This window comes from Callospermophilus lateralis, chromosome 11 (genome assembly GCF_048772815.1).
Source record: "Callospermophilus lateralis isolate mCalLat2 chromosome 11, mCalLat2.hap1, whole genome shotgun sequence".
NCBI classification, from domain to species: domain Eukaryota; kingdom Metazoa; phylum Chordata; class Mammalia; order Rodentia; family Sciuridae; genus Callospermophilus; species Callospermophilus lateralis.
In genome coordinates, this window is record NC_135315.1 from 63157246 (window position 1) to 63411360 (window position 254115).

General features: G+C 48.5%; 4 protein-coding genes across 10 annotated transcripts; 3 read left to right on the plus strand and 1 right to left on the minus strand.

The window, feature by feature from the left end:
- Positions 1–7186: 7186 nt before the first annotated feature.
- Cops3 (COP9 signalosome subunit 3) lies at positions 7187–32614 on the plus strand. The gene is made up of 12 exons (XM_076870175.1): positions 7187–7340; positions 11274–11403; positions 13141–13253; positions 13340–13389; positions 15508–15600; positions 16924–17103; positions 20603–20743; positions 22166–22339; positions 26069–26155; positions 30239–30352; positions 31884–31964; positions 32297–32614. The coding sequence occupies exons 1-12, from the start codon at positions 7286–7288 to the stop codon at positions 32348–32350; spliced, it is 1272 nt and encodes a 423-aa protein (XP_076726290.1). The 5' UTR covers positions 7187–7285; the 3' UTR covers positions 32351–32614.
- Positions 32615–36970: 4356 nt separating this feature from the next.
- Positions 36971–57847, plus strand: Flcn (folliculin). Of its 3 annotated transcripts, XM_076870272.1 has the most exons (14): positions 37022–37053; positions 39550–39710; positions 40672–40761; positions 42945–43217; positions 44709–44855; positions 46117–46338; positions 46853–47013; positions 50060–50151; positions 51563–51753; positions 53536–53649; positions 54323–54446; positions 55501–55632; positions 55726–55831; positions 56737–57847. In XM_076870272.1, exons 4-14 carry the CDS (start codon positions 42969–42971, stop codon positions 56936–56938), a joined length of 1740 nt encoding a protein of 579 aa, XP_076726387.1. In that variant the 5' UTR covers positions 37022–37053; positions 39550–39710; positions 40672–40761; positions 42945–42968; the 3' UTR covers positions 56939–57847. The 3 variants fall into 3 exon arrangements, with proteins under 3 accessions (XP_076726386.1, XP_076726387.1, XP_076726388.1); XM_076870271.1 differs by lacking the exon at positions 39550–39710 and having other exon boundaries at positions 36971–37053; XM_076870273.1 differs by lacking the exons at positions 39550–39710; positions 40672–40761 and having other exon boundaries at positions 37034–37053.
- Positions 57848–66331: 8484 nt separating this feature from the next.
- On the plus strand, positions 66332–70064 carry Pld6 (phospholipase D family member 6). The gene is made up of 2 exons (XM_076871687.1): positions 66332–66752; positions 69817–70064. Exons 1-2 carry the CDS (start codon positions 66332–66334, stop codon positions 70062–70064), a joined length of 669 nt encoding a protein of 222 aa, XP_076727802.1.
- Positions 70065–75594: 5530 nt separating this feature from the next.
- On the minus strand, positions 75595–215088 carry Mprip (myosin phosphatase Rho interacting protein). Of its 5 annotated transcripts, none has more exons than XM_076869208.1 (24): positions 214918–215088; positions 182682–182759; positions 180698–180763; positions 135433–135584; positions 130727–130811; positions 125458–125692; positions 123876–124386; positions 119537–119678; positions 118752–118865; positions 116733–116789; positions 115523–115591; positions 112634–112723; positions 109270–109379; positions 105604–106177; positions 103153–103269; positions 96762–100580; positions 92553–92700; positions 91589–91706; positions 90355–90514; positions 88813–88932; positions 87808–87894; positions 86963–87125; positions 85300–85385; positions 75595–81270 (listed from the first exon to the last, which is right to left on the minus strand). In XM_076869208.1, exons 1-24 carry the CDS (start codon positions 215038–215040, stop codon positions 81199–81201), a joined length of 7296 nt encoding a protein of 2431 aa, XP_076725323.1. In that variant the 5' UTR covers positions 215041–215088; the 3' UTR covers positions 75595–81198. The 5 variants fall into 5 exon arrangements, with proteins under 5 accessions (XP_076725323.1, XP_076725321.1, XP_076725319.1 ...); XM_076869207.1 differs by lacking the exon at positions 96762–100580 and adding an exon at positions 84725–84790 and having other exon boundaries at positions 81114–81270; positions 124230–124386; XM_076869205.1 differs by lacking the exon at positions 96762–100580 and adding an exon at positions 84725–84790 and having other exon boundaries at positions 81114–81270.
- Between the last annotated feature and the right edge of the window lie 39027 nt (positions 215089–254115).

Here is a 254115-nt window from a genome sequence, read left to right on the forward strand (position 1 = left end):
TGCTCCTAGGATTTTTTCAGTACTAGAGATTGAACCCTGGACTTTTCACATGCTAGGCAAGTCCTCCACCACTGAACTACCATCCCAACTCTTTAATTTTTCAAGACGGGCAGATCTTGAACTTACAATCCTCCTGCCTCAGCCTCTGAGGCAGCTGAGATTATAGGTATTGGCCACTATGCCTGGCTACTTCTAGGAATTTTAAATATGGACAGCAGGAAGGGGGGGAAATAAGAAGGCTCTTGACTGGCACAGCTTGTCTGGATGTGCTTGTACTGATGACATATAAAGGTCAGGGATACATGTTTTGATCTTGTGGGTTGAAGTCTTACCTCTGCCACTAGTTGCTGAGTGACCTTGGGTAAGTCCCACTTCCCTCTGACTTTCAGTGAATCAGCTGTGATAGGAAGAAGTTAAGGTGTTCTCACAGGCATTATCACTTGGAGTGTCCTTTCTTCCAAGAGGCAAATCAAACATGTGGCTGTGGGTGGAAATTTGGTTCTGCTGAGCCAACAGAACAAAGTGTGAGCTGAGTTAACGAGGTGTTTCAAAATGAGAGATTTAGACCATTTTATTGTAAGAAATGAAGAATTTGGGGGAAGCAGGCTAAAGACGGTGGAGTATGTTTTTTTTCGGGGCTCTCTTCTTGCTCTCTCACCTGGTACAGTCTGTATAGGCCCTAGCCACTGTGTAGATCACTGCCGGCCCACTAAGTGAAATGCCTTCCCTTCCCCACATTTCCTACTGACCCAGTGTACATAGTAAATATTTTTTTTCTCCTCTCTCTCTCTCTCCTGCCTCCACTGCTTCTGCCTCTCAAGGGGGGATCTTTCTCTCTCTGAGGGGGATCCATCTGCCATGTTCTGAGCTGCCTTACGGAGAGGCCCATGTGGCAAGGAACTAAGGGAGGGCTGTGGCCAGCACTAGTGAGTAACTGACATAGCTTGACAGCCCATGATAGCTGAATCCTCCCAACAACCCCATGAAGGAGCTTGGAAACAGACTACATCCCAGTCGAGCCTTCTGATGAGGCTGCAGCCCTGGACAACAGCCTGACCAGCTCTGAGGGAGACCCTGAGGCGGAGGTGCCCAGCGAACCATGACAGAATTCCTGATATGCAAGAATTGGGAGATCATAAGTGTTGGTGAAATAAGACATGTTAAGGCTCTAAGCCTGAGGGTAATTTGTCACATAAACTACATTTCCAACGTGGTTTGGGGAAGGCGGCCTCTGCCCTTCCTACATAAGGACCCAGGCTGATGGAGCCCCCATCTTAATACTTCTGCCAGCACCCTGACAGGGTACTGATTCTTAAAACCCTCATCCTAGGGCTGGGGATATAGCTCAGTTGGTAGATTGCTTGCCTCACATGCACAAGGCTCTGGGTTTAAGTCCCCAGCAGCACCACCAAAAAAACAAAAACAAAAACAAAAACCCTCACCCTAAAGTGAAACATGGCACTTCACCTGTGTTTTATCAACCAAATGAAATAACATATTCATAACTAATTTCAAGGAAGGTGGAAAAAAAATAAATGGAATAGCTGTGAACTGTCTGGATGACTCCCACACAAACCCCTTTCTGGCAGGACTGTTAAGGGGACAGTGCCTTTTATTGCCATATTGGAACACTTTTGGCTACAAGTAAGAGGAAATACATGAAAACTTAAATAATAAAAGCTTAAGCAATGAAGGGAACCTGTTGGCTCATATTTTTTGGCTAAAATTTCCAGAGGTAGTTAAGACTGAGTCAATGGTATGATAGGACTAATTTCTTTTTCTCTTTTCTGTATTTTGACAGTCAGTCCTCTGTATTCTCAGGTTCTGCATCCTTGGATTCTGAATCCTCAGAATCAACTAACCACAGATCAAAAATATTATTAAAATAAAAACATGCACATCCAGGCATGGTGGCACATACCTGTAACCCCAGCGTCTCAGGAGGCTAAGTCAGGAGGTTCACAAGTTTCAGTTCAGCCTCAGCAACTTAATAAGAACTTGTCTCAAAATCAAAAACAAAAAGGGCTGGGAATGTAGTTCAGTGGTAGAATAATCTGGGTCAAATCCCTAGTATCAAGAAAAAAAAATTTGCATTGAATATGTACAGATTTTTTCCTTATCATTGTTCCCCCCCCCAAATATTTTGTAACAATTATTTGCATAGCATTTACATTGTATGTAAGTAATTATAAGTATTATAAGTACTCATAATAAAAGTATTGTAAGTAATTATAAGTATCATAAGTAGTTATGATTAAAGTATTGTAAGTACTTATAATTAAAGTATTATAAGTACTCTAGGAAGATTTAAAATATAAAGGAGGATGTGCACAGGTTATATGCAAATACTACAGCATTTTATATAAGGTACTCAAGCATCCTCTGATTTTGGTATCCATGGGAGGTTCTGGAACCAATCCCCCAGAGATATGGTGGGCTAAGGGTCAATTGTATGAACTTCATCCTAAACTTGCTACTCTCAGGATTCCATAGTGGTTACTAGAAGTCCCTGAGGGTTACATACTTCCTTGAATCAAGAAGGGGGAGGGGTGCTGGGATTGTGGCTCAGTGGTACAGCACTTGCCTAGCATGGGGGAGGCACTGGGTTCAATCCTCAGCGCCACCTTAAAAAATAAATAAAATAAATTTAATACAACTAAAAAATATTAAGAAGAAGAAGAAGAAGAAGGGTAGCGGGCAGTGCCGCCTTGTTCACAGAACTCCTGAGCTTCCCTCAGACTGGGTCAGTCACATGTTCACTGATGCCTGAGGGAGATGGTTCTGGAAAAGGGGATGGTTTCACCTCCTTTACTCGCTCAGATTCTCCAAGTGAGGTTCCCTGGATGCACACAAATAGAAAGGGAGTGTACAGAGAGTGTTCCTGCGTCCCCCACCCCCCAGGATTACTAACCACTCCTTTCTTTCAAGTCACCACCTGGTGAAGATATTTCTGTGATGACTTTGTAAACTTGACTGGATCAGAATATGCTTTGCATTTTAAAAGCTGGACAAATCTAAGAGATTGTTGCTACGACTAGAGACAAGCAGTTCCCACCAATACCAGGATCCCCCTCACCCACTGTATTCTAGCCACACTGGCATTTTGTTCTTTCCTTGAAATGCTCCACACTGCCATTTGCCCACTATGCATTTCCCTCAGTTTTGAACTCTCTCGCTCCAGATCTTTCTTTTTTTAATTTATTATTATTTTTAGTTGTTTATGGACATTTATTTATTTTTATGTGGTGCTGAGGACCGAACCCAGTGCCTCACACATGCTAGGCAAGCACTCTACCACTGAGCCACCACCCCAGCACCCCCCAGATCTTTCTTAACTGGTTCCCATCCTTCAGATTTCAGAGAAGCAACTCCTGATCTTCTATTCCTGGTGTCCATATTTTGCTTTTTTTTTTTTCTTTAAAAACGTATAAATTAGCAATTTTATTGAGGTAAATTTATACATTCCAAGAAATGATCTGGCTCTGAAGCAGGATATTCAAATTGCCTAGACTTTTATATTATCATTTCAAAACCATTATATAAAATAATATTTCAAGTGGCACTTCATAAAATTATAAATATCAATCACATATAAATTAACTCAAATCTCTAACTTAAATCAGATCCCAATAAAGACTATTTTATTAGGATCCTTTATGTCTTGTTTCAGGATCTCAATCTCAATTTGAGTTAATTTATATGTGATTGATATTTATAATTTTATGTATAAATTTACCTCAATATTATGTATAAATTATGTATAAATTTACCTCAATAAAATAATTATTTACCTCAATAAAATAATTATTTTTAATTTATTGATATTTAAATTATCAATAAATTAAAATAGTGTCCTAATGCTCAAACTGTCAGTTCTTCGTGGAGAACAAGATAAGGTAGGTACCCAGTAGACAGGACATGTTTTCTGACCATAGGAAGGAATGTCCATGAACCAATAAGCTTAGATGCCCACACTATGCTTTCCGAACAGCTCTCAGGGTGAACTGCAGGAAATCCTCAAAGTTGCTCAAGACGAGTTGCATGGTCATGACCTTTTGTCAATCATTCTGTGAATCCAGTTTTGCCAACAGGTTGATATTTGCAGTTGGGCTAGGGAAGACTATTTTATTGGGATCCTTTACCTCTTGTTTCAGGATCTCAATCAGGGCTTTAGAACTGTACTGCACACTTTTGGCTCTGTCCCTGTTCTTGTTTTCCTAAAACTTTTCCGGATGTACTTCAGGTACATCTGAAACTCCAGGAGCCCAGAGGTGATTCACACAAGGCAGTTGTCCGGATTGTATCCAGTTTGGAAGCATCCATCTTTTTCAGTCATCTTTGGAAGGTTCAGATTGTTTTCGGACACTGCCACATGGCTCTTGATACAGATCTCATCATTCTTGCACAGCTCTTTTCTATTTCGAAAACTTCCTTGATGAGGTAGGAAATCTGTCCTGCGTTTTTTTTTCTGAAGAGGCACGTGTTGGTTTATTTCGAGTGACACCATCCTCTACATCTTCTCTGTGAAGTTCTGAGATGGGGAAGGCAGTCACCACCATAAGGAGCAGCCCCAAGGAGGCAACTAGAAGAAAGGCGCCTGAACCAGAGGGAAAAAAAAGCAGGGCGTGAGCTGACCCATATTTTGCTTTCTTCACAAGATTTATTAATATATGAAACTATTTTGTTTATTTGCTTGGTAATTGCCTCCTCCCCCAACCAAACCTTTCATGTCAGCAAGGACTTTCTGTCTTCTTCACAGATACACTCCCAGCATCTTGGCAAAGGCCTTGATGCATATTTGACACAAAATAAATGTGTATCCAAAGAATAAAAGAAATGATTAAATGTATCATCTCCATCAACTGCTGTGCCACTGTGGGTGGTGAGTTCCTGCTTCCAGGAATTGTCAGATTTTGCAAATTACTGGCTTGCCAAAATACAAATTAGAATATATTCAAGGTTAACCCTCCAGCCACAAATCTTTCACTTTATTCTTGAAAGGAAAAGATAAGTGTGGAATTACTCTTTGCTGTTTGGGAGGGAGTGTAAATTGTATGCTGGCTCAATCCAGAGGCGCTCACATTTCAGTGTGCTCCAGAATCATGGCAAGGCCATTCAGTTCAGATTCCTGGGCACCACCTTCAGAGTTTTCAATATAGGAGGTCTACAGTGACTCCAAGAATTTGCATTTTCAAAAAAGGTCCAGGTGCTGCTGCTGCTGTTGCCTGCGGGAGTCATGGTTTGAAAGCAGCTGCCACAATCTAAATAGGAAACTCACTTCAAAGTACGAATAATACAGGGGCTGGTGTTAGGTAACTCAATGGTAGAAGACTTGCCTAGCATGTGTGAGACCCTGGGTTCTATCCCCAGCACTGAAAAAAAAAAGTTTGTTTAACAGTCATGGCTATTTTGAATTATTGTAATACTTTCTCTGCCATGTTTTAGGCTTTCACTAAAACCCATGTATAACCATGGAAAGAAACCCTATACATCAAAATATCTGTCTCCTGCAAGAGATCAAAGATTGAAGACCAATTGCTGCCATTCAGGGCCATCTCTATCTTGAAGAACAAGTGTGAAAGTCATTCATCTAAACATGTCTCAAATCCATCAATTTATTTCCATCTCTAAAGAGTTACAATTATTGTTATTCATGGTACAATCATTCAAGGCACACAGATTTCATGTCAACAACTGCAATAGCTTCCTAACTGGCTCTCTTGAAGTTGTATCTATATGAGGCCAGACCATTCTGATGCAATCTGATTGTGCCACTTGCTTCTATAAAATCCTCCAGTAGTTTTTTTAAATCATCCCAGGTAAAAGCCAATTATCTTGAACACTGCTTACTTGACGTGGCCCCTGTCTCCCTTACAGTCTTACATCCTCTCCAAAGCCTCTTACTTCAGAGGTCAATTTGCACCATTTTTTCTTAAGAAAGATTTCCCCTTTGGGTCCCAGATCTGGTCAATTTCCTCTGTTGCACGATCTTATAGAGCCAGGTTCCATTCCTTCAGGGCACACTACCTTTTTTTCCTAGGTTCTTTATGTATTCATCACCTGCAGGAGAGAAGGACTAAGATCATTTTTGTTCACCAGTACATTTCTAGTGTCTGAGCACAACATGTTGAGCATGTAGGTACTGGATTAAACATATGTTGGATGGAGTCTTAAAATGTGCATTTCTCACTTCCTATTATGTACCAAATCCTATCCTGGGTCTCAAGAGGGCACTGATATTAGTAAGCGAGAGATGTTTGACCTAAAAAACTCCATGCCAGTTAAAAGCCACTGTGGCAGGGCGCGGTGGTTTGTAATTCCAGAGGCTGGGGAGGCTGAGACAGGAGGACCACGAGTTCAAAGCCAGCCTTAGCAAAAGTGAGGTTCTGAGCAACTCAGTGAGACCCTGTCTCTAAATAAAATACAAAATAGGGCACGGAATGTGGCTCAGTGGTTGAGTGACCCTGAGTTAAATCCCCAGAACAACAACAACAAAAAAGCCATTGCTTAAAGTGAAAGGAACAGCATGCTTTTGAGGTCAAGTGGAGGAGGGAGAGGTCAATTCCAGGTGGGAAAGCCTGTTCATTCAACATATATCTTGAATGAAGATGGTGCTCACAGGAGTTATGCTAAGTGTCTCATAGGCCCCAGGGCGTTGTGTGGAGTAAACAAGGCACAGAATGTGAGCAGTCACACAGCTATTGTGATAGAAAAAGGATTTGAACCTAGTCTGCTTTAAAAAAAAAAAAAGAATATTTTTAGTTGTAATTACTTTTTTTTTTTTTAATCTTTTTATGGTGGTGCTGAGGATCGAACCCAGAGCCCCACCGAACCTCCCAGGCAAGCGCTCCATCACTGAGCTCCAGCCCCCACCCCCTCGTCATGGAAGAAGTGAAAATTAAGCCGGGCTTAAAGGTGCTGGCCAAGTGAAAAAAGACGCACAGCCATTCCTAGCCAACTCTGGGCCGACAAATACGGGCTTAGTTATGAATTTGGTTCCTTCCTTTCTCAACCATTCCCATCTAATATGGGAAGCGATTCCACGGCAGCACAAAAATGCAGAGGGACGCAAGGGAAACTTCCGGACACCGCGAGGAGAGAAACCGTTTCCACGGAAACACTAACGTGTTCCCGACAAGGTGAGATCTCGCGGTGCTTGAGCCAGGGGAAGTGACGTCAGGCCTCTCCGGAGGCCCTCTGGTGGATCGCCCCGGCCCCTCCTCCCCGAGCGGCCGCCTTTTCCCGCGCGAGCTGCCTCTGGTGCTCGGGCCGCCCGCGGGGAAACATGGCGTCCGCCCTGGAACAGTTCGTGAACAGTGTCCGACAACTCTCGGCTCAAGGTGAGGCCTTAGGCCGAGGGGCTGGGCCTGGGTGGGCCTCGGGGGATGGGCCTGCATCCTCAGGCGCCAGCGCGGCCGGTTGGGACCGCCCTCTTAGTCCCGAGCTTCGCCTCGGGGGCCGGGCTTGGGGTTGTGGCGCTTAGACCAGAGTGGGATCGAGCGCGGCTGAGTGTAAGCAGCCCTCTCGAGTTCTTGAGCCCAGCTGTCTCCTCCTGCCAGCCTCACCTCCCTGGGGCCGCCGGAACCTTTCCTCCCCCCCGGCCCGGGCCCCTGCCACCGGGCGCTGCGCTTGACAGTTTGGGGGCGTGACTTCCGCCGGGCGCCTTCCCGAATGCCCATTGGCCCGTTGGGCTTCCCTTGCTTTCAGTGATTGGCGCAGCGCCTTGTTCGTCTTGTTGCCAGCCGGCCGCCCCCTTGACTAGGCCGCGGGGAGCGGGCAGAAGGCGAGTCCTTTCTGGGCTCCTTGGCTCTGAGGCTTGCCTTGGCGGATCTCTCAGCAGCCAAGCCGGCGCATGCTGGGGAGCCTCCGCACCTATTTTGGTCCTAAAGAATGCCAAGGGAGCTCTCGCTGATGGGACTCCATTTCTATGGTGTGGAGTTGTTGTCTTGATTATTTTGCCCTTGTTTTTCATGCTCTTGGGCTCATGCATCTCATCATCTGAATATGCAGAATACTTGACTCAGGATTAGAGTAGTTAGTAGCTATGAAGGACCCTTTAACTACCCGGTACTTGTTTATTCTTCATCTGAAAGATAAAAATATGTCCCTACTTCATAATGATGTTATGGGATCTAGTGGGAGAAGCACCGTGAAAGCACTTGGAACAGTGCTTGTCATGGGGTGCAGTAAATACAGCTGTAAGTTGTAAGTGCTAGAAGCTGTGTGACCTCTGACAAATCACCTTTAATCCCTTGAATCTCTTTTTATCTCCATTTGTGGAAATACAGGGTTGCTGTTTTGCTGCTGTTATAAGGCTTCAATGTTCTGGTTTGCAGTCGTGCTTAATAAATAATAGTTCTCTCATTTTCGTTATTATTAAAAAGAAATTAAGGGGTTGGGGCTGGGGCTCAGTGGTAGAGTGCTTGGCTAGCATGTGTGAGGCACTGGGTTCGATCCTCAGCACCACATAAAAATAAACAAAGGCATTGTGTCCATGTACAACTTAAAAAAGAGAAAAAAAGAAAGAAATTAGGTTCACAGGTTGGGTACAGACTTCCATTTTTGTGAATGAGGAAACCAATCGTTCATTTCTGCAACACACTTAGTTTCTACTTCCTGGGATGTAATGTGGTTAGAAGATTGATATTGGAATCCTGTCTCATTCGCTTGGTGAGACATTTAATTTTTTTCCGGCCAATTTTCTCATTTACAAAATGGAAGAGGACTGTGAAAAACCAAGGAAGGTCACTTATCTGTAAGCTTTGATAGTTTCTCTGTGCAAGACAGTGCTTTGGAAAGAGTGTGCTAGGCAGAGATAAATATAACTTTTCACTGCCAACAGCTTCTGTGCCTTACATTCATTTTGTAGTAAATGTTTAAGTTTCTGTTCAGCTGCTTTTATTCAGAATTTTCTAACATGGACCTTAAGTGAAAGAAATGTTGTCATTTCCAGTTCTCTCAGATTAGAGGGAGTTTCCCTGGGCGCATCTCTGGTTGGATTCATTTCACATGCACTCTGACACTTAAACTTACTTTTGACAGGCATAGTGACCCTGCACTAGTTAAACTGTCTGATGATTTCATAGTGACCTAGCTTTTATTTTAAGTGTCACCTCAGCTTTGGTTATTTAATTGGAGGAAAACTAATGGACTAAAATGTTGATTTCTGGGTATTTCAAATCATTGTGAATGTATTTAGAGTAGTGGGTGTTTATGTTTTATTTTATATATTTATAGCCTCACTATGTTCCTGAGGCTTGTCTTGAACTTGCCATCCTTCTGCCTCAGCCTCCCAAGTTGCTGGGATTACAGGCATATGCCACCACACCTGGCTGAACAGTAAATTTTTAAAAGGGCAAATTATTATTTTTATTTATTTATTTATTTTAGTTGTAGTTGGACACAATACCTTTTATTTATTTATCGAGCCCAGTGCCTCAACATGCTAGGCAAGCGCTCTCTTTATTGGTGGTGCTGAGGCTTGAACCCAGCTCCTTGCACATGCTAAGTGAGTATTCTACTGCTGAGCCACAATCCCAGCCCCTAAAAGGGCAAATTATTTAACCAGAAGATGCTATTTCATATCTACCAGTGAGTTCCATAATAAAACTATGGTGAGCTGTATTTTTCCATCTCAACAGATGTTTGTTTTTGTTTTCGAAGAAAAATTAAATTTGAAAGTATTTTAGTTTAGGAGCTCCAGAAGTTATCAAAGTACCTACCTACAGTCATTTGGATTTAAAGTATTATACTGTTTAAATGTTCTTTTAATAAGGGGAAAAAATCACCCACTACTGTACAGAAATAATTGAAGGACGAATCTTGAGGTTAATGCCCATGGAGGGCTGGGATTGTGGCTCAGCGGTAGAGCGCTCCCTAGCACATGCGAGGCCCTGGGTTCGAGCCTCAGCACCACATAAAAATAAAATAAAATAAAGATATTGTGTCTGACTACAACTAAAAAAATAAATATTTTTAAAAAAATGTCCATGGACTTATCCCTACTGCTACTACCACTGGAAAGACAAAATGTGCCAGGATGTCTGTCTTCAGGATAACCATCAAAATTGATAGGTTTACTTTAAAGTACCAATTCAGGCCTAATTAGGTTCTGTACCTTAGTTGTTTAAACTTATCATTATGATATAGGAGAAAGAGTGATGATCAGTTAGGAGAGTAACTAATTCAGCAGCTGCTTGTTGATTGGCTACGGCAGGCACTGTATTCTGAACTGGAGAAATGAACAGTCCCTCCACCTGAATTTACTTTGAATTGCCTAACCACCATAATCCCATGTGATGCAAAGAGGGCAGAGAGGGCAAATATCCAATGTAGTATATCCATCCAACTTGGGGGAGGGGGAGGCCCAGAGAAGGCCTGAGTAGTTGAATGTTGAATATGAGTCAGGTAGTGGATACGAAGAGGGATGGAGAATAGCATGTGCAGAAGCATAAAGATGAGAGGACATGTAATGATGATTTTCTGGGCTTTTGTGACCAAAGAGTAGGTATGTGAGGCAAGATTGCAAAGGTGGCAGTCACCCATTATTTAAGAAGCTTTATAAGCCAAGCTGAGTCATTTGGATTTCTTTTTATTTTTAAATATATTTTTTAGTTGTCAGTAGGCCTTTATTTTATTTACTTATATGTGGTGCTGAGAATCAAACCCAGTGTCTTACACGCTAGGTAAGTGCTGTACCACCAAGCTACAACCCCAGCATATATTTATGTCTGCCTAGCATACTCTTTCCAGTCATTTGGATTTCTTAATGCCATTGGAGTAATTTGATTGAATTTGCATTTTAGAAAGATCAGACAGTACCAGTATGGAGTACTGGAGAAAGAAAGATCAAAGCAGACATACTCTTTAGAAGATGTATGATGTAATCCAGACAAGAAGTCATGATGATCCAAATTAAGGCAGGGAGAGGAGAGACCAAGGATTGGAACCAAGGAAACTTTTGGGTGCAGAGAGAGAGATGTGGGAGGTGATGACAGTAATGTGTACATTTCTGGGTTGGGGGACTGGAAAAGGCACTGGAGGAAAGGAGAAACTTACGGAGGTTAGAGAGAAATAGTAGAACTTCTAACTAGTTCTGAGTCACATGTAGGTTGTTTCACTCCTTTGGTCCTTTTGGGTCCTTATCCAAAAGGAGGGAGACACAAGAAATCGTCTTTGGGCACTGTGGGCTCTGAGGTACAAAGTATGCACTTAGCATTCCTTTAGTCTAGTTGGTGCTGTGATTGAATGCTAGTGTCGTTCCTGTTTTGCAGGGCAAATGACCCAGCTTTGTGAACTGATCAACAAGAGCGGGGAACTCCTTGCGAAGAACTTATCCCATCTGGACACTGTACTAGGGGCTTTGGATGTACAAGAACACTCCTTGGGTGTCCTTGCTGTTTTGTAAGGGACATCTTCTTTTTATAATTTTGTGCTTTTTAAAACTGAACACTGCACTTTCTGCCTCTATTTTATTTATTTATTTTTATTTTCCATTTAGAAAGTAAGTTATGTAAACAGCATTGAGCTCTTTACAAAGCTAAAATTATTTTACTTATTCCAGCTAATCATTACTTATTATATTTTGTTCAGTTTTATAATTTTTTGGCTCTCATTTATGTTTATACATATTATGGAAATTTATTTTAAAAAACAAATGGCCATCCCAATTATAGGCACTATTGTTTGCATTTATCTGAATGCTTTTGTTCATGTAGTCTGTAGAGTTGTCCACACTTTCTAACTTGGAAAGAAAAGGAAGAGTGATAGAATGGGTCATGGTGGAATACACTGAATGAAAATATCGATTTTTATTTCTTTTAACTTGGCACAGATCTTCAAACAAACTTAAGCTATTTAAGACCAAATTAAATAGACCTTATTTCAATTGGAGTTTCTTGTAACTCTTTAGACCTGATAGTAGAATTCTAGATTGGGATATCATGGTTGTCATGAAAATTTGAAAAAGTAGAAATAACTGGGAAGAAATTGACCTGAAGGGAGGGTTTGGCTCCATCACATTGCTATTTACGGCACAGAAGTATGTGTCAGGAGCAGCATTTAGAACAGAAATCTTGTGAGAACAGAAGGGTCTGGAGCTCTGCTCTGCAATAACAGGCTATTTAAATTAAATTAAAGTTAAATAAAGGGAAAGATTAAGTTTTTCAGTTGCTTTTGCAACAGTTTAGCCATTCTGTAGCCACTGTGTTGGATGTCAACCATTCTACCCCGGACAGTCTACTAATGAACATTGTACTAGTGTAGATGTTCTGGACAACGCTGTTCTGTTTTCTTATTGACATGAAAGAGCAGATAACATGCATGTTTTATACACACATAAACTCACATGTATAAAGTGAGATAATATATATGAAAGCATTTTGAAGCTATTTAGTACCTTACTATTGTATATCAATTTTTTGTTTTTTTAATTTGTGGTGCTGGGGATTGAACCCTGGGCCTTGTGCATGTGAGGCAAGCACTCTACTAACTGATCTATATCCCCAGCCCATATATCAGTTATAATGATGCATGTAAAGAACAATGAATTTGTGGCTGATATTCCAGATTTGAGTCTATATTCTTCCAATTATGAAGTGTGGGATCCTGAGCTTTATATTTTTATTTATAAAACAGAAATCACAACTTTACCTATTGTGAACTCCAAATTAAATTGTTCCTGGCACATTTTTTTTTAGAAAATCTTTTATATATTCATTTATACACACACATATTAATATTCTTATTAATTATAGGTGGACACAGTATCTTTATTTTATTTATTTATTTTTATTTCAAGGTTTTTATTTTTTTGGTTAAAAGTTTATATTTGGTTCATCTACAAGTACTAGAAAACCTGATATTTGACCTTATTAGTGGAGTTTTTCATTTTGAAATTTTTTCTTTTTTAAGCATATTTTTCTCAACCCCAGTTTGTGCCAGGGTTCTATATCTTGGTTATGCAAAAGAACCCAGCCAGGAGAATCTTGTGGACTCTAGTTCTTAAGTTTTAAAAATACTGTTTCTTATTTTATTTCACAGAATATTAGAGGTAAGATGGAACTTCAGGCATAAGTTGCTTCTATACTTACCCTATGAAATATTATGGTAATTACTTTCTTTTTTTTTTTTTTATTCTAGGTTTGTGAAGTTTTCTATGCCCAGTGTTCCTGACTTTGAAACATTATTCTCACAGGTTCAGCTTTTCATCAGTACTTGTAATGGAGAGCACATTCGATATGCAACAGACACTTGTAAGCTAACCAATATTTTATCTTCTGTTGAATGTGTTTTGCCTTTTTAGTTATTTATATTTTCAATATTTTATTGTTGTATCTAGTTGCTGGGCTTTGCCATCAGCTAACAAATGCACTTGTGGAAAGAAAACAGGTAAGAAATGCTATTCAAGTATTTATAGCTCTGTTATAATGTGTATCTAACTTTCACAGTGATCTAGGTAATATTAAGATACCAGGTTAATACTCAGCATCTTAACACTTAGGTACATGTGGTTACTTGAGAGCTCCCCAAGCTTTTTTTATAAGGACAGCAGTCACTATGTGTGGAGAATGAGCCAGAGGTGCAGGAAAAGTTCTTCTTCAAGGGAGGCAACTGGTCGTCCTTGTTTTCACAACTACCAATCTGGATTGGTGTTGTGGTTCGGTGGCAGAGCCTGCCCAGCATGTGTCAGGCCCAGGGTTTAAGCCCCAGAACCACAAAAGAAAAGACCAATCTAGTGCATTTATGTTGTAATATGCTGGGTTTTGTTTGTTATATTTTTTATTTTAACTTTCAATTATAATTTTTACCGCACAGAAAGCTATTAATACCCAAAGAATTCCCATATACTTTTCATCCAGCTCCTCCAAATATTAATATTTTACTATACTTGCATTTTCCATTTTTTCCTCTATTTTTCTGAACCATTGGGAAGTAAATTGCAGATTTACTGTTACTGCTGTTACTCATAATTACTTCAGTGGTGCTTCCTAAAAAATTAGGTCATTCTCTTATAGACCATGATAAAATGATCAGTATCTGGAAATGGATGTTTATAATGTTCTCACAATCCACAGACACTGTTCAGATGTGGTCAACTCTTCAGCCAATGTTCTTTATATATATAACAACCAATGGGTTGTTGTGTTTTTTTATCTCTTTAGTCTCCTTTAGCCTGAAACAGTTCTTTGATCTTTACCTTTTATGGTATTGACACAAGTTAGAATTTGGGTGTTTCTTTTTTATTTGAAAGTGAACTTTTAAGATTAATGTCTTAGAGGAAGCTGAATACAGAAAGAACTAGTTCTGTAGGAGTACCAAATAACTGTTTGAAAGAGATGGTTTAAAAAAGTCACCAAGGCTTTATTGAAAAAGCCATATAAATTATTTAGATATTTTATAATATCATCTGTGTAGAAACTGATTGATTATACCTCACTTAAAACTTGATCTTCTTGGGGCTGGGGCTATGGCTTAGTGGTAGTGCCTGGTATGTGTGAGGCATTGGGTTCGATTCTCAGCACCACATATTAAAATAAAGATCAGCAACTAAAAAATATGAAAAAAAAATAACCCTTTAAAAAAAAAATCTGAGGGCAAGAAACAGTTCATTTGTTACCTTGTGATATTGTTACCTTGTGATATTAGTTTCCTCTACACAATCCAAGGATCCTTCATTCTTCCCTACCCACCTCCCCACCCCCCGCCCAACAACAGATCAGTATCTGCTTATCAGAGAAAACATTTGGCCTTTGGTTTTTTGGGGATTGGCTTATTTCACTTAGCATGATATTCGTTAGTTCCATCCATTTACCTACAGATGTCATAATTCTTGAAGGCTGAGTAATATTGCATGGTGTATATGTACCACATTTTCTTTATCCATTTATCTGTTGAAGAGCATCTAGGTTGGATCCATAGTTTAGCTATTGTGTCACATCAGTGTGTGCTGATTTTAAGTCCTTTGTGTATAAATCGAGGAGTGGGATAGCTGGGTCAAATGGTGATTCCATTACATCTTTTCTGAGGAATCTCCACACTGCTTTCCATAGAGGTTGCACCAGTTTGCCGTCCCACCAGCAATGTATGACTACCGTTTCCCCCACATCCTCGCCAACACTTATTATTGCTTGTATTCATACAATACAAGCCATTCTGAGTGGAGTGAGACACAAATACATTTCTAAGCTTAGATGCTCATCTGTTATAAATGATTTGGAAATTTTTTTATTTGGTTAGTTGTTGTAAAGATAATTAACTATTAAGAAAGTAATTTTGTTTTTTATTATTGATATTCACTAGAGATGGGGGAAGCTTTTGACTTAAAGCTTCAGAAAATGTTTTTTGGCTGAATAGGGACAGACATTTCCTGACAGAGTATGGAAACCTCATATTGTTATTTAAAGGAACCTATCAATTAGTGTTATTTTTTATTTGTAAGTGACAACATAAGATCCATTGTGCTGCCATCTTTGAGAACTTATCTGAAAGAGATGTCATTTCTGACAGCCCCTTCGAGGAATTGGCATCCTTAAACAAGCCATAGACAAGATGCAGATGAATACAAACCAGCTGACCTCAATACACGCTGATCTCTGCCAGGTAAGCAGCTAGAAAGAGTGACTCACACCAAGTCAGTGCTATGAGTCTGCATGGGTTTGCTCAACTTGGAGTAGAAGGTCATTTGTTGGAGATTGTGTTCTGCTGTAGAGGTTTAAATGTAGTCATGGAGCTTAGCTAGTAAGTTTGTAGGTCAGATAGGGTAATCAGTGGTTGTAATATTTATTTATTCATACATTCATTCATTTTGTAGTCTATTTAGAGATAGGGTTTCACTGAGTTGCTTAGCACCTCACTTTTGCTGAGGCTGGCTTTGAACTCATGATCCTCCTGCCTCAGCCTCCCAAACCCTAGGATTATAGGCATGCATCACCACATCTGGTGGTTGTAATATTTAAATACAAAAAAAAGGAAAATTTGTATATGTATACACACACACACACACACACACACATATATAAAATAAGAATTTTTTGTGATTGAGATATAGTATATAATAAAGCACAAATTTTGTGTACAAAGTCAGGCATGGTGGCACTTCCTTGTAATCCCAACTACTTAGAAAGCTGAAGTAGGATTCCAGGCTTGAGGCTAGTCTAGATATCTTAGTGAGACTCTGCTTTAAAAAAATAAAAAGGGCTGGGGTGTGGATCCATGGGAGCACTTGACTAGCATGCCTAAGGCCCTTTGTTTAATTCTCAGTATTGGGGGAAAAAAAAAAATAGTGTACAGCTCAATGCGTGTATAGATGTCTATACCTTGCCCCCATTGTCTAGATATAGAACTTTCCTATGTGCTTGCTTTCTTTTTTTTTTTTTTAGTTGTATTGGACACAATACCTTTATTTTATTTATTTGTTTATTTTTATGTGGTGTTAAGGATCAAACCCAGCACCTCACAGCACCTAACACTAATCCAGTGTTAGGCGAGCGCTCTACCACTGAGCCACAACCCCAGCCCCATTTTCTTGCTTTCTTGTCCTGCACAGTTTCCTATACTTCCCTAAAGGATTAATTGAAAAAAAAAAAAAAGACTTCGATTTTTGTGTTTTTATGATCTGTTTTACTAGTTCAATGAATTTAACAAGGACACACTTGTTTGCCCGTCTGTAAACAGATGGGTGGTAGGTGGGTTAAAGGATAACGGAGCTGTATTATGGAGTTCTCAATAATCATTTTATCTATGGCATGCCCTACTGGTTATTTTTTTAATATGAAGAAATGTTACTTTATTCTGAATGGTTAGGAAAATGGAATAATGTGATATATAACATTTTCTTGAAATTTATGAAATCTGTAAATTTCCTCCTGCTATAGCCTGCCAAAGTAAAGTTAAAATGATGATTTAATATAAATTTTTTCACAGCTTTGTTTGCTGGCAAAGTGCTTTAAACCTGCCCTTCCATATCTTGACGTGGACATGATGGATATCTGTAAAGAGAATGGAGCCTATGATGCAAAACACTTTTTATGTTACTATTATTATGGAGGGATGATCTATACTGGGCTGAAGAACTTTGAAAGAGCACTATACTTTTATGAACAGGTAATCATCTCTCCTTGTCCCTGAGGTGGTTTTGAACTTGGGTGATTAAAGAAGTACCTGCTTTGTTTTCTAAAATGAGTGGGTTGGTGGTTGGGCCTCAGAGTTTCAGGGGGAGGTCCTTTCAAAGACTGTTCCTCTGGGCATGTAAACAGTGGTGACTTGCCCAAGCGTGAGCCGTGGCAGTGTAGAAGAAACACTAATCTAGGCTTTAACACTTAGAATCTGTCAGCTTTGGGGCAAGTAATAATATATCTTACATTTAAAACTTCCTTTACTTAGAGGAAAGAAATTGAAATGTCTTCTTGTCTAAAACCATATGTAGTATTTTGTTGTTTCTTGTCATGGTTCAAAATTCAAAGAGCATTAAGGAGTACATGGTGAAAAGTCCTTTCCACCCTCATATGTGTCTGTGTAATGACCACTGGTCTGTGCCATTGAGACAATACAAAGCTTGGTAGAATATTTTGGAGGTTTACTCAAGGTCTGATAAAGATACACAATATTGATTAATACCAGTGTTCTAAGATAAATTAGATGTTTGTAAGTATCTATTTAATGCATAGCATGTATTAAGAACAGTTTAAGCCTTCAAAGAGCTCAATTTAGTTGGAATGATGGCTCCGTAATGCACTCGTGTACATGTCCGGGTCTCTAGACAGTGCTGTAGGGAGTTGTTAATGAGCCCTGCTGAAGGAGCCTGAGGAGAGCCACCATGAGGTGTGGTAGTCAGGAACATGTTACTAAAGGATACATCTAGTTGGGTTAAATAATCATGGTATGTTCATTTTAAGGCTAAAAATTTTAAAAATGGCAAAAACATACTTCAGGACTAGGGATGTGGCTCAATGGAAGAGTGCTTACCTAGCATATATGAAGCCCTGAGTTCCATCCCCAATACTACAAAAACAAACATACTTCATAGTCACTGGATGCATTTTTATATTACTATCCCAGATAGTACCTCGAAAGCAGACATGAATGTCAAGATAATGTAAGCTTTAAAAAGACAGGAATGCATGCAATGCATAAGAAAATATTTGTGTCTCAGATAGCTAAAATGGCCCGGTGTGGTGGCAAATACCTGTAATCCCAGTGACTCAAGGCTGAGGCAAGAGGATCGTGAGTTCAAAGCTAGCCTCAGCAAAAGCGAGGTGCTAAGCAACTCAGACCTGTCTCTAAATAAAATACAAGACGGGGCTGGGGATATGGCTCAGTAGTTGAGTGCCCCCTGCATTCAATCCCTGGTACCTCAATAAATAAATAAAATGATCAAATAAAATGGTTTTAAAATTTTGATGCATATACATATAATCCTTTTACCTAAAAATATACTTACTCCCTGATTTTGACCTAATGATAATCATTGTCTAGTGTTAGAATTCTTTATGCAACCCTGTTTTAATGATATGCATATAGCTATAGATGGTATTTCAGAAAGTTATAAAGTTTTTTTATATTTTTAAGAAATTCCAAAAGAAGAATTATTTTTCAAAAAATTCAGATCATATAGCATCATACAAAGCAAAAAGTAGAGTTATTTCCTTTCCTCATATAGCACCTTTGACTGACTAGCTTACTTGTCCCGACCAGTGTAAATCTAAGTGGAGTCTAATATATCTTACAACTAAAACAGTATTGCATTAGGAATTGTTGTATGTGTCTTCATGCACTGAAATGAGTGTTTCTTTATGGAATAAACTCGAGAGGACCTTCCAGTCTGGCTCAGAGGTGCCAGTTTTGATTTGGAAGATTGGGGCTGATTTGGTTGTGATAGTTGTCAAGCTCATTAGCCTTCATAAAACCAGCTGAAATGAAAAGGCAGCCATAGATTGGGACAAACCTTTGCAAATCACTTTTTTTTTTTTTTTAAATTTTTTAGTTGTAGTTTGACATAGTATCTTTATTTTACTTTTATGTGGTGCTGAAGATCGAACCTAGGGCCTTACATGTGCTAGGTGAGAGCTCTACTGCTGAGCCACAACCCCAGCCCTGCAAATCACATTTCTGATAAGGGTTTTACATCCAGAGTATCCAAAGACCTTGCAACTCAAAATTAAAAGACTAAAATTTAAAAGGACGTTGATTTTTTTTTTTTTTTTTTTTTTGGTACTGAGGATTGAACTCGGGGACAGGGGCACTTTATTTACCACTGGGCTTCATCCCCAGCCCTTTTTATTTTTTTATTTTGAGACATGGTCTCACTAAGTTGCTTAGGACCTCATTGAATTGCTGAGGCTGACCTTAAACTTGAAATCCTCTTGCCTCAGCATCCTGAGTCACTGGGATTACAGGTGTGCATTACTGCACTTGCTGGACAATGAATTTCAATAGACATTTCAATACACAAATGGCCAATAAGCTCATGAAAAGATGCTCATTGTCATTAGTCAGGAAGGAAATGCAGATTCAAACTAGTTTTGATACTAGTTCATACCACTAGGATGGCTAATATTTAAAAGGCAGCCAATAACAAGTGTTGACAGGAGGTGGAAAATCCTGAACCCTCATAACTGCTGAAAGGATTGCAGAGTATGCAGTTACTTTTGGAATGCTTTGCATACCTTGTGTGAAACCCTGGGTTCCATCTCTCCAGCACCACAAAAAAATTAAAAACGTTAAACATAGTTAATCATGTGACCCAGCAATTTCACTCCTAAGAATATATCCAAGAGAAAAGAAGACATGTATACACAAAACACGCCCACTGATAGTCATAGCAGCATTGTTCATTCCAAAAGGTTGGAAACAACCCAAAAGCTCATCAACTGAGGAAAGGTGTACTGAGTGTACTGCGTATCTACAAAGTAGAATGTTATTCAACTATGGTATAAAGTACTTACAGTGCTAGAAGATGGATGAACTTTGAAATGTGAAAACATTGTTAAGCCAGTCACAATAGACCATATACTGTATTATGCCATTTATCTGAGTGTCCAGAATAGGCAAATCTGTAGAGATGGAAAGAAGAGTAGTGTTTGCCTGGGCTTGTGGGGAGGAGAGAATGGGAAATGACTGCTAATGAGTATGAGGTTTCATTTTGAGGTGGTAAAAGTATTCTGAAATTAGGTACTGGTGATAATTTTGCAACATAATGAATATACTGGAAATCACTGAATTGTGTGCTTTACAGGGGTAAAATTTATATTATGCGAATTATACCTCAACAAAACTTTTATGAAAAGCAATAATAGGCCAGATGTCGTGGCGCATGCCTGTAATCCCAGTGATGTAGGAGGCTGAGGCAGTAGATCGAGATTTCAAAGTCAGCCTCAGCAACTTAATAAGACCCTGTCTCTAAATTTAAAAAATATAAAAAAGGGCTAGGGATGTGGCTCAGTGTTTAAGTGCCCCGGGGTTTAATCTCCAGTACCAAAAAAAAAAAAAGAAAGAAAACATTGATAGGACATTTAATATAAGTCTTGTTTTAAAAGTGATAAATGTAGTTAGGTGCTATTTACCACTGTGGTGTGCTCTCTTTTCACATTTTTCTCTTGCTCAGGCTATAACTACTCCTGCCATGGCAGTCAGTCATATCATGTTGGAATCATATAAAAAATATATTCTAGTGTCTTTGATATTACTCGGCAAAGTACAGCAGCTACCAAAATACACATCTCAGATTGTGGGTAGATTCATTAAGGTGAGTTTTTAAAATAAAACATTTTCTTATGTGACATGTTTATAAGTACATAAAGAATTAGTACGGATACAATTCTGAGATTTTTATAGTGATCTAGCTCTCCTAGCAGCTTCAGAATAGCAGATATTTATTAAGTGTCCGTGGGAGCCCAGGAGCTCAATTCAGTCAGAATCACTGTTTCAATGCTTATACATAGTGTGCCTGGTTAGCTTAGAATATTTCTCAGAAACCTGTTCCCAAACCTTCATTCTGGCTGCTTATGGCTATATTGTTTTGCTAGTTCCATTTCTTTATTCCATTTTGGCCATATACTGAACAGGCAGTACTGATTTGATTGAACTTCCACCTGCTCACATGTTTGTATATCTTACCAGAGCCCCTAGATGAAGGTTATAAGCTCTGCCCACTGCACTCTTGTTGTGGTTTTCTGTGATAACTCACTTCAGGACAATATTTAAAAATAGACCATTGGTTTTTGTTAAAATGCATTTTTTTTAATTGAGCAGTTCCAAAGGGTTATGAGATTACAGTCCTCATATAAAACTCAAAATTTTAAGGAAGTCAAACTGAAAATCTTCCTGCTGAGATTTTCTTGCTGGTTTATTGAAGATAGCCAGCAAAGTGTCCTTTGCCTAAGAGCCCTGTTGAGGTTCTCAGGGCTCTAGCTGCCTGGTTACAGGCAAGAGAGTAGGAGAGGGTGGCTGAAGGTGCTCCCTGGACTCCCACAGAAGAATGATATGCAAGATAGGGCGATGACAGCCCTGCTCAGATCACTGTGAGAAACTCTGAGGAGGCCTGTTTTAGAAGAAATGCCCTTATAAAATGATGTCTTCATGGCTCAAGGGCATCAGTCACAAGAATTAAAAACTTACTGATGATGATATCATGAATGGTGGAAAAAAAACAGACTTCAGATCAGAGAGGTGGATTTGAATCCAGTTTTCTTCCTGTCAAATAAGTGTTCTTAAGGACCATTCCACATTCTCTGGACTTCTGCTCCAGCTTCTTAATAGGAGTGTCAGATTGTCCCATTGTACATGGTGATGTGTGTGGCAGAGAGGGTTGGGAATGATGGCATTTTTGCCTTCTTTCTTCCCAGCATAGCTTATCCATAGGAAGAAACAGTGAAGAAATAAAGATGTGTATCTTCATTAAATTCTGTGGGCTTTCTCCTGCTTTGCAGTTACTTGCTCTGTGCTATGAAGTGTTATTAATAAATTACTTCATAGTGAATTTCTATCCTTGGTCTTAAAAAACAGGCATTTGCTTTGGATAAATTGTAGTTTGTTAGGAACAATGTGGAGTACATTTGCTCAAAACATGGTGCCATAGGTTGATTAGTTTGTTTTTTGCCTCCTATAAAACTTTTAAGTTCTCTAAAGCTTTAATCTGATTTTTTTTCCCTTACCTTCAAACCTTTAGCCTCTTAGTAATGCATACCATGAGTTAGCACAAGTTTATTCAACTAATAACCCTTCAGAACTCCGAAACCTGGTGAACAAGCACAGTGAAACTTTCACCCGCGATAACAACATGGGACTGGTGAAGCAATGTTTATCTTCTCTCTATAAGAAGAACATTCAGAGGCTAACAAAGGTGAGGCGAGTGTCACCCTTGGATGCCATCTCCTGACTCCCCAGGGCCTTGTTCTCTTCTCTTTTTCTTTTCAGCACTGAGGAAGCAGATTCAGGGATAAAGTATGATAGGATATCTACACTAAAAGAGATCTCTGTTGCGACTGGGTTCTTAGAGTTTGATTGATACCTTTTGGTCTTTTCAGGGCTAGAGCAGGGTATTTGAGAAGAGGAGCAGGTGAAGAGGAAGAAAGGTAGGCGATATGGCTACATTGGGAGGCAGAGAAAGTAGCCTTGGTGGGGTCGCCAGTTCCAGATTGGCAGATTTGGGGTGCTAGTGATGGCTAGCCTTGGAACCTCTCAGGCCAGCCTGATCTGTGCTGAACTTTTATGTTTACATAGTGCATCTCGGACATTATCATGTAGTCCAGAGTTGAGTGAGCCGTGTATGTGTAGTTGAATTCTAGAATTTAAGGAAATTAAATATTTTTTATTTTTGAGATGAAAATTACCATATGGTTCATAATAATAAAAATTATGCACTGTGCACAGAGGTATATGCCTGTAATCCCTGCTACTTGGAAGGATCACTTGAGCCCAGAAGTCCAAGCCAACCTGGGCAACATAGTGAGAATTGTCTCAAAAAGAAAAGAAAATAAGCTTATTATTAAGGGTTCAAGCAATACATAAAGGTATAAAATAAAATCCTCTGTGTTAAAAAGGCATGTGCAGCATATAATAAGAATCCCACTAAGATTAGGTTAAGCAGATAGCATCTTGCTTTTCTGGTGAAGGGTCTGTTAGGACTGCAGCAGATCACAACTGGTGAGAACATGGTGACCCTGTTCTTGTGCCCTTCTCTCATGGAGTTAGCAGTGGTCATAGTGGGGAGGAAGCACAGGAGCAAGACTCTGAGCTGTTTGTTGCCAGGATGCCCAGCAGTGGGAAAGGATGATGGATTTGCCTATGTGAGGACCTGAGGAAGGTGACTTACTCCAAAAAGTTAGTGAAGAAGAGTGGCACTGTGGGGTAGTAGTGGAGGTGGGCAGGTTATGCAAGGACAAAGCCTCCTGCTGTGAAAAGAAAGGAGTTGGCTAGGTGACCACCAAACAAGAGGAGAAATTTCCTCTTAATATTGTAGGGAAACCATAGCGTCCTGACATGGAAATCAGCAGAGAATTTGTCAAAAGTTAATTTGTGAGAAGAAAATAAAAAATGTGAAAGAGAAGACAACTCAAGAAAGATAAAAACCAAAGGTAACCTGTTAGCCAGAGAAAAACCGTTCCAATCCACACAGACTTGAAAAGACTGTCTTAAGAGATGGGATATGCATGCATTGCTGCAGAAATCATCAGTTAGCATCTCGTGAAATTGAATGTTCATCCTTTCAGAATAGTTGGCAGCTTATACTTTGAGAAGTCAGTGTAGTAGAATTCAGTTTTCTGTTCTAGATAGGAAAATCCTTAACTAGAATTCAACCAAACAAATAGGAATGATTTCAAGCTGGTCAGTCCAGGGCTGGGGCAGTGGCTTGTGAAGTCCACTGTGTCCTGGGTCTTCGGTGCAGACTCATAGTGGATTGTGGCATGCTGGGCTTATGAGCACTGCCAGGAGATGTAGTGGGTGTCCACCACAATATGTGGTAGGCAGGAATGGTGTCCTAGTGCAAGGGGTGAATCTCTGGTGGTGCTGCTACACTTTGGGCATCAGGTCCATGGCAGAATAATAGAAGGGGAAACAGCAAAGGATTTTCAGTCACGTATAACTTCCTTCTTACTACAAAATCAGAAAGTCAAAAGCTAAGACATCTCAACGGGTAGACTGTGTGTCACTGTTGGTGATAGAAAATGTGTCTCATGGCACTGCCGGTGAAGGGCAGCTAGGGACAAAAGGTTTATCAAATGGAAGTTTAATCTGCCACTCTGATGCTAAGAGATTACTCCATGTTAATGTTTCTGTGGATATTTTTCTGGATTCCTGTTGCTTCTCCATCGCTGTGTGTATGTATAGACACTCTAAGTTATGTGTAGTTGGGATCATACTCTGTGCTGTTTTCTATCCTGTTCTTTCTGTTCGGTATATCATAAACCCTTTTCCATGGTAACTTAAGCCTGTATCACAGTAGTCCATATATAGTAGTTCCTTATGTAAGTGGTTCATAATTATTTAGCCAGTCCCCTGTTGATGGGCATTCATATAGAAGTTGCTATTTATTTTGAAATAGGAAAAAATAATGACTTTATGTATTTTAGAAATATTCACTTTTTGAGTCCTTGTTTGTTTTAAGCTAAATATGTATTTCTTAAAATTAGCAATAATTTCACTTTCTTATGTGCTATTTTCCAAATTAAATAGATATTTTTGTCATTGACAAATCAAGAGTATTCATGTGGGGTGTGTGGCTCTGACAGAGCACTTGCCTAGCATGTGTGAGGCCCTGGATTCCATCCTCAGCACTTCCAGAAAAAGTAAAAGTAAAAGTTCGTGATGAGAGTTTTAACATGCCCAGCTCTGAAAATGCCATTGTTATAAATGTTGCCAGCTGCCATTGAAAAAAGGAGCTCTTTTAGTTTCTTCCTGAAAAGGAGCATTTTCATCAGGTCCCAAGCAGAGCAGCAGTAAACAGTGGTGTCCTTCGCTTTTCACCAGTGTGTGGTCCTTCCTCTGTTTGCTTGACTCTTCTGTTTTTTTAATAGTTTTTTTTTTTATTATTTTTTTAATATTTATTTTTTAGTTTTCGGCGGACACAACATCTTTGTTTGTATGTGGTGCTGAGGACCAAACCCGGGCTGCACGCATGCCAGGCGAGCACGCTACCATTTGAGCCACATCCCCAGCCCTTTTTTAATAGTTTTAGCTTTGAATTTTGGAGGATGAATATGAGCTTTTCAATTTTACTTTATTTAATAAATAATAATTGATTATCAAAATTCAGAAGATATAAAGATCTCTTTTGTTTCTGTACCCTAGACACCCTTACTTTTTCCCCAGAAGTAACCCAGTTTTACCAGTGAGTCTCTTAGGCATCTTTCTGGAGATGATTTATGTGTGTACATGAAAACACATGCACATACACGTATACAGTCTCTCCTTTTATTTACACAGATGTTGGCATGCCATATACACTGTTGAGCATTTTCCTTTTTGCTGTTTAACAATGTGTATATCCCGGATTCCTTTATAGTTCATAAAAGGTGTCCTCACTTTTCTTTTTCACTACTGCATAGTAATCCATTTGTATTGCTGTGCTGTTCTTTATTTAACTTGTCCTCTGTGGACATTGAAGTGGTTTCCTGTATTTTGCTATAGTAAACACCATTACAGTGCACATATATGTGTCTTGACCACGTTATTTCATGCAAATAGGAAAGTATGCCTAGGATGCATTTCTAAAAGTGAAATTACTAGGTCAGAGTATCTGTGTACTAGTCATCTACAGGGTGCTGCTGACTCGTCTTTTATCAAATTGTACTTCTTTACATTCCTGCCGGCTTTTAAGTTTTTCTACAGGTAAGTAAGACTGAGCGTTCTTGCACACAACTCTTTCATTTTCTCTTTATTTTGCACAGTCTTTTCTCTTTATGGGCTTTTGAAAGTTTGACCTTTTTCTTACTGTTTGGTAAAAGTGCCATGTGTGTATCTGTAGGACATTAGCCCTTTGTACAGCAATGGAAAGAACTGTGTACACATTTAGTAAAATATCTTTCTTCTATGGTTTCTACCTGTGATTGATTCTACTTCTGACTTTCAGACATTTTTAACACTATCATTACAAGATATGGCAAGTCGTGTGCAGTTATCTGGACCTCAGGAGGCAGAAAAATATGTTTTACACATGGTAAGTGTTTTCAGTTTTTAAAAAGTCAATCAGGGGACTTTTGTTGTTATAAAAGTAATGGATGTTCATCATGGGAAAAAAAATTAAAAAGGAGAAAGGGGGAAATACCCAGAGTTAACCACAGTTGACACTCTGGTCTTTGATCTATTTCCTTACAGTTTGTAGGATTTTCCAACGATAGTAGTATTAATCAGCTTTGCCTGAGGCAAGTAACTGTATGAAGAGATAAGGTTTGGGGCTGGGGATATAACTTAGTTGGTAGAGTGCTTGCTTTGCATTCATAAGGCCCTGGGTTCAATCCTGAGCACCAAAAAAAAAAAAAAAAAAGAGAGAGAGAGAGAAAGTTTATTTAGCTCACAGTTTTGGCATTTCAGATCAAAGATCCAGAGAACCTAAGCAGAGAGAAAGAGACCAGGATCCCTCAGTTCTTTTCAGGGGCACAACCTCAAGAACCTCCCACTAGGCTCCACCTGCTAAGGGGTTCTGTCACCTCCCGGTAGCACTGCCCTAAAGACCAAGGCTTTAATCATGATGGACCCTTGGAGAGCATTCAGAACCATAGCTTTAGTGGCTTGTGTAATGAGCACAATGACTGTCCTACTTGTGCTCCTTGTTTGTCATATTTACATATTTTCATTATCAGACTGTAAACCTCATTTAAAATATCCATGAAATATTCAAGATATACAAAGAAGCAAACAGTAGTGTTTCTCTCCGCTGGTCCACAATGAGATCTCAAGTTTGCACCAGTGTGTATGTCAAGACACCCCTATAGCATCAAGAAAAGGTGCATAGTGACATTGTTGACTTACATCCTGACTCAAGTCCCTTACCTTGTGGGCCAGTACTGGTCTGTGACTGCACCTTGAGTACCATAACATAAAGATGCTAGGACAAATGCTGACACCCTCTCCTTAGCCCTTCCCACTTACATTTCCCCCACTTTCTCCCACCTCAACCACAGAACCACTTCTGGTAGGGATGAATGTCTGTGCTAACTAACATACCAAGTTGGTAATACAGTAACCTACCCGTTATATAATTACATAGCTCTGATCTGATTTTGGTTCACTAAATACAAACCTGGGTCCACAGGCCAAAGCAGGCAAATCTGTCTATAATCTATGATTTCAGGATTAAAAATATTAAAACTACTTTTCCTTGTGGTAACGGAGTATTTTATTTCAGTAGTTCAATTTACAAGTGTTCTAGGGTTGTTGTTTTGCTTTTGTTCTTGTTCAACCTAATTTCTCAAAATGTGCATACACCTCAAACAAAGCAAAGCCTGTCTGATGGCCAGCCTTAGAGTATCTTCTCGGTGCCCCTTCACCGACCCATAGGGTTACACAGGATGAGTGAACTTATAGCTGTTTCCCCAGAAAAACCCCTCTCTTTGGTGGTAGAAATAGATGCATGATTGTGATATGAGCCAAGAGGCATCAGCTAGTAAAACACTGTGAGGGCAGAGGAGAGGCTGGGTTTTGAACACTGCTGGACCATCCTGACAGACTGCATTAGTGCTTCTCTGCCAAGGGTGATTTTATCTGCTGGAGAGATTTGGCCATGTGTGCTGGGGATCAAATCCAGGGCTTTATGCGTGCTAGGCAAGTGCTCTATCATTGAGCTCCGACTCCAGCCTTGGAGATGTTTTTGGTTGAGTGTGGTTACTACTGGCATCTTGTGGGTGGAGGCCAGGGATGCTGCTAAACACTATACTGCAAGGACATCTCCACAGATAACAAAGACTTACTTGACCAAAATGTCAGTCTTACCAGGCTTGGGAAATTGTACCCTGGGGTCTGTGAGGGCAGGGTTTTTTTGTTTGTTTGTTTGTTTTTAAGTAAACATTTCATTGAAATAAAGCACATATAGAGAAAAGTACCCTTAAGTAAATATGTAGCCAAACACATTTCCACAAAGTGAAGACTGTGTCAACAATACAGTGAAGGAGTAGCACATGACCAGCACCTGGAAATAGCCCTCCCACCTGCATCCAGCTTTCCCCTGACTGGAAAGGCCATTGTTGTACTGAGATTTTTTTGGTGTCATAGATGGAACCTAGGAGCGCTAACCACAGAGCCACATCCCCAGCCCTTTCTTGTATTTTATTTAGAGGCGGGGTCTTGCTGAGTTGCTTAGGGCCTCACTAAGTTGCTGAGGCTGGCTTTGAGTTAGCAATCCTTCTGCCTCGGCCTCCTGAGTCACTGGGATTACTGGAGCACACAGCTGGGCCTGGCTTAGTGTCCTGATTTCTTTTTTTTTTTTTTTTTTCATCTTTCATACATTTGATTCAAGTGAGTTATGCACTTCCATTTTTACCCCAAATACAAATTGCAGAATCACATCAGTTAGTGTCCTGATTTCTGACACCTTATTAGTTATGTTTGTGTGAACTCTTATAAAAGGAAGCATATAGTATGTTTTTATGGGGTCTGGCTTTCCTTGTTTTGTTTAGTTTTGCTTAGCACTGAGTCATTCATGATGCCTGTAGTTGTGGTTGGTGTGTTTTCAGCTGAAGCGTTCCACTTTTTGGGATATATCTTCCATTGGAATTACGTGGATATTTGGGTAGTTTCCCATTCTGGTTATTGTGAATACATCCACTCTTTAAAGAAGCAGCTTTCCATGGCCACAGGGTTCTCTGCATTCTATTTAATACTGCTATTTCATTATATAGTCTCTGTGCCCTCCAAGGCTAGAAAAGGAGAGGGCCAGTGTAGACAGCTCAGTTTTACCACTAACAGATGAACCAATCATCATGACACCGTGGAGCAATTTGTTAGGAATAAAAATACCTGTTAGGAATTTTTGTTTTCTTCTGACTTTTTAACTTCATGGTCAAGATGTGGCTCAACCAAATTCCCAGTCACTGATGCAAATAAAGAGCATAGACCTTGAAACTGTCTTTGACTCAAAAATGGTAGAAAAATTTTCCTGAAGAATTAGAAAACAATTTCCACTGGGTGAAACAAAAATATGTTAGCGCTTCACTTCTTAACATATAGCAACAAGCCAGGTGATGTGGTGCACACCTGTAATTCCAGCTATTTGGGAAGATGAGGTGGGGGAATCATAAGTTCAAGGCCAACCTAGGCAACATAGTAAACCCTTCTCTTAAAAAATAAATAAATAAAATGCAGCATTAATATGTTATATCTTAATGAAATGGGTGTTTTAAAATGCAAGGGCAAGGGGCTGCGGTTGTAGTTTAGTGTTAGAGCACTTGCCTGGAATGTGTGAGGCGCTGCATTCCAGGCTCAGCACCACATAAAAATAGTTAATTAAAATAAATAAAAGCAAGGTACCTTTAAAAAAAAAAAAAAAAAGGACAGGACTAGGGATATATCTCAGTGGTAGAGTACTTGTCTGGCATGTGTGAGGCCCAGCCCAGCACCACAAAAAAGAAAAAATTGCAAGGGCACTTTGACAGCATTATGCCAAGTGAAGCCAGATAGAAGAGATCACAGAGCACATAATACCAGTTCTAGGAAATGTCCAGGACAGGCAAGTTCACTGATACAGAAAGCAAATTAGTGACCAACAGGGACTGGAAGGGAGAAGGGGATGGGAAGAGCTGCTCATAAGTACAGGATATCCTTCCAGGATGATACAAATGTTTTAGAACTAGATAGTAGTTGCACATGACATTTTGAATGTACTAAATGCCACTGAATTGTTCATTTAAAAATGATTGAATATGTGCATTTTACCTCAATTCTTTAAAAGTGCAAGGGTGGGATTTTGTATTTGTATATGTTAGTTTTCCAACCCTTAGTTTCTGTAATAGTACCTAGCATATAGTAGGGATTCAGTTAACACTTATTAAACAGATGGTATTTTAAATAGATATACAGCCAGGTGTAGTGGCACACACCTATAATCCCAGCTACTTGGGAAGCTGAAGCAGGAGGATTGCAGGTTCAAGGCCAGCCTGGGCAACTTACATCTCAAAAAATAAGAAAAGAATTATAGAACACATGCAAGTTTGTTTACATATTGCTTTCTGTGCCATGGTTATATTCTATGAGTATATATTCATGTAGTGCTGAGGTGTAAACTACTTCCTGATTTCTTTTTCTACAGATAGAAGATGGTGAAATTTTTGCAAGTATTAATCAGAAGGATGGTATGGTCAGTTTCCATGATAATCCTGAAAAATACAATAACCCAGCCATGCTTCATAACATCGATCAAGAGGTAAACATTATATACTAGGTTGGGGGTTTTTTGAGATTGAGGTGCTATACTGGAATTTTGATGGTTCCCAGCCTAAACACTTACTTCTAGAAAGTTCATTTCAAACTGGGCATGGTAGAACATACCTGTAATCCCAGGAACTTGGGAGGATGAGACAGGAAGATCGAAAATTTGAGACCAGACTGAGCAACTTAGCAAGACTTTGACTCAAAAATAAAAAGGAGGGCTGAGGGTGTAGCTCAGCAGTAGACACTTACCTACCATCTGCAAGGTCCTGAGTTTGATCCCCAGTGCTACAAAAAAATAAAAAATATAAAAAGAGCTGGGGATATTAAAAAAAAGTAGTTTTAATTTCAAAATGGGCTGCTTAAGGGGCTGGGGATGTGGCTCGAGCGGTAGTGCGCTCGCCAGGCATGCACGGGGCGCTGGGTTCGATCCTCAGCACTACATAAAATAAAATAAAGATGTTGTGTCCACCGAAAACTGAAAAATAAATATTAAAAAATTTCTCTCTCTCTCTCTTTCTCTCTCTTTAAAAAAAAAAAAAAAAATGGGCTGTTTAAACTCTTTTAAGATGGGCATGGTGAAATATACCTATAGTCCCAGTGACTTGGGAAGTTGAGGCAGGAGGATTTCAAGTTAGAGACGAGCTCAGCAATTTTAGCAAGGCCCTAAGCAACTTAGACCCTGTCTCAAAATAAAACATAAAAGGGGCTGGGGATGTGGCTCAATGGTTAAGCACCACTGGGTTTAATCCCCAGTACCAAAAAATAAAACAAAAATGAAAAAAATTTTTTAAGATTGTTGGGCTGTAAACAAATAGTAGGGTTAGTGGGTTTAGATTTCCCCACTAGCTCACCAAAGCTTATTGAACTCAAAAAACACTTGAAGGATCCAGTACAATTTTGTCTGTACCCAGTTGTTATTTACAAGGTAGTTTTGTTTCCATGATCAGCAAACAACTGGTCAGAAGCAGAGTCCAGGGTAGAGTCTGTTTCTGAACATCTGAGTAGGGAAATGATTGAGCCTCTGTGAAATACAGAAACCTAAAAGCAATACTTGTTTATCTACAAGTGCTGCTTTGACCCTTCCTGGAGTATTAGGTACATTGTACTTGTACGATGCTAACTTTCTGAATCCAAAACATTCTGACTCTAAAACCTTTTAGACTTTTCAGATCAGGGATTGTGAACCTTTGGCACCCACATTAACACCTGCGCTTACAAAGATGGAATTTGGTTGACAGGGGTTGTGGCTCAGCAGTAGAGCGCTTGCTTAGCACATATGAGGCCCTGGGTTCCTTCTTCAGCACCACATATAAGTGAATAAACATATTGTGTCCAACTACACTAAAAATAAATATTTTTTTAAAAAAGGATAGAATTGGGCTAGGGATGTGACTTAGTGGTAGAGTACTTGCCTGCTATGTGTGAAGTCCTGGGTTTGATCCCCAGAACTGCCAAAAGATTAAAAAGGATGAAATTGACCCAGGCCCACCTGCTAATTGTGTTCCAACTTTCGTGTCATGTAGATGCTGAAGTGCATAGAGCTGGATGAGAGACTGAAGGCTATGGACCAGGAGATCACGGTGAATCCCCAGTTCGTGCAAAAGGTGAGTGGGATTCTCTCATTAAAAAAGCAGACTGTGTAGAGACAGGGATACCGCTACATCAAGCATGATAACTGGGTTTCAGATTATTAAATATTTGGTTGCCCATTGCTCTTGAAAACCATTATCAAGCTTACAGAGAAATATTTGCTCAGACATTTTTAGTGATGGCCTGAAGTGTGCTTACGGAGACTCCTGAGCTGCCTGCTCTCATTGTTTCCAGGGTGACTTTCCTCTGGGAGGGACAGGATGAGCAGCTGGTATGCTGGTTTGGGGATGGGGAACCCCGTGACAAAGCCAACCATAAACAAACCGCTTTGCTGTCCCTTTCACAGAGTATGGGCTCACAAGAAGATGATTCAGGAAACAAACCCTCCAGTTACTCCTGAAACTAACACCCATCCCAAGTACAACAAGAAAACCTGGCAGTCACCTTTGCCACAGCGAAGTTAAGAGGGCAGCAGGGAGTACAAGCCTGTTCCACCTGGACATTAAGAAATTCAGTTTTGTTTTGACATCTTCAGCCCTATGTGCTTTCAGAAAACCATTCTCTCTGCAAAGAACGGAAAAAAATTTTCAAACTTTAGAGTCTGTTGTGGATTTATTTATCCTCAGATTATTGTTATTGCATTAAATTTACCTTTTTGTTTTAATTCCTTCAACATTGATGTGTCTTCTGTATCAATTTCCCCCCCTCTGAAAAGGTTGTAACAAACACATAGAAGATAGTGCATAGAAATAGTTGGGTTTTAGGAATTTGGAGAAGATTTGAATCTAAAAGTTTTTGTCAGCATCCCTGCCCCTCCCCCACCCAATGCTGGGAGAATCCATAAGATTTTATCTAAATTTTAAAGTTAGAATTAGGCATGCCTATAATCCCAGCAACTCCGGAAGCTGAGGTAGGAGGATCTTGAGACCAGCCTCAGCAACTTAGTGAGGCCCCAAGCAATTTTGTGATGCACTGCCTCAAAAAATAAAAAGGGACGGGCATGTATCTCAGTGGTTCAGTGCCCCTGGGTTCAATCCCCAGTACCCCTCCCCCAATAATAAATAAAATAAGGTGAATTTCACAGGCATTTTAGTGATAACATGAATCATGTATTTGCAATGCTGTGGAAGGACTTTCTGACCTCTGATGTGCGTTCCCTTCGGTAGTCATCCCGAGGATGGCAGACTTACTTTTCTTCTTGAAGCGCCTTCAGGTTTGATGCACCACAATTTTTGTGTGAATGTATTAAAAGTCAAACACTGTCACTTTATAACTTTTAATCAGTTTAAAGTGATTGGTTTACTTGGCACCAATCCAAATAGAAATCTAAATGTAATGCAAGTACTGGATTCTGACAGCAATGAATTATTTTCAAGAATCAAGAGTATTCGCATCTGAGATCATTTTGAAAAGGCAAATTTGAAAAACACTTAAGACCTGACAGATCCAAATGAATCCAAAGTTACATCCTTGGGCTTCAGAAACAGACCTAAGTGCAAACTCACCATTTTTCAGCATCATCAGAATACCTCATGTTGGAAAAAACAAATCAAACCCGTGCTCAAAAGTAAGTGGGCAAAGCAGATCTTTACTTCTGGCAGGGGGGCAGCTACAGAACCTGGTTTAGCATGTGTGCTTGGGTGGGCAGTCCACCTGCTTTTATCTAGAACCTAACAGCAGCGCTGCCCTTCACTCTGATGGGAGGAGTTCCGAGTGACCATCTACAGGATTAGCTAATTTTCCAATTAGGGCAGGCAAAAGGGAATTGCTGGAATTATAGGCGTGCAAATCCAAGACATAGGCAGAGAGACTAGGCAACATATATTTCAGAAAAAGCAAGTGTAAAGCCCTAAACAGTCTCTTCTTAGAAACCAAAGAGGCATGTATCTCCTTGACCTATAAGATTTTTCAAAAGTAATTCTCATCAGGAGAGAAACAACTTACCAGTTTGTTTAATAGAAAAATCGGTGGTAGAGTGCTTGCCTAGTGTGGGTGAGGCACTGGGTTCGATCCTCAGCACCACATAAAAATAAATAAATAAAAATAAAGGCACTGTGTCTACTTACAACCAAAAAAGGAAAGGAAAGGAAAAAAAAAAAAGTTTACCAGAGCCATCAACCAGGTATTGGAGGAGGAATTGTACCAACGTAGTTAACTTAGTTAACTGTGGGAAGCAGGAACCACTCCTTAGGGCTTGGGAAACAAAGAGATTGGGATTAATATAATTTGAAAATCTGAAAGAGGGTTCTGGTGGAACTGAGCCAACTTCTGTGCAGGGAGATAGGGAGCCTGCCTCCTAGGGCCCATATTCCTCAGGGAAGTGCTGAGGCTAATTCTAGAAGCAAGGGGGAATATCTTGAACTGGAACTGCTGCAAATGGAATCATCCTCACTGGTTGGTACTGCTCAACAGAAGCAGAGAGGTACCTGTCCCTTTCCAGCTGCGTTACAGGACTGGTCTCAGAATCACATGGGGGTTAAAGCTGAGACAATAATAACTAGCACTGCCCCTACAACATTTGACTCCGCGACGGTGGGGCAGTAACTGGTTTGCAAGGCCTTAAATATCACAATCCTTTAGAGTTAAAAATATCCATGTGATATTTTTATGAAATCAACTACATCATTAGAAGTCCCCAAGAGACAGTTGCCAATGGCAGCCACTAGGGAGTTCCTGAACATACTTTAAGGGGAATTTCAGATCCAGATAAACCGGTTGTTCAATTTATGTTGTATGTATTTTTTTTGGGGGGGGGTGGTGTGCTGGGGATTGAACTCAGGGCCTTGTGTGAGGCGGAGGCAAGCACTCTACCAACTGAGCTATATCCTAGCCCAGTTGTGTGTATTTCTGTGTGATACTGGGGATTAAACCTAGGGTGTTCTATCACAGAGCTACATCCACCCCCCTCCTTTTTTTTTTTTTTAAATTTTGAGACAGGGTCTTGCTAAATTGCTCCCAAGTAGCTGGGATTACAAGAATGCACCACCATGCCTGGCCCAATTTCAATTAAAAAAAAAAAAAACATGCTGGGTGCAGTGGTGCAGGCCTGTAATCCCAACAGTAGGGAGGCTGAAGCAGGAAGGATCCCCGAGTTCAGGAGATCAAGGCCAGCCTGTGGCTGGCCTCTCAAACAACAACAAAAGTGTATAGTTAAGACAAATTTCCTTTAAATGGTAAGTTCAAAGCCAGCCTCAGAAATGTTGCAGGGCCCTAAGGAGAAACCCTATGTCAAAAATCATAAAGGGCTGGGGATGTGGCTTAGTGGTTAAGTGCCCCTGGCTTCAATCCCCAGTACCCATCCTGAAAAAAAATATATATGTATATGTGTAAATATATATACACACTCCCATACAGATATTTATATTAGTATTATATATTATATACATATTCATGTTGTATATTAATCTCTGTTAAAACCAGACATGACCACTAATTTGAAGTTTGTGGGACATTTTGTAAGATGTCTGCATATTAGTGCGGAAATCAGTTAATGTGGCCATTTCAGCATGAATCCAGTTCATTTTGACGAACGCTAAAATGTTGTTTTACTTTTTACTATTTGTGTGTGTGTGTGTGTGTGTGTGTGTGTGTTACTGCGTCACAAAGCTACAACCCCAGCCCTTTTTCAAATTTACTTTGAGACAGGGCCTAAAAAAGTTACTCAGGCAGGACTTGAACTTGCCATCCTCCTGCCTTGCCTCCCGAGTCCTGGGATTAGAAGTGGGCCAATGCTCCTGGCTGATGTTTTCTTTTAGAGAATGGAAAAAGAGAGATGTAAGGTGACTGACTGCACACATTTCTTGTGTCTTTTCACTAAAGCTCTCAAAGCATTTTGTAAACTCGGTAAAATTCAAGTATCTCTGTTGGCCACAAAGGTTAAAGTAGAATTCCAAAGTAGTATACCCTTGTGTAATTTTTGCTTCGGAAATTATGTGCTGTTCAATATCAGGAACCATTGGATTAGTAAGAGTAATTAAACACCCGTGATTAACTTTGTAACCCCACCCTGTTCTCCTTAATTTTTACCAGGCTAGTAAAATTGAAAACACAAGTAGCAATTTCTCAGGTCCCCAGAATATTTTAACATAACATGGAATTTCAAAGGGAGAGAAAAAATGACTTCAACTATCCAATTCCACTCAGACGGCCTGAGGCTTCCCCTGAGCCTTCCTGATGACCACACTCTGAACATCCTGCTGGGATCACAGCACCTAGTCCGGCCTGGAAGCTCGCACAGCAGAGGACGGACGTCTGGGCTCGCACCGCACACCAGGTGACAGCTGGATCCCAGGACCCGGCCGGCTGCGCTGGGCCTGAGCTTCACCTCTCCGCCTCTTCGCCCGGAAGGACCACGTTACCTCCTGAGGTAACGACTTTAAGATTAATTTCAAGTAGCCAAACAATAACAGACCCACAGGTTTCAAAATATTTTACTCCACAATTGTTGGAGGTTTTTTGAAAACTTGGGGGAGTGGAGGACAGGAGTGAACCACGCACATGCGCACACTCGCCTCGCCCGTCTGGAATTACGCAACCGGTCTCACCCGCGTTGCGGGCTTCCCTGTGTCACGTGACCGCTTCCTCCCAGGTACCTGCCCGCACCTTCCACTTTCCTTAGAGTTCAGACGGGTTCCAGCGGCAATTTTTTAAAAAATCAGCTGTCTTAAGTGAAGTTATACCGCTTTTAAGAAATTTTTTAAAATTTTTTCTGTGTAGTAGAAGAGTCTTAGGCCGGCTATATTTTCCCTAAACTCTCTTAAAATGTTATTTAAACTTAAGCATCCCCCCGCTTTTGGGATGGTTTCCTCCACCCGCGGGGTGGTTTGAACCATTCTTTACCTCTTGGCGGGGGGAGGCGACTAGAGGTGGCCAAGAAAGGGTGTCTGGAAGATGCGCGTCGTTCCCCGCCGGACTTCGGAATTACAGAACCCTGGCTGTATTGCTGGATGTGGCTAGTTGTGCAGGGCTCCTCAGATCTTGGGGCGCAGGGAACGCTTGGGCGGTTCCAGCTCCCCCACTGCAGGGCCGGTGGTTGGTATGGCCCGGCCAAGTCACGCGCCCCGGGGTTCGGCGCCTGGGTTGCCGGAGCTGAGGGGTCTGCGGGTGAGTTTGGTGGCGCTGGACTCGGCCGACTCCCTCGAGGGCGGGGCTGGGGCTGACAGACCTCCTGTGAGGTCGGGTCGGAAGTGGCCTTTGTGGCGCTCTTGTGGGACGCGGCCCCTCAGCGCCCACGACCTGAGCCTGTTAGTCGGGGGCGGGGCTGACGCGTTGAGGTGCTAGGCGAGGGTCAGCTCCGGAGGAGCGGCCGGGCCCTGGGCTGCAGCAGGGATTTGGCTGACTCTGTGTTGGTCCGAGGTGGGCGAATGATTGGGGGTTTAGGACTGAGTGGAAGGCATCGCCGAGACCCTGAGGTATGGGGGGATGATGGCCATGTTCCCCAGGAAGGTGACCTGGGTTAATCCCCCACCACCACCAAGTCAGGACCCTCGTTCAGTGTGACCGTGAGACTGCGCCCTGACTGCCCCCCACTCAGGTTAGGTTTCCCTCTGGCTTGGGCCCTTTCTCCCAGGCTGGCATTCCTACAGAGCAGAGTCTTCTGGATCCGTTCAGCGTCTTCCTTTGAGGATTGAAGGCTTCTGTTATCCCCAGTTTTGGTGGGTTTTGACAGACTCATTCTTAGCTCAGGGATTGGCTGGTGGATGGAGGTTCAGGGTGCTCACTGGCAGCCTTGGGAGGCAGAGGGCAGAGAGTACTGATCCACCAGCCCTTGGATACCTGGCACGGTCGTCCGTGCCCAGGCTGACAGGAGGAACTTTCTGTTACAGCATGGAAAGACCACAGTCAGACTGGTGCTGGAGGTGTTAGATTGTCACCATTGTCATTAAGTAATTGAGCAATAGTGGTACATGACACTGTGTTTGCTCTTCTGTAGTGTCATATGTCAGGGAGCTCTGTAGAGGGAAATCCAGGTGAAGCCAGTAGAAGTAGTAGGGCTGGGAGTGAGTCTGAGCTGGAAGGAATGCCCTGTGGATCTTTTCACTGTATACTTTTTTTTTTAGAATTTTTAAATATTTATTTATTTTAGTTCTCAGCGGACACAACATCTTTGTTTGTATGTGGTGCTGAGGATGGAACCTGGGCCGCACGCATGCCAGGCAAGCGCACTACTGCTTGAGCCACATCCACAGCCCCTCACTGTATACTTTTGGGATCCCAGTTCAGACCTAATGAGACTCCACTAAGGTCGACTAGTTCTAGGAGTTAGTTGTATGTTTGCTACTGATTAAGATCCATTATAATACCTTATTTATCTACTTAATTCTTTTTAACCCTCCACAGTCCTAAGAGAAGATCTCAAGAAGTAAAGATGCTGTAGACCAGGGCATACCATGTAATGGAAAGATGGTGTGGGCATCATTGTTCAGGCCCAGGCTGGTGGCTCAGCCATTGTGGGTGGGCATGTGGGCAGGCACATTCCTCTTTGAGGAATTGGAATACTTGCTGTAAGTATGATGATTGAAGAGACTTGTCAGGTGGCAGAGGATTTCTGCCTGTACCTTGAGTTCTAGAAAGCTTGTTGGAAAGGAAGACTTGTTCAGCAAACATCTGGTAGATATAGATTTGGAGAATGATTAAAGAACCCAGGTCATGCTGCCCAGAATTCAGATGCCACATATGATGTCAACCCCCAGAGGCCCCTGTTTCTCAGCTCTAGGGTGAGAAATTCCTCCAGGCTGGCAGAAGGAACTTTCTGTTACAGCATGGAAAGGCCACAGTCAGACTGGTGCTGGAGGTGTTAGATTGTCACCATTGTCATTAAGTAATTGAGCAATAGTGGTACTTGACACTGTGTTTGCTCTTCTGTAGTGTCATGTGTCAGGGAGCTCTGTAAAGGTGCTCAGAGAAGTAACATTTGATGTGATTTGACTGCTAAGGGTTAAAGTCCCAAGTAGTAGATCTTTGTGACTCCAGAGCAAAGTGTCATGTAGTGTTCCTTACTGCCTTACAGTGGCTGTCTGGGACTGTGGCATATATAATCAGTATGTTCAGAACTCTTGTGGAAGGAATGCTTTTTCATCGAAACAAAGCTAACAATAAGAGTAGTCTGTGTTGATCCTGAATGCTGGGCAGTAGTAGGTTAGCAGATTGCCTCTGGTTTCCTCTTCCCATTTGGGAAGGGGACAAGAGTAATGTCTAGGTCAGTGGTCTGAAGGGCTCAATTGGCATGATGTGTATGTTGCCAAAGTGACCTTAAAACCAGTGGCTGGACTTTATATTTTAAAGATATTTTCTATTTTAAAAAGATCATAATAGGTCTGGGGCTGTAGCTCAGTGGCAGAGCACTTGCCTAGCATGCGTCAGGCACTGGGTTTGATCCTCAGCATCACATAAAAATAAATAAAATAAAGGCATTCTGTCCATCTATAACTACAAAAAGAAATTAAAATCATAAATATGTTTAAAGAGATCCCTTTTCTTTGATTTCACTTCATATTATTATTATTTTTAAATATTTATTTTTTAACTGTAGTTGGACATAATACCTTTATTTATTTATTTATTAAAGAGAGAGAGAAAATTTTAATATTTATTTTTTAGTTTTCGGCGGACACAACATCTTTGTATGTGGTGCTGAGGATCAAACCCGGGCCGCACGCATGCCAGGCGAGCGCGCTACCGCTTGAGCCACATCCCCAGCCCCAATTTTATTTATTTTTATGTGGTGCTGAGGATCGAATCCAGGGCCTCTCACATGCTAGGTGAGTGCTCTACCACTGAGCCCCAGCCCCAGCCCCAGCCCTTCATATTATTTTTAGTAGAAATGAAGATTGAATTTAGGGGTGCTATACTTCTGATCTATACTTCCCAGCCCTTTTTATTCTTTATTTTCATACAGGGTCTCAATAAATTATCCAGGCTGGCCTTGAATTTATGATTCTTCTGCTTTAATCTTCCGAGCTGCTGGGATTTAGGTGTGTTCCACTGTGCCCAGTTAAGGGATCCTTTTTCAAATATTGCATTAGAGGTGTAAAACTTTAGCTTCAGTGTCATTTGCTATCAGCCACTGCTCAAAATATGAGAAGGCAAACTGAGTACAGTGGCACATTCCTGTCGTCTGAGTGATTTAGGAGGCTGAAGCAAGAGGATTACAAATTCAAGGCCAGTTTCAGCAACTTAGACCCTCAGCAACTTATGGAGACTCTGTCAATTATAAGTAAATAAATAAGTGAGTAAATAAATAAATCTCCCCTGATTTCAATCCCCAGTATCAAAACAAAACAAAATTTAAAAATCCCCCCAAAATGAGAGGGCTGCTAAACCATTCAGAACCACAGGCATATTAGCTTTCTGTTGCTGTGACAAAATACCTGAGAAAATCAACTTACAAGGAAGAATTTATGTTGGCTTATAGTTTCAGAGGTTTTAGCCCATGGTCACTTGGTCCTTTTGATTTGAGCCTGTGGCAAAGCAGCACATCATGGTAGCTGAGAAGCAAAGAGAGAGGGGGAGGGATGGGGTCCTCAATGACCTAACTTTCTAGTAGACCCCACCCAAGGGTTCCACCCCTCCTCACAGAACACCTGGCTTATGATATTAAGATCTAAACCATAACAACAGGTGAATCTCCAAATTCTCTTTTGCAATGTCCTGATTTGAAGTGGACTCTAAGCTTCTTGAATGTTTTTTTCATGCTGATTTTTTTTCCCCCCTCTTTTCTAGAATATATCAGGTCTTGGGGTATGATGGATATTGCCATGGCTGACTCATGTGTACAGACTTTGCATTCTCTGTGTTTCTGTTAAGTATAAGGTTAGTATTGATGCTGGAAGAAACCTTATTTCTTGTCCCTTTATACCTCAAAGGAAGATGTGGGCTCCTTTTCTCGGGTTGTATCCCTGCTTTAACTTTGGGTGCTGATTCCCCTTTTCCTTCCCAACCACACGTATTGTAACAGTGGTCACTTTGTCTCTTCCACAGTAGATTTTTATTTTTTGCAGTGTTGGGAATGGAATCCAGGGCCGCATGCATGTTAGGCACACACTCTACTACTGAGCCACACCCCTAGTCCCACAGTGAATTCTTTTTTTTTTTTTTTTGGTGATGCTGGGGACCACTGAGCTACATCACCAGCCCTTTTTTATTTTGAGACAGTGTCTCACTAAGTTGCTTAGGGCCTCTTAAATTGCTGAGGCTGGACTTGAATTTGCTATCCTCCTGCTTCAGCCTCCTGAACTGCTGGGATTACAGGTGTGTGCCACCATAGCTGGCCCCACAGTGAATTCTTAAGCTACTGTTGTCCTTGGCCCCATTGTTGTGAATCCTTGTTTCAATTCAGACCACTCAGTTCCTGTGCCAGTAGACTGTGGCCTTCCCCTAGCGTGCACTGGAGCCTCTCCTGTTTATGGATATCTCCACTTTCTCTGCCCACAGTTGTCATCTCTCCGTGGACAACTTCTATATAAATAATTTATCTATTTGGTGCTTCCTGTGTGTAGATGCTGGGGATATAGCAGTTAGCGAGACCAAGTCTCCACTTTTAGGGACCTTTCATTTTATGGGGGAGCATATTCAAACACTGGGGTTCCTGGTATGAAAAGTGCTAGGACTTAACGCAGGGGAAGAGGAATGACGGAATGAAGGTGGGTGGCTCCATGGGTTGGGTAGGGAGGGCCCTGGGCGAGGATAGGCAGGTGGAGGCCCCATGGTGAGGAGTGACCCAGGCAGAGATCCTCTGTGATAGTGCAGTTGGAATCTCTGTAGAACTCTCAGGCTTTTTAGCCAAGTGTCCTGTTGACTCCCAGATAGAGGATGCTGTCACCAGCTACCTCCCCTCCCTTCCCCTAGAGGACTGTTGATATCCAGTCACCTACAGTCTGAATCTCCCTAGTTTGCTCCCCTCATAGGCTCAGCAACCCAGGTAAGCTAATGCGACTTGCCAATCCTTGGTCATAACCACGCCCTGTCGGCCAGGGCATGAGGACGTGGGGGAGGGCCTCTTCCCTCCATCTGCCCCTCTTCCTCTTCTAGTCTTCCACATTACCTTCTTCAAGTCCCATGTCTCCCCACTAGCAGTCTGCTGGCCCTGCCTGGGAAATGTTTACTGTCTGCTGCCCTCCTCCCTGTCCAGCCTTTGACCAAGGCCCCATTGATTCTTCCTCAGGGCAGTGGGGCCCCTCACCTGGCTTCCTCCTTTCCTCCCTGCTCCTACATTCTCTTCTCCGCGCACCAGCCTGAGGGAGCCTTTCCAGCTGTAGTTCAGATCTTCCCATGCCTCTCATCAGAGCCCACCAGATCTCTTCCAGTCTGAAAATACATCCTGGGGCCTATTTCTAAGGGCCTTGAGACCTAGAAGCCTGAAGTCTGCTTCCTGTAGCCTTGGCCCTCAGCTCTTGCTCCTCTTCAGAGCTGCTCATCTGCAGGCACTGCCCCCCATCTCTCCCTGGGGCCTTGTGGCGCCAGCCCCTCCCTGCACCCTGCTACCTTTAGGGGTTCCACTGTGTCCTCTGTAGCTTTGTGTGTGTGAAAATGAGTAGTGTTCCCTGTGTCCCCCTTGGAGGTGCGCTTCCCAGGGGCAGTCTCAGCCCCCATCTCTTGCCTGGCCTGCTGGATCAAGAGCTTCTCCCCAGGTTCCTGGTGTGCTTTCTTTGTGTCACTCCAGTGGTGTGACATTACACGTGTTGCTGCACTGGATGTCACTCTGGGGTATATATTTCCCTGTGTTCCCTGTGTGCTCTGCTGCCTCTCTGTGCAAGTGTTTACTCATGGTTTCCCCCTCTGACATAGCTCCCCAGGATGGGACCCTGTCTGTCGTGCTCTTGTCTCCTGTTCCTGAAGCAGTGTGGCACAGAGCGGGTGCTCAGCCTGTGCCAGCTGGGTGGTGACTTGCTTCTGCGGTGTGGGAATTCTGTCCTTGTGGTCCGGTGTTCCTGAGGCACTGGGGAGGTTGTGATATAAACAGGTGAAACCACCTGACAGTGTCTCCACTCCCACAGGCTTTTGTTGATCTCTAAGGCACCATGAATGCCATCGTTGCCCTCTGTCACTTCTGCGAGCTCCATGGCCCCCGCACTCTCTTTTGCACGGAAGTTCTACACGCCCCTCTACCCCAGGGGGCCACGAATGGGGACAGCCCAGGCCAAGGGGAACAAGCCGAGGAGGAAGAGGGCGGCATCCAGATGAGCAGCCGGGTCCGTGCCCACAGCCCAGCTGAGGGGGCCAGCGCGGAGTCCAGCAGCCCAGGGCCCAAAAAGTCAGACATGTGTGAGGCAAGTGTCTTTGAGGGGATGTTCTACCCTCTGCTGGAGATGGGAGGGAGGTGCGGGAAGAAAAGGAGACTCTGAATCTGGAAAGCACAGGTGAGGCCTCAGGGGACAGCCCAACTTCATTACCTCTCTGATGCATGAACTCTCTCTGTCGCCCTAGGCTCTTTCCCTTCATACCAGCTTTGGCTTTTTAACCCACTCTGTCAGCAGGCAGTTGTCCCCAGCTTAGCCTTTGCCTTTGTGTTCACACACTGCAGCTGTGCTAGGTTTGGATCTCCTCAACCCAGCAGCCTTGGGGGTTTCCCGCTCTCAGGATCCTGGCACTCCTTACTGTGTCACTGTATGAGCTCCGGAGTGAAGTTGAAGTTCTCTCAGTGGGCCTCATGGGAGGAGCTAGGCCAGGCCTGAAATCAGGTGGGGGTTGGACCTGCACTACAGTGGGAACAGCCTGTTTGATTCTCCTGAGAAGCAGATGGTCTGGAATTTCTGGAAACACCTGTGAGGGATCCAGAAGGGAGCAGAACTAGGGAGAACCTTCTGAGAGGAGTGTCGGATGGTTGCCAGGTCATTGGAGAGACCTTGAGCATTGGTTACTGTGGCCTTGGAGCCCTGAATCTCTGAGAAGGGCTTGCCTCAAAGTCCTCATGTGCACAGGGCTGGGGTGCATAACCTCAGACCCACTCCCTGCAGTACGGTACTTTTTCAAGCTGCTGCATTAACACTCTGAAGTCCTGTTTCTGCCCCATCACTGTTGGGCCCCTTGCCTGTGGCCGAGGCCCCTGCCAAGTATTTGTTCAGGACCAAGGATAAAAGCCTGGTAGAGGGACTAGTGGCAACACCTGAGAAAGTGGTATAGCTCTAGACCCTTGGTATCTTTTTTTCTTTTTTTTTCCTCATGGTGCTGGGCATCACACATGCTACACAAGTGCTCAAACCCCTGGCTCTGGACCTTTGGAGCAGCTACTTTGCATCTCAGCCTCAGTTTTTTCTTCTTTAAAATGGGGCTTCTTACTATAATCACCTCATGGGGTTGTTCTGTGGATTAGATAAAGCATGCAAAGCTCTTTTCATAATAACTGCTCCATGAATAATCAGTAAATACATTATTACTAGCCTCTGGCAACTTGTGAGAGCCCTGGATCCAGGCCTTCCTCCTTAGAATACATTTAAATGTTCAGATAAGAATAGATATAGGTACTGGTTATTTTATGCATGTATGTATTGTATTGGGGATTGAACCCAGGGGCATTCTACCACACCTCCCCCCCCGCTTTTTTTTTTATTTTGAGACAGGGCTGAGGCTGGTCTTCAATTCACCATCCTCCTTCCTAAGCCTTCTGAGTAGCTGTGATTACATGTGTGTTCAACCATGCCTGGCTGGAGCCAGTTATCTTTCTACAAAAATAGATCACGCTTTCTAAATCCAGATCTACGTATGAATAAGACAGTTTATTGCCCACTTCTAACAGGTTTTCTTTTTCTTTTTTTGGATAGGGTTGCCGGTCACTTGCTGCTGGGCACCCAGGCTATATCAGCCATGATAAAGAGACCTCAATTAAGTACGTTAGTCACCAACACCCAAACCACCCCCAGCTCTTCAGCATTGTCCGCCAGGCCTGTGTGCGGAGCCTGAGCTGCGAGGTAAGCTCCAGGCAGACATGGGGTCGTGGAGAAACTCACACCTGCATGGGATCAGTGCCAGTTTGGGATCGGGAGATGGAAGGTGTTCTTCTTTGCTTTTCTGCGCTGACAGAAAGTATGGCTACCTTGGTTGCCTGGAACACCCAGAATGTGTCCTGGTGGACTCTCCAGCCCCACCCCACCATTCTGGGGTTGGAACCCAGGCCCTCATGCATGCTTGTGCTTTAACACTGAGCTACATCGAGCCTCTTGGACTCCAGTTTCTAAATGGGTGCTGACTTTTTACTTGAAAGTCTAAAATCCTAACATACATATTGGGACATACTCCTAAGATACAAATTATTTCTAGGACCTATACTTCACTGTGTCAAATGTCACCTTTTTTTACCATCTCAGTTATCACTCCACATTGCAGGGATCATCCAGTGCTACTTAGAACCTCCTCTTGGGTCCTAAGTATGGCTCCTGCTGTCTAGCTTGAGTCTTAGCTTCTATGTTTTTATCTGTCACAAAGAACTCATGATCCAGATACTAACCTTTCCTGGTGCTGTGTCCACTCTGTCAGACCCTCTGAGCCCTGTTGATTCTCACTGTTCTTATATACCTGCCTGCAGCTGTTCCCCTCTTTTAATTCCATGCTGCACATCGGTCAGTAGGCAGACAGGCCGTGTGCTTGAATTATATGTAAAGTAAGAATAAGCGTGTCATGCAGAAGGGACTGGAGGATTCTGAGAATTGAGAGTGCAGATTTAACTGGATGGACTGCAGTTTTGACCTGCCAACTCTTCAGTCTACTCCTGATGAGCAGTGGCAGGGATAGAAGGAACATTGGTACAGGAGTTACATATTTCAAGGGGAAAACAGTAATGAACCTATGCACCTTGGCACTCCATGGTCACCAGTGTTCCCTCCAGAAAGTTTGTGGGATCTGGGGTGTGGCTCAGTGATAGAGCAGGTGCTTAGTCCCCCACACCAAAAAAGGAAAAGTAAGTTTGCACACAAGAGTAGGTGACTGCTGGGTTTTCCATTCTCTGTCTGCTCCCGCTTTGCTGTTACTGGCCAACTTATGCCAAAAGAAAGGTCTAAGGACGAGCTGGGGGCGGAGCTTAATGCACTTGTCTAGCACGTGGGCAGCCTGGGTTTGACCTGTAGCACCAGAAAACAAACCAAAGCAAAAGCAGAGATCTGAGGAAGGCGGCTTTGACCTGGTGTTCCTAGAGCAAGGAGGGGACATCCCTCCAGTTACTGTGGTTTCTTCCAGGTGTGCCCTGGCCGAGAAGGTCCCATTTTCTTTGGGGACGAGCAGCATGGTTTTGTGTTCAGCCACACCTTCTTCATTAAGGACAGCCTGGCCAGGGGCTTCCAGCGCTGGTACAGCATCATCGCCATCATGATGGACCGGATTTACCTCATCAACTCTTGGCCCTTCCTGCTGGGGAAGATCCGTGGGATCATTGATGAGCTCCAGGGCAAGGCTCTCAAGGTGTGTCTGAGAGGGAAGGGGAGGGGATGGCACTGCTGGAGTCTTTCTGCACTGCTGTGGACGCTGAGAGCCCAGGCAGGTGTCCCCTTGGCCCTGCTCCACTGCATACCCAAGTTGTGGTCTCTTGGCTTCTGAGTCGGGCCTCCTGTCCCTCCCACCTGCTTTTCTGTCTCCTCCTACTCTGCTGTCCTGGGTCTCCTTGGTTCTGGCTTCCTCCCTGTTGTCTCTGCCTCCTCTGTCCAACACGTCAGAGACTATGCCTTCGTCCCATCACATACCCAGGGAGCCAGTGGCTGGATAGGAGAAAGGATGGAGAATTCTGTGCCAGTCCCTGTCCTTGGGAGGTGCAGCCATTTTGTGTCAGAATGTCAGGCTGCTGACGTATCCTAGGCTCTGTGTTGGGAGAGCAGAGTGGGACAGTCTGGGGGGAACACCTGTGGTGGCTGTTGCGAATGAGCAGGTTCTGGCTGTTGACTGGTCATGAAAGAGGCTGCCCCGTCCCTTCACATTCCAGGTGTTTGAGGCGGAGCAGTTTGGGTGCCCGCAGCGAGCCCAGAGGATGAACACAGCATTCACACCCTTCCTGCACCAGCGGAACGGCAATGCTGCCCGCTCGCTGACTTCCTTGACCAGCGACGACAACCTGTGGGCCTGTCTTCACACGTCCTTTGCCTGGTAATGTAGAGTCGAGGGTTTTTGGCAACTGTTAGAATAGAAGTTACCATGTTTAGATGGAGAGAGCGATCCTGGCTGGGTTGGCATAACAGCCTTCAGGTAGAGTTGGGTCCTGTGTGCGTAGGACTGTGGAACCCTTGTTCTCTGGGCATCTCCCCACTAGTGTGTGGAAAACATATTTAGGTGGACCTCACTTTCCAATAATACAAAGAAATATTTCTATAAAAAAGTTAATGATCCCCTCCCTTTAAAAAAAAAAAAAAAAAGCACACGCCTGTAATCCCAGCAACCTAGGAGGCTGAGGCAGGAGGAGGACACAGGTTCTAGACCAGCCTCAAGGCCCTAAACAATTTAGCCAGACCCCCTGTCTCAAAATAAAAGATTGGGGGTGTAGTTCAGTGGTAAAAGCTCCTGGGTTCAATTCTCAGTACCAAAGAGTAAAAACAGAAAAACCTAAAGCAACTTTTATCTTACGTGGCTCCTGTGGGTTAAGAAGCTGAGAGTTGCTGGGGCTGTGGCTCAGTGGTAGAGCGCTTGCCTAGCATGTGAGGACCTGGGTTCAATCCCAGCACCACATAAAAATAAATAAACAAAATAAAGGTATTATGTCCATCTACAACTAAAAATATTTACTTTTAAAAAAGTAGTAGTTAGAAGTAACTTAGCTGGGTGCTTCTGGCCCAGGTCTTCTTGGCTGGAGCTGCAGTCAGCTGAGGCCTGCCTGGAGGGGCCACTTCTGAAGTGTCCCTGGAGGGGCAGTGAATGCATGCTCTCTCTGGGAAGGGGGCCTTGGATCCCCTCCATGTGGATATGCCACTGGCATCCCCAGAGTGACTGGTCTGGGATGGTGAGGTGGGCTCTGCAAGGCCGAATGCCTGGTTTCAGCAGGTACATACTGCCCCTTCTGGCACTGTTAGAAGTGTGCCCTGTCATTAAACCCAGACCGGGCAAGGTGAGGGATTAATGTCTAGCTCTCGAAGGGAGGCGTGTCAGTGAGTGTTGTGCACATATAGGAAAACCACCAGACTGTTCCCTGGCCACAGGTTGTATCTGTTCCTTCCACTGCAGAATATACTGACTCCTTGTAAAGACCCCCGCATCAGTACTTATTTCTGTTCAGGGTCAGTTTGAAGTTCCAAGTCAAGGATCCTTGTGTAAATTTGTGCTGGTTGGATGAGGCTTCTGGGGTGCAGCTTCCAAGGTCCTGTAAACTAAAGGGGAAAAGTATCTGTCCACCCACTTGACATACAGTCCTTTCTGTGTTTAAGAAAAAAATTACAAGTGAAAATTCATATATTTATGGTCTACATTATGGTTTTTTTTTTTAAGAGAGAGAGAGGTAGAGAGAGAGAGAGAATTTTTAATATTTATTTTTTAGTTATCAGCGGGCACAACATCTTTGTTTGTATGTGGTGCTGAGGATTGAACCTGGGCTGCACGCATGCCAGGCGAGCGCGCTACCGCTTGAGCCACATCCCCAGCCCCTACATTATGTTTTGATATGGGGTTATGTGTCACATAAAGACATTTCAGTTAGCAGTGGACATAAAACAGTGTTCCTGTAGACTGACACCTGATGACATCATAGCTGTCTCAGTTTGCACAAGCACAAACTTTATGGTGTTCATATAATGATGAAATCTCTGAATGATGCACACTGCCCTGTTGTTGAGTGATGGATCTCTCTCGTATGATGGCTAAATCATACTTGAGACATGCATTTCCTTTTTGTTTGTGGTGAGAACACTTAGAATCTATTCTTTTAGCTTCCTCTTATATTTTAAAAATCAGTTTTTATTAAAGAGATTTTATACAGATGCAAGTAAAAGAAATTGCCCCCTTGGCTATTGACTTTGACAGTCACCAGCATTTCCTTCTCTCCCTTCATTTTTTTTTTTTCATATTTTCTTTTTTTGTGTGTGCTGGGGATTGAACCCAGGCCCTTGAGAATTCTAGGCAAGCACTCTACCCACTGAGCTAAGTCCCCAGCCCTCATATTATCTTTTAAACCAAAAAAAGTTATATATCATTTCAACTATTAATATAACCACAATATCAGTACCTTTCCAACAACTTTGACTCGTTTCTTGGTATCATCCAGTGTATCACCCAGGTTCAGTGTTCCCTTGTGTCTCAGAGGTGACTTTTGAGTCAGGTTTCCTCTGACTAGCACCCACCCCCATTTTCCCCGTGCCCTTATTTGATTAATTATTTTTGAGGTAGTGGGGATTGAATCTTATTCTACCACTGAGTTCCATCTGGATCTTTTTATTTTTTTTTATTTTGAGACAGGTTCTCGGTAAGGTGCTGAGGTTGGCCTGAAAAAAATTTTTTTTTGTACCAGGGATTGAACCCAGGGACACATGACAACTGAGCCACATCTCCAGCCCCCACCTTTTTTTTTTTCTTAAGAATTTTTTTTTAATATTTATTTTTTAGTTTTCGGTGGACACAACATCTTTATTTTATTTTTATGTGGTGCTGAGGATCGAACCCAGCGCCCTGTGTGTGCCAGGCGAGCTCGTTACCTTTAAGCCACATCCCCAGCCCCCACCTTTTTTTTTTTTTTTAATATTTTATCTAGAGACAGGTCTCACTTAGTTGCTTAGTCCTCACCAAGTTTCTGAAGCTAGCTTTGGGCTTGCAATCCTGCCTCAGCCTCCCAGGCTGCTGGGATCCCAGGCGCCCATGACACCTGGCTCTCATGCCCTTTGATGGACCTCAGCCAGTCGTGTCCTGGAACATGGCCTGCATCCTGGACAGGGCTTAGCATGTCCTTGCAGTAACATATAGCAGGATTTTTCTCATTTTTTTGGACCCAGGTGTTTCCCTTTGTTGTCCAGGCCAGTCTCCAGTCCTGGGCTCAAGTGACCCTCCAACCTCAGTCTTGAGTCTGGGCCTGCAGCATGCACCACCACACCAGGCTAGCCTTTCTTTTAGACCCATATTTTCTGTGAACAGGTAGTTGGATCAAGGGGCTCAATGAACTTTGGTCCCAGTGTTTCCTTCAGCAAGAGTACATCATAGCTGGTGCTGTGTTCTCCAGGCTCCTGAAAGCATGTGGCAGCCGGCTGACTGAGAAGCTCCTGGAGGGTGCACCAACAGAGGACACCTTGGTTCAGATGGAGAAGCTTGCTGGTGAGGCTGGGTGCTGCTGCGTGGGCCCGTTGCTGATGGTGGCTGTGGGGGCCGCTGGCTCCTAGCCGTATACTCGGAGGAGCTGGTGAAAGGAGGCCTGGCTCTGAGGAGGCCAGATGTTGATCTTGGTGTTTTTGTTGTGATTTTCTGTCGCCTTTTCCTTGATGGTGTCTTGAAAGAATCTGTTTCCCAGGCAGGTTAAAAGTCCACAGGGAGGGCTGCCTGTAGAGAGCTACTGACTGGCTGCTTTCCTCCCACTGTTTATGACAGCCAGGTCCTTGGCCTGGTAGACAGTGTCTTATTCCCTGCTCAGAACCAAGTGTTGTTTCAGTTGGACCCAGGTTTTCCCCAGCCTCCCAGGTGTCTGGCCTTCCCCAGGTTCACGATTAGAACCTCCACGTGTGGGGCTCAGGGTCCTGTGTATCTGACTTCCTGGGGACCCGTGTGTGCCCCAGCTTGGGATCACAGGTCTGGATCCTGGCCGAGTTTCCTGTCAGGGCTGGTTTGATTTCTGGTGGTCTGGGTCCACCATTTTCATAGCCATGGGTGGGAGAGTGTGATGTGTGTCACACGTGGTTTGTTACTGTTGATGCTTCCTGTGCTTCAGGTTACAAACGATAAGCTTTCTGAATTGCTGGAGCTCTTGGGAGGTTTCCCCAGTAGTCACGCACTTGACCTGTACAGTGAACTCTCCCAAGTGGAGAGGTTCAGGAGTGAGGTCTCCACGAGAGCAGAAGAGGCTCAGAAAAGATGGAACCTCGCAGTGTGGCCTTAACAGCCCTGTACATCACTTGGTCCTAGAACTGTTTAATACTGCTGTGGATCAAAGACTCGCAGGCTGGTGCATACCAGAGGGCTCATCGCTGGCACAGAGAAATCAGGTCTACTGAGTCTCTTAGGAGAGCCTGACAGGCATGCAGGGCTCTGTGTCATGGTTTGGGTCACACAGGAACTGGGCACACTTAGGAATCAGCCCTGGCTTCAAATCCTGGTTCTCATGGGCACTCTTCCCTTTGAGTCTCACTGTGATCAACTCATAGATGTGTTGTGCGGGCTCCCTGCAGATTGGCTGAAGGGCCATTTCCGTCATATCTGTGAGGCAGGGATGGAAGTGGTTGGGAAGACTGAGCATAATGTGCGGAGCTGGCGGAGGGTCTGCTCAGGGACCAGCCCTCAGCACTTCCATCATTGGTTGAATTGTTCCTGCCAGTGGGGAGCAGCTCAGGGCCTTTCAGTAAGTGCTTCTAAAACTTGGTGTGACCCTGGGCCAGGTGGGCTGTGGCGGAGTCCTTCCTGCCCTCCCGTCCAGAAGCCATACGACGGCTGGTGGAGTGGCCAGGAGATGCCTGGACTGCGGTGGTCACGGAGTGAGGAGTGTGTCTCATGACTGTCCTTGCCGTCTGTTGGGCAGACTTAGAAGAGGAGTCGGAAGGCTGGGACAACTCTGGGGCCGAGGAGGAGGAGAAAGGCCCTGTGCTGCCAGAGGGCGCCGAGGGCCGGGAGCTGGCCAAGTGCCCCACCGGTGCCTCCTCACTCTCAGACTGCGGGAACTGGCAGTCCCGAAAGCTGTCAGTGTTCAAGTCTCTTCGGCACATGAGACAGGTAAGCAGCAGGTGTTCGAGCTCCAGCCAGAAACTCAGGAGAAGAGCCCAGCCTTGTCCGTCCAGCACACTCTGTCCTCTGGGCCTGGCTTTCCTGCTCAGCAGGGGTGACCAGGAGCCTTCTTGGTGGGTGACTGAGGGCCCAGTGGGCATTGGGATGTACTACCAAAGGACAGTGCTCATCTTACTGGGTGATTGGCTCCCTGTGGTTCTCTGATCTTGTCATTCTAGAATCTTGTAAAGGGATGACTAGTACGATTACTGGTTTACATGAAGCCTAAACTCTTTGTAGCTTGAAAATGATGGTCATTCTTAGAAAAAAATTGGAGCTAACATAAATACACAGCTGTGATACTTATGGTGTGTCCAAACAATAGCATGTTGTGAAGTCCAGAAGGCAACCTGTATGTCACGCTTAGGACAAAACAGTGACACACTAGATTGACTCTTAAATTGGGTCAGATGGGAGGAGAATATTGTTCAGTGAAGAGGGTAGGTTGTCACCTTTTTATGTTTTTCTGTATTTTTATAATGATCATTGATCTTATCAGAAGAGAAATCTTTCTGTTTTGGAAAGTGGAATAAAAAGAGTGGTTTAATGGCAGATGCCCCCTGGGGCTTCTGTTTAAAAAATGCCCTGTTTAAAATCTGTCTCTTCCCCCCACCCCCACCCTGTGTTTGGCAGGAGTTGATTGTTTACTTAGATAAGGGAAGGAATCTTGGATCCCACTGGAGGTGGGAGGCTACAGGGGTTGGTAAAGTGTGGTATCATAGACACTTTTTTTGTTTATTTTGTTTCATAGTCGTGTTTGTCTTCTCAGAAGCCATAAGACAATTGACCTCTTCTAAAATGTCCATATTATGGGAGTTGATAAAAGTGGGGTGGGAGAGGGGTTGTTTTGGATTAAGGAGTAAAGACAGGACAATCAAAAGCAATCTTGATCCTCTGTTGGCGTCTAGATGAAAAGAATCGCAGCTGTAAAGAATATGGTCAGGGGCTGGGGATGTGGCTCAAGCGGTAGCGCGCTCGCCTGGCATGCGTGTGGCCCGGGTTCGATCCTCAGCACCATATACAAACAAAGATGTTGTGTCCACCAATAACTAAATAATAAATATTAAAAAAAATTCTCTCTCTCCTCTCTCACTCTCTCTTTAAAAAAAAAAAAAAAGAATATGGTCGGGGCAGAGGCTGCAGCTCAGGGTAAAACACTTGCCTCACCTATGTGAGGCACTGGATTCAATCCTCAGCACCTCATAAAAATAAATAAAGATATTGTGTGTTCATCTACAACTAAATAAACATTAAAAAAAATATATGGTTAGGAGGCTGATCTCATGTGGTGGCTGACCATTGGGTGCTCCTGGGTGTAGTGTGATCTGGCTTGTGGAGGTAAAGCCCTGGGTCTTCCTGGGTGCCGATGTGTTGTGATGCTTGTGACTCATTTCCAAGTGGCTCAGCAAAGTGCTTATAGAGGGAAGGAAACTGTCATAAAAAGTTCACACCTTTTTGCTTCAAATGTTTAAAAATAAAATTGAGAGAAATATTTTAAGGTGCAAGAGCTTTGGAATCTTGCTTTTAGGTGCAAATGTGGGACTTCCCCATCCCTCATCCCTTAGGTCACCCAGCCTCCTTGAGAAGGGAAGTGGCTGTCTCTCCCCTCCCCCACATCCTCCTTTGCTATACAGAGAAAGTTTGTTAACAAATGAAGAAAGTGACTCTCATCAGAAGGAGAGAGAAGTTCCTTCTGTTCGTGTGGGGAGAGCACTGCATGATGTGTTTCAGGTCCTGGGTGCCCCCTATTTCCGCATGTTGGCTTGGCACGTCCTCATGGGGAACCAGGTGATCTGGAAAAGCAGAGACGTGGACTTGGTCCAGTCAGCCTTCGAAGTACTTCGGGTAAGAACATCTTTTTTTCTTTTACATGATGGGTGTATTGGCCTCCGATGTGACTTCAGGTGTCACCATCACCATGAATGTTGCTCAGCGTAAAGCCTTGGGAGTCAGTCGTCCATGCCTCAATCTAACACCAGTGCTTTCTGTTTACTATTAAAGATGGCAGGTATTGGCATTTTTATTTCCAGTGGAAGGAGTCTGGGGTGTCCTGACAGAGTGATAATTATATCCTCTACCGACTCCTCTGAGAAGCAGTGGGGGTGTAGCTGGCACCATGTGCTACCATGCCACCTCTGCACAGGTTTCCACGAGCCGAGCAGGTTGGGCATGCACACAGGTGCATCCTTGGACAGTGTGCATGCCTACTGACCACCTGAGCTGTGGGTGCAGAAGTGAATATGACCCTGTCTCAAAAAGGAGTGGGGAGAGACACACCCCAGAAGGTAGAGTGTCCTAGGCATTCACACCATAGAGCAAGGAGCTGCATAAGTCAGAGTGTGGCGATGGCCAGGATAGGGGTTAGGAGCCTTTGGGAGATAACCTGTGGCCTGAGGGTCTCAGGGACACCCTGGGTAGTGAAGCTTTGGCTGCAGGGGCCTGTAGGTTTGGGTAGTGGAGACAGGAGGGCGAAGGGGATCCTGGGCCTTGTGGGTTCTGAGTCACGCTGTCTCTGCAGACGATGCTGCCCGTGGGCTGTGTCCGCATCATCCCGTACAGCAGCCAGTACGAGGAAGCCTACCGGTGCAACTTCCTGGGGCTCAGCCCGCATGTCCAGATCCCTGCCCATGTGCTGGCTTCAGGTACAGGGGCCACCTGGGGGTATGCCCTTCCCCCAGCTGCTCCCACACCTCAGCCTAGAGGTACAACTGAATCTCAGTCACGTATTTGAGGATGTCCACTGCTTTCTTCAGAAGCAGGAGGACCCATATGTAGGACCAGCTTTCCCAGTGACCTTGAACTTCTGTTTTCTGTCTTTAAAGTGATTGAAGGTGGACCTGATGACCAGTGGTGGGGGCGGCTCTCTTAGTTTATGGTTCTCATTGGAAGCAGGTTCCAGACCTGGGGTGGAGGGTTGGTGTCTACCCAGGACAGCAGAGCCAGGAATCCAGGGTAGTCATCCTGAAGAGTTGGTGCCCACAGGATCCTGGGACCTTCCGGGGTCTCAATCCTGCCTCTCTGTCACCGTGCTGCCATGCTTCCTTGTCCTCTCCAGTGGTATCCCCCCTGCTGAAGTCCTCCGTGCCCTTCGTAGTGCACCTGGGTTCCCTGGTTTCCCCACCCTCATTGACGAGCAGAGAGCCAGGAAACTGTTTGTCCTTGGCTGGGGGATGTGCAGGAGTCCGCTTGGGGCAGATCTTGGCCTTGTGGACAAGTCAGGGACTTCTCAGCATGTCTGAGAGGCAGTGACTGTACTCCCAGGCTGAATGGAGGATGCCTGGCATTTGCTCCATAGCCCCAAGCCGACCCTGAGTCCTGAGGTCCCAGGGGGCAGCACAGGAGTCACCTTCAGATATGAGCTTGAAATTCTCCACAACCATTAACTGTGACCTTGGGCCAGTGTCTGAACCTCTGATTCAGTTTCCCTTGCAGTGGGGTAATACTGAGCCACCTCATAGGACTCCTCAGGATGAAGGGAATCAATGAGTGCAGTTTATGATTATGTAATGTAAAAAAGACAATCAGTTTAAACAAGGCAAAAGTTGACCCTTAACTCTGTGCACAAGAGGTTTTATTGGCCTGTGCTCTCCTCCTGGCCCTGCATTGGGGTGGAGCTGATGTGGAGTGGCAGGAGGGATGCGCCTGTCAGGGAGAGACTGCAGCGCTTCCCAGGAAGTGTGTTTTGCATTGTCACAGAGTTTGTGGTCATCGTGGAGGTGCACACGGCCACGCGCTCCATGCTCCACCCAGTAGGGTGTGAGGACGACCAGTCCCTCAGCAAGTACGAGTTCGTGGTGACCAGTGGGAGCCCCGTGGCTGCCGACCGAGGTGGGTGCTGCTGCTGGGCTGCTTCTGTCGGGGGTGGCTGCGGCCTGCCTCTCATGGCAGTGCTGACGCCCTCTGTGCCCCGCCCGCCCGCAGTTGGCCCCACCATCCTGAACAAGATTGAAGCAGCTCTGACCAACCAGAACCTGTCTGTGGATGTGGTGGACCAGTGCCTCGTCTGCCTCAAGGAGGAATGGATGAAGTAAGTGCTGGTGGCCTTGATGGCCCTCAAGGCTCCTGACCATGGGGGGGGGGGGGTGAACTCTGCTGAGGAAAAGTAGGTGCTGTTTCGGCCACTGAGGAGCCGCCTAGAGTAGAGGGTAGTGCAGCGTCCAGACTCAGCCCTGCCTCTCTCGAGCTCCGCGGCCTTGCAGGCACTGCCCCAGTGTCTCCTGCCCGGGCCCACTTCTCTGTGAGGTGGGAGTGGGGTGGTTCCTGTCTCCCAAGAGCTGTTGAGAGCTAAGGAGGGATGCCGAGTATGCAGAAGAGACTCGTAACTGAAGTTCTCTTCTGCTGCTTAATTCTTAAAATCTGACGGTCAGGTGTGTGTGTGTGTGTGTGTGTGTGTGTGTGTGGTTGCAGTGCTGGAGATGAAACTCGGGGCCTCCTTGCTAAGCGGGTGCTCTGCCACTAAGCTACATCTACCCTACCCACCCTGTTCCCCTTGTTAAAAAAAAAAAAAAAAAAAAAAGGCCTTGACTTTTTGGGGGGGTTACCAGAGATTGAACTCAGGGGCTATATTTGTATTTTGTTTAGAGACAGGGTCTTACTCAGTCCTCTAGCCTCAGCCTCCCAAGCCCCTGGGATCACCAGCTAGGCTGGTGATTGCCACGTTGCTGAGGCTGGCCTCAAGATTCTGACTCTGGCGGTCCTCCTGCCTTGGTCTCCCAAGGGGCTAAGGAGCGCACCACTGCCTGACTTCCTCACTGCTCTGGGGTCTGGGACCCCAGGGTGCAGGTGCCTGCTGCTGCCTGCTGAGCTGGCTCCTCCAAGCATGGGAGCCCAGCTGGGCCGTAGGGCTCTTGTTGGTCCTGCAGCCGTTCAGGCCCCACAAACAGAGTGCCGATTCTTGAGCTGTGAGTCTGAGTGTCTGCTTTCTTTCTGCAGCAAAGTTAAGGTCCTCTTTAAATTCACCAAGGTGGACAGTCGCCCCAAGGAGGACACACAGAAGCTCCTGAGCGTCCTCGGTGCCTCTGAGGAAGACAACGTCAAGCTGCTGAAGTTCTGGATGACAGGCTTGAGCAAGACATACAAGTCACACCTCATGTCCACGGTCCGCAGCCCCACAGCCTCAGAGTCCCGTAACTGACCTTGTGGGAGTGGGTCTCCATGTGCTCCTTCTGGAAGATGATGGTGCCTGTGCGTGGACCGACCTCCAGCTCCCGAGAGGAGGGACTGTGCTGAGTTTCCAGATGCTGTGGTGGAGCCACGTCCTGGCAGGGCGTGGGGACTGCGGGGCCCTGCCTTCTGTCTAGGTCCCTCCCACAGCCGTCGTCTCCCCTGAAGAAGGCAGTGGAGACGTGTGGACCACCAGCCTTCTATACTGTGCGCCCACAAGGGACGCTGTCAGGAGGACTCAACGCCTCGTGCCTCCAGATGATGGAGGTCTCAGGCTGGCAGGAGGAACGTGGTGGGCCAGGCCAGCTCTGGCAATCAGCTGCCATAGGTGTCCTCCCTGGGGTCAGCAGCGCACCTTTCCATCTTGACACGCGGCACCCGTCCCTGGGACCTGTGAGTGAGCTGCCTTCTGCTCCATTTGGGAACAGTCAGTACTGGCGTCAGTCTGGGTCAGGTTTGAGTCAGGGCCCTGGACGCACTTTAGGAGTGGAGGACACCTTCCTCGTCTCTGATCCTCCGGGGTTCGTGTCCTGAAGTTGTCACTGCTCCTCTACGGGCACGTTTTCCCCTGCGGCCACCTGTGGGGATGACTGTCCAGACGTGAGGCTCTGTGAAGTGTCTCGTCGCAGTTGACTGGCCCAACCCACTGGAACGGTGAGACCCGCCTCAGCTTTATTCTGCACCACTTTCCCTTGTCGCTGCATTCAGCTAGTGGATGTGGCTGCAGGTGACGGTTTCCAGAGTCTACGGCAGCTTCATGTCCCACCGTAGCACTTTCAGGGGATCTGTAGGTTGGAAGGACTTTACAGCAGTTTTCCTGATCTGTTTATAATGTTTTGTGTTCATTTAATTTATATTTAACTTGAAGACTTAAGTTTATTGTGACTAGGTCTCTGCATGAGGCCACAACATTGAAACACAATAAATAATGTATTTTTGTAAACTGTTGCCTACATAGTTTTATTGGTAAAATAACAGTGATATTCACTTGTGCTCAGCACAGGCAGTAGTGTAGTGTGTCCTGGATGAGACAAGAGCTAGGACTTGGGTGGTTAGGCAGCTCTGTGGTGTGACCATAACAGTGTTCTCATGGAGACTCAGGTGGCTACAGTGTCACGACGTGGGGTAATCCTAGGGACCATCATTGTATCTGTTGACCAGCATTGACTGAAGTGTTGCTGCATGACATGTGACCATGTCACTGTTCAGGTGACACCCGAACTTGGGCCTGTGAAGGTCTAAGCTTCAGTGACCTTGGACAGTCTTCTCAGGTTAGTGGTGGAGCTGAGGAGGAGGAAGGTCATGGAGTGTTGACGTCGTGTGCACCTAGCATTTTCTCCAACTTTGGGAAATGGCTCAGCCACGCGAATGTTGGCAGGTGTCTCCATTTGAGAGGAGGCAAGGGATGGAACAGAGCTGCCTGACGGCGGCAGCCCTGCACACTGAGGTCCACTTGGAGCACCTTGGAATGGGAGGCCCCTCTGGCCTGGGTGGCTCAAGGTGATGCAGGGAGAGGTGACTGCCCACTCTTCTTGCATCTCTGGGTGTGAATTTCTCTATTTTTCCGGTGTCCTTGGGAACAGTAGCCTTTGTTCAAACAACGTCTGTGCCAATTTTCTGCCAGTCTCGTGGCTGAGTCCATCTGGCTCAGTAGGAACTGGACGTAAATGAGCTTTACATCAGTCTCACAGGAGGGAAGGAGGGGTGTAAATTTCCAATATGATAAAACTTACTGCAGGAGTGGGCACAGAGGAGGCCCGTGCCACACGCCTAATAATCCCAGCAACCCACGAGGCCAAGGCAGGGTGTCGCAGGTTCGGGCCAGGCTGGACAACACAGCAAGACCCTGCCTCAAAATAAAAAATAAAAGGGGCTGAGGGTGTGGCAGTGATAAGAGCACCCCTGGGTTCAAGCCCGAGTACAGAAAAAAACAAACCCAACAGTCCAGGCCTTGAGCCTTCCCTTGGGTTCCCATTATTACATATGAGATACCAACCCTCTATTCCCTAGTCACCTTGGAGGTCCCAAGAACAGGCGATCTGATTCACAGTCCTGGGCGATCACTGCTGCTGTCTGACTATATGGTTTGACCCCTCTGAAACCCATGTTGAAATTGGATTGTCATTGTGGTGATGTTAGCAGGCGGGGTTTGCTGCAGTTTGGGTCATGAATGTCCTCCCAAGGTAAGAGGTGGGGTCTCTGGGAGGTCAATAGGTTATGGGTGGGGGGGCATGTCCTTGAAGGGGATTGTGGGGCCCAGCTCCTCCTCGCTCCTTTTGCTCCCTGGGCAAGATGAGCAGTTTTGTTCCACCACACACGTGATGTGCTGCCTTGCCACGGTTCAAAACAGGGCAACCGATCATGAACTGGAACCTCCCAAACTGTGAATCATAATAAACCTTTTCTAACTATTGATTATTTCAGGCATTTTATTATAGTAACAGAAAGCTGACTAACAGAAATGGATGAGGTCATTGGGTGGCTGACAGGTTTGAATGCCTTTCTGGAAGCAGTGAGAGTTCTTAGGAAGCAAATCATTACAAAAGCAGGTTTGACTTCCGCAGCCTTTTGCTTCTTCCTCCACATCCCCATCATGTCATGAGGCAGTATGGAAGCCTGGACTTCAGCCATGCTCCTGGACTTCCCAGCCTCTGGGATAGTGAACTCTAAATAAGTAAATAAGTAAGTAAAATAAAAACCCTTTTCCCATAAATCTGTCTCAGTATTCTCCTATAGCTGCAGACATGGTCTAAGAAAATCACTCAAGCATCTTTCCTGAATATATCCATTCATGATTCTTCAGATTCTTTGCCAAGGAGTAAGTCTCAGTGACACACTAGTGACGTCTAACCTCTCTCTTTTTTTTGGTACCAGGGATTGAACCTAGGGGTGCTCTACCACTGGTCCGTACCCCCAGCCCTTGTTATTTTGAGACAGTTGTTTAGGGTCTCCCTAAGTTGCTGAGACTGGCTTCAAGCCTGGGACCCTTGAGCCCCCTCCTCCTCCTGAGTCACTGGGATCACAGATGGGTGTCGCTGCATCTGGCTTCACATCTCCTGAGTCCCTGCCCAACCCTGGCTCTTTATTTGGACCATAGACTTAAACACTGGGAGAGAGTGCTGTGAGCTCTCCAGGTGGCTTCCCCTGATGTCAGCACGGTGCAAAACCATGGTGCAGTCATCAAACCAGGAAGTCGGCTCAGTTTCCCCAGGCTCCTCCCAGGGTCCCTTTCCTGTTCCCTGGACTGCAGGCTGCACCGACTTGTCACGTTTCCTTGTCCTCCTGGCAGATCAGCTTTCACCTTCATCATTGTGAGCTGCTCTTTTTGCCTCTGGTGACATTCCTGGTCCTGGTCTGTCTACCTGGTGCCATCCAGCCGGCTGGGCACTCGTGGTTGCTGTCTGCATGGCGTGTCGACCCTCCTCCTGCTGGTGTCTTTGACTCTAGGGGGACACCCTTGTGGATCAGGCCCTGTCAGGATGAAAGATCCTGACAATCTCTCTATTTTGACTTAGAGCTCTCAGTGTGTCTGCATTTAATTTAAAAAGTTTTTTTTTTAATTGAGGAAACAAAAGATTTGATATCTTAACCATTTTAATGAACAATTTAGTGGCATTACATTGATAATGTGTCTCATGTCTTTCTGTTCCTTTCTCTGTCCACCTCTTTGTTGAGCAAATATTTTATAAGTGTGTGGTTTTAATTTATGAATTTTTTTAACATTTATTTTTTAGGTGTAGATGGACACAACCCAATGCCTTCATTTTTATGTCGTGCTGAGGATCGAACCCGGGTTCCACCCGTGCTAGGTGAGTGCTCTACCCGCTGAGCCACAATCCCAGCCCATTAATTTCTGAATTTTAAGCCATTTTTAAAAAGTATTTTTTAGTGGTTGCTCCAGAGGTCACAGCCTGTGTCTTCAGTTTACCACCATCTAGTTCAGGCTGATGCTGACTGCGGTGGTCCAGAGACGGAGTGTGGGATGGTTGGAGCTTGGTCCTCAGTGTGGACAGGTCGGGAGGTGATGGGCCCTTTAAGAGGTGGGGCCTAGTGAGTGGTCACTACTGGCCCTTCCTGTCTCACCACATGATCTCTCCTTCCCGCACCTGCTCCCACCATGATGCCATCCACTGTCAGCCAGGGGGTGCTTACCAGAGCCAGCACCAGCACCATACTGTTGGCTCCCCAAATCATGAGCTAAACAGACTTCTTTTCACCTATCCATTACAGTCACAGAGAACAGACTAGAACACTGACTTAATTCTGGAAAATACAGCAATTTTGCTTCAGTATGTCCCCAGTTCCTCTTCCCTGCTTTCTGTGATTTATATATATATATATATATATATATATATATGACATATGTATTCATACATGTGTATATTATGTTTACATATGTTGACCTAACAATATAGTTGCATTGCTAAACCAGTTTATGTGTTCTACGGAAATGAAGAGAAGGAAAGATAACACAGACATTGTAAAATCTCTCATTTCCTCCTGTGACCCTGAGTTGATAAACACCTATCAAACTCCCTCCTTCTCAGCCGGAAGGAGTTTGATTGGTATTTCTTGTCTGCCACCAACAAATCCTTTTTGATCTGGCAGTATCTTTATTTCCTCTTCATTTCTGAAGCCCAGTTTGCTGGGTTGGTTGGGATTCTTGGTTGGTCTTGTTTTCCTTTCGGTACTTAGTGCCATTCCCTGACACTGACCTCTGTGTCTCTGGTAACTAGTCCAGTGTGCGCTGTGGCTGTCACTCAAACTCCTCTGCACATTCAAGACCTTCTGCCCCTGGACCAGCATTTGAGCTGGTGTATCTAGGTGTTCTTCTCGTTGTGTTTATCCTACTTGGAGTTTGGTTCAATTTATAGGTTAATTTTTTTTCTCAAATTGGGAAGTTTTCAACCATTATTTCTCCAAATACTTGGTCTGCCCTTTCCTCTCCAGTGACCCCTCTTACTTGCATGATGGGTCCTTGCATCCCCTGGTCCTACAGATCTCTGATCTGTTTTTCTGCAGACATTTTCTCTGTTCTTCAGGTTGGTTTATTTCTATTGGTCAATCAACAGGAATTGATCAAGGCTTGATGCCAGTGCTTAACTGATGTCCACTGGTGGGCGCCTAGATTGTCTTTGTATTTTGGTAATGGTTAAAAGTGCTGTGGTAAATGTGAGGTGCAGGGGATGATCATGAGGGGTGATTTCTTTTCCTTTTGGAGTACAGATGGTCCCTGACTCTTTGAAGGTGTGAGAGCTATTCGTACCTCCATTCTGTTCTCCACATCAGTAAGAGTTCCGTAACTCCATGAGCTACTCAGTGCTTCATGACGAAGCAGGCCTGTTGAATCTCTTGTCAAAGTGCAGCTAACAAAACTGTTTGGGCATGTTTAAGGTAGGTGAGGTTAATACATTTCACCCTGGGCTGTTTTCAACTTATTATGATCTTATCAGGATGTCACCCCACGATAAATCAAGGAGTGTTTGTGTACCCTTGAAGAGGGGTTGCTGGGTTGACTTTAAAAACAATTTTCTTTTAGCTGGGTGTGGTGGTGCCTGTCATCCCAGTGACTTGGGAGACTGAGGCAGAAGGATCTCAAGTTCAAGGCCAGCCTCAGCCACTTATTGAAACCCTGTCTCAAAATAAAAACTAAGGCGGCCTGGGGATGTAGCTCAGTGGTAAAGCACCTCTGAGTTCAATTTCCAGTACCAGAAAAACAAAAAAACAATTTTTTTTTTGTCTTACTATTGGGATTCTATACTTGTTGATTTCATTGTTACTCTATTTTCCTTTAACTTGAACTTGAAGTCTTTGTTAACTCCAATACGTGGGTCCAAAAAGTATCCATGTGCTCTTGTTTTCCCTGTGTATGGGTCACGTTTTCCTGTTTCTTTCCATGTCCAGTAAGTCTTGGTTGAAAACTAGAAATTTTATATATGTGGCAGCAACTCTGAATTCTGTGTAATTTTTCGGAGGTTGACTGACGGCTTACCTGGATTTATTTTAAAGAGAGAATTTTTAATATTTTTTAGTTTTCGGCGGACACAACATCTTTGTGGTGCTGAGGATCGAACCTGGGCCACACGCATGCCAGGTGAGCACGCTACCACTTGAGCCACATCCCCAGCCCGCTTACCTGGATTTAAACATCAGACTTTCTCCTCCTACCATGTATGGCCCAGTGTGTCTCTCAGTTTTTTCGATGCTCATCCCTGGGAATCCACTTGTGGCTTCCTCCCTTGATTACTAATCAGCCAGTGATTTACAGCACTTGTATTCAAGTGCTCCCAGCCTGTGTTATTCCACCTGTTTGTGGTTTGGGGAACCCTTTTAAACCACCCTCGCTTTTCCTTTTCCCTGGGCTCTCTTGGGGCTCCCCCCCACCTGCACAGATCCCCGTTAGCCAGGAGTGTACAGAGTGCCTCAGCCTATCTTGGGCCTTTTTTCATTACTGTAAGTAAATACCTAAAGCTGGGTAACTATATATAGAGAGACTTATTTTGGCTCATGGGTTTGGAGGTACAATGGAGGGGCTATATTTGGTGAAGGCCTGGTCGCTGGCAAGTCCCAAGGTGGCTCAGGGCATCACGTATCAGGAAACAGGGAGAGTACACGTGTGTTCTGTGTTCTCTCTTCTGAAAAAGCCACCAGGATTCAGCCACAGACCTTCTCCCTAATGACCTTATTCAGTCCTACTTACTTAACAAAGGCCCCACCTCTACATGCCACAGTTGGATTAAGTTTCCACCTCTTAATACTGTCCAGTGGGATTAAATGTCGCCATGTGAATTTGGGGGGACACACTCAGACTATATCCAAACCAAAGCCCAGCCATCCTCTCCAGTTCCCTCATTCCCAGGGGCTCCCCACTGCACTTGTGGCCGGCTTGCGCACTCCAACTTGGGTGACTTCAGGTCACTGTGATTTTTACATAAATGGATCTCAGCATAATTGAAATATATCATGCTGAGCGCCTGTCAGTACTTCCTTCCTTTTTATTGACAAATAATAATAATACACCATATATACCAAAGTTCATTGACTTTTTTTTTTTTTTTCAGTACAGAAGATTGAACTTGGGGCACTCTAACCCAGTCTTATTTTTTTTTTTTTTTTTTTTTTGAGACAGGGTCTTGCTGAATTTCCCAGGCTGGGCTTGAACTTGTCATCCTTCTGCCTCAGCCTTCTTTTATTTTTTTAAATTATCATTTTTAGTTGTAGGTGGACACAAGACCTTTATTTTATTTATTTACTTTTGTGGGGTGCCGAGGGTGGAACCCAGCACTCACACGCACTAGGCAGGTGCTTTACCGCTGAGCCACAGCCCAGTCCCCTGCCTCAGCCTTCTGAGTCACTGGGAGTCAAGGTGTGGGCCACAGCACCTGTCCACTTATGATGGTGGACATTTGGGTTGTTTCCAGGTTCAGGATTTTTACAGATAAACCTGCTGTGAACCTTTGTGTCCATGTTTGTGTGCACGTATTCTTTCATTTCTCCTGGGTCGCACCTGGAAGGGAGGGATGGCAGGATTATTTGGAAGGTGTATGTTTGGCATTTTATCATACTTGATTTTGCAATGATTTGGGGTTCACAGAAAAGCTTCCAAGGTAGAGCAGAGAGTTCTCTACACGCTCCCCCGGCTTCCCTTATCGTCACCTGGTGGGAGTCGTGTCTGCTGGGCCTCTCTGCTGTGAAGGCGCCATTTCCCTCCCTGTTCTCCAGTCAGGGTTCAGCCCACTCCTAAGGTGGGCAGGGGGGGTCGGCTCTAGCTCCTGGGGACTGGTGATCTGTGCCACTTGGAGCCTTCTGCATTGAGGACACTCCGTCTCCCTCTCATTTCTTTGCTGTCAATCACTTGGTGTAGCAGACACATACATTCACATCAGCTGGGGTTTGCGGCCAGCACTACCTGATTTGGTTCCTCACACTCCCTCTGGGTTCTTTTCGTTGGGCTGCTGGGTCCCGGAATGTGCTGCCATCCTTGGGTTTGAGCACTTCCTTTTGGACACTGCATCATGCTCAGGGGCACTTCTCATGTTCCTGGCCCAGCCGGTCAATCCCCAGCCGGTCAATCTTCAGGAGCACTGGTTTGTCTTCTTAGAGCCTGGTGTTTAGAAACCAGGATTGTGGTCAGAGGTGTTCTCGATGCTAATGATGTGACATTTGTTTCTGGAAAGCGTCAGAGGTAGGTAATTATATACCTTACGATGCACATATTTGGGCGGGGATTGTGGCTCAGGTAGAGTGCTCACCTTGCAGAGGTGGGACTCGGGTTCCATCCTCAGCACCACATAAAAATAAAGGCATTGTGTTGTGTCCATCTACACCTAAAAAATATTTTAAAAAATATATGCACATAAATATACAAGTGTATGTGTATCTGTATGAAGCTGAACACGAGTTCTCCCCAGTCTCCCCCCTTCGTTCTGTTCCACAGCTTCCCTATCCTGGCGCCTGGCCCCGGCCAGCTGAAGGCCTTTTCTTACCCGTGCACCCGGGGCACACCCTGCAGCCTCAGAATGGCCAGTTTCCCTGCATTTCCTGTGGTCATGAGCCTCCCAGTTTCCTAGGTTGCTGCTTTCCTTTCCGCCTCCAGGATCTAGTTTTCACAGAGGACATCATGGTGACCCTTAGTTGGTCCCAAGAAGGAGTTTGCAGAGGAGGTGTAGTTTCCACTTCAAGACAAAAGAGTTCCATTTAGCCAGGCTAATTCCTGACCAGGATTCAGCAACAAAGACAGCGGAAACCCTTACCCCACGCTTGCCTTTCCCTCTCTCTGGTAAGCAGGCCCGCGTCTGCCGGGCTGGCCACCGGTGTGGCATCTCCTTCCTGCGCTTAAAGTGGAACCTGCGCCTTTAGATAGAGCAGAACATGTGGGCGTGGGAAGAACACGGGGGTTCCAATGCTCCCGCTGAGCACCAATTCCCGGACATTTTATGTGTTTCCAGACCCTTCTCCAGCCCTACCCAGCTGCTCCCCAGTGACCACAGTGAAGGTGTGACCCGAGAGACCCAGAGCCAGGGGAGCCAGGTGCAGCGGGCTTCGGGCAGGAGGAAGGTGTGCAGAGCACCAAGCGGCCAGGTGCACAGGTGCAGCCAGACCCTCGTTGGGGGAGGTCGGGGGTCCCCTAGGCATGGAGAGGAGCGCCTGGGGGACAGAAAAGAGCTGTCTGGGGCTGGCTCAGCGAGGGTGGTGCCCGGCACAGGGTCGGTGGGCCCAACATTCCAGCCAGGCTGCGCTCAGCCGTTGAGGGCGTGGTGAGGGCGTGGCCAGCACGTGGCCAGCACGTGGCGAGGCGTGATCAGGCACGTGTCTGGTGCGCAGGCGCGGTGCCCTCCAGCCTGGGGCCTCAGCAGCGGGCGCCATGGAGCGGTTGCGCTGGCAGACGGTGGCTGTGGCGGCCGCAGGCTTCGCGCTGGCCCTGGAGGCGCTGCCCTGGCTGCTGCGCAGGCTACGGGCTGGGCGGCCACGGCGTGAAGTCCTCTTCTTCCCGTCCCAGGTGACCTGCACGGAGGCCCTGCTGCAGGCCCCGGGCGCCGCGCCCGCCCGGCCGCCCTCGGGCTGCCCGTGCAGCCTGCCCCACTGCGAGAGCTCGCTGAGCCGCCTGCTGCGCGCGCTGCTGGCCGCCCGTGCCAGCCTCGAGCTCTGCCTCTTCGCCTTCTCCAGCCCGCAGCTGGGGCGCGCCGTCCAGCTGCTGCACCAGCGCGGGGTGCGGGTGCGGGTCATCACCGACTGCGACTACATGGCGCTCAACGGCTCGCAGATCGGCCTGCTGCGCAAGGCGGGTGAGCTGGAGCCGGCCCCGGGGCGGGCGGGCGCAGAGAAGGGAAGGCCCTGGAAGGCGGGCGCTTGGTGGGCGGGACCCGAGGGTGGGCAGAGACCTCGTTGAATCCCCCGGTAAGGACTGGGTGGTTTTGCACCTGCCGCGACCAAAGTCAAGCCACCTGGCACGTGAGCCACGCCTGGATTCTTTGCAGAGCAGTCTGATGTCCCGTGTCTGAGTGTGTCCCCAGAGAGGAGGGGAGGAATGACGGTGGGACGTCCTAAGGGTAGATATCTTGTCCCAGGACACCACGTAAAAAGTGGAGCCTCCAGGATCCCGCTTATTCCCAGGCCCTGGGGTCTGCTGGGGATAGGAGGTGCCTGGGCACAGGTGGGAGGGGTTGCCCTGCCCAGCAGTCTTGGTGACTGTTGTAGTCCTGCATGAGGTTGGCAGGACTCAGAATGAAGAGCAAAGCTCTGGCCACACCAGTAATCCCAGTGCCTGGGGAGGCTGAGGCAGGAGGATCTCAAGTTCAAGGCCAGTCTCAGCCACTTACACCTTTGTCCCAAAGTAGAAACTAAAAAGGCTGAGGGGTAAATTAGTGTAGAGGCCTCTGGGTTTCATCCCCAGCATGGCAAAACCCAACAAAGCCCAACTTTCTATGCTGAACCACTGGCAGCCTGCAGAGACCCTGAGCCACTCTGTGTGTGACGTCAGGGTTTGGCTTCTGCTCCCAGGGAAGCAGGCACCTGCCTGTGGCACTAAGGAATCCCACGCTGGGCTCCAGAAACATAAAACTCATCTACTGAAAATGGAGCCAAAAATGTTGATGAGCGGTTGTTTCTCAGCTGCAAAAGAAGAGAAGACAGCTGTGGCTCTCTGGCCTGCTTCTTTGCCCAGCGCGAGGATGAAGGGAAAGATCCAGACCCCCGTCTGCCTGGGGACGATGAGCCTGTTCTTTGCCTACTCAGTGTGGCGGTCGGGTGCTCTTGCTTCCTGTGCCAGTGCACAGGGTGAGCCGTAGGTGTCTCCGGATCCCCAGGCACCTGGAGAGCCATGTCTGTGGGCGCGTCCATCTCGGTCATCTCGTGGCCACTGTGACTGACGTGGGCCGTGTCAGGCTTGCCGTGTTCTCACTGCCCAGTTATTTCTGCCCAGCCGCGGGCCGCCTGCTGATCTGGGAATCAGAGGACTCCTCCTGGGTGTCCTTCTGGGTTCCTTTGCTCCAGGTGGGAGGGTATCAGACCCTCTAACCAGCACAGCCCATCCCCTGGGACCAGAATGGAGGGTGATCTGAATATTGAGGACCTTCCCATCACCCTTAACTGGCAGTCACAAGAGTTGGCCTCGGTCTGTAGGTCATTTCAGTGTGGAAAGTGTGGAGTCCTTCAGGCAGAATTTAAATTAGCTGGCTTTTAGACAATTGCAGAATCTCAGGTTTGGAAAGAACCAGATTCTCCTTGAAAGACTGGACTTCTGCTGAGGGCTCCCCAGCCACATCTGGGCTGAACTGGCTCTAGGTTGTCCATCAGCTGGCATCCACTCAGCAGATGCATTGTGGGTCCAGGTGCTGGGACACAGCTGATGAGGTCCCCATGGAAGGCAGCTAAATCATGAATATTTGATTTGAGGAACTATTTTTTTTTTTTTTTTTGGTACTAGGGGTTGAACTCAGAGGCCCTCAACCACTGAGCCCCATCCCCAGCCCTATTTTGTGTTTTATTTAGAGACAGGGTCTCACTGAGTTGCTTAGTGCCTCACCATTGCTGAGGCTGGCTTTGAACATGTGATCCTCCTGCCTCAGCCTCCCAAGCCGCTGGGATTACAGGTGTGTGCCGCTACACCCAGCTGATTTGAGGAACTTAAGAAGGGTCTGGAAGACTTCAGTGTGGGAGGAAGAGGGATGGTAGGACAGCTGCCCAGGGGCAGTGGACTTCAGACCTGAGAGAGTGCTCCGAGGGACAGGCTCTTGGTTGGAAGGAACAGCAAATGAGCTGTTCAGAGGTTCAGGCCTGAGCTGCTGAGGAAGAGTGAGGTCCCTGTGGCTGAAGCGGAGCAGTGGAGACAGATGCCAAGGGGCTGGTGTTGTAGGACACTGTTGTGTGGCGGGAAATGGCATGCAGACACCCGAGGAGCAGGTGAGGAGGGTGGCGGGTCCAGAGGGTTGGAGTTTAGATCTGTTCTGAGGGTGGAGGGCGGGGTCTGCTGGGTTAGTTCCAGGTGCGAGCATCGTGTCGGGTCCTCCTGAGGAGGGAGGCCAGGTGCACAGCTGAGTCTGACTTTCACATTCACAATGAGAAACTTTTGGAGTATCTCCTAAGTGCTCTAGGGGACACAGGGACTTTCAAAACTTACTCTTCACCTCAGACACCCAGTTTGGACCCCAGGTGTTTCTGTTTGGTAAATCTGGCCCCGCTGTTCCACAGCCACCTGTTGGCATGTTGCCAACAGTCTCACTCTGAGAGAGATGGTGGTGGCAGGTGGCCTCCTGGGGGTTGGTGCCCTGAGGAGTCAGACAGATGCGGCCCCTCACTCTGGGGAGTGGGAGAACTGGGACCATGAGGGTGGGGGAGGTGCGTGTCTCAGGGCCGGCCAGGCCCAGGGGTCTTCCCTTCTGTCCCAAGGTGCTTCCTGGGAAGTGTAGGCTGACCTTGGCCAGGTGGGCAGGGCCTCCCTCCTGCCTCAGCTGCTGTCCTTCTCGGCCTGTCTCTTCCTCTGTCCAGCGGGCCTGGCCGTGGGAAAGTGGGAGTGGAAAGGAAGGTGAGGACAGCCTCAGGTGCCATGCTCTGTACCCTTACCCAGAGCTTGACCATGAAGGAACATGGTGGGCAGTTGGTTTAGACCCCAGACCTGGCAAAGGGCTGGTGCAGGTGGGGTGGTCTCAGAGGAGAGTGGGCGGGGTCCAGTCACGGTGTTGTCCCACCTCCCACCACTTGCTCCTTGGTGGCTGGCCCTGCCCTGCTGGGTGACACGCTCTCCCTCTCCCTGGGGTCTCCCCACTGTCCTGGGCAGCAGGGATGGCAACCTTGGGAAGGTGCTTGGGAGGCCGTGCAGGTCAGGGGAGTAAGAGCGCCTTTCCCCCACAGGAATCCAGGTGCGGCATGACCAGGACCTGGGCTACATGCACCACAAGTTTGCCATCGTGGACAAGAAGGTGCTCATCACTGGCTCCCTCAACTGGACCACGCAGGCGATTCAGAACAACAGGGAGAACGTCCTGATCATGGAGGACGCCGAGTACGTGAAGTTGTTCCTTGAGGAATTTGAGCGCATCTGGGAAGAGTTCAACCCCACCAAGTACAGCTTTTTCCCACAAAAGAAGCGCAGTCGCTGAAGCCGCGCCTTCCCCCGCTCAGAGATTCGGGGCTCCTCCTGCCCTGGAAGCCCACCCAGCCTGCGGAGGAGCAGAGCGTGCGCTGCCTGGGCAGGGGCCGTGCTGAGACCTCCACCCAGAAAGCCCCAGGTGACACTCTGCTGACTTACTGCCCTGTGTCGAGGAAGGCCGCCGTGGGAAGGGAGGTCCCAGTGGTGTCAGGTCAGTGGCTTGGACTTCGCCCTTTGCCTCCACAGTCACTCAGCCCTGGCTCCCTGTGCCTGCTTTTGGGACCTGTGCCACATCCTGCTTGAGAACCCAGCTCCTCAGGCTGCACAGTCGGGCCGGGGCCTCGTTCAGGGTGAGCACCCCACCCCGCCTTCCGATTCTAGAAAGGTCTCTCTGGCAGGCTTGGTCCAGCTCAGCCTCTGGGCCTGTCCCTGGAGCCTTCCTTCCCCTTCTGGGCCTTTCCTCGCCCGACAGTGCAGCTGGCTCTTGGCCCCTGTGCCAGCTCTGGTTAGAGAGGTCAAGAGGGCAGCGGCGTGGCAGGCGCTGTTGGCGGGGGCCACTCTCCAGGGCCGCCTTAGAGTGGGAGCTGCGGGCTGAGTGATGCTGTGACCCTCCACAGCCAGCCTTCATCTTCCTGTGGCAGCGCCGTGGTCTGCTGATGTGGGCCGCGGTGGCCAGAAGCCATGTCTGTCTGTACACCGTGCTCCCACTTTTAACATCCTCGTGTTCAAGGTGATCTTGGATGGTTAGGAGCAGTGGCACCTGTAACCCGTGGGCCCAACGAATTCATTCCAGCTCAGTGTGATGAGTTGTGGGGACCTGGCCACGGGGAAGCTCCAGGCCAGGAGCCAGCCCCCACTGCGGGACCTCGACCTGCATGTGTTCAGTCGAGGCTTCGATGACAGTTAGGAAACAGATTTCTCTGCATTTGTGAACTGTTTCCGACTGTCATCACTTATTTTGGCAATGTGTATCTTACATTGTAGATTGAATAACATCTGAAGCTATGATTTTGCTGCTGTTGGGGTTTTTGTAAGATAAGCTGGGTGACTGTCACCAGGATGGAGCAGATGGGGTCTCCCATCTGTAGTAGCTCATGCTTCTGTCAACCCCTGGAGACCACTCAGCGCTGTGTATTTCTCCTCTTCCTAAAGTTACCTTTGATTTTGTGCTAGGCAAGTAAAGGCAAAGTTTATTTTCTAAAAAATGTAATGGAAGCTGTAAAATGTAATATACCCCAAAGTGGTTACGTTAAGTGTGTTCTTTCCCAAGTTTGTTAATGCCCATGGTGTGTCCTGGGAGGAGAACAGTTGTCACACGGAGCCTTCTGAGTGACACTGCTGTGGGACGCCGGGCTTCCGGCACTTTTGAGTAAATATTGCTGATTCTGGAACGAGAATGCTGTGTGGCCTGGCCTTATTCTGTTGTGTTCAACAGCAGCTATTCTTCACCAGGACTTTTCTTGCAGGGAATAGTCAGCTCTTTAGACACCAGTGGTCAAGATAGGAGCCCCTCCAAGACTGCAGTGAGACTGAGGTCCGTCCTAGAGACGAGTGTTTTCTAAACGTCCCAGCTTCTTTTGATTCTGTTTCACCTACAAGGCGTGGGATTCTCAGCCACTTAGGCTTTCCCACCAGCCTGATCTGTGACGGTGTGTGGGCCTTCAGGGAGCCCTGGGCTCCATCGCTACTGCACCTTTTCTTCAGAGGGTAGACTGCTGTTCAGATGGCTGCATGTGGCTATCAGGAATTGGATGCATAAAAGGACCCAGCTGAGATATCTGCAGGAATGTCTGAAGATTTGCAAAATAATTTTTTCACATATTCATTTTTACTTAATGCAGTAATTATACTTTTTCATAATCTAAGCAAAAGGAACCTCACAGAATATTCAGATTTTCTTTCTTTTTTTTTTTTTTTTCAATTGAACCTAGGACTTTGTTTATATGAGGCAAGTACTCTACCAACTGAGCTATATCCCCAGGCCCTAACTAGCTAAATTCTCTGAAAAAAGCTTTTGTAAAGTTACATATCCACTGAAGAAATATGACACTAAAATTTCCCTCAAAAGTGGAGGCTGGCTGGGTGCGGTGGCACACGCCTGTAATCGCAGCGGCTCAGGAGGCTGAGACAAGAGGATCGCAAGTTCAGAGCCAGCAACTGCGAGGTGCTAAGCAACTCAGTGAAACCCTGTTCTCTAAATAAAATGGGGATGTGGCTCAGTGGTCAAGTGCCCCTGAGTTCAATCCCCAGGACCATCCCCTAAAAAAAAATGTTGGGGGAGGCTGTTTCCTTTACCAAGGGGTATTTCCTCAGCTTTGGTACAGATGCCCACAAGCCCCAGGAGCATGAAGGTCACCGGTGCAGGCCCAGATCCCCGGGGATGACCATGACTGGCTGGCCAGGCTAGCAGGTGGGAGTCCATCCCTGAGACCCTCAGGGCCATGAAGGCAACCTAGGAAAGCACTCTCTCAGCTGACTGAGATCCTTCAGGCAGCAGCAGTTGTTCAAAGGGCCAGTCCAGGAACAGGCAGCCAGGCTGAGGGGACACCTACAGCTGGTCTGGCTTCTGTCTCAGCACACTAAAGCAGCTGATGGTGAACTCAGCACGAGTGTACAAGAGGCTGGGCGGGGAGTTGCAGGATTGTGTCACAGCAGCCTCCCTCTACCTTCTTTCTAGAGAAATCTTAATAAATTCCCCGAGTAGGCTGGGCAGTTGATCATGAGAGTCCAGGAAATAGAACTGCCCTTTCCCCAGCCCCCTCATCTGCTCAGTGGGCAGACGTGTGAGCCACAGGGGGTGATGTTTGCGTGTGGTGTGAGGTAGGGTCCAACTTCAGTCTCTGCCTAGGGATATCTACTCCTCCTGGAAGCATTTCTTGAAATGATGGTGTTGACCCCCTAGTTGGAAGTTAATTGGCCGTAAGTGTAAGGGCCTATTTGAGAACTCTCAATTCTGTTCCATTGATTTGTATGATTATTCTAATGCCAGTTCCTCACTTGTCCTGGTTATTGAACTTTTGAAACCTGCTAGTACAAGCCCTTTAACTTTGCTCTTTCTCAGCATTGGATATTCTGGGTTCCTTTAATTTCTATATGAATTTTAAGATCAACTGATAAACTGCTGCAAAAATAAGTTAGGATTTAAAACAAATTTTTTTTAGTTGTAGATGGACATGATACCTTTATTTTTATTTATGCGGTGCTGAGGATGGAACCCAGTGCCTCACACATACTAGGCGAGCACTGTACCACTGAGCCACAATGCCAGCCCCATAAGTTAGGATTTGGGTAGTAGTTGCATTGAATCTGTAGATCAGGTGGGGAAATGTTGCCCTCTTGTCTTCCAATCTATAAACACGGGATGTTTTCCCATTTATTTCTTTATTTTAAAAATATCTTTATTTTACTTATTTCTTTTCATGTGGTGCTGAGGATTGAACCCAGGGCCTTGCACATGCTAAGTGAGCGCTCTACCACTGAGCCACAACCCCAGCCCTGTTTTCCCATTTAAATCTCTTAAAATTTCCTTTGATACTTGTGGTTTGCAGTGTGCAAGTCCTTACACTTCTAAAGTTTAGTTTTTGATGTTATTGTAAACAGAATTGCTTAACTTCAGGTTTAGATTGTTCATAACTAGTGTGTAGAAATACAATATACAAATCTTATATCCTACAAGCTTAGTGAACTTATTAATTCGAACAATTTTAATGGATTCTTTAGGATTTCCCATATATAAAGATCATCCTATTTGCAGAGAAATAAATTTTTCTTCTTCCAAGTCGGACGCCTTTTTTTTTCCCCTCCCAGTTGTTCATGGGAATCCCCAGAGGAGCTGTCCTGTGGGCAGAAGTGTGCATCACAGTCTGCAGCAGGGACAGTTTTGTGGGATCCTCTGCACAATGTTGAATAGAGAGGTTTTGAGAATAAATATCCTTGTCTTGATCGTCATCTTGGGGGATAGCTTCACACAAGGACTTTATCATATTAAGGAAGTTCTCATCTATTCTCTGTTGACAGATCCCCCTCCCACACACACCCAAATCACAAGAGGGTGATGGATTTGCAGATGTAAATGGATTTTAAATCGTACTTATATAGTTAAAAAAAAGCCTGTGATGCTGGGCATAGTGGCCTATTCCCAGAATCCCAGGGAGGAGGCTGAGGCGGGAAGATGGAACAAGGCTGAGCTCAGCAACTTAGTGAGACCCTGTCTCAAAATAAAAAAGGGCTGGGGATGTAGTTCAGTGGTAGAGGGCCCCGGGTGCGATCCTCAGTAACCATCCCCTGCAAAATGTGTTAAAAATACAGACACTATATCAGGCCAGTGTCCAAATGCTTTGTTGTGTATATTTGAATGTAAATTTTTTTTAAATAGGCAAAAAGTTATTGAAAAGTCCTAAACAACTGGGATAACACTCTAGAAATAACGGTTTATGTATTTAACTTTCCTTTTGCTAAGTTTTATACATTCCTTAAATTGATTTCTAATTGATAGTCTTTGATTTTTTTCCTATAATATTCTGAACAAAAGTCTTGGATTCCCATACAGTCACTTTCATACCTTTTATTCTAAAGCCTGAAATAAGATTCCAAAAAAAAAAAATTGGTTTATTTTAAATTTGCCATTCAACCAGAACTTTAAAAACATGAAATAGAAGAGAAAAATCAGAGTATATTACAGTAAGGGAGAATTGTTTTGTTAAATTTTGGGTCTGTGTGTTTTGGATCATAATGTAGAATGCATTTCTTTTTTAAAAAAAAAAAAAAACCAAAGGTATGTTTACATTGGAAATGATTAAACAGTATGGGCAGGATGCTGGGTCCCACACTGGTGATCCCAGTGACTCCGGAGGCTGAGGCAAGAGGATCACAAGTTCCAGACCCGCCTCAGCAACTTAGCAAGACTGTCCCCTGGAAAAGTGAGGAGAAGCTGGGGCTTAGCTTGGTGGTAAGATGTCCTGAGTTCAATCCCTAGTACCAAATAAGTAGATAAATAAAAATTTAAAAATGGTACAGCTTGGGGGAATTATGGGACCTTGATTACTGAAGGCGTCATAATAAATATTTCTTATTTTTTAACACCCTGAAAGCTTCTGTGAGGCAATGTACCTTCATTAGATTATAGATGTCAGATATTTTTTCTTATGACTTGTGTGTGAACTTGTCAAATGGATTTTTATGTGAAATCTCCTAATTTTAAAATGCTGAAAACTAGTCTAAAACTTTTGAAAAAAAGTATTTTAAAAAAGCAGGTTATAAAACTTCAAACCGAGGCTGGGGTAGTGACTCAGTGGTAGAGAGCTTGCCTACCACATGTGAGGCACTGGGTTCGATCCTTAGCACCTCATAAAAAATAAATGTTAAAAAAGCAGGTATTTATTAAACAACAACAACAAAAACAAACAAACAAACAAACAAAAAACCCCAGCCCTCTTTAGGAGGTCAGGAAGCTGATGATGGAGTTTTGGCTCAAGACCTACACACACGGTTTGCATTTGCCTTTGCCTGAATCAACACCGCATCACACAGCATGCAAAGGGTGATGCAAAAATAGTTTATTATGATATAGTTTATGTAAAGTTAGGTAGTATTTACAAAATAAAAATGCTCAGCTACTCCATGTTAATCTAGCATGTCACATAAGGGAATAAATATTTTGACAAAGTAACACTTCCAATTAATTAAACATTTGATCACAAACTTTGTTAAGAAAAGTGAGTCTGACGCTAACCACCAGGTCTTGAATCGTGTGGGGAAGAGAGGCAGACTCAGCTCTGTGCAGGACCAGCTCTGGTAGGGAGCAGCCACCTGGGTGCCCAGCCCAGGCCAAGCTGGCTCTGATGGATCTGGCTCATAGGCCCTGGGTCTCTTCTGCACATATTTGTAGTCTGGTGAGCAGGATCGTTTAGTATTAGAAGTGGAACAGCAGGTAAAAGGGCTGTTCTGTGAACGTCCCTCATGTGATTGCTGTAGTGATGAACTGTGGCAGAAGTGGCTTGGTGACTTCTTTCCAGACTTGTCCCACAGACAGAAATTGCCCATGTTTGGTGTCCCAGCTCCTCAGCAGTTGGGCAGGGCACATTTTGTCTTTGACAGCTGACCTGAGATGTGCACCCTGGTAGAAGGGACGTTTGTGAGATGGCTAATCAACTCTTCTAGCTGCTGAGGAGCCACCTGGACATGTTACAGGGTTTCACAGAATCGCCTTAGGAAAACCACACGAATTAATGATTATACTGAATTAATGATTCTGAATCCTAACATTATCAGTAGATAAATCATTAATAGTAAAGGCAACTAAACCCTTTAAAATCCATTTTAATTGAAGTTTTGTGATAGAAACATAACACAAGAGTGAATTTCATGATCTTTATAGTCTAGTCCTAGCTGAAATAAAACTAAACAAGTGATGTAACTAACTTCTAAGGAGGAAAAGAGCCAAGAGCATGCTGACCATAGCAAGCTGCAGGGGGCTGCATGTATCTGATGACAACTGTTTACGGTAACTTCATCTCCTTATGGTGAGCTGGAACTGGGGAAGGCCCCACCCTCACGGAAGCTGCCACCTGTGCTCACCGCTGTGAATCACGACACCGTAGCATCCTCTGATTCCCAACCATCCAATCTCAGCCCTCCTGTGATGGTTTTCCTACCAACTTCACAGAAATACATATTGTAAGATGCGATGCATTCCAAGCTTCATGACCTCCAGAGTTCAATAACCAGGTGGCTGGGGATCCAGATGGCTCAGCTGCTCTGTGCACAGCCCTGGGCACTGTCAGAACCAGGCATGGAGACCTGACAGCCCCCAAGCCCTCAGCCTCACCTCCCTCCAAGGACAGGTCTGGGATTACTAAACAGCCTGCTCAAGACGGCCACCATTTTCCTTTGTCCTTCGGGACTCTGAATGGTTCTGCCAAGAACAGGTGTTCAGAATGCTTTCAGCATTACCTGTGGTTTATCTTTAAGATGCTGTCCATGTTCTCTAAGACCTTCTATGAAATGACCTGGGCTTTTAATAAGATACAGTAACCACTAAATCTTGTTCTCAGGAGGCTGGATAGGGCTCATCGCTGGGCCAAAGCTGTTGTCCTCCCTGTCTTGAAAAGGGATATCTACATAAGATTTTTTAAATGCCATACAAACTTTGTCACAAAAGTCCCTACAGTCACTTCTCAGTAATATTTACACTGCTTGCTCTGGACAATATACAGGAAATTCTGAAAAAAATAAAGGCTGCCAGCAGACCACCCTGGGCAGAGGGCAGCTCCAGACAGCAGTGCGTTGCTCCCCTCCAGTGCCTAAGGTCTCCGCCCCTCCGTGTGCTCAGGTGGGCTCGTCCACTAGCTCCACTGCCCGTCACACTCTTGTAGATAAGCACCCAAGACGTCTGTTCCCACAGGAGCTAAGGTGCAGGGCTGCACTCCCCACGCTGGCTTATGTCCTCTTCCTGCTGAGCCTGGCCCCACCAGTTTTACCAAGTCCCCTTCCAGATGAACTGTGTGCGTGGAAAGTAAAACTTGCTGGGAATTGCCCCCCTGCAGCATGTGGCCCTCCCTGGATACTCATGTGGAGACACAGCAACAGGGACCCCGGGGTGTTCTCTGTGACCGTCCCAGACATTGGGCTGCACAGGGCCCAGGGCTGCTCCCTGGTCTTCAGGAACCAGGAGGGGTAGTGGGAGCAGAGGACACTGACTCTGTTGGTAGGGGGTGTGCCCCCCTGCGTGGACCCCACTTAACCTGCTGGGTGGCCCCGGCCCAGGACCCTGCAGCCACAGCAGGTCAGGAGCTACTTAGCTACCAGCTGTGCGTGCCCAGGCATTTGGGATGAACGGGGCCATGCTCCTTCTAGGCACCTGTCAGGTGGGCAAGTCGGTGCCCTGTCTGCCCCTGTAGGGAAGCAGGTCCTACTCACGTTTCCACCTAAATGTCTTTTAAGCCATCAATTTTGCTTCTTGGCCAGTCTGTCAGGATTCTTTCCAGGCACGTTCTCGGGCTCAATTTTATTCTTTTACAAACTGTGACCACCTCTCCTGAGTTTAGCCCACAGGAGCCGTCTGTCAGCAAGCAGCTGGATCTGAGGCCAGCGTGGGAGCAGACTTTTGCCACACCTGTGGCTCTCTGCCTGGTGTGTGGCCTGTGCTCTGAGCTCTTCTGCCTTTATCTCGCTGCCTCTGGGGAGGATCCACTCTGATGTCAGCTCTGGCTGAAGAAACCCACGGTTCCAACATCCTCCCCACATCCCAGGATGTTCCCATTCCATCCAACCCCAGGCTCCCTCTAGAGTCTCTGCAGCTGAGGCTTCAGCGGTGGCCTCACCTGGCAGGGATCCCTGCCCCAGGGAGGCTGTAGCACCACTGTCCCCTTGTTCAGGTGCCGGGCACCACAGCGGACAACCTGACCAGCAGGAAACGACTCTCCTGTGTGGGCGGGTGCATACGGTGCAGTTCACACAGATGTTCATGAAAGTCGTACAGGAGACAGAGGACTCCCCGTTGAATATGACGTGGCTTGCTCACAGGTGTGAGCAGGTCCCAAGTGAATATTTATAGGAGACCAATCCTCACAGTGAAGTGGGCAGAGTTTACTGTTGCTGGCTGGTGCTGGGAGGGGACTGAGACCCCCAGTCACAACACAGCCCCTGCCACCTGCAGCAGCCCTGAGAAACGGCCCACGCCCACTCCACCTCCACATCCTGCCCCTCCTCCGGAATGCAATGCCCACAGGCAGAGCAAAGACCAGCAGAGGGGCTCCCAGGGCAGACACAGGTGAATGCCAGCCCCAGAGCCCCAGGGGGCATCTGAGCCTGGAAACACGGGAGGCTCAGGAAGAAGTCTCCATTCTCTTCCTTGTTCAGTTCACTTCAGCTGGAGGACAGCCCACTACCTGGACACTCAAGACTTAACCAGCCCGGGCAGCAGTGTGGTGGCAGTTAGGTGCAGGGCCACCATCAGAGGTGTTAGACAGGAGCCAGTGTCCCCCTTCTCTGCTGGCCCAAGTACCAAACCAGACCCGGGGCGGGGAGTGCCGTCTTGGGGTGAGTGTGGGTCTTTGCCATGGGGTCACAGTGACAGGAGTCCAGGTGCCAGCTGCCTCTTCCTGCTCTCACCTCTGACCCCCAGTGTACACTCAAGGTCATGTCCTAGGATTCCTGAGGTCCAGCCTCAAGGGATATAAATAAGTCTAAAAACCAACATGGCCAACCTGCTTTTATACAAAGCACTGTGCTGTCTGAAGGCAGGCAGAGCCCATTTCTACACAGCACTGCGGGGGTTGGGGGAGACTGTCTGCTGGCAGGGTCAGCGGGTACTCAGGGGCTGCAGGGATGGTCACAAAGGAACCACAGTGGAGCAGAAGAAGGTTAGCAGCCCTTAGAGAATGATGTGAAATCATGGCGACCAGAGACCAGGCACAGCATGTCCCCTCGGGGTCCACTGGACACTGTAGAGTTCCTTCTGCACATTCCCAGTCTGAGCAGGATGTAGACAGGTCATGGCCATTTCTCAAGTGCTGCCAATCTGGGGATTTCTGACAAGCTGATTTTAAACAGTTCTAATGTGCTTTTGCTGTTGAAAACATGGACCAGTAGCAAAGGAGTTACAGGTGTGGGTGAGGACTCACTAAGGCTGCGAAAGGGAGGCTCGGGGCCTGTGCAAGCTAGGTGTGTTGCAAACCACACCAACCTAGGCCTCCGTCCTGTTGCCACCCACCAGGGTGGGCCAGAAGGCCTGGAGGAGCTTGTCCATTAACTGAGCAAGGGGATGTCTGCCCTTCACTCCCAAAGCCTCCATCTACCTGGCACCATCCATCCACCTCAAGTACTGGCATGAACGGAAAGCTCCGGCAATGGGGCCAGTGGACAGAGGCATGGCAGGGGAGTAGATGGTGGGGGTCTTGCAGATACAAGACCTCTCAATTCTCCTGCATCACTCCCGTGTGCTGGGGGCTCCTTATCTGCTATGACTTAATGGAATTAATGGTCGTCACAGGAACAGAATGGAAACCCCATGTAAGAAGACTTTCACGAAGTGCTGCAGAATGTTTTGGACAGTTAAAAGGTCCCGTCAGACTCAGAAAAGCAGACTTGTTACCACAGGTTCACTGCAAGCATGCTCTCTGAGAGGCTGGCGTGGCGAGGGGACCCCCAGAGCTCAGGTTCACTACAGTCCTGAGACGCCCTGCTGGGCTGTTCTCATCACTCTGACATCCTCCGCACCCCCGGCTCGACTAACGCGGGGCTCTGCCTCAGCCTCTGCATAAGCTACGGACGGTTTCTTTTCAGGAAACTGAAAAGTGAGCCACTTTCTTCCCTTTGGATGACTCCCTGAGGGAATCCATCACTTTAGCCTGAAGCCCCAGGAAGAGGCGACCAATCCCAGCAGTTAGGAAAAGATCAGGGTGACTCAGAGCAAGGAAGGACAGGTGGAGGAAGGAATGAGAGGGGACGGGGATTTTGTGCAAGATTTAATAAAAAACAAACAAAAATAGGAATGGTTGCTTCCAACATTTTCCAGGTTGTGAAAGGTTTGCCAGGGTCATCTGGGGCGTGGTTCTAAGCTGCATTAGTGGAACAAATACCAAATGCTGTCCTCCTCCCAGGCCAAAAGGCAGCGCATGCAGGCTGCACAGCCCGCAGGGCCTCTTCCTCCAGCAACCAGGCAGGGGAGGCACCTCTGTACGGTCCAGGCCAAACCCGACCATCCAGGTGGCTCCTCTCTGCCCAACAGGACCTGCCCGCCTGGTGGTGCCCGGCCAGTGGGCAGCAGAGCTGGGACAGCAGCCAAGTCCCCATCCTGCACTCTGAGACAGGGCTAGCTTATCAACAGGCCGCTGAGCCTTAATACTGACAGTGAGTGCGGTGGGGCTGTGGAGGGCGTTCTGCTCCGAGGTGTGGGACAGCCCTGCCCGCCCCACTGCTCGAGCTTCACTAATTTCAGATACCATGGAAAAAAAGCTGTGACGGGGACAAGAAGCCAGAGTCAGCACGGCAGGGAGTGTGCGGACAACCCAGACACCAGTCTCTCACGCATCCATACCCACAGTTAATGATGACAATGACAACAAACAAAAGTACGGACAAGAAGCTGCTTGGGTCGTGCCGCCGCCAGCTGGGAAGGGTGTGTCAAGTTGCGTGGGACGCAGCTAGTCTTTCTTCAAGTCCCTGGATTCAAAGAGCTTCAGCCGCTCCTGCACTGTCAGGCCTTCCTTCAGACTCTGGGTGGGGTGCGAGAGGGGGAGACACTGCGTTAGAGGGTGGCGGGCACCAGGCGGACACTGAGGCGTGGGCTTCGGTCAGAGGGTGCAGGTGCGGAGGCAGAGGGTGAGGGGTGGCTCCTGAGATTAGTGGGCATGCTAGGACAAGAAACGGCCCCTGGGGGAGGGTGTTACTGGTGGGGTATGCTTTCCCCTGCAGAAATTTACGCGACTGAAAAAGAGGGAACACACCAAACAAAACAAAAAAACAAAACAAGAGAAACAAGGCCACGTGTTTCGATAGCTTAATTCTGGGCTTAGGGCTCTTTAGACAAGAGCAACCAGACCAACCCAACCAGGGGGAAATGCGCTGTGAGCCAGGTGACTGCCCAGCCGTGGCCCTTCCTGCATATGCACCTGTGCACGTCGGTTCCTCTATGCGTATGAGCCAGGTAACCTTGGGACGTGTGCCCTGCTCTCCTGGGGCATCCTGTGGTACCTGCTGCTGCAGATGCACCCTGGGCATTCCCCAGGCAGAAGCCCGAGGGGATCACCAGATGTTGTGGGGTTTAAGAACATGCCAACATGACCACCGGGAGTTTTGAGAATGCAGAAGCTATACTCTGTTCACATGGGTTCTCGGTGTGTCCAGAGTATGGATATTTGGCTAATCGGGGGACAGGCTGTTTCCTACCTCAGACTTTTCTCAAAGATGTCCTGTTGGATGGCTGGGCCTTGGCTCCGCACTTGCCACATCTCCCCTTTACAAATGGTGTCGGGGGCAGGCTCAGCGCTGCCTGATTCTGCAGGGCTCAATTACTAGAGCTCGAGGGGCAAGGCTGTCCCACCAGGAACAGGAAACTGAGAGCTTGGCCTCGACTCACATCCACATGACTACACCAGTTTTAGTCCAAATGCTGGGCGGTGTGACACTGCCTCCCGGGACCCTAGCCCCTGGCAGCTCCAGCAATAGGGAGGCTCATCGGACAGCCTGACATTTCCTGAGGTCTGGAGCCCAGCTTCACTCAGAACAGCTCTGAGCATCTGTTCTGCACTCGGGACTTGTGTATATGAAATAAGTGAATAAACACCCACACATGCCTACAGTGTCTGGGGCCACTTCTGAGCCCAAGAGTAGCTCCAGACACTCTAGGCATTTGAGTGTGTAGCAGTCAGGCTCCTAGAGATGCTGGGCAGAGGTGTGACCATGACCCAGGCAGGTGGCCTGGCGTGAACGCCCCTGAGGCAGACCTCTGCAGGATGCGAGGGCCGTGTGGCATTGCCAGGCCTGCTCCTTTCTGGCTGAGAACTTTCTTTAGGATTTAAATGAACTTGTGAGTCCGAGATTCACAAGAACAGGAGTGTTTGGCTTCTGGAACTGCTCCTGTGTGCATGGTGGACGCTCCCAAGGGACACAGCTGGTTGTAGCAGGCTCTACACAGTACCCAAGGTTTCCCCTTGTACACTTGGGACAGGGCAGTTTGGGGTCAGAGAAGGCTGTGATCACTACAGTTCTAAGGGCAGGAAGTAGGCCAAAGCCCTGGACTGCCCCTTACACCCTGGAGATGGCCTTCCCTCCAAGGCTTCTGGATTCTTCTCCTGGGTGCTTCTCAGCCTGAAGACAGGGCCCTAAGTGAACTAGTGCCTGCCAGGTCTCAAGGGATCACTAGCTCTTTTTGGGGCTCATCCCCCTTCCTGATTAGTCTCTTCAATCCACTCTGAGGTTACCACAGACGTGGGCCCCCATGAGAACACCATGGACAGAATTCTCTCTGCCCTTGATCTGAGAAAGAATGGTGCCGCTGTTGAGTTGGTTTGCTGTAATTCACAGGCATGAGACTCACTATCTTTCTGAGTGAAGTAGGAAGTAAAGACAACATGCATGGAAGGTGCCAAGACTGCACCAGGGGGCACCAAGGCCCTGTCTCTGGCCCCCGTCACTCCTCTTTTCTTGGGGGCTTGGAGGGGGTCTCCACATGCACTCAGGGAAAGCAAGGTCGAAGTGCCTCAGAGGCCAGCCCTACTGCAACACTCAGTGTCCCAAAGGATGTCTACAAGTCTCCGTCTTTCTGCTGGGGCCCACGGGACTGCCCTGTGTACCACGGGCCTCTTACACTGGAACCTGGCCATGCCAAACAGGAATTGAAAAAACACTTGGTAAGATTTACCCTGTGTCTACTCTACCCTTTCCTAGTCCCTCTCAGAGTCTGAGCTGGCCCTGGCGGCCCAGATAGTCTTCCGTGGGTTTCCATAAAGGTCTTCATGTTCCACCTTTGCTTTAGTGACTTCCCAATGCTCGGCCTGACCGAGCACACAGCACTATAAAGACCCACTCTGTATAGCCCTGTCTGTCTTAATGTCACTGCAGGGAGTCATGCATGTGCAGGGACACCCTGCAGCACAGTTTCCTTGTACTCCCCTCCCCCTAAATGTCCCCAAATGTCATTTCTAGGCCCAAATGCATCAGGGAGCTCCAAGCTCATTCAGGAAATGCTGACAAGTGGCAGCTTGAGTCCAGCCTCAGAGAGGAACACAAACATCATGAGCCAAAAAAATAATAAGCTTCCTTCTACTAAACTAAACTTCATGTTTAAGGAGAAAAGCCCCAGATTTTCAATCAAGCCTAAACCATATTTGGGTAGAAAAACAAGATCAATCCAACTAGGAAAAAACCCTCGAGTCTCTTAATACTCTTCTTAAGGCAGACACAATTCACTCAAGCTTCAAGGCTGATGTCCTTTGGCCACCAGAATGCTCCAGAAGGTTGGGGGGCTCATTAGCAGCAGGAGCTGGTGACCACACACGCTCCACTGTGTCCCCTGCTCATGCTAACAGGCAGCACTTCTTGTCAGGGCCGCCCCGCCTCCTCGTGTTGGGACAGCACTTCCCTGTGTGGTGCCGGGGAGGGGCTTTGGTTTAATGTGCTGGCAATAGTCATGTATCTTGCGTGCAGCTGTGAGGTTCCTGTGAACCACTTCCCCAGGTGCTGCCACAGCCCTAAAGGACAGGGAGGCTGAGAAGGGCTGTGGAGAATGGGGCAGCAGGGGGCACTGGATGACAGGGAGGTTGGGCCATGCTCTCAGTAGGAAGGTGAGGTCTCCAGCGAGGGCAGACACTGCTTGCCAGGGGCAGTGGGCATCTGTCAGCTCTATTTCTTGACAGGGGGCAGGAAGGGTTTGTTTGGGGTGGGGGTGTGTGAGCTAGGCACCGTGCATGAACCGTCCAGCATGCATTGACACCTGCCTGCCAGGCTCGGGGGCACGTCGGGCAGGGTCAGCTCTGAAGGGGTTAGAGTGCGAGTCAGCGCCCCCAAACAGGGTGCAGAAACCTCCTGTGGATTTTGTATGTGCTTGCTGGAGCAGGATGAATTAAAATTAAGGAACAACGACACAGGCGTGTGCTATGGAGGTGTGAGCAGTGCATGCAGAGAGCCACCCCTGCATGGGCAGGTGGGCAGTGGTGAGAGGTGGTTTACCTACACGACAGGGGACCTGGAAGCGGGCGCGAGTCAGTTATCCCATGAGACCTGCTCAATTACGGACTGTCAGGGGAAAAAGCAAAAATGAGACACACACACACACAATAAATCCTAAATGCAATATGCTGGCCAGACCCCTCCACCCTCCTTTCCCCAGAGACAGACGAGCACCAGACTCTGGGGAGCACACTGAAGGCTGGCTGCTGTGCTGAAGCAGGGTGGGTGGCTTTGTCTCTCAAAGGCAGGTGGCATCAGTATTACAACGGGGACATATAAGGAATAACACAGACAGCACTGACACAAGGATGTGCTGGGGTGAAGCCCAGCCTCGAGCTAAGACACTAAAACATTCTATCCCCTGCTTCTTGCAGCCTTGGCCTCTTGGCGTTGCTGCCTGATGGTAGTTCATGAAAGAGACATGAAGCTTAACCAGCCCAGCAGGTGGCTGTGTAGGTGGGCTGGCTGCAGGACCCAGGGATTCTGTGCTGGCACCATGGTAGGCTTGGCCTTGGTCCTTGCTTCTCTCCCCAGTGCCCTTCAGTCCCACCCAACGAGGGCTAGGCACAACTCACCTTGGACCTAATGCTTCTGAGCTGCCGGGTGACACAGGATCTGTCTTTCTTCAGGAAGTCAGGGTTGCTTTTAGATTTCATTATGTCTGAAGAAACAAAGAGACCCATCCATTACCTTTTGTTTTCTGAACCTTCTGGAACCAGACTGAATGTTTAAAAGCTTCCAAGTTCACTCTCGCAGAGAACACCTTGATATTTCCTTGAACAGCTCTCCGCAAGAACATAAAGTCCACAACCATAACACACAGTAGGCTTTTTATGAATACCATAAGGCACGAGAACCTGGGAAGAGTAAGCTGGTTCCTGCAAGGGCTTTAGCTGCGCAAGTGCTGAGGGCTGTGTACTCTCAGCAGGAGACTGGGTCTCCTGCTCCTGGCAGATCAGCTGGTCCCAAGATTTGTTCATTCTCAGCCTCCTCCTAATGACACAGGACCATCACAAAAAAAGGTAAGGCCAGGTTTTTCTCATGACCTGCCCCCACTGAGACAAAGTCTACTCCTACACATGCAAAATGGACACACTGGTCATATACCTACACACCTTCTGCACATGGAGTTTTTTAATTTTTACTAAATACGTTTATGTCATAACTCTTTCAATGTCATAACAAAAATATCTACCTGGCCTCTTTTAAGATCTGCAGGTCTAGCCAGTTGTGATGGAAATCCTGTAGTCTCTGCTATTTGAGAGGCTGAGGTAGGCTCCAGGCCAGCCCCAGCAACTTAGCAAGACACTGTCTCAAAATCAACTCCTGGAGGATGCAGTTCAGAGGCAGAAAAGCTCTGAACTACTGGGTTCAATCCAGTCCTGCGAAGTGGCTGTGTCTAGCATGAACAGCCCTCCATCTGTGCCTTATGGCAACTGCTATTTCCAGCCCAGTAACCTGCTTGTTTTTTCAAAGTCATCTTGATAGGTCAAAGGTGTGCCTGCACTCACCTGATTCTAGGACTTCCCCTCTCCCTGGGCCCTGGACACCTTAGCTGCCTCCTCAGAAGCAATCACTGTCATCATTTCATTGCCCTCCAGAGTTGGTCTATGGCTTGATTTTAGATTTTGCCATGATGACCTTCTAGAAAGTATGGCCATTTGTCCCCTCACTGGCAACGCACATGACATTTCTTCCAAGTATATGTCAATACTGCCATTGTAATATTCTGTGGCTGGCTGATAGAAGAAATCATTATTATTTTTTTGTAGGGTTTTTAAAAGGTCAACATGAAGGTCAAGTGAAGTCATGGATTATCTGATCATGCTTGACAAGATGTAGTTCTTCAGCTTCTCTGTAATCTGCGTCACAGAGCCACCAGCATGCCTTCAGTCAACAATGAAAGGGGTCAGTCCTGCTGTTCACCTAAGAAGCAAAAAGGGGTTTCCTCTCCTGCCCCACCTGGGGCCATTACAGATTTTATGATATAACCCTCAGTCCAAGCATCTAGCAAGAGCTTCTAGCCAGTTGCCGAGTTCTGCAGGAAACAGAGAAACCAGACTCCTCATCACTATGGAGTTGTCACTGCCAGGGCAGCAGCTCCTCAAGGAGTGGCCGGTGTGCAGGGCAGGGGAGGAGGGTGGACACGCAGCCCCTGCGCCTGTGCTCCAGTCCCGAGGAGATGCAGGTCTACACCAAGCCCAGGAAAGCCCCATGAACAGTCACCACAGGACTCACCATATCCTGCCACAGCAGGGCTCTCGGGGGACTTTTCTCCCAGTGCTTCTGTAGCTGCTTTCAGCTGCTCTTTCAACTTGCTGATGTCGCAGTCTGCCTTGGCCTTTGCGATGCTGAGCTCTGTGTAGATATCTTTGTATTTGTCACTGGCATACTTCTTGTCCTAAGGAGAAAGCAGACGAAGCTAACGGTAGTTACGACCAGGGGGAGGAGGCTCCCGTGGAACCCTGGTCTGTCCCCATCAGGGCTGAAACACTGTGGGAGAGCTGGCTGTGGGCCTGAGGCCTGGTCCTTGCTCCTCCGTAGGACAGAACATGTGGATCTGTCTGCCAGAGACAGGAACTGAACATAAAAGGAAAGAAACAGGGCCTGTGAACCCAGGTCTGGCACTCTGCATCTGCACATGTGTGAGAATCGCCAGGTCCCGTGAGTGCAGAGTGTGGCCTTGACTGCCCAGCATCTTACCTCTGGGGCTTAAGTCAGGAAAGCCCCCATCTTGGATTTTCTAAGTGACTGGAACTGCCACCAAGGATTCTATCACAGGAGTAGAGGGGGGTGGGCCTGATCCAGCTATGAATGGCAGGTGGGGCCTTGCCTCACCCCAAGAACATTCCCCTAGGTGTCACCGTTCTGATGAACCACAAGGAAACAGAAGTGACCACAGCTCCAGGGCCGGGCCAGGCTGGCCGCTGACTTCCCCAGCACCTGTTTGCAGGCTGATGTTTTAAAAGAACTTGACTGAGAAACTGTGACCTCACAAAAGCGAAATCTAGCCTAGAGTGGCTGGTGCTGAGCCACAGGGATGCAGCCTGCCCCAGTCCCACCAGCGGCAGCGTGACTCTTACCCTCAGTGCTGTCTGGAGCTCATCCTTGAGAGAGCTGATCTCCTGTTTCAGGTACTGTATTTCTGATTCCTTTACCCGCAACAAGACCTACAATGAGAGAAATCAGGGACTGGCATTCAGGAGCCAGGGAACCTCCAAGGTGTCGCACGCACAAACTGAGAGGTGAGAAGATAGCCCTCCACACACCAGGGAGCAGGACAACCATGCCCACCTCAGAGAATTTCATATTACTCAAAAATTCACCTGACATGAAGACACAGAAGAGGGGGAAAAAACCCACTGCATTCCCTTCCACGTCCCAAGAACCTCAGCTCAGCCTGGGAAGGCCAAGAACTATTGCTGCCAACTTACTCATCTCCTGAGACCAGCACTCAGGCTTAGGAAATGCTATTTCTGTAGAAATTTCTACCAGACTCATTCAGTGCTCATTATGGGAAGCATTTTTAAGATGCAATTATCATCTAATAGAGAAAAACCCATATACCTTCCTAAGAGGACACTGTAATACACCAGAATCAGTTACTGTGATTTAACAAGCACTCCTGGCTCCTAAGAAGTGGAGTGTAACAGAACCTCAGGCCACAGCACTCATGTAGCTATAAAATGGGTCACTTTATGTGGCCAGTGATTGTGGTGAGATAGAGAGAGGGTGGGGCTGGAGGCAGGTGGAAGGAAGGTGGGGTTGAACATCCCCCCAGCCTCTCAAGGTGGCCCTGGCTCCCGCCTGTGAACCCCAGGCTGCCTGGCAGCTAACTGCTCCCTTGTCATCTTGCAGTGACTTTGGATCTTCCTATGTCCTTTAAGTTTTTTTTTTTTTTTTTTAAATTTCTTGGGGGCATGGCTGGGGATGGAAGCCACAGCCTTACACAAGCGCTCTCCCACTGAGTCATATCTTCATCCCCCTTTCCAAGTCTATCCCTCCAACGTCGAAGGGCCACACCTTGCTTCCTCTGGGGCTCCTCTGCAGCAAGGCTGAACAGGGCAGGACCTGGTTCTTGACAGTACCTCTAGCTCATAGGCATCCTTGCCCTGCGTGAGGGGCGACCCTGAGGCCTCTCCACCACCGTCCCCGGTCAGTAGTGTCCGTAACCGTGTGATTTCTGCAGCCAGGCGGTTATTCAGTTCCTGGGGGACAACAACACAACACATTCCACAGAGCTGCCTGGGGGCCAAATTGCACATCATGACCTGGAAAAGTCACTTCTCACCAACAATATGAGAGACCCAAGTATCGGGGTCACGAGTAATGTGCATGTGCATCAGTGTGTCTGGGGTCCAGCATTTGAGGCTCTACACCTGTGATGTTCAGTCCTCTAAAAGCTGTGTGGGGGGTTTGTGGGGGTTAAATGTAGAATGTTGGTATTGGTAGGGCACTGGTTCCAAGACCCTCACAGATACCCAGGTGCATGGCTGCTGAAGCCTTTTACACAAAGTAGCAGCATTTGCATACGACCTATGCACCTTCTCTTGCACACTTTATTTTTTAAAAATATTTATTCTTAAGTTTTAGGTAGACAAAATATTTTTGTTTTACATTTATGTGGTGCTGAGGGTCAAACCCAGTGCCTTGTTCATGCTAGGCGAGCGTTTTATTGCTGAGCCACAGCCACATCCCATCCTATATACTTCAAACTAGATCACTTATGATACGCAATACAAAGTAAATGCAATGCACACAGCTGTACTGTGTTGTTTAGGGAACAATGATAAAGAAAAAAATGTGATAAGGAAAAAAATGTGTACACGTTCAGTATGGATCCAACTCTTGACCCAAATATTTCCCACCATATTGGTTGCATCTATGGATGCAAATTGAGAAATGGAGGGCTATTTGTATCTGTAGAGTTGTGTGAGGATTCCATACACCTTAACACCTCTCTTTATTAATAAAGTATCTGCTTGTTTTGTGGTTTATCCCACGTGAGGTCCTGCAGGATGTGGCTATTCTGCCTCCTTGCCACTGCAATGTTTAGATAAGCAACTAAATGTCCAGTCCTGTGTGGCCTGAGCATTAGGCTGTGTGATGCGGGCAGGGAGGTCATGCAGGGCGGGCTGGCAGAGGGCAGTGTCATATGTGCCACAGAGGAGCTTCCTCTGACTCAAAGTCACTAACTTGTACCCTTTGGCTAGCCAGGATTTAAATGTACCTCCAATTCCTAAGCAGCAGCAAATTTTAAGGGAATAGTCTGACAAAAATAAACACAAGAATCCTAACCCTGGTAATTTAAGTTTTACTCCCCAAGGAACAGGGCATCTGACTCTCAGGGATGAGTCCTGGGCCCTGCCTGGCAATGAACGAGAGGTTCAGAGAAACCACTCGGCTCTTGGTCTCAGGAAGAAAGATTCTGAACTCCAACAACTGGTCTGAGCAGACAAGCTTGCTCTGGCCATATGCAGTGAGTTTCTGGCAACATGATGAGAACTACCAAGTGGCCGTCACTGGGTGGCCTGCAGGTGTGGATGGCCAAACCATGGCTCAGAGACCCTCAGAACCATCTTCAGGGTGAGGTCTGGTCCCAGCTCAGCCTCACCTGACTTCAGGCTCACCTGGTTGTGGGCGTTGAGCTCCTGGTTCTCACGCTGGCACTGCCGCAGGGCCTGCCGCTCGGCCTCCAGGGCCTGGGCCAGGTGGGCATTCTCCAGGCACTTCTGCGAGTACTGCTCCGAGAGGACCTCTAGTTCCCGCTGCACTGACTGCAGCTCCTCCCTGGGGAGAGGGGCGCTCAGCACTCCACCCTTGATCCAGGACCCAGGCCCCTTCCCACACCCAAGGGTCAACTAGACACCACAGCAGTACAGCAAAGGGCAGGCATAACCCACTCCGTGTCCTTCCTGGTCCTCCCCCACAGCCCAGGAGTTACAAAATGACACTTGTAGGGACAGAATTCAGTCAGCAACGGCAACGTGGATGTCGGGTTTCTAAGAGAACTCGGGCGGGCAGCTCTCCTGACAAGGAGCTGTTTCCAGTGAGCCTACTCCTGCCGTCCCCGGAAGACCCAGTGGGTGTGCGGGATGCAGAGAGCCAGCCCTTTGGTAGTTCTCAGCCCCCTGGATCCACAAGGGCCAACTTCCTACTGGTGGAACCAAGGAGGGGTCACCCAGGCCTTGGCACCTGTTAGCCCAGCCCAGCCAGGTGAGCATGGCTACTCTCTGGGATGTCACCTAAACTGCTGTGGCCTTGGCCCTGCTGCACTGACTGTTCCTGACGCAGGGTCCTGGCCTTTGACATGTCCTGGAGACCTTTGGCACAGTCTAAGCAATAAACAGACCCCCAAGGCCAACCCAAGGGTCCCAGCTGCGTCAATTCTACAGAGGGGAAAAAAATCAACAGGGACTGCTCTGGAGTCTTCTCCCCATCCCCCACTTATGGAAAGGGAATCAGCACACACAAAGTGACCACAGAGACTGTGGTGACTTCAGCTACATACAGCCATGGAGTACCAGGCACCAAGCCTCAGCCAGGCTCCCCGTTTCTTATGAGGTGATGGAGCCACTGATGGAGAATAAATTGTGGGGTGGCCTCTGACACCAGTCTGGACAAGCTGTTTTAGAACTTCATCAGGTGCACCTCTTTCTTCGGATTTTAGTGATCAGTTTTTGTTTTAGTACAGGAAGCCTCAGGTGGGCTGTGTCCCACCCCTGGAGAGGAAGGTGGTCTGGGGTGCCCAACACCATAGCTTCTCCTAGGACCAACTCTCAAGCTCTCACAGAGACCCAGGAAGGCAGGGGTCTCCACCTGTGGGCCTCCCCCAGGGGCCCTGCCTGGGGCTGGGTGACTCACAGGTACTGTCGCCTCAGGGCTTCGATGTCCGAGTTGATGCTGCTGATTTGAGACCGCTGGCTCTTTTCTAGCTCGCGTTCCATCTCCTCCCGGTGGGCATTCTTCATGGCTTCAATGGCTGTGGGTGAGGACATGGCCCTCAGCACCAAGAGGCCGGGGCTGCACATCCAGCAATGCCACTCCCCACTGTACCATTCCTTCCCCGGGGCCTCGGTAGGTCAGGACAGCGTGACATGTGAACACCACCGACACTGCATCCATCAGGAACACACGCTCCCACAGGCTGCCTCCCACTAGCAGTTCTCTGAGGGGGAACTCCCTGCCAACTCCTGCCACAGGGGGTGCGGAGGCTGACAGGAGGATTCCAGATTCAAGGCCAGCCTCAGCAATTTAGCAAGGCCCTGTCTCAAAATAAACAGGGCTGGGACATGGCTCAGTGGTAGTGCACTCTGGGGGCTCAATTCCCAGGACTGCCAATACCACAACACCAAACTGATGAATCATCGATGTTAAATTGGAGTACGAGTTTATAAAACACACAGCTTTTCCAGAACTTTCTTTCTTGCCACTACATGATGAGTTACGGTAAATTCTTATTGATCATGAGGAGGGAAGGCAACACCGCACAGATGGGATGGGCTTGCTCAGGGTGGTGACAGTGTTGTCTGAGAGAAGCTGCACATCTCTCCCCTCTGGTGTTTAGGCTGCTGTGGCCAGAGGGTCCTCATGCTGATGGTATCTGTCGCAGGGGCTAGACAGGAAGGCCCAGTTCCCCTGGGGAGCCAGCTGTGCTGGAGCACTGGCTCTCAAAGGACTCCTCAAACCAGCCCCTGCCTCAGATAAAGAACACCTCTTCTCAAAATGAAGCTTCAATACCATCAGAATGCTCAACGGTGGTGGTGAGTGAGTTGCAGGCCCAGCCCAGGAGGTGGGCCAGACGCTGCTCTTGGTGCCCCAGCCCCACCTGAGATGGTGGCGGCGGTCTCCTCAGCCAGGAGGCGGTCTTTCTCTTCCCTCAGCTTCTCCAGCTCCCTCTGGTGCTGCCTCTGCAGATCTTCAATCTTCTTCTGGTGTGTTTCCTCCATTGCAGCAAAGCCCCGCTCACATGTGGCCTGTAGAATGCAAAAGGGGCTTATCGATTTCTCTATTTGCCTGCACTATTGTCCTGTATGACAAATGGACAGCAACCCTGCCCCGTCCAGGCCCAGTGGTAACTCGCATCCAGTGCACATCCCAAGGGACTCTGAGGGGAGCAGGCTCCTGGGGTGGTGTGGGGATCTCCATGGTCTTCCTCAGGCCACCAGGCAGCTGAGGGTGTTTACAGCCTACACTCGCCATCCATCTATTTTCTGGAACTGCTCTGAATCCCACTTCTTGGTGGGACTTTGGTATTCTGGGTGAGAGAAGGGTGTGAAGGGGGTTTAAACGGGGCCTGTGCACACCACCGTGAGGGAGAATTGACAGGAGGGAGGTCGGAACACACTTGCTGGCTGCAGCTGGCGTGGAGTGACAGGCACACACTTCGTGCTCTCACAGGCAGGTGACAGCTTGAGGGAGCCGAGGCTATACTGGGGTGGAGCATAGCCTGGCTTGGGGGGGCTCTATTCCCTGCTGGTTGGTGGTACACAGGGCCCATTTCTGGGAGCTTGGGGGGAGGGCTGTCCCTGACACTAGCCAGATTGTGACCTCAAACTGTTGTTTAACTTCTCAGATGTCCACTGAGGGAGTCAGAATGGACTACAGGATCCCCTTCCTGCTAGCCTGTGCCTTCCTCTTTTCTTTCTCTTTTGAAGGAAAATACGAGCGCTCAACTTCAACAAGACACGTAACAGGGACAGCCTCATTATAATCTGGCAGGACAGGGGTGTGCCACAGGAAGAGACCAAACTATCCCATTAAGCCAGAGGAAGCCCATACCTGACCTATCAGAGCTGTGCTCATGTGAGCCCCACGACTCTGAGTGGCTAGAGCGTGCAGCTACTTTGAGCACGTAAGTGTTCGTTGTGTCTAAACTCCTTACAAGATCCACTTCAGGGCAAGGATCAGGTCTTTTGCTATTTTTTAAAAATATTTTTTTGTTGTTGTAGACAGACATGATACCTTTATCTTTATGTGGTGCTGAGGATCAAACCCTGTGCCTCACCCATGCTAGGCAAGTGCTCTACTGCTAAGCCCCAGCCCAGCCCTGCTGTCTTTTGAATGCTGGAGGAATGTGGCCTCACTGCTTTCCAAGTACAACTAAGAGGGGAGGCCTTCCCCACTTGAGGCTTTAATCCAGTATCTACTCTTTCTGCCCGTCTGTATTCAAGAAAGGATATCAAGAGCCAAACCATCATGCTACAGTACCTTTCCCTAAGATCTCCAATCAACGAGCCCTTCTCATTCAGGATTTTAAGTTCCTGGTCAGAGCCTGCACTTCACGGCCACAGATCTGCTGTGCTGGCCAAGGTCTTAACCACTGCTCTCCATTAAGGGGGCATCCCCTCCCCCAGCAGCTCAACCCTGAAAGTCATCTGTCTCCTGGGCCTCCTCTCCTCCGGGTGCCTGAACACCACAGGACAGCTGTGGAAACCCTGGGGCCCAGCTTGGTCTGACGGGAGCCTCCCAGGGTCAGGCTCCTTGCTTCGCGCCATGTGCTTGGTTTAGTCACAACTTCTCAGGTATAGTATCTCTATCACTTGGACTAGAAGCATTCCCAATTCTGGATTTTATTTTAGATTTTGGAATATTTGCATATATAAGATATCTTGGAGATGGGGCCCAAGTCTAAATATGAAATTCACTTAAGTTTCACAGGGCCCAAAGGTAATTTTGCACAATATTTTTAGAGTACTTCTGTTTTGACTGTGACCTATTACATGAGGTCAGGTGTGACATTTTCTACTAGTCATGCTGGTGTTCAAAAAGCTTCAAATTTCCAGATTGAGGATATTTACCCTGCAGTAAGTGACTGAAAACTGTTCTTATTCTTTGCCTCTGTGTGATGACCTAGCCCCTACCAAAGACAAGAAGGGGAGCCAGGAGCAAGCACTTCTCAGGCAGCCACGACGCTGCTCTCAGTCCAGGTTCCCTGCTCCCAAGGTCCTGCACATGCCAGGCAAATTCTGTCACTTTCTTATGTCTTATTTTGAGTGTTTTGGAACATATGAAGTTAAGGGTCAAAACATTTCTAACAGAAATACTGAGGTATCTTTAAAGACCCAGCTGATTCTTTATTAAACACATATGTTAAAAAAAAAAAAAAATTGATCCATGGCCGAGGATGAAGTTCAGTGGTAAACACTTGCCTAGCACACATGGGTCCTGGGTTTAATCCTGAATGTGTGTGTGTGGGGGGAAGATCTATAAACAATTTTAATTTTTAAGTCAGTCTGGGATCAAGAACAATTCCTCAATGATTAAGATACACAGTTGTACAGGTGATAAGGGCCAGCACCCTTAGTCTGTCAGATCCAGGGAGAAATCTGCATAAAGTAACTCAAGAGGTTGGCTGGTTATAAACTCTGCATGTGTCTAAGGGTCAAGGAGAATATCATACGTGGGCTGGAAGCGCTTGGGCACAGGACGGGGCTGGGGATGTGGCTCAGTGGTTGAGTGCCCTTGAGTTCAATCTCCAGGACCCCTCACCAGAAGTGAACTGGGGTCAAAACCAAGGTCTGTGCCATTTTCTTCTCTTTCTTTTCCTTGTAAGTTTTTGTTTTGTGGTCTCAGAGACTGAACCAGGGTCCTGCACATGCCAGGAAAATGCTCTACCGCTGAGCTACACCCCTAATTCTTTTTGAGATAGGGTCTTGCTAAGTAGCCCAGGCTGGCCTTGAATTAGAATCCTACAGACTCAGCCTTCCCAGTAGTTGGAATTATAGGCATGTACCACCGTGCCTGGCAGTGCCACTTACTTTTAAAGGCACACCCAGACCTAGCTGATGCTGCGCTCAGTGAAGTAACCAGAGGGTCACTGCATATGCAACTGGGGAAAACGGCCACTAAAATGTTCTCAGTTCGTGATGGTGGTTAAAGGCTTGGACTGAGCAGGGAACCTGGACTGAGAATAGCATCGTGGCTGCCTGAGAAGTGCTTGCTCCTGACTCCCCTTCTTATCTTTGGTAGGGGCTAGGTCATCACACAGAGGCAAAGAATAAGAACAGTTTTCTGTCACTTTCAGCACTAGAGTAAGGTATTGGGAAGCAGTCACCATGTTCTGCCAAGAAGTAGCTGTTGACTGGCAGGAGCAACTGCCTGTGAAAGGACAGTGGGGATCAGTGTTGGCTATGCCTGAAGGGCCTAGGCATGTGTCATACATACCTTTCAGAGGAAGAGGGAAATGAGGGCACAGTTACTGGGGCAAAGTTGAGTCTAAAGGATGTCAAGAACCTCTAAGATGATGCCCAGGCAGCTATGTGAATATTGCAGTGAGGTCACAAAGTGGGGGTGGCCAGAGCATTTGGACTGCTCCACTGGCCCAGTCTGAGACACCACCTCTGTGGGCCAGGGCCTACAAGGCAGTGCCAAACAGGTGGGTGTAGAGGCCAGTCTCTTTTGCAGCTACTGGGGAAGGGAACAGGAGCTGCCTGAAACTGTAGTCCAGAGAAAAGCCTTTCTTAGACAAGTGCCTACCCAGTGCTGGTACTTACAGGTAGCTGGGACAGAAAAGGGACCCTTGGGGCTGGGGATATAGCTCGGTTGATAGGGTGCTTGCCTTGTATGCACAAGGCCCTGGGGTTCGATCCCCAGCACCAAAAAATAAAACGAACAAAAAAAAAAGAAGAGAGACCCTTGACACTTGAAAATAGTCCTATATGGGAAAATCCAACTCCTAGGACAGTCAGGAAAAACGTGACTGCACTTGAAGAGTACAAGGCAGATGCCTCAGCTTTGGATTCTGTGAGGGTGGAATGAGGTGGTGGGGCTGCTGTGGGAGCATGGACTGCACTCTCTTCTCCACAGGGACCCTGCCTTCTTTCCACTAGTCCTCCTTCTGGGTGGGTGATGCTCAGACCCTACCATGACCAATGAATAGAGGGATAGCAGAAAAGCATCTGATTCTGGCCATACGGCAGCCAAGAATGGAGAAATATGACCCAGCTCTGAGAGCCCTGAGAGCCCTGGCAGCCCCTGAAGCCCCCCTCCCTGCATCTGGAAGTAGAATCAATTTAGCAAATTAAGTGCTGAAGACCTTGAGATTCTCAAAGTCCCGCTGGTATCTCTCCTGCAGTGTGGCTGCATCGCCCTCCAGCTCCTTGTGGCCCAGCTCTTCGCGCATTACATCCATCTGGGCCTCCAGTTCCTGGATGCGCTCCCGCAGCCCTGTCATGGAGTCAGCTTCTCCTTGGGCTGCCTGTGGGGCAGCCCCAGACTCTGGCTGCCATCGGGGGGAGGGGGCTGGCAGGGCTTCAGGGCGCTGCTGCTGGCAGAGGCTGAGGGTCTCCTGCAGGCGCAGCAGGCTCCGTGAGTAATGCTCCTGCAAGGCCCTTAGCTCTTCCTCGTGGATGGCCTGCAGCTCCTTGATCTTCAGCTGGAATCTGTCCTCCAGTGTCTGCATCTGCTGCACATGCTGCCGCTCCATGTCCTGTTTGTCTCTGACGGAGGCGTCCAGCTGGCTTAGGACCCGGCTGCGCTCGGCCTGCAGTGTGTTCTCAGTGCGGTTCAGCTGCTCTACCACACACCTGATCTCCTCCTCATACCTGCCCTGCAGGGCAAACATGCTCTCACTGTGCTTGCTCTCTGCTTCTTCCAAACACCTCTGCTGATGGTCCAGCTGGCTCACCTTGGCCTTGAGCTCGGCATTTTCCCTTTCTATGAGGGCAATCACCTCCACATACTCGTTTTTCTGCTTGTGGAGGAGCTCCTCGTACTCCTCCCGCAGGGCCCCAACCACTTGTGCCTGTTCCTGGCAGGAGGTCTCCCTGGTTCGCCAGGATTCCTTGTAAAATCGAAGTTCCTTTTCATACTCTAACCGGAGTTTGCAGGCCGCATAGCACACCTGAGCCTGAATGATTGCATCCTGAACCAATAAGGATGAATACTGACCAAGGCCTCCCAAACAAGCATTGTAGGAGAGAGTCTGAGATGTCTGCAGAAGCTTCCGACAATCCCTTAATGACTCAGCAGGGGGTAGGGCTGGCAAAGCAGCAGCGATTTCCTTTAGGATGCTGGCTTTCTCTCTCAGCTGCTGGGCAAGCTCTTCCTGAATAGCAACAAGGGCCCCAGGGCTCTGATGGGACACATGCAAGGGTTCCTGGGAGCTGTCTGTGTCTGGACCCAGAACTTCTCCTAACAGTCTCAGGTCCCAGGGTGTCTGCACACTGTCCACACTGCCCTCTGGACGCCTGAGGGCTTCTGAAACCTGCTGCATCACTCTCTCAAAATCTGGGGTTCCATAAGCTCCCAGGATTTCCCCCAACACACATTTGTGCCGCTGTAGGGCAGTCTGCGTCCCCCGCAGGGTCTCTTGGACACTCTGCAGCCTACGGTGGAATGACTCCCTCACCAATTGTGTGGCAAAGCTGAGCTCTGCCCGGACCCATGTGGCATCGGCCAGGCCTTGGGGGACATGCTGCTGCCCATCTCCTGATGAGCTGGTTGCCTCTCCTCCCAGTGTCCCAAGGCGTTTACTCAGGGACTCGACCTGGCTCCAGAACTCGCCATCCACCAGCACCTTCCTGGCCCAGGCCTCTGCTGGGGCCTCAGCAGAGACGGCACTACTTTCTCCCTCCAGCACCCGCTCTTCTGACCACGCAACCTCACGGAGAAGGCGAGACACGTCTGAGGTCGTGCTCTTCAGTGAGTCTGCTATTTGGCTGATCAGGGCTGCCTCCAGGGCCATCTGGTCAGAAAGCAGCTTTGCCTGCTCCTGCTCACTCAGCACGTGCTTGCGCAGAAGCGCTGTCACCCCGCTCTCCACGGAGCACCCCTCCTCCTGCCCAGCCTGGGCCCCACCACCTGTGGAGGCTGGCCAGGACTGCAGGGCCTGGATGGCACTCATAAGTGTGCTCTCCACACTGGCCAGGGAGGCCGCATGTGCCTCCCGCTCATCCTCCTGGCCAGCGTGCGGCAGGGACCTTAGTTGTTGGCGGCAATTTTCCAAGCATGTCAGGGCCTGACTATTTTTTGCCTGGAAGTCCCCTAGCTCCCCAACATGGCTCTCAATACTCGTGGCCCTCTCTTGTCTCTCCTGCTCCAGCTGGGAGGCCAGGGCGCTGACCTGCAGCAGGCTGGTGCGAAGCTGCTCGCGGAGCTGCGCCTCGGTGCCGGCCCACTGGTGGTGTAGTGCGAGGAGCGCCTCCTGGCTCTGGCCCTGCTGGCTTTCTAGCCTCACGGTCACTTCCTTAAGCTTCTCCTCTGTGACATACAGCTTGGTCTCCAGGGAGTGGATTATGGAGAGGTATGTCTCGGAGTCTCCGGCCACAGGCAGCGTGTTAGGGGTGACCTCTGAGGACATGCTCTCCTCTGAGGGTGACCGGTCCTGGCTGGTGTCTGATGACGTGCTGCTGGTCCACGTCTTCTCAGACCCCTCAGGGTGGATGTATCTTTGGCACTGGATTGTGGAGAACCGAATTCTTTGCCTTTTAACACCAGGTGCTCCCTGGTCGGGTTTGGCTGTGCTCTGTGGATGCCCCTCCCTGTCAGGAGCGTCCAAGGACTTCAGGGGCACTGCACTCTCTTCCCTGCTGGGGCTACCATCCCCACATTCTTCCCCCAGCCCCGCTCCTGAGTCTTCATCTTCCAACCGCACGTGGGGTAAGCCTGGAGGTGCCCCAGCAGTCGGGAGCTGTTGGCCCGAGAGTAAACCCCGGTCTTCTGTTTCTTCCGGGGTGCTCTGTGGCTCTTCCAATTCCTTTGGAGGCTCATCTGCAAATTTCCTTAAAATCTCTTCTTTTGCCTGCAGCTTAATTTCTGTTTCCTCTAAACTGCTCCCCAAGGCCACCATTTTAACCAAAGCCTCATTGAGGTCCTGCTCTTTCTTTTCCAGAACTCTCTCATGTGCTTCCTTGATGTGCTTCAGTTCCTCCTCCTTCTCTCTCAGCAGAGTGCGCATGCTCTGCAGCTGGCCAGAGACCCTACGGTGTGAGTGCTCCAGGTTTTGGTAGTCAGCTTCTCTTCCTCTCAGTTTCTCCCGAAGCTCAGCCACATCCCCATCGGATGTGGCCACACGCTCCATCAGCTCTTGGAAACGCTGCCTGATGAGGTCCCGCTCGTCACGGAGGCTCTGCACATGCTCAGCAAGCTGGCGGATGCTGGCCTCCCGGGCCTCCAGCTGCTCCTCCAGCTGGTGCACTTGCTCACTGCCCTCACACTTGGCACTAAGCTTCTCTTTCTGGAGAGCCTCCACCTGCTGCGCATGGCCCTGCAGCTGGTCCTCATAGGCGCTGGCCTTGTCCTCCACCTCCTTCAGGTTCTGCAGCAGTGCCTGCTTCTCCTCCTCGCAGCTCTCCAGCAGCAGCGCATAGTTCCTCTGCAGCTTCTCCTCCATCAGCCGCTGGGCCTGCTCGCTGGCACCCAGTTGCTGGCTGAGGTCAGCAATGCGCTCCTGTAGCCTCTGTACCTCCTTCTGCCGGTCCCGCTGTAGGGCCTGCTGCATCTCCAGGTCCCGCAGCTCCTGAGTCTTCTCTAGCAGCAGGGCCTCTGCACTCTTGAGCTTTTGCTCGCTGGCCCTTAGCTGGCCGCTCAGCGCGGCCTCACTGTGCTGCCGCTCCTCCAGCTGCTCACGGACCCTGCCCTGCTCCAGCTTCAGCTCGCCTTTGAGCTTGGCCAGTGCCTGCTCTTTGATGGCCAGCTCAGCGGCGGCGTTGCTGAGCCTCGCCTGCAGGCTCCTGATCTCGGCCTCGTGGTGCCGGATCGCATCCTTGGCCTCCCCATAGCTACGTTTCAGGGTCTGTATCTGCTGCGTGATCAGCTCCTGCCGCTGGCACTGGGCTTCCAGCTCACTTTGGAGGTCTTGGTTGACTCTATGGAGCCTCTGCCAGGCACCCGACGGGGAGGTGGCCACTTCAGTCTTAAAAAAATTGATTAAATACTGGTTAGTAACACTCGGGCCTCCCCGTTCTGAGTGTCACACCTCTGGCCAAGATCAACCACAGAAAAGTTCCTTGGTGGGTTTGCCTTTTATTCTTTGTACAACCTTTTTTTTTTTTTCCCATTTAAAAAACTCCAACGAATTATCTTAATTATTATGATTATTTTTTGGTAAGTTGTTTCCAGGTAACAGAAAACATGGACAATAACATCAAAATACAGCTCTAACCGAACAGCTTCTAGGAGAAATAAACCAAACAAAACTGAGTAATGGAACACACTGAGAAGCAAAACAGACTGAAGGACAAGAGGACGGCGGGAAGCGGGACAGGGGAGCACAGCACCTGCATCTGTTTTGCAAAACAAAAGATACACAGTTCTAGACCACAAATCCTAAACAAGCGCAGGACGCAAGGTGCAGGTAAGTGATGTCACTTCCTTCCAAGACAGGGAGAGAAGGAAGGAAGGTAACCACTCGGGAGATGTCAGTGAGGTGACATCTGGAACACTGTCCTTTGGAAAGCGTAGCCAGGCCTCCACAGTAACAGGAAGAACTAATCTCTACCTGTAAGAAGACAAAACGAGGGGGAACGCAAACCATGGAGTAAAATGTATAATCAACAAAACAAACCTTTGTGGAGTTCAAAATAAGAGTGAAGCATGCAAAAACAAAACAAAACAAAACAAAACAAAAAAACCACAAAAGAAAGAAAACTCCCCCAGGTGAAAGGCATGCAGAATGGACAGAACTAATATAATGCAAGAGGAAAAAAAACATGAAAAAGAGTGAGGAGAGTCCCGCCTAGAATCTGGCCTGTTCAGGTTCCCTCCTGATCTACTGGTGGGGAAGCCACAGATGTGACACTCAGTTATGTTAAGTTCCAGTTAAACTCACACTCAAGGTCAAACCATGCAAGCTCCTCCCACCAGTTAGTGCAGCACCCTCCCAGCATCACACCTCTTGATGCTCAGGCCCAAGGCTCCTGCCTTTCCAAAGCTCAGGGGTGGTGCAGAGTCCCCCATTGTTAGATGCAGCAGGAAGTTAGGAAGAGCAGTCCACCCATGGCTAACAAGGCTGATGTGATGGTCCACATCAGACACACAGCAACGTTCCCAGGTTAGCAATGTGCAAAGCCCACTGTAGTGCATTTACCACTTGACCGAAGTTGGTTCTTGGAGGATGGGGCCCGACCAAGGCTTAGAAAGATACTCTCCAACAGGGAGGGCCTGCACAAATGACCTCAAGGTTCTCAGAGTGGGACATGTAGGAGGAGGACAGCTGCCATGGGTTTAGAGTCTGAACTGGGCATGGCACTGAATGTACTAAAAGGGGCAGGGGAGGAAGGTGCAGGCATGTGGGGGAGAAAGAAGGCCAAAGGCACATGCAGGAGCAGAGACGGCGGGAGGAAAGGCAGGAAGGCAGACCTGGGACACCTCACACGGAGGTTAGTGCATGACAATCTAGAAATGCTGACAACCAACTCACCAGAGACTCTGGGCAACAGAGTCAAAGGGCCCTTGGGATCACTAGGTCTACATCAGCAGGGAGCTGATGATACAGGGGAGAGGAACACTTGCTTCTTGGGTCAGTGGTGGGGTCAGTTCTTGAACTCAGGATCCTGACTCCAATGCCACACACTCAGCTTTCACTGAGAGCTTCAATCCTGGTTCTGTCACCCCACCCCACCCCACTCCCTTCCAGAACTAATTCATCAACAGTACCGTGGGGGCAGGGGCATGTCTTTTTTGTGCCTCAGAGCTAGCACGGGGCCTAGAATGAGGCTGGACAGTGACCCGGGCTGTTTGCCCTCACACCTGCCACCTCCTCCCGCCTTACATGCCCATCAGGGTGGCCACATTGGGGTCTGGTCGTGGGTTGGGACTCTGTGGCATACACCTCTGGTGAAAGGATACCAGGTGTGGGTTGTCAGCTTAGGACCCAGGCTGCCACCCTTCTGATTTTCACCCTTGGCTGTGGGCTGGGGTTATGGACTCCTGAAATTTCAGCCTAGGCTGAAAGTAAGAAGCACAGCCACTAGGCCAGTAGTGATAGTCCAGGTCTGCACGTTCCCAGCGACATGGGCAGGGATGGGGTCCAGTTCTAGATCTGTGACTAACTCACTAATGGTCATAAGCAGGCACCAACTTGCCGAGTGACTCAATTTCTCCAATCTGTAAAATGGGCTTGATCCTACTTTTGTGAGAACAATGGGTAATGGCATGCAGATGTATGGTATTCATAAGAAACACTGGCTACTTTGAGAGCCAAAAGGAGAGATCACCAAAATGATTTCATTATAATAAAACCCTTCAATGTAGAGGTTTCAGGCCCAAAAATGTCACAGTAGGAGGGAAAAACAAACCCAAACATTTTGGGCCTGAAAATGCAGAGCCCCCTGCATTTTCAGAGTCCTGGTCTTTCTGGTAGAAAAGCTGAAGTGTGAGCTCCCCTGGGGTTTGCACATTCCTAGCCTGCTTGGCCCCAGCATCTGCCCTTCACATTGAAGCCCCTGTTTGTACTGTGGGCCTCAGCAACTGCTCTGCCCCCCTACCTGGAGCACATAGCCCTCCCGGGCGCTCTGCTCACGGCCGAGGGCTACTCTCAGCTGATCCTGTAGGAGCCGGTTCTGCTCCAGAAGGTCCGAGGCCTCCTTCTGGCTCTGCTCCAGCTGTTGGCATAGAGATATTTTCTTAAGCAATGTGACGATAATAAACAAAAGCAGCCATACAGCACAGGCCCCCAGAGGCCTCCTGAAGGCAGCAGCCCACTACAGGTGCCTCCTTCATCTGTTCAGGATTCTGGGGTCTCCCATTCCCAAGGGATGTGCGTATCTGGCCTTTACCTGCAGTACCAGAATTGAAGCTTCCAGCTCCAGGCCACAAATGACACTGGCAGCCACTACCCTCTGAGGGACAAGGGACAGGCTTGTCCTTCCTACCCTAGGTAACCCTGGTACCCACAAAACCTCCACATGCACTAATGGTTTCACCATGTCAGCCCTTCCACAGGTCCCAAGGCCTATGCAGGAAATTCCTTTCTGAGAAGCAGGCTGTGTGCCCCACTGAGAACTAAGGGCTTTCCATCTTCACTAGAAAGAGACCATCCAACAGGGTCTTTGGGGGGTCCTTGGAATGGTCATGTTGTCCTCCACAGGGGCAACCATAGGCTGAGTGGCTCCAACTTGAAATGGCTGTTTGATCAGCTGTACACGATGTATGTCACATGAAGTTCTGCTTGCAAAAAGGTTCCTGTAGTTTCCTCAAGATGTGGAAACCGTAGGGCTGGGGATGTGGCTTAGTAGTTGAGTGCCCCTGAGTTCAATCCCCAGTCCCCCTCATCCCCCCAAATCTGACCAAGATGTGAAACCTATAAGCTATTTTACACTCTTCTCACTTTGAAAAGCTGTAGTTCACTCATGTATCCGTCTCCCATTTCCCCCCAAACCTTCTAGCTCCTATGTGCGCTCTGCCCTCCTGGGGTTGGTGGTCAGGAGCCAACTGAGCAGCAGGGAGTCAGTGTGCTGCCTGGCTGGGCTGCAAGAAGCAGGACAACCTCATTGTGAAGCATTAAAGACCAACCCCAGATCGTGAAGCCATAGACAGGTGATTCAGTGTGTGGCCTAAAGGCTAGCATGTTTTTTTTTTTGGTAGCTTAGAGTCATGTAAGTTTGAATTATTTTATCTCATCTTGTCTGTATTATTTTATTAGCAAGTGTAGAAAATGGAAAAGTCAACTTAGTGTTGATGTTAGTGATAACTATTAACTCATAAATAAAATACAAAACCAGAAGAGACATGTGAGGCATGCTGAAGCAGTGGATGTAGGAGAAGCGTGCTGTTGAAGGGCATCCCTAAGGGGCAGGTGGAACAAAGACTTCCTTTATCCAAAATGCTTCAGACTAGAAGTGTTTTAGATTTCAGGTTTTCATGATTTTGGAATATTTGCTTATACATAATGAGCTCAGTCTAAACACAAAATCCACTTAGGTTTCATCTACACCTTAGTATATGCGCCTGAAGGTAATTTTATACTGCATTTCTCTCTGTGTGTCTGTGTGTGTGTGTGTGTGTGTGTTGGCAGTGCTGCAAACTGTACCCAGCGCTTCACAGATGAAAGGCAAGTGCTCTACCAATGAGTGACATACCCAACTCCCTATACGGTATTTTTAATTATTTTATGCATGAAACAAAGCTTCATCGTATATAATTTTCTGCTTGTGGTGACATGTTAGACCTTAAAAAGTTATGGACTTGTTAGACCTTAAAAAGTTATGGACATGTTAGACCTTAAAAAAGTTATGGATTTTTGGATCAGGGATGCTTACCCTGCAATTTTCTTGGCCAAGGAACTTGCTAGCAAGGCATATAAATCCCTTGTGGAGAGAGGTTTTGCAGATTTATCCTGATATACATTTCTGAGAGAGCATCAGATGATGGGAATACAGAGTTGGCTCATGCAGCTCTATGTTGGGGTCCTAGATCTGCCTGCCCAGCTTTACCTCACCACACCCCACCTCTACATCCTAAGTATCTGGTCCTAACTATATCTCCTGGGGTCTGCTTGCTAGCCCTTCAGGTCACTGACAAAGCACCCAGGCCGTCTCTACTTCCAGCTTCAACCCACACCTCTTAGCAATGCCTGGGCAGATCGAAATCACATGCCCTGCCACTTAAAACCTCCAGCTTATGCCCTATAATGGGGAAAATCGGACCACCAGTTGGACCCTGCAAGTCAATCAGCCTTGCATCTGGCTACTTAGGTCCACACGCACCATGAATTCTTCCATCTTTCAGGAAAGGCCTGCCACACCTTCCCCATCCCAAACAGGCAACCTGCTATGCTCAGCCCCCCACCTCCACTCTAAAGACCTGTCTATGCACCCATGTCCTCTACGGGTCTGTGGATCCTGAGGGGGAGACTACATGGCTGAACCCACAGGCCACAGCTGGGCACAGACTGCTCAGGACAGGCTACTGCACTAGGGGAGCTGGCCCACCATTACCTCCTTCTCCAGCAGGGATGTCAGCTCATGAGTGGAGAGTCGGTCACTTCCATCCTCGGAGGACAGGTGCAGGGGGGCAATGGGCACCTGCTTTTCCTCCCGGAGAGGAGTGGTCTCCACCTGATGCCACCGCTGCTCAATCTCCACATGGACATTCTGTGTCTTGAGGTCAGTGGCCACTGGCAACCCTGGGCTCCTATCAACCTCCATTCGCAGGGTCATGTCCTCAGCACCTGGTCCATCTGCAGCGTCCAGCATCCCAAATCGCTTGCGGCGTTCTTCCCGCCGCCGTGCACGTTCCCGCTCCAGCTCCCCTGGCTCTACCTCAAGGTGCCCCAGTTCATGGGCATCAGCAGGCCCCACAGTGCTGGCCCTTTCCTGAGCCAGGGCCTGCTGGATGGGGCGGAACTCAGCCCAGTCAAAGGTCTTGGAGCGGCCCTCCCGCCTTCGTTCACGTGCACGGCTCCTCTTCTGCTCAGGATCTGGCTCCCCTGGTTCTGTCTCAAGCTTCTCACTTGGCCTTGAGCAGGTCTCAAAAGATGTGCTGCTCTTGTTCTTTTCCTCAGGCAATGAGCTATGGGGCAAGGGGGTAACAGCATCTGTCAGGGGGGCCTGAGACACCCCAGCCCCACTACAGAGCCAGCAAAGGTGAGCTATGGCCCAGCCCACACCTGCTTCACATCTGTCTTCTATCCCAAGTGCAACTTCCTAAGTACAGCAGAAAGGAATGACCCACCTGTACTCAGCTTCCCTCCCTTGGAGAACCTAAACCTGGTTCTGATGGGGAGTAGGAGAAAGAGCCTCAGATGTTTTCAAGGTTTCCAGCATGCACCCCTTAACTGAGAAGATGCTATGAGACGAGTGTCATGGTGCCTCCATTATCAAAACGATGAAGAAGAGTAGCCCAGGGAACTCCAGTGAGCCACAGAGGTAAGAGGTGCCCAGCCACTGACCAAACAGTGACGCCGACTCTGGGGCAACCCTGTTCTGGTGATGGAATATACAAGAACCAACCACTTCCCAAGAAGGGTTCAGAGGTTTCAAAAAGCAGGTGACATGATCAGCTCTGTTTTAAAAGCCTACTCTGCCACTGGCATGACAAGTGTGTCAAAGACCAAGACTACCTGTGGGGCAAGTGAACAGGTAGCCCAGGCCGTAACAAGCTCACACCACACAGTGACCCAAGGACTGGGTGGGGAGTGGGGGGCAGGGAAAGGTAACACAAGGAGAGGTGACCAGGGTTGCAGGCTGCACAGGTCATGCTCCCTGGCACCTTGGCCTGCCCAGCAGAGGCTGGGATGAAGCTGGTTGGCCTGAAGAACTCTTGCCTTGCCCGGATTTGCTCCAAAGGGAAGATTTCTGGGGAGGCCTCTACTTGAGCAGGGGAAGGTTGGGGACATCTCCAAGGGCAGAAGCTTCTGGGCTACAAGGAAAGAGTCCCAAAGACTGCCAGCCAAACTGAGGCTGAGCAGAGCGCTCCCTGGTCTTGTCCAAGCCTCAGAAAAGAACTGGAAGAAACCTGGGGACAGTGAACGCCCAGGGGGAGCACCCAGGAGCACCCGTGTTTATACTAAAACCAAACAGAAAGGAGGGTGTGAAAGGGACCCCAGGGAAAAGGAAGCACTTCCCATGACCCTGGGACCACCTGTCCTACAAACAGTAAGGATCAAAGTGCTTCAGAGCAGCATGACTTGGCAAGGGTCCAACCTAAGACCACACACACATGCAAAGAAAAATGACCCAGAGCGGGTCTTTCGTATCATGGAGTCGAGAGCGAGCTGGCTTAGGCTCAACACTGGGAGGAGATGACATGTGAGTGCAGGTGGGTGTGACAGACATGCTTCCAGAAGCTGCCTCTCCTCAAGGCTTCTCCAGCTCCAAGGCCAGTCCCCTGTGACTTCCCCACCACAGACTGCAAGACAGCAGTAAGAAACAGAATGAGGCCAGCAGCTCCGACACTGTCACCTTTGCATCTAATACCTTCTTGGAGTTTGGCATTGTAGTGGTAAAAACAATTCAAGTTTTCTTCAGCTCATGAGAGCTGACATAGAAGAACACAAGCAAAAACAAACAGGAGGGGGGGGGCTCTACCAACTAACTTTAAGATACACTAGACTGTGAGGTCCACTCTAGTCAGGAAGACAAAGTCAGGCCCACTTTGGTATGAAAGCACAACACTGGCCTCCATCTTGTTCCCCAGAGGCCATTAGTCACTGCATGGAGGGGAATAGGAACGTCCATGTAGGAGACCACCCCTTTCAGGCCGCATGCAAGCACATGGTGTGTACAAGTGTCTTCTTGGCACCTGCCCCCAAATATCCCAGCACTGACTTTTTCTAGCCAGGACCCTCAACCTGAGCATGCAGCCCAGGCCTGGCAGAAGAGGACAGCAGGCCGCCTGCCCTCTCGCATCCACTGCCCGCCTGAGCACACAGCCGCACCATCTGTTGCGCAGCCTGGGCAGGCAACACAGGTGCCTTTCTCGTTCTGTTGTGAGGCCTTTTATGGAGCTGGGAAGAGCACCGGGCACCTTGCACTGTGGGCTCTGCTCCTGACTTGGAGGGCTCTTTGATGAAAACCAGCAAGCAGCAGCCCTCTGCCAAGCTCCCAAGAGACAGCAGGAGGGCTGCTGAGCTTGGCCACAACCTCCTGACCTTATGATATAGGAACAACTAGATACTGCTGGCAAATGAAGGAAGGAATGAATGTATGACAGAAAAGGGACCTGAAGTAAAGGGGTGGTCAAGTTTCCTTCTTGTTCAGAGGGGATGCAGTCAGCCTCTGGAGGGAGGTGAAGGTTCTGACCAAGCACAGATGTGGGAGAGGCTGCTGCAGACCACAACAGCCACTGCCGTCACTGTGCTGCCTGCCACAGCTTGACCTCTGGAGCCAGAAACACTCTGAGCCTCCCCAGCAGAGGAAGGCACGGGAGATGCTCAGAACACATGGTGGCTCTGTGGCCTCAGGTGGGCACAGCAGTGTTTGGCCAACACAGAGCCAGACCCTGCACAGTGGAGCTGTTTCCACTTTCTCTGAAAATGCAAACTGGTGGCAGGTTTCTAACTTCCAGGGCAGGAGGAGGAAGGCATGCAGTGGGTCCCAAGGGATACGAACCACAGAATGCTAACACAGGAGAGAACACACTTTTCCAGCTTGGGCTTCAGCAGTGAGAGTCTCAGAGAGAAGCTTTTCCTGGTTGCACAGAAATCAAACAGATGTAGGAGTGAGGCGAAAAGAAACCAAGGAAGAGCAAAGCTATGGTGGCCTGTGCCTTGCAGTGTTGGGACTGCCCTCGCCAGCCAGAGGACAGTAGTTAGACAGGGCCCACGGCACAGCCTAAGCCCAGGCCTGGGCTGAGAGAGAGACTAAGAAGACTCTCTGTCAAGCACAGTTCTACCAATGGGCACAAAGGTGACCTGCATGGCTGACCTGGCCAGTAAAGAGGATAAGCCAGCCTGGGACAGGAAAAACCAGAGAGCCACAAGGAGACCAAGCAGGGCCAGCCAACCGTGGGACAGAAGAGGGAGGGAAGGAAGCTGTGCTGGGATGTAGCCAGGCTCAGGTCCAGGGGAATGACAGATCCAAAACTATAGCTCCCTTAGCAGGAGCCAGAGGGTCCCCGTAAGATGCATGAGGGGCTCCCTCAGGCATCCCCGACTATCTCACCTGGTCACATCTGGGGCAGTGGTTGGGTGAACGTGCTTCATGATGGTCTGTATCCAGTTCCTCCGGATTCCAGAAGTCATGGCAGACAGTGTGAACTCGCCCTCCTTTGTCTATACAAAATACACAGGTGTCACCCAGTGACTGGTCCCTGGAGATGACTGCCACCTCCCACCTCCAGGGGAGATCCTTGTACTAGGCAGAGACCAGGTTCCACAGGGAGGAAGGCAGAGGCTAGCAGTCAAGAGCTGCACGGGGCAGACTCTCAGAGAGGTGGCAGATGGAGCCTTTGCCCCTACAGGGCTAGCACACATGTACTGAACTCTTGCTCTACATAAGCACTCCATGACAAGCACATGATGACAAGCGCTCCATCAGGGACTCCCAGGCAGAGCCCAGAGTGCATGGCCTTAGGGACATGATCCCTGCATCCCCATGCAGCTCTACTCAAGCACCTTCAGAAAGGATAGGTGCATGACATGCGGCCAGCGGCTCCCCCTGAGTCATCTTCCTGCACCTAGGGAAGGGAATGCTACAGCACCATCCTACTGGCTACCCAGGCTGCTCAGACCCCACCATAAACAAAGTGGCTGGCAGGAAGATGCAATCACCAAGATGGCTTTGGCACAGGAGTCACACCAAAGATCACATGCTGGCCCAGTTTGCTGCCAAGCACAGATCAACTTGGTCTCTTCCTCACTAGGGACCAAGCCCCAGGCCACATCCCACTCTTCTCTAGGCTGCAGCCCGTGATGTACACTCACATCTCTGGGGGTCTCCCTCTCCACCCCTCAGTAGGGCACTTCTGGAGTCTATAGTTACAGAGCCCCACTGTGATGGGCCTCATCTCTAGTTGACCTCTCTTTCCCAGCTTCAGGACAGCACTTGCCTGATAACATGTTCTCCAGAGAGCCCATCACAGCCTCAAACACACCACCAACCAGGTTCCAGAGCACCTACTTCCCGAGTCAGCTCTTTGGGCAGCTTCTCTGTGGGCCTCACGGGCCCCCACTGCCCTCCTCCTCTCATGTCTCTTCCTGCTGCTGAGCTCCCCTCCTTCCTTCTTTGCTCATCACCACAGAACCTACCTGACCCGTACCCCTTTTTGCTGCCCTGCAAGTGCTGCCAGACATAATTTCCTAGCGTACAGTCACTGGTTATATCATGCGGGTGCTTTCTACCAACTTAGAGCAGAACCTTCTCCAAGTAGAGCAGGATGAAAACAGCCTGTCCTGATCCAGGCTTGCAGCCCCTGGGGCTCATGGCAGGCACAGTGGGTTGGGGGCTAAAGATGGAGACCAAGTGCCAAGATGAAAACTCAAAAGTAAGCCCCCAGTCAGAGCAATGAGGAGGGTCTATCGCCACAGAGGCAAAGTGGCCACACCTATCCACACCTAGCCCTACAAGGTCTAGTGTCCTTGCCATCACTAGAAAAGAGTGGGTGAACTCAACTGCAGGACGCCCTGCCCCAATGCCTGCTGATCAAGACTGGGGTGCTGGGGCTAGCAGGGGCCCCCAAAGCCACAGCCCACACCAGGTCTGGCACTGAGAGGGATCTTGGTGAGGGGCTCATGGAGTGCTCTGCTCCTCCCACAGGGATTGAGGGGCAGAAAAACACTGCAGCAGGGCCCTGTGAGCTGCTGAGAGCAGCCAAACAACACCAGCCCTGGAAGCAGGCCTTCAGCACCACCTCCACATGACATGGTACAAACCGCATGTGGAGGAAAGCCGTGACGGTTGCCCAGGGGTGGCAGTGGGCTTTTACACATCTGCCACCAGAGCTAGCTTTCCATGTCCTCTGAATTTGGTGGGTCTAAGTCTGTCCCAAAGTGCCTGGTCAACTCTGAGCATAGCGACACACAGGAAGTAAGCGCAATTGAGTTTCCGGGCCCCCAGATAGGAACATGAAACCTGCTAGTGAGTCCACCAGCATCCAGCATCCTATGAGAAACCAAGTCCCAGAGCCTGCCCTGTGGGAGACAACTCTCCTACTGCCACCAATCTGAAGGCTCTTACGAGAGAAAACGAAGAGGCTTCATCCAAAGAGAGGCCTGGCCTCTGTCCTAAGCCCCTGGGAGGTAACCTGTAAATCCTGCCTGAGTAATTGGAGCATTACCTATGACAAATTCCTGAGTCCCCACCTGACAGCTGATACTGTCAAGATTACCTGGGGAGAGGCTGGCTGTGTCAGAAAAACCAAAATCCAACCATGAACTCAGAGGGTTAAGACTGGGCTGTGTAAAGTGATTCTGGTGGGCTGGGGGCTATAAAGATGGAGACCAAGTGCCAAGATGAAAACTCAACTGGTTACGACGTTATGAAAGTTTGATGAAAACTGGACACTGAGGTCCAGGCTAGTGATCTGGAAATGCTCTGTGTATTGTTTTGTGACCAGGCCAAGAGGGTACAGTGTCCCCAAAGGACACAGATACTCTGGGACCCTCCAGGTCCCAGGTTCTACCCCATGTGTCCCTTCTATTGACTGGTTCTAATTTGTACCCTTTTGCTATAATAAAACTAATTTTAAAGGTAGTGCTTTCCTTAGTGCTCTGAGTCATTCTAGAGAATTCTTGAAGTTCAAGGTTACTTTGGAAACCCCCAAACTTGCAACTGGTGTGAGAGGTGAGAGTGGATATGGCAGTCCTGTGCTCTTAATCCTGGGTAGGGCTGACTCCAAGCGTAATTCTATAGTAACGGCCAATGGTGACTATTTCATTTGTCCAACAAGTTACTATTTTGAGAGAAAAGCGAAGCACTGTTCACAAGATTTTGGAAAAAAATAGATTTGCAAGTAAATATATGAATGAATGAATAAGTGAATAAAAACCTTTATCTTTTAAATAATTAACAAACACTTTAGGTAGTCTCCATATCCTAATCCTTCTAAAGGCCCCAAACTCCAGCATCAAAATTAAAAAATAAATAAATAAAAAAAAGAGTGGGGCCTGGTGGCACACTCCTGAAACCCCAGCTACCTGGGAGGCAGAGGCAGGAGGATTGTGAGTTCCAGGAGGACAGCCTCAGCAACTTATCGAGACCCAGTGTCAAAATAAAAAAATAAATAGAACTAAAAGGGGTAGGGATGCAGATTAGAGGTAGAATGCTCCTGTTTAATCCTCAGTACCACAAAACACGAACAAAACACTATGCTTCAGTAACAAAAGTCTTTAAACAGCCTTGAGAGAAAAGATGTCCACCTTTGTGTTCACATTACGCTCTAGGGTTGGAGGCCAAGGGCCACAGGGACAGGAGTCAACACTAATGGAAAAGACTTAGCCCTCCCATCGGGGGCCCCATTGAGACATCAGGTTCTCCAAGATACATCCCTGCTGGTCAAGCCCATGTATCCCCTTTCCCCTGGGCTCACGTGTATCTGGAAGCCATAGTTCCTCTGGACTGGATATTCTGTGACGTCATAACATGTGGACAAGTCAATTTCCCCATCCAAGTCAGCTGCCTGCAGAGAGAAATGAGGGGGTCTTAAGAGATTTTGGAGGAGCCAATATCTAGATGAGCACCTTCCCTTGTACTAAGTCTTTAATGGGAATAGACCTTGACTACATATCCCAACCACTGTAGGACCCAGGTCCCTCCCCAGGAGCATCCACACTACCATGTTCTTGGGTATCTGGCTAAAGACATTCCATGCCAGCAGGGCCTAAAAGTGTTGGTTAGGACTCTTTTAAAAACAAAGAGTTTTTGTGTATGTGCAGATTATCTACTTATGATATTTACATTAAAAATTAAAACTGAACATTTTAAACTATTTATTTAAAAGTAAAACCAAACTCATTTCATTTTAAAATTAGAAATATGATTAGAAGTCAATGATAAAAGTGGCACTGTTTTGAATTTCTGCAATCTCTTCTGTGTCTGGCTTCAGGAGGATGGGTGGGTTCTTTCTGCATTCAGTCTGTTCAGTGTATTGTTTTAGTTGAAGTTTATTAAGACAAAGTGGTCTCAGAGTTGGAAAAGGATGGATTTTAACAGTCTTTCCAGCTAACTATGGACTCTTTGACAAGCAGTAATTTCTCAAAAGTAAACTGTGAAATCTGCAATCCCATCAGTGAGTTTTCTGTGTTGTTAGATTAAGTGCACAGTTTATCCTGCCCTTTGGATATATCTTTTGCCAGGCATGATGCTGTAACAGGTGTCACTTGGAAAACATTAGGTTGTACATAGCTTCCAAATGTCCACAAAGTTCATTATGTGGGATCAAAATGTCACATTTGTTAAATCATCACCAATTTCATCTGAGAAGTCCACAAGTAAAAGGGAAGCTGTCAAGTTCATGATATAATAGGAATTTTTGGAAGTTCTAACTTTTACCTTTTTCTTTTATCATTTTTTCTTTACTTTTTTGAGATGGAGTCTACATTGCCCAGACTGGCCTCTGACTTCCGGGTTTAAGTGTTCCTCCTGCCTCAGCCTCCCCAATAGACCTACAAAACTATACCATTATGCCCAGCCTAATATTCCTTTTTTTAAAAAAATTATTTGTTCTTTTTATATGAATTTTTTCTTAAAAGCTCAAATTGTACTACTGGCAATGAACTATCAGTTGTTTTCCTTGAAAGAACAGGTTCTTTTATTATTATTTACTAGTACTATTATTAGTATTGGCATTGGGGATTAAACCCAGGGGTTCTCTACCATTGAACTACATCCCCAGCCCCTTTTGCTTTTTGAGACAGGATATCATTAAGATATACAGGCTTGCCTGTAACATGTGATGCTTCTGCCTCAGCTTCCTGAGTAGCTGGGGATTACAGGTGTGCACTGGCACACCTGGTAGGAATAGGTTCTTGATTTAAAAAAAGCCTACCTAACTCACAAACTGAAAGACCAGTTTGTCAGCTCTTTCTTCAAACAATAATGGTGTTGCACAAAGACATGGCTAGTTCAGCTCACAACTCAACAGCCCAAGTGTGTTCCATAAGACAGCCTGTGGCTGAGTGGTTGATGTTGAATTCCCACTTAAATCACAGAATACAAAAAAGACAGGCATTCAAAGGTTGAGGCTTAATAAAATTACTAACCTTTACTGCCCAATTAAGACTCGGCTTTTTTTTTTTTTTAAATATTTTTTATTAGTTGTTGATAGACCTTTATTTATTTATTTATTTATATGCAGTACTGAGAATTGAACCCAGTGGCTCAGACATGCTAGGCAAGCGCTCTGCCACTGAGCTACAACCCCAGCCCCAAGACTCGGTTTGTTTTTAAACACCATGACTGTTGGCTATGTGAACACAGTGACCGCTGCAGCCTGTGCCAAGGTGCTGGGGTCCCACCTACCACTGCTTCTGTACCTCAATACAGACATCAACACAACAAAAAAAGTTTTTATTATAAACATTTGACCATCACAGCTCTCCTGAAAGGAACTCAGGGTCTCCAGGGGTCTGCAGACCACTCTTGAAATCACAGAACGCTGTATTCCATCCCTGATCTTGGACACAGCAGAGCCTGCTGCCCACAACACTTTGCACCTACATCCTACTGGCAACATCTTCCCCCTTCAAGTCCACGCAGACCAATTCAGAATATTTAAATATGAAGACCATTGTTTAATGATGGATATTCAGGTTCTTTCCCACTTTTTACTACAAAGGTCTGAGAATGGCTAACTTGAGACTGAGATCTTTTTCTAGATGTATGGGTGCAACTGAAGGATTCTGAGTAGAATCAGCAGCGAACATTAAGCACACAGACTTTCTCGATTATTCAAAAGGGGGGTGTTTTTTGGGGATAGGTGAAGAAAAGAGCCTGTCCCAGTTGGTCTTCAGTCATGGTGTTAGGACTGTTAAGGTCCCAACCGAATTCTCCCACCATATGCCAAAAATATGTCTTATCCAAAAGACAGGACAAGATTTAGTTCAACTCCTCCAACAACTCAATTCACCACAAATCTCTTTGTAGAAACAATCAGATTGCTCATCCTGAGTATTCAAATTTCAGTGTTCTTCAAAGAAGAGAAACACAGGAGTGACAAAAGCCCACTGTGCCGAGGTACCTGAACAGGGTCTCAGGAAAGCCTGCTGTCACAGGCAGGAAGAGTCATGAGCTGTTAAAGCTGGTCTGGCTGCTCCCACCAGACGAAGACCAAGACACCCAGGATGGCAGCAGGAACACCCTTCCCCAGACAGACAGGGACATCAGCCCAGGAGAAAGCAACAGCAGCGAGAGCCTGAGGCTCCAAGATGCCACCTGCGCCCCTCAGGTTTCTCCCAGAAGAGTAGAGCCAGTCACTCACCTCCTCAGCTACGGAATCCCTGTAGTACCTCAGGCTCTGATCTGCCAGGACAAACCAGTGTTTCTTCCACTAACAGGAAAGAAAGAAACAAACAACAAAATTCAACTACCACTCCAGGGTGCCCTAGAGTCAGCGTCCAGGAGTACCTTCCAGAACGCAGGGTAAGCAAAGGGCAGCCTCAACCCCCGACATGGCATGTAGCACACAGACTGCTCAGATGCAGGTAGCCATGTGCTCAAACTCAGGGAGGCTTGCTAAGCTGTGGCTCCTCTGTGAAAAGGCAGCAGACAGTGGGGTGGCCTTAGCTGGGGGTTCTCTGTGATCCACAGTGGTACAGCTGGTGACCAAGTGCTTTGTAGGCCTCCATCCCCCCTCCAGAGTCTGCAGACCATCACAATGGAAAGGTGGCTGTGAAATGGCACCAAGAGCCATGGCCATCTGACTGGCTCCCCAGATGGGCATGTCCCACCTGCACCAGCAGAAGTGGTACCAAGTCTTCACTGTGAGCAGCAAGGAGGGGACCTTGAGTCTTCAGGCAAGGCCAAAGGGATCCGATATGGAGGGGAGAGAGGATGTCTTGGCAGAGGGGAAGCCGGGATGGGCCAGGGTTAGGGTCTCCTGGGTGTAGACCCTGCAGAATCCTCTTCACGCCTTCTCAGGCAGCCAGGACTTCTAGCCTCAGACCCTTGTCAGGCCCAGCTGCAAACAGCTCTACCTGCTTGGATTTGGCAGCAAGAAGGGACTACATTTGCTCCCACCAGGGCCTAATGATGCCATTGCAATGGAGCTGATTTCTTGCACACAAGGTCTTGCAATCTTAGGCGACCATCTTTGGCTGCTTTGTACAATAACACATTAGCCCCACTGCCAGAGGCCTTCTCTGTCCCTGGGCCCCTAGAAAACCTTTAGGAAGATGATACCAGGTGGTGGGGGTGAACGCTATAGAATGTCCCCAGGCCTAAGGCCAAGAGATACTGCAGGCAGCCAGCAGAGCCAAGTGGAGCCTCCCCAGGGGCCCTGCCACCATGACAACGGGATCTGTGCACCTGCACTATGAGCAGGTGGGGGTCCTGGCTAGTCCTAGTCCATGAGTTGAGTGTGCCCATGGTAGGGAGATGGAGCTAGGGCTCACAGATCCCACCAGGGACAAGGTCAGCAAGAATTCACACCTGCTTCAGTCCTCAGGGTCATAGGAGCTCCACCCACTCACCTGGCTATCCTCGTACTGCTTGGTCAGCCAGCCTTTCTTGAAATTCAGCAGGTCAGGCTGGGAAAGGAAGAGAAAGAAACAGCTCAGAGGAAAGCCTCATGGTGTGCAGTTGTGGACAAGCGTGGCTGATGGGGCTGATAATTTTGTCCAGACAAAGTGGCACCAGGAAAAGGGGTTTCTCCACCTGCCAGATGAGCCTGTGTGCCTCTCCCTGCCCCTCCTGGACGCTGCCCAAGGGCACGTGAGTCCATGAGGAAGGAGATACCAGGTAGAGAGCGGGCATGGCCTCATTTGCCCTGGAAAGCAGCAGCATGGGCTGCCCAGCTGCCCCAAGATGCCTACCCTGGCCTGCGTGGGTCCTGTTACAAGGCCTGTCTGGAGCAGAGAACAGACCCAGTAGAGTGTTGGATTTCATGAAGGAGAAGGTCTGTAAGGACAGTTGAAAGGAGAATTCAGGGGCTCTTGCCAAAGCCGCAGGAAAAGCAAAGTCACAGAAGCCTGGGGGCACAGACCACATCTGGTGTTGAGGAAAGAGGCAGTAGCAGCCCTTCCCAGGCCCTCAAGTCACTCCTCCATCAGGAGGAAGTTCAGTCTCCATTGCCCATAAGATGCAGGACAGCAGACAAGAAGGCCCAGCAGCCCTTTTCACCTATGCTGTTCAGGCATGTGTGGATCTGAGAGGCAGCCTAACAGTGCCACATCAGAACACCTGCATCTTGCCTGGCCAAGGCCCTCACCCATCACTCTGTGCTTCTGTGAGGCAGGTCCCCACGCAGACACCAGAAACCCCTTCTCTGTTTTTCCTGCTGTCTTGATCAGAACTGGCTTTGATGTCTCAGTATTCCCAGGGCAGGGAGGGAGTTGCAAAAGGTGAGAAGTAGCAGGGTAACAACCAGGTGTGTTCCAGGAGACCTGCTGCATCACACAGAAACAGTGGTGGATTGCTGCCTGGACCACTCTGACCAGGAAGCACATTCCTTGGTGGAGCCCTCTAATTCCCGCTTTACGCCAGACTCCCTTCCTTTAGGGTTGTCTGAGGTATCCAATAAATAATAACAACGAGAAATTAGGACACTGATCCCAGATGACCCTTATGCAGGGGAAGACCCTCTTGGATACACATGATTGTTCTGCACAAGACCTGGGATGAAAGGTTCCTCTCTTCCCCTGATTGTCTGCCTGTTGTGGATCTGTAAGTAATAAAGACTCTTATTATTATTATTATTATTTTGGAGACAGGGTCTTGTCATGTTGCTGAGGTGGTCTTTGAACTTGTGATCCTCCTGAGTCAGCCTCCCTAGTAACTGAGGTGACAGGCATGTGCCACCACGCCCAGCTTATAAAGACTCCCAAACTTTGCTTTGGTGGTGTCATTGCAGCTGCGCCTGCCCTGGAGGGATGGTGCTGGTGGATCCCTGCTGATCTCTTCTGTCTGGGCCTCTGGAGGCGGTGAGCCTGCCCAGGAGCCTGGAAAGGGTGCAGAAGGGTAGGGCCAGCTGCCGAGGTAGCCCATGACCCGAGCTTTGACCACTCCTGTTGAGCCACCACTGCTGTAGATCTAAGCCCCACGGAAGGACCCGGGCAAGGCCTGCTTTCCCCCATGGCACAAACTCAAGAACAGGTCAAGTCTCAACAAGTCATGGCTCCTGCCTCCACAGACCACAAAAGTGAACACCCAGAAGCAGAAGAGCAGAAGGTCTCTGATGCAGTCCTGACTTCCTAAACCAAGATTCCCTGCCAAGGCCAAGGTGGCCTCCTCTGCAGAGACCGCTACGCGGAGCTCAGGATGCCACACAGTTCCTGATTCTGCTGGGCCCAGGATGGGGAAGAAACAGGACTTGCTTCCAGTGGGCCGTGAGTTGGCAGGTAGGGGCACTCACAGACATGAGGGCTGTGCACAGAGGGACATCTGGCATGAACTCAAGGACACAAACAGATAGCGGCCCAGAGTGGCCAGAAGCAGGAGCAGCAGCGGCAGTGGCAGGTCTCCAGAGAACTTGGCACACGGTCCGGGCTCACCGTCATGGAGGACTCCGTGGACCTCCTGTCCAGTGACTTGGCTCTTCGGTGTGGAGACAGGGGGGAAGCTGAGGTGTCCGATAGAGGCGCTGTGGGAATTTCACTGGTGAAGTCCTATGGCAGAGAGTAGCCGCCAGTCAGTGCAGCCCAGGGCAGCTTGGGTGGGCACAGGGGCAGTGAGCTGGGTCATCCATCCTTCCTTGAGAGGGACACTGTTCTAGCCCCACCCCATCCTCCGCTTCTCAGAGCACAGAAGGAAGACCAGGTTCTGTGGCAGTGGACAGCAGCTGGGCAGTGGGCACCTCACAAACATCACAAACAAGAGTCGCCAGGGAGGAAGAAGAGCTCAGACACAGCAAGCTATAGAAGAGGTGGGCAGGCAGGTGTGCCTGGGAACAGGAGGACCGCAGAGGATGATCCACCTTGTGATGGAGAAAAGAGGGGAGTGGCTGCTACTCAAGACAGAGAAGGAAGAAAGAAAGGCACCATGTTCAGCTTTGTTGCTGGGCTGCCTCAGGGAGGAAGAGAACATTCTAGTTGCTGCCTGTGATATAAAACTTGTTTGAGCACCATCTCGGGGAGGATGAAGTTCTGGAACGCAGATGCAGAAGACAGGCTGGCCCTCAAGAGGCTCACTAATGGAGGGGAGATCCGGGAGTAGAGGCCAGCAGAAGCACACCTCCAGCACTAGGGGAACGTGGAATGTGTGGGATCATGTGTGCCCAAACCCTGAGCTGCCCCGCCAGCCCCACGGGGGCCTTGGCACCCCTGCCCTAGGAGCTCACCCGCTTCCTGGGGAATGCCCTCTTCTCGCTGCGGCCCTGGCGAGTGTCGCTTGATGGGGAGGGCACTGCCGAGGCATTGGTCTCCATGTGCTCTGCCTTCTCAATGTCTAAGGCCTCAAATTTCTCAATTACCTGGGATCTCCTGTAAGAGAGGGTAGGAGGCTGCTGAAGCAAGAGAATTTCCCACATTCCCGAGGCGGCGTTGGCCTTGAGTCGAGGAGGAGCTCCTGGGGCTGACCTCCCACACTTAGTTCACTCCACAAGGCCTGTCCCACTTTCCCTAAGCCTCCCCTATCAGGCAGGTGGCACGAGCTTCACACAGCACCAACCCAACCAGTTTCCAGGCACAAGCTTGGTCAACCCAAGCTCTTTCGGTGCCCCCTCTACATGGGCAAGAGCAGATCAGGGCTGGGAACTCCCCTGCCAGTCCTGCACCTGCCCGACCCTGGAGGCCCTACAGGCTCTCTTGTGTTGACCCATGTGGCCTTCACACAGCTTGGCACCCGACAGCTTCTCCTTAGCCACGAACACAATCAAAAGGCAACCACCACCTCAGAGGGGCTCCACGCTCAAGGCGTCCCTCCACAATCATGATGCAGATCCCACCCCAGGGTGCCCAAAATTCAGCAAGAAAGAGGCTCATGAATTAACATTGTTTCTGCCAACAGTTAAAAGGAATCAAAAACCAAACTAAAACAAAACAAAGCAGGTTGATTTCATGTGAGAGGGCCCGCGGCCTCGTCAGGTGGTCTGTGCCGGAGACGGAGCTGAGATGGGAGCGAAGCGGGTGGAGGAGGCGCGAACGCCACAGCGACACAGCAGAGGGCGGAGAGGACAAGACCTGAAAGAAAACAAGGCTGGAGAATGAATAAACAGAAAAGAACTGTCTTCAAAATCAAATAATGGCAAACCAAAATCACCCACAGAATCAAAGAAGCAAAACCCAAGATGATCACTGCAGAGGAGGAACCCCAATCGTCCCTCAGTCAGGAGTCCAGGCAGGGTCAGGCAGAGAGGCTGGCAAGTGGTGGGCTGTGCTCAGTCCTGCATTCTGGGGCTGACCCCTGGGCCTAGGGTTGGACAGGACCTGTCAGGAGAACAGCCCCTCCTCCCTGGACCTCTGCAAGGTCTGCTCTCCTGGTGACACCTCAGGCCCCCAGCTATGTCCCAGGCAAGCATGAGAGCTGAGGAGAAGGTGCTTCTTCTTGGGATTGGACTACATCTGGACTCCACTTGGACCACACCTGACTCTGCTGACAGGAGAGGCTGCGTAGGTCCTCCTCTTCCCAGGGAGGCTCAGTGTGAATCCGTCTTGGAGGTCCCTACTCAAGGGAGGCAGAGCACCCAGATTAAGCTCAGAGGGCACGTGGGTGCCACTTCCCTGGTCTTGCTTCTGCACAGTGCCTCTTCAGGAAGGGGGCTCATGTCAGGCCAGCTTGCCACACCAGCAAAGGGGGCAGACACTGACTGGGAGCAGGCAAGGAGGCAAGTGTGAAGGAGGAAAGCTAAGGAGACTGCTGGGGCCACGGGCACAAGGGAAGGCTTGGGTAGTGAGGGCAAGGCACCCAGCATGGCTGAACTGCAGTGGGGTGATCTGGCCCCGACAGGCCTGGGTACTGCCACTTGGACCTGACGTGGAGGCTCCCCAGGAAAGCAGTAGGGCTGTGTTGAGCCTGAAGCACATGCAAGTCACATGCTATGGGGGCTCCAGGGCTCGAAGTCAGAGTGGAAAACAGGAAAGGCACTTGCTACAGCCACTCTATCTGAGGGAAAGCACTGCAAGGCCAGGCTCAGCACCCTCTGCCCTAGTTCACTGTGTCGGTGGGAAGTTACTAACATGGCACCCGTGAAGCACTGCAGGCATCAGCAACACCTCACACAGGCAGCACAGAGAACAGGCGCCTGCCCTCAGAGTGCCAGGGTTCCGGGGCATGACGCCTACACGGCAAGAGCCTGGGAGTTCAGACTGTGCAGCAGGACTGGCTTTGTTATCTGTCACCAGCAGCCCCATAAGGACTGTGGCTTCCCCACACTCAGCAGCCAGAGGCAATCACTGTTCCAGAAACATCTGCACAGGCTCTGGAAGTCTGAAAAACAAACATGTCGAAGCCCAAAGCCCATCATGCTTACACAGATTGCTTGCTCATTGGTAGCTGAGGCTTATCAAGAAACTGCCGCACGGCTGCAGGGCAGGCCTGTCCTGGCTGCCACTGTGGGCAGCTGGGTCTGATTTCCTGCCACTCTGGACATTGGTGTAACCTACCAGAGGACAGGATCCAGTTCAGCAGAGGGTGGCCTATTTAGGATCCAGTGAGTGGGCCTCAGAGAGCAACAGCAGCCAGTCAGAGGTCATTAGGGTCAGTGAGAAAGGGACAGTTACAGGGTTAGTATGTAAAGGCAGGAAGTCCCAGAGTGCTAACACCAGCTGAAACCCTTCTCCATGGTGGCAAAGAGCATGCAAGAGCAAAGCCCCCCAAACCACATCTATCCAAGGCCAGTGGATGAGAATGAGTTCAAAATGAGTCTCTCTGAGAAGCAGCCAAGCCAAGCAGGTGTGCAGAATGTTAATTCTGTGGTCTGGCACTAACTCAGGCCCTGGCTGATCCTGCTCCAGAGCCACCATGACACACAGTCTGCCTGCCTGCCAGCCAGCATAAAGCCTTCCTGCCCCGCTGCCAGCCTCCTCAAATCACCAGCAAGACCCTTTGTTTATATGTTTACTTAACTGCTTAAAAGACACCCTGGGCTCTAACAATGGGTTACACCATGGGAGCAGGGACTTCCCACTATGGGCCCCTCAGTTATTTGCTATAAAAGGTCACCCTATCACTGAACCCTGGCTTTCAGTTTTTGCATCTGTAAGCTGGGGATGGTAAAGCAGGCATCTTGTCAAGCTGTCAATGAAATATGAGAGCAGCCAAGTACACAGGGTGCCTGGAAGGGACCTGGGAGGCACCTGGCTCCCTCGGCTTTACTGCTCTCCCTAGACGGTGCACCTACTTTCCCCTGTTTTCAAGACCAGTAACTCTGGGCAGAGTCAGGCAGCCCCTTATCCTGGAGATTGGCCACAGGCCCTTTTATTTGGGACATTTAGATGAGTGGGTGGACTGTGGCTTCACTGTGGGTTAAGAAAAGGGATGAGAGATAAAAATACCTCCTCCGAGCTGTCCCTCAAGGGAGCCTCAAGGATCCCATGCCAACATTCTGTGTCCCTAACAGCAACTTCAAATCAGCTTAGGCTGTGCCCAGGGCAGGAGGGACACCGTGGACATTTCTAGAATTAAATCTATTTTCTAGAGAGTAAATTTCTTCAAAAACCAAATGAAAACTATAGCTTTTCTTCCCAGACAAATGTACAAATCTACTCCCACTTTGTTTTGGGGTGGACTGGGGTTGTGGTTTAGCAATAGACACCCGCCTAGCGCGTGCAAGGCCCTGGTTCAATCCTTAGCACCATATAAAAATAAATAAATAAAAAACAAAGATATTGTGTCCAACTACAACTAAAAAATAAATATTTAAAAAAAATTTGTTTTGGGGTAAGGGCCAATGACCTCCAGAGTCTATCCCCACAGGTAATTCCTGTCATTCCTGCAAAGCCCCAATTTCTAGAGGCAGGTGGAAGGCCCTCTGAAGGACATGTGGGGACTCTGTCCAGGCCTCCAGTGACATCTTCTGGTTCTCAGGAAACTCAGGCCAGTGGAACAGGGGGAGAGTGGGCAAAAGCCATCCTCTTTTCAGCACCAAGTTCTGCATCTACAGCGTCAGCCCAGCTGCCCACAGCCCATCTCTCCCCAGGCAGCTGGGACTCTGGTCGGCCTCCCCAGTTCAGCCAAGGCCAAAGGGCAAAGGGCAACCGTGATACTATCAGCACTGAGTGGGTTTGCAGGCCACCATGGCTTCCCTGTAGCTTGCAGGTAGCATGTCCCTAAGGGAGAGGCACTGTGTTGCCCTCACCTTCCTGGGCACAGCTGTTTGCCCTGGCACCTTCTCATTGTGCTATGCCCACACGGGTCTTCCAGAGTGAAGAGAGTCTGTCCCCACCCACGGCCAAGGTCACCTCATAGAACAGACTGGGCCAAGAAGAATAAGATCCAGCCCCACGAGATTCAGGCAGTTAAGAATCTACCAGGGGTCCAGGAGATACTCGTCCACAGCAGCCAAGGCACTCAGAAATCCTGCTGGCTGCAGGGAGCCTGGCTCTGGGGCCGGAAGCTAGGGCCCAGAGGGAAAGGTGCTCCTGCTTTTAAAAGAACACTGTTTCCCCAGGAGAGCTCGAGGAGTGTGAGAGTGTGAGTGTGTGTCCACACACACGGGAAACCCCCCGTCCCTGCCTTACCTCCGCTCGTTGCCAAACAGACGGGCCACCTCTTCCCTGCCAGGACTCCGGGCCCGAGTTCTACGTTCCAGTCGCCTCCTCTCCACCTGGAAGGCTTCTCGGTGGCTGATCCTGATGGCCTTGGGGACGTCGGCCAGGGCGGCATACTGCCTGCTGGCTCTGAAGGCAAAGGCGCTCCCCAGCGTCTCTGTCTCCTGTCCCCCAGTGCTGCTGGCGTCCACATGAGCAGGCTGCTGTCTGGCCTCGTCCAGGGAGTTGAGAGAGAGGCTGCAGATCATGCGGCTGGGGGCCCGAGGACCTGGGGAGTGAAGGGGACGACCAAGTCCCTGGGAGGGCGGTTCAGGGCAACTGTACCTGTTGGGAGTGCTGGGGCTGGGGGGCGAGAGTGGCGGGGGCAGCTGCTGCTCCTCGGCCTTCAGGTCCTGCTTGGTCTTCTCCAGGGAGAAGTAGCCACTCTCCACCCGCACTTTGCGGCCACAGTCCATGCGATCACTACTCATGCTGCTCTCCTCTGTAAGACAGGGGAGAGGGCAGCACACTCAGCCTGCTGCTTCAAGAGCCCACACAGGACCCAACAGGGGCCATCTCTCCATCTTTCAACTCCAGTGTCCATCACTCAAGGGCAGAGCTGGGAGGGAAAGAACCCCAGGGTGGGAATGGAAGATTCACTGCCATCTTCCCCTCCACTGGCTCCAATTGCCCAGACTGGCTGGCAGGGAGAGCAGGACTCCAGCCCAGGAGGGAAGATGCCCAACCAGATGTTTCTTACTGAACTCTGAGGAGGAAACCAACAGTCTGCCAGCCTTTTGGTCTCTTAGATCTGGGGGTTGGAAGGGGCAGAGGGCTGCACAGATGTGAATGGAGCAGAAGGCTCTTAGAGGTGGATGGGCACGTGCTACCAAAGAACTCAGACAATCTTTGCCCAGAGTGAGTGAAAATTTTGTTTCAGACTGGATCAGCTGGGCCACTCCAACTATGCACTTGTCCTTAACTATATGGACAAAACAGGAAGGGGCAAAGCCAGACTGTGTCTTGTGGAACTCAGTAAGTCCTGAGATAAGAGAGGTAGACACAGAAACTCTGATTCTGCTCAAGCAATCCCAGAGTGTTCAGTGGAAAGGACACAATGATGCCAACTACTTCTTCTCCAGCACCCTGACTATAGTCAGGGGCCCGGACAGGGTAGAGGCAATAGGGGCTGGGCAGCCCTCATCAACGCCGCTCACGGTGGGTAGCAGCATGAACACAAGCACACGGTGCAGGGACAGAGGTCTCATCATACACATGGGCATTGCCACAGAACACTTTTGATTCTCCTGATACCCACCTGGAGCTGAGAGAGCAGGAGCTATCCTTCTCCCTTACAGATGGAACTTAAATTAGAATGGCAAGCCCAAGAGCAGAGCCCAAGAAGCCCAGGCCATTAGCTGCCCAGAACCTATGCACAAAGGGAGAGTGAGGTCTGGGGGCCATGACCAATTCCCAGTGTCAGCTCCTATCTGCTGGGATGCAGGCCCATTCTAGCACTTTGAGACAGGGCACCAGGACAGGTGAGCACGTAGGCCAGCTGGTCACTGCTCACCTTCTTTGCCTTCCAGCCCTGGTTCCCGCAAAGAGCTGGCAGCAGGAGGCTGGCTCTGGCTAGGACTCTGAGTTGGGCTCAGGCTGCTCCCATCGGGCTGGTCCTTGGCCCTCATTTCTTCCTGCCAGAGTGTGGATTTGGTGGTGGGGACTTTTTCTGCACTGGGAATGCTGCTGCTGTTGCTGCTGCTGCTGCTGCTGCTGCTGGTGACAGCCACCTTGGCAGGTCCAGGCTCCTGCAGAAACAGTGGTGTAAGTTGGGACATAGGTGCACACAGCACAAGCCAGCTCATAAGTCCTGAGTGCCCAGCTACAGGGGACACAGGGTCAGCTACACAGCACCAGGGGCCAAGAAGCTCCAGAAGGGAATGCTTGGAACAGTGGAGACACTCCTTCCAGAGAGCACCGTGGCCTTTTCACCTCTGTGGTCCCACAGTTGCCTATTCCAAGTGGCCTGAGGCTCACTTGGCCAATGTGTGGAGGAAAGGCCCCAGCTTAATTCCCATACATGTGCAAGTTCTTCCCACCCACACAACCAGAGAGAACTCAGAACAGCAGCCCTAGAATCATGGGTGAACCCACAGGGGCTGGCTCAGAGTTTGCCATTCCTAGGCTCCTGGGTACTTTAGACATGAACAAGGGGAGATGGATGTAGCAAAGGAAGCAATCACATCTCTAAGCTGGGTCCATGACCATCTGCTGGGCCCTAGGGTAGACGCAGAGAGCAGGTTTCCATGCACTCAAGCCTTACCTACCTCTACTTTTGGTCCTAAGAAGCTAAAATGAACACTCAGACACTATGTGAAGGAGAGAATCATCAATGGAAGTCAAATGCTATGGCCTAAGATGTTTGTGTCCCCCACCCCATTTATATATGGCAATCCTAACATCAAAGGCGATGGCACTAGGAGGCGAGGCCTTTGGGAGGTGATTAGGTCATGAGTGGAGCCCTCACAAATGGGACTTGTACCCTTACAAAGAGGCCCCATGACTTGCCCCTTCCCAGGTGAGGACCAGGAAGTAACCCTAACCAGACTTTTAATCTCCAGACTGTAAGGAAATAAGTGTCTGTTATTTAAGCCACCTCATCTGCAAGTATTTTACCAAGTTGGTAGCCACACCGAGAATGGCATCAAGTCCCATTTCCCCCAGGTCCTAGAAGTGGTGCTGCCCAAGGGGAGAAGTGTTTGTGGGGCAGGCTTTGGCAGACACAAGAAATCCAGTTCTGGGTACCCAGGTAAGTGATCCCTTCTACAGAACCCTGACAAGGGCGGGGCTGGGATCTCCTGCTTTCCTGCAGCCTCAGTTCATCCCTTGTCCAATTTCCCTGCCAAGGGTGCTTGCCGCCAACAGGACGGCTTCCATCCCTTTCAAAAGGAAGGCAAGTTGCAGCTCTCTTGCCAAAGACGGGGGTGACACAAAAATGCTCACCTCCCAGTCCCATCCAGGCAGCCCTGCCTCAGTTTTTGAATCACCTCTCAGCTTACCTCAGGCCCGGGGCCCTTGGAGAGGGCTAAAGATGACCAGATCATTTGTATGCACTTCTATGTGCACATGCAGACACATTAGAGCCTTCGGGTTATCTGTTACCAGCCAGGCTAGGCACCATACCATTCAGTCTCACCAATTCACCCCCTTGGAGGGCAGGCCTCTTGTGTGGTCAGGAAGAGGCAGTGTGGGATCCAAGCATTTCCACTGTTACATGCCCTCAGAGCAGGACAAAGGGTGGGAGGGGCAGAGCATTCCCTTGGATGGGGGCCCCAGTTCAAATCTGCTGTCAGCTTCGTAAGGACTACAGGCCTCACAGGATAAGATCAGTCAGGACAGCTTTTCCTGTAGGCCCAAAGGCAAACACCTGACCACCCATTTGGCTCAGAGTCAATGGCTCACTAACTCTCAGGCTGGAGACTTTTCTCAGAAAAAGTCAAGATTCTCCAAAGTAAATGATATAGGTTTCTCCTGCCAGTTTCACGAGGGCTCCAATGACCCAGAGACCTAGCCTCAGGGCCACCTGCTCCTCCAGTCAGCACACTGCCTTGGCCTGCCCATCCATCATAAATCACAGCTGTGCCACCTTCACTCCCCATAGCAGCAACAATTCCCCCAAGCTCCAGGCCACTCCAGGTCCTTCTGCCATTGTCTGCCACTCCAATTCCAGGTGGCCAGAGGCTGAGACACAGCTCTGGTGGGCTCAAGGGTAGCTGGATTCCTGCACAGCAGCGGTGGGAGGCAACATAAAAACTGTCCTTGATAAATCAGTCTCCATAGTGGAAGGGAAGCTGGACCAAGGGCTGGCAGAGGCCTCCAGAGAGGGTCACAGAGGAAGGAGCAGGATTCTGTGCCTGTGAGGGGCACAGCCCTGGCCACGGTCCTAAGTTCCACACTGGGAGAGGAAGTACGCAGGCACATGCAAGCCCTTCCTGAGGTACAACGCTAGGACATGACTGATGGTCCCTCCTCCAGTTACCTGATTTCTTTTACCCCTACACTGATACTGTCCTCATTGGGACAGCAGTAATAAAGTCACTCCGGCTTGTAGGGCACAGGTGGGGATGGGCAATGAGGAAGTCCATCCTGTGCAAAGATGCTTTTCTTCCTCTGAGCAGGTAGATGAGATATCTGGCTGGACCAAGTGTGGCCACACAGCTAGGCCTAGGTCTTGGGGATCCCTTGATCCCCCATAATGTGGAGGAGGGCTGCTGGGGCTCATGCTACGCAGACCCAGCCTAAATCAGAGGAAGAGGCACATCTCCTAAATGCCCAGGACAGCTGTGCTGCTCATGCTGTTAATGCTGCAGTGAAGTCTGCTGCTCATTAGGAACATTCACAGGGTTTTCAGAGCAGGAGAGAGAAAATGGGACCCCTCGCTCTGAAGGAGTGTCAGAGAAGGCCTCTCTACTTCCCTGGCATGAAAATGGAGAAGGAAGGACAGCGGACACCTCAAGAGAAAACGAGACTCCTACGGAAGGAGAAGCAGATAATATATGCACAGGCCAGGGCATGGCCTCTGTTTTACAGGTCTCTGATAAGGGGCCCAAACCTGGGGGACTGGGAAAAGGGAGGAGTTGACTTCTCAGGGCTAACAGAGAGCTTCAGGGCCTGCACAACTGGCTAGGGACTCTGGCCCTGGTCATACCTAACAGCGGATTAGGGCTTCCTCCTGTTCCCGCTCCTTCTCAGTACTCCTTGGAGGCTGTGCCTCACAGGCCACAAGTTGTGGGGCTCTGGTCAGGGCTGGGTCTGTCTCCTCTCCCTGCCCTGGGCTCTGCTGGCTGCTTCCCCTGCAACCTAATCCATGGCCCCATCTTGGGGCCATTACCTCCCAACTGAGCACCTCCAGGGCAGAGGCTAAGTTCAACTGGATGCAGCAGAGAGCCAAGGCTTCAAGCCCTGGATGGTTTAATGGGAAAGTCTCCTGGGTCTACAAAAGTCCATGGAGAAAGCGTCAGACACAGGGCTCTTGACTCTCCAGGAACCCAAAAGCCTTAGGCTCACCCCACAACTTTACCCAGGCCACTTGAACACCTTCAGCATCAGGCTGCAGAGGGAGGTGACCAGACCTTGACCCAGTGTAGTGCCTGTCTCTCCTCTGTAGAGGCCCCATGTCACCACAACATCGGTTGGGGAAGATATGTGATGAAAGTTCACAGCTTTTGAAACTAGTGGACTCAAAGGGATGATCTAGGACAGAAATGAGAGTGACCCTGCTAGGCCAGCTTAGGAGAGAGCTGAGCAGAAGAGCTGAGAGCCCTGCACCCCCAGGTCTGAGAGGCACACCCTCAGGGCAGAAGTGGGTGATTTCCCTGCCCTGGGATCATGTACCAGGTAGAACCTGGCTAAGGGCAGCATCATTTTGGGGAGGGAGCACAACCAATTCCCTGGAGTTACCTTATTTGGAGGCAGAAGCTCTGCCTAGCTTCTCAGGCATCACCATGGAAACCCGGTGTAACCCTAAATTTTGCTATTCTGCCTGTGATATTTTCTCAGACCAGGCAGCGTGGGGGAATCTGTGTGTCGACTACTATTCTCCAGAAGGAAGCTCCATTCTCGGTCTCCAGGAAGCATTCCGACTGCATTTTTTTTCTGACAAATGGGGCATTTTCCTTTCAGGAGATGCCTGCGTGCCACATGGGACTCTGGGAAGTTACAGGATGGTGACTGGACATCTGTCAATGGAGGGTGGGTTCAGGCTGTGTCCTGCTGTCAGGAGGGCCTATGCGACAGCTCAGCACAAACTGGCTGAAGGGCAGTCAAAGGGGTGTGAGGGAGGGGACCTCAAGCCCAGTGCATCACTCCTTTCCTGCCCATCCCTGACTGCAGCTCAGGGAGGTAGCCTGGGAGGACTTCATAACCTTAGGGCAGCAAGGCTCCACCCCAGGCTGGCTCTCTTCATTTCCACTCCCTCTGGCCTTGTAATGCCCAAGGGACCCCATCTCATCCTGCTCACTCTTGGGGTGGAGGTGGGAGGGTGGTAGCTGGAGGCTTGATCCACCAAAAGCAAAAGCACTTAGTGAGGCCAACTGTTTGACACAGAAGGGAAAGGATTAGTATTTGCTGAGTGCCCACAGTGGGTTTTGTTTCCTTCAGTACCCACAATCATCCTAGCAATTAGGTACCCACAGACCTGTTTTGCAAATTAGTTAATAAAAGCTCAGAAAGGTCACCTCATGCCCCCCGGCCCCAGGAATGTAGAAAGTATATCAGACATGGAGGTGCAGAGCCTTCCTGCCCTGGCCAGGGAGGGAGGGAGGGAGGGAGAGGAGAGGGGCCTGGAGTGACTAGCCCAGCCATCCTCTCTTACCACATGGGAATCAGGGTCAGGGACCCTGAAAATCTCTCACTGGGTGGGGACACCCCAGGACTCTCCCTCCCCACTGCACAGCCTGCTGCCTGTACAGCTGTCTCCTCTCCTGGGCTGTGGCAGTACAGGAATGCATGCAGCAGGCCACCCTTGCACATGCTCTTCCTCCCCAGGGGCCAACAGGATGATCAGGGGAGGGACACACACTACAGTGTTGACTGGCACCTGCCAACTAGCTGGAACCCTCCCTTGGGCAGCAGCCCCAGGGCACGCCAGCAGGCTACTGTGTCCTGGTGGCTTGGAGAAGATGGTGTGGACTGTGGTCCTCAGAACATGGAGAGGATCAGAACGTGTGTAGGGTGTGACTGCCTCAGCCCTAGCACGAACCCTTCCTTCCCTTCTCCAGGAACCCTTCTTCCCAGGCCTCAGCCCCACCAAGGGGGTGTCACCTGGCAAACCCAAGGCCTACCTGCGGGGTGGGTGGCTCTACTTTCCTTTTCTTCTTCTGGTTCTGCTTGTTGGTCCTGGGATAAACCATTAGCATTTCTAGCCACCTGGGGAGAAGAGAGGAGACAGACCACCAGATTAAGACCCTGACCCTTGCTAGAGTGGTCCAGGTTGCAGGCACTGTACCTCCTGCCAGGAGATGCTCATCCAGTGGCCAGGCTTCCAGGCACTGAGCAAGGCAGAAGCACAGGCTGTGTCAGGCCCAGGTCCAGATGATGCCCCTGACATGGCCACAGCAGATTCAGGGCACAAGGCAGGCTCCACTCTGGCAGAGGCCCTGGCCACAGGCCTTGAGGCACAAGGGCATATCACTATCATATCACAGACCTATCTCCACAGCTTAGACTCAGCTCTCAAACTGCCTGCTCTGAGTGGATTTGTGGAATACACAGATGGGCAGCAGCTGGAGGCCATTTAGGGCTACTGAGGCAGATGATTTCTTCCTGACCCTGACAACTGCTTTTTCCCCTCCCCACGTTGGGACACTCGGCCTCAATGGCAAGTCACACAACCATATCTGCATCCTGGGTCAGGTGCTCCTGTCTGTCTTTCCTGTCTTCTCTTTTTTTTTTTTTTTTTAAGAGAGAGTGAGAGAGGGGGAGGGAGAGGGAGAGAGAGAGAGAATTTTTAATATTTATTTTTTAGTTCTCAGCGGACATAACATCTTTGTTTGTATGTGGTCCTGAGGATCGAACCCGGGCCGCACGCACACCAGGCGAGCGCGCTACCGCTTGAGCCACATCCCCAGCCCTCCTGTCTTCTCTTGTACTTGTAGACAGCCCCTTCCCTGGTGCCTGCTACAGCCTCCTCTGCTTATCACGGCTCCTCATGTGTCAGCACTAGGCCCCACCATGGGTCTGAGCACTCAGGGTACATCAGAGTCAGGTCCCTAAGGAGGTACAAGTGCTTCCACTGGGCTGCCTGGGAGCCGAGCCACTGGGACTGGCCCATTCAACCTCCCTCCCAGTCTTCTGAATGGCCTTGAGGCTGCTGGTCTCTCTAGGGCTGGGTAGAGGGAGTAAGTGGTTCTCTTTCCAGTTTCCATATACCAGGCTTTCAGGCTGCTAAGGCCACCCTTCACACATCTCTTTCAGAGGAGGTGGCATTGGCTGGCCTCCCTTCTTTCCCTTGCTCTGCTCTCCTTCTCTCATTCCCCCGGCTCTGCCTTCTACAGTTGGGCAGCCCAAGCACCCACCCAAAGTCACCCCTCTTCTTTCTTCACTTGGTTTATTTTGTTAGCATCCTCAACATCTAGTTAACACTAGATACTTCCCACTGGGCTCCTGTAAGAAATCTGAGAAGTGAGGACACCTTCCATCACCTGTTTCAGCATATGTGACCCCAGCCACAGCAGGGCCAAGCAGCGAGTAAGATGCCCAGTGCACCACCAGGCCCTTTCCTGCCCCCTTAAACTGCATTCAGTTGGTGGTGCAGTGCAAGGACATGGTGGCCAATTCATTCCTTCCTCCCAGGGGCTGGCACCTGCAGAGCTTGGGGCTCTTGGAAGACTCTGCAATTCCACTATGCTCCCACACACTTGGGGCCATGAGTGTGTGTGTAAACTTGACCAGAGAGTCTGGTGAAGTTGTAGGAACTGTCCTCTGCAGACACAGGTCCTTGGAGTTCCTGGCAGAAATATCAGCTGTCATGGCTGCTGAAAGGGCAGCCATAGCACTGTGAGCTCCCCAAGTTCTAGGAGCAAGACACAAAAAGTGAGAGGGCTTGGGTCCCTGGGGAAGCCCTCGTCTTGCAGATAGTTGCAGTCTCCTTTCCTGCCTTGGGCCGTGAAGCAGAGACCTGCTGACCTGTCTCTGATGGCACAGGTGTTTTTCTATACTTTTAGCTCATAACTGAGTGTTACTGCCCATGGGCTGGGCTAGAGGCAGCCACTGTTCAATTCCTTTGTCCTTGTAAAATTCTGTGCAGTGTTCAAGCCATCACTGGATCTAGCCTCTAGTTTCAGAAATGAGGAAATGAAATCCTCAAGTGCCTAAGGCAGAGCCAGAAGATTGCAGACCTCTGAGGTCCCAGCTTATAGCTACCACTCTTTCTATGCTCCCCTGTGACATCCTTAGTAATGGTCCCTGGGCACTTCTGCTGCCCTCCCCCAAAGCCAGGGTGCCTAGGATCCTCCCTGTGCAAGGGGCTGGCTGAGAAGTCAGGCACTCACCCCTAAGGTGACCCACTTCGGGGAACTTTGCTAGCAATGACTACAGAGCCCAGGGACAGATTGCCACCATGAGAATCTACCTGCTAGACAGAAAATGAGCAGGACCCCAACCCAGACAATGAGAGAGGAAGAGCCTCGAGTGACCTATTCTGGCTGAGGCTATGGCACCAAGCCACAGCACAAGCCTTGGCTCTACGGAGCACCATGTGCAGGATACCAAGGCCACATGCACCCAATACTTTGGTCTGCTAATAACAATGTCTTTCCATGCTATATGGGAATAGCAGGCCCCATGCATGCTAACAGAAGAGAAAACAGAGGCTGCATATGGTGGTACATACCTATAATCCCAATTGGGAGGCTGAGGCAGGAGAATAGCAAGTTTGAGGCCAGCATAAGCAACTTAGTAAGACCCTCTCTCAAAATAAAATGAGAAGGCAGGGGTGTAGTTCAGTGGCAGAACACTTGCTTATTAGCATGTGCAAGATCCTGAGTTTCATTCCCAGTAGGTGGGAAGGGGAGGAAGAGAAGAAGGGGAAGAGGAGAGGATGGCAAAATGAAAAAGGGGTCTGGGATATAGCAAGGACCCCACGATAACTGCCACACTGCTAGGTGTGGTGGCCATGCCTGTAATCCTATTGGTTCAGGAGGCTGAGGCAAGAGGACCCTGGGTTCAAAGCCAGCCCCAGCAATGGCAAGGGGCTAAACAACTGAGTGAGACCCTGTCTCTAAATAAAATACAAAATAGGGCTGGGGATGGGGTTCAGTGGTTGAGGGCCCCTGAGTTCCATTCCCGGTAGCACCCCCACCCCCAAAAAACACCAAAAAGCTAAGCATCGCCTTCATCACCTTTCCTAACCATCACTGAGGCAGCTCCAGATACTCCCCTGCCTGCCTGGGGACCTCTGGCCTCCTTTCTGCCCTACCTGTCACGCAGCCTGCTTAGTTACAGCCAGGAGGGAGCGGTTCCCTAAGGGATCCATTTTGGTCAGGTGTGTCTGGCCAGTGTCAGCAACAGCAGCTGGTGTGAAAAGGAAGTGCAGATGGCCACTCATACCCAGAAGGAGTACTGATAGCAGCCCTGCCACTAGGCCCTCAGGCTCCGCACTGCAAGGTCTAGGTTCTTCAAAAGCCCTGATTACCCTTAAGCCCCATGGTTCTAGATTAAGCTCAGGGACAGACATAAAGGTACTCCTCCAGCTCATCCCCAGCAAACAGATGGCCTCCCGCATAGGGCACCCCTTGGCTCCCAGCCTCTCACCTCCTTACTCTAGGCCTGGGTCAGAGATGCAGCTGAGATGCTAAAGCAAGGTGGTGCTCCAAGGAGTCTTCTGATTGTCAAACCAAAGGGCTTCATATGTTCAATTCTTTCTACCCTGCAGGGCAGCCATCAGCCATTCCCTAGGTTTGCTTTCTTCCAAAGCCTCTTCAGACACATCTCCCTCCATTAATCCTTAAAGGATGAGTGGGAATTTCTGGGACCCACTTCCCAAGCTCCCAGCCAGGAATGCTGAGCCTTCCCACCCACACAGAGCAGGCAGTTTTACATCATGGCCCAGGCTATGAAGTGCTGGTACCAAATGCCCACTGATGGATCAGGAGATCCTGAGCTCAGAGGCATGGAGCGCACATCTGCCAGGACTATTAGCTATCTCAAAATGTGGGCATCCTTTACCTCACAGGCCTTCCTCTAAACCCTGCATAGAGGAATAGGATGAGCAAAATGCTTGTCTGTCCTTTCCACCCAAAGAAGCCAGTCCCTAGAGTGGGAGCACAGAGTGGCTTACATGTGAGGCACTGGGAACATGACTAAGATATGCCTCTACCCTCAAGGGTCATCACTGCAAAAGACATATACACATGGATTATCTGGAGCTTTTACCCGAGCCAGGCGATGGAGCCTAGCATCTCCACATCATGTGCTCCTCTGAATGGCTGACACTCAGCCTAGAGGAAAAGAGAAAAGAGGAGTATTTCCAGACTTAGGGGAGGGCACGGTCAACACCGTGCAGTCCAGTACCTGAGGCACATGGCAGTGGTGTGTTGGGGCTGGAAAGCCATAAAGGGCCTCATAGGGTCCACCAGGCAACTTGGACCTCTATGGTGACAAGGTTTAGGGCAGGAAAAGGACAGGGGCAGATGTGCTTTGGGGAATGTGCTGCCTTGTGGCTGAGTGATAGGAGGGTTGGGGTGTGGTGAGAATGGAGGTGGGGAAGCCAGTGAAGAGACCAGAGGAAGACATGGTGGCCCCACAAGGAGAGGAGATCCCAGAGTCTGCAGCCTTGTGGAGTGTATAGAAAACGTGAGGCATGGAAGATAGGCCTGGTGGGCACAGTATGCTGAAGTGCTGAGAGAGACAGGGAGCTAAGGAAGAGCCATGCTGACATGGCCAAAACTGCACACAGCCCATTTTATGCTGAACTGAACGCCAGCCTGGTGCAAGGGCCCAATGACAGGGGGCAGAGCACACTGCCCCCTCCTGTTTGCTGAGTGCTCACCCGTTGATGATTTCCTTGGTTTCTGCCCTGATGAAATGCTCCTTTTCAGGTGTCAGGATGCACAGGGAGAACTTCTGGCCAGTACGGCCCTCCCCATCCACCACATCTGTGCACTGGTTCATGTTGATAGTGCCCTGTGGGAGGGTTGTGGGCTGAAAGAAAAGACAGGCAGGGTCACCAAGAGGTAACAGAAAAGAGGCAGCACAAGGTGGCATCTCATCCCGGAGTACTTGGTCATTCTGGTCCTCCATCCTCCTAGTTCCACTTCCTCCCTTACCCACTCAGGAAGAAGCAGGCCAAGCCAGGTTTTCTCAGAGGACACCCAGCTGCACTTTACTTCCTCCTTAAAAACAATATCCTGGCTTGCACCAGAGGAAGGGGCAGGGATGGGGGAGAACAGGAAAGGGACAGCTCAGTGAGGACAGCTGGGGGTACAGAGGCAGCCAAGATCTTAGTCCCAGAGGGGTTGCTGATCCAAGCGAACAAGGAGAGAAAGCTCCAGAGGAGGTGGATCAAAATAGCCAGGTTATTTTTAGATACAAGGAGAGGACTGGAGCGGAGCCATATCCTTAAGCTCTGGCCATGGGGCTGGGGAACAGAGTTGGGCACCCTGTAAGGGCTAGCCCACCAGAACCTGCCCAGTCCTTGGAGCCTGCAGAGGCTGCCAGCCAGCTCTGATCCAGAACACTTTTCCCCCCTAAACAGAAAAGCTGTTAGAAGCTGAAATTGGGGACAGAAAACCAAACACAGGAAAGGAAGGCTTTAAGAAAATTCACATAGGCAACAGCTAGAGAAGCAGGCCTTTCTAGAGGTGATCTGTCAGCCCTTATTTGGTCTTAAGACTCCCCCCACCAAATGTGTAGATGCTTTGGGAAGGTGGGCAGGGTGCTGTGGCTCCCGCCACACCAGGACTACCAGCTCCCACAGGGAAGCGCAGTCAGTGGGTCAGAGCCCTGGGGCCCCAGGGGGGCAGGCTGACTCTGCAGCCCTCTGGGGTTTGCCTTTGTTTCAGTCCTGGAGAAGCAGGAAACATTTGCATCTTCAATTTGAAAAAGAGGCAGATGGTGGCAGTCGGGGACAGTCCAATCAGTTCTTACTGCCAGCTCCGGGCTCATAGCTGAGGGAGGGTCCTGGTCTGAGGGCAAGATATGGTACCCATGCTAACCTCAGACCAACCACCCCACCCTACTCCACCCCACACCCACTGGTTTCATCTGCCAAACTCAGGTTAGCTGCCATTTCCCCAAGCCTCTTCCACTGGACTGTGTGTGATCTTCCTGTTACTGCCACTAGGCAGACCTGTAAGCCACTACTGCCACCTCTCTCAGCAGCCAGCCCTGATGCATGCTGTAGGAGCAGACCCGATGGTCACTAGGATCCACATACTACCCCCACTGGGTCTCTTTCCCAAGGCTGCAGAGTGAGCCCCCAACTCCAAGAAGCCTTTCCTTGTGGGGCCTCTGAGCTTAAATGAGCTCCACTGGCCCAGCTCAGAAAGGCAGGTGGCAGGGCAGAGGCTGGGCTCACAGGAGCCTCTGCTTTGGGTGGGACACACCTTCAGCAGGGGTTCACAGTGCAGGGCCTCAGCACTGCAAGGGTGGGGTTGAGGAGCAGCAGCCACCCAGCACTCTCATTAGCATAGCAGGGTAGCTCCAGGCACTGTGAGCTGGTACTTGAGGGGCCAGCAATGGGAGCCAGGTGGGGCTGTCCTACAACAAAGCAGCAGTTGAGGGCAGTGGTCTCCAAGTCCATCTTGCCTGGATCCAAATCCCCACAGCCTTCTGACTGAAGAGGCCCAGGAGAGGGTTCTTGACCTTTTCCACCCTCTCTCTCTAGCCCCAGCCCCTTATCCTACTCTACAGAAGTCTAATCCCTAGGCATTCTCTGAGGTGCTCCTCTAAGCTGCTTGGAGTTGGACTTCCCCACACAGAAGCATATGCTTCTCCGGGACCCGAGCAGAGACCAAATGACAAAGCTGTGCATGAGCCACGAGTGATCACGGAGGGAGGAGTCTTTTCCAGGGCATCATTTCTTCCTGGTCCTGGATTACCAACCCAGCCCTTGGCCCGGAGTCTTAAAATGTTGACAGAATGTGCACTTGGAAAGGTACAGACGTGCACCACAGCACCAATAGATAATAAGATATAACGTGATAAATAGATATAAAAAGATAAATAGAGATGATAAAACATCAACAAAAATTCTAATATTTTCTTCTCAAGGGATCACCCACAGGGCCTACTTCTGACAACTATTCCAGGATTCAGTGTCACCAAACTACTCATTGTCATCAAAGGCCTGCTCTCCTCTCTGGCACAGAAACTGTTTCCACTGAGTACTGGGCCACCAGCCATAGATCTTGCCTTGCAGCTGGACACAGTCATGGGTCTCAGCCTCACCAACCAAGTAAGAAGTAATGCCCACAGCTTCTCCTCCTCCTCACTGGGGCCTCAGCTTCCTCATGTGTGAAATGGAGGCTCTATCTCCTTCCCAAAGGGGTTTTAGGAGAGAAAAAGAAAGCAAAGACAGGCCAGGACTGAAGGAAACTGACGCTCATTTGTGACCTATGTGCCAGATCCCCAATTACAATGTCCTTTACGGCCCCTTCAATGTTACTGTGAGGCAGTCACCTGATCCTATTACATATGCAGCAACGGGGAAAACAGAGGGAATGTCAAGGAATAGCGGACAGAGCCCAATACACTCATGGAGCTTCCAATGAGGTAGAAAGAAACTCACTGCCAAAATTAGATGATCTCATTCTTAGTTAACCCTGGTATTAATTTTTTTAAATATTTTTTTATTTGTCAACGAACCTTTATTTTATTTATTAATACGTGGTGCTGAGAATAGAACCCAGCACCTCACACATGCTAGGCAAGCACTATGCCACTGAGCCCCAGCCCCAGCCCTAATTTTTCTTTTTAATTGCAGCTTTACTGAGATATAATTCACATATCACACAATTTACCAATTTACAGAGCACAAATCCAATGGTTTTTAGCATGTTCATGTCATGCTAACAATTAATTACATGTGGAACATTCTCATCACCCCCCTAAAAAACCTGGCCAATAGAAGTCACTTCTCTCTAAACCCCTGCACCACTCATCTGCTTCTGTCTCTGGAGACTTACTTATTCTGGATACTCCATGTAAATGGAGTCATATAATGCAACCTTTGTGTCTGTTTCTCCATTTAGCATACTTTGAAGGACCATCTGCAATGCAGCATGTGTCAGTATTTCACTCCTTTTTAGGGCTGAATAACAGCCCATTCTGTGGATTTACCACATTTTGTCTGGTCACCTGTTGATGGACACCTGGGTTTGTTTCCACTTTGGGGCTGTTGTGAACAATGCTGTTATGCATGTTTACATACGAGTATTCATGTGAACATATGCTTTCATTACTCTTGGGCGGAAACCTAGGAGTAAAATTGCTGGGTCATATGGAAACTGTTTAACTCTTTGTGAAACTTCTAGACTATTTCCCAAAGTGGCTGTGCCATTTGACATTCCCTTCAGCACCATTAAGGATCTGGCATTAACTTTTAAGACTTTATTTATGCTGTGCTTCCAACCAGTGCTCTTGGACAACAGGTTGGGGTATGTAAAACTGTCAACCAGCTAAGAAAATAGTTCCTTCCAAGTCTCAACAGCACTGCCTAAGGAAGCAAGCACCAATGCTTTGTGTGTGGGGTGAGGGTGGGGGGACTGTGTGGGTGGGGGGAGTGGCAGGTGGGTACTGCGGATTGAATCCAGGGGCATTTAATCACTGAGCCACATCCCCAGCCCTTTTTAATATTTTGTTTAGAGACAGGGTCTCCCTGAGTTACTTAGGGCCTTGCTAAGTTGCTGAGCCTGGCTTTAAACTCATGATTCCCCCTGCCTCACCCTCCTGAGCTGCTGGGATTACAGATACGTGCCACTGTGCCTGCCTTCACAAGTACTCAGTGTAACAGTCGTACTACTGGCAATAAGGCCACTCACCTGAACGTGGCCCTGGTCCAAGCCCTGTCCCTGCATCCTCCCACTGAACACTCTCATGACCCCATGGGGCAGGCACCACAGTCATCTGAATCCTACACGTGAGAAACAAAATCTGGTGGCCCATTTTCAGAATACAATATTTAGCTTATAAATGTAAAATTGGAATATAAGAAAAGCAGCAGAAGGGGAGAACAGAGTGGAAAGTTACAAGCAGGTAACATTTGAATGTGAAAAATTCACAGCCCTTTGACCAACAGGAGGCGAGAGGGAAGGTGCTGGGCCAGGGAAGAGAACTGGCCAGCCTAGCCAACAGAGAGAGAAACTGCAAGACTTCTCAATCCAAGACTTTCCTGCCACAGAGAACAAAGGGAGGTGGGACAACAAAGGCATATTTCTTTAAATAACCCAAGAGAAGGCAGAAGAACCTAGGCAATGCTTGGGATGACTACACCCCCACAGTACTCAGCCAGTGAGGAATCAGGGGAGAGTGCTTGCGTATTAGGTATAAAATGCTGACAGTAACTGCCCTGGGTGTGCCTGCTCACCTAAATACTAGATCTTGCAAGACCATCATTAAAGCCTTGCTTTCCCTGTGCCTTTGTCTCTTAGTTTATTCTTTGAGATAGAACAGGTTAACACTTCAGAGGGGAAGTAGGCCACCAAGTAGCTAAATAACTCGTCCAAGGTCACAGTGCTCAGAGGTAGCCACGTCAGAATTCAAATTCAGGCTCCTGGCTCTAAAGTAGCCCCTTTGCTACTCTGCACGCAGTCACTCTCCTACAAAGAAAAAGCTGGAGCAGATTCCACCAAGTGTTCCAAGACAGCCCATGATTCTGGCCAGTGCCTCTTCCCTCCCCTGCTGCCTCTGTCTAGGAGCAGGACACACCCATCTGTATTCTCAGTCCTTAGAAGACAGAAGAAAATGTTCAGGCTGGGTCCAAACCTTGTGCTCCAAGAGCAAGGGCAAGTATCTAGGCTGTAACCCAATTTCAGGCAGAGGGAACGCCTGTTTCTGATGCTGTCAGCAAGAAGCCAGCTCCACTGAGCTCCCTGCCCTAGTTCTGCACCCCCAAAGGTGAGCAACCCAGGCCTCCTAAGAGGCCAAGCTTCACCTAGTTTTGCTTATTCCTGAAAAAGAGATGTACTAGTCGAACCAGAGAGAAAAAAAAGAGAAGCAGGGGAGAGAAACCACAGGGAGGGGCCACTCAGGGTGGCCTTCAGATAGCTGCTGTCACAGAACCACAAGATTCTCCTACTTGAGACATAGCAGGAATCACATATGCTGTCCCCCATACCCCCCTTTCATATGGTGAAGGAAAACAGGCTCACAGCTGATTATCTCAGGTAGTTTATTACTGTAACAGAAAGCTAACACACACGGCAATCCACTCCTAAGTGTATACCCTAGGTATACACCCAAAAGAACTGACAGCTATTCTAACAAAAATGCTCACAGAAGCATTATTCATAATAGTCAAAAGGTGGAAACTACCCAAATGCCCACTATGGATTAAAAAAAATAATGAGATACAGCCATACAATGGAATATTATTCACCCATAAAAAGAATGGAACACTGACACACACTAGAACATGAGTGAATCTTGGACACATGACACTAAGGGAAACGAGTCAGTTGCAAAGGGACAAGGCAGTTTAATACAACTGCATTTTGATGAAACATTCAGAATGAGGAAACACATGAAGAAAGACAGGAAGAAGATCAATAACTGCAAAGATATAAGGGGGGACTGGGAGGTGAAGAGTGACTTATTGTGTATGTGGTTTCCATGTGGGGCGATGAAAAGGTTTTAAAATTAGAGTGATGTTGTAAAACATTATGAATATATAAAATCACCACTTTACATTGGCTAAAATGGCGAATTTTATCTTATGTGTACCCCCCCAACACATATAATACACACAACCCACACCTATACAGTTGCCATGAAACCGAAGGGACTGTCAAGTAAAGGGGGCTTGGCTGGCCCTGCATGCTGCTCCTCCTGGCTCCTGGCACATTCCCACACACATCGTACCAGGGCAAGAATGTAGTCAGGGGTTTCCCTTAACAACCTGTCTCAGGAGGAAGGAAGAAGAGTCTTGGGTGTTTGGTCTCTCACTTCAGGACAGAGAGGCAGAACAGCGGTATTGATGGTGCTCTAGGCACTAGATAATCTGTTCCCCTGAGACGGGAGGGGAACCAAAGTCTCTGTGCAGACCTTGGCCACTGGCTGCTTATGAAAAGATGGCGAAGAGGCATCTTGAAAATGAGGGGCCAAACCAGGGGTTCATCTAGGAGTAACCCACATATTCTCTACACGTGTCCTGCAGATGCCACCTGACCTTGGGAAAGGCTGGAGCCTAGTTTCCAAGGCTACATCTGGATCAGGGGGAGACAGGGCCAGCCCTTCTATGGAACCCCAAGTGGACAGCAAAGGGCTGTGTACACCATCATCACATTGCCAGCTGCCCTCCCCACTAGCTCCAGGCACATGCAGACCAGCTCTGAGTGCTGCACCTTTCTTCCAACCACCCACCAGGCAGTCATTATGCTGCCAACCAATCTGAACTGGGGTCAGGACGGTAAGTGGCAGGCAGGCCTTAAAGCTGGGGTCCTGGGAGAGGCTGTGGGAGCTTGGCAGGCCAAGGCAGCTTTGGGCTCCTGTGCACAGCAGGAGGCCTGGGCTCTGCACCTGTGTTCTGCTCCATGGATGAGTCCAGGATCAGGCCAACCCAGAGCTCTCTGTCATGAGTAGAGATCTGGCCAGGCCACCTCTCTCAATAGCCTCCCAGCATTGCTCTCCCTGTATCTGAATCTCTGCCACTAGCCTACTTCACCTCTCGGACTAGCTCACTGAGAGGTCCATAGAAACTGGCTGAACAGGCCAGCCTCCTCAATGCTGCCCCTGTCAGAGATGCCCACTGAAGTCCCTAACCTCCTGTGTGGTTACCCTGTATTCTTTAAAGGGGAGGCTTGTGCATAGCCCCTGGCTATGGGTCACCCACCTGTTCTCCACACTAGACTGGAAAGTACTAGATAAAATTAATTTTATTCACCACTATCTATCTAGCTTGGCATCTCCCAAAATGAACTTTGGTGAATATTTTTGGATGATACTTGAACAAACAAACTTTCAAACTCCACTGGATTTATGGGATAGATTTACAATATAAACATTTTCCCCTCATTTTTAATTGATGCATTACAGTTGTACGTATTCATGGGACTTGTTGTCATATACTTGTACGTGCAAACAATATTACAGTATAATTTGACCAATATCACTCCCCACATTGCCGCCTGCCCCCACCCCACCTCTCACCCCTTGGTCCTTTTCCTCTACTGATCTCCCTCTGATTTTTAGAAGACTTGCCCCCACCTTTGTTTTCTTTTTTCCTCTCTAGTTTCCACATGAGAGAGAACATACAACCCTTAACCTGAGTCTGACTTACTTTGCTTAACATGTTGGTGTCTAGTTCCATTCAATTTCCTACAAATGCTATGATTTCATTTTTATTTCTGACTGAACAAAGCTCCATTGTATATACCAGTTTCTCTATCCATTCATCTGTTGATGGACCCCTAGGCTGGTTCCACAGTTTGGCTACTATGAATGTGGTGCTATAAATGTGGGTATGCATGTATCACTGTAGTAAGATGCCTGTAGTTCTTTAGGGTAAATACCAAGAAGCGGTACGCCTGGGTCGTAGGGTAGGTTCATGCCTAGCGTTTTAAGGTGCCTCCATACTGATTTCCATAGTGGTTTTACTAACTTACAATCCCACCAACAGTGTAGAAGTGATCCTTTTTCTCCACATCCTCTCTAGCATTTATTATTACTTGTATTCTTGATGGCAACCATTCTAACTGGTATGATATAAGATTTCAGAGTAGTTTTGATTGGTACTTTCCTAATTGTTAATAATGCTGAACATTTTCTCATGTTTTTTTGGCCATTTGTATTTCTTCTTTTGAGAAGTGTCTGTATAGTTTGCCCATTTACTAAATGGGTTATTCGATTTTTTGGTGAAAAGGTTTTGAGCTCTTTATATATTCTAGATATTAATCCTCTGTCAGAAGAGTAGCTAGCAAAAATATTCTCCCATTATGTGGGTCTCTCTGCACATTCCTAATTGTTTCCTTTGCTGTACAGAAGCTTTTTCATTTCATGTTGTCCTGTTTACTAACTCTTGGCATCATTTCCTGAGCTTCAGGGTCCTATTGAGAAAATCATGACCTGTGCCTAAAAGTTAGAGTGTTGACCCTGTGTTTTCTTCTAGGAGTTGCATGGTTTCTGGTCTAATTCCAAGGTCTTTGATCCTTTTTGAGTTGATGTTTGTGCAAGGTGAGAGATAAGGGTCTACTTTCATTCTCCTACATATGGGTAACCAGTTGTCCCAGCACCACTGAAACGTGTTTTACTCATAAACATTTTACATGTAAATAAATGTCTTCTTTACAAATTAGGAACAAAAATCTTTACCAAAGCCCATGTTCTAAGGGTTGACAGGATAACACATGTGCAAAGACCAGACAAAACAGGCCCCACAGCCTTTCCACCTCAGCGCCTGGGCTACCAAGGCCATGGAACTGGTCTGCACCCACCATCCAGGTGTTGGCCAGAACTCGACTGTAATTAGCAGAGGGTCAAGTTGAAAGGCAAGAGGTGAGTGCAGTGATGCTGCTTATTCCATACACATGAAATGCCCAGGACAGGCTGATTGACAAAGACAGAATGCAGATGGGTGGGTGGTTTGCTAGGGTGGGGGGCAGGACTGCAGGGAGAGCTAGTAATGTAGAGTTTCTTTTGGAGGTGACGAAAACTAAAGATGCATTGATGGTTGTACAACCCTGTGAAAGTTCTAAGACAATGGACTGGCACACTTAAAACAAATTACTGTACAGATAACAGAAAAGAGTCAGAGTGTGACAGCCAGCAGGCTCACTCCTGGAGAAGCCTGTGCAGCTCCTCTCATGCTCCCATGAGAAGGAACACTGACATCCAGTCCAGGCCTGCAGACATTCCACTGGTGCAGTAAGGTCCAGACAAGGAAACCGAGATCTCAGTTCCATGACAGCACGTGGCCTCTACCACAAGAACAGGCAGGGACCCCAGCAGTATGACTAAAACCACCAAGGACCTAACTCACAAGCTACTGGGATCTGACCCCAGATGACTGCCCTACTCATGGGAGCAGCTGCTCCTACTCCTGGGAGGCTCCCCATTAAGACCTGCTCTGGCCTCACCCACAGCCGTGTGGGCTTTAGAGGCACCCGAAGTCTCCACAGATTAGGGGTCTCTAAAATGTGACACATCTGCTGATCCCGGCAGGACAGAGAGCCCCTGGTGCAGTGCAGTCCGTACTCTGGCCTGCAGAGGTGGGTGAAGCCTGCACCCTGCACACTGAAGTGGTCTGGGGACTTTGAGAGGTACTGGAGGGAATGACCCACTTGGGGCTTCTGTAGGGGCAGGGGGCATTTGTTAGACTGGCTAAACTGATTTTTGCTAGGGAGAAAACAACCCAAGGATCTTTCTCACTTGCTGCCAAGACCAAGAAGTTCCTTCTCACACCTGCTGTGTGAGCCTGGCCTACTGGCTAGGGAGCAAGACACCCAAGGACCCCACCAAGTGGCCAGAGCCGGCTCTCAGCCAATCCTCCCACCAGTCAAGGGCCACCTTCCTCCGTAAGCCAGAAGCGGGAGAGCTTCCATCCTCCTCGCCCACTTTACACAATGGCTGCCTAAAAGGCCCTGCCAGAACCACGCTCTCACTACAGCACCTGCAATCCTGAAGCCACAGCATAAGGAGAAAAGCTACGATGCGCTTAGTCGAGGACCAAGGGCAAAGGTTTCCTAACACTGGGTCTGGCAGCGATTGTTTAGATATATTTGGAGCAAAGAGAAAGACAAACTAAATTGGATTTCACCAAATATAAAAACTTTAGTGGAACTAAAGACACTATCACAAAAGTGAAAACATGAAGGCAAAAACAAACAAATCATCTATCTGACACAGCATTAACAACATCCAGAATACAGAGAAGTCCTAAAATCAGCAGCAGCAACGATTAAAAATGGGCAGAGACTTGAATAAACATTTCTCCAAAGAAGAAAGACAAACAGGCAACAAGCCTACAAAGACACCTGACACCTTTAGTCATCAGGAAAATGCCAATCAAAACCACAGTGAGAAATACCGCAGCACAACCACTAGGATAGTGGTAAGTTAAAAAGTAAATAAATAAATCAGAAAACAACAAATCCTGCCAAGGATGAGGAGAAACTGGAACCTCCATGCATCACTTACCGGAATGTATAATGGTACAGCTGCTGTGGAAAACAGTATGGAGGTTCCTCAAGAAACTAAACATGGACTTACCATATCATCAGTGCATCTGAACACAATTCAGAGTGACGTTTTTATATTGGGTGATATACTTGTAAGTTTATCCCCAGAAGAACTGAAAGCAAGAACTTAAAAAGATATTTGTAGGGCTGGGGATGTGGCTCAGCGGTAGGGTGCTCATCTAGCACATGTGAAACCTGGGTTCCATCCTCAGCACCACATAAAAATAAATAAATAAAATAAAGGTATTGTGTCCGATTACTTCTAAAAAATAAATATTAAAAAAAGATATTTGTATACCATTTTGACAGTAGCATTATTCACAATGGCCAAGAAGTGAAAGCAACCAAAATATCCTCTGATGCAAATATAAACAAAATGTGGAATGGTATTCAGCCACGAAAGGGAACGAAATTCTGACATGTGCTACAATATGAATGAACCTTGAATGAAATAAGCCAGTCACAAAAGGACAAACACTAGATGATTTCACTCTTATGAGGTACCTTAGGTAGTCAAATTCATAGAGACAGAAGAATCACGGTTGTTGGGGATTCCAGGGAGAAGAGGGGAGTTTAGTGTGTAATGGGGAGAGTTTCTTTTGGGGAAGATGAAGCTTTGGAGACAGACAATGGTGGTGGCTGCACAGTACTGTGAGTGTACTGAACGACACTAAACTATGCAATTAAAAATTATTAAAATGGTGAATTTTGTGATGTATATTTGAACATGAACACACAAATACACACACACACAACCAAGTGTCTAGGCCAACTCTGATTCCCAAATTGGGAACAACAACAAATACAGTGAGAGCGGAGACAGCAGGGACAGGGACAAAATGCCTCCTTTAGGCCTGCATGCTTCTTGTGTGGAAATGGTCATCCTACAGACAGAGCGGAGGCAGGGAAGACAATGGAGTCTGGCTCACTCACTGCCGGTGGTCTTCCACAGTGGCTACAGAACAGAAGACACACAAGGGCATGGCCTCCACCCTCTGATCCTTCCACATTTGCAACCTCAGCTCCAGGGTGGGGTAGCAGTTGGCAGAAAAGCCACTGTCCTAGGAAGATCCCAGGTGCAAAACCCACACCAACACATGCCCAACAGAGACCCAAGTCCTCTGAGCTGAGCAGGACTGGCACAGGTTGGCATGCAGGTCTGTTCCCTCAGCTTGGCTCCTAAAGAAGCCCAGTCTCCTCATCAGCAGAAACACTCAACCTCCTCTGGCTGCAAAATGGCCCTCCACCCCAAGGTCTTCAAGAGCTGGCCTTGAAGATCTGAAGGATCTAAGTGACCACCTATCTAACTGGCATCTGGGCCTGTAGCTGATAGCTCCTGTTCCCAGATCACTTACTCCACAAGCATCTACTGGAAACTAAACCTGGGAGCCGCAGTAATGAGTGAGACATGGCACCCACTGAAGGCTGTTCGTGGTACCACGGAGAAGAGAGGGTGTTCATGGCCATCACCGCACAGTCAGATAAGCGCTAAAGTAAAGGTGGGAACACAGCCCATTGGGAGCACAAGGGAAGGAGGCCAGGCACAGAGACCAAGTATTTTAAGGCTGCTGAAAGTGTAAGGGCTGGACTTGTCCTGGGAAGTCCCAGGAGGAGCTGAGCATCAAGAGCAGAAGAGTGGAAAGATGGATGAAGTGTGTTTATCAAGGGGCTTACAATAAACGGGTGTTCTGTCCCCACAACAGCGAGGAGCCATCATTTCCACTAGAGACAATGAGAAACCACTCAAAATGCAAAGCAGCAGGACATGAGCGAATTGGGCTGCCAGGGCCAGTGTATTCTTCAGGCACCTGATGGGTGCTGGCCCTGTCCTAGCACTGGGAATACAGCAATGAACCAAAATGACAGAAGACCTGGTATGCCCCCCGTCAACCCCCGAGTCTGACCTTTCAGCCTGCAGTCGAGCAAGGCAAACAAACAAGGCAGGCTGTGCTACAAGCAGTGATAAAACAGCCCACAGCCCCTGACTCCTGTGTCTCTTCCTGCTGTCTTCTTGTGCTGGAGTCTAAGAATCTTGTGGCTAAAGAACACGAGGTCCTGAGAAGGACCCCAGCCTAATCCCCACTGGCACTCCCAGTACATGTTCTCCCAAGGCGCCCACCACCGGGCCTCCTGGTACAGAGACAGAAAATGGCTCCTGGATGAGTGGGCAGTGGAGGAAAAGCCCCTGGTTGTGTCCTCGCCCTGGACACCTGCCCAAGCTCTCCTGACAAGGGCACCCCGACTGGCGCCTCATCTCCCCGTCCTTCCCAGCAGTGAGCAGCTTCCTCTTTCCCCAAGACTCTGCAGTACATTTTTAAAAAACTTTTTAATTCAGAATGAATTTAGATTTATAGAAAAGTTGTGAAGAGAATACGACGAGGTCCTACATACCCCTCACCCAGCTGACCTTGTCACTAACACCCTTCACGGCTGTGGGGTATCTGTCACAAGTGGCCAGCCAACACTGAATTGACTGAAGCCTGGACCCACTCAGCACGCCGTGTTCTGGTCTCCTCCGTCCTGGTGTCCTTTTCCTGTTCCAAGACCACATCCCATTTAGTTGTCCTATCCCTTAGGCCACTTTTGGCTGAAGTGGTTTCTCAGGCCCCTTGTTTTGATGACCTTCCTAGTTGTAAGAAGTGTTGTAGGGCCTTTGGTAGAATGTTTTCGTGGGTATGTGTGAGGTTTTTTCTCACAACTGGTCTGTGGTTATGGGCTTCAGGGTGGGACACCACAGAGGTAAGATGCCCATTCCACCCCACCGGGTCTAGGACATTACTGTTGATGACGACTTTGGGCACCTGGCTGGGGTGGTGGTGCCCGCGTCTCCACCATGTTGCCCCCACCCCTTCCCATGCTCCCTGGAAGGAAGTTATTACAAATAGCCCACAGTGAGGAGCAGGGAGTGCCGTGCCACTTCCTTAAGGGGAAAGTGTCTGCACGAATTACTTGGGATTCTCCTGCAGAGGGCATTTTGCCTCTTCTCCTTCATTTATTTCTCTGATTCAATCCTTTACTTACATCAACTTGTGGGTACTTATGTTCCATGTGCACATGTGTAGTCTCAAAGTACTATCTCACTCTCAGAAGTCTGACAATGTGCTCCATTTACATTTCCTGGCTCAGCCCTACATCAGCCAATTCCCCATGGAGCCCTGGTTCCTTCACTGGAGAGTGGCATTAGAAACCAAGGTCTGGGTGGTGGATGTGTTTCAGCTTCCAGGCCTTCTCAGCTCAACACGGAAATACGGGGGTATTGTGAGCCGAGCACATGCATCAGCACCCATAGCTCCCTCTGTGTACATATCGTTGTGTGTCTCTACTCTGCATCTAGTCTGTACCCAGCTAAACACACTGAGGTGTCCAACTCTAACCCTCTGTCACATGGATCATTCTAGCCTTCTTCCTTTTTACCTGTGCCCTCCCACTCCAACAGCTGCTATCCATTTGCTTAACTGCTCAGTTCCAGTATGAGTGCATGGAGGTTTCAGAAGTGTTCATCAGCATCCCTATGGGACAGGGCTGTACACTTTCGGTGCAGGGCTCACAAACTGCCTCTTTGCCTTCAGACTGCATACAGCTTATTTCCAAGGTATACAATTCCTTTTACACGACTACTTAGAATCTCTTCGAGTGAACTCCTAGAGAAGAACCTGCCACCATTCCTAGTACTCAAGAGTTCAGCAGTAGGTACAACATTATTGTCTGCATATTTTATATCTCTGGCATGGTTTTTAAAAAACCTTTCCAAGGCATGTCTGGATTAGGAATGGAGAAAACTAGAGGATGAAAGAAGAGAACATAGGAGGGGCAGGGAGCAGAGAAGATTAAAGACACCCCTTGGCTACAGTTGCCTTTCCAGCCTGAGCAGTCTCAGTTGTTTGCAAACTAGGGCAAGTGGGAGGAGAGTCATCCTGAAGACAGGCGGAGACTGGCAGGTGGGTGGGCCAGGGGTGGTGTGCTGCTGCTGAGCCTGGCCTTGTGTATCCTGGTTCATCTGGCCTCCAGCCTCTGGTCTCTAAATCTGCCTTAGCCTGGGAGGGAGAGAGTGCTGCCCTTCCACAGGGTTTAACTGCTTTTCTGTCCAAAGGCTGTCAGGTAGATCTAGGGAGAAAACAAGCTGCTGTTTGCTACGGCAGGACGAGGAAGCAATGCAGTGGTGAGGGGCCCGAGCCACCCAGAGCCATCCTCAGCACCCTTCCTGCCTACCCTAAGTACTAGATTCTCATGCAGTGGTACCAGAACACCCCAAGGCTAGAGAAGAAGGCAAGTTGTTTTATACTGGAAGGTTTTAAAGTTGAATGTAATGGCTCCCAACTTTTCTAAATAATATAATCACCCTGGAAGAATCAAAAATAGAGTTCCCATGCTCAGAGACTCTGACTTAAATTTCCTGGAATGGGGTGGAGGCTAGTGCTTTTAGCACCCAGCTGAGGTTGGAAGCCCTGCCTCAAAGGGAGACTGTAATCTCTCTCTTTGCTTCTGTAGCAGCCCTGCTCTCCGCTGTCTAGTTGCTGACTTTCTGTCCCAGGCTGGCCATCCAGCTGGACTAATTCACTCACACTTTTTGGCTAGGCCCTAGAGGACCTGATGAACACAAAGATGGAAGGAGAGTGGAGACAGAACACAGCTGTGAAGAACTGATGGGCAGTGGGGACAGACGTCATGGAAAGAGGATTTCACAAGGGGCTTCAGCCAGCACCCCCGAGTCTCTGCCAACGTAACAAAGGAAAATGAAACCCTCAATAAGCCTGAGGAATGGGGCGTGGTGGGAGTGGAGGTAGAGGGTGACAGCCTTCCCCAAAGACACAGCACTGAGAACCCGGGAAACAGGGAGAGGTGGAGGCTGTGCCAGGCTGCACCACCCAGAGGACAGTGACCTTTTCAGAAATGTGTGAGGTAAGGAGATGTGGCCAGGGCTGCATATCTGTGTGATGAGAGGGGACAAAGCCCAGGAAGGCTGTACCTCAGGTGGCCCTGCTGTAATGAGCAAGGCTGTGGGCCCTGCCCTGTGGGGCTGGCTCCTTAGGCTTCTGCTCAGAGCAAGCACCTGGCTGAAGCAGACACCTACTGACTCACGCCAGCACAGGTGCAACCCGTGGCTCTCACACGTTTCTTTCTGCCTATCATTTACAAACCATGGGCCATGGCTTGGCCCCAACACCAGCAGGCCTGGGGTCACACGGGCAGGACTGGCCAGATCAACACAAGATGGATGTCTAAAAGACTCCAATCATCCCTTGGGAAGAAACTCTGGATATGTTTTTCACAACTCCAAACCATCTGAGAGGGGAACTCTAGACTGAGCTTGCGAGGAATCAGGAAGTAATGTGCTTTCAGTGCCTTCCAGGTCTCAGACACAAAGATGGCAAGGGAGGGTGATGAGCAGCCTCCAGCAAGGGATCCTCGGGGATAGCTGGGCCCTGTGCATCAAGTCCCCCTGAGTGCAGGCCAGGCCATGGCCCTGCGCCCCACCTTTCACCACAGGGACACCATTCTCCAGGGAGATATGCCCAGGCATTCCTGCAACAGGAGCACCTGGCTCAGGATGCACGAGCCAGCCCCCAACCCTTTGGAGAAGGAATCGGACCTGGAACTGAGAATCTCAAGCCCCTGGGGGATGGGCTTTGTGCCCAAATGTCAGGTACAGAACAGTCTGAACAGTGCCCAGCTGCTGTCTGACTCCTTCTCTACCTACCTATTTGAATCTCCAAGTAGCGATGAAGTTACCAATCTACCCCAGCTCCTTCCTTTAGACAGGGGCTTTGTCATTGGAGTCTGGATGTCCTAAACCTAAGTCCAGAACCCTGGAGAAGTACACTATTGTGCTCAGACCTCAGTTTAGAGAGAAAACTCAGTGTACTGGTCAACTTTTTCGCTGCTGTAACTGAAAGAACCAGCCAGCACAATTATAGAAGGAGAAAAGTTTATTTGAGGGCTCAGAGTTTCAGAGATCTCAGTCCACAGACAACAGGCTCCATTCCTTGGGGCTCAAAGTGAAGCAAGACATCATCGTGGAAGTGTGGAGGAGGGAAGCAACTCATATAATGATCAGGAAGCAGAGAGAGAGAGAGAGAGATCTCCACTTGCCAGATACAAATATATACCCCAAAACATGCCCCCAAAGCCCTCCAGCCACAGCCCACCTCCCTTCAGTCACCACTCAGTTAATTCCATCAGGTGATTAATTCACCAGCTGGGTTAAAGCTCTTGTGATCCAATCGTTTCTTCTCTGAACCTTCTTACATTGTCTCACACATGAACTTTTGGGAAACACCTCACATTCAAACCACAACCCACAGCAAACCCCTTGGGGTGGGGCATGGTATTGGGGTAGAGCCTGTTAAACCCCAGTACCCTCCAGGCTCAGCTTCCAAAGGGCAGGGGCAGGAGCTGGGAACTCACCCAATGTGCTGAAAGCAAAACCTCCCTTGAGAAGGGGATTTGATGTCAAGTTTCCCTTCAGTTTATTTTCTGCTTCCAAGACTTCCCCATCCCAATGAAGGGATTATTAAGAAACAAGATCCGTGCCAGCATTATGGGAAGGCAGTCACTGGAGAAATAGGTCTTACCTGGGAAGCGCCTCCCCCTGGGGATTCCACCTTATTCCTTAGGGGAGCAGAGCTTCTCCCATAGCTCAGCCTCGACACAGTGAGGCTTTAAAACGCATCCTTACAACCTGCACTCCATGGCTGCGAAACCTACAGAGGGGTCAGTTCTGAAGGCATAGGAAACATTTTTTCCCCTGCAAGTATGGAATCTTCCTCTTATGCTCCTCACCCTATTCCAAATCTGCCCCTGAGACTGATCTCCCCAGGGGGCACTGGTGCTCATCCAAACCTCTCACTGGCCTGGCCAAGCCCCTGAATAACAACTGAGGTCAGGAGGATCAGTTCCAGAAAAGGGTGAGGAAACCCACCCAGATCTCGTGGGGGTAGTATTCCCAGCCTTTTGTGGAACAGGGTCTCTAGGGCATGCTCAGCACCCTTCTCAGAACCATCCACAGTTAGCTCTTTTGAGATCACAAGCTTTGCCACCACTGGCTTAGTATGTCCCCATCACTGCCGGTCTCAAACAGGTCCTCTAGGCAGAGTTACAACTACAAGTAGGCCACAAAGAGCCAACAGGCGGAAACAGCCACAGGCTCCCTGCCAAAGATCATGAGCATAACATCTTGAGCACTTGTACTGTGCCTGGGACCAGTGAGAAAGACATGTCACAAGGACAACCCCCATTAGGACAAGTTCCCCAAACTACCTAGAGTTGCCATGTTTCCTGGTTCAGGTTCGGCTGCTCAGGTATGCTCAACCTGTGACATGTCACTCAGCTGTGCATTGTGATATGTGTACTCTTTTCTATGGTTTATTTCAATAAAAGTTTCCAAAAGGCCTCCCTTGGGTGGAAGATATCCAATACAGCATGGGAAATATTAAAAGACTAAAGCATAGGAAGGCCCTGCCCAGGTCACAGGGCTAATGATGGCCAAGCTGGAAGTAAGACCCAAATAAGACCCCTTCCCCTTGGCTTTCCTACTGAGAGACAGTTTCCAGAGGAACAGCCCCTTACTCACACACACATCTCCTTATAGGACTTCAGGAAAACAGCATCTCTCATGCTATCCTTCAACAGAGCCACCGCCGAGTAGCTACCCACCCCTCCTCTTCCTAACAGATCTTACCCAGTCAAAGGTGACAACTGGCCCTGACAGGAGGGCTTTCCTGTCTGTGGTGCCTAAACAGTGAGTGAGGACCTCTTCCCTCCACCTCATTCTCAGGACAGAGCAGTCCTGCCCTAGCAGGAAGAGGGCCTCCGCTCCGTTTCAAGATCAATCCTACCCATCTAGGACTGTGGATGTAGGGAATGGGTCACTTCCAACACAATACTGATAAGCAACCCTAGATTCTTGGGAGGTCACTGGCCAGAGAATGTCAACAGAGGCCCTCTGGGGACTGGGTCTGAGGCCCACAGTAAAGTTATAGGACAGTGTCCTCCTACCCATTTTAGCTGCTCCCACCTGGAGACAGCAGGCAGCTCCCTTATACCAGAGGAACAGATGACCATCTCAGATTACACTGAGTCAGATTAGTGTCAACTGAGGATAAACAACAAAAGTCTAACTACAGGCTTTGTGTGAGGCTCTTTTGACCCCAAAGTGAGGAAAATACACACACACACACACAAATGGAACTAAGGAATTAATTAATTAAATAATTAAATGGAAATAAAGGATCACTCTACAGTCCCCTAACACATCAAGGCCCCTGCAAGAGCAAACCTGGAAAGAGCAGACACAATGGGCCTCAGACTGAGCTCAGGGAAGTAACACAGCAGGAGTTGAAAAGAGAGCTGGTGGGGTGGGGGAGGCACACACCAGAATCCCAGTGGCTCAGGAGGCTGAGTCAGAAGGATCACAATTCAAAGCCAGCCTCGGCAACTTAGCAAGACCCTGTCTCTAACTAACCAAACATAAAAAGGCTGGGGAAGTGGCTCAGTGGTTAAGTGCCCCTGGGTTCAATCCCTGGTACCATTAAAAAAAAAAAAAAGAAGAAGAAGAAGGAGGAGGAGGAAAAAAACCCCACAGTGCTAGAGGTTTCAAGTTCTTGTGTGAATGAAAGATGGAAAGCCTGAAAGGGCTGCTCTCTACAGCAAGTAAGAGGTGCAGCTTTGAGGTCATGCAAGTAACCAAGGAGGCCACGGGGAGAAGGTGCAGCTGAAAGAACACAATAAGGCCTCTGTCTCTCGGTGACGCAGGACAGGTACTCTGCTAACAGCCAGTGAGAAAGATGATGGGGACAGAGGAGGGATGGCTCTGTCTTCATGACTTCCCCACCCAGACCTGAGTGTAGCTTGGACTATTAACAGAAGGGGGAGAGACAAAGCCACCAGGGGACAATTCCACTGCCCTTTAGGTACATATTCTCCACCCACGGACACAGAAAAGGGGGGAAAAAAATTCTATTATTTGACCATCAACCAACCAGCCTGTGTGGCCAAAAGCTGAGCACACCAAAACCATATGGCTCATGCGACACCATGCCTGATATGTGCACCCAGACAGCTGCTCGTGTCTACTATATGCTTCACTGTGTTGGCTCACTACGGAGATGTGACACAACAGTGACTGGACACCACACTCTCTAGGCCTCAGGGTTTCTCCCTATAAAATGGAGGTCATAATAGAGCCTAATTCAGAAAGACTGTATGGATTAAATGTGAAAGTTTATAGAACACTTAAGCACAGTGACTGACACACAGAAAGGGTTATATGAATATCTAACAAATAAATAAGATATAGAGTCTACAATATCATCCTAGTTTTTACTCAGGAGCAAACAATCAGAGAGTTAAAATATTAGCTCAGCTAGCCAAGCAGGGTAGTATACACCTATTATCTCATCTGCTTGGGAGGCCAAGATAGGAAGATGACAAGTTCCAGGCCGGGCTCAGTAAGTTAGTGAGACCCTGTCTCTAAAATTTAAAGGGCTAGCGGTGCTTAAAAAAAAAAAAAAATTTAAAGGAATCAGATAAGTGGTAATGCACTTGCCTAGCATGCACAAAACCCTGGGTTCAACCCCCCAATACAGAAAAAAAAATTTTTTTCTTTTGCTTAGCCATCAAGAAAATGCAAATCAAAGCCACTGAGACACCACTTTGCACTCACAAGGATGACTCAGATGAAAAAGATGGATACCAGTCAGTAAGGATACAGAGAATCTTAATATGTTGCTGGTCAGATTGTAAAATGATGCGACCATTTTGAAAAACATTTTGGTAGTTAAACAGAGTTACCATAAGAGAACTGAAAACAAAGTCCACACAAAAAGTTGTACATAATTATTCATAGCAGCACAATTCACAGTAACCAAAGGTGGAAACAACCTAGATGTTCCATAGATAAATGATAAAACAAAATGGGGTCTATCCATACAAAGGACTATTTTTCAGCCTTAGAAAGGAAGGGAAATTCTGACACATGCTACAATGTGAATGAACCTTTCGGACATGATGGCAAGTGAAATAAGCTAGTCACAAAAGGGCATATACTGTATAATTCCACTCATAAGAAATGTTCAGACTAAGCAAATCCACAGAGCAGAAAGTTGCCTGGGGTTGAGTGGTGTTGGAGGAAAGTGAAGTGACTAGTCGGTAAACCACACAGAAGTTTCTCTTTGGGAAAATGACATTATAAAATTGACCATGGAGATGGTTGCAGACATCTGTGAATATACTAAAAAATCACTGAAATATTCACTTTAAATGGGTGAGCTGTATGGCATGTGGATTCAATAAGCCCACTATCAAAAAACAACAATGGGCTGGGGCTGGGGCTCAGTGGCAGAGCAGCTGCCTCACACATGTGAGGCACTGGGTTTGATCCTCAGCACCACATAAAAATACACAAATAAAGATATTTTGTCCATGTATAACTGAAAAAATATTAAAAACAAACAAACAAAATATTTGTCACTCAGTCACAAGCAGGTTGCTAAGCGCAGGCCAGTGGTGAAACTTGACCTGCCAGCCAGGTTCCCTTTGCCTTTCCCAGCAGCCTCTCCTGGGGGCCTGAGCACAGTGGCCTCACTTCTCTGATATCTCCATGTATCAAGCAGCCCAAGACAAACAGAAGCTTAAAAATGTCATGCTTGCCACAGAGGAGGTCTGTGCTACAACTGAATCTCCCATCCTTACTCAGCTATCAGTGCAGCCTTATTACCAGCCTGGAGGCTCTAGGAGAGCCACTCCTATAAGAGAAACTTTGTAGGAGTGGCTCAGGCCAACATATTGGCCAGAAAAAAATCTTGGAACAAGGGGCTGGGAGCAAAGATGCACAGGTCCAATACTGGGTCTATTGGCTGACAGGCACTGAAGGACATTCATTTTCATTTCTCCAACCTGCCACGACATCCTGGAATGAAAAATGGCACATGCTAGCCACCATGACAAGGGTGCACCTCAGCATGCCCAGCATGCCCAGCATGGGAGCTGTCCCATGTGTGTAAGTCAGCAATGGCTGTTATTAACCTGTTTTATCTGTGATCCCTGTGCCAAGCACTTTCCAATGCTTTTCAAACCTAATCCACACAAAAAAACAGACTGCCTAAGATCCTGGTGTCAGAGGAGAGAGATGGTGGCTCTGACTACAGGAAAAAAGGAGGTCTGACTAGACTGCAAGCCCTGATCTTTGCCAGATAACAACTTCTGTTCAACCAGCAATTGGGACAGACCACATCCCTAGAGGCATCCAGAATGACTCCTTCCCATCCTGTTGCCACTAAGATCCTCTCCCACTCCCTAAGCCCACTGTTCCTCCCCAGAACCATGCATACTACCCACCTCTTCTACTAAGCTAATTAAATGCCTCTCATTAATTTCAGTCCCAGGATGTCTCTACCTAAGATGAACTGTTAGAATTTGCAGGGTGACTTCAACTATCTCCAAAATGTTAGGCCACAACTACCCATGGCACTGGGGGGTCACAAGAGGAGACTCCTCACTCAGTGTGCTTAAGTTCACCATGCGTAGAGCTGCTAGAGACAGAAAGGGCCTTTCCTCTGGGGAGAAGCTAAAATGATGATTATTCCCAAGAAAACAGCCCTGGCCTCATGCCCTAGGAGATGTCCTCTTGTTTAAAGGGAACAAGGAAACTTTATTTAAAGATTTAATTCTTTCAGCTTAAAATAGAACCAGGGCATCAGAAGTTAGGGAACCACGTGCAAACAACCATTGTCTGGGGCAGGATGTAAGACAGCGTATTGGAAATCAATCTGTTTTTCTGCAAAGATTAGACTTCCATCTTTTTCAATTCTCTTTTCACCCCTGTGATGTCTGATGTAGCAGACAAGAGAAGGAGACGCTGGGTCACCAGACGGAGAAGGACCCTATGAAGAAGAAGCCACCATCAGTGCTGACAGCCCAGTGAAGTTCACTTGAGACAGGTGGGGGCAGAGCGGAGTGCTGTGGCAGTAAAAACCTTTGTCTCCTGAAAAAACAGGAGCTTTGCTTAAGGCATGAGCTTCAACTCTTTCCAAGTAAAAAGAGAAGGCTAGATAGAAGGATCAAAGCACGGGTAAGCTGGGGAAGCTCCACCAGGCCTCCAATTTGGCAGCTTACTAAAAATAGAGGCCATCGCTTCCAACAGCCAGGGTCACTAGACATCCTGGAGGCCACTGCTGGGGCCTGGGGTTTGAGCATCTTTTCTAGCAGTGTGGAGGGAGCAGGGGCTCCCACCAGCCAGGGCAGAGGACAGGGCAGGGCCTGGAAACAAGCTCCTCCATTTGGAGGAGCAGCACAGCAGAGGCTGTGAGCATGGCCTCCTTAGCACCACGCTTTGCCCACACTTTCACTCCAGGCTTTTGCCAAAACACATCCATTCTCATCTTAAGGACTCTAAAGCCTCATACTGGAAGTGACTCAGCTCACAGCTATCTGGAGGGACCAGGCCCTCTGACTCACGGCCCACCTTCCCTGGAGGGAGAGGGTGCAGGAAACAGATTGGTTTTACCTGGTGGTGCACACTTGAGTCTTTCAACTTGCAGGCACCTGCACCTGAGGTATGAATACTTACTGCTTAGAGTGCACAAGGCCTACATGCCACATCCATTCTTGGGCAGGTGAGAGACAAAAGCATTTACAAAAGGGATGAGTAAACACAGCTGATGCACAAAGAGACTAGAAGAAGATCCTTATCTAGCTGCTTGTTCAGGGTAGCCCATAGCAAAGGGCTGGTATCTGCCCTGATGTGTCCTAGCAGGCCCAGAGAGAGTCCTCTAGAAACAAAGGCACAATGGCTGACCTGGAAGTGCAGATATGAAGGAGGGTGCCACCCACAGAGGTCACCAGGGGTAATCAGGGAGCCCCTGCATCTGCTTAGCCCTTCTCAGCAGTGTGCACACCAAACACAGGGGCATGTGGCACAGTCCACTCTTTGACGCCTGTCAGCCTGGGAAAGAGGTTGCTCTATCACACAGGTGAGGAGGAGGCTCACCCCAGGTTTCTCAGCTGGTGGCTTTGGGACCGACTCACTGGCCCGCTTACGCTTTTCCTCCTGACCTAGGGCCTGACCCAGGGACTCAACCTGCCATCACAAGGACATGGGAAGAAGGTGGAGTCGGATAGGCCCTCTCTTCTTCTACCAGTCTTCCTGGAGCTCAAGGTGTCCCAGAGGTCAGGCAGGACAACACCAGGATTTGAGTCTCCTATAATGCACAAACACAAGTCAAGGGCTTGTGAAGGAAGGAAGGGGCTCTGGGAGCCTAGCAGAGCAGATGGCAAAGTCCCCCTCCAGCCTGAGGCTAGCCGACAACAGGAATGGCCTGTAAGAAGAGCAGGGATGGGGGTGTCTCAGAAACACGTCTCAAAAGTTTCCTCTTTTGCTTCCCTTGCCTCCTTGGGCTCACCCTCAAGTCCAGGGTCAGCCACCTCTCCTCTAGGCCACACCCGACCTGCTGGGAGCTGGGAGGGTGAGCTGAGGAGCCAGTGCTGAAGGCACAGACACAGGGGACTCCAGCTGCTCTTTCCTGGAGCAGTCTGGGAACGGGTACCGGCAGCCAAAAGGAGCATCCACAGCCTTCTGCCTTTCAAGTTCTGTTTCTACAACTCTATGCTCAAGAAATAATTCCAAAAAAATAGGGAAATATATGCACTACTGGAATCCTTGCTCATGTCTACACAACTGTCAAAATGCTTCTGAAGGCTTCTTCTCCCTTCTATAAACTGCTTCTTCACCAGTGGGCAGGTGTCCCTGGAATTGAGACAGGGAGGGGACTGGAGATGGGGCCTGTCCCTTAGTCTGAAGGCCACACAAGCACAGCAAGCAGGAGACAGCGAAGGCCTCCCTGAACTTTCAGATGATAACTGAGCTCCACTGCTTTCTGGATTTATGTCCGCGCCTAAAAACCTCCCTGTGATACAGACAAGAAAGTCCAGGGTTAGTGAGGTTACAAAGGCCACGAGAGCCAGCTAACAGATGGCACAATTGGAATTCAACTCCCATACACAGTGTCACTTATTTTCTGACAACTGCCAGAGGACAGAATAATTCAACTTAGTTTTGACTGATTGGTGGGAGTAGGGGGAGAGCTCTTGGCATGAGCCATGGGCCTGGCCTCTGGTTCCTAGACTCACTGGCCTAGTGGTCAGGTAGACTGTGTGTACACTCCACCTGGTGCCAGAATCACTTGGAGACCCAGGAGAGGCAGTGAGACACTGTGGATAACCTGAATATCAGTGTGAATCTCTCTGGGATGGAAACTGAGGGCTTCCAAGACACTCTCATCCCTGCATCCACCCCTCCATCTCTATGCCCAGGGTGCTGCAGTGCAGAGGTGGCAAAGGCCCCACCCCAGGAGGAGACACCACTCTGCCTTCTACTGGCTACCCCGTGACAGCCTGACACTGGCATAGCTGTGACACCTGGAGAGTTTTTCCTCAGGAACTCACTTTAAGCAAGTCATCATTTAAACCCCCAACTTCACATCAGGCTCTTTCTGAAGAGTTGGTTTATCAATTCATCTTTGTAACTTCCTATTTTTGTAAAAATATGTACAATAAACATGTTAATTTTATAACTGGGAAAAATGTTATAAACAGCAAACAACCTTTGTGGCATTTGCTCTCCTGCATCTGAATGATCCTCTTGGCTTCCAGATCAAGTCAAATCTTTACGTCTTTTTTACTGTCTACATACTAGAGACAGGTTTGCTGTACTTTGAGAAATCTAAGGAGGAAAATTAAAAATTGCAAGAAAAGCAAAGTTTTGAAAGGATGACTTTTCACATTTCCTTAACTGTTTCCACAGAAGGAAGCGACTTGGTCATTCTGGGAGTCTCTGCTGGACCTGTGGAGGCACAAGACCTGTGAGCAGGAGCAGCCAATGGCTCTCAGCTGGCTCTGCTCTAATTCCCAAGTGCAGTGCTGTGCCTCTGACATGGCTATTTTTGGGTTTCTGAGTGGGGTAAAAAGAAAGAAAAGAAATGCTTTGCACATCCGCCTTGCTGAGCAGCGCCCTGCCCAGCTCTTTCTCCAGCCCCTCCCTCTGTGGCCCCTCTGGGGGAAGGAAGCAGACCCTTGTGCATTCTACCTCCCCCACCCCCATCTTTCTCCCCTGCTCCCAATCTGTGGGCCTCACCCACTTGCTTGTCTCTTTATACAGAGCTGGGAAAATGTGGAGATAAATAAAGCCTCAATTAGGCAGCCGGCCAGTGTGGGGGATGGGTGGGGAGGGGTTTGAGGCTCTGTCCCAGCCCAGGAATGCCTGAGAAAGCTCCCAGGACTGCAGGCAGCCTGGAGGTTGGAGGCTTCCCACAGCCCTTCAGCCTGCACTGGCCAGGCACTGAGGACAGGGGCTGGGAGCCGACTCCATCCCACGCACAGTTCCCCTACACAGCCTGGCTTGCTGCAGGGGGCCTGACTCCCCTGCCACCCCAACATGCAGAGGAAGAAAGGACCTGGTGGAGAGGGACGTGCCCAGCAGGGCGGCATCAGTCCAGCCAGAAGCTGTGCAGACCTCCAGGCCTAATGAAGGCAGTTTTTCCTTTCCACCTTTGAAAACTCAGCATTTCTTATTTATTCTTTTCTGAGACTGGAAAAAGCAATGAAAGGGAGATTTTATTTCTCTGGAAGACTTGAGTGGGGGCGGGGGGGGTAGAGCAGCAGTGTGTGTGTGGGGAGGAGACAGGGCCAGCACAGGCTCACAGATATTTTTAGAGACATGGGAATTAAGCAAGCAGGGAACTTCTGGGGCCGGAAATGGTTTTGTTTCTATCCCAGTTACAAAAGGCCAAATGGGTGGTGGAAAGTCAGGGACTGGAGGCAGAGTAGGGCAGGGCAGGATCAGACCCTGGGGAAGGAAAACCCAGGCCAAGAGCTCTCTACAGGCCTTGTGATCCTTTATGCTGTGGTGCACAACTGCACTGGGGGCACTAACCCAGGAGTGCCAGCTCTTGGCCTCCCCTATTCTCAGCCTCAGTGGCGCAGGGAGGCAGCAAGCAGAAAAGGGCAAAGCCAATCATCCCAGTTCCTTTGCTGCTGGTTCTGATTTGACAGGGAAAGAGTGAAATGGGATCCAAGTTAAGATCTTTCTATTATTTGCAGGTTCCCAATGAGTCAGGCTATCTCAGTTTTTGAAGACCACGAGCCGTCTTATTCACCTGTGGGGTCCCATGCTCAAAAACCATCTCTCTACAGCCTGAGGAACAACCACACAAATCTGGGGGTAGAATGTGGAAAAAGGAAAATACAGAAGACAGTGAGAGACCCACCCACCCCATGCCTCTGCCGCTGATGGGAGGATGGCGTTTTCTGGAACACCAAGGCAGTGGCTCCTGACAGCCTCAAAAGCTCAAACCCTGCACTCAGCCATTCCAGGGATGTTCCCTGAAGTGCTATATTAAGAAGGAAGAAAGGAAAAGAATTGGAAAACAACTTGGAATAAAGGAATCAAAAAGAGCCCACGATAGAACAGTGACTAGCTAATGAAGACTGCTTTGAAGGATGACATAAGGAACTGCTAGATAGACTATTTTTATTAAAAATAACAGATTGAAAGCCAGGCATGGTGGCACTTGCCTGTAATCCCAGTGACTCAGGAGACAAAGGCAGGAGGATCATAAATTTAAGGTCACCCTGGGCAATCTAGTGAGACCCTCAGCAACTTAGTGAGACCCTGTCTCAAAATAAAAAATAAAAAGGACTGGGGTTGGGGCTGGGGTTCTGGCTCAGCGGTAGAGCCTAACACATATGAGGTTCTGGGGCTGACCTTCAGCACCACATAAAAATAAATAGAAATAAAGGTATTGTGTCCAACTACAACTAAAAAAAAAAAGACGGGGGATGTGACTCAGTGGTAAAGCTCCCCTGCATTTAATCCCCCCCCCCACCAAGGAGGGCGGGATTATACACATTTAAAAATCTTACTTTAGGCCTCACATTAGCATATAATTACACACCCCAAGAGGTTACCTGATATGAACTGATTTTTAGCCTCAGGTGGTAAGATTTAATTGGACAATACTGTTTTCTGCTTACTCAAAATCTCACTACAAACCTAATTTTACTTCTGGCCCAGAGGGGAAGTATCACTACTCACTCAGTCTCACTGCTCTGGCTGATCCTGCCTTCTGAAGCCCCTATCCCCTCATACCCTACAGAATTCCTAATTTCTTCTTCCCTGGAGGCCCAGAGCTTGCCAGCTGGCTCCTGCAGATGGACAGAGAGACAGTGTCTGTCTCTCTCACTATTTAGGAGCCCTATGATGGCTGACACCTTGGTTTTTCCTCTTTATTTTCCCAACTTTGAGCCCATCCAAGACGCACATCAAATCAGCAACCCATGAATGAATGAGTGAATTCTTGTGGTTTCCTGAGGCTGTGGAGCCATGAGGAAGAAACATGGAATAGAGCTTAGGAAAATATAATAGCACTCTGTGGCTCTGGAATAAGGACGGTCCACACCCCCGGTCTCTCTGATGGTAGTTCTCAAGACTGCCAGAGTACTGGTTGCAAAACCTGTCCAGGCCATGGCAACAAGGGTCTTATTGTTGGTCCCAGGTAGGTGACCAGGCCATCAGTGAAGGGCTTATTCTCAACAGATTAGATAAACCGTCTCCCTCCAGCCTTCTGGAACAGTAGTCGGTAACCCTTGGGCTTTTGACCAGGAGAATTTGGGATTTCTTTTTTCTTTGGAGGGAGTGGGGGTGGGAATGCAACCAATTATGAAAGTATCTCTTCTTCATAAAAGGGATTTAAGAAAATAACAGTCAGATATTTAACTCAGGATAGGAACACACACGTTTCCTGGGAGGTATGTGTGCATCTGCATTCACACACAATCACGCACAACCTGCCAGGTACACACAAAGAGCTATCCAGGCCCAGATCAACAATACGGCCCACACAGGATCAAACAAGGACAGGGACAGCACAGCAGGAAGGGCTTGCCCATGGTGGCAACCAGCACACACCTTCAGTGTGCAGACCATTCTGACACACACATGGGACCTCGATTTACACATGGTTGACTGAACATAGTAGTGTGTTCGATTTCCTGCCGAAACAAAAATGACCATAAGAGAAAAAAGAAAGGTATAAACTGTCAAGGACGGAAGTCATCAATTAAATTTAGAGTAGGGAATGGCTGAATACATGAACAGTGACCACATGGGGGGCAGAGAAAGCTTCCAGAGAGTAGCTTGGAGGAAGCAGACACTGCCCCAAACACTAGAGTGCAGGCTTGGGGACCCAGGGGTTTCAGACACAAGAGACTGATCAGCATCTGTACAAAGGATAGCCAAATGCCAGAGGCCCAGTTTCAGAGATTCCCTATTTTGTACCAACCAGCAGCAACCAAAGGGTCCTCCCTAAAAAAATAAAATAAAATAAAAAAATAAAAATTCTGATTCAGGGGCAGCATGAAGGGCTGGAGGTTGGGAGGAGTGGACTACCAGCAGGAAGACTCCAAGAAAGTCAGCATCCTGACAGGGAAGGCCCCACCCCAAGTTCTGCTGCCTAGGGGGTCCCTAGGCTGGAGATGAGAAAATCTGTATTTCAGGAAACTGACCAACCCAAGAGAAAGGCTTCCTAAGGCTGAAATTCTCCAAAGAATGGAGATAAGGAGGGGATATTCAAGGATCCTCTCAATGGAGCCAGTCCCCTACCTGGCTGTCCTTCTAAGGCTTATTAATGAACTCACCCCTACACACTCCATACACATGCACAGTCTCAATCGTTTGAGAGAACCCAAGACTAAAACCAACAGAAAGGAAACTAGGAAAACACATGTCAGACCAGAGATACAACAGTTCAGAAAAACTGAAATGATTAGAGAAAAATGCTGCAACTAGGAAGCACAAATGAGAGGTTCTAAAAGGGTACATATAAAGAACAAAAAGTGAGCTAAAAGAAGATAACAGGGGTTGGGGTTTAGCTAAGTGACAGAACACATGCCTAGTAGGCACAAGGCCCTGGATTTGATCCCCAGCATCATTTGAAAAAAAAAAACACCTTGCCTCCCCCACCCCACCCCCCCAGAACACAGCAGCAGCAGTTAAAACTGTGAAAACCAAAAAACAGGGACTCAGCAAAAGGACTCTAATGGAGGGCTGATGCCATTCAGGACCAAAGCATTGTGAAAGGACAGTAACATTAGGGACTCTGCCCAGAGGAACTGGCAGCCAAATCATAGGAGCTCCAGAGGTAAAAAAAAAAAAAAAAAAAAAAAAAACCAGTGGAAACAAAGCAAAGGAAATTACCAGAGGAAACTACACACACAAACACGCTGGGCCAGGACAGAGCTTTCCCTGCTGAAAGATACACAGGCTTCTGAGCTCAACGATAAAAACCAGATCCATACCAAGGCATGTCTTCACGCAATTTTAGAACTCAGGGGTAAAAGAGTTTTCAGAGCAAAAATTCAGTTCATTTACAAACTATCATATCAGATCTTTGTGCCCAGAACTTCTCAGCTGTACCAGTAGAAGTTAAAGACAGAATTCCAAAGTGCCTTCAGAATTCCAAAGGAAAATTATTTCCTACATTATATCCTACAGAGAGCGTAGCCACCAACCCAGAACGTGGGTAGTAGGACATAGGCAGAGCTTCAACGACCTCCCTTCCCTCCTCCCTTTCTTGGGAGGCTGCCCACATGAAGAAGTAAACCAAAAAAAGAAAAGATGGCCCCAAGAAATCGGGGAGAAGGAAGAGAAGTCCCAGGCTGATGGTGAGGATGGAGAAGCAAGGCCCGGGTCAAAAGCTACAAGGTAGGTAGGAGAAGAGCCAGACGGCAGTGGAACAGGGGGTGAGAAGGCTCCCTGAAAGCTGCTATCCGGACAAAAAAGAACCGCCGTCCCAGGCAGCTGTCTACACTGAGAAGAGTGTTAGAGTTCCACTGGAAAATTTAGGGTTCAATTAGGAGTAGCTAAATAGAAAACTCAAACAAATCAAGGTTCAGAAAGGTGATTATTAAGGCAAAAAAACACAAATATTGGGTAAGGAAACAGAATCCTAGTTTACTACATGGCTCGAATGTGTACACTTATTACATTGTCATAATAATGTAGACTCTACTGATATAACCCCAATATTCAACTTAATGTAACTGTCCTGGCAGGGTGAAGGTGACAGAGGAGGTGACCATGCATGTGGTATACATACACGTGTGGACACATACGCACTTGCTATAGGAGCGATGCGCAAAGCCAGGCAAGGGTACAGAACTGAAACCTATTTTGTGGTGCACAAAATCAATAGATGGTATCTTTTGAAACTCGAGAAGTAGCAGTAAAAACATGTTACTTACAAATGTAGAAAAATGAACTAGAATACCCTTGCTTCCTCTGGGAGCCAGACTCAGGTGTAGGAAGGCCCAGGACAGGGTGGTATTTTTTTGTGTCACAGATATGTGGCTACATATCGGACTTTTTAAACTATGCACATATATTGTTTTGGAAAAACAAAGTTCTATGATGCCTTTAAAATTACCATCTGACCCATTTTCTGCCAGAACATACGATCCAAGTACTGTGCAATAGGGAGGAAAATAAGTATTTGTTATGTAACATTTTATCCCCCACCAAAAAAAAGAAACCCAAATGGCTACCCCACCATCAAGCCAATGAGAAATTAAAATCACTCCCTGAGGGTTGGGGGACCGCTGCCCAGGCCCCTCAGATCCTATGGTAGGCACTTCTCTGCAAGTGTGGCCATGTACTATGCTCTTCACTGGGCTTGTTCCCCTCAGCAAACCCTCACCTAGAGCACTCACTGCAGCACAGCTGGTGCTGCCTGAAGGAGTCAGGAACCCTCGCTTCCAAGTCTTCAAGGCTATTACATAATTCAAATACCTGACTTTGAGAGAAAAAAACAGAATATTTAAACCAAATAACTGGTTGTGTTCTAAAACTAGGCAAATACTTTTTTCCCAAATGGGAAAAGGCCAAGAGACATACGGCCAAAACCGCCACCTGTTTATATAATGCTCAAGTGTGTAATTCCACCCAAAAGGTGTATATTCCACACAGCAACCTCCTCTATCCATCCCTTCAAACTCCTACACAGGCTACCTCAGGTGTTAAACTTCAAGCACATACACCTGCGACTCCTAGATGGCTGATAGAATGCCTCAAGCCAACAGATGTGCACAAGCCCAGGTCTGTTCCTTCTGCAGGTGAGGAACAACAGGGACAACCCACCACTGGCCTGGCAGGCCTTGCTCCTCTCACCCCATGGGGCCGACCGTAGCAGGGCAAGGGAACAACCAAGCAGACAGACTGAATATCCACTGGCCACAGCGGTGAGTGTCCGTCTTTCCCTAGGAGCCTCTGAAGAAACAGATAAATGGCTGCATGACCTCAGGAGCAAAGGCTTACTCCCATTTTCCTGCTTAGCACAGCATCTGACCCAACACCCCCAGGAGAGACACAGAACATGGGTGTGAGCAAGTGAGGAGACCTTCAAGAGTCCCCATCAACCATATTCTTGCCATTCCACTGCCCACTCCCCTTCTGGCAAGGATGCCTGCCTTTCCAACATGACTTCTGAGGATGCGCTGTGACCTCCCCAGTGTTGCACACAACACAGTGCCCCGCATAAGTCCACTGTGACCAGGGCATGTCAAACACGGACTCACAGCTGCTTCTCTGGCTGAAGCTGTGGTGCTGATCATTTAACTCTCCACACGACTGTGAAAGGCATCCACTATGAGGTGGAGGAGTCAAGGTCTGCCACAAGGACGACACGAGTTGGGCTGAACACTGTGCTGAGTACCTGCCACACTGCCTGCCTCTGTGGGAGGAGCGACATGGCCAATTGAAACAGAGCCCAGCAGGGCCTGGAAAGCATGTGGGTTGTTTCTTGCTAAGGGTTCTGATAGGATGCTCAGCTCAGTGGCCCCTACCCATCAAGGCTACCACAGCAAAGCTCCATTTCCGACAATTGTCAGCATTTACAATTGAACCCCACCTGGGCTAGCTGCTTTCCTAACCTAACCTGTTGGGAGAATGAATTGTGCTCTGTGCTCCATCTTGGAAAGGAGGCTCCAAAGCTCAGAAACTCCAGGCATTCTTACAAGGTACGGTGCTGCCGCTCTCCTACCCTAGGCCCACACCTCCCACCACAGCTTCTCCCTTCCTCCCATCTTGCACCTTGGCTGATCCTGGGATGAGAGCCTCAGCTGCCCCAACTTCTGAAGTTGGATGGGGCTGGAATGTATAACACAGGGAAAGAGCCCTGGACAAGGACCCACTATCTAGCTGTGATCTGGAACAGCCAGCTGTGTGTCCCTAAAAGCATGTCCTACCCTGCCTGCAATCACTCTGTGCCTACTGACCACCCAAGGACCTGCTGGTTGGGTGAGTCCCTCACCAGCCCCCAGCCGTTCATTAAGGACTCTGCTGGGAGAGCTACTGTCTGTGGTAGAATCAGTCAATGGAAACCACTGGCAGGGACTGCACAGAGATCCCTTCTCCCTGCCAGGTCTATTTCCTCACCTGTCACAGGTGAGGGTGACATCCTTTAGAGGATGGCTCCAACAACCCTCCTTCCCAACACCACATGCATCTATCATTCTCTTGGACCTTCCAGCTACAGCTAGAGCAGCCCAGGTGAGAAGCCACTGGGAATTAAGGCCAGGCATCTGCCACACCCAGGCATGAGGTTAAGAGGCAGCCTGGCCCTTTGCTGCCCGTTGCTTCATGTCATCCAGCTTGTTATGGGCACTTAGTACTCCCAACAGATGATATCCACCACCCCATAGTGATAGTGAGTGCTTCTGATCTGGCTCATTCTGACACAGCAGCACTCTTCAAACTTTAACCAGATGAGGGTCTGGAATGTGTGGGCCAGAGTAGCTCCACCTACCAGGCCCAAGGCTCCAAGACCCATAGCCCCAGGCTAGAATACCAGCTTTGCCCGGAAAATAACTGGACCTTGCGTAAAGCCCTGCCCTCCCCAGGGACTGTATCAGAAACTGCCTCCCTGGTTGGTGCATGATTCCTTTCTTTTCTTTACTTTTACCCTTGGCCCACCCCCAGTGCTAGGGATAAAATCCAGGGCTTTGCACTGGTGTGCTAGGCATGTCCTCTAACACTGAGCTACAACTCCAATCTAGTGCATGTCTTTATACTTCTGCATTATTAGTCCAGTGTGGTCAGTACCTAGTGGTCATCAGCACTACCTCTTTTCAGCTGAGGTGCAGGCATTGCAAGGACCCCCTAGCCACTGCATCTTAAAATAGCTAAGGGGGGCAGAGGCAACATATCCATGCTGCAAATTGACTCTGAAAAGCAGCCTATCCATGCCCTACTACCTAGGCAGAGGTGCAGATGGAAGCCCAGGAGCAAGGTTATCAAGGAGGGACAGAGGCAGGGAATCATACCTCTAAGACCCTTCTGCTTGATAGGACAAGCCTGCTTTGTGAAGCCAGCTGGAGGTAGATTACAGTCCTTTAAGGCCCTGTGGTTTTGAAAACTTCAGTCTTCCTTCACCTTAGTGCCCCAGGCTTGGTCTGCACCTTACATTTGAAAAGTAAACATAAGACCAATCACCACAAGACTCCTAAAGAAAAAGAGGTCTTTTCTTCCTCCTTTGCCTCTCCCCAGGGCCAGCTTGATGAACAGGATACTCGGCAGTGAGGCATCTTCCCCTCTAAGGGGCTCACCTCACAAGCTGACTTGCTAAGTGCTGGGCAAAGCCTTCTTTGTCACCCCACTACAAAAGGGACGGCTCTTTGAGGACCATTTCTATGCAGACATTCCCTTATTTCTTCTCATTCTGCAAACACAGACACCCCAGCAGAAGAGAGACGCTGGCTCCAGGTGAGGAACGCACCATCCATCAAGGACAATCTCTGTGGCCCCTCTTCACCCTTTCCTTCTGTGCTGGGCTCATGCCAGCAATGGTATCCTGGAGTCTTACTGAACCTTGCTGAGTCCCCTGGCTCAGATAAGAATCCAGCCAAGAAAAGAAGTGAGAAGTCACACCCTCTGCTCACACAGAGGTAGCAGGTCTGCTGGAAAGAGGATGGCCTTTCCTGCTGCTCTCCTGGCTGGGTCCAGACAACACCACTTCAGCCTTTTGAGCCTGGCCCAGTACCCTCTCTCTGCAGGCTGTTCAGGCAGAGTTCACCTGTCCTTCTTTTCCGCAGCAGTTCCTTTGGTTATACCCCCTGTGGCTGCCTGAATAACGGTTCCCAAAGTATCCATGCCTTGATCTCCAGCACTTATGAATATTCTCTAGTTGACAAAAGTGACTTTGCAGGTATGATTAAATTAAGGATCCCCAAATAGCAAGGTTATTCTGGTTTATCCAGGGGGCCTTCTTTTTTATTATTATTGGTTGTTCAAAACATTACACAGCTCTTGACATATCATATTTCACACATTTGATTCAAGTCCGTTATGAACTCCCATTTTTAAATGCAATCCTAAGGGTCCTCATTAGAGAACAGAGGGAGATTTGACAAAGAAGAGGAGGAATCGTGTGGCAGGAACAAGAGATCACAGGGAAGTGAGGAAGGGGTGAGGACCTGAGGAATACAAACAATGGTCCCTGGAGTGTGCGAAAAGCCGATTCTCCTGCAGAGCCTCCAGTGGGAACCAGCTCTTCCCATGCCTTGACTTGAACTCTGGACTTCCAGTATTGTGAGAGAGTAAGTAAATGTTGTTTTACGCCATTAAGTTTAAGGCAACTTGTTACAATGACCACAGGAAATGAAAACACCTACCACGCTGTGTGTAGGATCAGCACCTTCCCAAGAAGGAATTCACTCATTCACTTCAGCACAGGTGAGCACACAGCACAATGAGAGGACACCCCCTTCCTTCCAATCCCCCCAAGTAGTTCATTATCTGTCTCTGAGACCATGCAGCATCACCACTGCCTGGCCTTCAGTGAGCTTTCCCCCATCCAAAGGATGCTCATTTCCTAGCCAAACAGAAGATTCTTCTGAGACAGGGTTCTGAGTAGTGGGGAGAGCAGGAGGATTAAGACACTAGTATATTAAGCTGCCACATCTAATCCCTTCCATGGATTGGCTCATTGGTTTTCTGACTGACAGCACTACCTGTTTCCCAGGAAAGTTCTGTGCAAAGGGCAAGCCAATTGGGATCTATGGCAAGGCCCAATGCAAGGGGTCTCAAAAAGCTAAGGGTACAGGGTTCATCCTGGAGGGTGCAGCAGCTGGCTCTTGGCTGCCCAGGCCTGTGTGTGCAAGTATGGCAAGTTTGTTCATGGATATGCTGGCATTAGCCACTTGGCTTTGCTCCTTCAACTCTTTTCGGTTGTGAATGCCCATAAAATAGTTCTTTCTCTGCTGCTAATTGGTTTCCTACCCAATTACTGGGAGCCATCCCCTTACCTCACACTCCTCTCTGCAGAGAGATGCCCAGCACATCGTCACAGCCTTCAGCCAACAGGGCACAGCAACTGCCTTGGACAAGTCCACTGAAGCTGTGTGACAATGACCAGGGTGCTCATCACACCCATCTTCTCCTCACTGCCCTGCAGAAAGCCTTCTACCAACTTCACAGAACTGCCACTCCACCACCCATGACTTCCTCCCCATCACTAAGAGCTGTGCATGTGGCACAGGCAGGATAGAAGGCACCTACCTCAGTGGACAATGAGATACACAGCTGCCAGTACCCAGAAATTTCCCTACTGGACAGTGGCAGGTACACTGAGGAAGGCAGGGGAGTGTGTGTCTGGGATCTAATTATGGCACTGTCGTAGGTGGGCAGCTAAGTACTGCTTGCTGCCCTTGACTCACCACTTACGGAACTGTGAAGAAAGTTTAAAGACACTGGATAGACCCTGAGACAGAAAGGCATCCACAGAGTGCCAAGGTCCCCAGACCCCTCAGTGGGTCTTAAACTTGAAGGCAGATCTTTAGGGGAGGCTAACTGAAATGTTTACACAGAAGCTCCAGCATCAGCGTTAAAGAGGATGGCAGGCAGACCCATGCCAGTCACCTACCACACACTGGTGTGCTATCACTAACGCCTTCAATGCAAGTTCTGCTCTCCAGGTGTTGATTCTCCTGTATTTCCACATGGAAATAAAGTAACAAGGTGCTCTCTGTGTTCTGACAGGTATCCTGGGGACAGGGGACAGAGGGAGGAGGGACTTGGTCTGACCTAGATGACCTGTGTCTCTCTTGGTCTCCCAATGATTCAGGGTGACCCACAGAACCTTCCTCTGTCTGCACAGCTGGCTTGTGCCTTTTCACCTGCCCCTCTCTGCCCCTCTGAAACACTGCTGCACTCTCTCTAACCTCCTCCCTCTGTAAGGCTGGGGCTGTGCACACAGAAGTCCCACAGTGGAGGCACATGCATCAGTTCTATGCCACTGTAACAAAACGCCTTCCGTGGGCCATTTATGAAGTCAAGAGAGGTTTGTTTTGGCTCATGTTTCTGGAGGTTCAAGAGTAAGACTGGGAAGCCCCATCACTCTGGGCCTTTGGTGAGGGCAGTACATTGTGGTGGGAACACATACCATAGCCAGTGGTCATGTCTCCAAGCAGAAAGCAGACAGAGACACTGAGAGAGACTGGGCCCCCATAATACCTTTTGAGGGTTCATCCTCAACAACCTACAGACGTCCCACTAAGGACCCACCTCTTAGAGATCCACAGCACCTCCCACAGTGCCACTCAGGAAACTAGGTCCTTACATGTGAACCTTTGGGGGACACTCATCCCGACCACAGCAGCGCACAACCTCCCAATTCCAAATGCCCCTGTACAGGCCCCTGTATGGAGAGTCCTCTGCTTCTCTTTCCCAGCCTCCACTCCCTGCAGGGTAGCTCACAGGCTGTTGCCTGGGGTCCTGGCTACTCCCCATACCTGTGGGTCAGCCTCAGGGACAGTCTCAGTCACACTTCCCTCCAACGCTGCACAGAAGGTCTGGGTCAGACCATGCACAGCTAGAAGCCCCCTGGCTGTTGCCCCCAGGAGTCTGCTCTGTTCTCTGTCCACACCCCACGATCGACCATGCAGATTCTGCCCTCTAGTTGCTCCCTATGTGGGAAATGCCACATGAGCCAGTATGCACAGTTGTCAACGAGGAGAAAGAGCTACTAGGGCACAGAACTCTGTCACTGTCCCACATATAGTCTCTCAAGCTGTGTCCCGAAGATTCTCCCCCAAGCTCCCAGCTCAAGTTAAGAGGCAGGAAGGGGAGCAGCTTAAAGCTCAGGCCCCAGGTTTCAGAAGACAATGTCATACTGAACAATGTCTCCCAGAGACATGTGGAGAATGTTCCTGCAGGTATATGCTCCATTCTAACAGGTGACATGGCACACATCACATAGTTTTGGGGAAAATGTGGCACTTGTCAGCAGACGGACTTCAGTTGCACCTCTGATCTCACATCTTGAGATAACAGTAAGAGTCTCCAATCCCACATGGGTTCATCTGTCCCCCTTATTTGCAGGTTTGCTTTTCGTGGTCAACTGGGAGTAAAACTGGCCCACATTTCTTCATGATTTTACAGATAACAAGATTTGTTGTCACTACAGATTCTAGCAACTTCAAGATATGACCTTTTCCCTTAAGTCTTGAGCTTTCACCTTTTCATATATAAGCAGCATTTCATGGCTTCTCTCTGGCATATCTGGGTTGCCCACATCACTACTCTTCAGCTTTGGGGCCAGTATTAAGTAGAAGAAGGGTCACTTGAGCACAAGCACTGCATACTATGACAATGGATCTGATCTCCAAGATGGCTGCTGAGATGTTTTGGGCAACATTCATATAAATCTTACTACAGCTTTTTCCAGTTATTATTAATCTCTTACTATCCCTGATTTATAAAGTTAATATCATCATAGGGATGAAAGCACATGGTAGGTACAGGGTTCAGTACTACCTGCGGTTTCAGGCATCCACTGGGGTCTTAAAACAGTCCTCGAGGATGGAAGAGACTAGTATAAGGCCCACTGGGTCTTGGTCCCAGTGAAATGAATATAATATCCATCGACCAGTGAGGACCACGTTAGAGAATGTGCACAAGGATGCCATTGCGGGCCAAGCCAGGCATACTCCTTACAAAACTATGAGCAGGAAGGCAACCAAACACCACCTCTTTCCTCCCGGAAGACTTCTCTGCCCCGCCAACCACCTACTGCCTTTCACACCATCTGCATCGTGCTTCTGCTACAGGGTTTAATCTTCACCAGTCTCTGTGAGTCCCTACAGGCCCGAGTTCAGGAGAGGGACCTTCTCACAGCTGTGTGTCCTTCCCCCACTGGTCTTTGTTATGGATCCCAAGGAATCAGACACAGCAGATGGGCCCCAATGTCAGGGGAAGGGCAGCCTATCTGCCTGCTCAGGCAGTCTACCTAGAAAGCTCTAAGCTGGAGGCAACGAAGTCAGAGCTCAAAACCGTGCTCCCAAATAAGAATGTTCCCTGAAGCCTACACTGAGTCAAACACAGGCTCAGGGCTGTACTGAAGACATCCTAATGGAGGGCAAAGATGGCTTTGGGAGGAATCAGGCTATAGAGATCAACTGCAAAGCATGGAGTGACAAACTCAAATGCCAGTTCCTAAAGACAGCAGGGCCAAGTGGTGACACTCTCTCCTAGGCAGCCGGGGTCCCTGTGCACTGCTCAGGCTTTTATACAATAGCAGTAGCAAAAATGCATCCAGAACGAGGCAGGAAAAGGCCCTAAGATCAGAGGAATTCCCTGGACTCTCTTACAAGTAGCAAACTTTAAAGCAGCCAGAGTCTTGCCTGCCAGCACAGATCCACTGAGGCTCTTGAAGGCCAGCCCCATCAGTGCAGCCAGGAGGATCTCCAGTTCAAGCCAGCCTCAGGAACACAGGTACACAGTGTCTCCAATTTAACTTCTCTGGCTGGACCTTTGCATCCAATGGGATTGACAAACCCAAGGCTATCCCTGAGAAAACACATTCCTCAGAAAGGAAAGTGTTTTCCTACAATGTCTAGGAAAGTGGGCTGAGCTGATGCCCTCGGCACAGTCCCAACAATGTCCTGCTCTTGTCCATCCTGACTCTATCAGGGCTTCTCAAGGCTAAGGAGAGAAGCTTCCACCTCAGCACCACAGCCTGTCAGAGCTGTGCCTCCTACTCCACACCCCATGGCCTCCACGTGGAGAGGCCAAGGGGCAGAGGCAGATGAGATTCAACGGTAGTAGGCCTACTACAGATAAAAAATAAGGGAAATCTTTTGATAGGCTACAGCACAGATGGGCTTTGAGGACACTGCTCTAAGTGAAATATTTATGAGTCACACAGGGTGAGCATCCCTAATCTGAAAATCTGAAATCAAAATGCTCCAAACTCTGAAGCTTTCTAAGCCCTGAAATAGTATCAAAAGTGGAAAGTTCTGCTGGGCGAGGTGGTGCACACCTGTAATCCCAGCATCTGGGGATCCTAAGGCAGGAAGATCGTGAGTTCAAAGCCAGCCTCAGCAAAAGCAAGGTGCTAACCAACTCAGTCTCTAAATAAAATACAAAATAGGACTGGGGATATAGCTCAGTGGTTGTGTGTCCCTGAGTTCAATCCCTGGTACCAAAAAAAAAAAAAAAAAAAAAGTGGAAATTCCACATCTGACCTTATGTGGCAAGCAAGACACAATCAAAATGCAAATGCAAGCATGCTAGAAATAGTGTATAAAATTATCTTCAGGGGCTGGGTTGTGGCAGTAGAGCGTTTGCCTAGCACGTGCAGGGCCCTGGGTTTGATCCTCAGCACCACATGTAAAGAAAATAAAGGTATCGTGTCCAACTACAACTAAAAAATAAATTAAAAAAAAATAATCTTCAGTCTGGGTTTAAGGTGTATGTGAAACATATATGAACTCCACATTTAGACTTCTACCTAAGTAGACTTCTACCTATTCTAAGATAACTCAATATGTACAGGCAAATATTCGAGTATCTGGAAAAAACTGAAATCCAAAATGATTCTTGTCTGGAGCATTTCTGATAAGGGATACTCAATCTGTATAATGCTCCTAGAAGAATCAAATTCAGAGGCAGAAAGTACAGCAGTAAGCCAGGCACAGCAGTGCTCACCAGGCACAGAGAAGCACAACTGCTACTGCTTGGGAGGTTGAGGCAGGAGGGACATTAAGGTTGAGGTCGGTTCCAGCAACTTAATGAGATCCTGTATCAAAATAAAAAGGGTTGGGGGCTGGGGCTCAGTGGTACAGCCCCCCTGGGTTCATTCCCAGTGAAAGAAAGATGAGGGGGGGGTTGCCATGGCAGGGGTGGCAGGGATGAGTCGTCAGTGTTTAATGGCGACAATTTCAGTTTGAGAAGATGAAAGAGCTCTTGAGTGAGATGGTGGGGACGGCTACACAACAGTGTGAGTGTACTGAATGCCACCCAATTGCATACTTAAACATGATTAAGATAGTTAAATTTTATGTTGTAATTTATTATGATTTTTTTAAGGACAAAACATTAGATCATCTTTTTGCCTCAATTCCAGGAAGGGAACAGGCCTACCATGGAGTCCTGAAGCCTCTGGGCTGATCACACCAGCTCCTTAGCTTTACACCAGTCCCCAAGATACCCAGGAACAGTGGCAGAACCTGGCAGAGTTATGCAAGGACTTCTCAAGAAGAAAACAAGTGGAAGAGAGAAGCAGTTCCAGTTGCTAGGACCTTCACCTCATCCACTCCTGGAAAGCTGGAGGCCCAGCCAGGTTTCTCAGGCTGCTACTTGTCTGTGAGGCTGCCCTGAGCCCACCTTACCTCAGCTGCATTTGGGAAGTTTCCTTTCCTTTTTTGGGAAATCTGCCTTTCCTCCACACCCATCAGCCGCAGGGCACGTGGGTGTATCAAGAAAGTGATTTCCCAAAAAAGGAAGAGATTTCCAAAAGGGAGTCCCATCTTGGAGCTGCCCAGAAAGGCAGTGGTCAGCCCCTGGAGCTAGACATGCCCACAGGCCCCCCCACCTCAGCAGAGGTCTCCAAGAAGAAAAGGGTTCCCAAAGCAGGACCAGAGTGGGACTGCTGCCCTCTCCTGCACACCCCAACCTGCCTCTCCCGGACCCAACCCTGCAAGGCTGATAGGACCTTTCTCCTCACCACTCCTCAGAGCTCTCTGGAAGATGTTCCTCCTTCGTAAGAAGTGACCTGTAAGAGTCACCACATCCCTATCTTGCTCCAAGAACCACCCTTTGTCCCACTTTCTCCCTTTTCCCGACGGCCCCTACCCGCTTTCTAAGTCAGGAGCTGAAATTCTGTAGCAATGCATCACAACGTTGGTGAGCTCAACTCCACAAATATTTACTAGGTCTGGTCTACCCAAGCCCCATGCCAGACAATGCAGGAGACACCAAAAATTATCAGGGACCCAACAAGGGGTAAAAACGTCACAGTCCAGTTAGTAAGATGACATTTAAACAAATTAAAACAAAAGAGTAGGGGGCTAGAGTTGTGGCTCAGGGTTAGAGTGCTTGCCTAGCACCTGCAAGGCGCTGGGTTCGATCCTCAGCACCACATAAAAATAAATAAATTAAATAAAGGTATTGAGTCCAACTACGATTAAAAAAAAGATAAAAAAATTTTAAGAAAAAGTTAAAACAAATAGTAATATTATATAAAAATCAAATACTAATTTATAACAGATTGTGACTAAGTGTTAAGGGAACAAAGCAGCCATAAAATGCTATAGATCCATTACATATAGTGCAGTAGATCACTTAGTGGGTGGCCACCAGCAAGAGCTAGAGCTGAGCCTAGTAGGACCAGCAGGACCCAACATGGCCACATGCTGCTCGGAGCTGTTGTTTTTGGAAACAAACAGGTGGGGCCACTTTATAGACATGGGGTGATCTGGCATGTTACAGGAAGCACCATGTACGTGACTTCCTGGCTAAGAAATACACACAGGCAGTCCTGCTAGCCATCGATGGCTGGTGTGGAGGGAGCCCAACATAAACCCTCCAGACCAGGAGCAGGCCCACCCCTACTCTGAGACTGCCACTTCCCACACAGTGAGCAGCAAGCCAATCCCATCCCATTACCTCTCACTTGAGAAAAATCTGACAGGTAAGTCTTGTGCTATTAAAGAATGGAGCTGACAGCAAATTATATTTGCATTTTAGTTTTTAAAAATAAGCTCAAATTTAAGTAAACCACTGACTAAATCACTCAAAGAGTTTCTCGGCTTGGGTGCTGTTGATATATTGGGCCAATCCTTCTTTGGTCTGTTCTGTGCATCACAAGGATGTTGTAGCATCCAAGGCCTCCATCCCATAGACGCCAGCAGCATTCCTGCTTCAATTGTGAAAATCAAAGATGACTCTGGACGTTGCCGTGCAGTTCTGAGGACCACTGCTCTTCTAGGCACTCACAGAGAACTTTCCAGGTCACCTGGAGTTCTGCCCACATGGGCCTGCCTGCAAAGACACACTTCTTCTCCCTCAGAACTCTGCTGGCCAGGCTGAGGTGGAACTCTCTGCCAAGGGAAGGCTCCTGGACTCTGGACTTCTTGTTCCAGGGAGTGATCATGAAGGACAAACCTGATGTAGCCACCAGGCATGCAAGAGGCCTCTTGAGCTCCTACAAAAGGAGCCCCCATGTTTCTTTCTGCCTGGCCTCCACCAGGACTGCTTCTTCCCGTCTGGCTTCCACCCCAATTGCCTCTTCCTAGCTAGCCACCACCAGGATCACCTCCTCCACCTGGCTTCTACCCCAACTGTCTCCTCCTGCCTGGCCTCTACCCACCTCTCCTTGACTCCACCCTGACTGTCTCCTCCTACTTGGCCTCTACCCCATGGCCTCCTTGCAACTTCCTGATGAAATAGGGAAAATTATTAAAATCTTAAAGGCATTTTGACATAACTGCCAATGTTCTTTTTCACTCGTAGAAATAATGCCACTTTATCCCAAGAGGCACCGTGTATGTGTATACAACAACTTTAACTGGCTACCCGTCAATCATTTGCTCCAAGATCATCTGCCCATATACAAAAACCTTTCAGCTCTGGTCATCCCCCAATGCCCTCTCTTCCAAGTCTCCTGGGGCTTCTTTGTTTCCTCACACCCCTGGCACTGGGCCATCTTGGCCCCAGCACCAAATGAAATACTACCCAGCCTGCATCCAGGTTGCTGGGAGACCAGTGCGGGCCATGAGGTGTCAGCACTCCTGGCTCGATGGTCTCAATTATTGAGAAGCTCTGGGATACAGCATGTGCTTGGCGTTAGTGCCAATTCAGAGGCAGCCTGTAACCACTTTCTTTGTACTTGTGCAACAGAGCCAAAGGGAACAGTGGATTGTGCTGGACTTTAGTTGGACCCAAAGAAAGATTTCCTATCACAATAATCAGTCACCAAGGAAGGTCCAGGGAGTTCTGTTTCAGGCTGGTTTATGGCCCAAGCCCAGCTTAAACGCAATCCAGTGGGCTCTTGAGGTTCACTCTAGAATGGTAGACAGCTGCAGGACTTCCGAATGGGCCAGCCAGGAACAGGAAGGACAAGGCAAACCTCAATGCTTGTGGGAGCCCAGCCTCCCTCTAATATCTGCTTGCCCACATAAAGATCAGGCCAGGAGGACGCTAAGGGCAGAGTCTGTCCTACAGGCTGCCTCCTGCCTCAAGGACAGCAGTGACCAAGAGCATCACCTTCTTGTTCCTGCCCCTAGCAGCACCTACCTTGCCTCCGTCTAGCAGTATTCACCTCTAATCTGCTCACTGCAAACTACTCTGGACTACAGATGGTCTGGGAAAAACTTTCTGTTTCCCAGAACCAACGAAGCAACCAGTGAGGTAACAGTCAATACAGATACGTAATGGGATAACAGGTATGGATGTCATGCCTATTCACGGTCTCAGGAATAAAAGGTGAGAAAGTACCACCAACCCCCTTTTGGCATTTGCACACGTTAGCTCTAATGACCAGCCCCAAATCCCAGTGTCCCAATGCTCTGGAAGGTCCTTAAAACACAGTCACCTCTATTCACACTCCAGATCTCTCATCACTGCAGCAAAGAAATGACCTCTGCATGGGACAGGTGGGCCAACCTATTTGACATAGCATGACTAGATTTTTTAGCATGATCCCAATTTTCAGAGATTGCCCAAATGCAAGTGTAGACACACACACACTCATCATACTCACCCATTCAAAAGCAACTGGGAAAGGTGGTCAAAACGTCCCTCTTTTACCCTTTATAAGTGTAGTCATACTTTAAACATGGAAGAGAAATCTCCTTTAGAGAAAAAGGCAGGGGCTGACATGAGTGGAAAAACAAAAGCCAGAACATCCCACTTGGTTGGGCTGGGTGTTTGGTCTCTGGAGCAAGAACAGCAAACGTTCATCCAGCGTAGGACAGTCACTCAGGACCAGGAGGCTTCTAACATTAGCTAAAAACATCTACCCAAGATTGAATGGGTAAGCAAAACTAAAAGAAACTTAGAGGCAGCCCTAGGATGACAGCACATGAACCCATCTGTCCCCTGCCCACTCCTACAGGTCCACAACTTGTGAAAGTCCTTGCTGAGACTCAGGACTTTGCCCTCAATTTCCTCAATGCCAAGTCCAAACTCCTATCAGCCTTGAACAGGAGTGACTTCCCGTCTCACTACTTCCTCTCACCCTCAACCACTGAAGAAGACATCTCAAACCCAGGGTTCAGGTTTTCATAGCCATCTCCAATGGGTGCCACAAGTCCTTCAAAATAGCCCAAACATCTGAGCATGGTGGCTTATGCCTGTGATCCCAAGGGCTTGGAGAGGCTGAGGCAGAAGGATTACGAGTTCAAAGTCAGCCTCAGCAACTTAGCAAGGCCCAAAGCAACTTAGTGAGACCCTGTCTCAAAATAAAATATGAAAAGGGCTGGGGATGTGGCTTGGTGGTTAAGCACCCCTGGCTTCAATCCCACCACCCCTGGCTTCAATCCCCAGTGCCAAAAAGAAGCCCCAACAGAAGTTAGGGAGTAGGCAAGCAGGAGGACACTCACCATCTCATCCAGGGCGTAACGCAGGAGGCCATGCTCATAGAGGATGAAGAACCGCCGCTGCCATTTCTGCAATGGAGCACAGAGTCTGTCGTTAGGGAAGTCCCGGCCCCAGGTCTCAGCTGACTGAGTCCCTGTGTCTGACAAACCCAAATCTAAGGAATACTGGTTCCATGGTTTCAATTTCTGGGACAGACAGCAGGAAAAGAGACCCAAGGCATAACCACAGTGATTCATTAGCCAGGCTGGGGCCCAGAGAGGAGTCCCAAATCATATGCATGACTTGGGGCTCCACCAAGTAATATCGGGATTTAACAAGAAGCTTTTTAAAATCTGGGAGCTCATGGGAGCAAGTCATGTGTAGTCACACTTCTAATTCCTTACAGCAGCTGGCACAGATCTATCACCTGATGTGTGTCAATATTTTTTGCATGAATGATCAGACATAATCTGGAATAACCAAAGGATGAGAAGGCACTGATTTACCACTTCTGAAAAAATCCAGAAAACTGCCAGAAAAGCACATGATCCACTGGGAGACCAAAAAAAAGACAGCTAGGCTCCAGGCAGTGATGGAAAGAACTAACAAAAATCAAAAGGGAAGAGGAGCAAGACAGTGTAAACAACCCTCATCCAGGGTGTGGTCAACTGCAAAGGGACCCCCTCTCACTTTCTAACCAAAGGTCAGGTCACCAGGGGTACCAACAGTGGTAGAATGCCACTAAGAGCTGGAATGGAAAGGACTATAGAGGCACCTTCTTTCTGTGTGGAGAAGGGTTTTGTCTGCTACTGAAGCTCTTGGTCTTGGTCTAAATCATGATTGATTGGCACAGCTCCCGAACCTCAAGATCATCAGGAGGGTCCAAGACCTACACTTAACCTTTCAAAAAACCCAACCATATCCAGATCTTTACTAGCAATAAGGCCACAGAACTAACTACAATATTATGTCTCTTTGCTGTGGACTAGAATCATCAATTTACAATAATAATGATTTTCCTTTTAGAAACTGGAAATGGCGACTCTGTACAACCTTAATAGAAACCAGGAAAGGGACCTGGGAACTGTAGTCTAGACCTGTTGCTACTAAGCCCTCCCACCTGGGTAACAGGAATAGGGATGTGAAGGGCCTTGCAAGAGTGGGTGATCCAGGTTGGGTGTCCAAGGGGAGACTGCCCGGACATGTTTTCAGGAAACATTTTCAAGGTTATATGTTGTCTTTAAGATCAAAACCAATCCAGAAGGAAGCCCAAAGATACAGTGCAAGGTCAGTGGGACAAAAATATGCACTCCCAGGGCCCTGGCCCAGACAGAGAAAGGATGAGCAGCAGAGACCCAAGAGAAGGGGAAGGGGAGCTCCAGAACACAAGGGAGGCGAAGCAGCAGAGCTGGAGCAGTTGGTACCCAGAAGGGAGCGCACAAAAATGGAAGGGCAGTGTTTTGCCTAAAGACAACCTAAAAGGGCTTCCTGGCCGAGAACAAGCCATCAGGCAGGATGATGCTGGTCGACCACCTGGACTCCAGCAGTCACCTGGCCTGGCTGGGGGCCAGGAGAGAGGGCAATGTGATGTTTAAGGTGCACTCTGGCCCTGCCCCCGCCAACAATGCTCCTGGTTCTGGACCCTCGGCTCCCAGGGAGCTGCAGGAGACACTCTTGGAACCGAGAACCACATCAGTATAATGCACAGGTGCTCAGCTGCTCTTCTGGCTTCCAATTAACTGGGCAGAATCAAGAGCCACGCTGATCCACAAAACAGATGGCACCCACATGAGAGCATCTTGTTTTGAAGGGAAGACTTTGAAAAAAATATGCCTAATTGAGACTTTCTGTGAGCCCTGTGAGTTCACCAAATGGGGGTCTCAGTCAGCCTGCCATCCTAGGACATCCATTCTTGTCTTCCTCCTCCATTCTGCCAATGTGCCCTCAGAGGGCCTCTCTGCTCTCTCTGGTCCCCGCCACCCTGAGAATTCACTCTGGTGCTCTTACCCGAGACCGATGCACTGGGTTGTCAAAATCTGTCCCATCTGGAGCCAGGAGCAGCCAGCCACCATAAATGGGTTTTGCCTAGAAGAGAAAAAGGAGGAAAGATCATCAGAGGCTTGAACCATAGCAAGAAAGACCAGGTCAAGTTGACAAACACAAAGTCACCCCAGCTCAGCTGAACATGCCTTCCCTCCCAAGCTACAGACTCTCCAAGGCAGATGCACTAGAGTAATAAGTTAGGGGGATTCTATAACATCCAGGGCAGAGGGGAGAAAGCAGATTCCGGCAGGAGTCGGAAAACACTGAAAGATCATAGGCTACCTCCCTCAAGTTCCTGAGCAACACATTAAGATCTGGGGTGGGGTGGGGGGTGGCATTTTATTCAATAAGAATGTGAGTGCCAGCATGTAGTAGCATCAGAAATATGTCAACAACACAGCCCCTAGTCCTCATCCTGAAGATGAAAAGCAGGGCCGGGGAGAAACACTCTGCTAGTGATCAAGGATCAAGTCTATACCATCTAAGGAGTCACCGCCCATTGGCTGTAGCCAGAAGACAAAAACCTTCTGAGCTTCAAGCCTCCCATTTTAGAGGTGAGAATTTTGACACTTCTATCTATATCTCACAAGTTTATGGGAGGATTGATAAGATACTACAAGTAGAATCCAGCATCAGGATGTAAAATGGTGCAGCCACTTTGGAACACAGCCTGGCAGCTCCTCAAAACGATCATTGAAGAGTTACCATAAGCCCCAGCAAACCCATTCCTATGTACATGCACCCACGAAAACTGAAAACAGGTGCTGAAATAAAAACCTGTACACAAATGTTCCTCACAACATCATTCACAATCACCAAAAGGTGGTAACTACTTAAATGTCTGTCCATAGATAAATGAATGAACAGATATGGTCTAGCCATACATGGAACATTACTTAGCCATAAAAAAGAGAGTAGTACTGATGCATGCTATAACATGCAAGAAACTTAAAAAAAAAAAAAAAAAAAGCCAGACACAAAGGCCCACCATATGCAGGCAAATCAACAGATCAGAAATATTAGGAGGAGAGGGGATGGAGTTTCTGCTGATGGGTAATAAAAGGTAATAAAATATGGAGGTAATAAAAATATTTGGGAATGAGATAGTGGAGCTAGTTGCACAACATTGTGAATATGCTAAAACCAGATGAATTGTACGTTTTAAAAGGGTGAATTTTGTGGTATGTGAATTATATCTCAATAAAAACATAAGAAAAAACACACTAAGCATGGTGTCTGGCCTGTAAATTCTCAAAAAACGTTAGGCACTGTCTATTATATTTTTACTGTCCAAAGAGTACCCCACTCCCAAGACCCTAGCAGTGGGAGCTCAACTCAGGTTATAAGAACAAAGACAGACACTCTGACTCCATCCCTCTCCCTCTTCACCCAGCTGGCAAGAGGGGCGGGAAAAGGCATAGCCCAGCCACGTAACCATTACCCTGTGGAGGGCAGTAACACCAAGGAAAACGGTCCCCCGACTTTTGGTCACACAACAATCTCTGGACAAGCCTTGGGAGCCCTCTTATAAACCCTTTCCATGCTGAGAGGTTCATACCCCCTCCCTTCACTGTGGAATCTAATAATATGGGACTCACAAAGGGCAGGTCACACAGCCCCCAGGCTGAGACAGGAGTCCTCTCTTTCCTCGACTTCTTTCTGCAGACCTGAGACCCCCTGGGAACACTGACTTACCCCACTAGCAGAGTGCGTAAAAGGGCTGTAGGCCTGAGGTGGGGCAGGCTGCAGGGAGAAGAGGTACTGATTTTGAAGAAACACCAGAGAGGTTGCTGGCAGAGGGCGGGGCTTACAGACACCACCCTCCCAGGCCAAGAGGTCCATGAAATGAAATGAGCAAAGGAAACAGAGGTCTATTTTCTCTGAAAATACCAGGAGCATCCTGCAGTCCCCAGGTGAATGAGCACACCAGGCCTCTCTCCACGTGGCTCTAGGTGAGCACTCCAAGTGGACCCCATCAAACCCACCTAAGGCATGGGAAAGTCACGGCCTCAGTCAAATGTCAGACAGCTCTCTGTGTGTACCAATACCCAGTGACTCCCACTCGGTCTCGCAGCTGGCCCACAGGTCCCCCACCTGGGAGGTCCGCAGGCTAGACCACGAAGCTGTTGCTCTACCTCAACCTGGTTTAATATATGCCAGGTTGCTGGTCTCTGGCTACAGGGCTTTGGGGTGGCATCACATCAGTAAGCTACACCTAGCAGGACTTCCCAAAAAAGGACAGTTAGGCCAGGCGCAGTGGCATATACCTGTAATCCCAGTGGCTTGGAAGGCTGAGAGACAAGGATCATGAGTTCAAAGTCAGCCTTAGCAACTTGGAGAGGCCCTAAGCAACAGGGTCTTTAGTGAGACCCTGTCTCAAGATTAAAAAAAAAAAAAAAAAAAAAAGCGGGGGCGGGGAGCGCTGGGGATGTGACTCAGTGGTTAAGCATTCCTGGGTTCAATGCCTGGTACCAAGCGGGGGCGGGGGGAGGACAATGGGAACCTACAGGACTGGCACAAGTTCCCTCAGAACCCAGGCTAACCATGGTCTCAACCCAAATCCTTATTTGCATCATTATTCATTCAACGACCATCTGGCCAGCCCTACTACATGCATGGCCCTGTGTGCTGCACATTAGGGACTCTGCTGGCACCCACCAGCTAGGTGTAGCCAGAGATCACAGATCATGACCCAGATCACAGTGAAGGCAAGCCCAGCAAATGGAGTGTCCAGAGCAGGAAACAAAGGTTCCAGAAGAAGGCACCTGCTAGGAAGCAGATGACCCCACTGAAAGCATCTACCAAGGCAAATCCAGAGAGACAGAAGCAGCTTAGTGGCTGCCTGGGGATGAAGGGATAGGAGGGTTGAGAGCCAGGTTTCTTTTGGGGACAATGAAATCAAAAACTTAACTGTGTTGGTAACTGCACCTCTCTGGGAATACTCTAAAAATAATTGAATTACACATTTTTAGTGGGTCATTTGTATGGTGTGAATTTTGTCTCGATAAAGCTTTTTTTCTGTACTGGGGATTGAGCCAAATCCCCACTCCTTTCTGTATTTTATTTAGAGACAGGGTCTCACTAAATTGCTAAGGCCTCACTAAGTTGCTGAGGCTGGCTTTGAACTCACAATACTCCTGCCTCAGCCTCCTGAGCTGCTGCAATTACAGGTGTGCGCCCCTGTGCCTGGCTTCACTATAGCTGTTTTAAAAAAACATTTACCAAGGACTGTCAGCAGTGGGGGAGCAAAGGCTCCTCCTTCATCAGCTCCAGACTACAGGCAGCTACCTCCCCTTCTCCCCAACCTGGAGCACTCAAGCTTCTAGGGAGGGATCAAGTTTTCAGGTGGCTGCCCCAGTCAGATTTCAGAAGCTTCATTCAGAGACACAGGGACAAAGGTTACCAAGTCAACAACCAGACCACCAGTTGGTAGAAAGGAGCTGCGTGGGCCAGACAGGCAGAGGGGAATAGAAGGCCCAGAGTACACTGAGCGGGCCCGCAGGGTGTGGGAGGGTGAGAGCTCCCAGAGGGCCGTGAGGATGTCTGCAGCTGAACGCCAACTAGAACCATGCAGCTCAGGGCCACAGAAGGGGTGGGTCACCCCCAGCACCCTCAGCCCACACACGCACACACCGTGGTCTGGGCTGGAAAGGACTCTCCGGCAAGGGCACAGTGAGCAGCCATCTTTAACCCTCAGACCTTTCCCACTGAGAGCCCCAGACCACAACCAGTGCTACAGTCCCAGATAGCACCACACAGGACCCCCACTCGCACTGCCGTTTCCCTCTCCCCACAGCCTGGCCAAAGTGTCTGCTGGGTCACCCCAGCTCTCTCACCCTGCCCCTTGCCTGGCAATCCCACCCATCCCTCAGGGCTCTACACCCCTTCCTCAAGGGGCCATCCTGACCTCCTAGGTCAGCATCTAGTGACTCACCTCCATCATTACGACAATGACCCATTTCAGAATTAATGTGTGCCTGTCGTTTCACCATGTAATTACACTGCCCAAACATGTCTGCCCCTCACCTTAGAACCTTCACTCCAGGACACAGGGTGGGGTAGGCCCCCTCCAGCTATGTCCCCCATCTGAAGGCAGGCCTAAGAGGGACAAGAAGGGAAGGCAGGCAAGGGGCCAGTCAACTGTGCCTGCAGATCAGTTCTGCTGGGTACTCATTGCTCTCTCTCCCGCTAAGCTTCCTGTTTTTTGGAGAACCTATGGTCCTGACTCAGTCACCCTGACCTTGTCCCCCAGGCATGGAAAGGACTGCTAGGAAGAGCTACTGTTCTGCCAATACCTAAAAATGCCACATGCTCCAACCATCACCGTGGAGTCACCACGTCTATAAGTCCAGGAGTAACTCTGACAGAAGGCCCACAAACAGAGGCAGGAGAGAGCTCAAAAGGAAGCTGGCCTATCAGCTGAGTGCACTGTGGAACTGAGTGGTGCACTCAGTTTTGCTCTTCTCTGGCTTTGGAGGACACAGGGAAGCAGGTGTCTGCAGCTGACACTGGAAACTGGAGATGGGCTGCCAGGACCCACGGGAGAGGTCTGAGATCCATTTCACACAGGCCCACACAGCAGGCCTTCTGCACTAGCAGGTCTTCTGCACAGGTCCTCCAGAGAAGGCACAGAGCTCCAGATCCCCAGAGAAGTCACCAAACCTGAGCTACTTGTCCTCCCACACAACCTGTACAAACCAGAGGCTACATGTCAGGCTGCTCTCTGGGAGGACTGCGGGGAAGTCCTTTTAAACCCTTTTAAAAATGGTGACTTGAAACTTCTGTCTCCTGAATGATGGGGAAGATACAATTCTCCCTATTCCTCCTGCTAAACACAACTGAAATCCTGGGCATCATGAGTAAGACAAACATAAGACCCTGAAAGGAGGGTAGCAGAAAACAGAAAGGCTCAGGACCTCAGCAACCAAGAAAAAATACAGTGCTGATTTCCTTAGGCTCGCCTTTTGCCTCATTATCCCGGACTGGGTACTCGAGAGGCTGGCAACCTGGAAATACCAATGGACACAGATAGAAGAAGAAAAAAAAGCCCAGTCAGGCATCATGACGCACACCTATAATCCCAGCAACTTGGGAGGCTGAGGCAGGAGGATCCCAAGTTGAAGACCAGCCTCAGAAACTTAGATAGACCCTGTCTCAAAATAAAATAAAAAGGGGGCTTGAGTGGTGGCTCAGTGGTAGAGCGTCTGCCTAGCATGTGTGAGGCACTGGGTTCTATTCTCAGCACCACATATAAATAAATAAAATAAAGGGCCATTGACAACTAAAAAATAAAATAAATAAAATGAAATAAAAAGGGCTAGAGACGGAGTTCAGTGGCAGAGTGCCCCTGAGTTCAGTCTCTAGCACTGAGGAAGGAAGGAAGGAAGGAAGGAAGGAAGGAAGGGAGGGAGGGAGGGAGGGAGGGAGGGAGGAGCAAGCTGCTCCCTGAGCTACAGAGCCAGAAAGGACCAGCCTTTCAGAGAGACTGCAGCCCCACCCTCAAGTGAGTGAAGGCTGGGCATGGACCCTGCCGGCTGTCACAAGACACCTCAACACTCTGTCCAGGCTGTGTCAGAAAACGCCAAGTAGGGAGCCAAGGTGTTCATTTCCCCACCCCAACCCCCCAAAAGGGGGTCCCTCCCTCTCCCTACAGAGGCCCACTGCCCAGGAGTAATGAACCAATCCCACTTGGCAGTAATGAACCATCCCTACCTCAAGGGTCAAGGGAGAACAAGTGGAGCACATGGGACCCCCAATCCCCTCCTGAACAGTGTCAGAAAAGCTGATACTTGCCATCTTGCAAGATGACAATCATGGGGCTGGGGAGACATAGCTCAGTTAGTAGAGTGCTTGCCTTGCATACACAAGGCCCTGGGTTCAATGCCCAGCACACACACACACACACACACACACACACACACACACACACATGACAATCATGTCATCAGAGTCCCTCAAGGATAGGAGGAAGGTAAGACAGTAAGAGTCTTCAGAGAATGGCTGGAAAAACTCTCTAATTGAACAAGAGTGGCAACTTACAAATTCAGGAAGCTAAGTGAGCTCTGAAGGATAGAGCAAAAAAAGTCCACCCAAGACACATCGTAATTAAACCAAAGAAAAACTAAAGGCAAAGAAAAAATCCTGGAAGCAACCAAAGAACAATGACACCTTGTGAACAGGACTAGAAGACCTCGCATTAGGAACTGTGACAGCCAGAAGGAAGGGACAGGGCTCCTCAGGCACTGAGAGGAAACAGAATCCTGCCCTAGTGGAGATGGCCTCAGGAACAAAAAGGAAATCAAGATATTCCTGGATGAAGGACAACTAAGGGAATCTGCTAACGGCCTGACCCCTAAAAAAAATGGCCAAAGTTCTCCAAACAAAAAGGGAAGCCAGAATCTGAGATGGAATCTTGGAACATCCAAAAGAAACCAAGAACACAGCAAACAAACAAACAAAAACATGGTAAAGAATTAGGCTTTCCTTACTTGGGTTTTCTGAATTATGTCTGATAACTAAAGCCAAAATTTTAACACTGTTTATGGTTTCAAACATATACAAGGAAAAGCTTAAGATAATTACACAGGGAAAGATAAAGACATAACCCAGGTACTCTCTTCTCTTGAACTAGTTAAACAATATAACCAGTAGATGTATATGACAGAGTGCCTAAAGAAATCATTAAAATATTCATACCAAAAGATACATTGAATATAGGTCAATCAAAATAAAACTCTTTAAAAAAAAAAGTTCAAGTAGCCCACAGTAAGAAGGAAAAAGAAAACAAAAACCAGAGGGACCAAACAAAACAGAAAAAATTATAGCCTAATAATGGTATTAAACATGAATGGGCTGAATGTATTAATTAAAACACAGAGACTGGAAGACTAAATTTTTTAAATGGCCCAAGTATATACAAGTAATTTATTGCAAATACAATGATTACAAGCAGGGTAGTAAAGATACATCTTGTAACTATTCATCAATGGAGAGCAGAGTTGCTATGTTAATAAATAAAGCATATTCAGCACGAATAAAATCACCAAACTGAGAAGAATGTTACATAATGATAAAAGGGTGAACTCACCAAGACCTAGCAAGCCTAAATGTACATGCAGCAAACAGCTGCAAAATAACATGAAGTTAATACTAATAGAACTGAAAGGAAAGATGCGCAAATCCAATTATAACTGAAGACTTCAACATCCCTCAGAATCTTTCAATCCTGTAACAACTGATGAATAAGTAGATATTTAAATCAGCAAGGATACAGAAGAAAGCAACACCATTATCATGGTTTGAATGTTTGTTCCTTTCAAAATCAGATTAAAATGTAATTGATTGCAATCAGAGTTGAGACCTCTGAGAGGTGAACAAGTCCCCTCATGGACAGTACTACTGCCATCATAAAAGGGCAACTTTGGCCCTGTCTGTCTTTACGCCCTTCTACCTACACCTTCTGCCCTGTGACGATTTTGCCAGAGGGCCCTAAGTCAGATGCGGGCCCTAAGTCAGATGCCGGAGTCTTGATCTTGGTCTTCCCAGGCAAGAAAATAAATTTATAATTACTCAGTTTAGGTCTTCTACTATAACAGCACAAATAAAAATTAAGAACAACCATCAACCAACAGAATCTGGCATTAATAGAACAGTTCATCAAACAGCAGAATACACACTCTTTTTCAGTGTCCATAGAACACATACCCAAACAGAGCCTATCCTGGGCCATAAAACAAAACTCAGTAGATTAAAATGAATGAAATCCAATGAACCAGATATCAAGAACAGAAAGACAACAAGAAAATCTTCAAACACCCAGAAACTAAATGACATACTTTTAAACAATTTTATGGGTCAAAGATTAAATCAAGGGAAATTCTTTTCTCAAAAAAAATTATTTTAAAAAAGTAAAATAAAATGTATCAAAGTTTGTGGGACATAGCTAAAGAATGCTGAGAGAACATTGCAGCATTAAAATGCTTACCTTAGAAGAGAGGAAAGGTTTCAATCTAAGTTCCACCTCAATAACTTAGAAAAAGAAGTATAAGATATACCCAAGGCAAGAAAAAAAGAAGGAAATAACAAAAATAAGGTCAGAATCAATACACTGAAAAACAAATCAGTTCTTTGAAAAAACAGATAAAACCGATAAGCTTCTGTCAACAACAAAGAATGTAAAAATTAAAGTACCAGAAAAGAAATAGGAGCTATCACTATAGATTCTTGAGAAATCAGAAGCATAATGTATTGTTCATACCATGAACAAGTCCACAAACGTTAAACCACTTAGATAAAATGGACCAATTTCACTAAAAAAACACAGAAAACCTTAATGACTGAATGACTGTTAAAGAAACTAAATATGTAATGTATTTTAAAACTCCCCCAAAACAGGTCTCAGGCCTACATGGTTTTACCGGAAAAGTCTACCAAATGTTTAAAGAATCAACACCAACTCTACATAATCTTTTTGAGAAAACAGAAGAAGAGACACTTTCAATGCATTTTAGGAAACTAGTCGTACCCTGACAGAACCAGGAAAACACAATACAAAAATCAGTCAAAATACAAAAGCATAATACCCCTTACGAACACAGACTCAAAAATCCACAAACTATGAGCAAATAGAATTATATAATAAAACCAAGTGGGGCTTATTTCAGGGATGTTAGTTTAATTACAGCAAATACCAACTGATGTAATCTACCACATTAGCAGGCTAAAGAAGAAAAAACACAAAGTCGTATCAACTGACATGGGAAAATGTAACGAAATCCAACATCCACTCACGATTTTATAAACCTGTCAGAAGTGTAGGAAGAGGGAAACTTCCTCATCTTGATTCAGAGCATTTATGAAAACCTTCAATTAATGGTGAAAGACAGAACATTTGCTTTCTAAGATCAGGACCAAGTCAATACTGTCTATTCTCAACTCTCATTCAACACACTGTGAGAATTTCTAGCCTGTGCAAGAAGATAATAAAAGGCATAGATTGATAAGAAACAAAACATTTATAGATGACACAGTTGTCTATGTGGAAAACCACACATAATCTCCAGAAACCTCCCAGAACTAGTGGGTTCAGTTAAGATTCCAGGTTACAGTATCAGTGTACGAAAATCAGTATTAGTTCTATATACTAACATGAACACGTGGATATCAAAATCAAAAATACAGCAAATACCATTCACCACTGATCTCACAAAAATGAAATACTTAGGTGTAAATCCAACAAAACATGTACAAGACTTACATGCTGATCATTCTACAATGAAGAAAGAAATCAAAGATGATCTAAATAAATGGAGAGATAATACTGTGTTTACAGACTATAAAATTCTTAAGATGTTGATTCTCCCCAAACTGATATAAAGGTGAATGTAATTCTTATTCAAATCCCATTCTTGTAGATACAAATAAGATTATTCTAAAATTCATATGAAAGGTAAACAAAGTAGAATAGTTTTTTTAATTATAAAAGAGTAAAGAAGGAGTCATCTACCTATCCAATCACAAGACTTATTACATATCCACAGTAATCAGGAGTCTGTGGTATCAGAGCAAGGTCAGAAACATTGATCAATGAAATAGAACAGACAACCCAGTAATCAACCCACATGAATGTGCCAAATTAACTTCTAAAAAAAGGTGCAGATGCATCGCAATTAAGGAAGGACAGCCTTTCAACAAATGATGCTGGAACAAGTGTTCATGCACAGGAAAAACAAAATGCTCACACTGATATAAAAATTAGCTTTATATAAAATTTAACTCAAAATGGAACACAAACATACATTGAGAAATCAGATTTCATTAAAATGAAAAGTCGACTGTTCTGTAAAAGGCCCTGCTAGCAAGATGGAGGAAGAAAAAGGCACAGGATAGGACAAAATGTTTGCAAATGACCTTTTTGACTACAAACTAATATCTAGAATATATAAAGTTCTCTCAAAACTCGATAGTAAAAAATAAAATAAATGACCCAATTAGGACACAAGCAAAAGACATTTCACAGAGAATTTACAGATGCTCATGAGAAGACATTCATCATTATTGGGAAAATTAAAATTAAAATCACTGGAGATACTACTATACAATGGCTAAAATTCTTTTTAAAAGGTAACAACACCAAAGGCTGACAAGGATGTAAACAAAGTATATCACCCATATAGTGCTGATGAAAATCAATCTGGAAGTTTCTTAAAAACTAACCATAGGATTATTGTATGACCAGGAACTGAGTTCCTGGATATTTATTCCACAGAAATGAAAACATACATTCCCACAAAACGACATACAAATGGTGATATCAGCTTTATTCACAACAGTCAAAAACTGGAAACAACCCATACATCCTTCAGCAGGTGAACAAACTGTGGCTCACCATCCCACGCAATACTAGTCAGCAACGAAAAGGAATGAACTACTGACACACACGACCACTTGGATGTCCCAGATGAGTGGAAAAAGGAACTCCAGCAAAAAAAAAAGTCAAAGGCTACATGCTGTATGATTCCACTTGTAAAACATTCATTCCTGAGATGTGAAATGTACAGGAAAGAACAGATTCTCAGTTGTTGGAATGAGGCAGAGTTGGTGGGACAGGAGAAGTGGCTGGGAGGACCCTGTGGGGATAGATGCTATGAATCCTGACTGCAGCAGTATCAGCATCCTGGCTGTGACTTGCACCTCCTGCACTGCAGGCTGTCACCATGGGGAAAATTGGTGGAAGAGTACAAGGATTACTCTGTGTTATCTTACAACTTTAAGGGAATCTACCATTATCTGAATATAAGGTTTTTGTTTTTGCTTTTTTGTTGTTTTTTTTTTGGGGGGGGGGTAACCAGGATTGGATCCAGGGGTGCTTAATCACTAAACCACATACCTAGCCCTTTTTATTTGAGTCAGGTCTCACTAACTTGCTAGGGGCTTGCTAAATTGCTGAGGCTGGCCTTGAATTTGTAATCCTCCTGCCACAGCCTCCAGAGTCGCTGAGATTACAGGCATGTACCACTGTGCCCAGCTATAAAAATTCATTTAAAAAAACAAAAACACATGGGGCTAGAGTTGTGACTCAGCAGTAGAGTGCTCGCCTTGCATGTGAGAGGCCCTGGGTTCGATCCTCAGCACCACATAAATAAATAAAATGAAGATACTGTGTTCAAATACAACTAAAAAAAAAAAATTAAAAAAAAAAAAAACCCAAACCTGCTACTTCCCAAATTTTCCCTCCACTCCAACCGCACACAGGTGTGGAATCCTGGAAAGGGGACCAGCCAAAGCCCCACAGCACTGGGGCTGCAACAGCCCCTGCAGGTAGTCCTTGAAGGTCTGCCAGCACCCTCCCCAAGCAGAGTCTGTCTGCGGAGTCCCTGAGATGTGTGGCTCGTATTCCACTGGCCGTGTCAGTGGCTTCTCCTGGAGACGGCATGCACATGTGCACTTGCACGCACACATGTACACACAGACATTCCCTCCCTCAGGCCCCCTACTTGACCACAATGAAGTTCCTCACCACCCTCCTGAGGGAGATCTGGGTTGTGTCAGGGAGAGGTCAACTGTCTCAATTCAGGCCAAGCGGGTGGGGCAGAGGCAGAAGCCAACATCCTGGCCTGCTTCACACAGTGCCGTCAAGCTGCCACATGGACGTTCCCCAGACACGAGCAGGCCTCTGGACCCAGTCACCCATCACAACCAGCCCCAAGGCACTCAACTGGTCATTCTCATCTTGGCTCCACGTGGCCTGTCTGTGGCTCAAAGAACAGGGAGAGAGCGATCAGTGACGGATCTCTAACAGGTGGTTTAACCCAGATTTCCTGTTCCCTTGGACTCAGGAACCTCGGAAGAGAAGCAGGCATGCAGAGAAGCAATCAGGCACAGCACCACCAGAACAACCAGTGAAGAAGTGTGGGTCTCACCCTTTCTGCCCCCATAATATCCTGCCCCCTGAAAGCCCTCCACGGTGCAGTGCCCCTCACCTCCTAAACCTTATCTCCCACACCAACGTCTCTCACAGGATAAGGTGATTCACAGTCCCACGCACAGCCTGTTCAAGACTCCATGCCCTTAGGCATCAGTAACTGACCCAAAGCCAGCCACTTAAGCAGTATGTGCTAGGGCTGTTCTGCCATTCCCTCAGCTCAGCCCAGGCACTCCACAGACCCTTCTGCTCGGCTCCTCTTACATGCACTTCAGGCCTCTGGTCTTTGCACAGCATTTCTACATGGTCAGTTCCTTACCCCACTCTGCAGAAGCTCCTGCTCTCCTCCAAGATCCTGCCTCCTGACTCTATGTCAGCCACACTCCTCTCTTATAACAACACAACCCCAACAGGAAACAAGAATCCAGTCTTCATCTAGCTAAGTTCCCAGTATAAAGCTGGGTTCTGGGGAATAAATAATCAAATAAATAGGTAGCTGACTCCACTTACTGATCATCACCCAGAACCTAACTGCTCTGCAGTCTTACTGGGAGTACTGCTGTTAAGGCTTCCCCAGGACCTGGAGAGCCTGGCTGCACCTCTGACTTCCATGACAAGATGCCAATCACCAGGATGGGCCAGTGCCCAACACCAAGGGGACAATCAGCGCCCTGAAGACTAAGTAGATTGCCAGTATAGCTGGGCTGAGCCTCAACTTGTGATCCTTCCTCCTCTACATGTCAAGTCCCTGGCCAGGCCACTGTGGGTATCCTGCACTCTCAGCAGCACATGGCCACATGCATTAAGAACCACAACATGCTGTGCTCCTGGTACAGTAAGTCTGCAGCCAGAGACTCAGCCTAAAGCAATGACAGAGCACAGCAAGAAGTTCCAGTCATGATGTGGGAAGAGCCCAATGTCCAACAGAAACAAGCCATTTGAAAGCTGCTACGTAACTCCTTCCAGGAGCACAAAACCACCCGTTATAATGTCCCAGACACTCCCATCCAATCATCACTTCCTGAACAGGCCCTCATGGCTTCATCTGCTCTGGGTCCTGGGTGACCAATACCCCCTGGAGGTATTCAGTAGAACCTCCCTAGCAGCCATTCTGAAGTTGAAGGTATAAACATGAGGCACACAGAGATCCTCCCTTGAGGGGCACCCAGAAGGAGACCAGACATGTGGGTAGGATGTCAAGGTGTTTGTAAAATATGTAAGGATGGCTTATGATCAGGAGCTGCGATAGTTAAGATGTGAATGTTCCCCAAGGGCCCATGTATTAAAGTCTTGGTGGACTGTAACAGGTAGAACCTTTAAGAGGTAGTGCCTAGTGAGAGGTCTTCAGGTCCCTGGGGAAGGGCATTCGTAAAGGGAATTGTGGGAAGCCAGCCCCCTCTTCACTCTTTTTCTGCCTCCCACAAGGTAAGTGGTTTTGCTCTGCATGCACTCCTGCCATGATGTGCTATCTTGCCACAGGCCCAAAAGCAATGGGTCCAACTCATCACAGACTGAAACCTCCAAAATTATAAGCCAAAATAAGCTTTTTTCTCTATAAATTAACTATTTCAGGTACTTTGTTATAGTGATGAAAAGATAACACAGGGGCTTGGATTGTGGCTCAGTGATGAAGCACAAACCTAGTGTGTACAGGGCCCAGGTTCAATCTTCAGCACCACATAAAATAAATAAATAAAATGAAAGGCATTGTGTCCATCTATAACTAAAAAAAAAAAAAAAAAATTAAAGAAGAAAAAAGATAACATAAGTCAATGAGAAAACAGCTAATTATTGACTGCTGGGGCCATGGGCAAATGTTAGAGGTGTTTTGCTTTGTTTGTTTGTTTGTTTGTTTACCAGGGATAGAACTCAGGGGCACTCAACCACTGGGCCATATCCCCAGCCCTGTTTTTATTTTATTTAGAGACAGGGCCTCACTGAGTTGCTTAGCACCTCGATTTTGCTGAACTCTGAACTCCTGATCCTCCTGCCTCAGTCTCCCCAGCCACCAGGATTACAGATGTGCGCCACCACGCCCAGCAGGTTTGTTTTTTTATCATCTTTGCAATGTTACTATACAAATTACATTACTTTGTAATGTTACTATCCAGCTGCTCTTTACGGAGAGGAGAAGATGTCTGCCTGACGGCACATGCACAGCTTGTGATATAATCCAGGCAGAATGGCTTCAAACAGGAAGAGGAGATCCTGGTCATTCTTAGCAGAACAAGAGGCAGGGGGAGCTAGGGAATCTCTCTATTTCCGTCTCTGCCAACATCATCAAACAGCTCTGGATACTTAGTATAAAGATCCTGGCCTGGGACTAAGGAGGCCCAAGTTCAAGTCCTGGTACCCACTGTATGGCCCACAGCAAGACAGTATTTCTGGAGGCTGGGGCTGTAGCTCAGAGGTAGAGCATTTGCCTGGCACATGTGAGGTACTGGGTTGGATCCTCTGCACCATGCACACCTGTCATCCCAGAGGCTGGGGAAGCTAAGGAAGGAAGATCTCAAATTCAAAGCCAGTCTCAGCAAAAGATGCTAAGCAACTCATTGAGACCCTGTCTCTAAATAAAATACAATATAGGGCTGGGGATGTGGCTCAGTAGTTGAGTGCCCCTGAGTTCAATCCCAGGTACCAAAAATAAATAAATAAATGTATTGTGCCCATCTACAACTTAAAAAAATTTAACACAGTATTTCTGTGAATCTTGGTCTTATCATCTACAATAAGAGAAAAACACATGTATCCTTTCCAGACCACTTAAATACAAAATCACATCAAACACAGTCCCATCTCAGACACATTTTAAGTCAGTACACAATCAAGAATGCCTCAAGGCCAGAAGCATCTACCCTAGCGCATACGTAGCACCTAGCACACAGGTGGCACTGAAACCAAATTAGTGCTCTGGGAAGGGAGCCCCACAGCACAGGTAGCCAGGGAGAGCCTCTGAGCAGTATGCTGGTCAGGCCCAAAGGACCCCAGGGCTCCTGACTCTGAGAATGGGACAGGGCACACAAACCCCACACAGGCTCCTGCACAACAGACTCCACTCAGATTCCAAGCAGAGTGCTGGTCCCTAAGAAAGTTCTTCAAGGGAAAGCCTACTCCATACAGATGGGGCCAATATCTCAGTTCTGAGAGAACAGGGGCAAAAAAATGCTCAGAGTTAGGGCAGGGTGGGGTAGATAGTCACCAAAAGATGGATGAGCAAGTAGGGGATCTGTGAACTATAGCTGACATATCTTCCGTGGTCTTTTGAGTTTAGTTCTTTGTCTCCTCCCCGACCCCCGAAAAAGTTTCTATGAGGACACTGCCATACTTGTAGTAGCTAACAAGCTGTTTAATATTTTCTACACTTCGATTCCAAAAAGAGAAATGATGCCTGGGTGGCAACCGTCTGGCCAGCTCGTAAATCATGGGGGACTTCAAGGTCACCTGTCTTCCTAAGACATTTAGATGTAAGTCAGTAAGACAATGAGAGATGTGAGCAACAGCAAGGTCTGGGCTCAGCCTACCCTGCCAAGGTCTCACTGTGTCCTGTGGCCACCCAGATGACAATGGGAGGACCAGATGGCTCTAAACTCATGAACCCATGGAAGGATGATTCTTGGCAAAGCTGTAGGCCCAAAGGCCTCTCTCAGTGGGGTGAGCATACACTCAGAGGCAGTGCCCAGAGGGGCTTCTCCTGTAGCACTAATCTGCCAGGCCAGCACTGGCCAGTACTGCAGACCCCTTGAGAGACCACAGGCTTGTTCCCACAATGCTACATGGACCAACCCATGTACATGGAACTCCTATCTGAGCATGATTCACAAGGTCTTAAGCCCCAAAGAATATGCCCTGTGGCTTCATAGCCATGTAATTCTGGACCCAAACAGCACCATCAGCTCCTGCCAGCACAAGTTTCCAGAACCTACAAACCGCCTATGAAGGCAGTAGGGAAGGATGGGTCACTGTGGAGATGTTCAGAAGCATACTTCAGTCTCTACAAGTGATTCAACGTCATCAGAATACTGGGCCTGTGACCAGGAGGAAGCCCTGACTTCCAAGTGAGAAAGACCACTGCACACCAGCAGGCAGGACTCACCTCCACTTCAGTGGACAGGGGGACACTGCTAAAAGGCCCGTGGTTTCCTTCCTTGGTTGCCTCTAGGCTGCTCCTGCTTCCTTACACCGTGTTGTCCTGCCACTGTCCCAGCCACTTTATATTCATGTATTTTTAATCTTCACAATAAATCTATGAGGTATGTACCATCACTGCCTCCACTCATCATCCAAGGAAATCAAGGACAAAAGGGAACTACGAGGCCTGTCAAAGGCTACAGAGCTAGAGGTGGCAGAAGCAGAAAAGGAACAGAGGCCACCGGGCTCCACAGCCTGTCCCTCACCCACCAGACTACCTCTGATCTCTGCATGCCTCTCCCAAGGTGAAGGCTGGAAGATAAAGACTGGTACCTTCAGGGACCTGTACCCAAGTGAGACATCCTTGGGTGTGGGGTGGGGGGCGGGGTCTTGTCCTGACCAGCATAGCTCTCATCTTCCCTTGCAACTGGGGTCAAACCCTGGAGTTTTAGGCCAGGGTTCAGGGCTTTCATGGGCCCAATTTGCATCACCAGTGAGAGTACACAGAAGGAACCCTGCAGTCAGCCCTGTGGATGAGCCAACCAGACCTCCTCCCACAGTGGCAGCCTCCACCCAGCAAGCCTGGTTGTCCAGAAGTCCAGGAAGCTGACAGGAAACATGAGCTCTTCTTTGGAAGGAACTTTCCCCATTTGTATGAAGACATGAAGCCTAAGCGCCCGCTACCACCTGCACCCTGCTCCAGAGAGAATTAGACCAATGAGCTGTCTACCTCAGAGCAGGTCACATACCACACAAACTGGGATGCTCCAGGGAACGAAAAGGGCCTAGGATCTCTGGTGCCAGAACTCAGGAGAGTAGCTGTTCCCATCCCTGTCCCTGCAGGCTGCACGCAGGGTGCTCACCTCCCCAAAATACAGTTTGCCAACATGTGCCACTGGAGTCCAAGACAAAGCTCCTAGATACAAAGATCTTAAGGCCACTGAGCCAAAACAAAGGCATGTAAGATGGAGTACAGGGACATGAACTGGGCACCAGGAGCAAAGGGGGCATTTAGGAGACTTCTGTGGGAGTGAGCAAAGGACCACCCCAGAAATGAAGCTAAGGGACATGAGCCTGCAGAAAACTGACAAGGAGCCACGCCAGTATGCAGAGGATGATGGGCTCACTCCTTCAGGCAACACTGGGGTGGGGGTGGAGGAAGAAAGGGAACATCCCAAGAGGCTCACTCCCCCAGAGCTACCACAGAGCCCCATCCCTTCCACCAGGTCAGGAGCAGCAAGAGTGGAGGTAAAGACAGCTCCCTAGCCAGTCAGTAAGACAATGACTACCGCTCAGCACAGTTTTCTCCACACTGACCACTCAACACAGCTGAATTCAATCTGTGTGTGTGTGTGTCACATGAACTCACATATGGGGGGACAGGCCAACATCATGACCGTACACCGCATTCCTGGGAACCTGAAGTGATGGAAGTAGGATCAGTAGCTTTAGCTGCACATTAGTTACAAATGTCAAACAGAAAATGACAGGAGGACACGAAATAAAGGCATGTCAAATACAGATGTTCCTGAACTTATGATGAAGTGACACCCTGATAAATCCATCATAAACTGAAAATACTCTAAGCTGAAAATTCACTGAATACACCTGACCCACCAAACACCAGGGCTAGGCCTCGTCTGCCGTAAACATGCTCAGAACACTTTCATTAGCCCACAGATTTGGGCAAAATCACAGGCTACTTTATCATAAAGCACTGAAGAGCTCATGAATGTAATGAATACTGCACTGAATGTGAAAAACACCAACACCCACAAAGAATGTAAAGTTGAAAAATCATAGATCCAGTGGTCCCTAAAACCAGGGTCCTCCTATGACGATTTGGCAAAACATAAATATGAGCCCAAACCAAAAATGGGGTGGTAACTATTTGGGGTATTTTTATATATAACTTTCTGGAAATACATTTCAACTACAATTCACTCATCTGCAATTCAACAGTTTATAGTGCAAGCATCACCACAGGCGATTTTAGAAGTATTTCTATCACCACAAAAAGGAAATAAGTGCTCTTTAGTAATCACTTCCCAAACCTGCCATCTCTCCCACTTCAGTCCTGCTCTCTCTACAGATTTGCCTATTCTGGACAGTGCATTAAGTGGAGTCATATGACACATAGACTTCTGCAACTTCTGTCTTCAGCCCTTCCTGAGAGCCAGTACCTCACCTGCACTTCACTGATTCCCCAGGATCCCCTAAAAACAGGAAGAAAGAATGGGCCAGTGCAGAGCATGCCAGCCACCAGAAGAGACACCCATCCATTGTCACTGTGCTCCGTGTCCTGCACCCCTCTGCCAGCCCTATGCCCACTGGCCTGATGCCTCAATCAGGTCTCGATCCACACTGCACCCTCATCAGATCCATGCTGGCAGGGGCTGGGCTGTGCCAGGTGTGTGGGGTCTTCAGGAATACAGTCCACCCTGAGCCAGACCAGCAGTTCTCAAAGTGTAGGAGTCTCTGATGTCCTTTTGGGGATTCGTGAGCCAAAACTATTTTTATAAAAATGCTGAGGCACCACTGCCTTTTTCACTCTTACTGGTTCACAGCAGAGCCTGCCCAAAACCATACAACCTGATACTGCAAAAGGATGACTGCAGAGGGTAGGAGAATTCAGCTGCCTTTCATCAGATGGATGCGAAAGCAATTTCCAAAAAGGTAGAATAATGTGACTCTTCTTAGCCAACTGCTTTTAGTTTAGAAAAGTTATTTTTCAGAAAATCATGTTACTTATATAAACATGTAAACAGATTTGTTATTTTTAAATGAGCCATAGGTATCTTAAAATGTCTCCATTTAAATTTCTAATATAGTAAGTGCCAAGAGACATATTCACATAAACAAAACATATTCACATCAGCTTTGATGGCCTCAATAATCAAGCGTGTAAAGGGTCCAGAAGCCAAAGTCTGAGACGCACTGACCTACCCAATCACCCACCTAATAGCTACCCAGAGTTGCCTCTCTGACTGCGCTTGTCCGGTTCCTGCCAGCCCAAACACAAACTTGCTTTTATGACCACCTCCTGGTTTCTACTCAAAGTCCTTTCCACATGACAGCACTGCCTTAAAAGGCGACATCTTAAGCCAGACTTGCTTCCAGTAGCTGTGTTACCTACAGTCTAAGTGGAAATCAAACAGGCTCCCAGACAACAGGCAGACAGAACCACCTTCCTCCCCAGGATGCCAGCCTCAGCCTCTGCTTCTGCCTCTGCCGTGGGGAGAAGGCCCAATGGAGGCAGAGCCTGCTCCCACAGTCAGGGAGCGCCCCCTGGGTCCCCCTCCTATAGGGGACTGACACACTGCATGTTCAAAGCACCTCAGCTGTGCCACAGAGATCACTGTCCCATGGGAGGGTTACGAGACAGAAATGCAGGGGACCCTGTGGAACGTGCACCTGTCCCACTTCCCTGGAACTGCTCAACTGTCACTTGAAGGATAATGTGGGGCTCACTGGCCTGAGCCTCACCTGCCACCTCCAGTAACAGTTCAGGGGGACCTCTGAGGGAAAAGATGGCATCCCAGACACCATCAAAGGATGCTCTGACGGTACACATGCTATTTACCTTTTTTTGTATACATATTTCATTCTACTAGAACTATTAATGAAGGATTGAAGTCAATCAATGATTATGAGATTGTGAAGCCCCCCAGAGACTATGCTTCAGGGGTCACTGCAGGCTGTGGGGTGGGAGACAGAAATGGGGTGCCTCAGGCGGAGTCATTCCTCTTCCCGGTCTTCAACACAAAAGCTTCCACATATCATACATGAGAGTTTCATGTTTTGTTTCAAGAGATGAGGTGTGCTGCTGTCAAAGAAAGTCAGAAAACTGGTTAACACCATACTAACAGGACGCTAACGGTCTTTCCCTCCAGCCAACCCCAGGATCTTCTGGGGCCTGATATCAGGAACTGTGGGCCCCTCACCAGCAACTCTCAGGCCCCTTGTACTCAAGTGGACCCAAATCTCCCTAAGTTATCCTGCCTTTAAGGCCTACCCCCTTCAGCCCTTCTCCCAACAATACTTAAGGCTGAACTTATCTCTGCAGCTCAGTGGGTTTTCAGGCTAGTCAAAAAGAAAGAAGAGACCTGCACGTGTTTGAGCCAACCCTGCACACAGCACAGCCTCCTGTGCCAGCATCTTTAAGCTATACCAGTGCTTACAACCAAACTGGCCCTCAGACCCAGTTTCCCACCCCAGATGCACCAAGTAAGGAGCATCGGGCTTTACACAGCTTCCTGCAGGGCCCACCACCAGCTCCATCCTCCCACCCAAAGGGCTGCAGGCCAACTGCTGTGCTGATTCAACCAGAGCTCAATGGCAGAAATGCTGCAGACCAGTCTCTACCATTAGGAAAAGACCAGGTCTCTACCCAAAAGAGCTGAGAGATGTACAAACAAAAAAAAACCTGTACATGAGGGCTGGGGACGTAGCTCAGTTGGTACAGTGCTTGTCTTGAACCCACGAGTCCCGGAGTTTGATCCCTAGCACAAAAAAACAAAAACAAAAAAAAAAACAAACCACCTGTACATGAATGCACACAGCAGCTTCTTCCCATCTGCCAAAAGGTAGTAACAACCCAGATATCCAACAACTGAGAAATGGATAAACAAAATGTGGTACATCCACACAATAGAAAATATTCGGCCATAAAATTCTGACCTGTGCCACTAGGAGAATGAACCCCCAAAACATGTTGAGTATAAGAAGCCAGACCAAAGGTCACATATTGTATGACTCCATTTTAAGGAAATTTCCAGAATAGGTAAATCCAGAGATAGAAAACAGAGTCACAGCAGCTGAGGCCTGAGGAGAAGGAGAAGGGAATGACTTCATGATCATGAGTGTCCTTCTGGGGCACAGAAAATGTTTTCAGCTAGAGTGGGGTGGCTGTTTCACAACACTGCAAATGTACTAAAATGCAACCGAACTGTACACTTCAAAATGGCTGATTTTATGTCATATGAATTTCACCCCAAAGAACACAAACAAGAATAAAACCCGCAGCAGTTCTCAGCACCCTGAGTACCCAGAGGGCAGGCTGGAGGCTGCTGGCCATGCTCATCCTCTCCTCCACGCCTCTGCCCACACGAGGCCATGCAAGCCCTACCCCTGCCTGGGCTCCTCCCTGGACTCCAGCAGCTGGAGTGGGGGGCAGGGGGACATTTTAAAAAGCCTCTTCCCTGTTTGGTCTTGACAGCACGCCCATGACCGCGGGATTTTTGGAACATGACGCCATTCGTGGCAAAAGGAGGAATGCTGGAGAATGCGTGGGGACAAACTCATGGGGCAACAGCTTTACAGGGAAGAGTCATGCCCTGTTCCACAAAAAGCTGCCCTTCCCTCTAAGAAACAGGTAGGGCAGGAGAGTGGGATGAGGAAGGAAAGAGAGACAGGAAGTCTAAACAAGGACAGTCCAAATCACAGCCTCCAGCCCCACCCCTCCCAGCAGGTCAGCACTAGGCCAGAAGGCCTAGCCGACCCCTCTCAGTCTGTGGGACAGAGTAAAGAGGCCTCACCCAGCTCTCCCACTGAAGTGTACTGCCTCTCCCCACCCAGTCTGCTTATCTCTCTACCTACCAGGCTGCTGTGAATGTAAATGAGTTAACAGTGAACTGGCACAGAGTGATTTCTGTTAGCTATGAATAACACCACCAGTACAATAAATAATCCCAGAACATGCCAACTGCTCCTAGAGTTCAGTCCAGGAAAGCCTCCACCACAGGAGGCTGCAGGGCCATGAGCTGGCCAAGCCCTCCAGGAAGTCCAAGTCCTCACGGGCTTCCAGGCAGGAAGGCAGATGTGCAGCTGGGAAGCAGTAGGCTCTGTCTGCCCAGGTGACATCTATCTGTCTGTGAGAAAACCTTCCCAGGCTCTATAAAAGGGAGGCTTCTACTTGTTTGGACTGTCTTTAAGTTTCCTTGGCAGAGGCTCCATTCCCTCCAAGAACAGTGATTGGTAAAGGCTATGGGAAGATAGATCAGGAGATGGCTGGGCTTTGGGGCTTATGTTTGGTGGGCTGGGGGTAGACAGAAATAGAGGTCTGAGAGCCAACCCTCCCACAAAATCATGGTAGCAGGTCCCCTAACTGGGCACATTTTCTCAACTGTAGCTTCAGTTTGGAACTCAAGATCCCCAAAGTCCCTCTAACTTGAATATCTGATCCTCTGTTTAGCTCTAGGGACACCTGCCACTCCCTGCATGGCATGTGCCCCAGCTGGCCCAGGGCCTAGCCACAGTGGACTTTCAAGAGCAAATGTTAGGCCGACACACTGAGTGTGACCCAAGGGCAAGGCCCATATTCCCCAGAGAGGATCATGCTGTATGGTCAGTGCTTACAAAATGTACCCCATTTACTGGGCACCCACTCTGTGACCTAGTATTTACGAACTCAGCCTATGCATCCTAAAGTTCACAAGAATCTTGCCCACATCTTCCATAATCCTCACTGGCATCCAAAGAGGGGTGTTATCATAACTCCTAGTTCTCAGATGAGGGCATTAGTTATCTAATGTTCAATCAGCATGGAAAATGCTGGACGTGAACCAACAGTGAGTTGGAAGCCCCTGCTCCCCACTATTTCACTTCTCTTACCTGGCACACTGAAAGAAATGTAGGGCTATCAGAGTTCTAGGTCAGAGCACATCCCAAGCATAAGCCATACACGCACCTAGACCCTATGGGGCTCTGAAGCAGCCACACCTCTAGCGGCTCACCCAGTACTGACAATGAGATTCTGGGTGTGGGCCAAGGATCCCTGAAGATGAGGTCCCTTTCTCTGGCTCAGCTGCTCCCACTTCAGCTATGGGCAGGACCAGAAAGAGATAAGAAACTGCATGTGGAAAGTGCATCAGAGCCTCCTAGGTCTGTTAACCTGTGCTTCAGGCCAGGCACGGTGGCACACACCTGTAATCCCAGTGGTTTAGGAGGCTGAGGCAAGAAGATCACGAGTTCAAAGCCAGCCTCAGCAAAAATGAAGGGCTAAACAACTCAGTAAGTCCCTGTCTTTAAATATAATACAAAATAGATTTGGGGATGTGGCTCAGTGGTTGAGTACCCCCGAGTACAAACCTCAGTACCCCCCCGCCAAAAAAAAGTGTTTCAGAATTTGTGGGAGATCGAGGATGTGGCTATTTCCGGATTCTGAATTCCTCTCTCAGGGAAAAAAAAATAGTGCTTCCTGTTCAGGGCTACACCAAAGGTGTGGTCACTGCCACAGGCCAACAGCCTGTCTGGGGGACATGGGACTCTCTTTGGCTAAGAAGAGGTGAGGCCTGAGTAATAAACTGTGCACAGCCCTGTACCAACCCCACACAGACCCACACCCCAGAACTCAAGAATCCAAGTTAGGGCCAGGCCCTGTTCCTGATAGCAAAGGTTAGCCTTATCAGGTACACAGAGGCCAAACAGGACTTTGGAAAAACCCATGTTGGCCTTCCTATGACCTAGACAGGTCACTGAACCTCTCCAGTCTCAGCTGCTCCCTCTGCTAGGTAGAGACAATCCCTCACTTGCTTAATGGAGGGAACGGGTTGGGGCACAGCAGATTCTTTCTCCCAGGGCTAGGAACTAACAGCTGCAATTTATTCCATAATACACCAGCTCCCTACTACCAACCTGCCCCAGCCACACAAAAACAGTACTAAGTTTGTAAGTCAAAGTGGCCCTCCCAATGGCAGGGAAGCAAGCTCAGATATGTTGTGAAGACTGTTCTAAGAGTCTTGTGGAAGCAAGCTCTGTATCACAGCCCCATTATGGAGCAGCTTTGGTGATCCTGAGTGGGTCACGCAAACTCCCCAAAATTCAGTGACCCCTTCTCTGCCAGGGACCATGCTGTCACCAGCCCTCCTGGCTCCTAAGGCCTGTGTGAGATCATGGGATCCAACATTTGATTCAGTATGTGGAAGCTCAGAGGGATACCTCAGGCCCATTCCTGTGCAGACCGCCACTGCAACAGCTCTGACATCAGAAAAGGTCACTGTCCACTGCAACCTGCAACCCCCAAGCTGAGCCCCAGGAGAGGAAGGAGCTGGAAGGGTTCCAGGTTCCAGGCAAAAAACAGGCTAGAGGGGCTGGGGTTGTGGCTCAGCGGTAGAGTGCTGGCCTAGCACCTGTGAGGCCCTGGGTTCAATCCTCAGCACCACATAGAAATAAATAAAATAAAGATATATACTTCAGTTAAAAAACAACAACAACAACAACAACACACCAGGCTGTGGTTTCATGTGAACTAGGATGACCTTGACTGAGAAAACCAATGAGTGGTTTGGAAGATTCCAGTTCCAGTCTCCAGAGACAAAAAATGCCAGCAAGACAACCCGTCAGGCTCCCTCACCTCCAAAGAAAGGGATTATGCTATGGGAGTGGTGGAGAAGAACAGCGGTAGCTCCATCCCAAGGCAGCTGCGGAAAATGCTGAAACTGGAACAAGCACAAAACCTGGGGCAGAGTTTTCAAACCTGCCCCACTAACACCCCCCACACACACACACACAACCCAAGTCCCCTGGGAAGAGGCAGAGTTCCAGGCTTCACCCATCACCCAGAGTCCTGTTGTTTTTCCAGTGTCATACATAGGATTTCTGAACCAGTAAAAGGCTCCAAAGTTAATGAAAGCCTGAAAGCCACTGAACTGGTCCAACTGTGTCATTCAGATGGGAAAAGATAGCCTGGAGAACAAGTTTCCCAGGATAAAAGAAAAGTCTGTTTTCTTAGGTCGAAAGCTTCCAAATTAGCATCCAATGCTCCAGCACCTGGCCCTGCTCCACCGCACAGAGCAAGGGGTATGGACAGCAGGATGTGCTCCCCTCTGCCTGGCTGCAGGGCTCTCTCCTTCTTCAAGACTAAATGGCAGATGGGGAACAGTTCAAAGACAAACACTGAAATCAAACTTCTTGATTTCAGCTACCCAGCATGAGGGTCCTAATAGTCACAAGATGGCCCAAACTAAGGCTCCTCCCCACAGAAGATACTAGCACACTCTCAGTATAAATTGCCAAGAGCAGAGATGCTCAGGAACTCCAGAGTTCCAAGGGCACACCATGTCCTGCCTATGATCAGAAAGTGGGCACCTAAGTCACGTTCCTGGGTCACCCTGCACTGTACTCTGAGAATCCAGGTCTTGGGACTGCCGTCTTCTGTGTGTCAAGGAAAATGACTCAGAGGAAAAGGTCAAGTAAAAGGCTAATAACACTAGGAGGCAACCATCAACACTGGAGGGACACAGAAGAGCTAAGAGCCATGGAAGACTGCTGTCACATGGCCGGGAATGCAGGGTTTGAGAGGGAGCCACAGAAGACTACTACACTAGCAGCCTGTCCCCCAAACTCACCCCCACAGGGTGGTCCTGGGGACAGTCCCACTGGTTTCTGGTTAGAAAGCTCCTGTTTTGCCCTCAAACCATGGCCCTCAACAGGGTAGGGCTCATAGCCCAAAGAGAATTTCCAAACACATCAAAAGGAGTCACCAAAGAAGATGCCACATTCACAGAAAAAAAAAACTCAAAAAAGTTGGCAAAATGGGGGTTGGGGACGGGTAACAAACAGAAGTGATAGGTCCAAGAGAACCAGCACCTCAGTAACCCTCCAACCCTAGGCCATCTGCAGGACACCACCACAGAGGAAGCCGGAGAAAGGAAGAAGCAACTGGCACAGCCTTCCCAGCAATGGGTCAGAACTGCAGGCCTAGGCCACATGTGGCTGCTGGCAACAGGGAAGGTGGCTGGTCTCATCTGAACTGTGCCCTAAGGCAAAACACAGCTTTTTATGTGTTAAAATGACACTATTTTGGATATACGAGGTCAAATAAAATATAATTAAAAATCAATTTCACCTGTTTCTTTCTATTTTTTAACAAGGCAACTACAAAGTTTTAAATTATATTTGTGACTTCCACTTTAGTTCTATTGGACAGGACTGGTGTAAGCCAGGGGTTGGCAAGCAACACCCATATGCCAAATCTAGCCCGCCATCTGCTTTTTAAGGCTCAAAACCAAGAATAGCTTTTATATTTTTAAATGGTTGTGTAAGTACCTACATAAATGCTTCAACTTTGCCTGCTGGCCTGCAAAACCTTAAGTATTTACTACCTGGCCCTTTAAGGAAAAAATTCTAATCCCTAGTCTAGATTCCAGAAACACTAAGATATTCTCTTCAGGTAAAACAAGGAACAGAAGACAGATTGGGGGGTGGCGGGTGTGGAGTGATTTTTGCACATTTTTTTTAATTGAAATAAAATTCACAGAACATAAAATTAACAATTTTAAATGAACTATTCAGTGGCATTTAGTATATTTCATATTGTTGTGCAACCAGTGCTTCCATCTAGTTCCAAACCATTTCATCACCCTCAAAACAGAACCCCAATCCCATTAGCAGTCACTCCTCACGGCCCTTCCCTCAGCCTCTGGCAACCACTAATCTGCTTTCAGTTTCTATGGACTTACCTATTCTGGACATTTCTTTTAGACGGAATCATACACTATATGCCCTTTTATGTGTGGTCCTTTTACTTGGCATAATGTTCTCTAGGTTCATCCGTTTGGTGGCATGTCTTAGTACTTTGTGACTTTTTAGAACAAGTGACATTTCATTGTACAAATACTCAAATTGTCCACTCATCCATTTGTTGATGGACATTTAGATTGTTGCCACCTTTTGGCTACTTTGAATAGTGCTCTCAGGAACATTCCTATATAAGTACTGATATGAACATACATGGTTTTAATTCTTCTGAGCATGTATCTCAGAGTGGGATTGCTAGCTTCACGATGATTCCGTTTCACTTCTTGAGGAGCTGCAGAACAACGGGCTGCACCATCTTACTCCTACCAGCAATTCACAAGGGTTCCAATTTCTTCCTATCATCACCAATACTTGGTAAATTCTGTTTTTAGAATTCTAGCTATCCTAATGGTATCTCACTGTGGTCTTGATTGCACTTTCTTGATGACAGTGAACATCTTTTCATGTGCTTGTTGGCCATTTGTAATGGGATTTTGTGTGTCTGAGATTTTGACATATCCCTGCCAAACAATGCGCCAACCCACACATAAATTATACTTCTTCTAGAAAGTGTGGGCATGATATATTGAAATAAATGCCAGGTCAGATAAAAAAGTTTTGTGCCCTGGAACTTCTAAGACTATCACAGGAGTAAAGGTACCCCTGAAGAAATGTCCCACTGAGACTTTGTCCTAGCCCACCCATCTATGTCAAGGATCCCGGCAGCCATGGCAGTATCAAACCAGGAAGACTGAGAGTCATGGGAAAGATCAAGCCCACTTTCATTACCAGATGGGGAAACTGAGGCCTCAAGAAGGAAAAGACCCAGCCACGCCCCATGATGAAACAAGGAAAGGCAGGGGTCAGGAATGCAATCCAAATGCAACGGCTCCTCCCACAGTAAGAGGATGAGACGCCCCATCAGGTCCACACCCACTGTGGACCCAGGAGACCCACACCCAGGCTGGAGGCTGAGGACCTTGTACTCCAAACCTGCTTCTGCCACTAACCACCAACAATCTCTGATCCACCTCCCAGCTGACCCCGCCCTCCCTCTCTTCTGTGGGCCCATCATATGGGGATTCCCATAGCTTGCTGCCCCCACCCCCAATGGTCACACTCACTCCTAGGACTTCAGCAACCACCTTCACATAGCCAAACCTGGCCCCCACCCTCACCAAAGCCCTAACCATCATCTCCTACTTTTTGAGTGGGTCACTCCACTAAGTACTCTAATAGGCATTCACCACCACAAGGTCAGATATACCAGAGTAGTTGTGGCCCCTTCCCCATCCCCCACATCTACTCTAAATCTGTTATCCTCAATATTGTGTTGAAGGCGCTCCTACACACCCCTTTCCTCAATCCCACCTGTACTCCACCACAACACCTCATCCCCAACGTCACCCCTTCCCATCACTGGTCTGGAGAATCAAGACCTTATCCCCAAGGTCACCACCTCCCAGCACTGGTCTGGAGAATATATAGCAATCCGCCTGGACTACTTTCAGGGCTCCACTACTTCTGCCTCTAGCCACAGTGACTTTCCTGAAGAGCAAATCTGACAAATTTTAAAAGTGTAAAAATAACTATAAAATAACTAAGAAAATATTAGTGACTATTTAATAAACCTTGGCAAGAAGGCCTTCCTATTAAAACTGTAAGCTTTTAATAAGGCCTTTCTTATTAAAACTGTAAGCTATAAAGGATAACAGAGATTTAACTGCGTTCATTGTATCTTACTTTATACTTTGAAGCTGAGGACTGAACCCAAGGCCTTGCACATGCCCAAGCACATACCCTTATCACTGAGCTACATTCCCAGTTTCATAAGAAAAACAACCACGTATAAAGAGACAAATGACACTCGGAAAAAAATATTTGCCATATATAACAGCAAATTTCTATCTAGAGGAGGGTGGGCAACCATGGCTCACAGGCATAATTCTGCCAGCTGCCTGTTTTTTTTGTAAATAAAGTTTTATTGAAACACAATCATACTCATTAGTTTATATATTGTCTACAGCTCATTCTGTACCATGATCACAAAGTTGCCACAGAGATCATAAAGGTTAATATATTAGTATCTGGCCTTTTACAAAAAAAGTCCACAGACCCCAGTGACCTAAAGCATACACAAATCAATGGGGGACAGAAGGAAAACGAAATCACTGGAAAAATGGACAAACAAGCAAGTAATCCACAAGAGGAACAAAAACACTCAAATATTATAAGGAGAGGCTTAACCTCATGTAATTTGGGAAATTATTAAGGAATTAAATCATTTGATAATATCCAACCCTGGAAATGTTATGACATAGCCTTTTTTGGAAGGCAATTTGGTGGTATCTGTAAAAAAAAAAAAAAAAAAAAAAAAAATTTAACGCACTGGATGTCAACCCAGCCGTTCTATTTTTAGGCATCTGCCCCCAGAGAAATACTTGCATTTGCGCACGCACCCACACATGCCCAAAAGCATTTATAACACTGTATGCTGAAACATTCACTATTTATAACAGCAAAACTCATCAGTAACCTTGATGTCCATCAATCAGGGAATGGGTTAAATCACAGCACATCCTTAATGGTCCAACAGGCAAAACAATATTGATATATTTATATGTAACACCATGAAAAGAGCTCTGAGATATTCCTAAACAGGAAAAGAAATTGCAAATACAGGAACACAATTCAGGTTTAAAAGCATATCTGTGTTCATATGTACACAGAGAAATGCACAGGAGGGCGGAGGGACTGCAGGACAGGATGACAAGTAATAACTAACTGTGGCTTAGTACCTAACCCAGACCACTCTGAATTCCAGTGATGAGAAGAAGGCAAGGAACTCCTCTGTCCCAAATCTACACTGGCAAGGCACCTTCTGCAACATAATCATCCTTGATATTAGTGCCCTCAAGATGTGCTCATGGGATGGCCACTGTAGACCCTGAACAGCGGTAGGAGAAAGAACAACGACTTAAGGATCCTGGCTCTCTCCCTACACTAGGCAAGTTGTTTCTCTTCTCCAGGTTTCAGTCTTCTCACCGGCAAAGAGAAGGTGGTAAGATTAGCTGATCTCCAGGTCCCTTCCAGGTCTGATGCCAGAATACAGGCCCTGGAAGAGCTCTTGTACCTCTCTAGGGGAAAACCAACCAACCAACAAACAAAACCCACAGCTGAGGAAACACAGCTCAAATCAGGATGTTCTGAGGAATGTCTACCCTGAGAAGATGACATCCCAAGAGCAAAAGCCGTCCCTCCTCCCTGGGCTGAGTGGCCAGGCCTATTAAAGAGGGGGGTGGCCTCCTTGGTTGCTGATGTATCTTCCAGCTTGGACTGTCTAAAATAAGCCCGGGGCAGGGAGGGCAAAAGGAAGCAGGGGCTTGGGAGAGACCAACGGGAACTGACTGGCTAAGGTTTTCTAATGGAGCCATAAGGATGAGAGAGAGCAAGAGGCTGGGGGAGGGCCGGATGCACAGAGCAGCAGTGAAGCTATTGGCAACAGCCCCGGGTTTCCCTCCTCTCTTTTCAAGAGCAGTTTCTTCCTGAAAGATCCCAGGAGGTAGAAGGCTGGGCTAATCTCTCCCAGCACAAATAACCCCACTCATTATTTCAGGAACTATCATTCCAGTTGTGCCCTGGAGGTCTCAAAATCCACAATTCAACTTTGAATACACTGAAAGAGTACAGTACTTCAAATTTTCCTCTACCCTTGAATCCAATTAATAATCAACAGATTTTTTTTAAAAATTTTTTAACAACTTCTACTCAAGCATGCAAATTCCACTCTAGTGTATCTAAGCTCAAGAATTTAAAAAAACAACAACAGCAAAAAAAAAAAAAAAACAGCCACCTATGGTATAAACACCTAATTTATCAATTCGGGCAGGTGCTTAGAATAACCAGGCAACTTTCAAGTCTCTCTCAAACAGCCCAAAACTTCTTAAAGTTGGCTCTTCTATGAACAGTTTTTTGTTTGTTTGTTTGTTAAATTGTTAGAGGGGGAAAAAAGTTGAATTAAATATCATTCCTTGCTTTTCACAACAGTTCCATGAGGGAAGTAAGCCACTGACCAACTTACAGATAAGGAAATTAAAATAATACAGAGCTAAAAGAACTTGTTCAAGGTCACACCACTGAAAGTGACAGCCAAGACTGGAAATAAAGTCTCCCCCCCTCCTCTTCACCATAGGAATTGCTTCCCAGAAAGAAAAAAAAAAAAAAAAAGCATCAGAATGAAAAGAGGAAATCAAGTTTTTCCTCTCTTAAAAGTCCACCCCCCTACCCTCCAGAACACCTTGGGAGCACTGCACTTCCCAGGATGACCTGCCGCTAAGGCCCTGAGTTTGGGTAAAGCTTCTTGGCCTTTCGGCTGGTGGAAACCTGACCTCAGAGAAAGCCACCGCATCCAGGGCCATAACCCCTGCCCCTACCACCCTGCTCCTGTCTGCCCTGTAAACAAGTCAAACCCTGCTTGCACTTAAGTGGCATCAAAAACAGGCCAGAGCACTTCAAAGCCATGTTTTCTGTCTAAGGGGGTTCTTTTGCAAAAGGAGTGGCTACAACTAGGTCACACTGGACTGGAATGTGAAGAGAGCTCCCCTGGCCTCATTCAGGGAGTTGAGAGAAAGCTCTGAAGAGGACGGAGACTAGGGGTGAGAGGGTGAGCAAGGGTGCACAGGTCCAAACCAAGGAGGGGCAAACAAGGCCTGGAATCCACCCATGCAGGGGTTCCCGAGGGTTCGCAAGGGACCGCAGTCCTTAAACCAACGCTGAGTTTTTGGTGTCTTGACTCTGATGCAAGTTTGGGAGCTACTGAACGAGTCCAAAGCCTTCAAATGACAGATAAGCCTGGAGGAGTTGAACCACATCTTAGCTGGAACCCCTAGGTCTTCTCATTCCCAGTCCTTGACCAAGAACTGGAAAGGCTATGGGGGGGGGGGGGGAGAGCAGGCCCTTGCTCTCCCTTCAACAACAACAACAACAACATGCCCTTTCAGTGGAAGTTCAAAAGCAAGAGCCTCCTCCCCAGACTTGGAGACCCTCCGCCTCTCTTCTGTCCCTGAGGGTGACAAGGACTTAGGTCAGGATGGGTCCCACAAGGCAGAAGGCCATGCATGCAGGGTGCACCCAGACAAGCCAATCCCTGGACAGTCTGGAGTTCCCAATACAAGAGTCTGTGGGTGCAGGGTGGAAAAGGGAGTGGGGGGTTGCGGGGGCGGGGGTCCCTGCCAAACATCAAGCAATTCCCAAGGCGCTTTGTTCCTACGAGGAGAAAACAGGCATTTTTGAGTCACCCAAAAAAAAAAAAAAAAAAAAAAAAAGCATGAATCACACGGCAGGGTTGTGGGAACGGGAAAGGATGTTATTTTTCGGCATACTTGAGGATTTTCCCTTTGTCCTGACTCTATCCGTCCTCCTCCCACCCCCCAGCCGCAGCCCCAGCCCCCAGCACTCACGCACACATTTTTCTTTTTTTTCCTTGCTCCATTTTTATTTTCCCCCACGGCCTTCTAAAGGCGCCCCCGGCCCTGGCCCACCTCAGAGGCGCGCGACGCGGGTCTCCCGGGTCCAGGACCCCAGGGTCGCCCGGCCGCCCCCATCCCCCCCCCCGCCGCCGCCGCCGCTCACCTGCGTCAGGTCTTCGTCGTTGAGCAGATGCGACTCTCGGGGCTTGAAGCAATTCTGACATTTGCTCTTGTTGAAGATGTTGGCCTGGAATTTCCTGCACGGATTCTCCTTGGCCGCCGACATGGTCGTCGCAGCGGCGGCAGCGGCAGCAGCGGCGGCGGCGGCGGCGGCGGCGGCGCCGCAGGCCCGGCCCGCGCGCTCCCGGCGGGGTCGGGGCTCAGCGCAGCCGCCGCCGCATCCCCGGCCGGCCGCCGCCGCCGCAGGCCCGGCCCTGCCTCTCCCGCGGCCCGGCTCGCCACACGCCGAGGCTGCCGCGCCGCCGCCGCCGCCGACGGGCCTCACAGCGCGCGCGCCGCGCCGCGCCCGCCCGCACTGCCGCCGCCCGGCCGCCTCGGGCCCATGGACGCAGCCCCCTGACTCCCGCCGCCGCGGCCGCCTCTCAGGCGCCGGTCACCCCCGGCCCCCGCTGGTCACCTCCGCTGCCGCTGCTTTGGGCGCCCGCGGCCGCTGCAAACGGGAGCGGAGCGCCTCGCGCACTCCGGGCGGGGCGGGCGGGCGGGCGGGCGGACGGGCGGCGCGGGCGGGCGCCGGGCGCGCGGGGCGGGGCCCGCACCGAAGTGATCGGCAACCCCGCTAGCCAATAGCGGCCGTGCGCTCCCGCTAACAAAGAAACCCCTGGGCCAATAGCAGTCGGGGGGCAGGGCCAAGAGCGACCGAGCGCAAGGTAACTTGTGCAGCCGAGGAGGAAGGTGGGGGCGCCGGCCTGGGACGTTCAGGTTTGGTGGACTGGCGCCGAGGCCAGCGGGCCTGACAGCTGCAGGGGCGGGGGAGAGGGGGGGCGGGGGGGGGGAGCCAGAGGGGCGGGGAGGGGGGAGCTGAAGGCGGGGCCGACCTCTGGCTGGCTCTCTGCAAACCCCCCTCAGTTCCAGTCCAGCCCTTCTCTCGGCGTGTGCAACCGGACCGAGCGGATTCGTTGAGCACCTAGGAAACGTCGTGTGGTCCTAGTTTGCATCATTCATCAGGAGTGGATACTGGTTTCCAAGTACTCCCAAGGCTTTGGCTCTTTCAAGTTTCACCACCTCTCCTTGATCGCTCCCATTTTGCAGATGAGAAAAACTGAGACGCGGGGAGCAGTTAAGTCTTGGGGAGGTAATGTTTCCAGGGATGACTAAGAGGCGATGTCAGCCAGCCTCCCAGAGCTGTTAGTTCTATTATGGGAGATGAGTGAACGCTGACTCTCTGCCAGGTCCTGAGCTAGGCATTCTTTTCTTGGTGATGGGTTGGAGGAAATGAAGGGTCAGACGCACCGAGTAATTTTGTGCAGGGTCATTCTGCTAGGGAATGCGGGGGGGGGGGGGGGCGATCTGTCACTCCAGGCCCTCCACGGTCCAGTCTCTTGGCCAAGAGAACCTGGAGACTCGCTTGTGAAAGGCACAGGCAGAAGGGTGTGTAGGATTCAGAGGGAAGGGGGAAATGTACCCTGTAGGAGAATGAGATTGGCTTCCAGGAGCATCAGGGTGGATTGAAGCAGATAGTGAGAGGCTCCCTGGGGCCGGTGGTGGAGACAGGGAAAGAAGGAGCAAAAAAAAAAAAAAGAAGAAGTCTAAAGGATTTGAGGAATGGCGGATCACCCAGGGCTTTGAATTCCAGGCTCTGGCGTGTAAATGTCAGCCTGCTGGCAGAAGGGAGTCATCCTGAGTTTTTAAACTGGGTGAGCTAACTCGGTCTACACAGGGGAGGTGACATTGGAGCATGTGGCGGCAGCAGCGACAGCAGCTGTTGCTTAGGAGATGGGAAGGCTGCAGGAAAAGAAGTAGCAAGTACTTCCAGAGCTGTGTACTTTTCCACTGATCCTCTGGTGACTATCCCAGGGAGGTGGATTTTCACTTTGAGTAAGAAATGCTTTTCTACAAAGGGGATGGGAGAAAGGCAGATCAAAGTCCTCCGGCAGCCCAAGGGGGAATCGCCCGACTCCACCCCTCAGCTCCAAGGTAGCATTGGGCAAGTCCTTTACCCCTGCCTTGTCCCTCGGTGACCACATGTACAAAATTGACATGATTGTATGATGTTGCAAGCATGAAGTATATAATGCTTGTAAAATATTTCACAGGATGTGGGAAAAAAGAACATTAATTGAATCTAGGCAAAGGGTGTTTATTTTCCTATTCTTGCAACTTCTGTTGGTTTTATTTATTTATTTTTGCAAAATACAAGAGACGAGGAAAATGGGTAAAGAAGACCTACGATTCTTGCCTTCCCAGAATACTAAGAAAGTGATACCAAGTGTGGCCTCTGGGGAGGGGAGCTGGGTGGTTGGGAGGTGACCTACTTTTAATTTTCATTGTAAGCCCTTTTGTTCCCTTTCGGATTTGGTATTATGGGCAAGTACAACTTCTTTTAAAATAAAAATTTTAAAGTCCGATCCTTGCCTCAGGGCCAACACAGAAGCCACCCTACTGAGAAAAATGCTTGGCGTGTTCAGGTCAATGGACCCACATCCAGTGCCCAAGGGCTAGGGGCTGGGGGTCTGCAGCTAGGGATATTCAAAAAGAAAAAAAAAGAGTTTGATTCAGGAATCCAGAGACTGCCTTCCTGGAAGGAGCTCACTTTCAAGTAATGTAGAGATTTGAAAATAAGAGGCAAACAGATTGCATTCCATGTAGAGAGTTGTGGGGGGGGGGCCAAGACCTTGGGGTACCCGGCACCATAGGTAGCTTCAGGGAAGGCTCCACACAGTTCATCTCCACACCGTTTGTCACTAGAGCTACCCGGGGAGTGGAGACTACCAGGGCCAGCTGGGCCACATAGCTAGACCCTATCTCAAAAACAAATAAACAAACAGAAAAACTAGACTAGTCTCCAAGGCACCAAAAGGATGGGGCTGGCTCTCCAATTCCTGGGCCTAGTTCAATGCCTGGTACACAATCAACACCCCGTGGTAAGCAAATGGATAAAAAAAAAAAAAAACCATACATTTCCACTTTGGATTGAAGTATCTCCCTGATCAGATTACAAAATCTCATGCACAGGGTCTGGATCCTGTAGCCTTGGGTTCCCTTTCTAGGGACCTAGAACAGTACTTTGCACCAGCTTTGCTACCCAACGTTAATATTCATTAGTATTCTGTACATCTCATTATAATATGTTTCTCCAAAAAGCAAATAGACAAGCGAAAAAGAAAAAGCGTCTCAGGTAAGTATTGCTCTGTGGTCATCCCATGAGGGAACAGAATTTACATACACACACACACATGGAAGGAACCGCTATTTTGGTCTCATCACCATAGATTAGTCTTGTCTGTCCTTGAATCTACCCTGCGTCTGGCTTTTCTCACTCAACAGTGCATCTGTGAAATTCATCCATCCACGCTGACTCTGCAGGTATTGGCAGATCATCCTTTCTCATTGCTGCCCTTAATCCCATCGTGTGGATGTGCTACAGTGTATCTATGCTCTTGGGAATGGTCACTGGGGATGTTTCCAGTTGGGGGGTCACCCCTGCAATACCATTCTTCACACCTGAGAGATGAGCTGTCTTCTCATATCTTCTCTGCTAGTAAATGATCATAAGATTCACTGGGAAGAACATGTTAATACTTCAGATTACCAGGGCCTTCTTTTTTTTTGGTACCAGGGATTGAACCCAGGGGGTACCACTAAGCCACATCTCTATTCCTTTTTATTCATTTATTTATTTATTTATTTATTTAGAGACAATTTCTTGCTAAGTTGCTTACGGCCTCACTAAGTTGCTGAGGCTGGCTTTGAACTCTCGGGCCTCCTGCCTCAGCCTCTGAACCACTGAGATTACAGATGTGTGCCACTGCGCCAGGCCATTTCTTATGTTTAGGTCAAGTTTTGGATACAGAGGACGGAACTATGGTTCTCAAGTCCTGGGGACAGGCGTTAAGAATTTCCTACTCCAAGGTGTTCACCACTGATAGTACGTTAATAGGCCCTCAGGAAATTTTAAAACACACATTTATTCTTGCACACACACACTTACTCGTGCACGCACACATGGCAGGTAGACCAAGAGTCACCCTAGTAGTCACTGCCCTAGGAAACCACCCTCGCCCCTACCAAGCATGGTGGCTAAACCCCTGTTTTATTGTCTTTTATGCTTCTGTGACGTGAAGTTCTGCTGTTCTTACCTTGGGGTCCCTCAGGCAAGTTCCATGGGAAGATAGCTGGGGCCGGATCATCTTGAGGCCGGTAGCTGACTGGGCCCTGCCCTTTCTGCACAATCTCAAAAGAGTCTCTCCTTCCCTGTGGACTCCCCTTCTGCTCTACGCATCTCAAGGGGTCCCCAAAAGGGTTCCAGGAAGCAGAAGCCACCAGTCCTTTTAAAGGCAAGGTCTGAGACTCCACCACATTCCATCAGTCAGTACAAGGCACCAGGCCACCCCGGGGCTCAAGGTGGAAGGGCTGACGGGCGTGAATCCCCAGAGATGTGGGTCACTGGGGCCAGAAATAGTAACCACTTCATAAGATTGTGAGGGCTAAACAAACTGATGTGACGGGTTTAGAACAGTCCCCAAACACAGTAAGTTCTCAGTAATATCAGCACTTATTTTTGTCCTATAACCTCTATGCCAGGAACTGCACATTTATTTTTGCATAAAGGGCCAGACAGCATATATTTTAAACTTTTTAAATCCATATGACCTCTGTTGCAGCTACTCAGCTCAGCCATTGTCACATAGACGCATTTATAAGTAAATGAATAAAGAAACTGAGGCACAGAGAGGTCAAGTAACGTATTCAAGGTTATGCAACCAGTAAAAGGGAAGGCTTGGATTCCAAGGTGGGCAGTGTGTTTATAAGCTCTGCCCTGCATGACCCTCAGCCACTGGGATTACAGATACTGATGGGGGCGGGGGGAGGGGGCGGCAGGGAACCTCCTTCCCTAAGGCTCAGGTTGCTTCCCTGGAAGTGAGACCAAAAGATCTCAGATGCTCCTTCCAGCTGGGACTCGGGGATGCTTTTCCACAGCAAGCACCAAGTGACGGACTGTCTTCAGGCATGCATCAGGAGAGAATGTCGCATGCCAGACATAGAAAGTCCACCCGAAGGGCAAGTTAGCCATTCTATTACGTATTTTAAATATGCATCCTTTTGATTGAGTGATCTCACTTCTAGAAAGGTGGGTTATAAAATTGCTCTCTCACGGGTACCCGAAAATAAATTACGTACCAGGATGTTCTCTGCTTCTTTGTTCTTAATAGCAGAAAATTGGAGACACTCCAATTACCACCATTAGAAAAATCAGATAAGTAAACCATGGTTCTTTGACACGGGGGACGACCATGAGGCTTGTTGAAAACAGAAGATGGTGTTTCAATGGCTAACAGTCTACAAAATATTGTGCAGTTAAAAAAAAAAAAAGTAGAGCTGGGTGTGGTGGTACCCACCTATAATCCCAACAACTCGGGAGGCTGAGGCAGAAAGATGGCAAGTTTGAGGCCCAGCCTCTGCAATTTGGAGAGACCCTATCTCAAAACAAAAAAAAAAAAAAAAAGAAGGGCCGGGGATGTGGCTCACGGGTAGAATGCCCCTGAGTTCAAACCCCAGTACTACCAAAAAAAAAAAAAAAAAAAAAAACTAGTGGAAGCCAGGTCTATTGGTATGTGCCTATAATCCCAGCTATTTAGGTATTTGGAAGGCTAGAGCAGGAGGATCCCTTGAGCCCAGGAGTTTCAGGTCATTTTGGGTAAAATGAGATCCCACTTCAAAAAAAAAAAGCTAATGAAAAAACATGTTTGTTTCAGCCACAGTGGCACATGCCTATAATCCAGCGGCTCAGGAGGCTGAGGCAGGAGGATTGCAAGTTCAAGGCCAGCCTCAGCAACTTAGTGAGGCCTAAGCAACCCAGCAAGACCTGGTCTCTAAATAAAACATGAAAAAGGACTCGGATGTGGTTAAGCACCCCCGAGTTCAATCCCCAATACCAAAAATAGATATGTGTTTGTGTGTGTGTGTTTGCAATGTATATATGTCAGGGGGTGCATATACCCACCTACCCCAAACAGTTCGTGGTAATTAATCAGGAGGTAAAAGATTGGTACTTGGTACTCTTTCCTAAGCTATAGGTTTATATTATGTTTACATATTTTAACAAGCTTCTTGTTTTGTTTGCTAATCTAGAGAGAATCGTTATATAATGATTCATTATATAATGAAGGTGGGGTCCCATTGCCTGTCTTCAATACCACTGGCTCATGACAGGTCTTGTTTCAGACACACCCCCAGCTGCACCTCCCCTCCCATATTTTATTAAAGCAGATCCCCAAGTCATACAATTTCTTCCATAAATAGTCCAGTGAATGTCTGTAAAAGATAAGGACTCTTTTCAAAAAGCCACAATACCATTATCACACCTAAAAAAAATAATTCTTTAATATCATCAAATGTCCAGTAAGTAATTTCCAGTTATCTCATAAAAACATGAATTATTTTTGTCTAGAAAAAAAAAAGTTTGAAAAAAGTCAAAGGTACAACTTCTCTGAGCATTGTTGAGTGATACTTATCTAAAGCCTTTGAAAATGTGCTTATCTTTGCCCCCGCAATCCCAACCCATGAATTTATACTAAGGGAAAAAAAAAAAGCAAAGAGGAACATAAATATTTTTCACCAGAGGATAGCAGTGCCTATAACAGAGAAGTTGCTTGAAAAATATTGGTTGACGTTTAGTTACCTCGCCGTTGTTTGCAGCTTTGTTTGTAAAAAGGAAACACCAAGAATAACAAAAGCGTCTGACCTTAGGGTAACAACTCAGTGAAAGATGGAAAATCCATTAAATGGAATTTTAAAATCATATTCTAGGGGCTGGGGATGTGGCTCAAGCGGTAGCGCGCTCGCCTGGCCTGCGTGCGGCCCGGGTTTGATCCTCAGCACCACATACAAACAAAGATGTTGTGTCCGCCGAAAACTAAAAAAAAAATAAATATTAAAAATTCTCTCTCTCTCCTCTCTCACTCTCTCTTTAAAAAAAAAAAAATCATATTCTAACAGCGCAGGAAGATACCATCCCTGCACACACGAGAATTGGACCTTAATCCCTGTCTCACTCTTGAGTGTAGGTAGATTTAGATTTTTTCACCCAAAAACATGGAGTGTGGAAAGAGGACGCCTGGCTGACACTCCTTACCCATTCCCAGTGACGAGTCATGTGGTTTCAGGTGCCCCTGATATAGCACAATGTCGAGGACACCCTCTGGTCTAGTCCCCCCAAACCCATAATGTGGGTCTCATCCTGAGAGAAACATCAGACAAACCCAAACGAGGGGCATTCTACAAAATATCTGAGCATGTTCCATGTTTCTAAAAGATACCTGAGCTGTCTTCCAAACGGTCAAAGCCATGAGAAATCTTCAGAAAATTGTCAGGGGCTAGAGGAGAGCCTCAGACTGAATGCCATATGGGATCCCTGGTGGGATCCTGGGCCAGAAAAAAAAAATGGCATTCATGGAAGAACTGGTGGAATCCTCCTAAAGTCTGTGGCTTAATTTATACTGTTTAATTAATGCTAATTTTTCAGTTTGGACAGATTACCATGGTCACACAAGATGTTAGCATTTGGGGAAGGTGGGTACCAGAACACTGTGTTCTCTTTCACGACTTTGCTCTAAATCTAAAATCATTCAAAAATTTTAAAAAAAGTTTTTAGGGCTGGGGAATGTAGCTTAGCGGTAGAACACTTGCCTACGATGTGCAAGGCTCTGGGTTTGATCCCGAGCACTCATAAAAACAAAACCAAAAAAAAAAAAATTTTTTTTTTAAATCAGGATGCAGATATTTATTAGCATAGAAATATATTCATAATATTTTAAGGGGTCTCATGCCATTTTTTGTATGGTCTCATCTACTTTTTGCTGAATGAAGCCATTTTTGTAGAATAATGCATAGCAAGGTGTGCATATAGTCATTAGTGGGTAGATGTGTTTGTCACCTGCACACGTGAGGAAACAAGTCTACAAGCATATGCCTTCCAGGGTGGCAGACTCAGAAGCCTCCAGGGGCCAGGTAGGTGAGGACCTCAGCAATTCTGGATTGTTCACGTTCCTCAAATGAGCAGCAGTTGGTGGCCCCAGACTATTGCTATCCTGCAGGACTGGGACCCAGTCCCAACAGATCTTCTAATTCTCCAAAAAAAAAAATAAATAAAAATAGAAATCCAGATTGTTACACCAACTGTCAAAGCCTACAGAACTGTGGGAAGAGGTAAACTTCAGGATCACACAGCCAAGGAAAAGTAGGTTGGAACTGCCAAGGGCAGGCAAGACAGGCCGCTGGCTATGCGGTGCAGGCCTCGGCCCCACCATCTGCACCAAACCCTGGAGGTTGGACAGCGGGCCAGAGCAGCACAGCGGTGCTCTTCCTGCCAGGGACCCTGCGCCTGGCCAGGCTGGAGGGTGGAGGTTTGTTCAACATCCACATGCTTGGGATCCGATACTTCTGGTGCACCTGGTCAACTGTGGGAGCCGCGTGCATTTTTCTGTGTGGGCGTGCATACGCATTTAGGTACTAATGATGAAGCATCTCCTTGTGCTTTCATGCCTACATGTCCAGGTGGCGTCTGGCCGTCTCTGAGGGTGTCTGGATGACCGCGGCGTTCTACATCTCACATGCATATTGATTGGTGTGCTTCTCCGTGGGTCTGTGCCTACATCTGTGAATATGTGAGTGTGTGCCTAAGCCGCATGGATGCATCCGTCCGTGGGTATCCGTGGTATAGGTGTGTTTGTGAGAGTTGCGCTATCTCTCTGGCCTCAATGCACTGTGTGTGCATCCCACGTGTGTGTGTGTGTGTGTGGCCCACAAAGACTTGCAGAGGGGCCACTTGTCTAAAGGAGATGGACACAGGCCAACCTGGGAAAGCACAGAGGGAGGGCATGTTCGTGCAGAGGGTCCTCCTGGAGGACTCGGGTAGGAAGGCTCAGGCCAGTGACATCATCTGAGGGGTTCTGCTGAGAAGCAGCCGTTCCCGTGACAGTGCAGGAGAAGGGGTAGCAGGAAGAGAAGGCCCTGGCTTTAGCTGTAACCGGAAGGACCTTGGCTTAAAAAAAAAAAAAAAAAGATCATTTTTATTTTTTAAAATTTTTTTTTAGTTGTAGATGGACACAATATCTTTATTTTTATGCGGTGGTGAGGATCGAACCCGGTGCCTCACGCCTGCCTCAGGCAAGCGCCCAACCGCTGAGCTCCAACCCCAGCCCCAAGAAAGGACCTCGGTTTGATTTGAGAATGGACTTCCTAGTTTAAAAGGAAAAAAAATGATGTCATAAACCACGCATTACCAGTAGCAGGGATCCTCAAAGTGCCCTCCTCTGAAATCATCTTGTGTCCCGTGACAGAATGTCCGCTCCACAAGGACAGGGCTGTTGTTTATCTCATGTCCTTCTGTCCCCAGCGTCTGAGACGGTGTCTGGCTCATGCTAGAGGGCTCCCATGAGGTTTGGGGAACGAGTGGATGACCGAGGTGAGGATGGACAGGCGGCTGTCCCTCCTACGGAGCCTGCTGGGCACAGCCTTACGCATGTGCTCTCCCTTGTACCCTCCAACAGCTCTGGAAGGAAGGGGGCACTGGATAAGGACCCTGAGGCTGGGAGAGGTGAGGTCCCTTGCCTGAGGTTGCATAGGCAGGATGTGGCAGCCTGGCTTGGGGAGAGGCCTGCAGGGGACTCAGGAGAAACGGGGATCAGGCAAGGGCCAGTGGGCACCCTGCCTTTCTGCATGACAGCTCTCCATTCATGCACAGGCCTCTGCTTCCCCTGGTGCCCCCACCTGGAGCCTCCTCACCTGCTTCAGGTACCATCACCGCTCAAGGTCACTGCTCAAGGGCATGGCACGCGGTAACCAGCCCTCCAGCCCAGAGCTACGCAGTGAAAGAATGATGGACAGCTGGAAGTCATAGCCAGGTGGCCTCAACTGGGCCCAGTTGGGCAGGCAGTGGCCCCGCCCATCACTGGGCAGGCAGACCTGCCCTCTTGGGTGCTCCCTGGACTTACATCAGCTGGGTGGACTGGGGCAGCCTCCGGAGGAGAGGAAGAATGCAGCTCATTGTGAGCAAAAGGCCGGGATTCCTTTCCAACCGGCCCCACCCAGAGGCGCCGTCAGACCAGGCTGAGAGCAAGACTGGGTGAGGTGCTGGGGGGGACAAGCTGACCCTCACTGCCCTAGGACGGTCTAACCAGCTCCAGGAACGAGGACCCATGTATTCGTCACCATCTGATCTCGCTGCCGTTAAAATGCATGTGATTTTTTATAATGAGAAAAAAAAAAATGTACCATAAAAATAACTTCTCTCTCGCTTGCCCAATCCAAGGTTATTCTAAGCACTCACTCGTTTCATCCTCACAGTGACTCACCGCGCCGGGGAAGTAGTGTCACCAACCACATTGCAGAGGAGGAAACCGAGGCCCCGTGCACTTGCCCACGTTCACCGAGCCAGCCGGTGGGGATCCACGCCCAGCCCAGCATGGACGGGCCCCAGTGCCCTCTTTTCTTAAGCAACACACCAAGTCACATTCAGATTGGTGGTGGACACTGTCGAGGCTCTGGACCCATATGGTAGGGACGAGCAAACACGGGGCTTGGAGGTCAAGCTTCAGCTCTGTTCTACCCTTGCTTGTGACCTTGGGTGAATCACAGTTTCCTCATCTATAAAAAGGAGGAGTAATAATACCCACCAGAGTCCCAACGGGCTTTTAGCAAAGAGAGAGTAAGATGAGGTCCTGGATATAAACTTCAAAGTGCTGTGCATACATCAAGGGCACCATTAACGCTGAGGGTCTGTTTCGCATGGTGTCTGATCCAGGCTTTCCTCCTTGACCGTAAAAGTTCCTTGCACATGAAAAACCATGTAAAAATTACCTGCCTCTCCACAGATCTTAATCAGAATGGACTCCCCCAAAATCTGTAGTGGGCTGGGGGTGTGGTACAGAGCTAGAGTGCTTGTCTAGCATGCATGAGGCTCCAGGTTCAATCCCTAGCACCACTCACACACAGAATTGTGTGTGTGTGTGTGTGTGTGTGTGTGTACAGATAGAGAGATATGGATAACATTTATTGACCAAATGACACAGCACACTGTAGTAGCTACAAGCACAGTTTCCAATTAGTACAAATACCTTACACCTTGGAAAACTATTTGGCAGAGTCTACTGGAGCTAAATTGAGGTACGTCCAGTGATAGCCATTCCACTCCTGAACATTTCACTAAGAGAGACACATGCCTGTAGCCACCAAAACAGTCATTCAGGGGCTGGGGTTGTGGCTCAGAGGTAGAGCTCTCGCCTAGCATGCGTGAGGCACTGGGTTCGATCCTCGGCACCACATAAATATAAAATAAAGATATTGTGTCCACCTATAACTAAAAAATAAATATTAAAAGAATAACAGTCCTTCAAAACTGCAGCCGCTTTATGTGTAATAAGAACAGAAATAGAGGGGTGGGTGAACAAACTGTACATGCGTGATACATTCACACACACTCACCTCAGCATTGAAAAATCAATGCCAATTAACTGATTCAACAGGGGTGAAGCTTAGTCATTGAGCTGCACCCTGCAGATTGATGCTCTTTACGCATGGAATTGTTGCATCGTTGTTAAAAACGAATAAATCCAGGAAGACCCAGTATGGGTTCTGGAATCCAATTGAAATCTCGATTCCTGCTGCTCCTGATCCTGAAGACCTTGGTTATTCTGCTTCTCTGTGTAGACAGGCATGAACTTGGAAATCGTAGCACTTCTAGAATAACAGTGGGATTGTCAAGAGGACCAATGGAGCATCTAGCACCTAGTGCAGTGCCGGACACACAGGAAATATTCGACACTCGGTAGCTCTTATCAATAATGCAGGGTTTACATCTCAAGCCATGAGACACACTTATTCCACCAATATTTACCAACCACTCCATATGCCAGACACTGGGATGGGCTCTGGAGATAAAGCAGACCTGGCTCCTTTTGCCAGGGGAATTGACACTCTTGCTCAGTCAACAGACGTGACTTGTCCACAGCTACGTAGCTGATAAATGTGGAGTGGATGCTCTTACTTCCCTTGGTCGGTCCCCTGGGGGGCATGCCAAATGTCCCTATGACCAGTAGCTCCCTGTGCCTGTCACCTCCAGAGGGGCAGATGGGAGGTCCTGGGAGTTAATATCAGCGAGGAATGTAAATTCCGGGCCTCTCTGGGACAACAGAGGCGTGTTCCACCATGCCTTTAGGATCCGGCCCACGGCTCTCACCAATGCACATTGTTTCGTTTCCCTCCCTCCCCTGTCGAATTCCTTACAGCCCACTGGTGCTTCCTAGGATGATTCCACCTGCCCCCCCACCTTTTGAAACCTCACTTTGCCCCCATGGCCAGTTGTATAGTCTGCTTTGAGGGGGGCACCTCAGCTATCGATCTAGCTTGGGGAAAACAGCTGGACACAAATCCTGCGATCCTGCTGTGTCTCAGGTCAGTGCTGCAATTGAGCAGGGGGTCTTGCTGTGGTCTCAGCTGTACCCTGGTTCTCCAGGCTGCCCCAGGCTGCCCCTGCCGATCCTGAGTCCCTCAGGCAGCCACACCTTGGGGAGGAGGGCCAGTCGGGGAGATGAGACCTGCTCAGGATGTGGGGGCCATGGAGTCAGGAGTTCCCCCACGTAGGTCTTGTCAAGAGACCCCCCAAGGAAAGACGATGCTACGGACGTCTCGGCTGCCTCTCGGTCACGGGCACCCCAGATTTGCAGCTGTGCCCTCACGGGTCTCTAGCCCCCTCCCAACCTGCCTCTGGACAGCAGGCTGAAGCCTTGAGCCGAGTGGCCCTCTGGCTGAGTCCAATCAGGCATCTGGGAGGTGGGTTTCAGAGCCCCCACCCCCAGAAAAGAGGGAGAGGTTAACAGCCTGGATTCAATGACCACGGATGCTCTCGAATCCCTTCTTCTTCCCCCACGACCCTCCAAAGTGCCCCGATGACCTGGGAGATGGCGTTTTTTTACAGAGATCCAGTTCAGGTGAGGTCTCTGCGGTGGGTTCTCATCCAACAGGACGGAAGGGGACGTTGGGACACAGAGTCAACACAGAGAGGGAAGACAAGGTGAAGAGACCGGGAGAGGGCTACCTACAAGCCAAGGAGATTCTCATCATTTAGCTGTGTCACCGTCGCCAGGATCTAAGCGTCAAACAGTTTCTTCACCCCAAAAGGAAATCCTGGGTCATTAGTGAGCCGCTCCCCGCCCCCTCTGGACCCCTGGCTCCCGCTGACACTCCTGTGGCTCTGTGATGGCGGCGTGGATTGGCCTTCTTCTGGACATTTCCTGCCAATGGAGTCACACGGCATGTGGCCCTCTGTGTCTGGTTCTTTCAGTTCATGTTTCCCAGGCTGATTCACGAGGTAGCGGGTCAGGACACCATTCCTTTTGCGGCTGCGTCACAGTCCCTTGTATTGATACAGCACATTTTTGATCCATTCATCAGTTGCTGCATCACGTGATTTTATTTTAAAATGAGGACTTGAAGCATGACAAATATCCACATGGGTTGAATCTAAGCGCTGAGAACACGGATATTTGTTAAGTGGATATTTCTTTACACTTTTCTGTATGCTTGAAAGATTTCACTTTTTTTTTTTTTTTTTTTTTTTTATTACTGAGGTTTATGCTTTGCCACTGAGCTATACCACCAGCCCTTTTTATATGATTTTTTGGGTTTTTTTTTGGAGACAGGCTTTCACTAAATTGCTGAGGGTCTCAGGGAGTTGCTGAGGCTGGTCTCAAACTTGCAAAACTCCTGCCTCAGCCTCCCAAGTCACTGGGGTTGCAGGCATATGCCACCATGCATGTAGAAGTTTCTACCATGTTTAATGTTTTTTTTTTTTTTTTTTTTAAATATTTTTTAGTTGTAAATGGACTTTTATTTTGTTGATTTCTATGTGGTGCTGAGGATCAAACCCAGGGCCTCACACGTGCTAGGCGAGCGCTCTACCGCTGAGCCACAACCCCAGCCCCAATGTTTAATAATTATATTTTAAAATATATATATATTGAAGGAGATAGAGAATCAGTCTCCAGCCATGAAAGGAAGATAAGAAGTTGCTGGGGCTGGGGATATGGCTCAAGTGGTAGCGCGCTCGCCTGGCATGCGTGCGGCCCGGGTTCGATCCTCAGCACCATGTACAAACAAAGATGTTGTGTCCGCCAAATACTAAAGAATAAATATTAAAATTCTCTCTCTCTCTCTCTCTCTCTCTCTCTCTCTCTCTCCCCCTCTCTCTCACTCTTTCTTTAAAAAAAAAAGAAAAAAAAGTTGCTGACATACTAAAGGAAAAGATGGTCTAGTGTTAAAGAAAGAAAAAGGACTTTGGACTCTTCCAACTTCCTGTTCCCCTGCGGACTGGCGTGCTGGGGACAGGGATGCCACTTAAGTCTCAGTCTATAGGCTGTGATCTGTGTCTTTGCATTTTTTGGCTACCTTCCTGCCAGGGTCTGTGCTCAGGGAAGGTGTGACATTTTTTTTTTTCAAAGAGTAGGAAGGGACTATCCAGGCTCCCCGGACCCTACCTGGATCCGTGACCCCCGTGTAGCCCACCTGCAGGACCACCCCAGGCTGACTCCGGTGATCTGCCACGTGCATCCCTGAAGAGTTCACTCCCTCCTGACACCGTCATCCCTCAGCTGCCCACAGGCATCGGTGGCCTGGGTTACCTCCCACGTGGGTGGCGTGACCCAGGGTGAAGGGACTGTGGTGTGGTCTAACCCATTCCCACTGCCGATTCATCTGACCGACCTGGGCCTGGCACCGGCTCTGAGCTTCACCTTGTGCTTCATCCTCCCACAGTACCAAGAGGAGGGCTGTCATCACCCCTGTGGGAAGGCGGGGCTCAGAGAAGCAAAGCGCTGGCCAGAGGTATCCCCCCACCGCCGCCATCGCCAGGACCTGAGTTCCTTCTACAGGTGTTCAGACCCTCCTCATTAACTCACATCACCCAGCTGCCGACCCAAGGCCTGGGACCAGGCGGCTTGTCTTGGACAGGGACGCGCCCAAGCTCCTCTGACCATGGAGCCCTACTTCCCTGATCCGTGAAGGCAAACCGAAGGGCACATCTGGGGTAATGCAGCTGTGGGTCTCCCCAGCCAGCTGGGCCCATTGGTCCTCTTGTTTATAGAAGCTCCTGTGTGTGTGTGTGTGTGTGTGTGTGTGTGTGTGGCCAGGCATCAACACAAAGGTGTCTAAGTTTTCCTAAGGCCCTATGGACACCGTCTTACTTGCAATCACAGCAGGGAAATCTACATTTGTCACTACTTAAGAGGATGACATAACTCACAAGAAATAGCATTGTAATGGAGTTTTTTGGGGGGAGCTGTGGCTGAATGCAAATTGAGGACGTTGAGGAGGTGGGAGAGGAGTGGACTTGCTCCGTCCTCCTGGACCTCCGCCTTCCCCCACAAGGCCCTTGCTGAGCTGAGCAACTTGTCTCATCTGCATGGCATGGTGTGGGGGTGGAAGGGGACTCCCTCAGAGAGAGGGCACAATGGTGCTTCTCAGGATGGAAATTAGGAAGGAACCAAGATGGGGGGGGGGCGTGGGGGGTGGAGAGGAGGGCAGACCCAGTCTCCCTTCCTACAAGACGGGCATTCTTTCCTCGAAGCCTGGTAAAGTAAGGCGGTGTGGCTTCCCTGCTGCAGTCGGTGGGTGCCGGTGGCATTGTTGAGATTCCAGGAAGGGCTGGCTGGCACTCCTGCCACCTGTGACCTCAGAGCAGCTGTTTCCCCACCCCCCCCCCACCGCCACCACCGCCACCACCGCCCTGCTGCACCCCTAGGGCCCTGAGCTATGTGCTGCTGCTGAGTGGGCCCCTCCCACTTCCATCTGAGACCCAAGAATGTTGTCATCTGGCCACCCACGGCCTTATCAGCCTGGCCTTTCTCGGCCTTATCAGCCTGGCCTTTCTCGGGGTGGCTGGGACAAAGGGTGTGGGCGTTCTTGGGACTCCAGGGGATTCTGGGAATGCCTCTCTGCTCCCCCCAGATCACCATCTGTCTTTGGAGTCGGACAGAATCCTCGTCCGCCAGTTTGCTGAAAGGGGACACTGAGGGCCGGCGGAGGGGAGAGACTGACGATTTCCTTAGTGTGAATCGGACCCCTACTTACCATTTCGGTTGTCACAGACTCCCGGGACAATGGGAAGAAAGTTCTAGATCATCCCTCAAATGCCCAGGCCTGGGGCATCGGGGCACACAGGGTGGATTGGGGAGGCAGCGATTTGTCCAGGGTCCTCAGCCCTGGCTACCCGGCCCCCCTGCAGCGGGCAAGATCTTCTGACTTTTCCAGAGAAGGCCAACCTTCCCCTTTCTGTGGGAGAACCTCGGATTTTCAAATGTGGGTGATGAATGAAAACCTTAGCCATAGACACTGAATTCTATCAGCCCAAGTGAAGCACATCGGTCGGCCAGGTGCAGGCTGAGGCCCATCAGGTTGGGACACTGGCCTTCAACCCTGTCCCTAGGAAAGGACACACACACACACACCATACCCCGAGCCTGGGAAACCCTGGTCCCTGGGGCACCGGCTTGAGGTGGGCAAGCAGTGGGTAAGGAGTCACCGACCCAGGATTAAGCCTCTGCTGGCCCAGGCTTGCCGGAAAGAACACCCCAGATCCTCTCATTCCTTTTCAGGAACCCGGAGCGGTTAAACAAGTTGTCCAGGTAGCCATCAAGGAAGCCGGGAGGAGGGGGGGGAGGTCAGAGTGGTGGGTCAGAGGTCAGATCTTTACTTGGTGTGTGTGTGTGTGTGTGTGTGTGTGTGTGTGTGTGTGTTAGTTACTGGGTCCTGGGGATTGAGCCCAAGGGCATTCTACATACGGAGCACGTCCCCGTCTGTATTTTGAAACAGAGTATCTCACTAAATTGCCCAGGCTGGCCTCAAAGTTGTGATCCTCCGGCTTCAGCCTCCCGGGTCCCCTGGGATCCACAGGCCTGCAACCCACCCCCGTCCAGCTTTTAGATCACTTTTAAAACCTACCGCCATGGAGATGCTATGCAAGTCGTGGGTCTGCTGTATTGTTTAGGAAATGATGACAAAAAAGAGTCTAGACATGTTCCGCACAGATGAAAAAAAAAAAAAAAAATCTTTTTTCTTGGAATATTTTCATTCTGAAGTTGGTTGAAACCGAGGACGGGGAGAACCTGGCGGGACAGGGTTAGGGACAGGGGCTCAGAGAGGAGTCTAGACACTCGGTCTTAAGAGAGGAGTGAGCCCACCCAACAGAGAGCCATGGTTGGGGCTGGAGGACTGGCAATGTAGCTCAATGGTGTCTGCCTAGCTTGGGGGGGGGGTTCAGTGGGACTGCTCTATGTGGTGAGAAATCCCCTTCCCTGTTCTGTTTCCCCGTTCTCCTCCCCAAAATTCCTTAACCCGCAGACCAGGGCAGGGTGTGGGGGGGTGGGCAGAGAGCAGTCCGGTTATCGGCTGTGTCCCTCTGCACTCTCAGACCTCGTGACCTCCAGGCCGCTCCTGGCCACCACCACCCCCACCCCCATTCTCAGCCTCATCTCCTCAAGTGTCAAGTGGGAGAAGACATCGGTCACCAATGTCAGCTGGGTTGGGGCTCCTTCCTGCCCCTCCCCCTCCCCCAGGCACCTTGCAAAAAGAGTCGCCACCGCCGCCTGGTGCTTGGTCCGCCTTCCTCTGTCCCCATCACGAAGTCCTGGCTGCACGGGGCTCTGTTCGAACCCCCCCAACCCAACAGCTCACCAAGTGGGATAGGGGGCAAACACACCCCCCCCCTTGTCACTCTCACACAGATTTATACGCTAAAAAAAAAAAAAAAAAAAGTCGATCCCATAGAATCGGAGCTGCCAGACCCGGGACTGGCGAAGGGGCTGGTTCACGGGCCCAGGGGGGAGAGGTCGGACAGGTGAGACCAACTCCTAAGGTTCTATAAACGGGACAGGGTAACTGCAGTCACAGCAGTGGGTCGCAGATTTCAAAATAACCAGGAGATTTTTCAGCGTCCCCCACCCAAAGAACTGATCAACGTGATGATTCCCAAGGGCACACCCATGTTGAAATGTCCCACGTCCCTCAGCAGAATATATGATGAGGTGTCAATTGAAAAAAAAAAAAAAAAACTAAAGAAAGGTCCCGTCCGGTCACTTCCTAGCTGAATCCTGCTCCCCATCATGGCTCCTTGGTACACCCCAAACCACACTCAGGTGGCCTCTTTACAGCTACTTGGTCTCTGGCCAGCACCCCGCCCCCCTCGCCCACCCCTTGCCTCATCTTTCTTCTGTCCACCCCAGGTCTGCATCCCAAGTCTTGCATCGGGCGCGCTCACATATTCAGCGACTCCAGATGAATTCCGGAATGCAGCTTGGATTCTCCCAAGAGCCCAGGGACTCTGAGCCCCCCCCCCTCCCTCCACAGAGTGGGACCTGGAGCAGATCTGGAAGGAGCCCTGTCCAGGGAAGGGGCCCTGGGTTGGAAAAACCACCCTAGGGCCCTTGTCTGACACCATCGGCCCCTGAGCCAGGATTGTGGTCCCCCCCCCCTCCGCCCCGTGGCTCTATACTGGCTGGACAGGTTCCACAAAAGCCGGTTTGGCAGGATTGCTATGGACGGTGCTCAGCTCTGCTGCAGAATGGGCCTGTCCTGACACCTGTGGCCCGGTTACCTGGTGCCAGGCCTGCTCTGGGCTTCTGAGGTCTAGCTGAGCATCTCCCTAGCTCTGTCTGCAAAAAAAAAAACAACCCACACCCGAATGTCCCCCATTTATCCAACAACTCACGCCAGGTATCTATTTACCAGGTGGAGATGCTCTGCCTGGGGCTGAGGGTCCCCTGGTAAGCGGGAAGAACCGGCTTCCAGGCTTTTGTGAAGGTCACCTACAGGACTAGGAGTTGACCTTGAGAGGCTGGAGCCTGGGAGTGGAAGACAGACCTAGGTATCCTGGGAGGGTTCTGCTGTAGTCCAGGTTCCCCTAGAGGATCTGGGGGCAGGTGGCTTTTGGAGAGAGATTCAGAAATCAGTTCTGAGTGAGGTGGGGAGGTGAGATGGGGAAGGGGAGACAGGCTGCATCAGGGAGCAGGCCAAAGCTGGGGGCACCAGCAAAGCCTTTCGGAGGACATTCCCCCTACCTAGAATACTCCTCGTCCAGTTGTTTGCATTTTTACCTGGTCTCCGTCAGATGATGGGCTCCCTGGATAAGGAAATAGGGGAGGCTAGAAGAAAATGTGTGTGTGTGGGTGTGGGGGGGGGTCCCAGCTGGAAGAAGAAGACCCCAACTCAGAACCTTCTCCTTGGAACCTTGACTTGGTGAGGGAGGGCAAACACACTGAGATTCCTGAGACCTCTGAAGTCAACTCTTGAGTTCAGGCAAGATGAAACAAGCAAGGAAGATATAGATTCGCCCACAGGATCCAGAGAATAATAAGCAAAGGAAGCATCAGGGGTTGGAAAGGACATGAGATTTAGGTAACCAAACTAGTATGTTTAGCCCTCGGGAGAGATGAATTTCCTGTTTCCATTCTTAAGTCACTCCTCGTCAGATTCCCATTTCCTTAATATGTAAAGAGTTCCTACAAGTCAATAAGAAATAAATGTCAACAACATAAAAAATGAGGATGAATACAGAGAGAACAATAAATAAAAAAAATGGCTCTTACGTTTATGAAAAGATGTTTAGTCTTATTTATAATCAGAAATAGTGCAAATCGAAACTACCATCCTAGACCATTTTTCACCTATCAGATGGGCCATGATCCAAAACTGTGATAACACTGTTTTGGTGTGGGCGTGGGAGACAAGCACTCTCAAACAAAACTGGTGGGAGTGTAAACTGGCACAGCTGCTATCAGGATCTTTTTTTTTTTTTTTTTTTTAATGCACATGACTTTTCACCTAAAAACTTACTCCTAAGAATCTATCCTAAGTGAACACTTGCATATGTATCAATGGCTCATCAGTGCAAGGATATTTATCCCTAGTATGATCTTCTTGTAATAGCAACAGAATGGAAAAAATGCAAATAGCCATCCATAGAGGTTGGTGAGCTTCATGATAATATATTCAATGAACAAACTCCGTAGCTGTTGGGGAAAAATAAAAAAAATGAGGCAGGTTTATATTCTTCAGCCCGGAGTGATCTAAATCAACTATTAAGCGAAAAGAGCCAGGTTGAAGGACAGAAGGTTAAATATGCATGCATATTTGTAAAAGCCTTAAGTTTCTTGTCTCTTAATTCAGAGGACTCACCATTGACTTCTGTTGTTGTCTGCTAACTGGCCTGAAGGTGCTTCGACTTCCAACTGTCCACAGAGGTGACTCTTCCAAGGAGGATTGTCCAGCCTCCTGGAGGCCAGTTGCCCCTTTCTGCTGAGGTGAGAGTGCTGTGCCTTCCCAGGGTGGCCCTTCGTTGATGACGAACAGGTGACAGGGTTCTTCCCTGCTATGGGAAACGCCTGTCCGGCTCTGCATCCCAAGCCCACTGCTGGGACGTTTGGTCTTGCAGGATCCAGATCGTCCAGAGACCTAGCGGGATTGGGTGGATGGCGGGCTCATCTGCACTAGAGAGACCAGACGGTGCGGTGCAATCCTGTTCTCCTCCATTCCCCACGGGTCACCAGAGCTCAGGACTCCACCCCTGGACCTCTGAGGATGTGTGTCCTGATACCTTGGACCAGGGAGTTGGCTCAAGGGAGGAAGGAGGATTCTTGGAATCCAACCCCCAATGAGGGTGGCTAGAAACAACCATACTGTACAAGGAAATATGCCTGTGGATCAGCTGAGGAGGGCCCACTCGGGCCACCTGAACGTGAGCCCCGTGCTCACATCATAGCCTATGACTTTCAAATGTGTGTGGCCACGGGAACCACCCACCACCCAGGAGGAAGGCGATGGAGGGGCATTCAGACCAGGGTCCGTGGCCTCCACTCAGGTGGCTAAGTGGATGCCTGGTGTGCAGTTTTACCCAGGTGTATGACCAGGTGAACAAGGTCAAGGTCTTGGCAGCTCCAGGATTTTAAAAGGGGCCCGGATAATAACCAAGGCGTCCTGAAGCTTCAGCACCGACAGCTTCGTGGGAAATCGGTCTCTGAGCAGGATACCTTGGAGAGGATTGAAGCCCCTGCTGGGGAAGGGGCCACCATGTCTTCGATACAACCCCAGTTTTTTTTTTTGTTTTTTTTTTGCTTCTTGGTCTTCCCTTTCTACCTGATCGTGGTGATGGATCAATCAAGAAGCCTTCGTTCACTGGAACAGCATTCTAGAAGTTTCCGTAGTCCGTTGGAACAGCATTCTAGAAGGTTCCGTAGCCCAAGAAGCTAGGACCGGGTACATCAAGGGCAAAGGGAGAAGTCAAGGTTGTTGACTACTTTATCAATAATAAATATCGCAAGACGGTAAGCTTCGGAAGGGCAAGGACTATGTCTGATTCCCTTCTGCCTCCCCGACCTGGATGAGCACCTGGCATGCGACGGGCCTCCCGGAGTGTCGTCGCTTCAAGGGATGGAGGAGAGGGATTGTTTGTGGAGACCTGCGTGGAAGCATCATCCTTTGTGTGGATTATCTGGTTTCGTTTTCCAATGAGCTCAACTGAATGCGTCGGTCAGCTCAGCGGTCACTGTGACAAACCACGCGAGAAAAATCAGCTTATAAAGGAAAAAGGTTTACTCTGGCTCGCGGTTTTGAGCCGTCTGGCCTTTGTTGCTCTGGGCCTGGGGTGTGAGGGAGCGCATCATGGTAGGGAGGGTGCAGGGGTAGCCAAATGGCTCACCTCTGGCAGGGAAATGAAAGAAAGGAAGAGGAAGCAGCTAAGGTCCCACAGGCTCCTTCAAGGACACACTCACAATGACCGGAAGACCTCCATCTCGTCCTCCTCGCCTCTCAAGAGCACCAGGGGCCGGGGACGGAGCCTTCACCAGGTGGACCTCTGGGGAGCACTTATCTAAACTGTAGCCTGAAGGCTCAGAAAGGAGTCTGCACTTGTCCAGGGTCCCAAGGAAATGAGAGGCTGCGAGGTGAACCCTACAGGACGGTCAGACTCAGGATTTCTTTTGTAAAGACGGAAAGTGACGTGGTATTCGGGGAAGGGACAGAGAGAGAGAGGAAGGAAGGGGTCGTTCCTCTTCAAAGGAATGCCCGTCCTCAGTTCCTGAAGAATCTTCTGTGTTTATGTCTGTGGAGGCCACTTCCAAACACCCCAGAGGGCAAAACGGCCTTCCCCAGACCCAGGGCTGTCCTCAGAGCCACCAAGAGGCCGCCTGTCCATCCCTCTGCAGGGCAGGTCACCAAAGCCGCCACCTTAGAGGGCCCCTGAAATGTCCACGCCTCAATTGGAAATAGAAAATAAAGCAACTTGTGTTCTTTATAGATGTTTTAAGACCACAGAAGAAGGTAACAGAAAGATTAAAAAAAAAAATCACCGACACACTTTCCACTGTTTAATTTTATTTTTATTTATTTTTTTAGTCATAGGTGGACACGATGTCTTTATTTTACTTTATGGGGTGCTGAGGATCGAACCCAGTGCCTCGCGCATGCCAGGCACGCTCTCTGCCTCTGAGCCACAAACCCAGCTCCTCCCTACCATTTTATTTTATTATTTTTTTTAATATATATTTTTTAGTTGGACACGATATCTTTATTTATTTACTTTGATGGGGTGCTGAGGATCGAACCCAGGGCCTCGCAGGTGCTAGGCAAGCGCTCTGCCACTGAGCCCCAACCCCAGCCTCCTCATTTTCCCTCTCTCTATTAACATAAAATAAATGTACGTGTGGGGCACAGTGCTATATGATGCAATAGGTGCCTACAAGGGGTAATGCTCAGACGGCAATCAGCATTTCCATTCTCCTTAAACACTGATGATTTCATTGTGTTGGTGGGGGGGCCTTCAAACTCCTCTCTTGTAGTTCTTCATGAAATAGAGAATATCTGGTGAACCTCAGTCCCCCTCCTGGGCAGTAGAACATTAGCGCCTCTCCCTCCTATGGAAGCTTGAACTCGGGGATCCTCAACCACTGAGCCACCTCCTCAGTCCTATTTTGTAATTTATTTAGAGACAGAATCTCACTGAGTTGCTTAGTGCCTCGTTTTTTGCTGAGGCTGGCTTTGAACTTGCGATCCTCCTGTCTCAGCCTCCCCCAGACCCTGGGATGACAGGTGTGGGCCACTGTACCCGGCTTTATCTTTTTTTTTTTTTTTTTTTTTTAATATTTTTTAGTCATAGATGGACACAGTACCTTTATTTTATTTGTTTATTTATATGTGGTGCTGAGGATTGAACCTGGGCCACAACCTTAACCCATTCTTTTCTTTCTTTCTTTCTTTCTTTTTTTTAAAGAGAGAGACAGAGAGTGAGAGAGGGAGGGAGAGAGAGAGAATTTTTTAATATTTATCTTTTAGTATTCGGCGGACACAACATCTTTGTTGGTATGTGGTGCTGAGGATCGAACCCGGGCCGCACGCATGCCAGGCGAGCGCGCCACCGCTTGAGCCACATCCCCAGCCCCCACTTCCTTTCTAAAAGAAAGTTTCCATTTTAAAAGTCTAAATCTTGAAGGTAATCCATGCATCACTGCAACCATCATAAGTCATCATTGGCTGGGGACATTTAAGGAATGCTAAACTGAGTTTAAGAACTTGGCGGGGGGAAAAGACAGGGAGAGGCCACTTAGAGATCGTTCCTTACAAGGGCACACGTTTACCTATACAGTGGGCACCTGGGCCAAGTGGCCAAAGTTCGCATCACCTAGGAGGGGGCCAAACTGAGTTTGTGGGACTCTTGAGAAAAGGCACAAAAGGATTCAACCTCACTTCTGCGATGATCCAAAAAATGCAGAGCATGAATCTGATCACAAAGAAATGTCAGACAAACCCAAAGGGCAAGGTGTTCCACAGGACGGCTATCTACACTGGAGAAAAGATCATGACGAACAAAGAAACGGTGAGGGATGGTTCCAGATAAAAGAAACATTATGCAAAGAGCAGGGAGTAGAGCAAGACCAGACAGGTGGAGGCCAAAGGCCACGCAGGGGCCTGGCTTGGATCAGGGATCAGAAAACAAAAAAATTGTTATAAAGGGACGTTATTGGGTCATCTGGCAAAGTTCACAACTGGACTGTATTCTAGACCCATCTTTGCTATTCTGAAATCATGCCGCGATTAGGAGAGTGCCCTTGAACTAGAAGGTCACACGGAAGTTAATTGAGGGGAAAGGTCTGCAATTTACTCTCCAATGGCTCAGAAAAAAAAATAATTTTATATGCACGTAGATCTGTTATATTATTATGTGTAATTATGACATAATCATGCATAATGTATGGCACGTAATATATTATTATTGCATGTATGATCACAAAGAGTGGGGGAGAAAAAGAAATGAGACAGGTCCCATGGGATGGTGACAGGACTTAACACAGGCACCTAGAACAGTACTTAGGGACTAAGAACAGTACTTAGGGACTAAGAACAGTACTTAGGACTAAGTACTCAGCAGATACCACTGTCATTCGGACATTAGGGAATGCCCTCGGAGCTGCTGAGATCTCTCTCTGGTATGTGCAGGGGTTGTTTTTTTAAAATGTTCTCTTCTGAAATAATTTTCAGGAAATATTTCTCTTCTGCAAGAGAAAATCTGCAAGAATGAAAGATTCTTCCATGTGTCCTTCACCTGGATTCACCCATTTCAGACTCAGGAAGGAAGCTCAGTAACAAACAGGACCAAGGGTCACTTTCCCTAATGGTGGTTGTGACGATGGATGTGGGTTTATGCTTACAGCACCCGGCAGAAGGGGCGCCCAGCACCCCGGCAGCGCCACATAGCCCTTGGATCCTTGGATTCCAGTTCTTCTCTGTTCTGGCTGTATCCCCTTTGCATCCCATGGGACCTGTCTCATGGGATGGTGATAGGACTTAACACAGGTACCTAGAACAGTACTTAGGACTAAGAACAGTACCTAGGACTAAGAACAGTACTTAGGACTAAGAACAGTACCTAGGACTAAGAACAGTACTTAGGACTAAGAACAGTACTTAGGACTAAGTACTCAGTAGATACTACTGTTATTCGGACATTAGCCAGAGGCGGAGCCGGTGGAGGTGAGAAGGTAAGTGACCGTCACCTCCAGCAAGGCCGACTGGGAGGAGAGCCAGGTGGACCCCTACTCAAGACACCAGCACTCAGAACATGGCGTGTGTTTCCTGAGCCATGTCAGGAAAGGAATATCTACCACTTGGGACATCCTCTGAGCCATAAAGATAGGCCTGGTTGGCTCCAGACGAAACTCCAAGTTCCTCCCGAGGAGGATTTTGCAACTTGCTTTGAGAAATCCTTCCCGGGTTGTCCAGTTTCCAGTCGGGAAGGACAGTGTGTGTGTGTGTGTGTGTGTGTGTGTGTGTGTGTGTGTGAGTGTGTGTGGTGCTGGGGATAAGAACACGGTAGGCCATCTTTCCACCGCTGGGCCACATCCTCAGCCCCTTTTTATTTTGATTTTAATTCAGGGGCCTAACTTGCCTGATTTCCTCTCCTCCTGCCTCGATTCTCTGAGTAGCTGGGATTACACAGGTGACTGCCACCACCCCACCTAGGATCAGGAAGTCCTTCTTGAGAGCTAACCTCATCCCTTCCTGCTTTACCCAGGTTCGTTCCACCCTCCTCACACCTAGGCAGGGACTGTACCCCCCAAGGAGAGCCCTCCGAGGGTTTGCTCCCGGGGGACGGGGACGGGGAGAGGGGTGGTGGTGCAGGAGGGACTCTCACCCCAGAGCCCAGGTGAGGTCCTGAGAGGGTGAGGCTGGGCTCACTCCGCCTCAGCCCACACCCTGTTTCCATTCCTTTCTGGTGACTCAACAGGGGAGGGCCGGGTGCCCCTCACCCCGTCTTCTCTGCCTTGAGTCACCCCCCCCCCCAAATTTGGGACCAGAGCAGAGTCTGCCTCTGCTGTTCCCTGCTCTTGGCATGGAGACAACCCCACCCACTGCCTCTCACCAAGCTCAGCTTCCCTTAGTCGAAGCCCTTTCCATGTTTAAAAACCACGCTGGGGGGTGGGGGTGGGTGGATGCAGCTGGGGATCGGCCTGGCACCACTTAGAGACTTAGAAGTTGGGGGCAGAGGTGCATGGAAAAGGGTCAGGCATTCAAGAGCAACGAAGGCCTGGTTGACACCGTTCTCTACCAACTGGAGACACACATATTCTTCAACGGTAGAACTCGGCCGTTGTGGTATAGTCACACCACGGAGTACTATACAGCCAGGAAAAAAAGACACGACTCTTCCTTCACGCCATCTCTTCCGTGTATCTCCAAGACAACGTGGGGTTAAGATGATTCAGACGCAGAAGGGCACAATACTCCATGACTCCCATTTACATGGAGCTAAAATACAGGCGAAAAACTAATCTGTGGAGGTGGATGCCGGGGTCATGGTGGCCTCCAGGTCCAGGTGCAAGACAGGACTGATGAGTGGGAGGAGGTCCCCCCTGGGAGCTTACCACAGTGCTGAAAATGTTCTATGTCTTCCCCTGGGGTGTGGCTACAGAGAGGTGCTCATTTAGGAAAAAAAAAAAAGACATTAAGCTGTACAACTTCCTTGTTGTACTTTGTTATAAATTTTATCTCCATTTAAAAAAAAGGAAAGAGGCCAGATTCTGTAGCAGGTGCCTGTAGCCCCGAGTACTTGGTTAGTGGAGGCAAAGAGGATCCCTGGAGCCCAGGAGTTCAAGGCCAGACTGGGCCACAGGGCTCTTGATTCTTGGGCTTCTCCCGGAGGCTCATGAGCAGCATGTCATTCAGCCCTCGGGGTACCTCCATGGACCTAGAACTGTTTGTACCAGGAAAGCCCACACCGCGGTCCGGGTGAGTCAGGAGGCCTGGGTCAGGGCCTTGGAATGCACATTCTCGACATATCCACAGGGCCTTGCGGGGGCTTGCAGGGCCAAGGACCTTGCGTTAGGACAGAAGGGAGACTGGGGTTGGGGATCAAGTCCCAGCGCTTTCCTTCTGACTCCTGCCAACCTCCTCTTCGTCTTTGACAGCCCGGGGCCTCCTACCTTTTCTTTCTTATTTTTATTATTATCATCGTTATTATTATCATCTTTTGGTGGGACTGCGGATTGGGCCCAGGGGTGCTCTACCCCTGAGCGGCACCCCCCAGTCCTTTTTTACTTTCTATTTTGAGAAAGGGTCTTGATAAATCACGGAGGCTGGCCTTGAACCGGCGGTCCTCCTACCCCAGCCTCCCCGAGTCGCCGGATTACACTTCGCCCAGCTCATTCTTTGCGTCTCTCTATAATCTCCAGCTCATCTGTTTCTAAAATGGCCCTTTGGCCCCAGCCAGCCTGCGTTCCCCACCACCTACGAGTGTGCCCCACACCTAGTAGATGCTTCCCACAGACTCCCCCCAGGGTGGACTCCCAAACACAACGGGCAATCACACGGGTGGCGTGGAGACTTGAGCCAACTGGAGAGGAGATGGGAAAATTTTTGAGGCCATCCGCTCCCTCTGTGTCCCCTGCGGCCAGCCCGGAGGCCGGGAGAGCGTTCTCCCAATAGCCTGAGGTTTATAAAAGAACCACACGGTCCCCCTGCGGCTGATTCTGTGCTTCTCTGGACTCCCTGGGCCCTGGTGGCTTGTGTTGAGTCTGGCCTGCAGGTGGACGTCCTGCTGCCAGGGCTCAGAAGTGAGCAGTGAATGGACCGCTGGGACGCTGACATTGGCTGGGGTCACAGGGGGACCGACACGGGGGAGTTTGGTCAGAGAGGGCAGGAAGGAGACGTCAACAGGAACAGAACCGGAGGAAAGCCATAGATCATTCTGGATCTCTCTAGAATTATCTGGATAACTAACTGGACCAGACCTGGACCCTGGGATTGGGCCAGGCTGGGCCAAGAGTGCTGAAAGGCAGGTGAGCCGGTGGTTCCTAAGAAGGACCAGTGCCGTAGACAGATTCGTGGGCTATAACAGAACACCCGAGGCAGGATACTTTATAAAGAAAAAAAAAAAAAGATTGATTTCTTCTAGTCCCAGAGGTGGGAGGAAAGGAGGCGGATACAAAATGTCAAGGCACAGTGCTCTGTACCCCCCCAGGTGGGCACCAGAATTTCCAGGGGTGTGGGGAAGAGTCCTGTGGGCGAGAGCATCCTTGGGACCCCATCTACCAACTGACAGAACAGCTGCCCGTGCCCAGGAGTATGGATCTACTCGAAGGCGTGCAGAAAAGTGAACAGGGTTTTTTTTTCCGTCTCAGTCTCGTGTGTGATTGTGGAAAAAAAAAATGGTAAGAATTCAAATTTCCTGTCCAAAAGAGCTTCATGGCAGCATGTTCACCATATGGAAAAAGAGGACAAAACCCCACACAGTGGCTATGTCTGGCAAGTGTATGGCGAACCTCACGGAAAAGGGTTTTGAAGGATAAAAAGGCAAGAGCCGGGGCTGGGGTTGAGGCTCAGCGGTAGAGCGCTCGCCTAGCGCGTGCGAGGGCCCTGGGTTCGAATCCTCAGCACCACGTAAAAATGAATAAATAAAATAAAAGGATTGTGTTCGACTACGACTAAAAAATAAATATTGAAAAGAAAAGAAAAGAAAAAAAAAAGTCAAGAGGTAGAAGAATATGTGGGGCGTTGTTCTGGTTTGGAGGTGTCCCCTGAAGTCCATGTGTTGGGAACTTAACCCCTACAGCAGCAGGTTGGGAGGTGACACTTTTTCTCCTCTCTGGGTCTCTCTCCAGCACCCTCCACCTTCTGCAATGTGGGCCCTTGCTGGATCTTGGACTTCCTGACCTCCAGAACCTAGAAGAAATCAATTTTCTGTTGTTCATAAATTCTCCAGTCTCAGGTATTCTGTCATAGCAACGCCAAACAACCTAAGACAAGCATGATTTTTTTTTCATGTATTTAAAACACAGAAAACAATTCTATGTACTTTCTTTTTATTTTTTTTAAATTTGTTTTAATTACAATTCTATATACTCCCTATGGAGTCGATTCTATATTTGAGCCTGGTGCACAGACTGAGGGTCCCCTACGGAACGGTTGGTCCACTTGTAACCTTTTTGACTTTACAAGGTGTGAATGCTGTATTGGGCATTACTGCCCCCCAAATTCAGGATTTGGGTCTTTTCCTGGGCTAGATTTTTTGGGGGTCTGTCTCTCCACTCGGTCCACGATCATGAGGGAAAGCGGCTGTCACTCTGCCGTGCGCCACGTCGCTACGCTGCGCTGTTGGGCAGAGGAGGTGGATTCATATGTGGAATACTATACAGCCATGAAAATCACTGTAGAGTGCTTCCGACTGACCGTACTTTCAGTGTGCCGTGGGTTAATCAGGGTGTCACCCCCATCGTAAGTAGAGGAGAATCTGCAGATGCTGGGTCCCTGCTGCCTTCCCGGGCCCCTGCTCCTACGGGGGGGTCTGCAGAATGTGACACACAAGCTGAGCCTCTCAAGTGACGGCTGGGAACAGCCTTCTGGTGTGGCTTTGGGGAGGGTTTTCACCCGCCTGGGTGGACATACACCACATATGACCCCCTCCACCCCACACCAATTCCAGTGCCACTTATGGAGACCCCAGCACACACCAGGCTCCTCTGACGCTGTGTCCCCTTGATGGGTCCCGCCCTTGAGTCTCTGAGCGCCAATTTCATTGAAGTTCCAGACGTGCGGAAACGGGCCCACATCTTCCTCACACAGCTCAGCGAGTCTCGCGGTGTGAGCGCACCTGGGTGACCCCCGAGCAGAGGCAGAATGTTCCCGGCACCCTGAGCCCCCTGGGTATCCTCATATCCCACCCCCAGGGTGATTTTGCCTTGGTGTTTGCAAGTAGACCGTCTGAACCGATCTCCTTCTGAATCGGACTCCTTTTGTCCGAGGCCCCACCCGTGAGAGCCGCCTGCGTTGGGCTGTGTGTGGCGGTGACACCTTTGCCCGGCTGTATAGTATTCCATCAAGCCAACACAGCCCAAGAGCACAATGTATTGACCCCCACTTCCTGGATGCTTTCTTGCTTCCGTCGCTTTGCCCTGGGGGATAGTATTGCTTCGATTCTTTTCCAAAGATCATTATTCGCTGGAGATTTTTAGAACCAGAGAGGGAGAGATTGGACCAGGCGCGTCCCTGTTTTCCTTTCCCTACTCTGTGCAGTCCTGGGAACCAGGGGTCTCCGGTCCCCTACGGTCCCCCTGCCAGAAGGTGGAGATTCTCCAATTATGTTGAGAAATCCTGAGCCCCACCAGAGCAGGGGCTGGGGACAAGGAGTCCTGTTACTTTGCATGAGGTCAGAGTTCCGCTCCTAAGAAAGGAGAGAATGGATCTCGGGCAAATCAGGAGCCGGCTCTTGTTCAACATCGACTCCCGGTCCTCTTTTTACCTGATTTGGGATATTTTAGGGACAAGGAATTCTCAGATGTTAGCAATTGCTGAAAGCAAACAAAACCTGATTTTTTCAAAGAGGAAAAGGAAAAAAAAAAAAGACAAAACACAAAACCCTCCCTCAGGGCTTGGCTCCCTGGTTCCTGGTTCTTCATAGATAGAATACTATACAGCCAGGCAAAGCACGGTAGAGTGGGTTTATCAGCCAGGGAGTCCCGGGTCCCCCGCAGCGTCACCACCAGCCTTCACTGAGTCACGTACCGAGAGTCCTCAACTCAGGGTGGCTCAAGTTAGGGTTTATTTATTTATTTATTTATTTTTCACTTGATGATGGTGTAGAAGCTGCACCCACACAAGGGACGGTGTTCAGAACCACGTTCCCTGAGACAGTCCCTACTCCATGACGGAGGAGGCTTTCTGTGACACGAGTTTGTCCAAGGTGGGCTGAAAAACGGAGCCAGGCAGCTGTGCTGGATATTTACCAATTTTGGGGGGAGAGGTGGGTACTGGGAATTGAACCCAGAGCTGCTCTACCACGGAGCCACGTTCCAAGACCTTTTTATTTTACCTCCAAGATGGGGTCTGGCTAAGTTGCACCAGGCTGGCCTCAAACTTGCCGTGGCCTGCCTCAGCGTCCGGAGACTCCCCCCCACTCCAGGATCAAAGGCGTGCTCCACCGTGCCCGGCACCCGGTTTGGGTTCACTGAATGCATGTTTGATCTTTTCTCGGCTGTGCAACTTTGGGCAAGTTGACCAACCTCTCTGTGGGCCTCTGGTTTCTTCATCTTGAACTCCCGAGGGGTTTGTTGGCTGGAACGCCAAGGCAAGTTGAGGAGCAGAGATGTACCTCGTTCGTACCCACGGCACCTCTGCGAGGTCGGGGTGCAGGGGTGGGGGGGGCAAGGCTCCAAGGAAGAAAGCGATCGGCTCCGGTGGCACAGTTGGAATCCTCACCCGAGAACCAAGGGTGGCCAACTCCCGTCCCCTCCTGTGAGTCAACCAACCAGCTGACGGACAGGCCGTAGCTGAGTGTCTCCCGTACACAAAGTCATGCCCTTGTGGGTCAGCGTCCGGTGGGGCAGCTCGGGGCCATCTGGTCCTTTGCCTCGGTGCATGTCACCGGGAAACGGTCCGTTGAAGATGTAACCGAAATAGCTGGTGGGGTCAGCTCAGGGGCCTCTTAGGATCCTGGGGAGGGAGGGAGGAGGAGGAGATGGGCTGGAGACATCTGTGGTTTGACCCTGGTGTCCATCCAGCCAGGGCTAAGGAGGGACGGTGACTCATGGACTGGCACAGCCTAGGATTTAAGAAGGTGCCACTGGGAGGGGACTTGGGGAACGAGTGGGTCCTGTCCACTACACAAGTGGAGGCTTTGGGAGGCACACGGGACTTGGAGCCCTTCCAAATCCCGGGTTTCTGGGATTTCACCCTGTCTCGGCTGTGCAACTTTGGGCAAGTTAATGAACCTCTCTGGGCCTTGGTTTTCCTCGTCTTTAAAACGAGAGGGGGACATCTCATTCAGCCAGCCCTTTTTAATTTATTTTTTTTTTTTTTAATTTTGAGACAGGGTCTGGCGAAGTCGCTGAGGCTGGCTTTAAACTTGGATCCTCCTGCCTCGGCCTCCCGAGTTGCTGGGATTGCAGGTGTGCACCCGCACCCGGCTCCTTGTTTATTGGTTCGGTGCAGGCAGCTGACCTGGGGAGCCCCGTCGGCAACCGAGCTACCTTCCCAGTAGGTTTTTATTTTGAGACGCGATTTCACGAACTTGCCGAGGCCGGCCTCCAGCTTGCGATCCTCCTGACTTCGGCCTCCACGGTTGCTGGGAGGACTGGGTGTTTTGCCCCAGGGCCTGGCTAACTAACGCATGTCCCTTTGGGAACCTGTTTTCTTCTCACCTTCCAGTGCCGGGGACACTTCAAACGTGGGCCCCCGAGTCCCCGAGTCCCCCACTTCTGGCCCCTGGTTCTGTGTGTGACGTGGAGCCCTCGTCTCAGCCTCCTCCGTTGGGAAGCGGGACGGGTCAGGACTTCCCCGGGGGGACACCCGGGTTTCCCGCACGCAGGCTCAGCACAGGACAGGCCCAGCCTGGGGCCCTCTTCCTTCACAGGGAGGCTTTCTAACCCAGGAGGCCCAGAGAGGCTTAGCAATTGCCTGAGGTCACACAGCTACTCTGTGGCCGCGTTTCTCCCCCTGCCCACCCGAAGGCACGGCACCAGGCAGCCTTGGAACGTTTCAATGTGTCACATGAAACACAGTTACATAAATGGAACGTGGGCCTGCTTTTAAGGATTTTAAAAATGCTGAGGCTTCAAGGTGAAAAGAAATCTTTGTCTCTTTTTTGGGGGTGGGGGAGGAGAAACAAAATACCCGAGGGTAGAATTTTGGGAAAGAAGAGTGACAGGTGTAGGTGGCTCCGTGGCAGAAGCCTCCTTCCAACAAGGGCTGCACGGCTCAGCTGGGCGGCCAGAGGAGGCATGGGGTTTGCATGGGATGACTCTCCGCCTGGCTCTGCTTTTAGAACTCACATGGCAAGCCCCGGGCTCACGTGGAACTTTCCAGAAGCCCGTTTGTTCCACCAGGGGGGTGGTCGCCCACGCTTCCTGCAGATACTTGAGAACCCATGGCCGGAGATAAAAAAAATGAAAAAAGTGAAATACATACAGCTTGATCCCCTTTTCCACACATGCACACCCACCCCACCGCCTCCTGACCAAACTGCAGAGCACGTTCAGCCTCCAAAAGGCCCCTGGGTCCCCTCTGCCCTTTTTAACTATCCACGGACTTTGCTTCTTTCTGAGCTCTCCGCCAATGGAAGCCCATGGGATGCGCTCCTTTGTCTCTGGCTTCTTTGGTCAAACAGTTCTATCTGGGAGATTTGTGCATGTTGGCGCACCGGGCGGCCAGCTTGTTTTTCTCTGCCGCATAATATTCCATGGCGAGAAAACACCATCATCTGTGGATGCGCTCTGTTGACGGATGTCTGGGTTGTCCGGGCGATGAATAGAGCTTTGCACTGGGAATGGAAACCACTGGATTGCATTCCCCAGCTCTTTTAATTTTTGAGACAGGGTCTGGCTAAGTTTGCCCAGGCTGCGCTGAAACTTGCAAACCTCCTACCTCCGTCTCCCCAGTTGCTGGAATTCGGGCAGGAGCGCAGGGCATCTGGCAAGAAAGGGACGTTTTATATTTAGGAGATATGAAAACCACCACCATGTTCCTGGTACTTGCTGGTCTGACGTTGGTGTGTGGCCTTTCGCGTTTTACCTTCCAGACCTGCAAAGGCTACGTCTACCAGGGATCCCTTGCAGCTTGCTCCGGGATGTGGGTGAGGATCCACCAGTAAGCACCTGGGGACCGAGAGAGGATGGGACCACCTGCAGCTTGGGACTGTGCTGCATCCTCCCACTGGGTCTCAGGATGTGGGATTTCCTAAAGCCCCTGGTCTCAGTACCCAGCTGTGGCAGAGGCCAGGCCCCTGAGCCCTGTGGACGTGTGGTGTCTCTACTGCCACCTGCTGGTGAGGTGGAGCGGCAGCTCCCTTGGCAGGTCAGCATTTGGCAGAGGCATGCAAAACCCCAAATCCCCCCAAAACAGAAAATAGCAAGTCTTGGCATAGATGTGGAGAAATGGGACCCCCCCCCCGGTGTACTGTTGGTGGGAATGGGCTATAGGAAATGGTATTGAGGATTTGCAGAAAGTTTAGAAAAGATTTGCAATGGGATCCAGAATCCTGCTTTGGGGGAATAGGCCCCCAAAGAATTGAAAGCAGGTTCTGAAGGAGATAATTGCATCTTGGAGGTGCTATTCACAGTAACCAAAGGTGTCCATCCACAGATGAGCCGATAAACAAAATGTGGCTCTTATTCATCAATCAAAAGGAATGAAATTCTGACATTAGGAAACAAGCCGGCCACAAGAGAACAAATAACGGTGTGATTTCACGCTTAAGAGGTACCTAGGGTGACAGGCACGGTGGGGTGTGGCGCACGCCTGTGATCCCAGCAGCTCAGGAGGCTGAGGCAGGAGGATCTCGAGTTCCAAGCCAGCCTCGGCAAAAGCGAGGCGCTGAGCAACTCCGTGAGACCCTGTCTCTAAAGAAAATGCAAAATAGGGCTGGGGATGGGGCTCAGTGGTCCAGTGCCCCTGAGTTCAACCTCTGCTATGTCAACCCCCCCCCCCCCGCAAAAAAAAGAGGTGCCTAAGGTAGACTCAGAGTCATAGAGACAGAAAGTAGCTAGTGGTTGCCAGGGGGCTGGGGGAGGGACGCGGGGGGGCGTTCGTATTTAGTAGGGAATTTTGGTCTGGGGAGGTGAGAATTCTGGAAATGGTTAAAACTTACATGACAGGCACCTCCCTACCCCCTCCCCCCCACACTTCCACCGCCCATCAACCCCCTCTGAGGACTGTCCTTCGGGGCCCTGGAAGAGTCTGGGCGGGGAACAAAGCCCAGCCAGTGAGTCCTGAGGAGTGGGTGTTGGCTCTTGGCGCCTGCCCAGCAGCCTGGGGACACCAGCCAGGTCCCTGCCTCGGGGCAGGAGGAGCCAGGCTCTCAGGCTGCGGGTGCCCTTGACCCAGGCTGGCCAAGTCAGCAGATGGCGCCCTGCGTCAGCCCAGGAGGGGCCTCCCTCCCTCCCCCCGCCCCCCGCCAGGCGGGTCCGTGATTCCTGTCCCCTGCTAGACTGACCTTAAAAAAAAAAGCCACCCAGCACGTCCCCAAAGGGATGCTTTTCCAAGTGTCAACTAGGGGGTCACTGACAGGCCAGAGTGACCCCTCCCACCGTGACCTGGATGGGGGAAGGGGTGCCATGAGCCCTGTCCCTGCAGGGGTCAGAGCCCTGGGTCTTGTGACACCTCCCTACATCTCATGACAAGGACTCTTTCCGTGGAGAGAGAATAGAATTCACTACATCTCATCTACTCCAGAGGCAAAGCAGAGGAGCAGCCCAGCCCCGCGCTCAAGGCCTCATCAGGAAGGTACTGAAGCCGTCCCCCCCTGGGGTCCCTTGGCATCCTGTCCCCGGAGGTGACAAGCCTAGGGCTTGTGCCACCTACCGGCTCCCCCCAGCCTTACCCAGCGCCCGGGCTATGGGAGCGAGGTCCCCAGTGTGAGCGGGGGGCGCCACCTGCTGGTGAAATTAGAGAAGCCCCGATGGGTCTTATCACAGGCTCTCTGGGGGGGGGACGCAGAAGTCAGTTTTAGTTGGGGTGAGCAGCATCTTCTCTCCTAAAGCCACTCCTTAGCACCCGGCTGAGCTTCCCCTGCTCTGAAAAGCTGTGCCTGAGCTTGGTACCCTTTGTCTGTGCCCCATGGCCCCTGCACGGCCTCCTTCTTAGTGATGGTCTCATGCATGGCATGAGATGTGACAGCATGAAGAGTAGCGTTATTTCATCAAGTGACTCTCAAAGAGGAAAGGATTAGAGTGGTTCCTTCTATCCAGGTGGCTTAGAGGAAGACGGCCCGTTTAAAAGAGATGGAACAGCATCTCGGTGAATACTGCCGTGCACGGTGTGTCCAGTTCAAGAAGAGACATGGGTCCCTTGCAGCCAGCAACATCAGAAGCTATGCCCACGGTGGTTTTGATTCAAGTTGCTTATAAAAAAAATTATAGGGCTGGGCTGGGCACGGTGGCACATGCCTGTATTTCCAGGGACTCAGGAGGCTGAGGCAGGAGGACGGCAAGTTCGAGGCCAGCCTCCGCAATTTAGCAAGATCCCTGAGCAACTTAGCCAGACCCTGTCTCAAAATTAAAAAAAAAAATAAAGGGCTGGAGAGGTTGCTCCAGTGGTTAAGCGACCCTGGGTTCAATCCCTAGTACCCTCTGCCCCTACCAAAAAAAAAAAAAAAAAGTTGTATCAGCTTCTTATGTTAAATTTGGGGGAAAAAAGAGGAAAGGAGGAAGGAGCAGTAGGAAATGTCTTATTGTCGAACCAAACTGATAGAAAGGCCTTGGGAAGTCCCTCTTCTGGTTGTCATCGGGGAAGGTATATACATTTTGCATATCACAACTCCAGTTATGTTCAACGACGATTGTTACTATTATGTCATCGGTTGATGGCGTTCCGTGGTCTTCATGAGAGTCATCCTATGTGACTGCAAAATACTCACCCTGCTGTGACCCAATTTGACACCTGGGAGGGATCCCTATTTGCTAGGTATGCAGAGACTTGCCAGCTTTGAGCTTTTAAAAGTAATACTTGGGGATACTTAAAAAATTGTACCCATGGCCAGGCACTATGGCCCAAGCCCGTAATCCCAGTGACTTGGGAGGCTAAGGCAGGAGGATTGCAAGTTAAAGGCCAGGCACTGAGTGAGATCCTGTCTCAAAATAAAACGCAAAAAGTAGTGAAGGTGTAGCTCAGTGGTAGAGCACTCCTGGGTTCAATCCCCAATACTAAAATGATAATAACAATAATGAATGTTTTATTATTATTAAAATAAATAAATTGTACCCACATTAAGGATTTTATCTTCTTCTGGGTGAATTCCTAGAAATGGAATTCCTGAGTCAAAGAAGAAAGGACATTTAATTTTCAAGCTTGGGGCTCCCAGGGTCGATCTGACCTTGACCTTAGCAAATTTGTAAATGCGCGCCAACATTTAAAAGTAAGAAGAGAGCTGGGATTTGTAGCTCAGTGATGGAGATCCTACCTAGCACAAGGCCCTGGGTTTGATCCCCAGCACCACAAAAAGAAATAATAATAATAATAATGATGATGAAAAGTCAGAAGATTCCTCACTGGAATTCAGATTTCCAGCCTACCTTAGGAAATCAGAACTGCCCAATCCACGTGATACACTCAACACCAGCAGGCAGGAGAGAAACTGTATGATTTCAGCCGATGCAGAAAAAAGCATCAAACAAAACCCACCACATTTTGTGATTAGAAACACTCAACTAACTTGGAATAGAGGAAACTTTCTGCCCATGATAGAGGACATTTGTGAAAAACATCGCCGGAGTCGATTCTAAGTTCAGAAAGAGTCTCTTATGTATATGGTTAATTTATTTTCAACACAAGTATCAAGATTATTTGAAGAGGAAAGACCAGACTCTTCAAAAAAGAAAAAAAAACAAATAGTGCTAAACTGGGCCCATGGGTGCCTACCTCTAATCCCAGGAATTACATAATAATCCCTTGGGAGGCTGAGGCAGGAGAATCAAAATTTCGAGGCCAGCTTGGGCAATTTAGGGAGACCCAATCTCAAAATTTAAAAAAAAAAAAGGGGGGGGGGGCTGGGGTTGTGGCTCAGTGGTAGAGCCCTTGCCTGACATGTGTGAGGCCCTGGGTTCGATTCTCAGCACTGCATATAAATAAATGAATAAAATAAAGGTTTATCAACAACTAAAATAAATAAATAAATAAAAATAAATTAAAAGGTCTGAGGGTATAACTCAGTGGTAGAGTGGCCCCTGGGATCCATTCCCAGTCCTGAGAGGGATAAAAGGTCTAGTATGATTGGTTATCCACCCAACAGACAAGCTGAACCCTTACCTCACTCCATATATGAGAAGTCACTCCAAACGGATCAAAGTTGTAAATATTAGAACTTTAAGTTGTGATAGTCCTAGAAGAAAACACAGTGGTAAATATTCAGTGCCTTGGATTTAGCAATATTTCATACATAGGACCATAAGACCATAAGCAGCTGTTATAGCTCAGATACGAGGTGTCCCCCCAAAAGCTCCTATTATTACTGGGATGTTCAGAGGTGAAATAATCAGATTCTGAGAGCCGCAACCTGATCAGAGGATTGATCCATCCAGTGGATTCATAATCCGAATCGATTGACTGGGTGGTAATTGTAGGCACGTAGGGTGTGGGTAGAGGAAGTAGGTTCTTGGGGGGCATGTTTTGGGGATTTTCTCCCTGGTGCCTTACCCCCCACACACACCTTCTCTCTCTCTCCTTCCTGGATGATTGAAAACTTGGGTGAAGCAAAAGATGCTGTCAAGAGCGTAAGATGACAATCCACAAATGGGAGAAATTGTCCACAAATCACCGCCCATAAAAGGCCTAGTATCCAGCATACATAAAGAACTGCTATAACTCCACAGCAACCAAACTAAACAACCCGGCTTCTAAATGGGACAAGGACTTGAATGGACAATTTTTTTTTTCCCCAAGAAGATATACAACAGGCATATAAAAAAAAAAGATGGTCAGCATCATTAGTCATCAGGGAAATACCTAGAAAAATCACAGCGGGCTTAGCCAGGAGCATGGGTACGTGGAGCGTGTGTATTTGCGCGGGGAGTTGTATGTAGGTGGGGTCGTGTGAGCGTAGATGGGTGGAGGTATATATATTGGGGAGCGTACCCCTTAGCCACAGGGGCACTGTGGAGCCTTTGAACTTGTGCTAGAACATTATTTTCCATTGGCACAGGAATCTGGGTCTGTGTCTGCCTGTTGTGGGTCACGTGGGTATTTATTCTGTGATTTCAGTTTTCAAAAAAAAAAAAAATTCTTCTGCAATGCAAATTGGCTGACCATGGTGGTGGTCTCTGGGGTGATTCTTGTTAAAACAAATGCATTTGGCTGGTGATTTTTGCAGAGCCTTAGAATGACCCCAGGTGGGGGCTGTCCAGTTGGGAAGGAAGACGGAGCTGTCTTGTGCCTCCTGAGATATTTGCTGACATCCCAGGCCTCCATTCACTTGATGCCAGCAACCACACCCCACCCCCTGGGGCATTGAGACAACCTGAACTGTCTCCTGACATTGCCACATGTCCCCTGGCCATGGAGGTAATCCTTATTATTTTTTTAAAATTTATTTTAGTTGTTGATAAACCTTTATTTTATTCATTTATTTACCTCCCCCTTGTAAGTACGCATGTGACTACACTTA

Coding starts and splice junctions, on each gene's coding strand:
- Flcn (XM_076870271.1), top strand. CDS start 42,969: ATGAATGCCATCGTTGCCCTCTGTCACTTCTGCGAGCTCCATGGCCCC. Junction 46,339..46,852: donor TCCAGGGCAAGGCTCTCAAG/GTGTGTCTGAGA, acceptor TTCACATTCCAG/GTGTTTGAGGCGGAGCAGTT. Junction 50,152..51,562: donor TCAGATGGAGAAGCTTGCTG/GTGAGGCTGGGT, acceptor TCTGTTGGGCAG/ACTTAGAAGAGGAGTCGGAA.
- Pld6 (XM_076871687.1), top strand. CDS start 66,332: ATGGAGCGGTTGCGCTGGCAGACGGTGGCTGTGGCGGCCGCAGGCTTC. Junction 66,753..69,816: donor CGGCCTGCTGCGCAAGGCGG/GTGAGCTGGAGC, acceptor TTTCCCCCACAG/GAATCCAGGTGCGGCATGAC.
- Cops3 (XM_076870175.1), top strand. CDS start 7,286: ATGGCGTCCGCCCTGGAACAGTTCGTGAACAGTGTCCGACAACTCTCG. Junction 13,254..13,339: donor TCGATATGCAACAGACACTT/GTAAGCTAACCA, acceptor TGTTGTATCTAG/TTGCTGGGCTTTGCCATCAG. Junction 15,601..16,923: donor TACACGCTGATCTCTGCCAG/GTAAGCAGCTAG, acceptor ATTTTTTCACAG/CTTTGTTTGCTGGCAAAGTG.
- Mprip (XM_076869208.1), bottom strand. CDS start 215,040: ATGTCGGCGGCCAAGGAGAATCCGTGCAGGAAATTCCAGGCCAACATC. Junction 125,693..130,726: donor TAGAGCCACCCACCCCGCAG/GTAGGCCTTGGG, acceptor CTGTTTCTGCAG/GAGCCTGGACCTGCCAAGGT. Junction 100,581..103,152: donor GGGAGGGCTATGTGCTCCAG/GTAGGGGGGCAG, acceptor AATTTTTTTAAG/ACTGAAGTGGCCACCTCCCC.